This window comes from Chiloscyllium plagiosum, unplaced genomic scaffold (genome assembly GCF_037043375.1).
Source record: "Chiloscyllium plagiosum isolate Xiang-an unplaced genomic scaffold, Cpla_swu_hap1 HiC_scaffold_23, whole genome shotgun sequence".
NCBI lineage: Eukaryota > Metazoa > Chordata > Chondrichthyes > Orectolobiformes > Hemiscylliidae > Chiloscyllium > Chiloscyllium plagiosum.
Genome location: NW_028270161.1, coordinates 61561688 through 61850045, shown reverse-complemented (window position 1 = coordinate 61850045; position 288358 = coordinate 61561688). Strand labels below are relative to the sequence as shown.

The 288358-nt window shown below is 43.5% G+C and overlaps 3 protein-coding genes across 3 annotated transcripts; 2 read left to right on the top strand and 1 right to left on the bottom strand.

The window, feature by feature from the left end:
* Positions 1-69034: 69034 nt before the first annotated feature.
* Positions 69035-96952, top strand: dld (deltaD). The gene is made up of 14 exons (XM_043718004.2): positions 69035-69112; positions 70018-70090; positions 72384-72463; positions 77094-77162; positions 77299-77368; positions 80509-80609; positions 82863-83006; positions 83340-83441; positions 84637-84827; positions 84971-85141; positions 89108-89297; positions 95382-95519; positions 95640-95729; positions 96713-96952. Exons 1-14 carry the CDS (start codon positions 69074-69076, stop codon positions 96776-96778), a joined length of 1524 nt encoding a protein of 507 aa, XP_043573939.1. The 5' UTR covers positions 69035-69073; the 3' UTR covers positions 96779-96952.
* Positions 96953-106062: 9110 nt separating this feature from the next.
* nopchap1 (NOP protein chaperone 1) lies at positions 106063-123912 on the top strand. Its single transcript, XM_087999745.1, has 4 exons — positions 106063-106153; positions 106264-106347; positions 118496-118632; positions 121817-123912. The coding sequence occupies exons 1-4, from the start codon at positions 106087-106089 to the stop codon at positions 122006-122008; spliced, it is 480 nt and encodes a 159-aa protein (XP_087855871.1). The 5' UTR covers positions 106063-106086; the 3' UTR covers positions 122009-123912.
* A 5364-nt stretch (positions 123913-129276) lies between these two features.
* On the bottom strand, positions 129277-266987 carry LOC122561527 (mitochondrial 10-formyltetrahydrofolate dehydrogenase-like). The gene is made up of 23 exons (XM_043713262.2): positions 266829-266987; positions 265897-266041; positions 258833-259067; positions 225474-225639; positions 222109-222210; positions 203370-203459; positions 191954-192088; positions 190808-190933; positions 184432-184523; positions 184077-184224; positions 183615-183734; positions 182661-182788; positions 180133-180283; positions 166731-166801; positions 166498-166603; positions 154640-154727; positions 147674-147767; positions 146428-146527; positions 146192-146290; positions 145930-146095; positions 143804-143909; positions 138641-138840; positions 129277-131698 (listed from the first exon to the last, which is right to left on the bottom strand). Exons 1-23 carry the CDS (start codon positions 266874-266876, stop codon positions 131643-131645), a joined length of 2772 nt encoding a protein of 923 aa, XP_043569197.1. The 5' UTR covers positions 266877-266987; the 3' UTR covers positions 129277-131642.
* Between the last annotated feature and the right edge of the window lie 21371 nt (positions 266988-288358).

The window sequence follows — 288358 nt, the reverse complement described above, 5'->3', positions numbered from 1 at the left end:
TGGGCAGGGGTAAGTGCAGATGGGATTCCATTGCACACCTGAGCATCATCCAACTGGTGCACTATGTTGAGTGCGGGCACCGTCATTTTAAGACAATGGCAGTGACCACGAATCAGTCATCTACCACTGCCCTGCTCGCTACATCCTGCAGCAGCTTCCAGCCCAGATCCCCGCCACCCAGCAAGTCCCTGACCCTGGTCACCCTTGCAGCCATGGCCTTCCCCCTCAGACAGCCACTCGAACCTGTGAGTACAGAGGTGCAGATTCCTGAAGAACGGCTTTCTAACGACAGCTGCTACTCCTGCCGGGGATAGGCGCAAAACAATTCAACCATGTTCCAGTGATCAGGTACTGGTAAAAGACAGGCATATCCTAAGGGCAACCTCCAAAGCATCACGGTCAATGTTGAGGTGTCATAGTTGAGGTTATGCACCTGGCAGAAAAAAAATACATTGCTAGGGCGCACCACATAGGAGGTGGTTCAATGTAAGAGGCATCGCTACAAAGCCTGAAGGCGGAAAGTCACCACTTGGGTGCGAACGCACACTAGCAACTGACCATCCTCCTCAGTAGGGAGACACAGGACCTGCACAGCAACCCAATGAGACTTTGTCCCAGAAGAAGTTCCCTGGTTGTCAAAAACAAAACCAGGAGGGACCAAAGGGACCAGCCAGTACCATAGCGTGGCAGCTACCAGCTGGTTTATAACCAGCACTCTACTCCTGTAAGATTCCTGCAGTCCTGTCCAGCAGCCTAGGTGAGCCAAAACTTTGGCCTCTAGTTCCGGCCACTTTGCGGGCCAGGATTCCTCAGAGGGGCTGAGGTAGACCCCCAGTAGAGGAGATAGGTGGTACTCCAGCTGAACCCCTGTAACTCCACCAGCAGAGTCCACCCACCACCACAGACTGACCAGTAGTCCAGAACATTTGGCCCAGTTGATCCTGGTGGAAGATACTGCCAAGTACATAGCCTGACACTCACTCATCCTCACCAGATCAGTGAAAGCAAGGAGCACATCGTCAGTGTAAGCAGAGAGGACCACTCTTGTGCCTGCACCGCACAGAACCAGCCCTGACAACCTCCTCCGCAAGAAACACAGGAAATGCTCCATGTAGAAGGAATACAGCTGGCCGGACAGGGGGCAGTCTTGATGTACTCCTCTCCCAAGGCGAAGGGGTGCCATCAGAGACCCATCAACTTTAACCAGACACTCAGTGGTGTACAAAAGTCAGATCTGGGCGATGAACTGCGTCCCGAACCCAAATGCCCACAGAGTCCTGAGCAGATACTCTTGATCATTCCTGTCGAACGCCTTCTCCTGGAAGGTGCGTGGCAGACCAGCCCTTTGACAGAAATGAATCAGGTCCTGGACCAGATGGACTTTGTTGTGTTTCATCCAGCCTAGGACCATGTAGGTCTGGTCTGGGTGAATCATGTGGGCTAGCACAGAGTTCTGCCCACAGCAGGTGATGGTCTGTGCACTGTACCTGTTACATGGAGGCTGCTGGAAAGTAGGAGGCGTACGCTGGCAAAAACATATGGGCGGTCAATTCTCGACACTCCGACTCCAGGCCTCACGAAGATCAAGGCAATGGAATAGAGACGGAGAGTCTGCCAGATGTCCACCAAGTCAAGGGACTTGACCAAGTCCCCCAAACTCCTCCCAGGCACCGCTGTGGTCCCTGTCCTCGAGGATGCAGTTTAAATCTCCCGAGGACAACACACTGGCATTTGTCGATAGAGGGTAGATGAGTGGACACTTCTCCATAGAAATGTATTTGTCTCTGTCCAACCACGGGAATGTAGACGTTCAAAAAGTGAAGCACCGCGCCAACCCCCCCACCCCAGCCAAACAGTCAGGTGAAGCAAACAACCTGACACAAGCTCACTGACCCCCCACACTGTCCCCAAGATCTCTGGCTGAAAACGTGGGGCCAACAAGATAGTCACCCTGCCAGATGTGCAGGTGAGGTGGCCCAGTGCACCCCTTCCTGGAATGCCCCTAGGTCGGATCATCGTGCGGTGGAGGCTCAGGTCCCTGCTCCTCTCCCAATACTGGGACACCCAGCTCCTTGGGGAAAAGGTCCTCCCAGAGAGCCAAACCAGCTGGAAAATCAGTCTGGGAGGGAGGAGTGAGGATAACGCCTTCCTCTCCTCTCCTCCCCTTCCCCACTCGATGACCCAGTGGTATTAAATTTTTTGTTGTTACAGCCCACACTGTGCACAGACTCAATCCTGGGGGCTAGTGGGAGCAGGGGATTCTGCTGTGATCCCCGGGCTCCTGCTGTGATCCCCGGGGCTCCAGGTGGGTCAGGCCACAGTGTGGGAAAGGTGGGAGGGATAGCGCCGGCCGTGCGCCATGGTGAAGTCCTCCCCACTGTGGGAGCAGCAACTCTTCCCTCTAGTGGTGGTGGTGGCTCACCCCTGCACACCCAAGTGGTCATGAGGGCAGAGGCTCATCCCCCCAGCTTTTTGCAGAATACGATAGGCTGAGGGGGTGGTGGCAAGGGTCAGGAGAGCCAGCCGTGTCACTTCCTGTCCCTCCCCTAGGTTATCAGCTGATGGTGGGTGGGGCAGGGTCCTAGCTTCCTATCCAGGGCAGAGATCTGCAGCGGCTTCCCCATGGTTGTTACATGGGTCTGGGTGAATGGGACAGGGCCTGGGCCAGGTGTTGCCAGGCAAGGACCAGACTTCGATAATCCCAGGGGTGGGGTTGGGCATGGGGTCAGGAGACATGGATTCTTCAGGGATCGCATGGCAGGGCAGGGATCAGGTCTGGGGAGTCACGGTTCCTGTGCCAGGGCAAGGTTGGTGCAGCCACAGGGGCATTGTTGCACCAGATGGGGCAGATAGAGTGTCCAACTTTGTGGAGACAACCCCGTTGCCTCTCCCAGGTGCAGGCTTGGCACTTTGGGTCTTCTTGAGCCTGTCTAGCCAGACACACTCCACCCTCCCTGCCAGAGGCAGAGGAACTAGAAGCCCTTGGCTTAGCCCCCACTGGCAGGACATGTGGTTGTTGTCTGCGAGGGAGGGGGAAGTGGGTGCAGCCGTGCCACCCTTAAATGGCAGTTTGTGCTGGACAGCCTTCTGGGTAGGACTGTTCTTCCATATGTACCCAACCTCATGGCACAGGTGACACTGCACGCTGTCCAGAAGACATGGTAGGCTGCACCCTCGTAGAGGAGGTGAAAGAGCCCTCAGTGACCTCCTCCCAGGCCAGGCAAATAAACACCTGATGCCAGAAGGAGTATACGTGCCAGAGGGCAGGGTCCTTTAGACAGAGCAGGAGTTGTTGGACACCTGACCGGATTTCCCCCAAGGTATTGAGATAGGGGAGAAGGAGCACACTGGAAATGAAGGGTGGAACATTAGAGATCACAACCCACTGGGTAGTGACCTCCAATGGTCAAAGTGTAATGAGTCCTGCCCACAGTGAGCCCCTCTTCATGGCCAGGTGGACCATCTACTCGGTCCTAAGGAAATATATGGCCTACCCATACATTTGGGCATCAGCAACAACAGTTAGCAGGCTGACCACACCAGGTATGGCCTTACACAAGCCTCGATTGTCACATTCGGGTGGAGATAGGTCTTGACCCCTAGGAGTTAGGCCTGAAGAGGGTCAGGTTTGCAGCTGGGGCTGAAGCAGTGAGCCTAGGGCAATGGCTATCCTGGTATAGGTGCGGCTACAGCCTGCTGGTTTTGGGCTCACCATTGTGTTGCTAGGTGACCACGGGTATTCTTCCTCCACGTGGGCCTGAGGCAGTGGTAGTCACAAGACTGGGGCAGTAGTACTGGCAGTCTAGTGTCCTGATGAAGGGCTTTTGACCAAAACATAGATTTTCCTGCTCCTTGGATGCTGCCTGACCTGCTGTGCTTTTCCAGCAGTACTCTGATCGAAACACTGGCAGTCCAGTGTGTCAGTGAGGCAGCAGTGGTGGTGGTGGTGGCCCAGGCAACCGCAGGAGTAGGACTGTGTCATTGGGGTCTAGACAGCCATGGGAGAGGGCACACCCAGTACCTGCCCGGGGTGACAGAGCCGAGGACAGCCTACCACCTTCAGGCTCTAGGTCTGCCCCTGTGTACCATCTGGCTCTCGCCCACCTCAACGCTCCATCCGGTCTGTGGCCCACCCTGACACACCTTCTGGCCACCTCTAGGACAGCCCGTCCCTTTCCCTGGGATGACCGTGCAGGGCAGCCCATAATCCTCCCAGATCTCAGCCTGCCTCTATGCAGCTTCTGGCTCTCAGCCACTCGGGGAGACAGCGCTCAGAATGGTCTATCCACCTTCCAGCTCACTGGGTGACCAGCATCGGGATGGCCTACTCGTCCTTCGACTCTGAGTCAGCTTTCACAATCACCTCTGAGCCTCCCAGCTCACAGTAGGTTTGCCAGACCCAGGGATACAACACAGTGCAGGTGATAGACCCAACAAGACCGTCAATTATCAACAAACAGAGTGCTTTCTGGTAGACAGTCTATTACCATAAACAATTGTCTTCAAAATGTAGAGTCCATGCCCAGGAACAGAGTCCACTCCAGTATACTAAGTGCTTTGTTAGAAATGGAGTCTACTCCAAACTGTAGAGTCCATTGCTAAAAACAGAGTCCACAACCGAGGGCAGAGTCCACTCCTGAAGGAACAGTGCACATCCCACAGGTATTCATTCTCCAGAGTGTCCTGGCCCATCCATAGAGAACCAATGTACTGGAAAGGTGCAATTAACTAACAGGGGTTTTGATCCCAAACTCCAGGATGCAGCAAGTGCTCACCTCCCAGCACACACACAGGTGTTCAGTCTTTGCAGAGGCTCAGGGCCAGGCCGACCCACAGGAACAGCTCATCTGAAAAGTTTATTTTCTCACAAGGGCTCAGTCCAAACACCAAAAAAAAAGTGAGGACACATACAAAAAACAAAGAAAACTAGAGTCCAAGGGCTAAGCTCTGCCACAAAAATCAATCAACATTGAGAAAAGGACAAAGAGAGAAACAAAAAGTAAAATACAGGCTGTAACCAGCCAGTGAAACAATAATCCCCTGATGAGAACTGAGTTACACCTGAAACACATTGTCTGTATGGATCAGGCAGTTTAGAAATCAGTCCTCACTAAAAATGGAATATCAGTTTAGGAATCAGGTTTCCCATGCTTCCCACCTTCTCCACACCCACCCCCCAAAAAAAGAGCAGCAGAAACCAACAGCAGCCATAACACACTGACTATAGCACAGGCCAGCACTGAGTCAGTTCCCTAAACTGAGGAGACTCAATCTCCTGGTTACTTTTTTAAATTAAACAATACAGTTTACAAAACTGTAACAGCTGTATACAGAGAGACAGCAATTTTACAGGTGAGAGGAGCAGCAAAGCTAGGCCCCAAACCTTACCGTTCAACTAGTTCTCAGGGAAATGAGGACTAACCTCAAATACCAGTTTCAATCATGACAAAATAGTAACAACATAAGAAAGTCCAATTAGATTTTAAAAACTCTGCATAAAATACAGATCCCCAGCAACCCACCCATCCCTTCCTCCTTCCGGCCACTCTAAGGCAGCCCCTTCCAGTCTGCCCTGACACACTTTCTAGAACAGCCCATCCTACTTCTCCAATTCTCCTCAGGATGACAGCAGTCAGGACAGCCTTCCCTAACCACCCTTCACACCTTCTGGCCACCTCTAGGACAGTCCACCCCAGTTCCCACCCAGAGTGACAGCACAGAGGACGGCCTACCTTCCCCTTCCCTGGGTTGTTAAGAAAGGTGTTTTGGCTTTTGTTAACAGGGGGATTGAGTTTAAGAGCTGTGAGGTTTTGCTGCAGCTCTACAAGTCCCTGGTGAGACCACACTTGGAATATTGTGTCCAGTTCTGGTTGTCCTACTATAGGAAAGATAGTAGGCTTTGGAGAGCGTGCAAAGAAGGTTTACCAGGATACTGCCTGGACTGGAGGGCTTGCCTTAGGAAGAAAGATTGAATAAGCTCAGACTTTCTCTCTGGAGAGAAGGAGGAAGAGAGGAGACCTGATTGAGGTGTATGAAATAATGGGAGGAATAGATAGAATCAATAGCCAGAGACTTTTCCCCAGGGCAGGATTGACTGGCATGAGAAGTCATAGTTTGAAGATATTAGGAGGAAGGTATAAAGGAGATGTCACACGTAGGTTCTTTACACAGTTGTGAATGCATGGAATGTGTTGCCAGCTGTGGTGGTGGAAGCGGAGACATCGGGGACATTTAAGTGACTGCTGGACATGCACATGGATAGCAGTGAGTTGAGGGTGCGTAGGTTAAGTTACTATATTTTACATCATGATCAAATCATGGCACAACATTGTGAGCCAAAGGGCCTGTTCTGTGGTGTACTTTTCTATGTACCTTTCCAATGTACTGTGTTCCTGAGAGTGGGCCTGGTTCTCTATGGATGGGTCAGGACACTCTGGAGACTGAACAGCTGTGTGCTGTGGGGTGTGCATTTGCTGCCTTCAGGAGTGGACTCTGCCCTCAGTTGTGGACTCTGTTTTTAGCAGTGGACTCCATTCCAGACAAGGCACTTTGTATGCTGGAGTGGACTCCATTCCTGGGAATGGACTCTACATTTTGAAGAGAACTATTTATGGTTATGGACTCTGTACCAGAAAGGACTCTGTTTGTTGGTAACTGACTGTCTTGTTGCTTGTTGGATTATCACTTGTACTGTGTTGTGTCCCTGGGTCTGGAAGATCTTACTGTGAGCTGGGAGACTCACAGGTCATTCTGAAAGCTGTCTCCCTGAGAGCTAGAGGGTGGGTTGGCCACCCAGAGAGTCGGAGGGTGGGTTAGGCAACTTTGAGGGGTGTACTAGTACACCCAGATTTCTCTGTTCCTCCACACTGCCAAGAATCCTGCCTTTAATCCTATATTCAGCACTCAAGTTCAACCATCCAAAATGCATCACTTCACATTTATCCAGATTGAACTCCATCTGCCACTTCTCAGCGCAGCTCTGCATTTTGTCTATGTCACGCTGCAGCAGCCCTCTATACTATCGACAACACCTCCAACCTTAGTGTCATGGGGGTTTTGGTCCACTCCCAGAAGGTAGGGTCAACTCCCAAACTCCAGGATTCAGCATGTGCTCACCTCCCAGCACACACAGATGTTCAACCTCTGTAGAGGTCTAGTCCTAGGGTCAGGTCTACCCACAGGAACAGGTCATCTGGTAAGATGTATTTTCTCACAAGGGCTCAGTCTAAACACATACAAAAAGGCCTAGAGTCCAAGGACTAAGCCCTGCCACAAAATCAGCATTGTCCTTTTCTCAAAGTGAAGGAGAAAAGAGTAACACACAGTTAACAAACTAGCTAAATAATTCAGCAGGATCAGGTTCTTCCCACCCACCTCCCAAAAAAAGCAGAAACCAGCACAGAGTCACTCCCCTAACTGAGGAGACTCTAAATCTCCTGGTTACATTGGTCAGCCAGGGCTCTCCTGGTTGGTGGAAAAGCGCAGCAGGTCAGGCAGCATCCAAGGAACAGGAGAATCGACGTTTCAGGCATAAGCCCTGTTCCATGGATGCTGCCTGACCTGCTGCACTTTTCCAGCAACACATTTTCAGCTCTGATCTCCAGCATCTGCAGTCCTCCCTTTCTCCTTTCCTGGTTGGCCCAGGTTAACAACCCTAATCAAGTATCTCAAAGTCAACGAAGTCCACTAGCTTCCAATCACTACAGAAGGCAAGTGTGCTAAATGCCTTCTTAACTACACTCGGTATATGTGACACAAACTTCAAAAAATTATGCACTTAGGTCTCTCTGTTTGAGAGAAGTAATTTCTCGTCTCTATTTTAAATTTGTTACTCCTTATCCAAAAAAAACCTTTTGTTCTGCCCCACAAAAGGCAATATCTTTTCTATTTCTATTTTGTCAATGCCTTTAAGCGTCTTGTATACCTCACTTACACCTCCTCTCATTCTTCTAAACTTTAGTTAATGTGGGCTTAGCTCAAACACTCTTCAAAAGACAAGCCTTTCATTTCTGGAATCAATCTCATGAATCTCCTCTGAACTACCTCCAATGCAATTACATCCCTCCTAAAGTAAGGGGACCAAAATGGTATGCAATACTCCAAGTGCAGTCTCCTAATGCCTTATACAATTGCAGCGAAACTTCCCTACTTCTATACATCTTTAACAATAAATGCCAAAATTCCATTTGACTCTGAAGGATTGTATTTTGACTTTCTAAATGCACTGTTATTATTTCCTTAATAATGAATTCTAATCATTTCTGAATGAAACATGTTGACCTAACAGGTTTATAGGATTTCACCTTCTACTTCCCTCCCTTTTTTTAAATAGGGGAATTTCTGCATCCAGGGAATTTTGGAATACCAATGGATCCACTGTATCTGCTGCCACTTCCTTTAAGACCCTAGAATGGAGGCCATCAGCCCCTGGGACTTGTCTGCCTCCAATTCCAAAAGTTTGCCCAATACATTTTCTCTTGCTGTCATGTATCCGCTTCTACCACCTCCCTGGCAGCACACTCCAAGCACCTACCACTCTTTGCATAAACACTTCCCTCGCATATCTCCTTTAAACTTTCCCTCTCACCATATACTTATTCTCTCTCGTATTTGGCATTTCCTCCCTGGAAAAAGACTCCAACTATCTACCCTATCTATGATTTTGACTATTTCTATCAGGTCAGCCTCCAATGCTCAAGCGAAAACAATTCAAATTTGTCCAACCCCTCTCTATAGCAAATATACATCCTGGTAAACCTCGTTTGCACCTTTCCCAAGCTTCCACATCCTCCCTATTTTGCAGCCACCATAACTGCACACAGTATTCTGAATGTGACTTGAAAAAAGTCTCATACAGTTGCAGCTTGACTTGTCATCTTTTTATAGTCAATGTCCAGACTAATTAAAGTGGAAGCGCTGGTGTTGGACTGGAGTGGTGAATTTGCATTTGCAAATTTTTATTTGTAGATGTTTCTATTTTGTGAAACAAAACACACAATCTGTAGCCAGTCAGTCCATGTGACATTTTATAAATTCCTACTTTGGAAATAGAACTAGTCTGATTCAAGGTTGGAATACAGGTAGACTCTTAACCTCACACCTTTAATGCATTGTCTGAGCTGAGATGTCACCTTTGTTTTTATAAAGCCTTAAGTTATCTCGGGAATGTGACTTGAAAGAAGTTCTGGGATTTATATATTAATGAATTGAAATCTCCAACCAATTCTACGTGATTAAAACTTAACAGCAATCTAAGTTTGTTCAATGCATCACATCTGTTGTATGATACTTTGATCTTTTACAATAAATTCTGTGTCCTGTGATCCTGCCCCACTAGCCATTTAATGAAGGAGCAGCACGCCAAAAGCTTGTACTTCAAAATAAACCTGTTGGATTATAATCTGTTGTGTGATTTTTAACTCAGACTAATGAAGGCAAGCCTTCTACCACCTATCCACATGTGCTGCCACTTTCAGGGAGTTATGAACTTGGACCCTAAGATCTCTCTGTACATCAATGCTCCTAAGGGCCCTGCCATTTACCGCATACTTTCCTGTTGCATTTGATCTCCCAAAATGCATTTCCTCACACTGGTCCAGATTACATTTCATCTGGCATTTTACCTCCAACTTTCCAGCTGATCTATCTCCTGCTGCATCCTTTGAAATTCTCCTTCACTATCCACAACTCCACCAATTTTCATGTCATTTGCAAACTTATTAATCAGTCCACTGATATTTTCATCCAAATCATTTACATGTATTACAATCAACAGAGGTCCCAGCACTGATCCTTGCAGAACACTACTGGTGATAGACCTCCAAGTCAGAAAATCAACCCTCCACAACTCCTTCTGTCTTCTATGACCAAACCAATTTCGTAAGCAACTTTTCAACTCACTATGGATTCCATCCAGTTTGATCTTCTGGACTAGTTGCCCAAGTAACCTTGTGAAATGGTTTAGATGCACACTTACAATGCTAAAGTGTACAAGGCTTTGGACTAAGTGCTGGAAAATGGGATTAGAATAGTTAGGTGTTTGTTTTTGACCATGCAGACTCGATTGACCAAAGGGCCTTTTTCTGTGTCTATAAGTCACCTCTGATTCTTCTAAACTGCACAGGATATATAAACATCACCTTTCCTCATTGGCAACCTGTTCCTTTGGGTATTAGTCTAGAAAACCTTCTTTGAACTGCTTCCAATATAGTAACATCCTTCCACATGCACAGTGGCCAGCAATACACACTATACTCCAGATACAGTCTCACCAATGACCGAAGCATAACCTCCCTACTCTCACATTCAACCCCCCCAATAAAACATTTCATTTTATTAACTTTCTGATTACTTGCTATACCTACAAACTAACCTTCTGCAATTAATATGCTAGGACACCCAGATCCCCCTGCATCTTAGAACTCTGCAACCTTTTAGCATTTAGAAAATATATTTATTCTTAATAATGAAGCCCAATGGCTGAATATTAATTCCTACAGAATGGTTAACAGCTAAATGTCTACAGGATGATGAGAAAAAGTGGCCAAAATCACAGGAACAACAGCCCTGGCAGAACAAGGCACTGTTTGTTAAGCAGAAATCTGGTGATAACGGCTTCTAAAGACTGCTTGGTCTTCGTGGTTATCAAGGCTACTAAGTTAAATAGAAAAGAGGACAATGAAACAAATGTATCTTGTGCATTGAATCCAGAGTCCCGGTCAGGAAACAAACTATCTTGAACCTTCAAGAAGAGACATATAAAAGTAACTGTTTTGAAGGATTGGCAATGTAACCTGGGGAACAACCATTTCAGAAACAGGAACCTCAGCTCAGAGTTCGGAGAAGAACAAAAGACCCAGCTGAGTGACTGAAACCTCACCAGTGTGAGTATTATCTATATTTCAGTAGTGAGTCTGAGGCAGATTTGTTTTTGACCTGATACAATTTTCTGCTGTGCTGTTAAGCTTACTGAGTGATAAATAAAGATGCACATTGTATTAACAGCAGAGTTGTAATCATTGTGTTCACTGGTGTTGAAATGGGCAGCACAAACAGACAACCGATAATTCTTTCAGCCAAAATGGACAATGTCATGCTTTTCCACATTGTACTCCATTTCCCAGATCTTTGCCGACTCATTTATCCTATCTTTACCCATTTATAGATTCTTTTATGCCATCTTTACAAATCACTTTCTTACTTCAGCAGGTTGACCCTCCTCTGCAATGTCCTGAGTGGAAATTGCTGAGGGGCCTGTGTGTGAGGTTCTATCTCCAGCTGGGTGCCTTCTGGAAGTGTCCTGTCCCCTTGTAAGGAAGGGTCACAGTTCCCCAATCCGCTGTCACCCTGTCTTCAGTCCTGAGCACCAATGGCTGAGGTGAAGAAAGGAGTGTAGGTGTATGTGTGTGTCCAGCAGTGCCCCAGGCTGCTAGGCCTAACTCTCCTTGACAGTTCCCAACCTAAACTGGAGGGAACCAGACATATCACAGCATTCACTGCCTTGCTGCAACTTCTTTCCAATAAGGGTAATTGGATCCCAGGTCTGTCACTCCCATCCCTCCCTGTGCATATGGATGAAGTCTCTGATTGCCAACACCACAGAATCTTCTACTACCTGGGGTTGTACAAGCCACTGACAGTCTTCCCAGTTCCAGCAGCCCGGGTTTTTTTCCTTCTGCCAACTACAGAGCTGTTACCAGCTTGTGTACCAATACACTTTAAAATAAGGGACTCCCAAGGTGTCAGTATCTGAGCTGCTGGGAGTTGCAAGGGGTAGCCTTGGCAATGTTTCCTCTGATTCTCCTCCAGGAGAGCATGATTTCACCAAAGAGGTCATGGAAATCCAGTGAAACCTGCAAGGCAAAAGAAAGAGAAGGCATCATGACCAGTGGTTAAAGGTGGTGTGAAATGATCGACACTAACAACGGGGTTAATTTGAGAGTTACGGTGAAACAAGCAGTAACGTTTACTTGATTGTCAGCACACGGATGTTTTGGCATCCTTGCAGGAGTAGTCCCAGTATTCTCCTGTGAAGGCTAGGATTTTCTCCTTGTGGAGGGTGAGGGCACAGACATTAGGTGCCACTTTACCCATATGGACTCCCTCTGCCCTGTTACAGACTGTGATCTCCTGTAAAAGAAAAGATAGAGGAATGAGTGAGATGACACTGGTTAGCACATGAGGAGCAAAGGTGGTGGGTTGTACTGAAGCGCTTAGGAGGCATCACAGAGGCCAGACAGGGTTAGTGGTGAGGACATTGGCAGGAGGATGTAAATTGAGAGAGAGTGATAGGTGAGGTAGCAGAGATAAGGATAGATCATTTATCTTGGCAAAGCAGAGAATATCGTTGACCTTGTTTCTGCATTGTTGACCATTCCACCACACTCGATGGAGGCTTTGACCTAGGTGGTGAGCTCAAACTAAGCTAGTAGTGTCTGGTGGCACTATTCCTCCAGGAAGAAGATACTCCTCTTCTAGGCTAACCCTGTCCACCAGGATCACTTGTTACCCATTGGAGAATCATTGTGCCACTTTTGCTTTATTCCAACGTGTTCATACTCTCTCCTTGACCAAGCAGAACAGCTTTGGAATGTCAATATGCGTGCATAGTCCCAATGGAGTGTGAGACTTTTGGTGGATATCTGCTGAGTGGTGAGAGTTCCTGGAACAGCAAGCAATAAGCTGGGGTGGAAATCAGATGTGAGAGATATCACATTGGCATAGCAGGTCATTAATGAGGACCATCTATAAGATTGGGCAAGGAAGGAATCTTGCGAGGCCTTGTGGAGTAAAAGGCTTCCATAAAGATTCAATGTAAGCCAGATTTAGCCAAACAAACATAATATGGATACTAAATTGATGAAATGGATACAAAATCGACTGAGTGATAGGTAACAGACAGTAACGGCCAAAGGTTAATTTTCAGACTGTAATGGAGACCCCCAGGATCAGTAATGGGAGCCTCACTTTTCCTGATATATATTAATGATCTGGATCTTGGTGTGCAGGGGACAATTTCCAAGTTTGCGGATTACAATCAACTTGAAAGAATTGTAAACTCCAGAAGGATATTGACAAGTTGGTGTTGGGGGGGGGTGGGGGGATAGATGGCAAGTGAGGCTCAATGTAAAGAAGTGTGAGGTGATGTACTTAGGTCAGAAGAACATTGAAAGACAATGTCACTGGGTGGTATGGTGGCTCAGTGGTTAGCACTGTTGCCTCACAACACCAGGATTCCAGGTTCAATTCCAGTCCCTCGGGCAACTCCCTGTGCCTGCGTGGGTTTCCTCTGGGTGCTCTGGTTTCCTCCCCACAGTCCAAAGATGTGCAGGTCAGGTGAACTGGCCATGTTAAATTGCCCATAGTGATAGGTGCATTAATCAGAGGGAGATGGGTTACTTTTCGGAAGGTCAGTGTGGACTGGTTGGGTCGAAGAGCCTGTTTCCATGCTGTAGGTAATCGAATCTAAATGAAGGTCCAATTCTAAAGAGAGTGCAGAAGCAGAGGGGTCTGAATGTTTTTTGCACAGATCATTGAAGGTGGCAAGACAAATAGACAGCAGTAAATAAAGCTTTGTACATATAGTACAAGAGCGATGAAGAGCTGTTGAACTTGTACAACTCACTTGTTAAGACAACAGCCGAACTATTGTGTACAGCTGTGGACACCGCATTACAGGAAAGATGTGAATGCTCTGGAGAGAGTTCAGAAACAATTTATAAGAATGGTTCCAGGAATGAGAAACTTCAGTGATGAGGATAGATTGAAGAAATTGAAACAGTTCCTCTTGGAGTGATGAAGGCTGAATGGAGATTTGGTAGAAGTTTTCAAAATCATGAGCAGACTGGACAGAGTAGATAGGGAGAAGCTGTTCACACTCGTACAAGGAAAATGAATGAGAGGATATAGATTTAAAGTGCAAACAAAGCAAGGATGTTTTGAGAAAAAGCTTTCTCACACAGCAAGTAGTTAGGGTCTTCTGGAAGTGTTGTGAAAGCAGGTTCAATTGACACATTGAAAGGAAATGGGATGACTATTTGGGTAGAAGTAGAGTGCCAGGATGTGTGGAAAAGGTAGGAGATGGGCAGCAGGTAACAGAACCAATGCAGGCATAATGGGACAAATGATTTCCTTCTGTGCTTAACAATTCTATGAATCCACAGTAATATGAGATTTTGTAGAAGAACATTCATTCACTAGATTCTTCAGTGTGCATGCCCTCAGAATGTGTTGTTGTTTTTTCAGTTGGGAAGATAATTGGGTGACAAAGTGGCTCAGTGGTTAGCACTGCTGCCTCACAGCTCCAGGAACCCAGGTTCAATATCAGCCTCATGTGACTGTGTAGAGTTTGCATATTGTCTCTGTGGGTTTCCATTGGGTGCTCCGGTTTCCTCCCCCAGTCCAAAGATGTGCAGATTAGGTGGATTGGCCATGCTAAATTGACTATTGTGTGTAGGCTAGATGGGGTTAGCCATGTGGAATGCAGGATAGGGGTGGGTCTGAGGGGATGCTCTTTGGAAGGTCAATGTGGGCTGAATGGCCTGCTTCCATACTGTGGGGATTCTATGAAATACAATAGCAGTGGAAATTGAATCAATCATGTCTCATGTGATGTTTATCATCTCTTCATTGTTCAAATGATGGGACATAAAATACTATTGAGTGAATATAGAATAGTGAGCTCCTTGACTTCACTCTTTACCTATTAAATAGTCAAAGTCTAAGGACTTACACGAAGGTTACTTTCTGTCTATGTAGCTATAATTACATAAACTGGAATGATAATTATTACTTTGCCGGCAGCTTAAAGTTTCATTAGCAAACAAAGAACACTGGTGTGGAAAGATTTATTAGAATGAGATGGTGAGACTGCAGACTAATTGATGTCACAAATTTATCAAGCCTTTCATGCATGACATTCGATAATGATATAAACATTGCATGTCTGAACAGATGGATTAACAATATCTACAAATTCGAATGTGCAAGCAGTTAATGCCTACTCTTCACAACAATTTTAGGATAGCTGTCGTCTTTAATTGGAGTGTTACAGACACCATCCCTTCAGGAGAGCTGGAAAGGATAGAGAGGAGATTTATCACCGTTTTAATAGGGAGGAGGGACTTCAGTTGGATAAGATCATAGAATCCCTACAGTGTGGAACAGGTCATTTGGCCCAATGGGTCGATACTGTACAGCATCCCAGACCCACCCCTGTACCCATATACTTCCCATGGCTAACCCACCTAGCTTGCACATCTCTGAACACAACAGGCAATTTAGCATGTCCAATCTGCCTTACCTGCACATCTTTGGACTGTGGGAGGAAACCTGAGCACCCAGCCAAAACCCACACAGACATGGGGAGAACATGCAAACTCCACACAGAGGTTGGAATCGATCTTGGGTCCCTGGCGCTGTGAAGCAGCAGTACTAACCACTGAGCCACCATGCTGCTGATAAGGTCAAGACCATTCTTGAAACTGAGACAATTAAAAGATGAATTAATACAAGTTTTCAATATAATGAGCAATTTTGATGGAAAAAGAAAATTATTCAATCAGGTGAGTAGGTCAACAACCAGATGCTGTCAATTCCAAAACATTGGCAAAAGGTGAAGGATGATGGGAGAGAAAATGTTTGCCAGGGGCGATCTGAACCAGTTTACCTAGCATTGTGGTGGGTCAGATTCCACTCATCAGCTTTCATGAGGGTTCCAGGATCATGTCAAAGGAATTATAAATGCAGCACTGAACACATCTGCTCTTTCCAAGACAGCCTGAAAGACCTCCATGTGTGCTATGAAGGTGTGAAATCATGCATTCTGGTAGGATGAACAAGCTTCCCACTAGAGTGGAGCTAACTTGCAGAACCAGCAGGAACTTATTCAATGTCTACTACCTTCAAGCCAAACCAAAGTCACCCCAACCAACATCATTGAGCTGCAGTATGCACATGATGCTTCTGTATGTGCAATCTTCAAGGATATACCTGGACCATTGTCAGCACCATTATGGAGATATGTAAGAGTATAGGTCTCACACTGAACATTCGCAAGATGAACGTCCACCACCAATCTGGCCTAGCATTGTGGCGTGAACCCTGATTATCAAGGTCCATGGGGAGGCCTTAGAGAATAATGGGCACTTCCAGCACCTGGGGAGTGTTGAGATCCAGCACTACCTCCAGTGTGCTAGTACAGCCTTCAGTCACCTGAGGAAAAAGGGTCTTCTAGGACAACATTAAATCTGACATCAAGGTCATGGTTTACAGAGCTGTGGTAGTTCCTGGCATCTTATATGGCTTGAGACATGAACTGTCTAGAACACACATCCCAAGGTACTGATGCAGTAGCAACCAACGTTGCCTACGCAAGACCGTGCAAATCCACTGGGAAGGAAGATGCACCCACACCAACATCCTTAGTCAGGCCAACATCCTGACCATTGAGGTGCTGACTACCCTTGATCAGCTATGATTGGCTTGGCACCTCATCGGCATGACCGACATGAGACTCCCCAAGCAGGTGTTCTACGTCCAGTTCCTATATGGCAGGCAAGCCCCTTGTGAACAGAGGAAGCAGTTCAGTTAATACCCTCAAGACTTCACCACTGGCGAGGTGTGGCATTCCCACAGACACTTGAGAATCACTGGCCCAAGACAGTCTAAAATGGAGGAGGAGCATCCAGGAAGCCATCCAGCACCTTGAGACTGGTCATCGGAACAAAGTAAGGCGAAAACACAGAAAAGAGTGTGCTGCCATTCCAATGCCACACCCATCCCTTCCCATGACCATCTTCTGCCCCAAATATAACAGAGCCTTTGATAGTCACATCAATATGTACAGCCACCTACTTGAGAGTGGAAGAGAGTCATCCTTGTCTGCGAGGGACCACCAGTGGTTGATGATTTGCCTGGCCCATATCCCTCCACATATTTCTTATTCATGTACTTATCTTTTAAACATTGTAATTGTACCTGCATCCACCACTTCCTCTGGAAGTTCATTCCATACACGAACCACTCTGTGTAAAAAAATTGACCCTCAAGTCTTTTTTAAATCTTTCTGCTCTCACATTAAAAATATGTCCCTGAGTCTTGAAATACCCAACCTCAGGGAACAGACACCTTATATATACAGTTCATTATTTTATAAATCTTTATAAGGTCACCCCTCAACCTCATATGCTCCAGTGAATAAAGTCCCAGGAGAAAGTCCCAGGAGGACTGCAGATGCTGGAGATCAGAGCTGAAAATGTGTTGCTGGAAAAGCGCAGCAGGTCAGACAGCATCCAAGGAGCAGGAGAATCAACGTTTCAGGCATGAAGAAGCGCTCATGCCCGAAACGTCGATTCTCCTGCTCCTTGGATGCTGCCTGACCTGCTGCGCTTTTCCAGCAACACATTTTCAGCTCTGAAAAAAGTCCCAGCCTATTTAGCCTCTCCTTATAACTCAAACCCTCTATTCCTAGCAATATCCTGGTAAACCTCTTCCAGTTTAATATCATTCCTATAACAGGGTGACTAGAACTGGACACAATACTCCAGAAGAGGCCTTACCAACAAACCAACATCATGTTCCAATTCCTACACTCAAAGGTCTGAGCAATGAAGGCAAGCATGCAAAACCCGACCTACATCTGACCCAAACTTCAAAGAATATGGGAATGTAAAGACATCCCTATCCCAACAACCGTGTAAGTAACACTTCTAACTAGTGTCTGCGAAACCTTCTCTCCCTTATATCTTGCAGGTACTACCAGCATCTTTGCCACCTTTGCGGAAAATGCTGGGATCCCCCAGAAACCACCTCTTGGACCACTGAGGATGAGAGTACTGAGGTCTCAAGAGAAGCATCAGCACCCCCCAGCAAACCAGATACTGACACTTGAGGGAATGCTAGTTTTCAGGTGCACAAGCTGGTGAGCACCTTACTGCAACAGTTCAACAGCTAGCTGTGGGAGATACATCCGGCACTCATAGGACTGCTGGAGACCAGGCACCTGCTCAGCTCCAGGCAGCAGAGAACCCTATGGTGTTGGCAATCAGAGACTTCATCCACATGTTGCAGGGAAGAATAAGAGTGGCAGACAGTTATGTGGAACACAATGGCACTGCCCAGGAGCTACAGCAATACTGTGAATCATGTTTTCATGGACAGTTTGAAGGTTGTCTTGGACACTCAGGTCCAGTAGTCTCAGGGTCTGCTGGAAAGGTTCACACACCAGCACTCCACTGCCCCAACCATTGGTCCTCAGGACTGTAAGCATGGCGATGGGGAATCTGCCAGTATGGATCCAGCCAGAAGAGAAACCATACACTAGCCCCCCAAATGTCTCTAGTCAGGGCACTCCAGATGTTCCCAGGACCTCCAGGACCCCCTGCCTGCCCTCTTCTGACCTCGGAAATTCAAACCAAGGAGAGACAACTTGTACCAGGTAAGAAAGCCACTAGCATGTCCGGCCTGCCCAGACACATATGGCACCGGGGTCATCTGACCAAATCTCTAGGAACAACAAGCTCCAGTATCAACTCCACCCCAGCTGTAGGGACTACATTGAGATGTGGTGAGAGGGAGAGGAAAATCAAACTTTATTGTCGGCACTTTGATGGCATGAATGATAATGGGTTGTAATTAATTGGGGACCTTTGTAGAAATGTCTTTGCTTTATCTGTCCAGCGGGTTATTAGTCTCTCTCTCTCTCTCTATACAGGACCAAATGGCATTGTTACACTATCTGGCATCACTTTATGGACACAAACAAGATTCATCTCTCAATGATGGGGGAGTCCAGAACATCAGTACAAAAGATAAGGCTGGAGCATTTGCAGCGTATTTCATCCAGAAGTATGAAGTGGATAATCCATCTCCGCCTCTTCCATAGTCTCCAGCATCATAAATGCCTGTCTTCAGCCAATTTGGTTCACTACACACAATGTCAAGAAATGGCTGGAGGTACTGAATATTGTACAGGATCTGGGCACTGACAACATCCCAGCAGCAATATCAAAGGTGTATTCTCCAGAACTTGCTATGCCTCCAGTCTAGCTGTTGCAGTATAGTTGCAACACTGGCATCCACCTAACAATGTAGAAATTTACCCAGTGTACGTTGTGTATAGCAGGATAAACCCAACTCGGCTAACGACTACCAATGTAAACCTGACCATCAGAAAAGTGATTGAAGGTGTTATCAACAGTGTTATTGATCAACACTTGTTTAGCAATAACCTGCTCATAGTCAGTCAGTTTTGGGTTACATTAGGGCCACTCAGCTCCTGAGCTCATTACTGCTTTAGTTCAAATGTGGACAGTATCTGAGGAGCAGGACAATCAACATTTCGAGCAAGAGCCATTTCTGATGATGGGCTCTTGTCCAAAACGTCATTTCTCCTGCTCCTCAGATGCTGTGCTTTTCTAGCAGCACACTCACAACTCTGATCTACAGTATCTGCAGTCCTCACTTTCTCCTCAAATGTGGACAATAGAGTTGAATTCCAGAAGCGAGGTAGACTGTATGCCCTCAACATCAACGCTGCCTTTTACTGTGTATGAAATTTGATGCCACTGAGTAACTGGGACGTATTACAGATGCACTTAAAGGGAAGATTGGCATATAAGGGAGGAGGGAATAGAGTTTATCGCCAAAAGTTAGTTGAGGAAAATCGGAAGCTCAAATTGAAAATAAGCTCTGACAACATGGACTGTTTTCTTTGTTGAATGGCCTGTTTCCATGCTGCATTTTTAATGTCACCTTTTCCTCTACATTTAAAGTGTAACCATGACTTGTACACATTTAGGGTAAATTATCTGTAGTTAAAAGATGAACAGTGACGATCTTTAGAGTTTGGCGCATAATACATCAGAACTTATGTTTCACTTGTTTTGAAATACTTTTGCATATAGAAGGAAAACTGAATGATAAATGAATCACAATATGTTGAAGTATATCCTGTTTGTTGATTTACACATGAGATATTTGGGAGGAAATTTTCTACCTTTGCCAAATCTTACTGAGGAGGGGAAAGGAAATAAGGGAAATATTGCCAAAATTCCTGCTCCTTCTTGGCTATCTTCATGACCTCTATTTGAAACTGAGTTGAAAAGCTGTTTTGCTTGGTAATGATTCAAATTGATTTCAAAAACTGTGAGAAATGATTGCTTGGATGTTGTGGAATAATGAGGACAGAGGATTAAAGTGACAGTGATTAAAGTTGTGATAATTTAGTGTTCAATGTGAAAGCACCAAGAAATTCACCAAATTCTTTAGGCATCAGCTTCCAAATCAACAACCACAAATATCTACAAAGACAAGGGCAGCATATATGTGGAAACCCAACCTGCAAGTTCCTATCCTAACTGCTCACCATCTTGACTTGGAATTATTCTGACTGTTCCTTTGTTGTTGCTGAGTCAACATGCCGTAATGCCCCTCTAACAGCATTGTAGGTGTACCTACAGCAAATGGACTGCAGGAATTCAAGAAAGCAACTTGCCACTGCATTACTAAGGGCAATTAGGGATGGGTAATAAATTCTGGCCCAGCCAGCAAAGCTGCTATTCATACATGAATTTTAAAAAGAGATGACTTGCACTTCAGATAGTGTCTTCGATGTGGTAAAATGCTGCCTTCCACAAGAGCATTCACTGACAAAAATGACAAAGTTTCAACAGAGCGTTTGGGGCAGTTGACTACAATTCTGATCAAAGAGCTGATTTTAAACAGACATAAAAGAGGAGAGAGGGAAGTGGAGATGTTTTCGGGAAGAAATTCCAGCGCTTAGGTCCTGGGTACTGAAAAATATTATTAAGATGGAGAGGGTTCCTAAGACAATTGCCAGGATGTTTCTGGATCAAGAGGGTTTAGGTGGTGGGCAAGTTGTTGGAGGGAATCCTGAGGGACAGGATGTTGGAAAGGGACAGACTGATTAGGGATAGTCAACATGGCTTTGTGTGTAGGAATTCATGTCTCACAAACTTGATTGAGTTTTTTGAAGAAGTAACAAAGAGGATTGATGAGGGCAGAGCAGTAGATGTGATTTATATGGACTTCAGTAAGGCGTTTGACAAGGTTCCCCATGGGAGACTGAGTAGCAAGGTTAGATCTCATGGAATACAGGGAGAACTAGCCATTTGGATACAGAGCTGGCTTAAAGGTAGAAGACAGCGGGTGGTGGTGGAGGGTTGTTTTTCAGACTGGAGGCCTGTGACCAGTGGTGTGCCACAAGGATCGGTGCTGGGTCCTCTACTTTTTGTCATTTACAGAAATTATTTGGATGCGAGCATAAGAGGTACAGTTAGTAAGTTTGCAGATGACACCAAAATTGGAGGTGTAATGGACAGCGAAGAAGATTACCTCGGATTACAACAGGATCTTGACCAAATGGGCCAATGGGTTGAGAAGTGGCAGATGGAGTTTAATTCAGATAAATGCGTAGTGCTGCATTTTGGGAAAGCAAATCTTAGCAGGACTTACACACTTAATGGTAAGGTCCTAGGGAGTGTTGCTGAACAAAGAAACCTTGGAGTACAGGGTCATAGATCCTTGAAAGTGGAGTCACAGCTAGATAGGATAGTGAAGAAGGCATTTGGTATGCTTTTCTTTATTGGTCAGAGTATTGAGGACACAAGTTGGGAGATCATGTTGCGGCTGTACAGGACTGGTTAGGCCACTGTTGGAATATTGCATGCAATTCTGGTCTCCTTCCTATCGGAAAGATGTTGTGAAACTTGAAAGAGTTCAGAGAAGATTTACAAAGATGTTGCCAGGGTTGGAGGATTTGAGCTATAGGGAGAGGCTGAACAGGCTGGGGCTGTTTTCCCTGGAGCATCGGAGGCTGAGGGGGTGACCTTATAGAGGTTTACGAATTATGAGGGGCATGGATAGGATAAATAGGCAAAGTCTTTTCCCTGGGGTCGGGGAGTCCAGGACTAGAGGGCATAGGTTTAGGGAGAGAGGAGAAAGATATAAAAGAGACCTACAGGGCAACTGTTTCACACAGAGGGTGGTACGTGTATTGAATGAGCTGCCAGAGGAAGTGCTGGAGGAACTTTTTCACACAGAGAGTGGTACATGTATGGAATGAGCTGCCAGAGGAAATGGTGGAGGCTGGTATATTTGCAACATTTAAGAGGCATTTGGATGGGTTTATGAATAGAAAAGGTTTGGAGTAATATGGGCCGGGTGCTAGCAGGTGGGACTAGATTGGGTTGGGATATCTGGTCGGCATGGATGGGTTGGACCGAAGGGTCTGTTTCGATGCTGTACATCTCTATGACTCTATAAAGACGGGCTGAAGAGGCAGGGACCTTTTTCACTGGAGTGTAGGAGGTAGAGAGGTAGCCTTAGAGGTTTATAAAATAATGAGGGGTATAGATAAGGTGAATGACAGGTGTCTTCTTCCTAGGGAGGGGATTTCAAGATTGGGGTGCATTTTTAAGGTGAGAGGGCGGAGATTTAAAAAAGACAATGAGGGGCATTTTTTTTTTACACAATGCTTTGTGTGTGTAATGAACCTTCAGAGGAAGTGGTGGGTGTGGATACAGTTATGACATTTAAAAGACATTTGGATAAATACATGAATAGGAATGGTTTGGAGTAAGGTGGGCCATGCGCAAGCAGGTGGAACTAGTTTATTTTGGGATTATGGTCAGCATGGACTGGATGAACTTCAGATCATTTCGGAGGTGGAAGGGGTTATTGAAAGGAGTTACAGGGAGGTAGTGACACTTCAGGTGCAAGAAAAAGGTAGATCGCCTACTGTCAGTGGACAGAAAGGGAACCGGCAGGCAGTGTAGGGAACCCCTGTGGCCATTCACCCCAATAACAAGTATACCATTTTGGATGCTGTGGGAGGTGGGGGGATGTCATACCAGGGGTAAATCATGGCATTCAGATCTCTGGCGCAGAATCTGTCCCTGTTCCTCAGAAGAGAAGGGGGGAGATGAGCAGAGCATTAGTCACTGGGGACTCCAAAGTTGGGGACAGATAGGAGGTTCTGTGGGAACGAGAGACACTCGCGGTTGGTATGTAACCTCCCAGGTGCCAGGGTTCATGATGTCATGGATCTTGTTTTCGGGATCCTTGAGAGAGAGTGGAATCAGCCCCAAGTTGTGGTCCACATAGGCACTAATGACATAGGTAGGAAAAGGGATGGAAATTTAAAGCAGAAATTCAGGGACCGAGGCTGGAAGCTTAGAGCTAGAACAAACAGAGTTGTTATCGTCGGTTTGTTGCCTGTGCCACATGCTAGGGAGGAGGGGAATAGGGTGAGAGAGGAGTTGAACACATGGCCACAGGGATGATGCAGGAGGGAGGGTTTTGGATACCGGAATAATTGGGGCTCATTCTGGGATAGGTGGGATCTCCACAAACAGGATGGTCTGCACCTGAACTAGAGGGATACCAATATCGTTGGTGGCGGGGGGAGAGTTGCTAATGCTCTTCAGGAGGGTTTAATTGTGCTGGAGGATGGGAACCTAAATTATAGTTCCAATGTCCAGGAGGTTGAGTGCAGTGAGGTCAGAAATGAGGTTTCAAGGTCACAAGAGTTCACTGGCAAGCAGGAAGGTGGTTTGAAGTAAGTCTACTTCAACGCCAGGAACATTAAGAATAAGGTGAGTGAACTTGCAACATGGTTGGTACCTGGGGACTTTGATATTGTGGCCATTTCGGAGACATGGGCAGAGCAGGGATAGGAATGGTTGTTGCAGGTTCCAGGATTTAGATGTTTCAGTAAGAACAGAGAAGATGGTAAAAGAGGAGGAGGTGTGGCATTGTTAGTCAAGGATAGTATTACGGTGGCAGAAAGAACGTTTGTGGACTCATCTACTGAGGTAGTATAGGCTGAGGTTAGAAACAGGAAAATCTGTTGGGAGTTTTCTACAGGCATCCAAATAGTTCCAGAAATGTAGAGGAAAGTATAGCAAGAATAATTCTGGATAGGAGCGAGAGTGACAGGGTAGTTGTTATAGGGGACTTTAACTTTCCAAATATTAACTGGAAATATGATAGTTCAAGTACTTTAGATGGGTCAGTTTTTGTCCAATGTCTGCAGAATGGTTTCCTGACACAGTACGTAAACAGGCCAACAAGGGGCGAGGCCACATTGCATTTGGTACTGGATAATGAACCTGGCCAAGTGTAAGGTTTGGAGGTAGATTAGATTAGATTTCCTACAGTGTGGAAACAGGCCCTTTGGCCCAACAAGCCCACACTAACTCTCCAAAGAGTAACCCACCCAGACCCATTTCCCTCTGATTAATGCACCTAATATTATGGGCAATTTGGCATGGCCAATTCACCTAACCTGCACATCTTTGGACTGTGGGAGGAAACCGGAGCACCCGGAGGAAACCTACGCAGAGACGGGGAGAATGTGTAAACTCCACACAGTCACCCGAAGCTGGAATCAAACCTGGGCCCCTGGCGCTGTGAGGCAGCAGTGCTGACCACTGTGCCACCATGAGCACTTTGGTGATAGTGACTTTGGTGATAGATTGGCTTTGATCTTTATGTCATCATTGTCTACAGGAATAGTGCCACAGACTGGAAGATAGCAAATGTTGTTCCCTTGTTTGGTTATGTTTTCTTTAGCGATAGAGAGGGATAGGTATATAACACAGGGCAAGAGCTATTGCTGGGGGAAAGACAATTACGACATAATGAGGCAAGATTTAGGATGCACAGGATGGGGAAGGAAGCTACAGGGGATGGGCACATCTCGGGGCAGGAATGGCTGCTGGATGTTCCAGAGTTTAGAGCATTTGAAAAGAATAGGGAGGGGGGAAAAGAGGAGGTGGTGTAGCACTACTAATCAGAGAGAGAATCACAGCTACAGAAGCTTCCATTGTCAAGGAAGATCTGCCTACCGAGTCAGTATGGGTGGAAATTAGGAACAGCAAGGGAGCAGTCACCTCGTTAGGGGTTTACTACAGGCCCCCCAATAGCAGCAGGGAGATTGAAGAAAGCATAGGTCAGCAGATTTTGGAAAAGTGTGGACGTAGTAGGGTTGTTGTAATGGGTGACTTTAACTTTCCCAATATTGATTGGAACCTCCTTCAAGCAGAAGATTTGAATGGAGCTGTTTTTGTAAGGTGTGTTCAGGAGGGTTTCCTAACTCAGTACGTTGACAGGCCGATGAGGGGAGAGGCCATTCCAGACCTGGTGCTCGGAAACGAACCGGGGCAGGTATCAGATCTTGTGGTGGGAGAGCATTTTGGTGATAGTGACCACAACTGCCTCACATTCTACATAGCTATGGAGAAGGAGAGAATTAGGCAAAATGGGAGGATATTTAATTGGGGAAGAGGAAACTATGATGCGATTAAACATGAGTTAGGAAGCATGGACTGGGAGCAATTGTTCCATGGTAAAGGCACTATAGACATGTGGAGACTGTTTAAGGAACAGTTGTTGCGAGTGATGAATAAATATGTCCCTCTGAGACAGGCAAGAAGGGGTAAGACAAAGGAACCTTGGATGACGAGAGCGGTGGAGTGTGTCAAAAGGAAGATGGTAGCTTACATAAGGTGGAGGAAGCTAGGGTCAAGCTCAGCTCTAGAGGATTACAGGCAGGCGAGGAACGAGCTCAAAAATGATCTGGGGAGAGCCAGGAGGGGGCACGAGAAAGGCTTAGCAGAACGGATTAGGGAGAACACAAAGGCATTTTACACTGATGTGAGGAATAAGAGAATGGTCAAAGAAAGAGTAGGGCCGATCAGGGATAGCATAGGGAACTTGTGTGTGGAATCTGAGGAGATAGGGGAAGCCCTAAATGAGTTTTTTGCTTCTGTCTTTACGAAAGAAACAAACTTTATAATGAATGAAACCTTTGAAGAGCAGGTGTGCATGCTGGAATGGATAGAGATAGAGGAAGCTAATGTGGTGAAAATTTTGTCAAACATTAAAATTGACAAGTCGCCAGGCCTGGACCAGATTTGTCCTCGGCTGCTTTGGGAAATGAGAAATGCGATTGCTTCGCCACTTGCAAAGATCTTTGCATCCTCACTCTCCACTGGAGTCGTACCTGAGGTTTAGGGTGAGAGGGGGGGAAGATATAAAAGAGACCTAAGGTGCAACTTTTTCACGCAGAGGGTGGTACATGTATGGAATGAGCTGCCAGGGGATATGGTGGAGGCTGGTACAACTGCAACATTTAAGAGGCATTTGGATGGGTATATGAATAGGAAGGGTTTGGAGGGATATGGGCTGGGTGCTGGCAGGTGGGACTAGATTGGGTTGGGATATCTGGTCGGCATGAATGGGTTGGATCAAAGGGTCTGTTTACATGCTGTACATCTCTATGACTCTATAAGAAAGGAAATAGGGAAATCCCCAGCAATTACAGACCAGTAAGTCTGCTGTCTGCAAGGTGGTGGAAAGGATTCTGAGGGATAGGATTTATGACCATCTGGAAGAGCATGGCTTGATTAAATGCAGTCAACACGGCTTTGTGAGGGGCAGGTCATACCTCACAAACCTTATCAAGTTCTTTGAGGATGTGACTAGAAAAGTTGATGAGGGTCGAGCTGTGGATGTGGTGTATATGGACTTCAGCAAGGCATTGATAAGGTTCCCCATGGTAGGCTCATTCAGAAGGTCAGGAGGAATGGGATACAGGGGAACTTAGCTGTCTGGATACAGAATTGGCTGGCCAACACAAGACAGCGAGTGGCAGTAGAAGGAAAATATTCTGCCTGGAAGTCTGTGGTGAGTGGTGTTCCACAGGGCTTTACCCTCTACTGTTTGTAATTTTTTTTAATGACTTGGATGAGGGGATTGAAGGATGGGTCAGCAAGTTTGCAGATGACACAAAGGTTGGAGGTGTCATTGACAGTATCGAGGGCTGTTATAGGCTGCAGCGGGACATTGACAGGATGCAGAGATGGGCTGAGAGGTGGCAGATGGAGTTCAACCTGGATAAATGTGAGGTGATGCATTTTGGAAGATCGAATTTGAAAGCTGAGTACAGGATTAAGGATAGGATTCTTGGCAGTGTGGAGGAAGAGAGGGACCTTGGCATGCAGGTACACAGATCCCTTAAAATGGCCACCCAAGTGGTCAGGGTTGTTAAGAAAGCATATGGTGTTTTGGCTTTCATTAACAGGGGGATTGAGTTTAAGAGTCGTGAGATCTTGTTGCAGCTCCATAAAACTTTGGTTAGACCGCACTTGGAATACTGTGTCCATTTCTATTATAGGAAAGATGTGGATGGTTTGGAGAGGGTTCAGAGGAGGTTTACCAGGATGCTGCCTGGACTGGAGGGCTTATCTTAAGAAGAGAAGTTGACTAAGCTCAGACTTTTTTTGTTGGAGAAAAGGAGGAGGAGAGGGGACCTAATTGAGGTCTACAAGATAATGAGAGGCTTAGATAGAGTCGATAGCCAGAGACTTTTCCCAGGGCAGAAATGGCTAACACGAGGGGTCATAGTTTTAAGCTGGTTGGAGGAAAGTATAGAGGGGATGTCAGAGGCAGGTTCTTTACACAGAGAGTTGTGAGAGCATGGAATGCGTTGCCAGCAGCAGTTGTGAAAGCAAGGCCATTGGGGACATTTCAGAGACTGCTGGACATGCATATGGTCACAGAAATTTGAGGGTGCATACATGAGGATCAATGGTCGACACAACATCATGGGCTGAAGGGCTTGTTCTGTGCTGTACTGTTCTATATTCTATGAAATGTGGAGCTTATTCAAGGAACAGCTACTGTGTGACCTTGATAAGTATATACCTGTCAGGCAGAGGGGAAGTGGTTGAGTGTGGGAGCAGTGGTTTAATAAAGAAGTTGAATCTCTTGTCAAGAGGAAGAAGAAAGGTCTTGTTAGGATGAGATGTGAAGGCTCAGTTAGGGCACTTGAGAGTTACAAGTTAGCCAGGAAAGACCTAAAGCAAGAGCTAAGAAGAGCCAGGAGGGGACAGAAGAAGTTATTGGCAGATAGGATCAAGGAAAATCCTTAGGCTTTCTATAGGCACATCAGGAATAAAAGAATGATGAGAGAAAGATTAGGGCCAATCAAGGATAGTAGGGGGATGTTGTGCATGGAGTCAGAGAAGATAGGGGAACTGCTAAATGAATATTTTTGGTCAGTATTCACATTTGAAAAAAACAATGTTGTCAAGGAGAATACTGAGATACAGGCTTCTAGACTAGATGGGATTGAGGTTCACAAGGAGGAGGTGTTAGCAATTCTGGAAAGTGTGAAAGTATTCAAGTCCCCTGGGGTAGATGGGATTTATCCTAGGATTCTCTGGGAAGCCAGTGGGTAGATTGCAGAGCTTTTGGCTTTGATCTTTATGTCATCATTGTCTACAGGAATAGTGCCACAGACTGGAGGATAGCAAATGTTGTTCCTTGTTCAAGAAGGGGAGTATAGACAACCCTGGTAATTATAGACCAGTGATCCTTACTTCGGTTGTGGGTAAAGTGTTGGAAAAGGTTATAAGGGATAGGATTTTTAATCATCTAGAGAGGAATAAGTTCATTAGGGATAATCAACACGGTGTTGTGAAGGTTAGATTGTGCCTGACAAAGCTTATTGAGTTCTTTGAGATGGTGACCAAGCAGGTAGATTAGGGTGAAATGATCTACATGAGGGCATAGAAGGATGGATAAATAAATTTGCGGATGACCCTAAGGTCGGTGGAGGTGTGGATAGTGCTGAAGGATGTTGCAGGTTACAGAGGGACATAGATAAGCTGTAGAGCTGGGCTGAGAGGTGTCAATGAAGTTTTATGTGGAAAAGTGTAAAGTGATTCACTTTGAAAGGAGCAACAGGAATAACGAGTACTGGGCTACTGGTAAGATTCTTGGTAATGTAGATGAGCAAAGAGATCTCAGTGTCAATGTACATAGATCCCTCAAAGTTGCCATTCTGATTGATAGGATTGTTAAGAAGGCATACAGTGTGTTAGCTCTTACTGGCAGAGGGATTGAGTTTTGGAGCCACGAGGTCATGCTGCAGCTGTACAAAACTGGTGTGGCCGCACTTGGAGTACTGTGTACAGTTCTACTCACCACATAATAGGAAGGATTTGGAAACTTTGGAAAGGGATTTACTAGGATGTTGACTGGTATAGAGGGAAGTTCTTATGAGGAAAGGCTGAGGGACTTGAGACTGTTTTCATTAGAGAGAAGTTTGTGAGAAGATTTGTAGCTCGGGTGCTCGTTGTTGTGGTTCTGTTCGCCGAGCTGAGAATTTGTGTTGCAGACCTTTCGTCCCCTGTCTAGGTGACATCCTCAGTGCTTGGGACCCTCCTGTGAAGCGCTTCTGTGATGTTTCCTCCGGCATTTATAGTGGTTTGAATCTGCCACTTCCGTTGTCAGTTCCAGCTGTCCGTTGCAGTGGTCGGTACATTGGGTCCAGGTCGATGTGCTTATTGATTGAATCTATGGATGAGTGCCATGCCTCTAGGAATTCCCTGGCTGTTCTCTGTTTGGCTTGTCCTATAATAGTAGTGTTGTCCCAGTCGAACTCATGTTGCTTGTCATCTGCGTGTGTGGCTACTAAGGATAGCTGGTCGTGTCGTTTCGTGGCTAGTTGGTGTTCATGGATGCAGATCGTTAGCTGTCTTCCTATTTGTCCTAGGTCGTGTTTTGTGCAGTCCTTGCATGGGAGGACTGCACAAAACACTGCATCGGACAAACAGGAAGACAGCTAACGATCTGCATCCATGAACACCAACTAGCCACGAAACGACACGACCAGCTATCCTTAGTAGCCACACACGCAGATGACAAGCAACATGAGTTCGACTGGGACAACACTATTATTATAGGACAAGCCAAACAGAGAACAGCCAGGGAATTCCTCGAGGCATGGTACTCATCCACTGATTCAATCAATAAGCACATCGACCTGGACCCAATATACCGACCACTGCAACGGACAGCTGGAACTGACAACCGGAAGCGGCAGATTCAAACGCCAGAGGAAGGATCATAGAAGCACTTCACAGGAGGGTCCCAAGCACTGAGGATGTCACCTAGACGAAACGTCTGCAACACAAATTCGCAGCTCGGCGAACAGAGAGAAGGTTGAGAGCTGACTTAATTGATTCATCAGAGGATTAGATAGGGTGGACAGTGAGAGCCTTTTTCCTCGGATGGGGATGGCTAGCACATGGATGATAGATATAGGACAGATGTCACAGGTAGTTTCTTTACTCAAAGAGTAGTAGGGACGTGGAATGCACTGCCTGTAACAGTAGTAGACTCGTCAACTTTAAGGGCATTTAAATGGTCATTGGATAAACATATGGATGAAAATGGAATAGGGTAGGATCGAATGGCTTCAAGTTGGTTGCACAGGTTGGCACAACATCAGGGGCCGAATGGCCTGTACTGTGCTGTAATGTTTTATGTTCTATGGCTGGTTGGACCAAACAGTCTGTTTTTGTGCGATATGACTCAGAATGCTATAGAAGAGGGACCTAGGGGTGCACGTATATCAATCTTTGAAGTTTGCATCACATACAGACAGGTTGTTTAAAAAGGCATTTGGTAAGCTTGCCTTCGTTGCTCAATCCTTTGAGTGTAGGAGTTGGAAACTCATGTTGAGGTTGTACAGAACATTGTGAGGCCTCTTCTAGAATACTGTGTTCAGTTCTGGTCTCCCAGTTATAGGAAGGACAGTATCAATCTGGATAAAAACAAGAACTGCAGATGCTGGAAACCAGATTCTAGATTAGAGTGGTGCTGGAAAAGCACAGCAGTTCAGGCAGCATCCGAGGAGCAGTAAAATTGACGTTTTGGGCAAAAGCCCTTCATCAGGAATACAGGCAGAGTGCCTGACGGGTGGAGAGATAAATGGGGTGAGGTGGGGGAAGGGGAAATGCGGAAACTCTTGAAGTCCACATTGATGCCCTGGGGTTTTTAGATTAGATTAGATTACATTAGATTAGATTAGATTACATTACAGTGTGGAAACAGGCCCTTCGGCCCAACAAGTCCACACCGACCCGCCGAAGCGCAACCCACCCATACCCCTGCATTTACCCCTTACCTAACACTACGGACAATTTAGCATGGCCAATTCACCTGACTTGCACATCTTTGGACTGTGGGAGGAAACCGGAGCACCCGGAGGAAACCCACGCAGACACGGGGAGAACGTGCAAACTCCACACAGTCAGTCGCCTGAGGCGGGAATTGAACCCGGGTCTCAGGCGCTGTGAGGCAGCAGTGCTAACCACTGTGCCACCGTGCCGCCCACGGTTGAAGTGGTCCGAGGTGGAAGATGAGGCGTTCTTCCTCCAGGCGTTGGGTGGTGAGGGAGTGGCGGTGAAGGAGGCCCAGGACTTCCATGTCCTCGGCAGAGTGGGAGGGGGAGTTGAAATGTGGGGCTACAGGGCAATGTGGTTGATTGGTGCTGGTGTCCCGGAGATGTTCCCTAAAGCGCTCTGCTAGGAGGCGTCCAGTCTTCCCAATGTAGAGGAGACCACATCGGGAGCAACGGATACAATAAATGATATTGGTGGATGTGCAGGTAAAACTTTGATGGATGTGGAAGGCTCCTTTAGGGCCTTGGATGGGGGTAAGGGAGGAGGCGTGGGCGCAGGTTTTGCAATTCCTGCGGTGGCAAGGGAAGGTGCCAGGATGGGAGGGTGGGTTGTAGGGGGGCGTGGACCTGGCTAGGTAGTCACGGAGGGAACGGTCTTTGTGGAAGGCGGAAAGAGGTGGGAAGGGAAATATATCCCTGATGGTGGGGTCAGTTTGGAGGTGGCAGAAATGTTGGCGGATGATTTGGTTTATGCGAAGATTGGTAGAGTGGAAGGTGAGCACCAGGGGCGTTCTGCCCTTGTTACGGTTGGAGGGATGGGGTCTGAGGGCGGAGGTAAGAGATGTGGACGAGATGCATTGGAGGGCATCTTTAACCATGTGGGAAGGGAAATTGCGGTCTCTAAAGAAAGAGACCATCTGGTGTGTTCTGTGGTGGAACTGGTCCTCCTGGGAGCTTCGACGTCATGGCGTGTATTAAATTCATTGATGTGTGGGCAGAGGCGGATGAAGGTGAGTCCTTTGCCGAGGACTGATCGTTCATCCTCAGTGAGGGGGAGGTCTGGAGGGATGGTGAAAACTCGGCAGGGCTGGGAGCTGGAATCTGGTGTGGGTGTGGAGATGGTTCAGAAGAGGTTTACTAGATTTCAGTAATAAAGAAAGGTTGAGTCTTTTTTCATTGGAGCATTCAGGTTGAGAGGAGGTCTAATAGACGTTTATAAAATAATGAGATAGATAGAGATAATGGTAGTTGTCTTTTCCCTAGAATGGGGGCTTTCAAGACTGGGAACATATTTTTAAGGTGAGAAGAGAGAGATTTAAAAAGGATATGAGGGAAATCTTTTACACAGAGGGTGATTCATGTGTGGAATGAACTTCCTGAGAAAGTGGTGGATGTGGCTCAAATTACAACGTTTAAAACACATTTATATAGATACATGAATAGGAAAGTTTTGGAGGGATATGAGCCAGGATCACGCAGATGAGACTAGCTTAGTTTAGGATTATGTTGGTCATGGACTGGTTAGACCGAAGGGTCTGTTTCCATGGAGTATGAAACTGACACTCTATGGCAATGCTCTAGGACGCCCAGGGAATGGGGAACTCCCAAGAACCTTCCAGCTCAGTACCATCCTCATGACCTGTCCTGCCTGCCAATCTTCCTTCCCAACTATCCGCTCCACCCTCATCGCTGACCTATCACCTTTATCCCCACCTCAATCCACCTATTGCACTCTTAGCTACCTTCTCCCCAGCCCTACTCTCCTCCATTTATCTCTCCATCCCGAAGGCTCCCACCCTCATTCCTGATGAAGGGCTGATTTTCCTGCTCCTCGGATGCTGCCTGATCTCCTGTGCTTTTCCAGCACCACTCTAATCTTGACTCTGATCTCCAGCATCTGCAGTCCTCACTTTCACCCTTCCAGATACGTTGTCCTCCCCACTTCGCAATTGCCTCTTTCCCAAATGTCCGCATTCCCAAAGACCTACTTGCCAAGTAGCAGAGCCACAGCAATGACAAACTATGTCCTCCATGCCCTAAATGCCTTTCCCCTTTGTTTCTGTGGACAGACATGATGGACTGAGGGTGGCTCAACTCATTAACTGATCCAACTGAATGCCCAAGGTAAGAAAAGCCACATCTCTGTCTTGGGCCTGCTGCAGTGCTCCAGTGAAGCTCAGTGCAAGCTAAAGAATAGCATTTGTTTTTCCACTTGGGGATCTTACAGCCTTCAGGAATCAATATTGAGTTCAACCAATTTAGAGTCTGAACATCTTCCACAGCCTTTACTCATCCCCATACCCCAGGCCCTGTCATGACATGGGCTGCTTTCAGCAGAGCTAACCTACTGTCAACTACTTGTGGTCCTCATGATCAGCTTTTCCTTCTCCCTGGAGGACCATCAGCCATTTCTTTGCCTCCCTAACTGCATGTATACCACTTCTTCCTCACTACTATCAGTATAAGCATCACTGCACCGACACGTTGAACCTCCTTCCTCTCCACTGATGCTATCAGACCTGCTGAGTTTCTCCAGCAATCTCTGTTTTTGTTTCAGCCTCGGGTGAGAAATGTGCAGACCCCTGACAGATGTACCCTGTGTTAGCCCTACCCCCTGGAGTGACAGGACTGACTGTGACCCAGTCTCTGGGCTGCAAAGGCATCCCTGACTGAGAACACCCTTTGCAGACACATGTGGCCGATCCCCCTGAACTGGCATCAGAGGCTATCTCTGACTTACTACCCACATCCCCTGACTGAGAGCTGCCTCCATGGACTTCAGTGAGCACTACTCCCCCAAGACTTTGAGACTTGGCTGTTTGTTGTGTTGTAAATAAGGCACTTAACAAGCAACAATTCCCCTTAATTGGCAATTCACCACTGTCTAGTGAGAAATTCATCTTGGACTTATTAAAGGCATAAAGGATGGACCGAGTTGGTCTAAACATCGAGATCAGCTTCACCAGACTTCTTGTCCAATGCTGCCACATTTCTTGCCATAGCTCACATCAGTCAGACCCATGTAAGATTCTATCCAAAGTGTCTGCAATTCTGAGTACTACAAGGGATTAGGGGCTTCTTTTGATATCGAGAGACTGAAAAAGCTGGGATATTTCTCATTGGAACAGAGTATGTTAGGAAGAGGTTTAAGAGATATTTTCAAAAGTTTTGATTGGGTAAATAAGCAAAAGTTCAAGATCAGTGGTCAGTAGGACACAAGTTTAAAATAAAGTCAGTAAGTGCTGGAGAAACTCAGCAAGTCTGGCAGAATCTGTGGCAAGAGAAACAATGAACATTTTGAATGTCACTCTTCTTCAGAAATCAGTCAAGACACAGCTTTAAGGTGAGTGCCAGGGAAATACATTCATGCCTGTTAAACAAAATAAATAAATATCATGATTGCAGCTACTCACATGATGCTGTGAATTGTATTTTATAGTGATTATAAAGAAGATAATGAAATGTGTTGGAGAATTATATAGGTCTCTGTGGCAAGTACAAGCGGCATTTTTATGTTTAGCGATTTAAATATCTGTTATACAGATGATTCAGCACTACACAGAGCATACAAAAACAGCAGCAGGAAGTCAAAACTGCTGCTGCCCATCAGGATTCTTTCTGCCTTAACTATTGGGAGGGTCAAGTGCTGAGTGATCCACTACTTTGTTCACTTCAATTGCAATCTCTTTCATAATCTTGTCTTTTCTTTAACTACCATTCTGAATGGCAGCGAGAACACAAGAACAATGGGAAAAGGTTAAATCAAGTTCTAACAGATTCATTCCTCCAGTACATTACGTTTTATATGGGTCAAATGGTTCAATTGGCCCAACAGCTGGTTTGCAATGCAGAGTAATGAAAATGGCAGAGGTTCAGTTCCTGTACTACCTAAGATCACCATCAAGTCCCCCCATCTCAACCATGTCCCTCATGTGAGGTGTGGTGCCCCTCAGGTTAAACTCACCACATTGTCTTTTTCTCTCCCTAGTGAGAGAGTGGGACTACTGTGAGTTTACCTTTACATTAATTCATTCATGAACTGTACTCCCTAAATGCTAGAGTTTCTGTCTTTAGTTGTCTCTTTGAAGGTCATTCTGTACATTGTAAAATCCAGTTTCCTGATATCTGCATTTATCATTTATAACTCTGGTGTTATTTGAGATGTTTTAAAGACAGAGGCTATCTTATCAATCATTTACATTTTGCTGTACTTTGAGACATCTACTTAACTGCCTTCACCTTCAGCAAGATATATACTTCTATAGTCCTACTTTTATTTATTCATAATCTTATTTTTATTTGTTCAAGAGATGTAACCATTGGTCATGATCATAACTGATAGTGATACTGGACAAATCAGAATTTAGAGTGAAACCTGACTTAAAGACCATAAGTTTTGTTTTTCACAATTTAGTAGTGGTCAGTCACTGTGCATATTAACACAAAATTGTCAATGTATTTTACAGAATAACATAAGTTTATTTCACAAAAAAAGGGTAGAAAAACAAAGCTAATTACAATATAATTTGGGAAGATCCACAACTAAAAAAAAATTCAACACTTGCTCCCAGCAATACCAAGTGTCACATCAATCTTCACTCTTTAACTTCTTATTTAACTGACAAAGCTTCCACTTGTTACTGTATCTCTAAGAGACACAAAGTCACAGGTTAACTCACTGATGTTTTCTTAATGAACTTAATGAAAAGCTCTCGGTCTTTCCAGCTCTGTCTACTCAGAATGCTAAGAAAACTTCTGACTTCTCTCCAGGTCTGATTGTTTGGAAACTATAGAACTAAACTGTCCTTCTGCTGATATGGATCTTTCCTTCTGAACTAAGTCTGCTTCTACCCTCTGGCCTCTCTTTATCTAGGCTATAAAAGCTCAACTTAGTAAACACTTCTGCAACTAGCTTACTAGGTAGCTTATTTAACAATGATATGATTTCTTGGATATGCAGCTTTGACCCACCGCTAATAAAAATGTCATCTTGTCTGAACTGAAAACTTCCAATCCATTGACCTCAACCTTATAAACCAAGTTCCCAAATAATCATAACATCTACATGATGAAATTGAGAGTTTTATACATGGAGTTTAATATTGTTTGCTGCAAACTCTTGGAATTCTACATTTAAAATATGGCTCGTCTGTGTATTTGGAGCGAACAATTGCTTTTAAACACCACAAATTGCATAAGTCTAAGTGAAAGCAAGTTATCCAGTTCCTAGGGAACCAAAGGACCTAGAGAGAGAATTTCCCAGGCTCTGACTTTCATTTTTCAGTCTGAGCCAGGAAGCCATTCAACAGAGAAGCATGTATTCAGTTCCAAAGTGCTGAGAAGTCCTTTGTTGGAGTTGGACACTGGGTCATGCTAGATGTAAGCCACTAGCAGTTGTTAGATTTGCAACAATATTTGTAAGCTTTGCTGATGTACGGATTCCAATACAAAGCTTTTGTTTCTGTTCAATCCACAAAGAATGGTTGGGTTAATTCTACTGTAAATTTAAAAATACTTGATTCTGTATTATAAAGGAATAGATTGTTCTTTTTTCGGTTATCTTCATTACTGTTATTCATAAATATTTATTTTATTTTATTGCTAAACTAAACTATTAAAGCTCCAGACAATGGAACCTATTAAAACTGAAAGAATAGATGCTCGTTTCTCATTCAAAGTGATTGCTTCTGTAAAACTAAGAAGTAGAACAAATGGCTGTCCTTAGAAATAATAGCACTAGGTTTCTTTTTAGTTTAAGCTGTTAGGACATGGAGTAAACCCTCTTGCTTAATTTAAACCTGCAACACAGAAAAGATTTACCCGTGCTGTAATCTGTGAAAATTCGAGAGGCTAAGAACTATTTAAAGTAAAAATAAACAACTTTATTTCTAAAAGTATAACAGAGAATAATTAACTAACAACTATTTACAACTCCTTCCTCTAATTTATCTTTTACCTTCCCTTCTATAATACTAGTCCGATAAAACCCTTCAATTAAGATTTACCAAAAATTCAAGCTTTCAAAATCAGCCAGCTGTTGAACCTTCTATTGGGATCTTCCTGTGTTTCATTTCTTCGTAGGGATTATGCTTCACAGGTCACAGATTGATAAAGGTATCTTTAAGAGAGCTATTCTGTGGGCAGTCTATAGATGTTGTTGGCTCAGCAATTCTCCTCCCAACTATTCAATTTTCCCCAAAGCATTGGATTGTGTCATTGGCTCTAAAGATTGTCAACATACTAAATTTAAACTTGACTGGGATTTGGTATTTTTCAGGGGATAATTTAAACGGATTGGCTGAATTTGAATTTGTTTTGTTGTCTCCAGACAACCAGCTAATCTAACTTTCAACCAATTGCTACATTGTTACTTTAGTCAGAACAATTGGTGCTGTGTCAGGTAGTTATGCTAGCTTTTGACTCTCTTAAAGGTACAGTACACCCACATCTTCATAACAAAGCTCTCTGGATATTTAAATCACTGTTCAGATCATCACATTGGTTCGCTAGCATTGTTTTCTACAGCTTTGAATGTATAACTGTACTTTTCTTTATGGGGAAAGCACACCAACGCATCTAAATACTTACACAATGTTTGGCAATCCAAGGTGTCTGTATTAAAGAGTCATAATTAATTCAAATTTTAATTCTGCTCTCCTCTGCACAGATGCTCCCAAACCTGCTGAGATTTTTCAGCACTTTCCCCTCTTATTGGGTAATGTAATGGTCAATTTATGCTTTCAGGACAAAGACCTCGATTGCTGCAATAAAAACATATAATTTGAAAGACAGTATCTAATTATGATATTTGAAGTTGTCAAAATATTTTATACCCACCTGTCAGGATCCTCCCAACTCTTCAGCAGGTTCCCACAAATTTCACAAAATCTCTTTACTGTCAAGTTTCTCAAAGGTTTTCCAAAACTAATCAATAAGAATATCTCCTGGGCTTGGCAATGTCAATCAGTCATTGTTTTATATATTCTGGGTTGCAAAGCAGACCTAATCCAAACTTTTTCCCACCCATGGAAAGTTGTATGGGTCTTTTCTGGAGGAGAAATTCAAATTTATGGTAGCACAGCCTTTATTTTGTTAATTCCTACACCATTTTCCAACTTTGGCAGGACAGGAAGATCCAACCTCAGATTTCAATGCTCCCAGACTAGGATTTCAAAGTGTGATGTACTCATGGACAAGGACCACCATCTGCTGGTAATTACATATAATGCAGATAGTCAACTACCACACGCAATATATAGAGTCTTTAATGTCATCATGCTGTCACGGTGCTTCACAGATGCAATTATTAACCAGAATTTGATGTAGAATACCTGAAGTGGAGATGCCATTCGGCCCATCAACTCTGCACCAGCCCTCCAAAAAGCTTGGACTCTGGGGGGCATAAAACCTATATTTTATCTTAGCATGATAGGCCCTTTCATAACTAGGTTTCTATAGGATTTGATTTCTGATTTTTTTTAAGAAATGCAGGTGGGGAATCCAAGATGGCGGCGACCCAGCAAGACTGAGTTTATAGTGCTCCTCCCAAGACTTGGGTACAGTGGGTCACCCACCCCCTACCACGCTCACCAAATCATTTATAATAGTTGTGTAATTTAATTAGTTGTGTAATATTATATTTAAACAATTTAATCCTAAGTAAAAATGACTAAAGGGAAGGGAGCCCGCAGCTCTCTGCAGGCAGGAACCCATCCCCCACCCTCTCCAGCTGCAGCAGAGGCGTCCACAGCCGCCCCGGGGGACTTACCAACAGTAACAAGCCTTGCAGAAATGATTTCCAAACTTGACTCGAAGATCGATGCCTTTATTGCAGAATCCAGAAATCGTTGGGACTCGCTCTCGGCCGCGCTGCAGAAGCACGAACGAGAAATCCAAGAAATTGAACGCCGAGTCAGAGGGGTGGAGTTAAGGCCGCGACCTCCGAAAATACCGCTCAATCGGCCGTGGATCAGGTCCGGACTCTCGAGCAGCGAGTCCGGACCTTAGAAAATCATATTGACGACCTCGATATGTGGAGCAGTGGCTGCCACAACTTTTAAATCTGCAAACTGGATCAGGCCAGGTAAGGGTAGAATGGGCCTACCGGGTCGCAATACGCGGGCCCGGCTCGAACCAGCGCCCACGCCCGGTCCTGTTCCGGCTGCAGAGCTACAAGGAGAGGCAGATACTCCTAGAAGCCTCTAAAAATCTCGGAAAAGACCCCCAAGCCATGATCTACAAAGGATCCAAGATCATGCTATTTCAGGACTTTTCCCCGGCTCTGGTTCGAAAGAGGAAGGCATTCGACGAGGCGAAGAAGCGTTTAAGGGACTTAAATATTCAGTACTCCTTACGCTACCCAGCGACGTTACGCTTTAACCATGAAGGATCCGTATATAACTTTGGATCACCAGAAAAGGCTAAGGAATTCTTGGACTCTCTTAGATAAACTGTAAGACATAATGGATGTTGGTCTGCCTTTCCCCCCCCCCGCTTGGGTTTATATCCCCTCCTTTTTTTTTCTCTTACCTTACTGTTTAATATTATCATGGGGGTGGGGAGAGGGATTTGATTTTCTCCCCCCCCTTGGGGTTGTTTTCTGTTATTATTTTATGTATATATGAGGGATGTATGTATATGTGTGTGTATATATATATATAAAAGCTGGGGGGTTTGGTTAATGTTGGTGGGGGGAGGTGGTTACCTTATTCAATTTTATCTCTGTCTCTAGGAGCGGGGTTGTTTTCCCCTTGTTATTTTGTATTATTATATTTAATTATTATTCGTTGAGGTGGTACTTTTATAGTTATATGTTTATATATGGTATTAACATTACCAAATATACCCAGGTGTTGGTATGGGTGGGGGTAGGGTGCTCACTGTTAACTCTAGCTTTGCATTATATTTGAATTCTCCTCATTTTATTGAGGAGTGCCTGGGTCAAGGGTGGGGCATTGGTTGGGAGAGGATATGATGGACTTTTGAAGAGGAAGTGACACCCCCTGGGAACAAGGGGGAAAGTCTCCACTTAGATACATTTTATATTTTTTTTATTTAGAAATAGTTTTTTACTGTATTGTTGTGGGTGTATTAAAGAGGTTTTATTTTTGTAAATTTTACATGTTCTACGCTCGGGATGTTCTGGATAGGGCTCCCCCTCCCGAGGGGTCTCGGAATGGCCCAGAGGATTATGGTTGATCAGTCGGTTAAGTGGTGCACCTGGAATGTCAAGGGGAGTAATTCGCCAGTCAAAATGAAGAAAATATTATCAAATCTTAAGAAGGAAAGAGTTGATATAGCTCTCCTACAGGAGACACACCTGTCAGATAAAGAACACTTGAAATTACGACAGGGTGGATTTAATCAGGCCTTTTTTTCTTCTTTTAGCTCAAAAAGCAGGGGAGTTGTTATTCTTGTTCGGAAGAATTTCCTTTCAAAATCCTAAAGCAGATAAAAGACGAATCTGGACGATATATCTTGATTAAAGCCCTCATAAATGGAGAGGAATATGGGATTTTAAATTTGTACTGCCCCCCGGCACACCCCTTTAAATTTATAACGGAAGCCTTTTCAAAATTGATGGCTTTTGATGCCTGTCATATAATTATAGGGGGAGACTTTAATTGTATTATGGATCCAGAAATAGATAGGATTCCCAAGAGTACAGCAGGAGTATCTCCCAGATCTAGACAATTGATGGATCTGAACAAAGAATTAGGATTAGTAGATGTATGGAGATGTCTTCATCCACAGGGCAGAGAGTTTTCTTTCTACTCTAATCCACATAAATGTCATACCAGAATTGATATGTTTTTTGCCCCCTCGATTTTTTTAAATTCCATATCATCCTGTAAAATAGGTAGTATAGCAATTTCTGACCACGCTGCTGTATATATGGAAACTAAGGCGAGGAACAATGGGACATCCCCTCGGCATTGGCGTATGGACCCCTTCCTAATGAAAGATAGTAAATTTGTAAAGTACTTCTCTCAAGAATTTAAAACTTTTTTAGAAATTAATTCAGGTACAGCTAGCAACCCGTCAATGATGTGGGAGACCATCAAAGCTTACACGCGAGGCTTGATCATCTCCTACTCAGCGACCCAGAAGAAATTAAAGGGAGAACAACAGCGTCTGCTTGAAGCCCGCTTAAAAGCGGCTGAAACAGCATACACTGATAGACCTTCTATTATTAAATTGCAAAGAATTACAGCTCTTAGGACAGCTCTATACACTATGCTTACTCAAACGGCTAAGAGGGAAATATTATTTGCAAAGCAAAGGTTATATGAATATGGCGACAAACTGGGTAGATACTTAGCATTTCTTGCAAAGAAAAAAAAGGCCCCTCAGACTATTACATCTAGCAAGGAAAGTACAGGTATTTTGACTCATGATCACAAAAAGATTAATGCGATCTTTAGAGAATTTTATTCTGAGTTATATAAATCACAGGATTGTGAAGATAGGACGAAGAGGATGCAGTCATTTTTTTAAAAATTTGACTTTTCCAGGCCTAACTCCGGAACAAGTATCGGTCCTAAATGCTCCTCTGACACTCCAAGAAATACTTGATGCAATTAGGCAACTTCAAAATGGTAAGATGCCGGGCCCAGATAGTTTTCAAGCTGAATTCTATAAAGAATTTACAGAAATACTGGCTGGTCCACTTATGGACATGTATAACTATGCATATAGTCAGGGCTGTCTCCCGCCTTCGCTGAAAGAGGCAAATATCTCTCTTATCCTTAAAAAAGGAAAGGACCCAGAAGATTGTACATCATACAGACCAATATCCTTGCTAAATGTAGATTTTTAAATCCTCTCTAAAACGTTAGCACTGAGACTAGAAAGGATACTGCCACATATTATAAAGGAGGATCAGACGGGGTTTATTAAGGGCCGTAGATCATCCAATAATGTTAGAAGGGCTCTGAATATGATTCAAGCTTGTCATCAGGGAAAGATACCAGGAGTAGTGGTTTCATTAGACGCGGAAAAGGCATTTGATAGGGTCGAATGGTCATATTTGTTTTACACATTGGAGAGGTTTGGCGTTGGACAGGTGTTTACCAAATGGGTCTCAACATTGTATAGTGATCCTAAAGCAGTTGTGGTTACCAATGGATTAGGTTCGGATAGCTTCAGTGTGGGTAGGGGCTGCCGTCAGGGATGTCCCCTCTCGCCATTGTTATTTACGCTAATAATTGAACCACTAGCAGAAGCTATACGAGCTGATCCTAATATAGTGGCCCCAAGGATTGGTACAGGTAAACATAAAATTACCCTTTATGCAGATGATGTTCTTCTACTCCTCAGTAACCCTTTGATGTCCATACCTCACCTAATCCAAGTTATTAATCCATTTAGTGCATTCTCAGGCTATAAAATTAATTTTTCAAAATCGGAGGCTATGCCAATGGGTGGCCTTGCTATGATACCCGCTTAGCAGACGGATCCCTTTTTCCCTTTCGCTGGTCCCTGAAGGGCTTCTTATATTTAGGCATTTTTATTACTCCAGTATTTGGTCAGTTGTATAAGGCTAATTTTGTGTATTTATTGGAAAGGATAAGGCAGGACCTCCAGCGATGGGGAGACCTACCAATTTCCTGGTTGGGTAGAATAGCACTAATCAAAATGAATGTCCTGCCCCGTCTCCTATATCCTATGAGAATGCTTCCGGTGATGCTGCCGAGAACGGCTTTATGTAAATTATATGGCTGGCTGGGTTCCTTTATCTGGAATCATAGGCGGCCCCTCATTAAGCTGAAGAAGCTACAGCTTCCACAGGCAAGGGGTGGATTGGATTTCCCAGACTTTAGGAAATATCAGTTAAGTTCCCTATTAAGTTACATAGCTGATTGGGTCTTGTCTGATCCACAATCAATCTGGTTGGACATCGAGGCTTCTCAAGTAAAATACCCACTTATTAACCTTTTATTTTCAGACAAGAGGAAAATCATTACAGATCACTGTAAAAACCCTATAATACTAAATACAATCAGGGCTTGGAATATAATGCGGCAAAATGAGGGCAATTCACATAAAACATCCCCCTATGCACCGATAGTGGGAGCATGGGGATTCCAACCGGGGTTAACAGATGCCACTTTTAAACTCTGGAGATCCAGGGGTATCTCATGTCTAGGGGATCTATTTAAAGATGGGGTCCTGATGTCTTTCGAACAGCTGCGTCAGAAATTCGGATTACCCAATGGAGACCCCTTTCGATACTTCCAAATTCGAGATTATATACAGAAGAAGATTACGTTATTAGATAGTCTTTATAAATCCGATAGAGAATGTAGTGTCCTACGACCAGTGGGGGTATCTTCCGTCAGTACTATTTATCATTTTCTACATGATGAAGTATCGGGAGATATGGATAATCTGCTTAAAACATGGGATCAGGATCTGGGACTAGAAATCTCCACAGAAACGTGGAATGATATTTGGGAAAATGCTAGAAGAATTACTATTTGTAACAGAACCCAGGCTATCCAGCTGAAGATACTTCATAGGGCCCATATAGCATTGGTTCGATTGGCAAAATTTAAGGCAGGAGCATCTCCAATGTGTCCTAAATTCAAAATAGAGGTGGGCACTCTTGTACATTGCTTATGGACCTGTCATAAGATCCCGTAGATATTGGACTAAAGTAGCAAGTACCTGACAGAAATTTTAGGAATGGAAATTAAAGTGGACCCTGTATCTCTCCTCTTGGGCTTTTCGAACTTTCCCTCCCTGGACACGTACGGGAAGAGACTATTTTCTATTCTTTCTTTCTGTGCAAGGAAAAATATTTTGGTGAACTGGGCGGCTGAGGGCCCCCCGGATTTTCAAATTGGCACAGACTAATTATGGAATGTATTCCCCTTGACTTCCTTACAAATATGGTGCACCGAAAGACCGAATTATTTTATAAAATATGGCAGCCCTTTTTGAATTACATAAATACAGATATTTCGGCTATCCTAACAAGGGCTTTTATTTAATTGAGATTACAAACCTGGCTGGTCCGGGGCTCCTCGGGGGAGGAATCCCGCACGAATATGGGTTTTATTATATCTGATGCTAACACATCCCGAGCATGTGAGAGACTTAAATATACACTCTGGTTAGTTGTAGGTTAGATTAGTAGATAGTTGAGTTTTGTTTGTTTTTTTTCTTTTTTTCGTTTTTTTTGTTTTTTTTGTTAAATTTTGGCTATTGTATATTTGAGCTGATTGTATATCAATGTTTATATCTGAGAGTTTTGTTTATTTTTGTAAACTTGTAAAAATGTTAAATTTCTAATAAAAATATCTATATAAAAAAAGAAATGTAGGTGGCTTTTGATAAATGATTATGTAATCAAAATTATCTTGCAGACAACAATAGAAAGAAGGATCAGTATAGCTTTATTATAGAGGTGTGAAATTTTGTTCTACTTTTGAGTTTTGGAACAAGCTGGCTGTAGAAGCTCAAATGTCTCTCTCAAACAGAGTTCAATTGAAGTTATGTATGTTGGCTAAAAATGTTTAAACCTCATTACCTGATGACATCATAACAGTGAGTTAAACTTCTGGTATGGCCAAACTGTGAGAGACAGGAGTTTTATATGCAAAACTACAGAATTAACAACTAGTAGAATCAGGAAAATTCTGATCTTAGATAGCTATGCTTAATAAAATATATGCCTGCATTGAATGAGAAGTCTAAGACCACTGGATGGTTGGAGCAGTTTTGAATGACAAACCTTGCTGAAATACTCAAGAAATTGCAACCTTTATCTGAATTTTTTAAAGCAATGTTCAGACCAAGTGGTTAATCACCCATGTTTTGATAAAGATCTAACTTTGAACTTTGGTCTTTAAGTCAAATGCATACAGAAAAAGGATGAGATGAAGGTGGTCAGATTTAATTATACGTAACTTTATTTGCTGTACTTTTAATATCTTTAACATAAATGACTATTTAAGATAGAGTGTAGCTATTTGTATTTGTGTCCTTTGATTTTTTTGTAGTAAAGTTACTTTGATTAAACTCTGGCTTTTGTTCTTTTACTACTGCTTGGTTTTTCAGATTCTGAAGAAATAAATCTACCAAGATCAGAACAATTAGTGATGTAGTGAAATTGCAAAATCACAGATCATGCTGAATGTGATGAAATATTAGCTGAGGTTTATGCTTATATGAGTTCAATGTGAATTTTATGATATGAAGTGAAGTACAAAATGCTGCATCAGTGGCAAAGACTATTTTGGAGAGTGCAGACTCATCCCTGAATGATTTGCAACAATTAAACAAGTTCAGATTTTAAAAATTAGCAGGAGAATTGATTTAGAGGTAAAAGCAGGGTCTAAAAAAACAGAAATGTTTGATGTAATGGAGTTGGAAGAAAAAAGGCTGATCCTGGTCCAATGCAGATTGAGTAAGCCAGAATTCAACTGTAAATATAGCTCCTCAAACTAGAGAGAAAAGTGAAATAGAAATAGAAGTAAAAAAGAGAAATAAAAATGTTTCAACACAAACTAAATTAAGAAAAGTCAGCAAGTTGGGAAAGAGACAGCCATAGATAGTTTCAATTACTGCAAGTTCCAAAGAGGTCTGATAATACAAACTGGGTAAAGAGAAGCTTAATTTATCAGGTGAAAGAGAAACTAATAATTTTGACAATAAACTCGGCCCCACTCCAAAGACTTAACAAAGAAATTTTGCCTAATTTTCACAGCGGTCAGAATTAAACAGGATCTGGACCAGATGGGCCAATGGGTTGAGAAGTGGCAGATGGAGTTTAATTCTGATAAATGCGGGGTGCTGCATTTTTGGAAAGCAAATCTTAGCAGGACTTATACACTTGATGGTAAGGTCCTAGGGAGTGTTGCTGAACAACAAGACCTTAGAATGCAGGTTCATAGATCCTCGAAAGTGGAGTCACAGGTAGATAGGATAGTGAAGAAGGTGTTTGGTATGCTTTCCTTTATCGGTCAGAGTATTGAGTACAGGAGTTGGGAGGTCATGTTGCAGCTGTACAGGACATTGGTTAGGCCACTGTTGGAATATTGTGTGCAATTCTGGTCTTCTTCCTATCAGAAAGATGTTGTGAAACTTGAAAGGGTTCAGAAAGGATTTACAAGGATGTTGCCAGGGTTGGAGGATTTGAGCTATAGGGAGACACTGAACAAGCTGGGACTATTTTCCCTGGAGCGTCGGAGGCTGAGGGGGTGACCTTATAGAGGTTTACAAAATTATGAGGGGTATGGATAGGATAAATAGACAAAGTCTTTTCCCTGGAGTGGGGAAGTCCAGAACTAGAGGGCATGGGTTTAGGGTGAGAGAGGAAAGATATAAAAGAGATCTAACGGGCAACTTTTTCACACAGAGAGTGGTACGTGTATGGAATGAGCTGCCAGAGGAAGTGGTGGAGGCTGCTACAATTGCAACACTTAAAATGCATTTGAACGGGTATATGAATAGGAATGGTTTGGAGGGATATGGGCCGGGTGCTGGCAGATGGGACTGGATTGGGTTGGGTCAGCATGGACAGATCGGACCGAAGGGTCTGTTTCCATGCTGTACATCTCTATGACTGTATGACTCTAATGAGAAAGAGGCTATGACTCTAATGAGAAAGAGGCAAAGGTCACTGCAGGATACATTCATTTTTATTTTGCAAATATTTTATTGGGTAGGACAATGGACATTTATTCAAGGCTATGGAAAGAGCAATATTCAAATTGTGAGGCAGTTGAAATATAGTCCTTGATACATCTGAAATTTTTCTTGAGATATATTAACTAAGAGTTCAGACTGAGAAATAAAATCAAATTAGAAATTCCTGGGCTATGTTAGACATAAAGATATGTCAAGACTCAGTATTATTTCATTTATTTAGCTAAAACCTTTGAAAATATGAGGGAGATCATGATCCTAGAATAAGTTAGGAACTGCATTCCAGTAATTACTGGATCTCACTTGGAGGACTGGGAAGTTTGTAAAATGAAGGAAGCTAAAGATTTACCCAATGGATGTGATAGCTCACACAGACAACCACAAGGAAGCTAGAGGAATCAAAATTTTGGAAAGGATTCTAGCTTTTGGGGAAGGTTGACGATGTTATGTAGACAGTAATATCACATATAGAACAGTACAGGCCCTTCAGCCCTTAACCCAAAGAGAGAAAATGCTGGAAAATCTCAGCAGGTCTGGCAGCATTTGTAAGGAGAGAAAAGAGCTGACGTTTCGAGTCTAACTGACCCTTTGACATAGGGTCAGTTAGACTCAAAATGTCAGCTCTTTTCTCTCCTTACAGATGCTGCCAGACCTGCTGAGATTTTCCAGCATTTTCTCTTTTGGTTTCAGATTCCAGCATCTGCAATAATTTGCTTTTATTCCTTCAGCCATTAATGTTGTGTTGATTTTTTATCCTACGCTAAGATCAAACTAACCTACATAACCTTTATTTTAATATCATCTTGATGCCTATCCAACAGTCACTTAAATATCCCTAATGTCTCTGATTGTATTACTATTGCTGGCAGGGCATTCCATGCACCCACAACTCTCACAACCTACCTCTAACACTTCCCCTAAATCTTCTTCCAATCACCTAAAATTATGCCTCCTCATGATAGTTATTTCTGCCTGAGGAAAAGGTCTCTGGCTATTCATTCTGTCAATGCCTCTCATCGTCTTGTACACCTCCATCAAGTCACATCTCATCCTTTTTCGCTCCAGTGAGAAACCCCCTAGCTCCCTCAACCTTTCTTCATAAGACATGCCTGGCAAATCTCCTCTGCACCCTCCCTAAAACTTCCACATCCTTCCTATACTGAGGCAACCAGAACTGAACACAATATTCCAAGTGTGGTCTCACCAGGGCTTTTTTGAGCTGCAGCATAATCTGTTGCTCTTAAACTCAATCCCTCTGCTAGTGAAAGCCAACACACTATTCGCCTTCTTAACAGCCTTATTAGCTTGGCTGGCAAGTTTGAGGGATATATGGATATGTACCCCAAGATCCTTCTGTTCCTCCAGACTGCCAAGAATCCTGCTTTAACTCTGTATTCTGCATTCAAGTTCGACCTTCCAAAATGAATCACTTCACACTTTTCCAGGCTGAACTCCATCTGCCACTTCTCAGCCCAGTTCTGAATCCTAATAATGTACTGTTGCAACCTACAACAGCCCTACAAACTATCCACAACTCAACCAACCTTTGTGCTATCACAAAACTTACTAACCCATTCCTCCACTTCCTCATCCAAGTCATTTATAAAAATCACAATGACCAGAGGTCCCAGACCAGATCCCTGCAGAACACCACTAGTCACTGAGCTCCAGGCTGAATACCAGCCAATTCTGTACCAGGCAGCCAAATTTCCCTGAATCCCCTGCCTCCTTATTAAGTGAATGAGCCTTCCATGGGGTTTTGCTAAACATCAAAGAATTGAATAAGGTTTGTGAGGCATGACCAGCCCCTCACAAAGCATTGCTGACTATCTCTAACCAAACTATAATTTTCCAAATAATCATACATCCTGTCTCTCAGAATCCTCTCCAATAATTTACCCACTACCTACGTAAGACTAACTGGTCTGTAATTCCCAGTGTTATCCTTATTCCCTTTCTTGAATGAGGGAATAACATTTTTCACCCTCCAATCATCTGGTACTATTCCAGTGGACAGTGAGGATCATCGCCAAAGGCACAGAAATCTCTTCCTTCACTTCCCGTAGTGTATCCTGTATCTCCCATCTGGATCACGGGACTTATCTATCCTCATGCTTTTTCAAATTTTCAGCACATCCTCCTTCTTAACATGAACCTGTTTGAGCATATCAGCCTGTTTCATGCTGTTCTCACAAATGACAAGGTCCCTCTCATTAGTGAATACTGAAACAAAGTATTTATGAAAGATCTTCCCTACCTCCTCCAACTCCAGGCACAAGTTCCCCACTATCCCTGGTTGGCCCTTCCATTACTCTGCCATCCTCTTGTTCCTCACATAAGTGTAGAACGCCTTGGGGTTTTCCTTAGTCCTACCCACCAAAGCTTTTTCATGCCCCCTTCTAGCTCTCCTAAGCCCATTCTTCAGTTCCTTCCTGGCTACCTTGTAACCCTCTAAATCCCTGTCTGAGGAGAAAGTGAGGTCTGCAGATGCTGGAGATCAAAGTTGAAACTTTATTGCTGGAACAGCACAGCAGGTCAGGCAGCATCCAGGGAACAGGAGATTCGACATTTCGGGCACAGGCCCTTCTTCAGGAATGAGCAGAGAGTGTTCAGCAGGAGAAGATAAAAGGTAGGGAGGAGGGACTTGGAGGAGGGGCGTTGGAAATGTGATAGGTGGAAAGAGGTCAAGGTGAGGGTGATAGGTCGGAGTAGGATGGAGGCGGAGAGGTCAAGAAGAAGACTGCAGGTCAGGAAGGCGGTGCAGGGCTGGAGGGATTCGGCTGAGACAAGGTGGGGGGAGGGGGGATGAAGAAACTGGTGAAGTCCAAGTTCATCCCCTGTGGTTGGAACCCTCCAACCACAGGGGATGAACTTGGACTTCACCAGTTTCTTCATCCCCCCTCCCCCCACCTTGTCTCAGCCGAATCCCTCCAGCCCGGCACCGCCTTCCTGACCTGCAGTCTTCTTCTTGACCTCTCCGCCTCCATCCTACTCCGACCTATCACCCTCACCTTGACCTCTTTCCACCTATCACATTTCCAACGCCCCTCCTCCAAGTCCCTCCTCCCTACCTTTTATCTTCTCCTGCTGAACACTCTCTGCTCATTCCTGAAGAAGGGCCTGTGCCCGAAACGTCGAATCTCCTGTTCCCTGGATGCTGCCTGACCTGCTGTGCTGTTCCAGCAATAAAATCCCTGTCTGATCCTTGCCTCATCAACCTTAAGTAAACTTCCTTCTTCCTCTTGACTAGATGTTTATATCTTTTGTCATCCAAGGTTCCTTCACCCTACCATCCCTTCCTTGCTTCAGTGGGACAAATCCAATCCAGCACTTGCAGCAAATGCTCCCTGAACAACCATCACATTTCTGTTGTGCTTTTCCCTGAGAATATCTGTTTCCAATTTATGGTCCACAGTTCCTGCCTAATAATATTGTAATTCCCCCTCCCCCAATTAAATACTTTCCCATACCATCTGCTCCTATCCCTCTCCATGACTATAGTAAAGGTTAGGTAGCTGTCATCACTATCACTGAAATGTTCCCTCACCAAGAGATTTGACACATGACCTGGTTCGTTGCCAAGCTCCAATATGGCCTCCCTTCCAGTCAGTCTATCTATATATTGAGTCAGGAACCCTTCCTGGACACACCTGACAAAATCTCCTCCATCCAAAGTATTTGCACTCAGGAGGTTCCAATCAATATTAGGGAAGTTGAAGTCACCCATGACAACAACCCTGTTACTTCTGCACCTTTCCAAATCTGCTTTCAATCTGCTCCTCTATGTCTCTGTTGCTATTGGGGGGTGTCTGTAGAAAACTCCCAATAACATGACTGCTCTTTTCCTGTTTCTGACTGCCACCCATACTGACTCAGTAGACAAACTCTCCTCGACAAACTCCTTTTTTGCAACTGTGATACTATCCCTGCTCAGTAATGCCTCTTTTGCCTCTCTTCCTATTCCTTTTGAAACAGCTAAACCCTGGAACATCCAAAAATTATCCCTGCTCCTATAACATCCAAGTCTCCGTAATGGCCACACAATGGCCATGGATCCAAGTACTGATCCATGCTTTAAGTCCATCACTCTTATTCCTGACACTTTTTGCATTAAAATAGACACACTTCAACCCATCACACTGACTGCAATTTTGCCCTACCAACCTTCTATCCTTCCTCACAGATTCTCTGCACACTGTATCTACCTGTTCATCAGCTACCCCATCCTTTGATCCATAGCTCCAGTTCTCTTTCCCTTGCCAAACTTGTTTAAATTCTTCTGAAGAGCTCTAGCAAACTTTCCGCCCAGGATATTGGTGCCCATCCAGTTCAGGAGCAACCTGTCCTCCTTAAATCGGTCCCACCTTCTCCACAAGGTATCCCAATGATTTACATACTGAAGCCCTCCTTCCTACACCAGCTCTGCAGTTACATGTTCAGCTGCACTTTCTCTTTGTTCCTAGCTTCACTAACCCAAGGCACCAATAGCAATCCTGAGATTACTACTCTGCTCATCCTGTCTTTTAGCTTTCAACTATAAATACCTCCCTATTTCTCTCTTTTTTAGCTTTGACAAAGGGTGAGTTAGACTCGAAACGTCAGCTTTTTTCTCTCCTTACAGATGCTGCCAGACCTGCTGAGATTTTCCAACATTTTCTCTTTTGGTTTCACTTTTCAGGTCCTCATCCCTTTTCCTAGCTATGTCATTGGTGCCAATGTGTACCACGACGTCTGGCTGCTCACCCTTCCCCTTAAGGATCCTGTCGACTCGCTCTGGGACATTCCTGATCCTGGCACCTAGGAGGCAACATACCAACCGGGAGTCTCATTTTTGACCACAGAATCTCCTGTCTGTTTCTCTAAACATTGAAACGCCTACCAATCTCGCTCTCCTATTCTGACCCCCTTCCTTTCTGAGCTACAGAGCTCAAAGATATAAGTGATATAAAGATATAAATGATGTGGGCGGCACGGTGGCACAGTGGTTAGCACTGCTGCCTCACAGCGCCAGAGACCCGGGTTCAATTCCCGCCTCAGGCGACTGACTGTGTGGAGTTTGCACATTCTCCCCGTGTCTGCGTGGGTTTCCTCTGGGTGCTCCGGTTTCCTCCCACAGTCACAAAGATGTGCGGGTCAGGTGAATTGGCCATGCTAAATTGCCCATAGTGTTAGGTTAAAGGGGTAAATGTAGGGGTAGGGGTATGGGTGGGTTGCGCTTCGGCGGGTCGGTGTGGACTTGTTGGGCCGAAGGGCCTGTTTCCACACTGTAAGTAATCTAATGTAATCTAATCATGTGAAGAAATCTTAGTCTGAATCCTCCTGTATTGTAACAGTGGCATTTAGTGGAGGGTTTCCTTCTATGAGTCCCAGTGATTTATTTCACACAATTCTCTGTTGGTCGCTGCATTATTTATGAATTTGAGCCCCACCACACTACCTTTCAGCAGCATCTTCTGCATTTCACACCATAGGTGTGAGACATAAATCTCAGCAGCACACTATTTATAATGCTGCAAGCCAGTGATTATACTGCAGTATGTGTCACTGCACAATTTCAAAGGAGATGGTCAGTTCACAGTGTCCTAGACATCCTAGTGGATGGAATAGTGGACAGACACACGGCCATGGCTCCAAACACAGCTAGCTTGGTCCAAAGGAGCTGAATTACTGCTGTGTAAATGGTCAAAAGAAACAGTGTAAGTAGGTTAGTGATCTTCTGCAATCAACACTGAGCAAGTGTAAGTCCCGCCATTGTCTCTCAGCTACCTCTCACTCTTGCTCACCACTTCTCCTGCTCCTCTGCTAGCCCTAGTAGCTCACCCAGCCCTTTTCATCTTGCTGAATTCCTGTGTGTCTTGTTGCAGGAGAAAATAGCCCATAATAAAGCTGAAAGGGCCATGACAGGTGGCTGACATTTGTTCCTAGGGAGAAGCTGAACAGGCTGGGGCTGTTTTCCCTGGTGCATCAAAGGCTGAGAGATGACCTTATAGAGGTTTACAAAATTATGAAGGGCATGGATAGGATAAATAGACAAAATCTTTTCCCTGGGATTGGGGAATCCAGAACTAGAGGGCATAGGTTTAGGGTGAGAGAGGAAAGATATAGAAGAGATCTAAGGGGCAACTTTTTCACACAGAGGGTGGTACCTGTATGGAATGAGCTGCCAGAGGATGTGGTGGAGGCTGGTACAATTGCAACATTTAAGAGGCATTTGGATGGGTATATGAATAGGAAGGGTTTGAAGGGATATGGGCCGGGTGCTGGCAGGTGGGACTACATTGGGTTAGGATATCTGGTCGGTGTGGACAGGTTGGACCGAAGGGTCTGTTTCCATACTGTACATCTCTATGACTCTATGCTGTATAAGCTCATGAGAGGGGACTGAGACCGATTTCATACAGAGATATCAAAGTCACTACATCAAGGAAACCAATTAAACTTCATAATGCTGTTCTCCAGTTACCAGCACTGTGAACATATCCTTAACATGGTCAAGCTTCTACCCCTATTCGGCAACAAATTCCCTGATGCAAGCACCAATGGCACCCACACAGCCTCTGCTTAGAAGAACACAGCCCGTCCTCCATTTCTAAGGAAGAAGTCGCAGATCCTTCAGAAGATGGACTGGCATCCATTCTCCATGAGGATATTCTGAGGGGCCTCTGCTTCTTCCTTGAAAAAAGGTCTGACTGATCTTGTTCTCAATTGGCACAACTTCTCCTTTAACTTACCTCACTTTCTCCAAGTCAAAGGTGTGGCCATGGGAACCAACGTGGTTTATCCATGTTCAATAGCTTACTACATTCAACAATTTAAAGGCAAGGACTAAATTTGGAATTTTTTTTTACAGAATTCCCTTAGTGTAGAAACAGGCCATTCAGCCCAATAAGTCCATACTAATCCTCTGAACAGCATCCCATCGAGATCCATCCCGTTACACTATCCTTGTGACCCTGCACTTCCCACGGCTAACACATCTAACCTACACATCCCTGAACACTATGGGTAGGTTAGCATGGCCAATCCACCTAACCTGCACATCTTTGAACTCTGGGAGGAAACTGGAGCACCTGAAGGAAACACACACACAGACACAGGGACAACATGCAAACTCCACATACAGTGTGGAGGCTAGAATCGTATCTGGCTCCCTGGCATTGTGAGGCAGCAGTACTAACCACTGAGCCCTATTCAAATGGATTTTTCTCAATCTTGTATATAAGTTAAATTCCATTGAATGTTTTTCTATTGACTGATCATTGAACTTTGTAAACATATCAAAGTCTGATTGTGCATTTAATGGATCAACTTCCTTACAAATTTTGTCCATAAATGCTAAACGAATTTCCAAACCTTCTTCAGTGTCATGGCTGAGACATGGTGGCAGGAAGGACAGGTTTGGAAACTAAAAATAAATAGGTTACAAGTTTACAGGATAGACAGGGAAGGTGGAGTAGCCCCACTACTTAGAAAGGGAGGGGGAAAGCATATGGGGAGACTGTTTGGGTGTAACTGAGGAACATAAAGAATCTGAAACCATTATAGGTGTTGTGTACAGACCCGCAATAGCAACTTTGAAGTGCTAGGCGACATAAATGCAGAAGAGTTTAGATTAGAGTGGTGCTGGAAAAGCACAGTAGATCTGGCAGCATCTGATGAGCAGGAAAATCGACATTTCGGGCAAAAGCCCTTAATCAGGAATGAAGGCAGGCAGCCTTCGGGGTGGAGAGTTAATTGGGAGGGGGTGGGGCTGGGGAGAAGGTAGCCAAGAGTACAATAGTTGGATGGAGGTGGGGATGAAGGTGATAGGTCAGAGAGGAGGGTGGAGCGGATAGGTGGGAAGGAAGATTGGCAAGTAGGACAGGTCATGAGGATGGTGCTAAGCTGGAAGGTTGGAACTGGGGTAAGCTGAGGGGAGGGGAAATGAGGAAACTGGTGAAGTCCACATTGATGCCCTGAGGATGAAGTGTTCCAAGTCGGAAGATGAGGCGTTCTTCCTCCAGCGTCGGATGGTGAGGGAGTGGCAGTGGAGGAGGCCCAGGACCTGCATGTCCTCGGCAGAGTGGGAGGGGGAGTTGAAATGTTGGGCTACGGGACGGTGGGGTTGATTGGTGCAGCACCACTCTAATCTAGACTCTGATTTCTAACATCTGCAGTCCTCACTTTTGCCTACATAAATGCAGAAGTTAGACAAGTGAGTAGCAAAAACAGAATAATGTTAATAGGGAATTTTAACTTTAACATAGATTGAAACAGGCAGACAAACATCTGTCAGAAAGGTGTTGAATTCTGCAGTATGTTTCCTGCAGCAATATGTCCTGGCTGCAATAAACAATATAAGCAATATTGGATTTAGTAATGAGTAATGAGCGGATATAATTAGTAACCTAATTGTGCATGAGTATTATCAAATAATGAACAAAACATGATCAATTTTCAATGTAGCATTTGAAAGCAAAAAGCATGAATCAGTTATTCGAGGTTTCAATTTAAATAAGGCTGACTTCAATGAGACGTATCAGTAAATCGGGAAGTCTGCTCTTGGATAAAACAACTTAAGAACATTGGGGGATGTTTAAAGAAACATTTAACACAATAAATACAAAGCCAGTTTATACCCAAGAGCGAAAGCTTCACTTCACGGAAAATATGTCTTGGATAACTAAAGAGAGGACAGCATAAAACTAAAAGAAAGGGCTTATGAAAATGCAAAAAAAAAGCACAGACTGCTGAATGGCAAAGTTACAAAGACCAGCAAAGGGCCACAAAGTGGCTTATGAGGACTAATAAAAAAATGATACTGAAATCCAACTTGCCAGGGACATCAGAATCAATAAGAAGAAATTCTACAGTTACATAATTGGAAAGTACGTGGTCAGGAGCAATTGTGAAACATGAAAGACTGAAAATGGGGATATTATCAATCACTACGCAGAAATGACTGCTATGTTACATAATTACCTTGCCTCAGTATTTACAGTAGTAAAGCAGGATAGCCTGCCTAAAGTCCTGAGGAAATTAATAGTGGATTCAGGACAGGGACGGAATAAAATTAGCACACATAAAACACTGGTAATGAGGAAATCAATAGAACTAAAGAATGACAAACCCCCAGAGCCTGATGGTTTCCATCTGAGGGCATTAAAGGAAGCAGGGGACCACACTGTTGACATCCTAACTGTAATCTTTCAGAGTTCCCTAGATACAGAATTCTTGATTGGAAAATTGCACTTGTTGCTCTGCTTTTTAAGAAGGGCAAAGGAGGAAAACTAGAGAAGTACAGACCAGTTAGCTCATACCCATGGTGGGGAAATTATTGGAGTCTATAATAAAGGATAGGGTAACGGAACACTTTGAAAATGTTTAGTTAATCAGGGAGAGCTAGCATGATTCATGACATAGATTCTGGATCAGTGGTGCTGGAAGAGCACAGCAATTCAGGCAGCATCCAAGGACAGGCAAAATCGACGTTTCGGGCAAAAGCCCTTCATCTGATTCATGACATAGGTCATGCCTGACAAATCTCATTGAATTTTTTGTAGAGGGTACAGGTGAATGTCTGTGCACATGGTTTATATGGATTTCCAAAAGGCATCTGATAAAGTCCCACATAAGAGACTGTTAACTCAGGTAGAAGCCCATGGAACTGAGGAGAAATTACTGACATGGCTAGGAAATTGGTTGAATGGCAATAACTGAAAGTAGAAACAATGGCTGAGTACTCAGATTAGCAGGATGCGACCAATGGTGTCCCACGAGGATGTGTTAGGGCCTCAATTGCTCACATTATTTATTAACAACTTGGATAACAACATAGAAATATGTCCAAATTTGCTGATGATGCAAAGTTTGACAGCATTGTAAACAGATAATAGCATAAAATTACAAATGGATATTGATAGACTAAATAAATGGACAAAATTGTGGCAGACAGAGTTCAGTGTAAGCAAGTGTGATGTTATCCATTTTGGACTGAGAAACAATACATCAGGATACTTTCTAAATGGTATGAAGTTCAATTTACTGGATGTCAAAAAAGACTTGGAGTTCAAGTACATAGATCTTTAAAATGTCACAAATAGATGCAGAAACCAAACAAGAAAGCTTATGGAATGCTAGCCTTTATATTGAAAGAACTGAAATAAAAGATTGCAGAAATTATGCTGCAGCTATACAAAATTCTGGTTAGACTCCATTTGGAGTACCATGAGCATATCTGGGCACCACACCTTAGGAAGGATATATTGGCCTTGGAGAGAGTACAACTCGGTTTACAAGAATGAATCCTGGACTTCAGGAGTTATGAGAAGAGATTACAAAAATTAGGCCAATGTACTTGAGAAATTAGAAGGTTAAGGGGTGATCTGATTGAAGTCCAGCCTAGTGTGGCAGATGTTCAGCCCGGCGTGGCAGTCTCTCAGTGGCCCAGGATGGTGGCCTCTCGGCCTGGTGTGGCCTCAATGTGGACCTCCGATCTTGAGGTGGTTCTTCAAAGTGTAGCCCTATCATGGTTAAGCACTTAAGAAAGACTGTTATGTTTGAACTTTCTGCTTCATTTCTTTATTTGCTATTTGAAACTTAGAAGGTCTAACTTCTAACCTTGTTTCATATGTTTTACACTATACTGTAATTACTGCAATGTTTAGCTTTTAATTTTGTTCTTTCTTTCTACCTTGCTCTTAAAATTTAGTACTTAGGTACCTAAGATGGTGCCTTGTGTGGTAACATTATACACTTTTCACTGTACTGCTGTACCTTTATACTTGAGTGCATGTGACAATACATCAAACAAATCAATAAATAAATCAATGAATCAGCCTTCAAGATAGTAAAAGGAAAACGAGGGAAGATAAACAATTTCCACTGGTTGGGAATTCTAAAAATAGGGGACATAGTCTGAGAATTAGGGTCAGACCATTAAGAAGAGGTGTTTCGACACGTAAAGAATGGTAGATGTTTGGAACGCTCTTCCACAAATGGCAGTGGATGCTGGATCAGCTGTTAATCTTAAATCGAAGACAGATAATTCTAGTGTTAAAGAGAAGGTTTTAGAGATTTGGGCCTGAGGCAGGAAATGGAGTTAGGCCACAGATCAGCCATGATATCATTGACTGATGGTACAGGTTGAAGGGGCTGAGTGACCTAATCCTGTTCCTATGTGTTTAAGTTTTGAACCTCTAGTTCTGAAAATACTTTGACTGATTTTGCTTTCAGTAGGAAGCAACAGAGCAAAGGCCGTACCTTGCTGTCTTTCTTGGGAAGGACATAACCACCTGGTCATTTCATTTTTTCAATAATCATAAAAGTTTATTTTCACAGAACATTAAAAAGTTACCTTGTTACTTCACACTTAGGTTCATCTGGAGAAAAATGACAGAAACAATTTACCATAATAATTACTCTCATAAATAAATCAAATTATAATCTTCAGTTTAAAAACATCAACTTCCAATCTCCCCCTTCAGGCAACTATCCTCTTCTCTCACTGATACTGGTTTCCAGGTTGGCTGCAGAGATAGAAACTAAGCCAAAAACATTTCTTTATTCACAAGAGTTTATTGACTTGCTTAGTCTCATAGTTTTCATCCAATATCCCAACTGTCCACATTTTTATATGTGCTCAAAGATAATTAATACAGCTCACACTTCTTTTAATCTTAATAATGACATTAACAACCTTAAGAGAAGTAATTCAACACCCGAAGCAGACCACATCCCTGTATAAGTAAAATTAAACAATTCCAGACAAAAATTATGCAAAAAAGAATAGAGCTCTCTGCCCGTTGGATACACAAGTTTGATATGTGCTGGGAAAGCATGTGTGAGAGTGATTTCCCTGGTAATTTCAGTGTAATTGAATATAGTTGAAAAAATCCTCCCCTCTCTTGAACAGCTAAGAAAAGTCTATGTATCACAACAGCCATGGTGAAAACTGAACAAATAGTAGGTGAGGAGGGAATCCTTGCCATGGTTAAAGAGGAGTTCACAACCTCACACATATGCCTACCACCAGCTGAGATTAGGGCCTTGAGGGAGGAACAGGGCATTTCAATTGATGAGTTCTGATATTCTTCTCCTCAGACAGAATGGGAAAAGTTTAGATTCTCAAACCCAGGGTTACAGTGAAGATTTTAAGCAAATCCTCTTAGCTGCCTGTACCCCATACCTGAACCAGGCTATTACGGCAAAGATCCATCTTAGGGTATTATAGGAGGTCAAAAGAGGGGTATTAAGAGAAGCAAATATTAATTTCCACCAAATATTAGTTAGTATAAAGAGTCACCTGCTGACAGTCTATCTGCTTGCAAAGTGGCTTCTTGGTTGCTACTGAAAGACCTAGTCAGAGGAAGAACAGGTCCTAGACAGAGGTGAATGCTGTGACTTCCCAAGTTTCAAGAGCCTCTTTCTGAAAGCATTCTAACCATCAGTCCATAGTGCATTAAGTGTGTACAATAATAAAACCATTGGACGCTAATGAGTTGTTCCACCGTACTGACTGAAATGACTGCACACAGGTCAGTATCCCATAATCAAGTCATCCTTTACTTAATATGCATAGTACATGGACTCTGGCCATCCAGCTCAGAGGCAGTCCCTACATTTTGGAACACTCGAGGAAGTGCCTTTTCCAAGTCTTTACATCGCTCGTTGATGTTTGTGTACTCTCTAGCATCACCACAGACCAAGGACCAGGTGATACTGGTGGTATATGATGCTGGTTGTTATCATCATTATTCGCGGGGACCTACTGATGTTGGTGATGTTGTAGGATTTTGTGGACCGGCATCCCCCATTTTTTATTTTTATATATTTTTTTGGTGGGGTTTGGCCGGTCCTTGTCTCGGTCAAGGATCTTATCTCACCGTTTATGGTTATTTGCTCACTTGTCACTGATGAGTTGTGAGTGTTCAAGTGTCAGTGACAGAGTGAGTCTTGATGTCTTTTGGGCGAATGTATCATATCTCTCGATGCCAAGGAATTTCATGAGGCGGTTACTCATATCCAGCCACTTGCCTCTTGTGCCCATCACGAAGCCAAAGTATTTGGGGTCCACACCTCCCGTCAATTCAGGTGTTTATATTTCTCTTGTTTTTCCCGCCATGCTGTTTCCAGTGCTTTACTATCATTCTCGTACCGCACTGTGACATCTACAACCGCGATCTTCTGCTCTTTTCTAAATATGAGATCGGGCTTCCATAGGGAGCTGTCTTTGGCAAACAGCCTGGGCTCCACGCACGATGTCCAGCCGTACTGACGTGTTTCTGCAACTGGTCTGAGATCTTGTTATGGCGTTTTATTCGAGCATTTTTCACAAATGGGCAGCATCCTGAGATGTGTGATATGGTCTTGTTTGCCGTCTCACACCTTCGGCATAGTTTGTTTCAGTTTGGCCTTCCTCTACATAATGTGGTTCTTGTTGGGTATAGATTACACCGCAAGAGCACACTGTTTATGAATCTAGAGGATTTTTGTTGTACTCTGGCTTTTGTCCAAGAATTAGAGATCTTGTCACCTCTAAAGTACTGGATGCCTGCCCCTTGACATTCCAGCTTTTGCCACTTTTCGAATTCCCACTCCCTCCAGCCAGCATACCTATAGGGTGGTTTTGGTCACCTTCGTTTGCCTCCTGGAGTGCAGGCATGATGTCTTGGATGGCGGTCATCGGGTCGATTTCCCCTTCGCCGCTATTGCGGCTACTGGGTTGGAAATTTTCAATTTCCTTGAGGACCTTGAGCTTGCGCAGTCCCACAACAGTGTTGCTCTCTCCTTTATGTTGAAAGGAGGCCCGAATGACCACATCACTGTCGAGTGCCTCGCGTTTGCGAACAATCGCGGATGGAATTTGCACTTCCAGTTTTGGGACGCCTAGACCGCCGTTCCTGTTGCTAGCGTATAGCACTCCATCAGCGGTATGAAGTGGTAGGTGTAGGAATTCTTTGATGGCGTTACGGATTATTTGGTCCAGCTTTATGAGAGTAGCCTGTGATGCTTCTGTCAGGATCAGATCAGGGGATGACATGTATCTTTAGGATCTCCAGCCGTTGTTGTGGTTGGAGAGGTGCTGCCTATATTCCTTTAACCCAGGACTTAAGCTTCTCCTCCCATTCCCCTTCTGCCACACCTGCCCATGGATCGATCCGGGCACCCAGGTATTTCTCTGTGTCGCCTGGGGGTATGTAGGCTATGGATTCGTCCCGCAGCTTCCAGTTTGCGAAGTGACTGTACAAGAAGGCTTTCCTTTTAAAGGTGAAGTGAAATCCCTTCGTCTTCGCTGTGTTAATACTGAGGCTTGTATGGTCACAGTATGCCTGGAGCAGCTTCAAATTTCTAGCCATACCGGTGTGTGAGTCGCTTAGAAGGGCAATGTCATCCGCAAAGGCCGAAGTCGAGCAGTTGACTCTTCTGCCGCCCAGGGACATGGATACCCCTGAGTTGTCCCTCTCCAGAGAGCATACCAATGGATCCAAAGTGATGTTAAATAATATTGGTGAGAGTGGGTCGCCCTGCTTTACGCCCCTCTCAATGGTTATTGGGGTGGTTAAGTTTCCGTTCCCTTCCACCACTGTTGTGTTGCCAGTGTATAGGTCTTCGATGAGACTTACAAAGGCTTTGGATAGTTTCACTCTTTGCAAGGATTTGATCAATAGCTTGTGCCCAACCGAGTTGAACACTTTCGCTAGATCGACAAAGACAACTGCGAGGTCCTTACGATTGTGCTTTGCTCCCTTGATGATGTTTTCGAGGACGACAATGTTTTCATTGCATCCGGGAGTGGCTGCTAGGAATTCTTTTTGCCTGGGGTTTATTTCAACTGTTTCACTCAGACGTTTTGCCATTATTTTCGTGAACAGCTGGAGCAGCATTGGACCGATAGTTATTGGTCACCAGTTATCAATGCTTTTCAAGCGGTCCTTATCCTCGCACTTAGGAATCAGGACTGTTCAACTCTTTTTTAGTGAATCGGGGATCGTGCTTGACTTTAGCCATAGGGAGAAGAGACGGGGTAGACGAGTTTCCTCTTGCTCATGGATTTTTTTCTTATGTCCTGCAGTTTCAGGCCGTCTGGTCCAGCGGCACTGTTCTTGTCTATCCCTTGATGACCGCCTCAACCTCCTCTACCTTTGGGTTTCATCAAGGACCCGTCATCAACTTTGCCAGTGTATGGGGCATATTTATTTATGTTTGATTTTTTATTTGGTGCTGACAGTTCCTCACGGAAACATGTCTCCAACTTCTCTTTTGAGAGAGGACAAGCGGATGAGGTCAGCACCCCCATGATCTTGCGAGCTAATTGACGCTGGTTAGTTTTGTAAAGCTGCTGTGTTGCTCTAATCAGCGCTTTACATGCTGCCCACCGTTTTTTGGCTCCGGTATTGCTGCCGGGCCTTTTGTCTTTCTTGGCCCGATCTTTTTGAGGCCTCTTGTGTTTGTCTTGTCTTTTCCTACTATTCATTAGCAGGTCGGTAATACTTTCCACTAGTCCGATTCCGAGGGCAAGCGTGTCCGGGTCATTCCTCGCGCTCAAGAGCTCCTCAGCTTGTGAAAGCTGGTCATCTATGTCCCGATGTTTAGGGATCGAAGCCGGTGTTCTTCGGCTGGCTCTTTGGCGTTGGGCTTGATCGTCGGAATTTTCCTGGACACTCTCTGCCTCAGAATCGTGCGAGTCTATACTTGTCGTTGGCTCGCTGATGGTCTTGACCTCCGTTGGGGTGTTTGCCAGGAGCCTGCGCTTGTCTGAGATTTGCTTTGGTGTTTTGGTTTTAAGGATGCTAGCGATGGATTTGTTTATAAATTTGATCCTGCAAATCTCACCTCCAATTCCCTCAGGAATGCCACCTCCTCCTGTGACCCTACGCGGTCACTTTTCCCAGGTTTGCCCTTGACTTTGGGTGCTGGTTTGAGGCGTTTCTCGTTTCGTAGAACCGGGTGTCTGTGCCTCTCGTGTTGACCAAGGCCCAACTGCGTTGAAAACCGTTGGTCACACGCGCTGCATGCAAAGTCCCCAGTTAGGGGTTGTTTTGATCCTTTGCATTTTGGATAATGGCAGGTGATTGAATGGTATTCTCGAGATTTACTGCAGCGTGAACATTTTGTTCGGATGTTCTTTATTCCATGCATTTTAGTCACATGGGTCGTAAACAGGCTCACCGTGGGGAAGAGAGTGTCACAGTCCTTGCAAAACAGCCCATCAACGGGATAGTGGATGATTACCTCTGAGACAGATGTTCTGTCGCATACTGGCTCGATAACAACTCCTTCCATGAAGGCAGTTGCATCAGCTGTTTCCTCGCCAGTCTCATTTATAGTCTTTTTCGTTTCTGCACCCTGCTTTATGTCTCGATAACTTTTGTTCTAGAAAGTTTGGGCGGGTATGCTTGTCTCAACCGCAGGGTGGGCTGCCCTTACGGTGCCTTCTTCAACGTTATCTATGTCATCCATTACAGGGTGAGCCGGCGCCCTGGGAGGGGTGACCAGTCTCAGCTCCATGTAAGGTAGGAGATAACGTCTCAAGGTTGCTGCCTCGGTCTGGACCAAGATTGACCTTGTTGCGGATTTTAAACATGTGCAACCTAATGACTTATCGCAACTCGCGGTTGTGGACGCGATTGCGGGGAGGTTGTTTTTCCGGGACGCTTCCCAGCCGGACTGCTCCATTGAAAATGGAAGACTCATACTGGTTTTTTGAGAGCAGGTCAGTATAGACCACCGCTGTCTCGTACTCTTTCTGGTCGTTTGGTCACCCAGCAGCCAGGACTGCTGGGCTTACCGGCGGGGCCAGCGGGGAGGCACGACACAAACTATGCGCCAAAAATACGTGAAAACGTCATAGTCGGCAACAACACCTTCCGAAGGGGGTTATGTCAGAGTTACTCCCTCCTTAAGAGAGTCATATTTACTCCCGCCTGAGACTCTCTGATACTCCTATTTATACCTGCCAGCCAGGGCTCCCTAATTGGCCCAGGTCAACCACCCCAATTAGGGATCTAATACTCAATGAGATCCACCTGGCCAACTCCATTCCAATCACTACACTAATACAGCCTGGACCAGGTCTGAAATAACTTTTGCAGGAGTTTGGGAAATGCTAACGTAGCAGATGTTGAGGGCCCCTTGTTCAGCCAGAAGTCTAAACTACCCAAGAACCCCTTGGAAAGAAAGTCTATACTTTCCACTGCAATTATTTGGGGTACTATGACCAAAATTGCTGTCGTAAACAGGATGGGGAAGAGACTGGCAAGGGGATGACTTCCCCCTCCCCACTCTCTGGTACACACAAGTTCTGACTAAGTTGAACAGTGTTTAGAGAGACTAGATTCAGCAATAATGAACATGAGATCAGACAGGGCACTCAGTAGTTCACTGCAGCATTGACCCAAAACCCTATTCTAACAAGCCAGAATCCATAATGATTCCTCCACAGAGCCATGGTGTCATCTCTCTGAGATAATGGTTGAGGGAGACCAATAGTTCAATTGTTGATATTGAAGACTTTCAGCAATTAATGCTAGCTGACACGCCCTCAAACATGATGCACGACCTTTATCCAGAATCCACAAAAGGCTCAGCACAAACTTGACAGGGTCCAATACAGGAGACTCTTATCATCAAGTTAAATATAGATACAATTGCCAGGAACAAAGAAAGGGGTGGTAACGACCTTGTGGTATTATCACTAGAACTATTAATCGAGAGACCCAGGTAATATTCTAGGATTGCAGGTTCAAGTTCCATCACAACAGTTGGAATTTCAATTCAATTTTTTAAAAATCTGCATAAAAGAGCCTAATGACACCATCAAACCTATGTGGTTTTCCCTTTAGGAAAGGAAACTACCATCCTTTCCTGGTCTAGCCTACATGTGACTCCAGAGCGACAGCAATGTCGTTGAATCTTCACTGCCCTTTGGGCAATTAGGGATTCTGCCTGGACAGCCTAACATCCCATGAATGAAAACAATGGATCTACAAAATAATAATTTTAAAAGAAAGAAACATCAAGCACAATCTAGCAAATTACATTTGAGAAAATGTATATCTTTTTTGTAAGAAACAACAAGCGGAATTTAGTAATAAAATAAAGAACTGTATGGAGGGAATAGAAATGAGAAACAGAAACACAGGAGATAGAGGCAGGAGAAGGCCTTTTGATCCCTTGAACATACTCTGCCATTCATTACTATTACGGCCGACAATTGAGCTACATACTTTAATTGCACCCTCCCCCCATATCCCTTCATCCATTTACCCGAAAGGCTATCTAAATCTGCCTCCTTCTTGAAAACACATTGCTTTCGCCTCAACCACTTTCTGTGGTACTGAATTCCACAAGCTCACCACTCTTTGGGTGAAAACAAATTCTCACTGAGTCCTAAAAGGTTTATCCCTTATCTTTAAGCTTTGACCCATTGGGAACATCTGTCCTGCATCAAACCTGTCTAGTTCTGTTCGAATTTTATACGTTTTTTTGAGATCTCCCTCCTCATTCTTATAAACTACAGTAAATACAATCCTTAACTAAGGTAAAAACAATGACTGCAGATGCTGGAAACCAGATTCTGGATTAGTGGTGCTGGAAGAGCACAGCAATTCAGGCAGCATCCGAGGACAGGCAAAATCGACGTTTCGGGCAAAAGCCCTTCATCAGGAATAAAGGCAGAGAGCCTGAAGCATGGAGAGATAAGCTAGAGGAGGGTGGGGGTGGGGAGAGAGTAGCATAGAGTACAATAGGTCAGTGGGGAAGGAGATGAAGGTGATAGGTCAGGGAAGAGAGGGTGGAGTGGATAGGTGGAAAAGGAGCTGGGCAGGTCGGACAAGTCCGGACAAGTCGAGTTGCTGGAGGTTAGAAACTAGGATGAGGTGGGGGAAGGGGAAATGAGGAAACTGTTGAAATCCACATTGATGCCCTGGGGTTGAAGTGTTCCGAGGCGGAAGATGAGGCGTTCTTCCTCCAGGCGTCTGGTGGTGAGGGAGCGGCGGTGGAGGAGGCCCAGCACCTCCATATCCTCGGCAGAGTGGGAGGGGGAGTTGAAATGTTGAGCCACTGGGCGATTTGGTTGATTGATGCGGGTGTCTCTGAGATGTTCCCTAAAGCGCTCTGCTAGGAGGCGCCCAGTCTCCCCAATGTAGAGGAGACCGCATCGGGAGCAACGGATACAATAGATGATATTAGTGGATGTGCAGGTAAAACTTTGATGGATGTGGAAGGCTCCTTTAGGGCCTTGGATGGAGGTGAGGGAGGAGGTGTGGGCACAGGTTTTACAGTTCCTGCGGTGGCAGGGGAAAGTGCCAGGATGGGAGGGTGGGTCGTAGGGGGGCGTGGACCTGACCAGGTAGTCACGGAGGGAACGGTCTTTGCGGAAGGCGGAGAGGGGTGGGGAGGGAAATATATCCCTGGTGGTGGGGTCTGTTTGGAGGTGGCGGAAATGTCGGCGGATGATTTGGTTTATGCGAAGGTTGGTAGGGTGGAAGGTGAGCACCAGGGGCGTTCTGTCCTTGTTGCGGTTGGAGGGGTTGGGTCTGAGGGCGGAGGTGCGGGATGTGGATGAGATGCGTTGGAGGGCATCTTTAACCACGTGGGAAGGGAAATTGCGGTCTCTAAAGAAGGAGGCCATCTGGTGTGTTCTATGGTGGAACCGCTCCTCCTGGGAGCAGATACGGCGGAGGCGGAGGAATTGGGAATACGGGATGGCATTTTTGCAAACAGACCCCACCACCAGGGATATATTTCCCTCCCCACCCCTCTCCGCCTTCCGCAAAGACCGTTCCCTCCGTGACTACCTGGTCAGGTCCACGCCCCCCTACGACCCACCCTCCCATCCTGGCACTTTCCCCTGCCACCGCAGGAACTGTAAAACCTGTGCCCACACCTCCTCCCTCACCTCCATCCAAGGCCCTAAAGGAGCCTTCCACATCCATCAAAGTTTTACCTGCACATCCACTAATATCATCTATTGTATCCGTTGCTCCCGATGCGGTCTCCTCTACATTGGGGAGACTGGGCGCCTCCTAGCAGAGCGCTTTAGGGAACATCTCAGAGACATCCGCATCAATCAACCAAATCGCCCAGTGGCTCAACATTTCAACTCCCCCTCCCACTCTGCCGAAGATATGGAGGTGCTGGGCCTCCTTCACCGCCGCTCCCTCACCACCAGACGCCTGGAGGAAGAACGCCTCATCTTCCGCCTCGGAACACTTCAACCCCAGGGCATCAATGTGGATTTCAACAGTTTCCTCATTTCCCCTTCCCCCACCTCATCCTAGTTTCTAACCTCCAGCAACTCGACTTGTCCGGACTTGTCCGACCTGCCCAGCTCCTTTTCCACCTATCCACTCCACCCTCTCTTCCCTGACCTATCACCTTCATCTCCTTCCCTACTGACCTATTGTACTCTATGCTACTTTCTCCCCACCCCCACCCTCCTCTAGCTTATCTCTCCATGCTTCAGGCTCTCTGCCTTTATTCCTGATGAAGGGCTTTTGCCCGAAACGTCGATTTTGACAATCCTAACTAACTCAATCTCTCTTCATAGTTAGTCCCGCCATCCCAGGAATCAATTTGGTAAACCTTTACTGCACTCTCTCTACCACAAGAACATTCTTCCTCAAATAAGGAGATCAAAACTGCACACAATATTCAAATGTGGCCTCATCAAGGTCAAAAATCACATGACACCAGGTTATAGTCCAACAGGTTTATTTGCAAACACTTGCTCCTTCATCTGGTGTTTGTGAGAGAGGAAGACTGAAGACCTGAGACACAGACTTTATAAGGAAAACATCAAAAGGTTATGCAATTCATGTGAACAAATTGAAGACATATAAGATAGCTCTTAAGTCTTTAATCAGTTAGAATCGCGATGCAGGTTTCGATTGACTAATATGCAAATCCCAGAATTTCTTTCAAGTCACTGCCCCGAGACAACTTAAGGTGTTATCAATATAAAGGAGGTGAACCTCCAGTCAGACATGTTCAATGTTCTATGAGAGTGAAGGAGGGGATGACAGTGATTAGATGAGGGTGAAGGAGGGGATATGTGAAGGAGGGAATGACAGTGAGGGGCACAGAGAATGAAAGGAAAAAGAGAATGGGGACAAAGGAGTCGATGGAGGAGATGAGAGTGATGAGGAAGGGATGAGAGTGAGGAAGAAAGGAGGGAGTGGATGAGGGAGGGGGTGCAGCTGAGGGACAGTTGAAAGTTGAGGATGGGGAGGGAGGGAATGAGGTTGAGAGGAGATGAGGGTGAGGGACAGGATGAGGGCAAGGTAGTGGATGAGAGTGAGGGAGGAATGAGGGAGCGGAAGGGGTGAGGATGAGAGTGATGGAGAGATGAGAGTGGGAGAGGGGATGAGAGTGGGAGAGGGGATGAGAGTGGGAGAGGGGGGATGAGGGTGGGAGAGGGGGGGATGAGGGTGGGAGAGAGGAATGAGTGTGGGAAAGAACAGTGTGAGGAGCATGTAAGATGACAGTGAGGGTGAGGGGATGAGTTGTGGGAGGAGATGAATGTGAGAAGTTGAGGGTGATTGCATGATGGCATAAGAGTGAGCTTGAGAAGATGAGGGTGAGGGACCGGATGAGTATGCAGGATTAGGGTGAGGAGGTGGTTGTGCGATTTGACGTCCAGTGTGATTTCTTCTATATTGTGGAGACAAAATACAGTCTGGGTGACCACTTTGCAAAACACCCATGTTCTGTCTGCAAAAATGATCCTAAGCTTCTAGTTGCCTGCCACTTCAACACACCAAAGTGTTCCCACACCAACATTTTTGTTGCAGGCCTACTGCAGTGTTTCAGTTAGCCTCAGCGCAAGCTCGCAGAATGACACTGCATTTTCCACCTAGGGACCCTGCAGCTTTTGTGACTCAACACTGACTTTGCTAACTTTAGAGCTTGATTTCATCCTTCCTTCCCTGATTTTAACCCAACCCCACACCTAGCACTGTTCTGACATGGATTGTTTTTAGCACAGGCACCCACTTTCGCCTTATTATCACATCCCAGGGTTTGTTTTAAGCATGGACCTCTCATTCTCTGCTACCCTCAGCTCTCATTGCTATTTATTCAGCTTCTCTCCTGTTCTGTTCTGGCCTGCCATCCATGATGCCTTCTTTTCCCCACCTTGTTCATATTTATCTGTCTCTCGGCTCCATTTACAACCATCTGACCACCTCTTCGCCACCCTCGACTTCGGCATAAATATCTTTTTTTTCCCCTAACTGCTATCTACTGTGAAGAAGAGTCACTGGACCTGTTTCTCTCTCCTCAGCTGCTGTCAGATTTGATGAGTTCCTCCTGCACTGGGCCAGCGAGCCAGAGGCTCAGGACTGGCCACGCCCCTTCCGCCGATGCAGCCAATCCGAGCGGCGGACGACGCGGCGAGGTCGCGGGTGGTGACGTGTTTCCGGTTCACTTGCTGCACGGACGATGCGGACCTGGAGCCTGATGTTTCGGCAGCTGCTCAAGGTCAGCCCGGGCTCGGGGACCTGCGAGCCCCTCAGCCTGGGCCTCGCCACTCCGGAGGCCGGGCTCCACCTCAAAAAGCCGCCGTCCTGGTCAGACCCGGAACCTGCACACTTCACCATCCCCCAAACACCGGAGACCCTACGATACCAGAGACCCCTCCCTCCCTCCCCCCCCCAAATCATGGAGACCCTACTCCGCCTTCTCCCCTAAGGCCGGACACCCCTCCTTCCGCCTCCACCCAAAACTCTGGAGACTTATGTCCCCAAATGCAGAGACCTCTCCCTCCGCCTCCCCAAACTCTGGAGCCACCACATCAGAAAGCCTGGAACGACCTCGACTCAAAAATTCTGGAGTCGCTTTCTTTCACACCCCCTCTTTCCCCCCACCACCTCCCCTTTTAAACTCTGGAGCCCCCTTTCCTCTGCCAACCCCCCCTCCCCCCCCCCCCAAAAAAAAACCCTGGGGTCTCCCAGTGTTTTCACCTTCTCCCCCATTCATGATTCTTGTGCATTGATAATGCTAATTTCTGGTATTTCCTTAATGGGTACAGTCATAGAACTGTGTAAAGTTCTTTAGGTATATTTAGGTATTAGCCAAAATATGTGCAATGTAAATAGTACAACTAATTTAGTTGAATATAGTTCAGATTTAGTTGGTGCTGATTGGATTTTCAGAAAACATGCACCATCTGTAGGATGAGATTTTTAATGTTCTAAAGGAATTATGATCCAGTTGGTCTGCTGTGATCTCCTTGTACACATTGTTTGACCGGTTTATCTTCACTATTTGTATGAGAGAAGAGGACCTAGCAAATGTGATGAAATCTGAAGATGAACTATCTTGTTCATCTTGATTTTCAAGGTTGATTCCAATGTTGTTGAAATGTGTTTTTCTTCTGAATGCAGACTGGACATGCTTGTCGTAGACTCCAAGGTCTTTCAGCAGTCGGATTGCGGACCTATGCTGATGTTGCACCAGGTATGGTACGTGTTATTGACCCTGGCCAGCTGTGCTTTTCCAGCACTGCACTCTTTGATCTCCAGCATCTGCAGTCCTCACTTGTAGGGCTGTGGGTGAGAGTTCTCACCTATTAATCATTTTGTTGCTGATTTCCCTATGATTTTTCAACCTTTGTAATGTTAGGCTGATATTTTCATTGTAATATCTTGGTGAACTTTAACCCTAATGGAAAACAATTATGAATTGCAAAAGGGAGCAGGAAAATATTTGTGGGACTGGACTTGTGTACTGGTAGATAAAACCACCGTTAGTGCTGTTAAATGCATGTCTGAGCATGTTGTTCCAAGTAGGCTAAAGTGAGGAAATGTGTTGATTTATTTTTAAACCTTCTATTTAGGTTTGCTAAGCAATTAGATCAATTTTAGAGGGTAATACACCAGAGATTCAGGTCTATCGTTGTTCAGATCAATTTCATTAAAATAAATCCTAGTCTTTGTGCAGTGTCCATTTTTACTCTTCTGAGAGCCAATGTGGCTGTCTTTGAGATGAATCTGATGCTGTTTTATGTGTAACTCCCATGTGAGGATAAACTGTTTACAATTGCCTACCATCTGCAGTTGAAGGTGTGGTTTCATGCCTGAAGTTATGTAAAAATATCTAAACTTGTACGATTCTGTTGGGGGGGTGGTGGCGGAGTGAGGTTTTGGGCACTCAACAGCACTACTGAAAGTCTCTTTTGTCACTCCTGTATAACAGAATTTTTCATTGGCAAGCTCAAATATCCATGTAATTAGTCTAAAATGTGATTTGTACACTGAGATATTGACTTAATTCTGGTCCATGTGTGGACAGACTCAAATAACGTGAAATAATGCTTCACTGGTGACCGTTGAAGCAGTTCAAGCATCAGCAATTGTTGCTTCCTCTCAGCTGCATCATATTTATGACAAGGAATTTTGGGACCAGAAAGTGTTGAAAATAAATTCCTTCTGTTGAAAGAGTCACTTGCAGGCACTACTCAGTTTTTCCAAAATAGTCATTTTCTTGGAGCAAATGTTATGCAATCAACCAGGGAACAGGCTATTCTGGATTTGATATTGTGTAGGATTAATTAATATTAATCTCAGTAAAAGATCTTCTAGGGAAGAATGATCTATAATTTTAAATACATCGGGAGGAGGGGGAAGCTAGAGTCCCACAATAGTGTTATGGAGTTAATCAAAGAATTATATAGGCACAAGGACTGTTTTAGCCCTAATGGACCAAGCAGGAAGACTAAAAGGGCAGTTGATGAATGAATAGTGGCAGATGCTTAAGGAGATACCTAATTGGTGGTAATTAAAATATATTCCAGAAAGAAAGAGCGGTGGTATAAAAGGTGGAAAAACATCCAATGCTAAGCAAGGAAGTTAAATATAAAAACAAAAACTAACACATCAGATTCTGGACACACCAGTAGATGTTTGGAGATTAATGACAGGATATGGCGATAATGTGGGAAAATGGTAGAGGAAGTGATATACTATGTTCTAGAATGGCAGGGCAAATTCACAGACAAGAACGACATAGCCTATTCTGCCACATCATGTCCATGCTGGTCAACAAGGATCCCATTTTCCAGCTTTTACCCCAAGCAATCATGGTATCACGAGTGAATATCTAAATACTGCTTAAATACTGTGTTTCTGACGTGGTGCTCTTTCAGGCAGAGAATTCTCTACTCCCACCACCCTTTGCGTAAAATAGTTCCTTAGGGTAGCATGGTGGCTCAATGGTTACGACCACAACATCAGGCACCTGGGTTCGATTCCACACTTGGGCAACTAGTGGAGTTGTACATTCTCCCCAAGTCTGCATGGGTTTCCTACCACAGTCCAGGGATGTGTAGGTTAGGTGGATTGGCCATGCTAAACTGACCATATTTATGACAAGAGAAATGCAGGTTTGGTGAATTGGCTATGGGAAATGCACAGTTATATGGATGGGGTAAGGGGGTAGGTCTGGGTGTGATTCTGTTTGGAGGGTTGGTGTGGACTCTGGGCCAAATAGCATGTTTCCAGACTGTAGGGATTCTGTGGTTAAACATGATAGGTTGAATGGCACATTCCTGTTCCTAATTGTTCGCTTATACAATGGCCAAACTTTGAGGCACAGATATGATTTCTTCATAGAATCCATCTTAGTAAATTTTTCATTTTATGACAGGTCTTATTGGCGATTCATGGTGTCTGATGATGAATATTGATGTTATATTGTTTTATTGTGTCAGTGATGAAAGCTCAAGCTGAATGTACTCTATTCCTCATTCCAGTTGATGCAGATGTCACAGTGGTGGGCTCAGGACCAGGCGGGTATGTTGCTGCCATTAAGGCCGCACAGTTGGGGTTTAAGGTAAGTCAAAGGCTGGTGAGCTAATTATGAAATGGTTTCACATGTAAGGCAAAGCCTCGTGTCCAAATGTACTAATGATAAAAAGGGTGATATTGCAAACAATGTTAATGGAAGCATAAAATTACAAAGAAAGCAGAAAAAAACCTGGCAAATAAATTGCTGTACAGGCCAATATGAAGTCCACATTGGACGTTAAAAAAGACTGACAGGGACATTATTTAAATAATGGACAGGTACAGAAAGTTATGGTAAAGGCGATTTAAATGTTGACTTTTTCCTAGACAACGTAAACAAGAAGGTAGAAGTCATGCTTCAACACAATACCTGGGTTACATGACAGCCGGAGGAATGGTACCATGTATTAGGCCTTGAAGGGAGTGCAGTATAGAGTTACGAGGCAGAGTTAAATCATGAGAAGAGATTGCACAAACTAGGATTGTGTTCACTGAAACTTAGAAGATTCAGGTTTAACTTGATCAGAGCTTTCAGGCAAGGAAGGGAAACAAATTATTCCTGCTAGTTGGACAATCCAGAGTTGGGAGACCTGGCTCTATTACACATCTTTTGAGGAATAAAGTTAGTAAGCACGACTGTGCATACTGCCTGGATATTTTGAACTCTTCTGCAAAGATTGATGACTGCTGAATTATTCATTGTTAAGCCAGTGATAAATGAATTCTTATCGTATATTGGTTTATAGAGTCAGGTCACAATCATTTCATTGAATAGTAGCACAAGTGATGAATAGTCTCTTTCTGTTCCTGTGAGCTATTAGAAGTAAATATCCATAGTGTCATGAAGCACCACCATGTGTGTTGCACATTCGTGCCTTTTACCCATAGCCACTCAGCTCTCTCTTTTTAAGATTATTACCCAGTTCCTTTCTGAAAGCCAGACTGAACCTTCTTCTATCACTCTCAAGCAAAGCATTCCAGATCCTACCATTAGTAGGAACAGTTTCTCCATATCTACCCCATGTGGACCCCTCCGATTTTGAACACCTCTATCAAATCTCCTATCAACCTTCCCTCAGGAGGGCATGCCCAACTTCAGCAATTAATCTTCCTAACTTAAGTCCTTCATCCCAAAACCATTCTTTTGGATCTTTCCTGCCCCTCTCCAGTGCGTTCATATTCTTCATAAAGTATATGGCCCAGAGCTAGACACTTTGTGGGCTCTCTGTAAAGCATAGGATCCTTTATTAATTTCTTAAATGTGTGACTGCACTTACCATATCAAAACTCCTGCAACGTTGCCTCAGGAAAAGTCGATGGTGCTGCACGGGTTTGAGTATTCAGCTCCTCAGAGTGAAGTCAGCCAATTGTAGAGCCAGTGATTGTAAAGGTGCTATCTTGCTGGGCTGGTCATTGTGCAAATGACTACCCCAGAATGTATTCAACAGTGATGTGAAGCTATTAAGCACTTCTAGAGTTTCAAAGAATCTAAGAATGCTCAAAGAGCTATCTAGAAAAACATGACATTTCAGTTGACTCAGAGGATGAAATATGCGATAGGTAAAAATAGCAATAGCTAATTCAGTTACAAGACAAAATATATCCACCTGGCTGCAGAAGACTCTCAAAAGGCAATCAAGGAAAGGTTGACGGTCAGGTCAATCTGACATCTTTTGTCCTATGTGTGGGGGAAATATTCCTATAGAAACTAAATTTGTACTCTGTCCATCGGTGTGGGAGTTCACATTCAATACAGAACTCACTTTTCTATTCATCCAGACACTACCTTCTGCATGCAGATTAGGTGATCTATCGAGCCTTTTTTTTAATCAATATTCACTGATTTTCTGCACAGTAGAGCTTGTATTTCAAACTCTTCAGCTTCATCAATAGACCCTGCTGAGATCCATTAGTCTCAGTCAGCATCATCTCTCCCAGCTTTGCATTTCTGCTATTATACACCAGCTGTCTATTCTTCTAGCTCTGGATCAGTGGTGCTGGAAGAGCACAGCAATTCAGGCAGCATCCGACGAGCAGCAAAATCAACGTTTCGGGCAAAAGCCCTTTCTTCTAGCTCCTCTATCATTGCTAAGTTCACCTTTCAGCCACCTTTGCTACCTTGACCTATTCTCACCTTCAAAACCTTCCTTTCTAAAACTCTGCCATTGTCAACTCCTGTTCAGCTCTTAACTGGACTGTAAGGCACTTTGAGATTTATTCCTGTTATTGTCCCTGAATCAGGGGAATTCATTCTCACCTCTGATTGTTCAACTATGTAAACCTCAAATTGTTTGGCTATACATACAGCTATATCAGTGATGATTTAAATATGTAAATGATGTAAAGGCATTGTTGATAAATTAAGTTGTTATTATATTTTATAATAGTATTTTAAAGGCAAAGGATAATTCATTCTTGTTAAGCAAAGGGGTGAAAGGTAAAAGATTTCTGTTCAAAAAAGGGAATAGGGATAACCCCGGGAATTACAGGCCGGTTAGTTTTCGGTGGTAGGCAAAGTAATGGAAAGGGTACTGAGGGATAGGATTTATGAGTATCTGGAAAGACACTGTTTGATTAGGGACAGCCAGCACGGATTTGTGAGGGGTAGGTCTTGCCTTACAAGTCTTATTGAATTCTTTGAGGAGGTGACCAAGCATGTGGATGAGGGTAGAGCAATGGATGTAGTGTACATGGATTTTAGTAAGGCATTTGATAAGGTTCCCCATGATAGGCTTATGCGGAAAGTCAGGAGGCATGGGATAGTGGGAAATTTGACCAGTTGGATAGAGAACTGGCTAACCGGTCGAAGTCAGAGTGTGGTGGTAGATGGTAAATATTCAGCCTGGACCCCAGTTACAAGTGGAGTTCCGTAGTGATCAGTTCTGGGTCCTCTGCTGTTTGTAATTTTTATTAATGACTTGGAAGAAGGAGTTGAAAGGTGGGTCAGTAAATTTGCAGATGATACGAAGATTGGTGGAGTTGTGGATAGTGGGGAGGGCTGTTGTTGGCTGCAAAGGGACTTAGATATGATGCAGAGCTGGGCTGAGGAGTGGCAGATGGAGTTCAAGCCTGTCAAGTGTGAGGTTGTCCATTTTGGAAGGACAAATAAGAATGCGGAATACAGGGTTAACAGTAGGGTTCTTAGTAAGGTGGAGGAGCAGAGGGATCTTGGAGTCTATGTTCATAGCTCTTTGAAAGTTGCCACTCGGGTGGATAGAGCTTGTAAGAAGGCCTATAGTGTATTAGCGTTCATTAGCAGAGGGATCGAATTCAAGAGTCGTGAGGTGATGTTGCAGCTGTACAGGACCTAGGTAAGGCCACATTTGGAGTACAGTATGCAGTTCTGGTCGCCTCATTTTAGAAAAGATGTGGAAGCTTTGGAGAGGGTGCAGAGGAGATTTACCAGGATGTTGCCTGGAATGGAGAATAGGTCTTATGAGGATAGGTTGAGAGTGCTAGGCCTTTTCTCATTGGAACGGCAAAGGATGAGGGGTGACTTGATAGAGGTTTATAAGATGATCAGGGGAATAGATAGAGTAGACAGTCAGAGACTTTTTCCCCGGGTACAACAGAGTGTTACAAGGTGAAGGGTGGAAGGTATAGGGGGGATGTCAGGGGTAGGTTCTTTACCTAGAGAGTGATGGGGGCATGGAATGCGCTGCCTGTGGGAGTGGCAGAGTCAGCATCACTGGTGACCTTTAAGCGGCAATTGGATAGGTACGTGGATAGGTGCTTAAGCTAGGACAAATGTTCGGCACAACATCGTGGGCCGAAGGGCCTGTTCTGTGCTGTATTGTTCTATGTTCTATGTTATCAGGGTTAGGCAGGAATGTGGATTTAAGGTTACAATCAGATCAGTTGTGATCTTATTCAATGTTAGACATGATTTGGAGATGCCAGTGTTGGACTGGGGTGAACAAAGTTAGAAATCACACAACACCAGATTATTGTCCCAACAGGTTTATTTGGAAGTACTAGCTTTCAGAGCATTGCTCCTTCATCAGTTGGTCGTGATGAAGGAGTAGCACTCCGAAAGCTAGTGCCTCCAAATAAACCTGTTGGACTATAAACTGGTGTTGTGATTTTTAACGTTATTTAATGGTCCATTCCTGTTCCTAATTCATATGTTCTCAACTTAATCTGACTACTTTTATTGGTCACTTTGAGGAATTAGATGAAACAGTTATTAACCTAAAATAAAATGCTGCAAATGCACAGCAGGTCTCCTGGTACCTGTGGAGAGAGAAAGAGTTGATATTTCTAGTCTGTGACCTTTCACCAGAACCTGATCTGAAACACTTCTTTCTGCACTGATGCTGGCAGATCTGTTAACTATTTCCAACACTGTGATCTTTTCAGATTCTGATTATCCCTAGCATCTTGCCTTTTGTCTTAGTTTTGAGGAATGTTTATTTCCACAGATACTGGTACCTTGCCTATAATTACCACTGAATTCAATAATAATTGTCAGGAATATGGAGAAGGTAGAAGGTCAGTTACAATCTTATTGAATGACAGAGCAGGCTTGAAGGACAACTTGGCTGAAACCCTGTATTACTTGTGTGTGTATGTCCTTATCACATTGTTTGCAGTTACAGGTCAAACAAAGCATTGTTAATCAAGCTCACCTTTCTCAATACTTTCAATATGGTAACTTTCATTTTTAAACATTGCAGACTGTCTGTGTGGAAAAGAATGATACGTTGGGTGGAACATGTTTGAACGTGGGATGTATCCCCTCCAAAGTACGTATTTGTTTAGTGTGTAAGATACTGCATTTTTAATCAATGTTCTATTGGAATGCTATTATATAGCCACTAAATGTTTTACACATCAATTGTAAGATTAACTGCTTAATCAAAGTTGTCACTCTTGTTCTAGGCCTTGTTGAATAACTCCTATCTCTACCACTTGGCCCATGGGAAAGATTTTGCCAGCAGAGGGATTGAAAGTAAGTATATCTTCAGAACAAAAACAAAAAGTGCAGGTAATGCCTGACAGTATTCTGAGAGAGAGAAGCTGTCACCTTCCATCAGAACCGGAAAAAGTTAGAAATATGGATTGGTTGTAGGAAATTTTTTAAAAAAAAATCAGAGTGCATGGTTAGAGACGTTAAATGACAAAAGGCTGCATGTTGCAAAATCAAAGGGAGTGGTAATGGGAGTAACTAAATGAAGATTGTCTAGTGGAGGTGTAAATGGCAGGATCATGAAGAGCTACCATTTACAAGGAAATGGAATGATGTTAAATCGTTTTTTAAATGGAAAAGGAAGTAAGTGAGACAGGTGGTGATTTAAAATTATTAGCGGTATACAAAATCATGAGTTAAATAGATGAAGGAACTGTTCCCATTAATAGAAAGATTGAGACAGAGAGAACACAAATTGAAGGCAAGAGAGGCGATGGAGGAATGAAAATCTATCTTCACTAAGTGATTAGGATTGGAAATGCCTTGCCTGTGTGTTGAGAAAGATTCAATCAAGGTATTTAAGAGGGAATTCAATTATTGTCTGAAAAGGAAGAAAGTGGCCACACAAATTGGGTGATAAAGGAGATGTATGGCATGCTTGCCTTTATTGGTCAAGGCATTGAGTAAAAGAATCAGGATGTCATGTTGCAGCTTTATAAGACTTTGGTTAGGTGATACATTTGAGTTCAGTTTTAGTCGCCATGTTACAGAAGGATGTGGAGGTTATAGAGGGGGTGCAGAAAAGGTTTTCCAGGATGCTGCCTGGAATAGAAGGTATGAGCTATGAGGAGAAGCTAGTAAACCCTGGTTGTTTCTATAGAGTGGTAGAAGCTGAAGGTAGTCTTGATTGTTTATAAAATTGAGATGCATGGATAGGGTTGACGGTCAGGCACTTTTTTTTCCCCCCAGAGTTGAAATATCTAATACTAGAGGGCATGCATTTAAGGTAAGAAGGGGGGGATAGTTCAAAGGAGATGAGGGGTAAGATTTTTTTAGTGTTAGGTGTCTGGAAAGTGCTGCCAGGGATAGTGGTGGAGGCAAACACAAAGGAGGGTGTTTAAGGGACTTTTAGATAAGAACATGAATATGCAAGGAATAATGGAATATGGACCAAGGGGCAGGCAATAGGAATTAGTTTAAGTTGGTGTCATGTTCAACGCGATGCTGTGGGCTATACAGTTCTATGTTCTATGAATGTGCAGAATAATATGACCATGTGCAGTCAGTTGGGATTAGTTTAGAAGGGCATTGTAGTCAGTGTAGACAATGGCGGGCCAAAGGGCCTGATCCTGTTTGTACTGTTCTTTTGTAATGAGGTGAATTCCTTCAGAACAGGTGAATGGACTCCTGTGCTGTAACCAGTCTGTGACTCCAGTAAATTCTGAAAACTCAGAAATTCCTAGTTGAAACTTAAGGGGATGAAGTGTTGTTCCTCAAGCTTATATCAAGCTTAATTGAGGAGCACAAAGTGCGAATGTGGAAGACAATTAAAATGCCAGGTGACCAGAGCTTGGATTAAATGAGCTAGCCGAATGGAAGACTATTGCAAAGCAGCTAGTAAGTCTACATTTGGTCTTCCTAATCTAGAAGAAACTATATTGAGCAGCAAATGCAGTATACTAAATAAAAATACAAGTAAACTGTTGTTTCACTTACAAAGGAGTTTTTAGGGTCTTGGATTGTGAAAAGAATGTAGGTAAAATGTAGGAGCTACATTTTTGGGCTTGCTGTTTGAAGGTGTCATATAAAGGGGAGGATGTGCTAAGTTTTGACAGGCAAGCCTACCCTTTGGAATGGTAAAAGAGACGAGTATGAGACCACATGGCATTAAGAAAAGGGTACAAATTGGAAGCAAAATGAAGAAAAATTTCAAATTCTGTAGGTACAAATTAGGGAGTAGCACTGGAGCAATAAACATACAAGGATTAGGAGGTTTAGAGTTAAGGTTTTAGGCAAGACATGTAAAATGAAGTGAGGAGTTTCTTTTCTCGCAGTTAGTGGTAATAACCTCAAACTCCCTACCTGTTATCAATGAGGTCATTTGAAAATTGGATAGGATCTTGAGAAGTAAGCTTGTTAGAACATAAGGAGAGATGGAAGGGTGGAGAATTGGACTGTTTATAATGCTGTACTGGTTAGAAGGCCTCCTTCTGTGGTGCCATTTATCTGATTTCACAAACAGTCTCCTTTTAGTTTGAGTGAGTGGAATTGAAGGAGAAGTCATTTAAGATGAGGACAGGTTCATCCAGATGGAGGAAGGTAGTGATGAATGGGTTCTGTGCAGGAAGCACCAGGGAGCTTTGATTATCCTGGTATGATCATGTGTAGGGACATCCTTGGTGAAGTCAATCACTTGGGGCCAGGAAACTGGGAACGATTGAAAGTGACAGAGGGCATCAGAAGAATAAACTGGACCACTGGGAGTAAAATAGTCCAGAAGGGAAAGCATCTGTTGTGGGACAGAAGCAAGCTCACACTGTCTACCGAGACAGTTCTTATGGTCAAGTAGGTATATTTGGTTAATTGTCCTATTTCTACCATTGCCCCACCACCTTGTATAAATTTTTGAGTTGTTTGGCTAGAAATAGGGAGTATTTCTTCCCCCATTCCTGAAGAAGGGCTAATGCCCGAAACGTCGATTCTCCTGTTCCCTAGATGCTGCCTGACCTGCTGCGCTTTTCCAGCAACACATTTCCATCTCTAGAAATAGGGAGTAAATGGCATATGGTGCAGTTGGTCATTGCTCGCACTGTCACTTACTGATTTCCTCCCCTGCCATCATCTTAACTGTTGTATTTTATATAAAATATGGGGGCATAAAATTGACTTATTCTGTGTTTCTTCAGTGGGTTTAAAACTTGAGTGAAGTTGGATGTCTTGTGGCTCATTTCAGTATATGACAAGGGCATGCAATCTCTTTTGAATATAAATATCCTTCCCTGCAAATTAACTGTAAATGTAAATAGCATATTTTTGATCCTAATGCTTGTTAGTGCAACAAAATTATTTGATTCTTTGCAGCATGTTTCACAATTACATTTGATTAAAATGTAACTTAGTGCACAATATTGAAAATTCAAAAGGTGTTACTTTGATCTTTACTTCACATTTCTTTATTAAAGTCACAGGAATGAATCTTAACCTGGAGAAGATGATGGAACAAAAGAGCAATGCGGTGAGGTCATTGACTGGTGGAATTGCTCATCTTTTTAAACAGAATAAGGTTAGTTTCTGATTTAAATGCACCATTTGAATTAATGGTGCATTTATGGAGACCTTTTTCGAGGTAATGGGAGCAGAGGTTGTTGCTTGCTTTACCACCTCCAGTCAAAGTCTTCCTTCTGAGGAGCTATGATAGAATATGTGTTAAGTTTGATTGACTACAAATCTTATCCTTAATACCTACTCACTTGGCCTATATCATTTGAGCATAGGCAGAATTAAAATTTAATCTTTGACACTTGGAAATAAATTCGAAAGTTCATCTACATCTTATAGAGGCAATTCTGTTTTAAATTTAGTAATATTTTCAGTTATTGCATTTAGTGTACGTTTTCTGCATGAAATATAGACCACCCCAGGTTTTGTATGTTTTTATAGTCTGTTGCATCAAATCTGCATGTAGACCAATTAGAGTCATAGATTCATAGAGATGTACAGCACGAAACAGTCCCTTTGGTCCGACTCGTCCATGCTGAACAGATAGCCTAAATTAAACTAGTCCTCTTTGCCAGCACTTAGCCCAGATCCCTCTAAACCTTTCCTATTCATATACCCATCCAGATGTCCTTTGAGTATTGTAATTGTACCATTTCCTCTGGCAGATCATTCCATGCATGCACCACCCTCTGAGTGAAAAAGTTGTCCCTTAGCTCCATTTTAAAATTTTTCAGTATTTACTACAACTCCACCAATTTCCGTGACACCAGTTAGCTGGATACTATCCAGAACAACTCACTTGATTAACACCGCATCTACTAATATCTACTCCCTCCACAATTGATGCTTATTGGCAGAAGTATGTATTATCTACCAGATGCACTGCAGAAATTTGCCAGACATCCTTAGACAGTACCTTCCAAACCCCCGAACGCTTCTATCTAGAAGGACAAGGGGAGCAGATACATAGGAATGCTACCACCTGCAAATTCCCTTCCAAGTCACTCACCAACCTGACTTGGAAATATATCACCATTCCTTCACGTGCCACTGGGTAAAAATTCTGGAATTCCTTACCTACAGCACATTGATTGCAGCAGTTCAAAAAGGCAGCCTACCAACACCTTAGTAAGTAGGAGCAGGCATTAAGTACTGGCCAGCCAGCGATGCTCACGTCCTGTGATTAGATTAGATTACTTAGTGTGGATACAGGCCCTTCGGCCCAACAAGTCCGCACCGACCCGCCGCAGCACAACCCACTCAGACTCATTCCCCTACATTTACCCCTTCACCTAACACTACGGGCAATTTATGGCACATTTTTGGATTGTGGAAGGAAACCGGAGGAAACCCACGCAGACACAGGGAGAATGTGCAAACTCCACACAGGCGCCTGAGGCGGGAATTGAACCCGGGTCTCTGGCGCTGTGAGGCAGCAGTGCTAACCACTGTGCCTCTATGCTGCCCAACAATGTGAGTGAATTTTTAAAAAAGTATCCTTTCCATGAAGGCCAGCTAGCATTTGCCGCCTTCACCGCCTGCTTGTTTTGAAGAGCTGGTGCACAATGACACCCTGATCACGTTACAGCTTTCACTTTCCCAACCTTTCAGATTCTTTCCTATTTTTGCTACCAAAATGGATAATATCCACGTTATACTTCATCTGCCGTGTATTTGCCTCAACTTGTCCAAATCACACTGAAGCATCTCTGCATCTTCTCTTTTCACCCTCCCATTCACATTTGTCTGAAAACTTGGAGATGTTACATTTAGTTCCCTTGTGGAAATTGTTACAAAATATTGTGCTGGTATCCAAACACTGATCCCTCCAGTTCCCCACTGATTACCAGCTGCCACTCAGAAAATGACCTGTTATTCCTATTGTTTCTTGTCTGTCAAAGTTAAAAATCTCAACACCAGATTATAATTAAACAGGTTTATTTGGAAGCACTAGCTTTCGGAGCACTGCTCCTTTATCAGGCAGCTACCTGATGGAAGAGGAGCAGCGCTCCGAAAGCTATTGCTTCCAAATAAACCTGTTGAACTATAATCTGGTGTTGAGAGATTTTTAACTTTGTCCACTCCAGTCCAACACCGGCTCCTCCACTACTTGTCTGTCAACAGTTCTCTATCCATGTCAATACACTTCCCCCAGTCTTGTGTGCTTTAATTTTACATGCTAATCTTTTGCATGAGATCTTATCAAAAGCTTTGAAAAATCGAAGAAAACCACATCTACTGCTCTACCCACTTAAAACTCTACGAGGCAAAATAAAACTTATTGATATTTGTCGTTGTCATTCTATTTCGTTACAAGGTGACACATGTTCAAGGACATGGGAAGATTACTGGGAAAAACCAGGTCACAGCTTACTGTAGTGATGGTAGCGTACAAATCATCAACTCCAAGAACATTCTTATTGCCACAGGATCAGAGGTTACACCTTTCCCTGGGATTCAGGTATGAGAGTTAACTTTAAAAAGCAGGATTATTCTCAATTGATGAATTTCCATGTTTTTACACAACTATTTAGCTGATGTACAATCCCGTTTAAAAATGTGGCAAGTGACAATTTTAGTACAGTTGAAGGCCATTCAGGTTGTCATACCTATTCTGGTGCAGATCTGATTTGGTGCAACCCACTTCCAATTCCCTGCCTATTCTCCATGTTTTTGACATTCTCTTTACCTTGACAACAGTCTTGTGTTTTTATAGAACCTGTTACTGCTTTTTGCCTGGAAGTCAGTTTTGTAAGAGTGTTAAATTAACAATATCAATATGCCATACCCACAGATTGATGAAGAGACAATTGTGTCTTCAACTGGAGCTCTATCATTGAAACAAGTTCCTGAGAAGCTGGTGGTTATTGGTGCTGGTGTCATTGGTGTTGAATTGGTAAGCAGAAGAAACTGCAGAAATGAGGTCTTGCTTTTAAGAACAATTAATCAAAATATTACATAGAAACCCTTTGTGCCTGAGCTGGATCTTTGGTAGAACTAACTATTTAATCCATGTCCCTGAATTTTCCTAACTGACCTGCAATTTCTTCCCCTGGTTCAAACCTGCAGATTATTAACCAGTGGCACTCCAGTATTCGTGTATGTCAGCATCTGTCTGAGAACCTAAATAGAAAAAAACTTCTAATCTCTTGAAAATTTGTGTCACAAGTTTCACTCCCCTTAACAGATATCAAAACAAATCTTGGATTCCACTAACCAAGAGTGGGATTGAGAAAGGAAACGAATCCTGTAGTTGATTAAAATCAATGATTTAATGGTATGTTAGGGTAATATTTCCTGACTGTGCAGGGTGTCACAGCTATCCAAGACACAGTTCTCAGAAAGTGAGCTGATATCCCACGGGTCTCACCAGTGGGACCCTTAACTTACACAGCTGTCCAGTTACAGTCTGTTAACTACGGTCTACTACAATTTACATGATACCCGTCTAATATACTGCCTCCGAACTCCAGGCTATTTCAGTACCAACTAGTGTCTCACCCCACTCGGCACCCTAAAAGGTGGGGCATTTGTAGAACTACTGGTGTCTTGGGCATTAATCTCCAAGTGTGGCTCCTAAAGGTGGTCCAACAAGTGACTAGCTGCCTACCTTCCAGGCTGTTGGGTCTTGTACTTTCTGCTCTTGTTAATTTATCTTGATGGTGACATCTATAATTGTTAGAACGACGGCACCATCAAGCTTCTGCACAAGCTTTGTGGATGTGCAAATGTCTGGACTGTCATACAGAGAACAAAAGTCCCATGTACAAATTGCAGCGGCTTTAAATGGGGCTAGCAGAGCTGGGCAGCAATCTTAATGGATGTCTTGGTGCCTCACTCAGCAAAGGAAATTAGAGGGAATGTTGATCCTAAGCCTGAGGTAGCGTCACATGTCAGGAAGAGTCTACAGTAACTCTCTAGCAGTGAAGTTCCACCACTATGCTTGTTGACAGTTACCACCCACCACTGCTGGAGAGGGAGAAATGAAACCAGTGCTCTTGCTGTCCTCAGCCCTGCTGCATTATTGAATCTGTCAGTGTATATGTTGCAGTAGCCAGTCTCTGGAAGTTGTAATTTTCTTCTTTTTCCAGGGCTCTGTATGGCAACGCCTTGGCTCCGAAGTGACAGCTGTTGAATTCTTGGGGCATGTTGGAGGAATCGGCATTGACATGGAGATTGCAAAGAATTTTCAGCGCATTCTTCAGAAACAGGGTCTGAAGTTTAAGCTTAATACAAAAGTGACTTCAGCAACTAAGAGACCCGATGGGAAGATTGATGTTTCGTGAGTATGAAGTGAGAATGTATGAGTAATGGATTAATTATAAGCCATAAGAAGTGAGTTATAAGCAATGTGTAAAGTTAAGCACAGAAAAGTACTTTGTACTCCATAGACACACTTTGAAGCGTTTTATCTACTTGCTCCAGATTTGAGGCTGCAGCTGGCGGAAAGGCCGATACAATCACTTGTGATGTGCTGCTAGTGAGCATTGGCCGTCGCCCCTACACTGAGAATCTGGGACTGCAGGATATGGGAATCGAAGTTGATAAGAAAGGTCGAATACCAGTCAATAATCGCTTCCAGACAAAAATTCCAAAGTAAGTGAATCCTCTTCTCCACACACAATTATTCCAGGAACGTATATGGACACTTGTCTGTGTCTGCGTTAGCAAGCTGTAGACAGCTAGAACAGGAATTGATCACTAAGCCACTTGAGCATTTCCATCAATCAATGACACCCTGGTTGATCTGTGACTGAACTCCATTTGCTCACCAAATTAAGTAGCATGTAGCACAGCTTGAAAAAGTACTTAAAGTTGGGGGATTTAGTAGTGAAACATTTTTGTGCAGTAAGGAAAGAAAGTGTTGTTCTGCACCACAGCACGTGGTATTGAAAGGGGACCTCCAGGAGATAAGGACCAAGCAGTCAGGGCATGAGTGCATCTTGCTCACAACTGGGATAGATTCAGAAGGGAATGACTAAAGATGAAAATAAGGAACAGAAACGGAGTCAGCAAGTATGGAGGGTCGAAGGAACAAAATCCAGAAAATAGCCAGCAAAAGACGTGGTCAACGGTTCATGATGTGTACTTCAATGTGAGGAGTCTGCTCTTACTAATGAGCTGATGGCGCAAGTAGAAATTTGGCAGTATATATTATAGTCATTGTTGAAAATTTACTGCAAGCAAGAGGGAGATTGGCAGCTCTATATGGTTTACAGTTGGTATAAAATGGAGGGTTCACCATCTTGGTAAAGGATCAATTATAGCTGTGGCAGAAAAAGAGAAAGTAACATCTAATGAGGCCACGTGAGTTGAACTGAAGAATAAAAAAGGAGTCTGTCACATTACCTAAAAAGGATTGTGGAGCCACCCCAGGAATAAAGAAACAAATTTGTAGATTAAATTACCGAGAAGAGTAAGAGGTTGCAGCTAACGCAATTTTAACTGGGATGGATCAGTGTAAAAGGTATAAAAAAGCATTGAATGTGCATTTAAGAGGAATCTTTCAGCCAGAACAGAACAAAATTGACATGTTTGTGATGTCATTTTAGGGAATTAATTTGGCAGGTGATAGTGGTGTTAGTGGGTCAGTATTTTGGTGGGAATGATTTAAGCTCGAGGGCCTGGACGGCTTACTTCTGCTCCAGGTAATTGAGTTGTATGAGGTACTTGCTCCCTAAGAATAAGGACTATAAGGGTCAGTGGGAAACGGACAATGGAACCGTGGTGCAGTATGCCATTCAACTGACCATGTAAGGTGGTAATAGAGGAAAACTGGGAGAAGCGACAGAGCATGATTCTGGGAAAAGTTGGCTCACTCACCACAACGGAGAAGGGATTGCAGAGGACCTGGTATCAAATACCATGGGCTAGAGAAGTTGCCAGGTAGGATCCATCTTAAATTGCTAAGGGGGGTAAAGGAGCAAATAACAAAGCCGTTGACAGAAATTTTCTAGATTTCTCTGAACACAGGATTCGTCCCAGGGGACTGGAGGATTGCAAATGTAACACTGTTGTTTCAGAAAGGGGCAAATGATAACCCAGGAAGCTACAGACCTATCAGTTTGACATTAATAATGGGAAGACTGATGGAGGCCATAATACAGGCATAGGTAAACACCTATTTAGAGAAAAATAGGTTAATATGAGACAATCAATATGGTTTGGTCAAGGGCAGATCATGTCTGCCAAATTTGAGTTAGATTAGATTAGATTACTTACAGTGTGGAAACAGGCCCTTTGGCCCAACAAGTCCACACCGACCCGCCGAAGCGTAACCCACCCAGACCCATTCTCCTACATTTACCCCTTCACCTAACACTATGGGCAATTTAGCATGGCCAATTCACCTAACCTGCACATTTTTGGATTGTGGGAGGAAACCAGAGCACCCGGAGGAAACCCACGCAGACACGGGGAGAATGTGCAAACTCCACACACAGAGTCGCCTGAGGTGGGAATTGAACCCGGGTCTCTGGTGCTGTGAAGCAGCAGTGCTAACCACTGCACGGTAGCACAGAGTTCTTTGAAGTGATACAGGCAGGAGGTGAGGTTAGTGCTGTGGATGTTGTATATTGGACTTTCAAAAAGCATTTGGTACAGTGCCATTTGTCAGCTTGTTTAGCAAATTAAAATGCTTGGGTTTGATGGGTCCTCAGCAGCATAGATTAGAAGTTGGCTAAAAGGTAGGAAATTCAGGGTGGGTACAGACGGATGTTCCTCACATTGGATATCAGTTGAAAGTGGTGTTCCCTTGATCAGTGTTTGGGACCCTTGTTTTTATATAAGTCAGGAAGTGCTGTGAAGATGGGTGTTGAGGGCAACATCTTAAAATTTGCAAATGTTGCTAGAGAGAATAGTGAATTGTGAGTATGATGCTGAGTGATTTCAGAAGGACAATACAAGTTGGCCAAATGGGCAGATACCCAGCAGATGAATTTTACTGAAGAGAAATGTGAGCTAATGCAATTTGGTAGAAGAAACATGGAGAGACAATACAGGCTCCATCGTACAAGTTTGAGGGGAATATAGGACCAGGGGGACCTTGAGGTTCACGTGCATAATTCTCTGAAGGTCACCTACAAGTTGAAGCAGTTGTTAAAATGACTTATAGGATCCTTGAGTTTTTAAATAGAATCATAAAGTATTAAAGCAAGGAAGTGATGCTGCACCTCTACAAATCATTGGCCAACCCACATTGTTGGCCAACCAGTGTTGTGTTCAGTTCTGGGCACCTTACTTAAGGAAGGATTTTAAAGTCCTTGAGAGAGTGCAATGGAGATTTCCTGGAATGATACCAGGAATTAGGAATTTTACATAAAAGGAAAAGTTAGAGAAATTGGTCTTATTGGAGTCGTACAGCACAGAGTGAACTAGTCCATGTTGACCAAAATTTCCACCTATACTATCATATCCTTCAAAATGTTTCCTATTCATGTATTTGTCCAAATGCCTTTAAAATGTTGTTAATGTACATATCTCAACAACTTCCCTTGGCAGCTCATTCCATTTGTGTACCACCCTCTGTGCAAAACAGTTTCCCCTTGGGTTCTCTTTTATTCTTTTCCCCTCTAACCTTAAACTGATACCCTCTAGTCCATGATTCCCCGGCGTCTCGAGTGAATGAAGAAAAGGTCCTGCTACAGGATATCAGGAGAAAAGATAGAAAACATGACCTCCAAGAATCTAATACATTATTAGCATTAGAGTCAGTCACACTCTTTCTCCATATCTCTCCAATATGTTTTGTCTGTCCAATTCCCTTCTGAGGATTGTTATTCAATGTGTAAAATACCACTACTTACATTAAGAATTACATTCCAAATCCTGTTGTGTAAAAAGATTTACTACTTCAATCCCCTGTTGGGTCTTTTCCCAATCCTTTCAAACCCATGCCTTCTCATTATCTAACAGTTATTAGAAATATTTTGTCAATATTTATTCTCAGTTTAGAACTGAGAACCTCTGTTTCCTACTGTCCTCAATTGAGAACAAGCATAGTTCTTCAATCTTATTAACATCACCTCAAGCCCTAGAAATATTCTAGTAAACCTCTTCTGTACACATTCCACTTGTCTTATCCTTCCTGAAGTTTGCTGCCCTCAAGTAGATGCCAGCTGGAGTAGTGTGACGAAGTTGCCTTCTGTCATGTTTAGCAAACTTTCTCGTTTTTCTACTCCATGACTTTATATGGCCCAGAATTCTATCTGCTATATTGGCTACTTTTTTAACCTGTTATACCACCATTCATGCAAAACCCTTTTCCGATCTCTGTTCTTGTACCCTTTTTAGTATTGTACTCTCCAGCATGTAAGGTGTTTCTTTATTCTAATGTTTGCTTTGAAATCTGTCTTTAACATTGTTTATCATACTTCCAGATTTCATGTCATGTGTGAATTTTGAAATAGTCCTTTTCTCCCTACCCCTGTTCCAAGTCCAAAAACAAGAGATCCTAGTACTTGAACCTCTAGAAAGTTGACTGTATACCTTTGTAGCACATTTTAATTGAATCTAAATGGGTAGTTTAATATATTGAACTACAAAGTATTTTTCCTTCCATAGTATCTTTGCTATTGGGGATGTGATTGCTGGTCCAATGCTGGCTCACAAGGCTGAAGATGAGGGGATCATCTGTGTAGAGGGAATGGCCGGAGGAGCTGTACACATTGATTATAACTGCATCCCATCTGTTGTATACACTCATCCAGAGGTTGCTTGGGTTGGCAAATCTGAAGAACAACTGAAGGAGGAGGTAACATTCCCACTCATTCCAAATCTTTGCCCTTTTGACTTCAGCACAAAATATTAAACTAGCAATCTGTTACTAAAATGGATATTTTTAGAAACTAATGTTCAGCCACTTAACCCTCCCAAAAACATTAAGATGATTTTTAAAAAATGAATTGAAATGTGTTTGAGGATTAATAATGACTCATGCAGGTGCTTACCTGTCTTAAGGATTATAATTAGCAATACAATTAGCAATACAATTAGCAGTACATGAAATGGTGCGTCAAAAAAGCCTTGTCCTTGCATTAGGATGTCCTTTAGGGTATGTTAAGAATGAGCTTACTGCTATAAAATGCTTCTATGACTTTAAGATATTCTCAAATACATTATAGCAAATAGAATTAAAGAATGGTGGTTTCATAGTGGTAATGTCATTGGGCTAGTAGTCCAGACCCCGTACGAATGATCTGAGGACATAGTTTCAAATGCCACCATGGTAGATCCCACAGAAACTGTAATTAAAAGCTAGCATAGGAAAGATTTGGAGGGATATGGATCAGGAGCAAGCAGGTGGGGTTAGTTTAGTTTGGGATTATGTTGAGAATGGACTGGTTGGACTGTGGTCTGTTTCCATGTTGTATGAGTTTCATGACATGACTCTAATTGCAGCCATATAGTCACTGATTGATTGTCATGAAAGCCCATTTAGCTCACTGATGTCTATTAGAGGAAATCTGCCATCCTTGCCTCATCTGGCTTACACATGACTCCAAATGTACAACAATATAGTTGGCACCTAACTACCCTCTGACATGGCCTAGCAAGCCACTCAGTTTTGGATGTAGGTATGCTCGCTGAGCTGAAAGGTTCATTTCCAGACGTTTCATTACCTTACTCGGTAACATCTTCAGTGGACTTTATGCAAAGCAATGCTGAAACTTCCTGCTTTCTATTTATGTTTGGGTTTCTTTGGGTTGGTGATGTCATTTCCTTTGGTGGTGTTGTTTCCTGTGGTGAAGTCGCTTCCTGTTCCTTTTCTCAGGGGGTGGTAGATGGGGTCTAACTCGATTTGTTTGTTGATAGAGTTCTGGTTGGAATGCCATGCTTCTAGGAATTCTCGTGCTCGTCTTTGTTTGGCTCGTCCTAGGATGGACGTATTGTCCCAGTCGAAGCGGTGTCCTTCCTCATCCGTAAGTGAGGATACTAGTGAGAGCGGGTCATGTCTTTTTGTGGCTAGTTTTCTGCCTGTTTGTCCAATGTATTGTTTGTTATAGTCCTTGCACGGTATTTTGTAAATGACGTTAGTTTTGCTCATTGTCTGTATAGGGACTTTCAAGTTCCATTAGCTGCTGTTTTAGTGTGTTGGTGGGTTTGTGGGCTACCATGATGCCAAGGGGCCTGAGTAGTCTGGCAGTCATTTCCAAGATGTCTTTGATGTAGGAGAGAGTGGCTAGGGTTTCTGGACGTGTTTTGTCTGCTTGGTTGGGTTTGTTGCTGAAAAATTGGCGGACTGTGTTCATTGGGTACCCATTCTTTTTGAATACACGGTATAGGTGATTTTCTTCTGCTCTGCGTGGTTCCTTTGTGCTGCAGTGTGTGTTGGCTTGTTGAAATAATGTTCTGGTGCAGCTTAGTTTGTGGGTGTTGGAGTGATTGCTTCTGTAGTTCAATATTTGGTCCGTATGTGTTGTTTTTCTGTAGACGCTGGTTTGAAGTTCCCTGTTGGCTGTTCGCTCTATTGTGACGTCTAGGAATGGCAGTTTGTTGTTGTTTTTCCTCCTCTTTAGTGAATTTTATGCCAGTAAGGGTATTATTGATGGTCTTGAAGGTTATCTCTAACTGGTTTCATTTCGTGATGACAAAGGTGTCATCCATGTAGCGGACCCAGAGTTTGGGGTGGATGTTTGGCAGAGCTGTTTGCTCAAGTCTCTGGTGGACCTGTGCCTTACCACCCACTTGACCTTCAACGATAAAACTTAGACAAACCAATGGAACACCCATGGGATCTCCGATATCAGGGTTATTAGCAGAGGCAGTAATTCAGAGACTTGAGCAAACAGCTCTGCCAAACATCCACCCCAAACTCTGGGTCCGCTACGTGGATGACACCTTTGTCATCACTAAACAAAACCAGTTAGAGGTAACCTTCAAGACCATCAATAATACCCTTACTGGCATAAAATTCACTAAAGAGGAGGAAAACAACAACAAACTGCCATTCCTAGACGTCACAATAGAGTGAACAGCCAACAGGGAACTTCAAACCAGCGTCTACAGAAAAACAACACATACGGACCAAATATTGAACTACAGAAGCAATCACCCCAACACCCACAAACTAAGCTGCACCAGAACATTATTTCAACAAGCCAACACACACTGCAGCACAAAGGAATCACGCAGAGCAGAAGAAAATCATCTATACCATGTATTCAAAAAGAATGGGTACCCAATGAACACAGTCTGCCAATTTCTCAGCAACAAACCCAACCAAGCAGACAAAACACGTCCAGAAACCCTAGCCACTCTCTCCTATATCAAAGACATCTTGGAAATGACTGTCAGACTACTCAGACCCCTTGGCATCATGGTAGCCCACAAACCCACCAACACACTAAAACAGCAGCTAAGGGAACTTGAAAGTCCTTATGCAGACAATGAGCAAAACTAACGTCATTTACAAAATACCGTGCAAGGACTGTAACAAACAATACATTGGACAAACCGGCAGAAAACTAGCCACCAGGATACATGAACACCAACTAGCCACAAAAAGACATGACCCTCTCTCACTAGTATCCTCATATACGGATGAAGAAGGACTGGGACAATACATCCATCCTAGGACAAGCCAAACAAAGACGAGCACGAGAATTCCTAGAAGCATGGCATTCCAACCAGAACTCTATCAACAAACAAATCGAGTTAGACCCCATCTACCACCCCCTGAGAAAAGGAACAGGAAGTGACTTCACCACAGGAAACATCATCACCAAAGGAAATGACATCACCAATCCAAAGAAACCCAAACATAAATAGAAAGCAGGAAGTTTCAGCATTGCTTTGCATAAAGTCCACTGAAGATGTTACCTAGTAAGGTAATGAAACGTCTGGAAATGAACCTTTCAGCTCAGTGAGCAAACCTACATCCAAAACCTCAACCTGAGCTACAAATCTTCTCAACTCGCTAAGCCACTCAGTTGTTTCAAACTACTATGAAGTCTAAACAAACGAGTAAAACCAGACTGACCACCTGATTCACTCTCCACCTTCTTTGCAGTTGTAACACTGTATTTTGCAATCTGTTCTGCTACCCCAATGCACTTTGTATGGTACAATCTGTCTGTATTGCATGCAAAACAACACCACCTACTGTATCACAGTAGATCTGACAATAACAAATCAAATCAAATGTCAGTCCATGCATGGGAAATGCTAAGGGCAAGGAACAGCCTTGGCAAATGTAAAATATCCTTGTTACCAACATAGGATAGTGTCATGCTCTGGCTGTATGTCACATTCTCTCGCGCTCTGTCTCACTTGTGCCTGGCTCTCACTGTCTTTTTGAGCTGCTTCAGTGCAGCTGCAACACTGGCATCATCCACCAATGTTGAAAATTGCCCAGGTATGTTTTGTGTACACAAAGCAACCCAATCAACCAATCTATTTTCGATTGTTGGCAAAGTAATGGAAGCGGTCAGCAGCAGAGCTATCAAACAGCATTTGTATGGAATGACCTGCCCACTGATGCTTAACTTGGCTTCCGCGAAGGTCCCTCAGCTCCTGATTACATAGTCCGATCATTTGATTGAGTGTGGTTTCAAAATTGAAGTTGAGGGCTATCTGAAGAAAACTTGCTGGTTCGAGTCAAGCCTAGCACAAAAAAAGGTTTGTTATTGGTGAATCATCTCCTACTTTAGGAAAGAGCAAAACCAGAATCATCACTTTGATCATGATTATTGAACTGTCTTAAGCTTTAAGTCCTGCAGCTCTACTTTGCTTGAAATTTCTGCAGGAGTTCCTCAGGGTAGTATCACAGTATCATGTTAGGCCCAGTCACCTTCAGCTGCTTCATCAATGACCTTTGCTCCATCATTAAGTCAGAAGTGGAGATATTTGCTGATAATTACACCACATTCAGCTCTATTTGTGACCCCTCAGGTACCTGATGCAGTCTACGTCCAAGTGCAGTAAAGACCTGAACAACATTCCGGTTTGGGTTGTTTAGTATCATTGCCAAGTATCGTTTTATAATGGAAAATGTGAGGACTGCAGATGCTGAAGATCAGAGCTGAAAATGTGTTGTTGGAAAAGCGCAGCAGGTCAGCTAGCATCCCAGGAGCAGGAGGTTTCCTGAAGAAGGACTCATACCCAAAATGTCGATTCTCCTGCTCCTTGGATCTGCCTGACCTGCTGCGCTTTTCCAGCAACACATTTTCAGATTGTTTTATGATGCAAAACTACCAGGCGATGACCATCTCCACTGAGAGAAAATCATCTTATTGTTGTGGTTCTGTTTGCCGAGCTGGGAATTTGTGTTGCAGACGTTTCATCCCCTGTCTAGGTGACATCCTCAGTGCTTGGGAGCCTCCTGTGAAGAGCTTCTGTGATGCTTCCTCCGGCATTTATAGTGGTTTGAATCTGCCGCTTCCGGTTGTCAGTTCAGCTGTCCGTTGCAGTGGTCGGTATATTGGGTCCAGGTCAATGTGCTTATTGATTGAATCTGTGGATGAGTGCCATGCCTCGAGGAATTCTCTGGCTGTTCTCTGTCTGGCTTGTCCTATAATAGTAGTGTTGTCCCAATCAAATTCATGTTGCTTGTCATCTGTGTGACTACTAAGGATAGTTGGTCGTGTTTCGTGGCTAGTTGGTGTTCATGGATGCGGATCATTAGCTGTCTTCCTGTTTGTCCTATGTAGTGTTTTGTGCAGTCCTTGCATGGGATTTTGTACACTACATTGGTTTTGCTCATGCTGGGTATCGGGTCCTTTGTTCTGATGAGTTGTTGTCTGAGAGTGGCTGTTAGTTTGTGTGCTGTTATGAGTCATAGTGGTCGCAGTAGTCTGGCTGTCAGTTCGGAAGTGCTCTTGATGTATGGTAGTGTGGCTAGTCCGTTGGGTTATGGCATGTCCTTGTTCCATTGTCTTTCCCTTAGACATCTGTTGATGAAATTGCGCGGGTATCCGTTTTTAGCGAATACATTGTATAGGTGTTCTTCTTCCTCTTTTTGCAGTTCTGGTGTACTGCAGTGTGTTGTGGCCCTTTTGAATAGTGTCTTGATGCAACTTCTTTTGTGTGTGTTGGGGTGGTTGCTTTCGTAGTTCACGTGAAAGCAACCACCCCAACACACAAAGAAGTTGCATCAAGACACAACACACTGCAGTACACCAGAACTTCAAAAAGAGGAAGAAGAACACCTATACAATGTATTTGCCAAAAACAGATACCCGTGCAATTTCATCAAGGAATGACCATATAATGTGATTCAGTGATGTCAGGCCAGAAAAGGGTATGGAAATATTTCTGATTTCCTTCTGTAAAGACCATAGGACCTTGTCAATCCTTGTCAGGGGCCAGAGAACCACTTACTTAATAACTCATACCCAGGATAGCACTGTACTGAGAGTAACCATCTGGAATTGTTTCTACTCATGGGATATGGGCATTGCTCTGTAGACCAGCATTTATTGTCTGGAGAGCATTTATGAGCCAAATTCTTTGCTGTGGGTCTGGCGTTTAAATGTAGGCCAGACCAGGTAAGGTAGGTAGATTTGCTAAAGTGATGCCACGTGACTTATGACAATCGACAGTACTTGCACGGTCATCATTAGGCTACTTTTTGAACTGAATTTGGATTTCACTTTCTGTCATGATAGGATTCAAATCCATGTCTCCTAGAACATGAGTCTGGGGTTCTGGACGACATCACCACTACACCACCAGTGACGACATCACCACTACACCACCATAACCCCCTTATGTCTGCAAGTTTGTAGAATGCATGTCACTAAGTGTACAACTTACTTGCTGCGAAAACAGGTCTGTCTTGAACGTAAAGCATATGTGAACCTGTTTTATTCAGTATAGATCATTCATTTTCTTTTAGGGCATTCCGTACAAGATTGGCAAATTCCCATTTGCTGCCAACAGCAGAGCTAAGACTAACAATGATACTGATGGTCTGGTAAAGATTCTTAGCCATAAAGAAACAGACAGAATGCTTGGAGCACATATCCTTGGTTCTGTAAGTAGCAAACCCATTGCGGTGTAGATGGGATATAAGAGTTCCTGAAGTAAATGTGGTTTTCTCTCTGTTAAGGGTGCTGGGGAAATGATCAGTGAATGTGGTTTTCTCTCTCTTAAGGGTGCTGGGGAAATGATCAATGAAGCCACCCTCGCTATGGAGTACGGAGCATCATGTGAAGATGTTGCCCGTGTTTGTCATGCTCATCCAGTAAGTAACACTGGGAACATTGGAGTACTGAACAGGGATAGCACTGCACAGATTATTAAAAACCTGCATCCCTAAAGTCTTCACGGCACACAAATGTTGTACCTCTACTGAAAGAGCAGTTGTGCTTATTCTATATATTTCTTGTCCATGTGTATCTGACTAGAAATCAAAGCAGCAATAGATTATTTGGCCCATCAGGCTTACTTCCCCATTCTACACGATCAAGGCTGATCATGGGCTTCAACTCCACTTTAGTGTCTACTCCCCATATCCCTCTCTTCCTAAGACATCAAAATCTGTCTGTCCAAGCCTTAGATATATTAAGTGATGGAGCATCCACACCCTTCTGGAGCAGTGAATTGTGTGAATAAATGTCTCCCTATTTCGATCCTAAACGATCATCTGCTTATCCTGAGACTGTGCCCCCAGATTCGAGATTTCCCCAGTCAGGAAGAAAATAACGTCTCTGTCTACCTTGGGAGAAAGTGAGGACTGTCGATGCTGGAGATCAGTGTCAATATTGTGGTGCTGGAAAAGCACAGCTGGTCAGGCAGCATCTGAGAGCAGAAGAATCAACATTTTGGGCATAAGCTCTTCATCAGGAATGAGGGTTGTGGTCTGGGTGATAGCCACCTTTTGCTTTTGAGAACTGTTTTCATTCTCACTAATAATCCCTAGGTTGTGCATTTTTACTGTTTTGCCTAATACATTTATTTTTATATGGATTATTTGCACTTTCTAAACAGCTGAAATACCAACTCAAGATTCCAATTGGCTGCTCTCTGCCCCCCAGCCCTTCACTCACTTCCCAAACTTTGTTTTCTGCTTTATTCCATATTGTTTGTAAATTTGTATTTAGCTTGGAACTGGAGCAGACAAAGTTCTTGTTTTGGTTATGAAAGCAATTACTGACCATTGCTAAGACTCTGTGAAACTAGTAATTAAACAGAGTCTCACTGACTACCTTTTCTCTTCTCTTGCAGACTGTTTCAGAAGCTTTCAGAGAGGCAAACATAGCAGCATCATTTGGCAAAGCCATTAACTTCTAAAAGATTTGTGATTTGTATATAAACTGTAACTGGCGTCGGAACCATTAGTAACTTGGCATTGTGATGAAGAATGAAATTATCTGTTGGCCTTGAGCAGGATTGTAATAAACGATTTGTTTGTCAAATGATGCCACATTACTTGTATTTTAACAGTAATAAAACGAGGAAATGATGTATAGATTTCTGTTCGATTATTGTCAGTGTTTTGACCCCAAAATACCGGTGTACCAGCCCTCTTCCAGGTAAGAGGCTGAGGGAGTTCAAGGAGGGCAGGGGGCAAGGGGAAAGAATGGCAAAGGGGAAACCGAAGTTTGAGCATTCAATGAGACTGCAGCATGGGACAGAAAGCAATCATGGAATTGAATATGAGGGCTTTAAATTCTATAGGACTTGGTAATGAGGATGCAGGAAGGGCTGGAATCAGGCACCCATGACAATTCCTATTTAGCAAATTAGTCTGGGAGAGACCTTGGAGCTGAATTTTCAAATTGCAGTTTGTAGAAAACAATTGGATGCCAAACAATGCTGGAGAAACTCAGCAGATCTGGCAGCATCTCTGAAGAGAGAAACAGTTAACATTCCGAGGGCAGATCAATAGTTAGCACTGCTGTCCCACAGCACCAGGGACCTGGGTTCGATTCCACCCTCTGGCGATTGTGTGGAGTTTGCACTTTCTCCTTGTCTCTGTGCATTTCCTCTGGGTGCCTCCAGTTTTCTCTGCCCAAAGTGGTGCAGGTTAGGTGGATTGGCCATGCTAAATTGCCCACAGTGTCCAGGGATGTGCAGGCTAGGTGGATTAGACATGGGAAATGCAGGCTTACAGACATGTATGGGTCAGTGTGGACTCTGGACCAAATGGCTTCCATCCTGTAGGAATTTGATTATTCTGAATCTCATTTGACTTCAGAACATTTTCACAGTCTTCTGTGGTAGAGAATTCCACAAGTTCACCACCCTTTAAATGAAGGAATGTTTCCTAGTCTCAGCCGCAGGATATCGAGTAAGCTATTTAGTACTGTGTACCCTGACTAGACTCTGGACTGCCAAGGAAAACAAACTGCTTGCATCTTGTTTGTCCAGTCCTGTTAGAATTTTAGACATTTCAATGAGACCTTCTGTCAACATTCCAATACAAGCCCAGTCAAACCAATCCCTCCTCATATGTCAGACCTGCCATCTCTGGTGAGGGCTAATGCCCGAAACGTCGATTCTCCTGTTCCCTAGATGCTGCCTGACCTGCTGCGCTTTTCCAGCAACACATTTCCATATCTGCCATCTCTGGTATCAGCCTAATGAACTTTCGCTGCACTCGCTCTATGCCAAGTGTATCATCCTTTGGGACATCAAATGCACACAATAGTCCACTAAGACTCTGTATAACTGGAGTAAGGCATCCTGACTTCTGAATTAGTCTTGTCTCAATGAAGGCCAATGTACCATTTGCTTTCCAAATTGCTTGCTGCACTTCTTCACATGCAAAGAATAATCCTCTGCCATTTTCGCTGGCGCCACCACTAAACACATCTTCCCTTCCTTCCCGCTGTCTGCATTCCACAGAGATTGTTCCCTCCAGGACAACCTAGTCCACTCCTCCATCACACCTAACACCTCTCCCATCACACACGGCACCTTCCCATGCAATCGCAGAAGGGGCAACACCTGCCCATTTACCTCTTCCATGCTCACCATCCAAGGCCCCAAACACTCATTTCGGACTAAGCAGTGTTTCACTTGTATCTCTTTCAATTTGAGGAGAAAGTGAGGACTGGAGATCAGAGCTGAAAATGTGTTGCTGGAAAAGCGCAGCAGGTCAGGCAGCATCCAAGGAACAGGACAATCGACGTTTCGGGCATAAGCCCTTCTTCAGGAAGGGCTTTCAATTTGGTCTATTTCATTCGTTGCTCCCAATGTGGTCTCCTCTATAACGGAGGGACAAAACACCAACTGGGTGATCGCTTTGCTGAGCACCTTCAGTCTGTATGCAATCAGGTCCCGGACCTTCCCGTGGCTTGCCACTTCAACACAATCCTGCTCCCATACCCACATGTCTGTCCTTGGCCTGCTGCAATGTTCCAGTGAAGCTCAACGCAAACTGGAGGAACAGCATCTCATTTTGTCATACCTGTCAAATGTGCCAGAGTTTAGGAAAGCCACCAGAGACACAGGTGTTAGTTACTGCCCCGCAGATTGAGAAATCAAATCCAGATGGCATGGACCTTGATGTGCCTCAATATGTTAAATAATGAGGAAGTTCTTGAAGAATGGGATAGGATAGTGAGCTATCTGCATGGTTTTGTGTGAGGAAAATTGTGTGTCTCAAACTTGATTGAGTGTTTTGAGGAAGTTACCAAAAATATTGATGAGGGCAGAGCAGTAGACATTGTTTACTTGGATTTTAGTAAAGCCTTCAGTAAGGTTCCACATTGTCGATTAATTAGTAAAGTTAGATCACATGGGATTCAGGGTGAGCTTGGCAATTGGATAGATAATTAGCTTCACTGTTTTACAGACTGGAGGTCTGTCATCAGCAGTGTTCCATTCTGGGTCCTCTTTTGTTTGTCATTTATATAAATGATTTGGATAAGAGTATGGTCGGCATGGTTTGTAAGTTTGTGGACAACACCAAAATTGGTGGCATAGTAGACAGTGAAGATGGTTTTCTAAGATTACAAAAAGATCTTAATCATATAGGTCAATGTCAATGGGTTGAAAAATGGCAGATTGGTTTCAATCTGGATAAATGTGAGGTATTGCATTTTGGTACAACAAATAAAGATAGGGCTTATTAAATTAATGGTAGGGCCTTGGGTAGGGGTGCAGGTACACAATTATTTGAAATTTGCATCACATATAGCAGAGTGGTTTAAAAAGTGCTTGGCATGCTTGCCTTCATTGCTCAGTCCTTTGAGTATAGAAGTTGGGAAGTCGTGTTGAGGTTGTATTGGACATTGGTGAGGCCTCTTCTGAAATACTGTATCCAGTTCTGCTCACCCAGTTATAGGAAAGATATTATTAAGCTGGAGATAGTTCAGAAGAGATTTGCCAGGTATGGAAGGTTTGAGTTTTAAAGAAAGCCTAGATAGGCTGGGACTTTTTTCGTTGGAGTGTAGGAGGTTGTGACTCAAACTTATAAGTTTATAAAGTAATGAGGGGTATAGATAGAGTTAAAGGTCTTTTCCCGAGGATGGGAGAATTTCAAGACTAGGGGGTACCTTTTTAAGGTTAGAACAGAAAGATGTAAAAAAGACATGAGGGATAATTTTTTTATACAGAAGGTGGTTCACATATGGGATGACCTTCCTGAGGAAGTGGTGGATATGGATACAAACACTTAAAAGACATTTAAATGTACATGAATAGGAAAGATTGGAGGGATATGTGCCAAGAGCAGGCAGGTGGGACTGGTTTAGTTTGGGATCATGTTTGGCATAGATCAAAGGGTTTGTTTCCGTGTTGTCTGACTCTCCTTGTAAGACAATTCCTTCATACATGGTGCAATCTTAGTGAACCTTCTTTGGACTGCCTCCAATGCTAGTATATCCTTCATAAGATAAGAATAAAACTGTTCAGAGTATTCCAGTTGTGGTCGAACTAATGCCATATTTAGTTTTAAAAGACTACTTTATATTCTATTGTTATGGACCAGGCCAGGCCCCTCAAAACATTCCAAGAAGGTAGCCCAGACCCTAACTTTGCTAGTTGTTTTAAGTAGGTGTTCAGTGGATATTCCAGGAGAGATGCAGCTGGTCAAACCACTTAGTTTTAAACAAAACACAATTTATTTACAAGATTACTGAATGAAACACAAACATCAGAAAATAGAATACCGAATAACTTAACCTCTCCGAAAACCCAATAGATCATCCCAACTTAATGATGCTGTTCCAAATATTTGCAACAATTCTCACAAATACCCCTTGGCACAAAAAGTAAAATCAAACACAGGTTCTTACAGGATAGAGGGCAGAGACAGAGTACCAACCTGGACCTGCTTCTTTGGGTCCAGCAACATCTTTCACACTACTGTTCAAAACCAAACCAAGCAGAGCTGGAAGAACTGGCCACTCCCCTTTCATTGTACCAGTTTTTAAAAAATGTGAAAGCCTTTTGCCTTAGGCAGTATCTGTTAGCTATAAACAAATTGACCCTAAACCCCTTCAACCCCAGACTCTTATGTTTATGACATCTCTGAAAAAGAAAACAGGACAGCATAACCTTGTTAAAGAAGCAGCTTTATCACATCATTTCCTTCAAAATAAAGTCCAATAAGATGCAATGGTCAGTTTGCTCATCTTGCCTGCAGTTCCACTGTAGTCCACACAGTTCGCAAAAACCTCCTAATAATTGTCGGGGCCAAGGCTCTACAGCTTGGTTCCTCATATCTGCCTCACCTGCATAAAGCAAATTTGAATTACCTGGACAGAGAAGCAGGTCATTTTTCCATTCCCTCATGTGGCACAAGTCTGCAGTTCAGACTTCAGGCTCTTCAACTCAGATCTAAAATTCCTTGAGCTATAAATGCTTCTGTCTCTGCAAATCTCTGGTTCCAAACAGTGCCTGTATACAGACTAGCTTCTGTCCTGCCCCTGCAGTGTTGGTATGGCTTCTCTAGTTCAGCATCAGATCAACAGTGACCCTTCAAATATAGTCTTGCTACTGCAGGCCGAGGCGAAGATGGCTAGACAGAAAATAAAGAAGTGCAGATGATGGAAATCTGAAGCAAAAGCAGACATATCTGGGGAAATGGGTCAGGTCTGGCAATATCTGTGGAGAGAAAACGGAGTTAAATGTTTGGGTCTGATGATCCTTCTTTAGAGCTGATGGCTTGGCTTTGTTTAGTGGAGATGATAGTTTGTGGTTTAAACCATCAGATAATCCAGCAGCAGGTCCTGGGAAGTGAGGCAAAGGCTTGTGCGTGAACTTGTGGGAACTGTCCCTGACTTGATAACAGTGAGGATCTCTACTTAGACAGTTTAAGATGACTTGCAATAGAGTCATAGTGTCTTACAGTATGGAGACGGGCCCTTTAGTCCAAACTGATTCATGCCAATCAACATGTCTGTCCACGCTATACCCCACTTCCCTGCACTTGGCCCATATTCTTCTAATCCGTTCCTATCCATGTATTTGTCCAAATGCCTTTTAAATGTTGTTAATGTACCCGCCTCAGCCATTTCTGCTGGTAGCTCATTCCATATGCGTACCAACCTCTGTGTAAAAGAATTGCCTTCAGGTTCCCTTTTATTCTTTCCTCTCTAACCTTAACCTCATGCCATCTAAACCTTTCACTATTACCTACTGCTTCCTACCATCTAGCCAATTGTATATCAAATTTGCCAGCTCTCATTGGATTCCATGCAATCTACCCTTTCAGAGCAGCCTATCATATGGAACCTTATCAAAGGCCTTACTGAAATCCTTATATACTACATCTACTGCCCTTCCCTTGTCAATCTTCCTAGTCACTTAGAGTCATAGAGATGTACAGCATGGAAACAGACCCTTCGGTCCAACCCGTCCTTGTCGACCAGATATCCCAACCCAATCTAGTCCTACCTGCCAGCACCCAGCTCATATCCCTCCAAACCCTTCCTATTCATACACCCATCCAAATGCCTTTTAAATGTTGCAATTGTACCAGCCTCCACCACTCCCTTTGGAAGCTCATTCAATACCCGTACCACCCTCTGTGCGAAAACGTTGCCCCGTAGGTCTCTTTTATATCTTTTCCCTCTCACCATAAACCTATGCCCTCTAGTTCTGGATTCCCCAGCCCCAGGGAAAAGACTTTTGTCTATTTACCCTATCCATGCCCCTCATGATTCGGAGATGCCGGTGTTGGACTGGGGTGTACAAAGTTAAAAATCACACAACACCAGGTTATAGTCCAACAGGTTTAATTGGAAGCTCCGAAAGCTAGTGTGCTTCCAATTAAACCTGTTGGACTATAACCTGGTGTTGTGTGATTTTTAACTTCATGCCCCTCATAATTTTGTAAACTTCTATAAGGTCACCCCTCAGCCTCCGATGCTCCAGGGAATACAGCCCCAGCCTGTTCAACCTCTCCCTAAAGCTCAAATCCTCCAACCCTGGCAACATCCTTGTAAACCTTTTCTGAACCCTTTCAAGTTTCACAACATCTTTCTGATAGGAAGGAGACCAGAATTGCACACAATATTCCAACAGTGGCCTAACCAATATCCTGTACAGCCGCAACATGACCTCCCAACGCCTTTACTCAATACTCTGACCAATAAAATAAAGCATACCAAACGCCTTCTTCATTATTCTATCTACCTGCGACTCCACTTTCAAGAAGCTATCAACCCGCACTCCAAGGTCTCTTTGTTCAGCAACACTCCCGAGGACCTTACCATTAAGTGTATAAGTCCTGCTAAGTCCAGCACCTCGCATTTCTCTGAATATTAAACTCAGCCACATCCAGTCAAGATCCTGTTGTAATCTGAGGTAACCCTTTTCGCTGTCCACTACACCTCCAATTTGGGTGTCATCTGCAAACTTACTAACCACATCTCTTTTGCTTGCATCCAAATCATTTATGTAAATGACAAAAAGTAGAGGACCCAGCACTGATCCTGTGGCACTCCACTGGTCACTCCAGTCTGAAAAACAACCCTCCACCACCACCCTCTGTCACCACCCTCACCCACCTTGAGCCAGTTCTGTATCCAAATGGCTAGTTCTCCCTGTATTCCATGAGATCTAACCTTGCTAATCAGTCTCCCATGGGGACCCTTGTCGAATGCCTTACTGAAGACCATATAGATCACATCTACCGCTCTGCCCTCATCAATCCTCTTTGTTACTTCCTCAAAAAACTCAGTCAAGTTTGTGAGACATGATTTCCCACGCACAAAGCCATGTTGACTATCCCTAATCAGACCTTGCCTTTCCAAATATATGTATATCTTATCACTTAGAATATTCTCAAAGCAAGAATATCAGCCCAGGGCCCCTAGAGAAGAATTTAATCTTTAGCCTTTTGCAGTGTTCTTGCATATAGAATCCTGATCAGCATTATGCTTCACTCTGGGTTTTGTTGGAGTCCATGCTCCGGGTTTTGAGGGAGTGTGAACCCCGCTCCGGGTTTTGCGGGAGTGTGAACACTGCTCCGGGCTTTGTGGGAGTCCCCGCTCTGGGTTTTGTGTGAATGTGAACCACGCTCCGGGTTTTGAGTGAGTCCACTCTCTGGGTTTTGTGTAAGTCCACTCTCCGGGTTTTGTGTGAGTTCACTCTCTGGGTTTTGTGTAAGTCCACTCTCAGGGTTTTGTGTGGGTCCACTCTCCGGGTTTTGTGTGGTCCACTCTCCGGGTTTTGTGTGGATCCACTCTCCGGGTTTTGTGTGGGTCCACTCTCCGGGTTTTGTGTGGGTCCACTCTCCGGGTTTTGTGTGGGACCACTCTCCGGGTTTTGTGTGGATCCACTCTCCGGGTTTTGTGTGGGTCCACTCTCCGGGTTTTGTGTGGATCCACTCTCCGGGTTTTGTGTAAGTCCACTCTCTGGGTTTTGTGTAAGTCCACTCTCTGGGTTTTGTGTAAGTCCACTCTCAGGGTTTTGTGTTGGTCCACTCTCCGGGTTTTGTGTGGGACCACTCTCCGGGTTTTGTGTGGGTCCACTCTCCGGGTTTTGTGTGGATCCACTCTCCGGGTTTTGTGTGGGTCCACTCTCCGGGTTTTGTGTGGATCCACTCTCCGGGTTTTGTGTAAGTCCACTCTCCGGGTTTTGTGTTGGTCCACTCTCCGGGTTTTGTGTGGATCCACTCTCCGGGTTTTGTGTAAGTCCACTCTCCGGGTTTTGTGTGGATCCACTCTCAGGGTTTTGTGTGGATCCACTCTCCGGGTTTTGTGTGGTCCACTCTCCGGGTTTTGTGTGGATCCACTCTCCGGGTTTTGTGTGGTCCACTCTCCGGGTTTTGTGTGAGTCCACTCTCCGGGTTTTATGTGGATCCACTCTCCGGGTTTTATGTGGATCCACTCTCCGGGTTTTGTGTGGGTCCACTCTCCGGGTTTTGTGTGGGTCCACTCTCCGGGTTTTGTGTGGATCCACTCTCAGGGTTTTGTGTGGGTCCACTCTCCGGGTTTTGTGTGGGTCCACTCTCCGGGTTTTGTGTGGATCCACTCTCCGGGTTTTGTGTGGATCCACTCTCCGGGTTTTATGTGGATCCACTCTCAGGGTTTTGTGTGGGTCCACTCTCCGGGTTTTGTGTGGTCCACTCTCCGGGTTTTGTGTGGGTCCACTCTCCGGGTTTTATGTGGATCCACTCTCCGGGTTTTATGTGGATCCACTCTCCGGGTTTTGTGTGGATCCACTCTCCGGGTTTTGTGTGGGTCCACTCTCCGGGTTTTGTGTGGATCCACTCTCCGGGTTTTATGTGGATCCACTCTCCGGGTTTTATGTGGATCCACTCTCCGGGTTTTGTGTGGGTCCACTCTCCGGGTTTTGTGTGGGTCCACTCTCCGGGTTTTGTGTGGATCCACTCTCCGGGTTTTGTGTGGGTCCACTCTCCGGGTTTTGTGTGGATCCACTCTCCGGGTTTTGTGTGGATCCACTCTCCGGGTTTTATGTGGATCCACTCTCCGGGTTTTATGTGGATCCACTCTCCGGGTTTTATGTGGATCCACTCTCCGGGTTTTGTGTGGGTCCACTCTCCGGGTTTTATGTGGATCCACTCTCCGGGTTTTGTGTGGATCCACTCTCCGGGTTTTGTGTGGATCCACTCTCCGGGTTTTATGTGGATCCACTCTCCGGGTTTTGTGTGGATCCACTCTCCGGGTTTTGTGTGGGTCCACTCTCCGGGTTTTATGTGGATCCACTCTCCGGGTTTTATGTGGATCCACTCTCCGGGTTTTATGTGGATCCACTCTCCGGGTTTTATGTGGATCCACTCTCCGGGTTTTGTGTGGATCCACTCTCCGGGTTTTATGTGGATCCACTCTCCGGGTTTTATGTGGATCCACTCTCCGGGTTTTGTGTGGGTCCACTCTCCGGGTTTTATGTGGATCCACTCTCCGGGTTTTGTGTGGGTCCACTCTCCGGGTTTTGTGTGGATCCACTCTCCGGGTTTTGTGTGGGTCCACTCTCCGGGTTTTGTGTGGATCCACTCTCCGGGTTTTGTGTGGGTCCACTCTCCGGGTTTTATGTGGATCCACTCTCCGGGTTTTGTGTGGGTCCACTCTCCGGGTTTTGTGTGAATCCACTCTCCGGGTTTTGTGTGGGTCCACTCTCCGGGTTTTGTGTGGATCCACTCTCCGGGTTTTGCGGGAGTTGACGGTTGGGACGTCGCGGTGATGGCGGCGGGTAATGGCTTGTCCCCGAATCGATCCAAAGAGCTTCTGAGGACGGAGAGCGGCCCTGGTGAGAGGGAGAGGGAGAGGAGGGAAGAGGGAAGAGGGAAGAGGGGAGTGGGGAGTGAGTGGGGTCTGAGAGATTGTCGGTTAATTTTGGTTGTTTATTTTTTCCGGCAGGTTTCAGGCAGAGCCTCGTGGTGGATCCGGCTCGATCGAGGAGTTCAACCCGACCCCAGATCGTGAGAGTGGAGAGGAGCAGCTGTGAGTGCAGCCCTGACCCCCCTTTCCCCCCCCCCCCCCCGCCATAACCCCCCTTTCCCCCCCCCTTTCCCCCCCCAAGCCCCTCTCCCCCCCCAAGCCCCTCTCCCCCCATAACCCCCTCCCCCTCCATAACCCCCTCCCCCTCCATAACCCCCTCCCCCTCCATAACCCCCTCCCCCTCCATAACCCCCTCCTCCTCCATAACCCCCCTCCCCCCGCCATAACCCCCCTCCCCCCCGCCATAACCCCCCTCCCCCCCACTGCCATAACCCTCCTCCCCCCATAACCCCCCTCCCCCATAACCCCCCTCCCGCCATAACCCCCCTCCCCCCCACCGCCATAACCCCCCTCCCCCCCCACCGCCATAACCCCCCTCCCCCCCCACCGCCATAACCCCCCTCCCCCCCCACCGCCATAACCCCCCTCCCCCCCCCACCGCCATAACCCCCCTCCCCCCCCCACCGCCATAACCCCCCTCCCCCCCCACCGCCATAACCCCCCTCCCCCCCCCCCGCCATAACCCCCCTCCCCCCCCACCGCCATAACCCCCCTCCCCCCCACCGCCATAACCCCCCTCCCCCCCACCGACATAACCCCCCTCCCCCCCACCGACATAACCCCCTCTCCCCCCCACCGACATAACCCCCTCTCCCCCCCGCCATAACCCCCTCTCCCCCCCCACCGCCATAACCCCCCTCCCCCCCCACCGCCATTACTCCCCTCCCCCCCCCACCGCCATAACCCCCCTTCCCCCCCCCCTGCCATAACCCCCCTTCCCCCCCCCCCTGCCATAACCCCCCTTTCCCCCCCCCCCGCCATAACACCCCTTCCCCCCCCGCCATAATTTCAGCTCCCCCAAATCTCTCGACCGACTTGTACCTCACCTGCGCACACACGATGTGTGATTTCCAACTGCGGCGGAAAATGTGGGGGGAACTTTTGCATCTTTCTCCTCCAAGGGAGGGAACCTCAGAGATAGGGAGGTACAATTCCTATCATTCCGTGCAGTCTCGTCCTGGTACAAGGCTATCATGCATTTCATGCCCTTCCTGTCTCGATTCCACCCGAGCGGAAAGGGAACCACCTGGGCCACTGGCCTACCGGAGGCACATGCATAGCAATTGCTTTTGTTCAGACTTTTTACAGTATACTTTACCCATTCAACCCAGGCATTTGCATCCCCGTACCCAGTTTCTATTTCGATGGTCTGTTTCAAGTCCTTTACCTCTATAAATTTTACTACTTTAGGATCATCGGGAGGGGTGAAAGGTTGTATCTTATTACCCAGTAATTCTACCCGTTTTCCCTGTCCTACGCTAATTCGAAAACAACAGCCCAAGAAATCCTTCCCATTTGTTTCCATTTCGATCCCAAATGTTTCATTTAATTGTATCTCATAGGTACCCCCCCGCCCCCCCCAGAATTGCTTCGTGCCATGTGGTTTTCCTTATTGTTAGGTATATTGGGTTACACTTTTTATCGGGACAATCGTGAGCTGGTCGGAAGGGGGCCCGGTGTACTGTGACGAGACCATTATACCAAGTACCATCCCCAAGGCCATCCCCATAGGACTTAAGATGTATCTCAGAGCTGCGGTACTGTCTCTGATTAGCTACATCCCCACAATTTACTAAGCTGCATGCATCAGCGTCTATTACTTGTGGATTATCAGACTCAGGAACTGTTAATAATACATATGAAAATGATATTTGACAAAATCCCAATACTAAGAGGGCTAGCATCATAACTCTAAGCATTCCCAGTATTCTAAACATCATGCTGAAGCACAAAAAGACTTAATATACAATCTTACAGAAATAATCCTGCGCTCGCGCCGCCACTGTATAATCAGTTACTCAAAGTCTCTTTAGTCTGAGTTTCAGTGGGTCTTGCGTTGATTCGGCTGTCCAGACTTCTTCCTCAACTGGAGGGTCCACAGGCCCTTTGATCCGAGTGTAATGAGTCCAGCCTTTCTCCGCTGTCCTTATTGCCGTTTCGGTAGTCAAAAGAGCCTGGTACGGCCCTTCCCAGTCTGGCTGCAATTTAGTCTCTGTCCATGATTTTACTAAGATCCAATCACCCGGCTGGATGGGATGAACGGTGAATTCAAAGAGTGGAGTCTGTGCCAATAAACCCTGTTTCCTGAGGAAAGACAAAGAGGAGGACAAGCCCAGTATATACTTCTTTAAAAACAAATCTTTAGTTTCGGGAATTGGCAATTCTACATTCGTTCCCAGATAAGGTAATCCAAATAAGATTTCATAGGGGGATAGTCCCAAGTCTTTCCTCTGCCAAGGGACAAGCCCAAAAGGCATCATTTAAATGTATCACACTAAACCATTTGTGGTCATGGGGGATCTTACTTAATAAGGTGTAGGGGTTTGGCACCACTGGGTGCCTGATCTGTACTATTCGATTTACTGTTCTCAAATCCTGCACTAATCGATAAGTTCCATCAGATTTCCACACTGGTAGAATTGGGGTATTATAAGGAGACAATTACTGGCTGCAGTCCTCGTTTACCTTCTATGGAAATAGGATATTGTCGTTCACAGACAACGTCCCCTTTCCGTTTTAAATTTATTAAAAGGGGAGGGATCTGTAATTTTAGAACATAGAAGAATACAGCGCAGTATAGGCCCTTTGGCCCTCGATGTTGCGCCGATCCAAGCCCACCTAACCTATACTAACCCACTATCCTCCATATACCTATCCAATGCCCGCTTAAATGCCCATAAAGAGGGAGAGTCCACCACTGCTACTGGCAGGGCATTCCATGAACTTACGACTCGCTGAGTGAAGAACCTACCCCTAACTTCAGTCCTATATCTACCCCCTCTTAATTTAAAGCTATGCCCCCTTGTAATACCCGACTCCATACGCGGGAAAAGGTTCACACTGTCAACCCTATCTAACCCCCTAATCATCTTGTACACCTCAATCAAGTCACCCCTAAACCTTCTTTTCTCTAATGAAAACAGCCCCAAGTGTCTCAGTCTTTCCTCATACGATCTTCCTTCCATACCAGGCAACATCCTGGTAAACCTCCTCTGCACCCGTTCCAGTGCCTCCACATCCTTCCTATAGTATGGCGACCAAAACTGCACACAATATTCCAGATGCGGCCGCACCAGAGTCTTATACAACTGCATCATGACCTCAGGACTCCGGAACTCAATTCCTCTACCAATAAAAGCCAGTACGCCATATGCCTTCCTCACCGCACTATTTACCTGGGTGGCAACTTTCAGAGATCTGTGTACATGGACACCAAGATCCCTCTGCTCATCCACACTACCAAGTATCCGACCATTAGCCCAGTACCCCATCTTTTTGTTATTCTTCCCAAAGTGAATCCCCTCACACTTGGCTACATTGAATTCCATTTGCCACCTTTCTGCCCAGCTCTGCAGCTTCTCTATATCCTGCTGTAACCTGCCACATCCTTCCTCACTGTCAACAACTCCTCCGACTTTCGTATCATCCGCAAACTTGCTCACCCAACCTTCTAACCCCTCTTCCAGGTCATTTATAAAAATGACAAACAGCAATGGTCCCAAAACAGATCCTTGCGGAACACCGCTAGTGACGGCACTCCATGAAGAAACTTTGCCATCAACTACTACCCTCTGTCTTCTTCCATCCAGCCAATTCCTAATCCAAACCTCCAACTCACCCTCAATGCCATATCTCCGTATTTTCTGCAGTAGCCTACCATGGGGAACCTTATCAAACGCCTTACTAAAATCCATATATACCACATCTACCGCTTTCCCCTCATCAACCTCCTTCGTCACCTTTTCAAAGAATTCAATAAGGTTTGTGAAGCACAACCTGCCCTTCACAAAACCATGCTGACTATCCTTGATCACATTATTCCTATCCAGATGTGCATAAATCCTATCCCTTACAATTCTCTCTAAGACTTTGCCCACAACAGAAGTGAGACTCACTGGCCTATAGTTACTAGGGTTATCCCTACTCCCCTTTTTGAACAAGGGAACCACATTTGCTATCCTCCAGTCTTCTGGCACTACTCCTGTAGACAAAGAGGACATAAAAATCAAGGCCAATGGCTCTGCAATCTCCTCCCTTGCTTCCCAGAGAATCCTAGGATAAATGCCATCAGGCCCAGGGGACTTATCTATTTTCACCTTTTCCAGGATTTCCAACACCTCTTCTCTACATACCTCAAAGCCATCCATTCTACTTATTTGTGACTCAGTATTCACATCGACGACAATGCCCTGTTCCTGAATAAATACTGAAGAAAAGTATTCATTCAGTGTCGCCCCAATCTCTTCCGCCTCCACACGCAACTTCCCACTACTATCCTTGACTGGACCTATTCCTACCCTAGTCATTCTTTTATTCCTAACATACCTATAGAAAGCCTTAGGGTTTTCCCTAATCCTACCGACTAAGGACCTTTCATGTCCCCTCCTTGCTGCTCTTAGCTCTCTCTTCAGGTCCTTCCTGGCTACCCTATAACTCTCAATCGCCCCAATTGAACCTTCACGTCTCATCTTGAGATAGGCCGCCCTCTTCCATTTAACAAGGGATTCCAATTCCTTATTAAACCACGGCTCCCTCGCACGACCCTTTCCTCCCTGCCTGACAGGTACATAATTATCAAGGACACTCAATAGTTGCTCCTTGAACAAGCTCCACATATCATTTACACTCTTGCTTTGGAGTCTACTTTTCCAAGCCACACATCCTAAGTCATGCCTCACCGCATCATAATTTCCCTGACCCCAGCTATAACTCTTGCCCTGTAGTACACACTTATCCCTCTCCATCACGAGAGTAAAAATCACCGAATTATGGTCACTATCCCCAAAGTGCTCACCTACCTCTAATTCTAACACCTGGCCTGGTTCGTTACCCAGAACCAAATCCAGTATGGCCTCACCTCTTGTTGGCCTGTCTACATATTGTGTCAGGAAACTCTCCTGCACACATTGAACAAACACTGACCCATCTAACAAACTTGAGCTATAGCTTTCCCAATCAATATCAGGAAAGTTAAAGTCCCCCATAACAACCACCCTATTACTGTCACTCATCTCCTGAATCACCTTCCCTATCCTTTCTTCAATGATTCTAGGACTATTAGGAGGCCTGTAAAAGACTCCTAACAGGGTGACCTCACCTTTCCTATTCCTAACCTCAGCCCAAACTACCTCAGATGGCAAGTCCTCATCCATCGTCCTTTCCACCACTGTAATACTAATTTTCCACAATTCCCTTTTCTAGCCCATACAATAGGGTCTATCTCTCTCTCCACATCCTCTGTCAACATTGCTAGGTGTACAACTAATTCTTTTTCCTGAATTCCAATCTCCAGTCCTACAAGGATAATTAAGTCTCTCCCCAATAAGTTACTTCCTATAACAGGAATATACAGCAGTTCCCCTGTGACCCTATCCCTAGGACCTTCTATCATCATAGGTTCAAATACTGGAACAGTAAATCCTTCCCCTTTTACCCCCGAAACAGTAATTGATCGTGTCGACATTTCTACCTTCTTTGGTTTAAAATTCAGCGATGACCGTGCTGTCCCCGTATCTACTAGGAAGACTACCTCTTCCCCACAGGGTCCCACCTTCAAGTTTATCAAGGGTTCCTGGTGGGCCCCCAAGGGCAGGAACCCCTGACACCCCTATTCTTCATCAAAATTCATAAGTGGAATTGCCCTTTCTTCCCTTTGAAGATCAGGATACTCCTGCTTAAAATGCCCTATCTTACCGCAATAATAGCATCCTGCCTGTGGAGACCTCCATCTCTGCCCCTGTCGCCCAAACCCTCTATCAAATGCTCCCCCTTGTCCTCTCCCTCTCCCTCTTCCTCTCTGTCCTACATGCTGCCACCCGCTGCTCCAGTTGCTCACTATTGGTTCCATTCTTTTAACTACCTCATCAACCGTAGTTACCATCATTTTCACCTTCTGTTTTTGTCTCTCATCCTCCCTCTTTACAAACACTTTGTGTGCCTCTCTTAACAATTCATCTAATGGTTTTTCACTCCACCCTTCTATCTTCTGTATCTTTCTCTGTATGTCTGGCCATGCCTTTGTCATAAAATGTACTTTCAAAAGACCCTGTGCCACTGGGTCCTCAGGGTTCATTCCAGAGTATTTCCGCATTGAGTCCCTTAATCTTTGCAAGAAAGCTGAGGGAGTCTCATCTTTCTCCTGTCTAACTTCAAAGGCTTTAGTCAAATTCTGTGACTTCAGAACTGCCTCTCTTATTCCTTTTAGAACCAGGTCTTTCAATTCCCTCATTTCTTCTCTATGTTCCGGGTTTTGGTTTTCCCACTGGGGGTCTCTGAGGGGAAACTTCACCTCTCCCTGTCCAGCATCCCCATCTCCAATTGGGTGTTCCCTGTCCCATATTTTAATGGCTGCTCCTCGTATAAGTCCTCTTTCTTCTCCAGTAAATAGTATATTCAAAATAGACATTAACTCAGCCCACTGGGCCCCAAAAATTGATCAATTTGTTCAGACAACTCTACCGGATCCTCAAGCAGGATCTTCATCTCCTTTTTAAATGTTATGACCTCCCCACTGGTGAGGGGGGCACTCACAAACCCAATCTCTTTGTCCCCTATGGGTACCTCCCGAAGGGGATAAGTCATTACGTTCTTCCCCTTTTTCTTTCGTAAAGAAATATTGCAATATCTAGCTCCCCATAACTTCGAACACCAATTCATGCTTGACTAACTTTAAAGCCTGTTCCAAACTTGTAAATATATTCAGTATTTAATATTTAAAATGTAAAATGCATACAGTTCCCAATTTTGAAATCCACTGTAATCACCCAGTTTTAGTCCCTTAATTTAAATCCAAAATTAGTTTTCTTAAGTAGTCCTGACCAATCATTGCTCAATTACAATACTATAGGTCTTAAATAATCAGAGCTGCCTTAAAAGAATTTGTCTATTCAAGTTTAAAAAAAACTTCTAATGCATGAGCAATGGCTGAATCCAAGGTCACAGATATTAACCATGGAATTTTGTTTTTACTACAATTTAATGTTGAACTGAAACTTCAACTGTCCTCCATAAATCGCTTTTATGTAAAGATAAAAGAGATTAGTTAGAAACTGATAGTAAGGCAGTCATGACCTGTAAAAAGAACAGGAGTTATCATTCTTTTTTTCATAATCTCTATAGAATCCTTAACCTTAAAAGAAATCCTGTTAAGTTTCCATAATAAAAATCAGATTCAAAACAGTCCTGGAACTCAAGCTCCAGGGAATAAAGCACAAACATTCAATCACCAACAAACAAATATTCATTCAAACCAAATCACAAAGGGTTAAACTTTCTATCAGCTGTACAGCTCTTTTCATTCTCTCTCTCTCTCTCTCTCTCTCTCTCTCACACATTGACATATAAATTCAGATATTTACAAACCCAGTCTTCGTCCGACCCGTACTTTGGCCAGAAGACAGCAAGATGAAGAATGGATTCCTTAGTCCATACAAAGAAACAATATTTAATCATCTTTCTCCCTTATACAAATATTATTTCTCCAATTCCACAACATCCTGCCCACAGGACTTTCTGGAGGAATGTTGTAAGGGACCCCGCCTCCATTTCCATTGCCTTGTTCTTCTTTTGTTTTCCCGGAGGCTTTCTCCTTTTCCACGGCACAACCCATATTGAGTTCCTTCGTTAGTCCCTCATTAACTACTAAAACTCAATCTTAAACTTAAGGCAATACTTAAAAGTCAATTTTCTTACCTTGGTCTGCGCACAGAGTTGCCTGGCCCCTTTTTTGCCGTATTTTCTATCGACCTCCCGTCACTGTCTGATTCAGATGTCTCTCTTGTGGGATTCGTACCAGTCGCCCAAGGGAGCAGACCAAACCGGGACACGAGACCGCTCCTCAGTGGGGAACGGGACGCGTCTTCCCAGTGTCCAAGGCCAGCCACTTCCCCCGGTGATGGAAGAAAATCCCGGATGAGCCCCCAATTGTGAGAAACAAAGCTCACTCACTAAACAATTGCAGTCCGAGACAAAAATCTGAATCAGTAGTGTCCTTTATTTGTACACTTGCAAGTGGGTGCAATGTCTAATGCCAGGCAAGGCAAAGACAAATACACATCATATTCCACAAACTTTCAAAATTTATACAATTTGAGCTTACGTCACTCATTTCCTTAAGACTGATCCCACAACTTCTGTTTATCCGGCCTTGTCTGTGACAAATGTCTATCTCTGGCCCCCATAAGGTTGTTTGACGTCATCCCACTGCAGGTCATCGCTAGGCATATCCTTTCTTTATCAGCATTTATTCCTCTCCGGAGGCCACTCTGACCTTTATGACCTCTTTAATTAGGGTTTGTTCCTGTGTCTCCGTACAAGTGGGAAAACAGATGTGATTGCATTCTCTTGCAACTTCTTATCTATTCGCCCATACATCTACCATTGTTTTGTAATCACGTCTCATGTTGACATACCATTTTTAACGGATTATATATTTCCTCTGTATAGTCCCCATTCTTGTTAACTCAGCTCTTGGCCGAAACAATTACACACTGGTGTGAGTTCATTTACTCTGTAACAGAACTTATAATTGCAAAAATAACATTAATTCACCTATATCCCACACCTCCCTGCCAGAACCCCCTCCCCACCCCTGCCAGAACCCCCTCCCCCCCCCCTCCCCCCCCCCCCCCCCCCGCCAGAACCCCCCCCCCCCCGCCATAACCCCCCTCCCCCCCCCGCCATAACCCCCCTCCCCCCCCCCCGCCATAACCCCCCCTCCCCCCTCCGCCATAACCCCCCTCCCCCCCCCGCCATAACCCCCCTCCCCCCCCCGCCATATCCCCCCTCCCCCCCCCGCCATATCCCCCCTCCCCCCCCCGCCATAACCCCCCTCCCCCCCCCGCCATAACCCCCCTCCCCCCCGCCATAACCCCCCTCCCCCCCCGCCATAACCCCCCTCCCCCCCCGCCATAACCCCCCTCCCCCCCCGCCATAACCCCCCTCCCCCCCCGCCATAACCCCCCTCCCCCCCACGCCATAACCCCCCTCCCCCCCGCCATAACCCCCCTCCCCCCCGCCATAACCCCCCTCCCCCACCGCCATAACCCCCCTCCCCCACCGCCATAACCCCCCTCCCCCCCCGCCATAACCCCCTCCCGCCCCCCAAAGACCCCCATAAACCCCCCGTCACAGCCCCCTCAAAACCCCCGCCATAACCTCCCTCACAATAACCCCCTCCAAAACCACCCTCCCACAGTCTCCAGCACCCCACAGTACCCAAACCCACCCCACAGTCTCCCGCCCCACCGCTCCCCCTGCCTCCCCCCCATTTCCCCCCTCCTCTCACCCCCTCCTCTCACCCCCTCCTCTCACCCCCTCCTCTCACCCCCTCCTCTCAACCCCCCCTCCTCTCAACCCCCCCTCCTCTCAACCCCCCCTCCTCTCAACCCCCCCATCCTCTCAACCCCCCATCCTCTCAACCCCCCATCCTCTCAACCCCCCATCCTCTCAACCCCCCATCCTCTCAACCCCCCCTCCTCTCAACCCCCCCTCCTCTCAACCCCCCCTCCTCTCAACCCCCCCTCCTCTCAACCCCCCCTCCTCTCAACCCCCCCTCCTCTCAACCCCCCCTCCTCTCAACCCCCCCTCCTCTCAACCCCCCCTCCTCTCAACCCCCCCTCCTCTCAACCCCCCCTCCTCTCAACCCCCCCTCCTCTCAACCCCCCCTCCTCTCAACCCCCCCTCCTCTCAACCCCCCCTCCTCTCAACCCCCCCTCCTCTCAACCCCCCCTCCTCTCAACCCCCCCTCCTCTCAACCCCCCCTCCTCTCAACCCCCCCTCCTCTCAACCCCCCCTCCTCTCAACCCCCCCTCCTCTTACCCCACACAGTCTCCCACTGCAGTTCCCCCCTGCCGTCTCTCTCCCTCCCTCCCCCGCCGTCTCTCTCCCTCCCTCCCCCGCCGTCTCTCTCCCTCCCTCCCCCGCCGTCTCTCTCCCTCCCTCCCCCGCCGTCTCTCTCCCTCCCTCCCCCGCCGTCTCTCTCCCTCCCTCCCCCGCCGTCTCTCTCCCTCCCTCCCCCGCCGTCTCTCTCCCTCCCTCCCCCGCCGTCTCTCTCCCTCCCTCCCCCGCCGTCTCTCTCCCTCCCTCCCCCGCCGTCTCTCTCCCTCCCTCCCCCGCCGTCTCTCTCCCTCCCTCCCCCGCCGTCTCTCTCCCTCCCTCCCCCGCCGTCTCTCTCCCTCCCTCCCCCGCCGTCTCTCTCCCTCCCTCCCTCCCCCGCCGTCTCTCTCCCTCCCTCCCTCCCCCGCCGTCTCTCTCCCTCCCTCCCTCCCCCGCCGTCTCTCTCCCTCCCTCCCTCCCCCGCCGTCTCTCTCCCTCCCTCCCTCCCCCGCCGTCTCTCTCCCTCCCTCCCTCCCCCGCCGTCTCTCTCCCTCCCTCCCTCCCCCGCCGTCTCTCTCCCTCCCTCCCTCCCCCGCCGTCTCTCTCCCTCCCTCCCTCCCCCGCCGTCTCTCTCCCTCCCTCCCTCCCCCGCCGTCTCTCTCCCTCCCTCCCTCCCCCGCCGTCTCTCTCCCTCCCTCCCTCCCCCGCCGTCTCTCTCCCTCCCTCCCTCCCCCGCCGTCTCTCTCCCTCCCTCCCTCCCCCGCCGTCTCTCTCCCTCCCTCCCTCCCCCGCCGTCTCTCTCCCTCCCTCCCTCCCCCGCCGTCTCTCTCCCTCCCTCCCTCCCCCGCCGTCTCTCTCCCTCCCTCCCTCCCCCGCCGTCTCTCTCCCTCCCTCCCTCCCCCGCCGTCTCTCTCCCTCCCTCCCTCCCCCGCCGTCTCTCTCCCTCCCTCCCTCCCCCGCCGTCTCTCTCCCTCCCTCCCTCCCCCGCCGTCTCTCTCCCTCCCTCCCTCCCCCGCCGTCTCTCTCCCTCCCTCCCTCCCCCGCCGTCTCTCTCCCTCCCTCCCTCCCCCGCCGTCTCTCTCCCTCCCTCCCTCCCCCGCCGTCTCTCTCCCTCCCTCCCTCCCCCGCCGTCTCTCTCCCTCCCTCCCTCCCCCGCCGTCTCTCTCCCTCCCTCCCTCCCCCGCCGTCTCTCTCCCTCCCTCCCTCCCCCGCCGTCTCTCTCCCTCCCTCCCTCCCCCGCCGTCTCTCTCCCTCCCTCCCTCCCCCGCCGTCTCTCTCCCTCCCTCCCTCCCCCGCCGTCTCTCTCCCTCCCTCCCTCCCCCGCCGTCTCTCTCCCTCCCTCCCTCCCCCGCCGTCTCTCTCCCTCCCTCCCTCCCCCGCCGTCTCTCTCCCTCCCTCCCTCCCCCGCCGTCTCTCTCCCTCCCTCCCTCCCCCGCCGTCTCTCTCCCTCCCTCCCTCCCCCGCCGTCTCTCTCCCTCCCTCCCTCCCTCCCCCGCCGTCTCTCTCCCTCCCTCCCTCCCCCGCCGTCTCTCTCCCTCCCTCCCTCCCCCGCCGTCTCTCTCCCTCCCTCCCTCCCCCGCCGTCTCTCTCCCTCCCTCCCTCCCCCGCCGTCTCTCTCCCTCCCTCCCTCCCCCGCCGTCTCTCTCCCTCCCTCCCTCCCCCGCCGTCTCTCTCCCTCCCTCCCTCCCCCGCCGTCTCTCTCCCTCCCTCCCTCCCCCGCCGTCTCTCTCCCTCCCTCCCTCCCCCGCCGTCTCTCTCCCTCCCTCCCTCCCCCGCCGTCTCTCTCCCTCCCTCCCTCCCCCGCCGTCTCTCTCCCTCCCTCCCTCCCCCGCCGTCTCTCTCCCTCCCTCCCTCCCCCGCCGTCTCTCTCCCTCCCTCCCTCCCCCGCCGTCTCTCTCCCTCCCTCCCTCCCCCGCCGTCTCTCTCCCTCCCTCCCTCCCCCGCCGTCTCTCTCCCTCCCTCCCTCCCCCGCCGTCTCTCTCCCTCCCTCCCTCCCCCGCCGTCTCTCTCCCTCCCTCCCTCCCCCGCCGTCTCTCTCCCTCCCTCCCTCCCCCGCCGTCTCTCTCCCTCCCTCCCTCCCCCTTCCCCTCCCCCCGTCGTCTCCCCTCCCCCCCCCCCCCCCCCCCCCGTCGTCTCTCTCCCCCTCCGCCGCTCTCCCTCCCCCTCCCCGCCGTCGTCTCCCCCTCCCCCGCCGTCTCTCTCCTCCCTCCTACCCCCACCCCTCCCACTTTGCATGTTTAAGTTTTTATCTTTACCTGTCTTTCTTTACCGCCAGTGTTGGACAGAGTTCAGAGCTTCCTGCCAAAGTTGGCCAATGCAAATCAGGAACTCTTAAAACAGATGGAGATATCTAAACCTGGACAGTTTGACATCGAGAATATAGAGGATTGTTCCGATAATGTTATTGAAATGGTGAGTGAGAACATAGGATGGAAACGGGGGTGGGGGAGGGTGCGACAGAGGGGCGTGGGTGATGGAGGGGCGTGACAGAGGGGCGTGGGGGTGAGGGGGCGTGGCAGAGGGGCGTGGGGGATGGGGGGCGCAACAAAGTGGTGTGAGGGATGGGGGTTGGGACAGAGGGGCGTGTGGGATGGGGAGACGGGACAGAGTTGTGTGGGGGATGGGGTGGCGGGACAGGGGCGTGGGGGATGGGGGGCGGGACAGAGGGGATGGGGGGGCGAGACAGGGGTGTGGGGGATGGGGGTGCGTGTTGGGGGTGAGGAGAGGAGGGAAGTGGGTGATTGTGGGAGGGATGAAATGGGTATGGGCACGCGGGGGAAGGGCGAGGTGGAGGTGGGGAGAGGAGGGAAGTGGGTGATGTGGGAAGGGCGAAATGGGTGTGGGCAAGCAGGGGAAGGGCGAGGTGGAGGGGAATAGGAGATGGGGAAGGGTCAGATGGGGGTGGTGGTGCCAGATGGGAGAGGGAAGATGAAGGAAGTTGGTGGGGAGGTGGGAAGGTGTGAGATGACCCGAGTGGGTGGGGCAATGCAAGATGAGGGGAGTGGGGGGCATTTGGAGGAGGGGGTAAATGAGAGTGGGAGATGGGGGAATGTCAAGATGAGCTGAGTGGGGTGGGAGATGGGGAAGGAGTAGGTGTGGGGAATGGGGGATGGCAGGGCAGCTAGAGGAAGAAGGTGGAGATGGGAGTGCAGAGGTGAGATGAGGGGAGTAGGTGGGCAGATGGGGAGGTGCTGGATGAGGGGAGTGGGGGGCAGATGGAAGAGGAGTGTGATGTGAGGATTAGGGTGGCAGATGGGTGCTGTAGATGAGGGGAGTGGCAGATGGAATGGTGAGATGGCAGTGGGGGGTGGCAGATGGGCAAGGGGTGAGATGAATGGTGAGCGGAGAGGAATGACGTGGGGGAGAGGAAGGATGAGGGAATGGGGAGGGGAACAAGGGGGTATTGGGGAGGGACGAAGGGGGAGCGAAGGGTAGTGTGGTGTGGGCGAGGTGGAGTACGATGGGGAATGTGGAGGGGGAGTGAGGGATACAGGGAACACGGGAGATGGGGGAAGAGTGTGGGGCATGTGAGATAGTGGAGGAGGATGGAGCGGAAGGACAAGGGAGGAGGGTGGCACGAGGGAGGACGTGGTGGGGGCAGATGGGCACAAACTGGTCAGGTAGGCAGAGCAGTAGCAAATGGAATTCAATCCAAAAAAGTATAAAAGATGTACTTGGGGAGGGGTAACAAGACAAGGGGTTATACTGAGTGATAGGGCACTGTAAAGTATTAAACATCAAAGGCACCTTTTGGTTTGTGTATCCACAAATACCCCGCAGGGCAAATAGATTAAGAATGCAAATGGGAACCTTGCCTTTTTGCACCTGAGGCATAGCACACAAGAACAGGGAGATTTTGCTGGAACTTTATAAAAACACTGTTTAGGCCACAATTGCATCAAATTTTGGGTCACCACATTGTAGGAAGAATTTGATTGCAATAGCGAGGGTGATTTGACAGGATGTTACCTGGGCAGGACAATCTGTGTTATGAGGAAGGATTGGATAGGCTGGTGGGTTGTCCTTGGAGCAGTAAAGGTTGAAAAGGGACTTGATAGAGATGTATAATCCAGAATTGCACGCATTGGCCTAACCAATGTCCTGTACAGCTGCAACATGACCTACCAACTCCTGTACTCAGTACTCTGACCAATAAAGGAAAGCATACCAAACGCTTTCTTTACTATCCTATCCACCTGCGACTCCACTTTCAAGGAGCTATGAACCTGCACTCCAAGGTCTCTTTGTTCAGCAACACTCCCTAGGACCTTACCATTAAGTGTATAAATCCTGCTAAAATTTGCTTTCCCAAAATGCAGCACCTCGCATTTATCTGAATTAAACTCCATCTGCCACTTCTCAGCCCATTGGCCCATCTGGTCCAGATCCTGTTGTAATCTGAGGTAACCCTCTTCGCTGTCCACTACACCTCCAATTTTGGTGTCATCTGCAAACTTACTAACTGTACCTCTTATGCGCACATCCAAACCATTTATGTAAATGACAAAAAGTAGAGGGCCCAGCACCAATCCTTGTGTCACTCCACTGGTCACAGGCCTCCAGTCTGAAAAACAACCTCCACCACCACCTTTTGTCTTCTAAGAGGTTTACAAAATTGAGGGGCATGGATAGGATGAATAGACAAACTCTTTTCCCTGTGGTCGGGGAGTCCAGAACTAGAGGGCATAGGTTTATGGTGAGAGGGGAAAGCTATAAAAGAGACCTAAGGGGCAACTTTTTCATGCAGTGGGTGGTACGTGTATGAAATGAGCTGCCAGAGGGTGTGGTGGAGGCTGGTACAATTGCAACATTTAAGAGGCATTTGGATGGGTATATGAATAGGAAGGGTTTGGAGGGATATGGTCCGGGCGCTGGCAGGTAGGACTAGATTGGGTTGAGATATCTGGTCAGCATGGACGGGACGGATGAAAGGGTCTGTTTCCATGCTGTACATTTCTATGACTCTAAGATTGAGGTGCATTAAAAGGGTGGATAGGATGGCACTGTTTTCATCCATAGAGGAGTTATTAACCAGGAGGCATAAAATTAAGAGATTGAAGGCTGACACGAAAGTTGAGGATAATTTTTTTTGTCTCAGTGTAAGTCAGATATTTAAGTTCAACATTTAAGCAGTATTTAGATATTGCCATAGTTTCCAGGGGTCTAGGTAAAAAGCTGAAAAATGAGTTAAGTATAGTCAAGTCTTCATTGATTGTCACAGACTTCTGTATCATGTTTCCTACTCTGCTTTTCCAGTTCCCAATCTCTTCCCATCATCCCATCCCTGACCTCTCTGCGACCTTTGTCTTTGTGCACCTGTTTCATTACCCCTCAGTTGCCCTCTCTTTTTCTTTCCCCCTCAATTACTCTCTCTGAAATACGTTCCCACCTCACTCCCCATGATCCAAAACTTCTGCAACATCTTTCTGTTTACCCTGTCCTCATCGATTCCCCTCCAGTCTCTGGAACCCTCCCTCACCCCACCCTCCCTCACCCCACCCTCCCACTCAAACCAATCTCCACTGACTTAACAAACTGCAAATTGTTACTGTCCAGTTTCTCCTTGCTGCTTCATTTGCCTATTGTACTGTTTCAGAATGTGTCTCTGTTTGAGATGAATGGCTGTGACGAAAGTGGAGAGGAAGCGTTAACTTCTGAGGATGAGGATTCTCAGTGTGAAAATGATTCTCAGTGTGGGGAAGTTACAGAAGCAAATCTCAAACTACACAGATCCCAGAAGCAAAAGAAGTGTAGAATAGAAGTTCTGTCAAGTGATGGCACCCACTAACAAAGGAGCCTGGAATAGGGGCATTAATTTCTTCATATTTAAGAGGGATGCAAGTGATGCAATGTCCTGCATGATTTCAGAAGATAATTGAATTGTTTAGTCCTCAGTCTCACTGTTAACAGTCACACTGACCTCAGTAACATCTGAGTGGATTAATAGAGCATCCATCTAAGCTGAGGAACTGAAGGTTCCTCATGAATTATCTTGCAAAGGAATCAGCCAAATGTGTGACTTTCCAGCAAAGCAGCACGTTATTTGTAGCAGTTGGGTCATCATGTCAGTTGGTTACTTTCAACAGCCATTCAAAACAGGCTGCCTCTGGAAACAGCAGTGCCTGATGTTCCTGAACATTATGGGTCTACTGTTCTGATGAACTACCCCAATGGAAATAATTTCACCAAATGTCCTGGTACTTGAGAAACTGAAAGAAAAGCTCTGGTTGAGTGTTAAGCTCCACAACAACCAGCAAATAGATGGACTTAGTTTAGCCATTGCTGCCCGTTTGAGAGTTTATGGTGTTAGAGTGTTGTAAAGAGAATGACAAGTGATGTAGTTTTTGAAAAGTGAATCAGTAAAATGAGCAGAATTTTGTAAAAGTGACATTTGAAGTGATAACCATAGGAATCTGTGCAATGCGAGTATTTAACAAATCAACCCATTTCCCTGCAGAGCTAATGAAATTTGATGGTTCACTTTACTGAGAAATCTGGGCATCCCTTTGTAATTAGGAGCTGGTGGATAATTTTGTTCAATCTACAGCATCTTGCTGTAACTCATATTTTTAGAAAATACCAGTTATATTTTGATATCATGAAAAGTGATTTAACAGTGACAGTACTATATCCTGTAATTACTATAAACAATCTTGTGCATTATAATCCTTGTGAACAGACTGATTGGCCAGGTCTGTGCTGCAAATTCAATGGTGCAGGAATGTGCTTTATCTGCAATCACTTCTCATTTTGAAAGCAGATCTACTTCAAATCCATCACAGCAGATTTCAGCTGTGGGTGCTGCATTCAATTGCTTGATAGCATTCAAACATTTATCACTTTTGTCTGTCTTGCAACATCAGTTCTGATAAGTCATCACATCTCTTGATCCTGACCCAGCTTAATGATGCTTTTTTTTCTCTGCCTTTGTGTTTGAATATTCTTTTTTGTACTGTATAAACTGATGCATTTTTCCATCAAATCTAACTGCACCTGGTAAAGTTGGGTTATCTGTTATTTTCAATCTGTAATCTCATCACTTGTGCTTGGCCAATTGAATTTTTTTCTTTACTCATCCTCCTCCAAAGCCCAACCCTCTGAGTTACCTCCTTAGGATTCAATAAGCTACTGAGCATCTCTGGTTTCTTATGGTTTAGTAAGACCAATCTTCTGATTCTGCATATCTTAGGGTTATCTGTCTAGTTATTGTTGCAGTTTCTGCAGATGCACTTGTCCAGCTTCAAATGATGGAATTTTTTATTGTCATAAACAAAACTCTGCCTCTGATAAGTCTGAATGTTCCGTTGAAGGAAGTGCTGTTGCTCACTGGTGCCTGATCTTTTCTGAAGATCAGCGAATGTGGTCTCCACCTCGTGTGCATGGAGCTTTCGTTTACATTCAAAAATTCCTATTGATCAAGAAAGACTCCCTTGAGAAGGATACATGAATAAGGATAGTGTCAAATTGATAAACTAGGATTGAGAAAAAAGAATGATTTTAATTACAGGCACATTCTTTTTATAAAACAGTGGTTTCTTTGTATAGATAAATTTAAACATTTTACGATAACTAATTCTGTATTCAATAGTTTCCATATTATTGCTGAATGTCTCTTTTTCAGCAACACTGATTCTGTATGGTAACCTTGTTATAATTCATATTTCATTTTAAATAAAAACCTATTTGAATTTACTAGCTGAAGAGCCTTGTTTTTACTCTGTGTGTCTAAGTCTCATCTGAATCATAAAAATCTGAAGATTAAGTTGGTAAAGTTAACTTTTATGATAGTATATTTGAATTCTGCTGTTGACTGAGAATCTGTTTGAAGAAGTCAGAGTAAGGTGTAGTGGGACAAACAGAATACAAAAGCTATAGGAACAAACGTTGGCCATCCTGCAATGAGATGCTCATGACTCAACAAATGTAAACAAGCCCTAGAAGAGAGGTGTACCTCTGATTTGAGTACCAATTTACTGGGGGAGATTTATCTTTGGGAGGATTTTGTGATTTTTTTCCTTCCACTCAATGCCCAGAATGTGCTGCAAACACTTTGAGATTCGATAAGCTGGGTTTCTTCAGGAGAGGCCAAGTGAAGATTTAATTCAGGCATTTAAAATTATTGGGGACCTCAGTGAGTGGATAGGACATACCTTGTTAGCTAATGCTAGGTCAGTGGTTTTCAAGGAACTGGCAGAAAAATTAATGAGGCACAGAAAGCAATTTTTTTCATCAGTCTGGAAGGGTAATGGGGTTCTGGTCTGATTGCTTGAATAGGTAATACAGCCAGATTCTTCAATGCACTTTAAGTGCTGGAACTTGGAGCTTTATACCAAAAGTTGAAAAGCAAGATTAAACTTTTTTAGAGCTGGCATTTTTTCAACTTTAATTTTTAAACATCATTATGTTACGTGATCAAGAGACAGTCATTGATGATTGATCATTGAACATAGAACATTACAGCAGAGTCCAGGCCCTGCGGCCCTCAATATTGAAATCAATCTGAAGGCCATCTATCCTACACTATTCCATTTTAATCCATATGTTTATCCAGTGACCATTTAAATGCCCTTAAAAGTTGGTGAGTCTACTACTGTTGCAGGCAGGGCTTTCCATGTCCTTACTACTCTGTGTGAAGAAACTACCTCTGACATCTGTCCTATATGTCACCCCTCAATTTAAAGCTATGTCCCCTCATGTTAGCCATCACTATTCAAGTAAAAAGGCTCGCACTGTTCACCCTATCCAACCCTCTGATCATGTTTATGACTTCTCAACCACCTTATTTTTAATGATTCGGAGATGCCGGTGTTGGACTGGGGTGTACAAAGTTAAAAATCACACAACACCAGGTTATAGTCCAACAGGTTTAATTGGAAGCACACTAGCTTTCGGAGCGACACTCCTTCATTAAATCACCTGATGAAGGAGCGCGCTCTGAAAGCTAGTGTGCTTCCAATTAAACCTGTTGGACTATAACCTGGTGTTGTGTGATTTTTAACTTCTTTTTAATGAAATCCGACTCCAGTCCATACTTTACTAACATCCATATACACCACATCAACTGCTTTACCCTTATCCATTGTTTGGTCACCTTTTCAAAGAACTCAAGAAAGTTTGTGAGGCATGACCTACCCTTCACAAAATTGTGTTGACTATCCCTAATCAAATTATTACTTTCTAGATGATTATAAATCCTATCATAACCCTTTCCAACACTTTATCCACAACCAAGTAAGGCTCACTGGTCTATAATGACCAGGGTTGTCTCTATGTATGCAGTTTTTGAGCAAAGTGCAATGTAACTCTGCAAGTACAAATTCACCCCACAAAATATATGCGTGCATGTGGGTCTTTGTGTGTGTGTCTGTCTGGGGTGGGGGTTGTGAGTGCAGAGTGTCTTCAGTCTGAGGGGGTGCATGTGTACCCCCTCACATGCACCCCCTCACAGACTTAAGACACTCTGCACTCACTACACACACACACTTTCTCACACTCACAACCCCCACCCCAGACAGACAGACACACACAGACAAAGACCCACATGCACACATATATTTTGTGGAGTGAATTTGTACTTGCAGAGTTACATTGCACTTTGCTCAAAAACTGCGTGTATTCATGTAGAACTCTGAGCTCAAAAACTGCATGAATTTATGTAAAACTCTGTTATCTCACTTTTTAGATTAGAATCAATCTAAACATCAGATCATAGACAGAGAACATGGGGCTAACCCTTCAACCTATTGTCTAGCTATCACCATTGTTAACAGCTAACCCGAGTATGCAACTTTTAAAAAAAGGTTTTGTGATTTATACATGAAAGAAGTGAAACTATCACTGTATTCTAACAGATGAAAGGCTTAATGGACAATCAATTTTTCAATGTATAATTTCAGTTACATCACACTGCAAATTTTTGCTATAAATTCTGTGTTACGATCGAGCCCTCCACTATCACCTGATGAAGGAGCGTCGTTCCGAAAGCTAGTGTGCTTCCAATTAAACCTGTTGGACTATAACCTGGTGTTGCGTGATTTTTAACTTTGTACACCCCAGTCCAACACCGGCATCTCCAAATCATCTTTACATAAGTCTCCTTCTTCCTCTTCACTTCCTCTCATACGTGTCAAGGACAGACAGTTCCTTGAACAAGCTCCACATTGCAATTGTGCCCATCCCCTGCAGTTTCCTCCTCATCCTATGCATCCTAAATCTTGCCTCATTGCATCATAATTGCCTTTCCCCCAGCTATAACTCTTGCTCTGCGGTATATACCTATCCCTTTCCATCGCTAAAGTAAACATAACTGAATTGTCACTATCACTAAAGTGCTCCAAATCTAACACCTGGCCTGGTTTATTAACCAGTACCAAATCCAATGTGGCCTTGCCTTTTGTTGGCCTATCTACATACTGTGTCAGAAACCCTCCTGCACACACTAGACAAAACTTAGCCATCTAACATACTCAAACTACAGCGTTTCCAGTCAATATTTGAAAAGTTAAAGTCTTATAAGTTAATATTTAGAAAGTTAAAGGAAGGGCTTATGCCTGAAACATTGTGGGCGGCACGGTGGCACAGTGGTTAGCACTGCTGCCTCACAGCGCCAGAGACCCGGGTTCAATTCCCGCCTCAGGCGACTGACTGTGTGGAGTTTGCACGTTCTCCCCGTGTCTGCGTGGGTTTCCTCCGGGTGCTCCGGTTTCCTCCCACATCACAAAGATGTGCAGGGTCAGGTGAATTGGCCATACTAAATTGCCCGTAGTGTTAGGTAAGGGGTAAATGTAGGGGTATGGGTGGGTTTCGCTTCGGCGGGTCGGTGTGGACTTGTTGGGCCGAAGGGCCTGTTTCTACACTGTAATCTAATCTAATCTAATCTAAAAAATTGAATCTTTGGATGCTGCCTGACCTGCTGTACTGTTCCAACACAACACTCTTGACAAAGTTAAAGTCCACTATAACAACTACCGTTTTACTTTCGCTCTTATACAGAGTCATCTTAGCTATCCTTTCCTCTACATCTCTGGAACTTTTCGGAGGCCTATAGAAAACACCCAAAAGGGTGACCTCTCCTGTTTCTGACCTCAGCCCATATTACCTCAGTAGAGGAGTCTTCATTAAACGCCCTTTCTGCCACCATAATACTATCCTTGACTAACAACGCCACACCTCCCCCTCTTTTACCACCTTCCCTGTTCTTTCTGAAACATCTAAACCCCGAAACCTGCAACAATGATTCCTTGTTCCTGCTCTATCCAGGTCTCTGAAATGGCCACAATATTGAAGTCCCAGGTACCAACCTATGCTGCAAGTTCACCTGCCTTATTCCGGGTTCTTCTGTCGTTGAATTAGACACACTTCAAACTGCTTTACTGCCTGCTGGTACACTCTTGCGACCTTGACCTCACTACTCTCACCCTCCTGTACACTGCAGCTACAATTCAGGTTCCTACACCACCCCCCCCCCCCCCCCCCCCGAATTAGTTTAAACCCTCCCGAAACCACCCCACCATGGAATATTGGTACCTGTCAATTTTAGGTGTGGACTATCCCATTTGTAGAGGTCCCACCTGCCCCAGAATGAGCCCCAATTTTCCAGGTATCTGAATCCCTCCCTCCTGCACCATCCTGCAGCCATGTGTTCAACTGCTCTCTCTCCCTATTCCTCGCCTTGCTAGCATGTGGCATGGGTAACAAACCATAGATAACAACTCTGTTTATCCTAGTTCTAAGTTTCCACCCTAGCTCCTTGAATTTCTACCTTACAACCCCATCCCTTTTCCTAACTATGTCATTGGTGCCTATGTGGGCCACGACTTGTGGCTGGTCTTCCTGCCCCTTAAGGATCCCGAAAACACAATCCGAGACATCACGGACCCTGGCAGCTGGGAGGCAACACACCAACCGCGCGTCTCTCTCGTTCCCACAGAATCTCCTATCTGTCCCAACTGTGGAATCCCCAATGACTATTGCTCTACTCCTCTCTCCCTTCCCTTCTGAGCAACAGGGCAGACTCTGTGCCAGAGACCTGTAACCCATTGCTTACCCCTAGTAAGTCACTCCCCGAACAATGTCCAAAATGCTATTGAGGGGAATGGCCACAGAGGATCCCTGCACTGTCTCAATGTTCCCTTTCTGTAACCCTTTTTCCTTTTTCCTGTACCTGAGGTGTGAATACCTCACTGTAACTACTCTCAGTTACTCCCTCAGCCTCCCAAATCATCCAAAGTTCATCCAGCTCAAGTTCCCTAACGCAGTTTCTGAGGAGCTGGAGTTGAGATTTATTTATTGACAGAAAAGTGACCAGGTGTCTGGCACTCCCTAAATGTAGAGTCCTACACTCTATGACTAATAATCCATTTACCGGTTCACATCTTAGAATCATAGGATCCTTGCAGTGTTGAAGCAGGCAATTCAGCCAATTGACTCCACATTGACCACGAGTTGAACAGCATCCCACCCAGATTCTTTCTTCCTCCCTTACCCTTTCCATGTAACCCTGCATTTCCCATGGCTAACCGACTTGGTCAGCACATTCCTGAACACTCTGGGCAATTTGGCACAGCTAATCTACTTAATCCTTACAGGCCACCCTGTAGGTGATGTGGTACCAACCAAGCTTACTCTTGTTTTCTGCTTCACCAAATTTCACAGAAAACAATCTATTTGTCACAATTAGTGTTGGCATTTAATATTAATATTAATCTCTTTGATCCAGAATTATCCCAATTGTATCAGACAGGAGGGTAGCTGAGCATATCTTTATCTACTACGCAATGTAGTTTTCACCCCAACCACATTTTGAAGTTAGTGCTTCATATTTCATCTTAGACCGAAGAATACAAATTTATGCAAATAATTTAAACAATGGGATGAACCTCAGCATGGTCATGTGTGGGGAACATCCACAAACAAAGGTTTTTAATCAATGGATTTATTCCAAGGTCATCTTTGCTATATATCCGCTAGAACAACTGAAAGCAATGGCTGAAAACCACAATCACCAAATACCCAGCATTAAGAGCAGGGGAAATTTAGAAAGAAACTGGCTCAATATCAGCTGGAATGCACAGCAAAGCTTTATTTTTACTAAATTACGCGATGCATGCTTAAACCACAACTACTAATTTTTACATTCATGATGAATAAATTCATGAAAGTGAGTTGTGAAAACAAACATAAATGGAAATTTAAGCCATCTCAGAGCAGAAACAGACCATAATACTAAGCAGATCTTCTTTTCCCACATGATCTCAGAGACGCAGTGGTGCCTGTTGAGGTGGAGTGAGACCAGTTCCTCACAACCAAGATATAAGCTATGTGTCTTCATCGAAAACACTGGTACCTGTAATTTCTCCTGGACTAGACTTAATCACCTGATGGAATTGGAAAACAGCTTTTTGGAGAATGGCTATTCCCTATTGTCCATTGTTTCTCTTTATTGTCTCCCAGGAGATCAGCTGACTGCAGGGTGGAAATATCTGTTGCAATACTTTAGCCATCATTGCGGGGGGCAGGGCAATCTTGATGGATCAACTGTCTTTTTTTAACCTACTCCATCAGTTTTAAATACCAATGTTGCCCTAATTCCCCATCACACCAACTCCAAGGTTCATTTTGTCAATTACTAATATTCTGCAGCGATCAAGTGAAAGCGTTGTGAGATCACTTTTCAATGGCATCAGACGAACAATAAAATGGTCAGGACTAAGGCAGATATATAGATATATTGCCAGTAAGGAATTAATGCAACTAAAATTTTCTTACACAAATGAAGCAAGTGTTCTTAACAGAACCTATGAACATAATAATATAAACACACTTTCAGACACATGTAACTACTGGATTAACCAGTATTTGTATGACATTATAGGTATATTACAAAACACAATCTTGATACATGTGCCTACAGTCAAGACATATGTCAGTTCCAGAGAACAGACATTCAAGTTTACAGAGATACAAAATATTGAAATTATTCAAAATTAAAGCTTATTATGTAGTTTAGATGCTACGGTGCTGTCTTCTATATTATTATATAGAAAGTTTTCTAGTTTCCCAGATCTATATAAGTTTTCTACATCTATATTAAGGGCACTTCATTGTAATCATGTGCAAATAAATTTGTAGTGATACTTGGCAGCACCATCATTCGGACAAAACTAAAGCGACATATTATTCTGTAACTATTAATGCAATAACATCAGAATTTGATGATACCACCCTCACCTCAGTCCAACACTGGCACTTCCACATCATATCAGGTTTTGTTGAACAAAATAAACAACCTTTTTAAATGGTCAGTCGATTTAAAAATCCCAAACATTTAAGTGCTTCGTTCTGATGCTCAGTTGTACTGATTTTCTCCCCACAGAATTTTCCCAAATTCCAACATAAAAATTTGCAGAATTTCAAGTTCAGATCACATTTCTATGATATTTTGAGATAGTTAATCACTGTGCCTGCCCATTGCCCAGATTGAATTAATCACCATGGTGAGTTTCCACAATTGCACTCATTTTCACACCGTCTAAAAAGGTCTTTAATAAACTCTCTTGTTTTTATATTAAAGGTGTAATATGCCATCAGACACCTTTTAAAACTCAGAATAAAACTGATACTGTACACCACTAACTCACAACTGATGCAGTGTAGTCACTTTCACTTAAAGTGCTAGATCAAACATTTTTTTTTGTGATAAACCCAATTGCAGCTCAATAAAACTGCACCAGTTACCACTTCAGATATTTTAAGGAATATTTTTAATTCAAATGTAAAGAAAATGTCTAAATCAGCCCTATTGTACCAGTTCATGGAAGATAATATGTATATAATATTGAGGGAAAAATTTAAAGAGCAAACACTTCCATGAACTGATGCAATTTTGAACATTACTTTATGTCTAAATATTGATTGCACCCACAAAGCATAATCTGTGGCTAAGATTTCAAACTAGTGATTATTTAAGATATATTGGATGATATTGAGGCACATGGAAATGTCAATGCATCAACAATGTAAATGGGATATTTTTACTTCTCTTGGGGGCTGTCATTAAAAGTAAGTAAGTCACAGTTTTCCCCTAGGATTCAGTCTGTATAAGTCAGGTGACCCTAGGGTTCAATTTATTCATAGAAAATAACAGCAGATCTGGCAGCATCTGTGGACAGAGAAACAGAGTTAACATTTCGTATCCAGTAAGACATTTCTGTGGAACTTTTCTCTCCAGAGATGCTTTTAGATCTGCTGAATTTCTCCAGAAGATACTTTGCATATCAGATCTCCAGTATATCACAATACTTCATTTTTATTTCAGTCTGTACATTTCAGTTGTCACCGAGGGTTCAGTCTGTAAGATTGAGCAGTGGCTTTACTGGTTTAAGTGTAGCCAGTGTGAACGAAGATGTTCTTGCAGCATGGTTCTAATATTCCACAGTTACAGCTTTAGTTCGTAGATATTCATGAAGAGCTTCCTCGCCTAAAAATGGAAAGAAAAGATTTAGATTTAGAAACTTCAGAAGTCTTGAAATCAAACACCTAGATGATCAGGTTGTCTTCTTCTGTAACAGGAAAGGAGCAGTCACTTTATTGGGGGTTTTCTACGCGCCCCTCCAACAGCAACAGAGACACGGAGGAGCAGATTGGGAGGAAGATTTTGGAAAGGTGCAGAAGTAACAGGATTATTGTCATGGGTGACTTTAACTTCCCTAATATTGATTGGAACCTCCTTAGTTAAAATAGTTTGGATGGGGCAGATTTTGCCAGGTGTGTCCAGGAAGAATCCCTGACTCAATATGTAGACAGGCAGACTAGAGGAAAGGCCATATTGGATCTGGTGCTTGGCAATGACCCAGGCCAGGTGTCAGATCTCTTGGTGGGACAGCATTTTGGTGACAATGATCACAACTCCCTGACATTTACTATAGTCTCGGAGAGGGATAGGAGCAGACTGCATAAGAAAGTATTTAATTGGGAGAGGGGGAATTACAATGCTTTTGGCAGGAACTTGGACACCTAAATTGGGAACAGATGTTCTCAGGTAAATGCACAACAGAAATGTGGAGGTTGTTTAGGAAACATTCGCTGATAGTGCTGGACAGGTTTCTCCCACTGACGCAAGAAAGGGATGGTAGGTTGAAAGAACGTTGGGTGACAAGGGATGTGCAACATCTAGTCAAGAGGAAGAAAGAAGCTTACTTAAGGTTGAGGAGGCAAGGATCAGACAGGAATTTCGAGGGTTACAAGGTAGCCAGGAAGGAACTGAAGAATGGACTTAGGAGAGCTAGAAGGGGGCATGAAAAGGCTTTAGCAGGTAGGACTAAGGAAAACCCAAAGGCAATCTACACTTATGTGAGGAAGAAGAGGATGGCCGGAGTGAGGGTAGGGCCAATCAGGGATAGTGGAGGGAATTTGTGCCTGGAGTCGGAGGAGGTAGGGAAGGTCCTTAATAACTACTTTGCTTCAGTATCCACTAATGAGAGTGAACTTGTCATTTGTGAGAACAGCGTGAAACAGGCTGATATACTCAAACAGGTTGATGTTAAGAAGGAGGATGTGCTGAAAATTTTGAAAAATAAGAGGATAGATAAACCCCCTGGGCCAGACGGGATACACCCAAGGTTCTTACAGGAAGTGAGGGAATTCACTGCTGCACCTTTGGCGATGATCTTTGCGTCCTCACTGTCCACTGAAATAGTACCAGATGATTGGAGGGTGGTAAATGTTATTCCTTGTTCAAGAAAGGGATTAAGTTAACCCTGGGAATTACAGACCAGTCACAGTCTTATGTCTGTGGTGGACAAATTATTGGAGAGGATTCTGAGAGACAGGATTTATGATTACTTGGAAAACTATAGTTTGATTAGTCAGCATGGCTTTGAGAGGGATAGGTCATGCCTCGCAAGCCTTATTGAATTATTTGAGCATGTGACAAAACATATTGATTTAGGTAGAGCAGTGGATGTGGTGTGCATGGATTTTAACAAGGCATTTGATAAGGCTCATTCAGAAAAGAGGCATTGGATACAGTGAAATTTGGCTGTCTGGATACAGAATTGGCTGGCCATGGAAGACAGAGGGTGGTAGTTGATGGCAAGTATTCAGCCAGGAGCTCGGTGACCAGTTGTGTTCCACAGGGATCTGTTCTGGGTCCTCTGTTCTTTGTGATTTTTATGAATAACTTAGATGAGGAAGTGGAAGGATGGGTTAGTAAGTCTGCCAATAGCACAAAGGTTGGTGAGGTGGTGGATAGTGTGAAGGGTTGTTGTAGGTTGCAATGGGAATGGGACATGGACAGGATGTAGAGCTGGGCTGAGAAGTGGCAGATGGAGTTCAACCTGGAAAAGTGTGAAGTGATTCATTTTGGAAGGTCAAATTTGAATGCAAAACATAGGGTTAAATTCAGTGTGGAGGAACAGAGGGATCTTTGGTTTCTTGTCCATAGATCCCTGAAATTTGCCACCCAAGTTGATAGGGTTGTTAAGAAGGCATACAGTGTGTTGGCTTTCATTAGCGGGGGTTGAATTTAAGAGCCGTGAGGTTATGCTGCAGTTCTGTAGAGCCCTGGTTAGACCACACTTGGAATATTGTGTTCAGGTCTGGTCGCCTCGTTACAGAAAGAATGTGGAAGCTCCAGAGGAGATTTGTCAGGATGCTGCCTGGACTGGAGGGCATGTCTTATGAAGAAAGGTTGAGGGAGTGAAGTAGGGTGAGAGGTGAATTGATAGAGGTGTACAAGATGATGACAGGCATAGATAGAGCGAATAGTCAGAGACCTTTTCCAGGCCAGAAATGGCTATCACAGGGGGCATAATTTTAAGGTGACTGAAAGAAGGTTTTAGGGATGATGTCAGAGGTCAGTTCTTTACGCAGAGAATGGTGGGCATGTGGAATGCACAGCCAGTGGCGGTAGTAGAGTCAGACACATTAGACATATTTAAAAGACTCTTAAATAGGCACATGGATGATAATAAAATGTAGGATACGTAGGTTACTTTGATCTTAGAGTAGGATAAAAGATCAGCACGATATCAAGGACTGAAGGGCCTGTACTATCCTGAAATGTTCTAATTAATTTCTCACGATTTTCTTTTAGATTCACTCTGCAAATTTATCTTGCCTCTCAAATTAGTGCATAATGGTCCAAATGTTCAGTCACTCTGTCCTGAAAAAGATTCTAGGAACTTTCCCGCAACTGATTCAGAAACCTGTTAAACAGCATAAGTGACATCAGTCAGTTTCCCATCCAAAGGGACAATTTGTGACATTTTGGATGATCAGTTTTCTCACTTCATTCTTTTAACATCCTGGAGAGTTGGCTACCTTTATAATCTTTTTAGTTTTGCTGTAATATTATTTTATTTGTATTTAATCCAGTTAGTTCCTCCTCACGCTCTATTTCCAGGTTTCTCAGGTACTTTGTCCTCAACATTTACTGTGAAGACATATACAAAATAGCTATTAAAAAGAATGAATCTTATTGAAAACAGAAGATCCTGAGGAGAATTTATGGTTGGATGTTGACTGGAAGAGACTAAAACTAAGAACATGGTTTAAAACTTGTGGATCTTCCACTTAAAAGTGATGGAAATTTTCCTCACAGAGCGTCATTTACCTGTGAAATTCTCCTTCCCAGAAAAAGAAGAATATCTGTCATTAAGGCAGATTTAGATAGATCTTTGATTGGCAAGGAGGTAGACATGACAGGAGAGTGGAGTTGAAACCACATGCAAGTCAGCTATGATTGTCACAGAGTCATAAAGAATAGAAACAGGCCCTTCGGCCCATCATGTCTTTGTTGACCAACAAACATCAAGATACCCTAATCCCACTTAGCTGCAATTATTTATAGCCTTCAATGTCTTGGCATTTTAAGTACTCATCCAGATGCTTCTTGAATGTTGCGTGAGCACTTGGCTCCACCACCCTCTCAGGTAGCATGTTCTATATATCTACCACCCTCTGGGTGAAAACAAGTTCCTCAGATCTTGAAAGCACATGCTCCTTTTGAACAGGCTTGAGTGGCTGAATGGCCACACTCGTTCCCTGTATATACGTCCTTATTTAACATGCCTGCCATTTTCTGGTTTACAACTACAATATTACTTGTGTCTTTAAGGAATTTCTGCACCTCTCTCTGATTCTCAAAATATTTGTAAAATCCCTCAGCATTGTCCCTGATTTTTTTATTGTCTCTTTGCTGTTTTTTCCAGAATCTTCCAGTCCATGCAATCTCCACTCATATGCCTTTGCACAAGATTAGATTAGTTTCCCTACAGTGTGGAAACAAACCCTTCGGCCCAACAAGGCCACACCAACCCTCTGAAGAGCAACCCACCCAGATCCATTCCCCTACGTTCACCCCTGACTAATGCACCTAACACTATGGGCAATGTAGCATCTTTGGACTGTGGGAGAAAACCCACACAGACACTGGGAGAATGTGCAAACTCCACACAGACAGTTGCCCGAGGCGGGAATTGAACCCGGGTCCCTGGCGCTGTGAGGCAGCAGTGCTAACCACTGTGCCACCGTGCCACCCCTTTTTCAGTTGCACACTGTGCCTCACCTCTGTTCCCCACATTTCTGCTCGCTGATTTTAAAAACAGTTCCAAATTTGAAAATAGCTCACCTGACATCAACTCCACATCTCAAAAATAGGAGCAGGAGTAGGCCATTAGATCTTTCAAGCCTGTTCTGCCATTCAATATGATCAGGACTGTTCCCACTTTCTCCCCATATCCTTTAATCCCTTTAGCTCTAAGAACTATACCTAAGTTCTTCTTGAAACCTTCCAATCTTTTGTCCTCAGCCACTTTCTGTGACAGAAAATTCCACAGGCTCACCACTCTCTGGGTGAAGAAATTTCTCCTCATCCCAGTCCTAAATGGCCTACCCCATACTCTTAAACTGTGACTCCTAATTCTGGACTCTCTAGTTATTGGGATCATCCTTCCTGCATTTAACCTACCCAGTCCAATTAGGATTTTACACGTATATATGAGATTCTCTCTTTTTCTTCTGAACTCAGGGGAATATAATCCTAACCAATCCAATCTCCTAAGCAGAAAGGATAAAGATATATAGATTTATAAATAGGGAATTATGGTTAGGAATCTACAGAACAGACATCACTTCTGCAAAGTAAATGAGATTGAGATAGGAAGACAGAGACAAACCAACTTTTTTTCCAACATGTCTTCAAATAGCTTCTTTCATCTCTCTTAGTCTGCTGAATATTGAAGTCACATGTTAATTATATTGGCAAACCATACACTATTTACAATCAGAATCTGGATTAGATTGCTGGGAATGGGACACATGTTGACTTAATGACTCAATAGCAGCTGGAAACTTAGTTCCTTCCAAGTATGACAGAGGGAGAACATTTAAACATGCTGCCAAAGTTAAAATTACTTGGCCTACAATCTTAATGAGAAAGCAAAGGAAGAGTGACGTGACTTAGAAGGTGCATTGTCGATATCAAAATAGAATGTAACATTTTTTATAAATCACAAACGAAGCTGCAAACAATTATTGACAGAATGTGCATAAAGTGGCAAACGGAATTAAACAAATTTGAGGTGAAACACATCAACAAAAAACACAACACAACAAAACATAATCTAAGCCCAATATCTTTAGGAAGCACATTCCTTGAGAAGATTCTGAGAGCTAAGATATACATGCACTTGGAAAGATGAAGGGCTTTTGCCTGAAATGTCGATTTTCCTGCTCCTTGAATGCTGCCTGACCTGCTGTGCTTTTCTGGCATCACACTTTCGACTATAATCTCCAGCATCTGCAGTCCTCACTTTGGCCCATTTGGATAAGAGTAGTCGGCATGGCTATGTGCATGGGAGATCATGTCTCACGAATTTGATAAGTGTTAGTTGCTGAAGTGACCAGGAAGTTTGATGAGGACAGGGCAGTTGATGTAATCTATATAGATTTCAGTAAGGCCTTTGATAAGGTTCCACATGATAGGCTGCTCTAGAAGGTTAGATTGCATAGAATACACAAGGAGCTGGCAAATTGGATACAAAATTGGCTTGATGGTCAGAAGAAGAGGGTAATAGTAGAAAGATGCTTGTTGGACTGGAGGCCTGTGACTTGTGGAGTGCCTCAGGGGTCGATGCTAGGCCCATTGCTGTTTGTTATCGATATCAACGATTTGGATCAGAATGTATAAGGCATGATTAGTAAGCTTGCAGCTGACGCTAAAATAGGCAGTATCGTGGATAGTGAGGAAGGTTATCAGAAATTGCAGCAGGATCTTGATCAGCTGGGAAGTGGGCTGAGAATGGAGTTTAATATAGATAAGTGCGAGGTCTTGCATATTGGAAAGTCAAATCAAGGTAGGAGTTTCATGGTAAATGGTAGTGCCTTAAGGAGTGCAGTGGAAGAAAGGGACCTTACAGTTCAGGTGCATGGTTCTCTGAGAGTGGAGTCACAGGTAGACAGGGCAGTGAAGAAGGCTTTTGGCACAGTGGCCTTCATCAGTCAGGGCATTGAGTTTAGAAGTTGGGAAGTTATGTTGCAGTTGTACAGGACATTGATGAGGCCACACTTGGAGTATTGTGTTCAGTTTTGGTCACCTTGCGATAGGAAGGATGTTATTAAACTGGAAAAAGTACAGAATAAATTTATAAGGATGTTGCCAGGACTCAACAGTCTGAATTACAGGTAGACGTTGGACAAGTTAGGACATTCTTCTTTAGAGGGTTGGAGACTGAGGGAGGATTTTACAGAAGTGTATAAGATCATGAGAGGCATGAATAAGGTAAATGCACTCAATCTTTTTCCCAGAATTGGGGAATCGAGGACTAGTTTATGGTTAGAGGAGAAAGAATATAAGGGAACCTGAGGGACAACTCTTTTACACAGTGAGTGGTTTACACATGGAACAAGCTGCCAGTAGAAGTGGTTGAGGCAGGTACATTAACAACATTTAAAAGGCATTTAGACAAATACATGGACAGGAAATGTTTAGAAAGATATGGGCCAAGTGCATGGAAATAGGATAGCGTGGATGGAAATTTTGGTCAGCATGGACCAGTTTGGGCGAAAGAGGCTGTCTCTTTGCTTTAGGACTCTATGGCTCTATGAATGGAAATAGGCTCAGTGTTATGGAAGGGCGGAGGAAATTGGAGCATAGATACATCATTGCCACAGTTTGATAAGGTTGCAAAAATACACAAGAATACTATGTTCTACCACATGCAGCAAAACGTTGCTCCATCATGATTCGGCATTCAAAAAAAATGAGCAAAACCAGAGTCAATTCCCCCAGCAGGAGCTCCCACATACTCAGTTTCACTCAGTCCTGGAACTCAATATAACACAACTGCCTGGTCATAGAGTGAATGCTGCAACAGAATGACCAACGCAAGCTGTGTTTCTGAATAAAGTTTAAACTTACCCAGATCTTTTCCAAATCCAGACTGTTTGAAACCCCCAAAGGGAGCTGCAACATCAGTTTTATTATATGTGTTGATAAATACAGTTCCAGCATCGAGTCCATCGCTCACATACATTGCTTTTCCAATGTCCTGTGTGAAAATCCCTGACGCTAAACCAAACTCTGTATTATTTGCCCGGTGCAACACTCCATCAACATCTCTGAAACCAATATAAAGAGAGTAAAATCAGTGCTTCACATTGGACTGTACATTTCATCTCATAACCACAAATATTTCTTCAAATATAAAGCATAGTAGAAAAATACTTGCATTAGATAACAGGTTTATAAGAGAAAGAGCATTAAGAATGAACTGAAAAAGTGAGAGGTCAAAAGCAGTGAATGTTAATATATTACTAAGAAATATAAGTGTGAATCCAGGAAGCATTTTTTTTCAAGTAAGCAAGTGACCACACAAAAATGATGCGAAAAGCAGGAGTAACTACTGTTATAAAGCAGAGGTTGACCCCCTTCTGAGAACCAAAACTGAAACACCCAAAGAGGAGCGCCTCTTCCTGTTGAAAGGAGTGTGAGAAGGGGTGTAATCCATTTTCATCAAATTTTAGTGGTTAAATAAAAGAAACCTCTGACACTCACTTCACAATCAACAAGCGACAATTTATTTATCTAACTCTTAACAGTGAACAACTTAACTAAACTATTAGAAACTGAACAATTCCCTTCCAGTTACTAACTCTTTCCAAATAATGCAAAATTTGAATGGTATGCTGTTCCAATAAATAGAAGTCTCATTCATATACAAAGAAATGAGTTTAGTCTCGAAATTACAGCCAGATTACATGCCTTCCGGAATTTTCTGTGCCTACATCCGTCGCTTCCTACATCTTCTCCTCCATTGGTACTGTTATCAATTGGATGGTGCTTTGTCTAATACATTGATGACTGTGACTGCCAATTTCTCTCTTGAGAGAGAGATGAGAGCTGAGAGCTTTTACCTCTGGCAGGATGGCAGCTAGCTCTGTAGATTTTTCAACTGCCCCCTTCTTTCATACCTTGATGACCTATCAATATTTTTACAATCGGATTGGCCCGAGGTTGTCAAAATCATCAGGTTTAAATTTGCTAGGTTTTTAGTACCTGAGGGCCTGATTTAAATTGATTGGCTAAATTTAAAACCTGTTGTCTTGACAAAAACTACTGCTTAGCCTGCTAACTCTAGTGCCTTTTGATATAAATGTTTCAGTTCGGGCTGTCTATGTACCGGCAAACTCAAACTGCTGCCAGACGTCCATTTTAACTCTAAGCATAGAAAAAAACACCATCTTTTAAAGGAACCACACAATACATTCCCAATTTTACAATTTTACAAACACCAACTTCACAACACTACAGACCAAAAAGACAATCTTCTGAAGCAGAGAGTATGGCTATGGTGATGAGAAAAGGATACTGCCTCTGTAGCAGTGAAGGAGAAGTGATAATAGAAATTGGACAGAATGGAAATTCATGAAAAGGTGGAGTTTGGAAAGTTGGCAGTATAAAAGGGAGGAAATCATCTGATGCTAATTTCTTAGTTTGATCAAGGCAGAGACTGGGGATGGCCCTCTTGTGGCACAGTGGTAGTGTCTCTATGCCTGGACCGGGAGGCTCAGGTTCAAGTCCCACCTGCTCCAGTCAATGTACAGGGTTATTATAAAATAGGTTAAATTTAAAAAAGACTAAGGGGACTGGATGCCACAGTGGTGCAGTGATTAGCACTGCTGTCTTATGGCACCAGGGACCTGGGTTTCATTCCAGCCTTGAATGACTGTGTGGAGTTTGCATATTCTCCCAATGTCTGCATGAGTTTCCACCAGGTGCTCCAGTTTCCTCCCATAGTCCAAAGATGTGCAGATTAGGTGGATTAGTCATAGTAAATTTAGGGTTATGGTGGGATACAGGTGGGATGCTCTTCAGAGGGTTGGTATAGACTCGATGAGGCGAATAGACTCTTTTGCACCTTAAGAATTCTATAATTCTATGACCGGATATGGCACGCAGGCACGAAAGTAAGGCCATGATTAGACCAGCCATAACCTAGAATTGTAGAGTAGACTCAAAGGGCTAAGAGGCCTACTCCTGCTCCAATTTATTCTGCTTTTGCTGAGTAATGGTAGATTGTTGTTTTGTCAAACTAAAGAAAATACACAGTTCCTCTCGCCCGTGGGTGGAACGGTGGCTCAGTGGTTAGCACTGCTGCCTCACAGCACTAGGGACCTGCGTTCGATTCCAGCCTCGGGCGACTGCGTGTGCGGAGTTTGAACATACTCGCCCATGTTTGTGTGGGTTTCCTCTGGGTGCTCCTGTTTCCTCTCACAGTCCAAAGATGTGCATTGGCCTTGCTAAATTGGCCATTGTGTTCAGGGATTATGTAGGTTAGGTGCATTAGTCAGGGGTAATATGATAAGGGAATCGCTCTGGGTGAGTTACTCTTTGGAGGGTCGGTATGACTTGTTGGGTCAAATGACCTATTTCTACACCGTAGGGATTGTATTGTATTATATTCTATTCTATTTTCGGTGTGGATATTTGGGGAACTGCTATTGATGCAGACTTGGATATGGGGAGCATAATTTCAAAGTTTATAGATGATAAAATGCAAACACAGAAGAGAATAGTGAGGACTTAAGAGGATTTAACAATGACAGACATTCAGAGGGTAAAATTTACCATAACTGTTAAATGATTTATTCTAGTCTAATGAATGAGACACTAAATGATCTAATTTTAGATGGGATGCAGAGAAACAGAGAGGCCTGTGGCAAGTAAGGGTGAGTGCGTATATACTAACTAAGCACATTGAGAAGGCTGTTAAAACCTTTTGTTTCATACAGGCATATAGTAGAAACGAAAGGAAGTTGGCAAAATCTTAGTACTTTGGTTAGACCATACTAAATTTGGGCACTACAGTTTAAAAGGGACAGTAATGCACTTCGTTGGGTTTTGTATGTCAGCCCATGTAATATATACTGGATATATTGGAAGACTGGATTCTTGGCGAGTCACATGTTTAGATTAGATTAGATTAGATTAGATTACTTACAGTGTGGAAACAGCCCTTCAGCCCAACAAGTCCACACCGCCCCGCCGAAGCGCAACCCACCCATACCCCTACATTTACCCCTTACCTAACACTACGGGCAATTTAGTGTGGCCAATTCACCTGACCTGCACATCTTTGGACTGTGGGAGGAAACCGGAGCACCCGGAGGAAACCCACACAGACACGGGGAGAACGTGCAAACTCCACACAATCAGTCGCCTGAGGCGGGTATTGAACCTGGGTCTCTGGCGCTGTGAGGCAGCAGTGCTAACCACTGTGCCATCGTGCCGCCCACAAAGTCTCCAAGTTTATTCACAATACTAACTACTTTTTGCACAGACTTGTATGAATAGTCTGGGTTGGGTTCTTATTGAAGTCACTGTCACTGCAAACACTGAAGTGACTGACCACACACTGAATCCATTCAGAGAATGCCTAAAAACAAGGCAGTACCTTTACATTAGAATGTCATATACAAAGAACAAAGAAAATTTACAGCCCAGGAACAGGCCCTTTGGCCCTCCAAGCCTGAGCCAATCCAAATGTACTGTCTAAATCTGTCGGTCAATTCCTAAGCATTTGTAACCCTCTGCTCCCTACGTACTCATGCATCTGTCCAGACACATCTTAAATGAATCTACCTGCTGGCAACATGTTCCAAACACCCACCACCCTCTGTTTGAAGTACTTGTCCCGTGTATCCCCCTTAAACTTTCCACTTCTCACCTTGAACGCATGACCTCTGGTTATTGAATCCTTCACCCTGGGAAAAAGCTGTCTATACCCTTCATGATTTTGTAAACCTCAATCAGGTCCCCCTTCAATCTCCTTTTTTCTAGTGAAAATAAACCTAACCTACTCAATCTCTCTTCATAGCTAGCACCTTCCATACCAGGCAACATTCTCATAAACCTTCTCTTCACCCTCTCCAAAGTGTCCAGATCCTTTTGGTAATGTGGCGACCAGAACTGTACACAATATTCTAAATACGGCCGAACCAATGTCTTGTACCCGGATGGCTGGTCTGGCATCTCTGGAAATATGATAAAACTTTGGAAAAGTTACAGTGAACATTTGATGTAATAGGGATGTGGGACTAGCTAGGTTGAAGGTCTTCAGGTCTGTGGGGAAACCAGAAGAGTTGAGTTTCTTATTGTTAGGACAGAGAAGGTTAAAAGGAAATTTAAGTGAGGTGTCCAAAACCGTGAAAGGTTTGATAGGTTAAATATGAGAAACTGCCTCCAGTGGTAGAACCAGATCTTTTGATTTGAGGTGATAGCAAAAGAATCACGAGTTCTTATAACCTGACTGTGCTGAACAAAGGGCTGATGCAAGAGATTAAATGATAACATTCAAAAGGGAGTTGGATGAAAATGAAGGAAAACTCTGATGTACAAAGAGTTGGGGTGTGGGACTAACTAGGTTAGCTTTTCTAAAGAGCCAGCCCAGTTGTGATAGCCTGAATGGTCTCTTTCTGTATTGCACCATTTTAGATTAGGAAATCTTGAACAAAATCTCTCAAAATACAGCTAAATCTTCAATTCTCATAGAAACAGTTCTTGCCTTTGATATACTGTGAACAGGAGATGTTTCCAGTTTGCCTGCACACCCTCAGTTGCTTCTCATCACTATCTATCATCCCCATGCAGTCTCTACCATAACCACCACCATGTGAGAGAGAGAGAGAGAGAGAGAGAGAGAGAGAAGACAGTAGAGTTTATTGTCACCATGTGTTGTGCCTGAAACATTATTTGGTTTTGAACTTACTGGCTGGACACTTATCTTGCCTCCTGTCCATACACCTTGCCAGAGTGGGAGTGGCAGTGAACTGGACACACCCAGAAGGGAAAAGATTATGGGAACAGCCATAGAAGACCTGGAGAAGTATGTTTAAGAAGTACCCTCTACAGTTGGAGTGGAAAAGATTGTAATGGATTGAGGTTAGTGTCAGAGTCTTGCTGTCTATTTTCCTGTGCCAAACTCAAGGAATCTCATTTCATTTAGTTTACAGTATAGCACTGCCCGTAACCTCTTTCTATTCACTCAGCAAGATGGTAGTTCCACTTCATCATTCAACTCACCCATCTCGAAACTTAGAAATGACCATCACTGGTCCAAAAGATTCTTCTTTCGCAATGAACATGTCATCCTCCACATCAGTGAACACTGTCGGTTCCATGAAGAAACCTAGAACAAAGATAACCACCAGAAACAGAATAATCGCTGCTGAGACAAGGCTAAAAACTAAAAGTCTTTTGACTACAGGCACAGTATACAGACTACACCATGTCCTTTAACAAGTCATTGGACTCAATGGCTTAACTCCGTCTGTTCCTCAGCACTTACCAACTCACCGCGGAAGGATACAAAGAATAAAGAACAAAACAAATAGTAAGAGCTAGTAAAAAAGAGCATAAAAATAAATATACACTATCAAACCAACAGAGAACATGTTTACAATTACAGGAGAAAAAAACTGGTAATGGTAATATTGTCACTTATATTACAGTCTGAATAATCACTTTAAATCAGTCTTTCCAATAGAGCGACCAGTGATCACGCCAGAAGTTTCCAGAAATTTAGTAAATCAGAGGACAGGGAGTTAGCAGAAGTAACCTAAGCATAGTAAGAGTAATGCAGAGAATCACAGTATTTAATATTGACAAATTTGTAGAACCACGTAATTCTATTTAAGATTTATATAGGAAGTAGGTGAGAACAGCGCTAGTGCCCAAACTATATTATTGCAAGTTTCTCATGATTCAGAAGCAGTTCTATTAGATTGAAAAACTATGCATATATAAGAAAACAGAAAGGGAGAAACCAGGGAATTATTAACTGGTGATCTGAATAGTTACTCTCTGGAAATTGTCAGAGTTTGTAAGTAAGGATATGGTGACTGAACACTTTGAAAATATTCAATTGACGAGAGAGAACCAGCATAGATTTTAAAGGCTAGGTCCTGTCCAACAAATCAAACAAATATTTTTTGAAGAAATGATTGCACTAATGGCTGGAGGTATATTTATTTGGACATTCAGAACATGGTAAACTCCCCATGAGGCTGTTAGCTAAAGTTGGAGTTCATGGCATTAGAAGGCAGATTATTGCCTTGGTTAGGAAATTGGCTGAGTGACAGAGACAGAGACTGGGATGATAGACAATACTTTAACTGTCAGGAAGGGACTTATTATGCCCCTCAACTGCATTCATTAATTACTTAGATTTTGGTGTACAAAAATCCACATTGCCGACAAGGCAGGTAGGTAATAAGTTGCAAAGAAATATTGATACATTAAATGAAAAGGCAAAACTGTGGGAAATGAATGCAGGACAGATCAGAGAACCTCCTAAATGGTTACAGCTAGAAACAAGAAGGGCTCACTAAATCAGATCATTAAAATGTTTTAGCAGGTCCAGAAAATAATCAAAAACCTAACAAAATGCCAATCTATAACTTTATGAGGACTAGAAAACATGCTTAGCTTCAGCAAAATAAAGTTTTGGTTCGAGTTCACCTGCATTCACTGTGAGCAGCCCTAGGGATCACACCTTAGAGAGGAGGTTTTCATCATGGAAGGAGTTACTGTAGATCTACCAGGATGGTACCTCAACTCCAAAGGTTAAAGTAAATGAAGTGATTACACGCAAACTAGTGTTATATTGCCTGGAATTTAAAAGGCAAACATGTGATTTGATTGAAGCTTTAAAGATATTAAGGAAAATGGATATAGTACATAGAGAAAAATTATTTCCACTGGTTGAGTCATCTCTGATCAGGCGACAGTCTAAAAATTAGAACCAGACCTTTCAGAAATAGAATTTTGAAACACTTCCATAAAAAAGATAGGAAACGTTTAAGACTGTATTCCATGAACAGCTACTGAGGTTCAATGAAGTGTCCAAGATTGATGGAACTTTGTTATCTGAAATGGGTATACGAAGTTAGCTATCAGATGAGCCGTTATCTCACTGAACAGTGGATCAGGTTCACAGGTCTGAATGGATAAATCTGTTCATATGGCAGAACTGTACACATGCTTAACATTGTTGTATTCTGTCATCTTTAAAGTCCTCCTGTCTTTCCAGTAACATCCTCTGTTCCTGCCTTCAAGTATGCATAAAAACGAAATACTGCTCAACTGTATCACATAAAAACATGTGGTTTCTTTGTCAACCCATTTCTATAAAGTTAAAGACTTCATACCAGGTTGCAAAACAGACTTTCCCCCATATACCAGTGTCGCTCCTTCCTTCACTCCAATCTCACAGTATTCCAGTAGTTTTTCCAGATGAGCTTTATGGTTTTGTGGCCCATGATCTGTTGACCTGTCTAAAGGATCACCAATTTTCATCTTCTTAATCTCCTCAACCTGGGAAATAAAATACGGACCACCACGCATTAATAATGCACATTTTCTCCTTAAAGCGGAAGAACAATAAACAAGAAGAACTCCATGATAACTTACCACTCGCTGAACAAATTCATCATGGACAGATTCTTCAACAAACAAACGGCCAGCAGCAATACAGTTTTCCCCCTTATTGAAATATACTGCACCCATACCCTGCAGGAGGAAGATTAACAATTACATATAAGAAAAGGAATTGCTGTGTTCACTGAACAAGAATTGGGGTCAGTTTTAATTTATTGACAGACTGACTGCAGAGTTGTAAACACAAGGATGTCTCAGGTAACACTCACCATTCTTACAGCCTTGTCAAGGTCACAGTCATTGAAGATGATGAGTGGAGATTTCCCACCCAACTCCAAAGAGACCTTTTTCAGATTACTCACAGCACAGCTGTTAAACAGATGTTAAAAGGTCAATTATATTATCATTCATTCATATCTTATTTGACAATTGTCATTATAACTATTTTTTTTTCCCCAGGAGTCAATCCCACTCATACTATTGACAAGTCAAGCTATATCAAAGATCTGTGTATATATGCTCTCATGTAATAAATATAAACACCATCACATCTGCAAAATATGACAGAATATTGACTGGATGACCGAACATTGAAGGTTTCTAGAAGTTAAGAATAAAAGAGCATGACTCTGCAGGGGGTATTGTAGTTAAAAGAAAGAGAAATCCCAAAATCTGTTTTAAACCTACACATTCCTTAATAAGCCATTCTTGCTGATTGATCATCAACTCCACCCTCCAATATTTGAACCTGTCTCCTATATTATGATGTCTGAGATTTACTTATTTGTCGTATTTCTAGGGAGTTTCCTGTCTATTTTCTCTTCTTTCCAACCCCAATTTCTATCTTCTGCCGACTGCAACCTACCCTGCCTCCCCCATCTGATTCTTGCTTTAATGCTAAGACTGTTCTGTGCACATGTGCAGTGTGAACTTAATGCATGATACAGGGTCTGGAACCATGCGGATGCACATTTTCAAATGAGTGCAGTTGCCCTGTAGTTGCGGTATTAGCAAAAGCTGACTTTCCAAACATTCCACGTACACCCCTGAGATTTCTCAGCAATATGTGGTTTCTTTATCAACCTATCTCAGATGTCTTCTTGAATTACTCCTTCTGACCATGACTCAGATTTTAAGTTTATTCTTTGTCAGAGGGAAGGTCTTTCTGTCACCACAACCAGAAAGGCATAAGAAAGAGTGAAGGATGAAAAAGGCCATTCTTCACCGTATCAATGTTCTGAGCTGTTCAATTTATTGGGTGCTTTAACTGTTCGACCCACTTCTGCCTTTGCAAAATGTTTTGTTTATTTCTCACATTCTGATTTGAAAATCTCTGTTTTTTCTCTGTATTTTATTTTGTCTACAACTGCTATTTCATTTACAATTATTGCTCTCAAAAAAAGGCAGGTCATAGTAATTGTAGGTCATGCTCAACAACCAAAGATTTATCTACTGTTTATTGGTGAGTTGACAATGTCCCATTGAACATCCTGAAAAAACGATTTTACAACTTACCTTTTCATAATCTGTTTACCGATTGGAGTTGATCCTGTGAACCCCAGTTTGCGAACATCCGGGTGTTCCGACAGCCGCTGCCCAACCAGGCCACCTAGGATTAAATGTGAAGGATTCGACGGCTACTAAATATCTTGATTAATATCAAAGTTCAGTAGTTGCAACCCGATTTGTAGAAGTTTGAATAGCAATATGGTATTTTTGGCTGCACAGTGGCTATGTTATTGGAATTGTAGCCAAGAATACTGTGTCTTCATCACCATTCATGGGAATATTTTATCTCACCAGTGGCACAGTGATATATGGTCAGCAGAGCATGGTCCAACAGACTCTGAAGCCATGAACTCTCAAGACACCGGGTAAAATGGGCAAATATCCTGCTGATTACCACATGCCCCACAGCTGATGGTGGCTGCAGATATAGTGGATATGTATTGATTGCTATCTCCCAAGATTCCCTAGACACCTGGAAAAGTCCTAGCAAACCACAAATGCAACACCTTATTCAAGAAAGGAAAGAATCAGAAAATGGGAAACTATAGGTCATTTCTGCCTAATATCTGTCTTCAATGAAATGATGGAATCCCTTATTAACATACCAGTAGTAGAACATTTAGAAATAAATAATTGCTTGGTTTAATAGAACATAAATATTGCTTAAAGATGGCCAGAAGTCAAAACTGTTCATCTTTTCATCTGGACTATTACATGAGAAACAGTGTAGGTGCTCCTTTTTTCAAGTCTGACAAATGCAAGACAAAAGGTTCTGACTTCTTGTCTTGTTTTAGTAACATTTAGAAAAATGTAATACAATCAGGTAGTGTCGATACAGTTTTGTAAATGGGAAATTGTGTTGATAAACTTATCAGAAATCTCTGAGGAATACAACAAGCAGAGTGGATGAAAGGGAACCAATAGATGTGTGAGATATTGTGTTATACGTATCTTTACGAACTCACTCACCAGCTCGCTATACTCATTCATACTGCATTCCCATTAATTTGTTCAAAACCTTTCATTAACTTGTAATTTACTATAAGATGTTTTCATTCATTCATTCATAAAACTGTGGTTTTGTAATATATTTTACTATTACAATATAGACTAAATTAAAACATCCCTTTCAACCCATTAACATAGAACATAGAAGAATACAGCGCAGTACAGGCCCTTTGGCCCTCGATGTTGCGCCGATCCAAGCCCACCTAACTTACACTAGCTCACTATCCTCCATATGCCTATCCAATGCCCGCTTAAATGCCCATAAAGAGGGAGAGTCCACCACTGCTACTGGCAGGGCATTCCATAAACTCACGACTCGCTGAGTAAAGAATCTACCCCTAACATCTGTCCTATACCTACCCCCCCCCTTAATTTAAAGCCATGCCCCCTCGTAATAGCTGACTCCATACGTGGAAAAAGGTTCTCACGGTCAACCCTATCCAAACCCCTAATCATCTTGTACACCTCTATCAAGTCACCCCTAAACCTTCTTTTCTCCAATGAAAACAACCCCAAGTGCCTCAGCTTTTCCTCATACGATCTTCCTACCATACCAGGCAACATCCTGGTAAACCTCCTCTGCACCCGTTCCAGTGCCTCCACATCTTTCCTATAGTATGGCGACCAAAACTGCACACAATACTCCAGATGCGGCCGCACCAGAGTCTTATAAAACTGCAACATGACCTCAGTACTCCGGAACTCAATTCCTCTACCAATAAAAGCCAGTACGCCATATGCCTTCTTCACCGCACTATTTACCTGGGTGGCAACTTTCAAAGATCTGTGTACATGGACACCAAGATCCCTCTGCTCATCCACACTACCAAGTATCCAACCATTAGCCCAGTACCCCATCTTTTTGTTACTCTTACCAAAGTGAATCACCTCACACTTAGCTACATTGAACTCCATTTGCCACCTTTCTGCCCAGTTCTGCAGCTTATCTATATCCCGCTGTAACCTGACACATCCTTCCTCACTGTCAACAACTCCACCGACTTTTGTATCATCCGCAAACTTGCTCACCCAACCTTCTAGCCCCTCCTTCAGGTCATTTATAAAAAAATGACAAACAGCAATGGTCCCAAAACAGATCCTTGCGGAACACCGCTAGTAACGGCACTCCAAGATGAACCTTTACCATCAACTACTACCCTCTGTCTTCTTCCAGCCAGCCAATTCCTAATCCAAACCTCCAACTCACTCTCATTGCCATACCTCCGTATACTAAAATCCATATACACCACATCTACCGCTTTCCCCTCGTCCACCTCCTTAGTCACCTTCTCAAAGAATTCAATAAGGTTTGTGAGGCACGACCTGCCCTTCACAAAACCATGCTGACTATCCTTGATCACATTATTCCTATCCACATGTTCATAAATCCTATCCCTTACAATTCTCTCTAAGACTTTGCCCACAACAGAAGTGAGACTCACTGGCCTATAGTTACTAGGGTTATCCCTACTCCCCTTCTTGAACAAGGGAACCACACTTGCTAGCCTCCAGTCTTCTGGCACTACTCCTGTAGACAACGAGGACACAAAAATCAAGGCCAATGGCTCTGCAATCTCCTCCCTTGCTTCCCAGAGAATCCTAGGATAAATGCCATCAGACCCAGGGGACTTATCTATTTTCACCCTTTCCAGAATTTCCAACACCTCTTCCCTACAAACCTCAAAGCCATTCATTCTACTTAATTGTGATTCAGTATTCACATCGGCAACAATGTCCTGTTCCTGAGTGAATACTGACGAAAAGTATTCATTCAGTGTCTCCCCAATCTCTTCAGCCTCCACACGCAACTTCCCACTACTATCCTTGACTGGACCTATTCCTACCCTAGTCATTCTTTTATTCCTGACATACCTATAGAATGCCTTAGGGTTTTCCCTAATCCTACCGACTAAGGACCTTTCATGTCCCCTCCTTGTTGCTTCTTCGTTCCTTTAACCCTGATCAGGCCTACTTCTACATCAAAAACTACCTTTGTTTAGATGTCAATGTCATAAAAAATACCATCCCCATCAAGTCTCCACAAAATATTACAATATTAATCAGCCCTTACCAACCGTCTCTCAGACCTGAGTAGATACAAAACATCAAACAGCTTCCTCAACTAGATCCATACATATTAACAGAACTGTTAAGAAACTTCCTATCAAAACAGCACTGGAACTGAATGAATGAGAACTGTCAAAACCGGCAAGTAGCAAACAAAATCTCACAGCCCAATTTAACATTCTCCACATAAGGACATCTATAATTTCTAACTTATTTAGATTATATAGGTTTAGTATTTTTACTAACATAAAGGTTGATTCAATAAAGATCATTTCAAACTTAAAAGATAAAAGAACTAACATCTTTTAATTACACAGCCTGGACAGACACACTAATCTGAATAGCAGCCAGCAGTTAGCAAGTGTTTAAACAATCTCCGGCCTCCCCAGGACTGATGACAAATGAATTTTTGTATATAATAGATCAAACTATGCAACACCATAATGATAGAATTTTATTATAGAGTCACAGAGACGTACAGCATGGAAACAGACCCTTCGGTCCAACCTGTCCATGTTGACCAGATATCCCAATCCAATCTAGTCCCACCTGCCAGCACCCGGCCCATATCCCTCCAAACCTTTCCTATTCATATATCCATCCAAATGCCTCTTAAATGTTGCAGTTGTACCAGCCTCCAGCACTTCCTCTGGCAGCTCATTCCATACACGTACCACCCTCTGTGTGAAAGAGTTGCCCCTGAGGTCTCTTTTATATCTTTCCCCTCTTACCCTAAACCTATGCCCTCTAGATCTGGACTCCCCCACCCCAGGGAAAAGACTGTGCCTATTTATTCTATCCATGCCCCTCACAATTTTGTAAATCTTTATAAGGTCACCCCTCAGCCTCTGTGCTGCAGGGAAAACAGCTCCAGCCTGTTCAGCTTCTCCCTGAAGCTCAAATCCTCCAGCCCTGGCAATATCCTTGTAAATCTTTTCTGAACCCTTTCAAGTTCCATAACATCTTTATGATAAGAAGGATACCTGAATTGCAGGCAATATTCCAAAAGTGTCCTGTATAGCCACAATATGACCTCCTAACTCTAGTACTCAATAAAGGAAAGCATACTAAATGCCTTCTTCACTATCCCATCTACCTGCGACTCCACTTTCAAGGAGCTATGAACCTGCACTCCAAGGTCTCTTTGTTCATGGACACTCCCGAGGACCTTACCATTAAGGGTATAAGTCCTACTAAGATTTGCTTTCCCAAAATGCAGCACCTCGATTTATCTAAATTAAACTCCATCTGCCACTTCTCAGCCCATTGGCCCATCTAATCAAGATCCCGTTGTAATCTGAGGTAACCCTCTTCGCTGTCCACTACACCCCCAATTTTGGTATCATCTGCAACCTTACTAATTATACCTCTTATGCTCGCATCCAAGTCATTTATATAAATGATGAAAAGTAGTGGACCCAGCACCGATCCTTGTGGCACTCCACTGGTCACAGCCTCCAGCCTTAAAAAAAACCCTCCACCACCACCCTCCGTCTTCTACCTTTGAGCCAGTTCTGTATCCAAATGGCTAGTTCTCCCTGTATTCCATGAGATCTAACCTTGCTCACCCATCTCCCATGGGGAACCTTGTCAAATGCCTTACTAAAGTCCATATAGATCATATCTACTGCTCTGCCCATTTCAATCTTTTTTGTTACTTCTTCAAAAAACCCAATCAAGTTTGTGATACATGATTTCCCACGCACAAAGCCATGTTGACTATCCCTAATTAGTCCTTGCCTTTCCAAATACATGTATATCCTGTCCCTCAGGATTCCCTCCAACAACTTGCCCACCAACGTCAGGCTCACTGGTCTATAGTTTGTCCTTGTCCTTACCACTCTTCTTAAACACTGGCACCATGTTAGCCAACCTCCAGTTTTCCGGCACCTCACCTGTGACTATCGATGATACAAATATCTCAGCAAGGGGCCCAGCGATCACTTCTCTAAGTTACCGCAGAGTCTAGGGTACACCTGATCAGGTCCTGGGGATTTATCCACTTTTATACATTTCAAGACATCCAGCACTTCCTCCTCTGTAATATGGACATTTTTCAAGATGTCACCATCTGTTTCCCCACATTCTATGTCTTCCATATCCTTTTAGATTAGATTACATTCCAGTGTGGAAACAGGCCCTTCGGTCCAACAAGTCCACACCGACCTGCCGAAGCGAAACCCACCCATACCCCTACATTTACCTCTTACCTAACACTACGGGCAATTTAGTATGGCCAATTCACCTGACCTGCACATCTTTGGACTGTGGGAGGAAACCGGAGCACCCGGAGGAAACCCACGCAGACACGGGGAGAACGTGCAAACTCCACACAGTCAGTCGCCTGAGGCAGGAATTGAACCCGGGTCTCTGGCACTTTGATGCTTAGGATTAGGCCTAAGCTGGTCGTGTAGCTAACCACTGGCCACCGTGCCGCCCACATAGTAAATACTGATGCAAAATACTCGTTTAGTATCTTCCCCATTTTCTGTGGCTCCACACAAAGGCCGCCCTGCTGATCTTTGAGGGGCCCTATTCTCTCCCGAGTTACCCTTTTGTTCTTAATGTATTTGTTAAAACCCTTTGGATTCTCCTTGACCCTATTTGCCAAAGCTATCTCATGTCCCCTTTTTGCCTTCCTGATTTCCCTCTTAAATATACTCCTACTGCCTTTATACTCTTCTAAGGATTCATTTGATCTATCTTGTCTATACCTGACATATACTTCCTTCTTTTTCTTAACCAAAGCCTCAATTTCTTTAGTCATCCAGCATTCCCCATACCTACCAGCTTTTCCTTTCACCCTAACAGGAATATACTGTCTCTAGTACAAGGAATATGCTGGAATACTCTTCATTTGACCGAATAAATACATTTCCAAAAAAATTGAAGAAGCCCAACACCAAAAAAAGCCCAAATGAATGGCATTCTATCTACCACCTTCAGCATTCATTCCCTCCACGACCAGTGGCAGCAACTGTGCACCATTGACAAGATGCACTACAGTAACTCACGAAGACCCCTTAGCTAGCATGAAACATATCTGACACATCTAACAACTCAAAGAACATGGGTAATAGATCCATAGGAATTAGCTGTAAGTTCCATTCCAAGCAGTGCACCATGCAGATAACGAAATATACTTCCATTCCTTAATTGCCATGACTTCAAAAATCAATTCTCTCTCTAGCAACATTGTACATATGGTTCAAGAGGACAGTTCGCTACCACCTTCTCATGAGCAATTAGGAATGGACAATAAATATTAATAAACGTCAATGATATCCACATCCCAGAACAGAATTAAAAACAGACAAGCCTAGCATAGCAGAGGTTACATTGTAGATGAATTAATTCAGGAACAACAGGCTACACTGACTGAGAAGCTTGATGGTGCCTATTGTAAGAGTGGAAGGTAATGGATTCGGGGAGCAAAGCTTGCTCCCCATTGAGGTCAGATCTCAGCACTGAGTGCAGTGTTAAAAAACAATCTGAGAGAGATTCATTATCACAGTATCACAGCAGTTAGCAGTTCTGACAGAATTCAAAACCAGCTCCCCTTGTAGGATAAGTCCTCTCCACAGCAAGCTTCATTCTAAATCTACTTTCTGTCTAGCACATTCTGCCATTTTCCTGCTCCATCCTAGCACTAGTGCATCCAGTAGCCTCATTTCCAAAACAAACTTTCATCTGGTTGCCCTTTCCCTTTACCTTAAGTCCACTGGCTCTCCTCTCCTGCAGAGTCCTGCACTCAGCACAGTTAAGTACGAGAGAGGTGTGGACACAGGAAGAATGATTCAACAACTCATTGTTTAGACAGCATTGAAATACAGAACTAGTTAGTCACTCCCAAAATATATTGAACAATTCCAACAAAAGAAGTGTTTGTCAGTTCACCTGATCCAGGAAGAATATTGATAACTCCTTTCGGTATTCCAGCTCGTGCTGCCAATTCAGCAAACTTCAATGCAGTCAGCGGAGTCACCTAAGATGGAATAAAATCCAGATACAGTTACCAGAGGAGAATATGGGGTCAAGTGTACCCTAACTCGCTAAATGGAAAGCCCAAATATTGAATCAAATCTTGAATTTTACAATCATTCTCCACTATTCAAAAACTGGGTGAGGAATAAAACTAATTTCATTCAATTCCCAAATCCCTGTGTTTGGGTTCAAATTACACTCAGAGGTGACTTATGCTGTGTTTGTTGGTCATTTCTCCTGAACAGAATAATAAAAACAAGGATTTAAAAATCACTATGATCATTTCAAAATTGCTTGAAACATACTAAATTACATAAAGAGACCATGTGGGCTTTGAAACAACCTACTCATACTGGCTTCAACTTTTTTCATTCTTTCATGGGCTGTGGAAATGCTGGCTAGGTCAGCATTTGTTGCCTATCCCAAATGTTCCTGAGAAGAAATTGTGAGCATTAGTGAATGATCCGCCAACCTTTTACATTATCAAAATAAGATACACAGAAAATTGGAGCAGCAATATGTCATTCAGCCCTTTAAACTTGCTCTGTCATTCAATATGATCATCCAACTCAGTACTGCCACTTCAACACACAACCTTGTTCCCTCACCAATATTTCTGTTTCAGGCCTGCAGCAATGTTCCAGCAAGGTTCAGCATAAGCTGGAAGAACAGCATCTCATTTGCCCCTAAGAAACCCTGCAGCCTTCAGGACTCAATATCAAGTTCAATAATTTTAGAATCTGAATGCCTTCTTCTATGTCTTTTACCCACCCCCTCACACTAGGTTCTATCACATGTTTGCACATGCTCTCCATGTCTGCGTAGGTTTCCTCCAGGTGTTCCAGTATCCTCCCATAATCAAAAGATGTGCTGGTCAGGTGAATTGGCCATGATAAATGGCCCATACTGTTAGGTGCATTAGTCAGGGGTAAATATAGGGTAGGGGAATGGGTCTGGGTGGGTTAATCTTCTGAGGGGCAGTGTGGACTTGTTGGGCCGAAGGGCCTGTTTCCAAACTGTAGGAATCTAATCTAAACCTAATATACTTCTTCAATGTAATGTAACTGAGTTACATATTTCAGTTTGCTGATGACAGCACTGTAAATTATGCAGATCCCAGAAGAAAGTTGCAAAGGGATGAATGTGTAAAACAGTGATAGACGGAGTTCACTGTGAGAAAGGGTAAGGTTACCTACTGTGGATCTGAAAATAGTGTTTAATGTCCTTAACTGGTATGAAACAGGGAACTGTAGGTGAGCAGAGATTGAGGGATCCCAGTTTGGAAATTACTAAAACTGAGTGTATTATAGGCTGTACAGGACACTGTTGGAATATTGTGTGCAATTCTGGTCTCCTTCCTGTTGCAAAGATGTTGTAAAACTTGAAAGGGTTCAGAAAAGATTTACAAGAATGTTGCCACGATTGGAAGATTTGAGGTATAGGGAGAGGCTGAACAGGCTGGGGCTGTTTTCCCTGGAGTGTCGGAGGCTGCGGGGTGACCTTGTAGAGGTTTATAAAATTATGAGGAGCATGGATCGGATAAATAGGCAAAGTCTTTACCCTGGGGTTGGGAAGTCCAGAAATAGAGGGCATAGATGTAGGAAAGATACAAAAGAGACCTAAGGGGCAACTGATTCACGCAGAGGGTGGTATGTTTATGGAATGAGCTGCCAGAAGAAGTGGTGGAGGCTGGTACAATTACAAAAGGCATTTGGAGGGTATATGAATAGGAAGGGTTTGGAGGGATATGGATCGGGTGCTGGCAGGTGGGACTAGATTGGGTTGGGATATCTGGTAGGCATGGATGGGTTTGACCATCCCTTCGAGTGACCATCCTCCAAGGCGGACTTCGGGTCAGGCAGCAGTGAAAAGTGGCCGAGCAGAGGCTGATAGCTAAGTTCCGTACCCATAGGGAGGGCCTCAACCGGGGGTTCATGTCACATTACAGGTGACCGCCATTGCACTACACACACTCACAACCTCCCAACCCAGACAGACAGACAGAGACACAAAGACCCACATGCACACATATACATATGTGGGGTGAATTTGTACTTGCAGAGTTACATTGTACTATGCTCAAAAACTGCATGAATTCATGTAAACTCTGTTATCTCACTTTCTAGATTAGAATCATGGTACATTATGGTACAGGCAGAACACAGGGGGCTAACACCTTCAACATATTGTCTAGCTAACACCAATTGTTACAGTTAACCTGAGAATGCATCTTTTAAAAAAAAGTTTTATGATTTACGCATGAAAGATGTGAAACTATCATGGCATTCTAACAGATGAAAGACTCAACAAACAATCAAGGTATTTTTCAATGTATAATTTCAGTTACATCACACTGTAAACTTTTGCTATAAATTCTGTGTCTTACAATCTTACAACTCCACAACCACCTGATGAAGGAGCAGCACTCTGAAAGCTAGTGCTTCCAATTAAACCTGTTGGACTATAACCTGGTGTTGTGTGATTTTTAACTTTCCAATCCCCGATGCTTGACTTTTGCACGCTAATCCCTATGTGGGTCCCTACTGAAAGCCTTCTGAAAGTTCAAGCAAATTACATGTACTAGAGTCAGAAGTCATTTGACACCAGGTTATAACCAGGTGAAGTGATGAAGGACCAGCACTCCAAAAACATGTGATTTCTAATAAACCTGCTGGACTATAACCTGGTGTCATGTGACTTCTGACTTTGTGCACTCCAGTCCAAAACCGGCACCTCCACATCACATCTACTAGAGTATTTAACTCTTCTAGTTACAATGCTGAACAATTGTAGATTTGGCAAGCATGATTTCTCTTCTGTAATTCCATGCTGACTCTGTCCAATCCTGTCACTGTTTTCCAAGTGCTCTGACATTCCATTTTTTTAAATGGTGGACTGTAGCATTTTTCCCATTACCAAAGTCAGGCTAACCAGTTTATAATTCCTACTCTTTTTTTAGAAAACAATGGCTGCCCTCCAGCTCTACCACTGATTCTGGAGTTAGCATTGCAATTTCCCAGAGGTTGTTGAGGTGGAGTGGAGAAGGTGGGGTGGGGTTAGATGCTTACGAGTATGTCAGACACCTTCTGTCATCAGAGATCTGTGTAATTGCATTAAGTTCCACAAAATGTATTTAAACTGAGGAAGTTAAAATACTTTATATATTAATAAAAGATTATGATGATGAAATAGCAACTGATTAACAATAAACTGCAACATGACAACAAAAGCTGGATCAGAGAAATGGAGTGCAAATATCCTCCATTTACAGCACTTTCTAATAAACCTTACTTTACAGTGATTATAATAGAAAGGAATATCCTCAAATTGCACTACTGGCAACAACCTTAATCATGAGTTTTGGCACGATGCTATGGCTTTCAAGAGATTGTTTTATACTGGTTTATTCTGAACAGAGGTTGTAAGGCAGAGATGACAAGCTGACCAGTGAAGACCACTTCAGTAAATGACTTGTGAGGCCTTGGGGTTATTTTAAAGTTGGGACAATTGAAGCAGCCTGGGGTGTGGCCAGCTCTCACAAACCAGGCTTTCCAGTTTTTTTTTAGTTTTTAGGTTAAGCTTTAAGCAGGAACTATTGGCTTCTCAAAAGAGTTGGAAGCTTCAGTAAATGTGTCTTGGCTGCTACTCTCTCTGAATTTCCTCAGTGTTTTTTCCTCCTGGATTGGAGAACTACATGTGAGAATCTGTGACTGAAGTTTCCTTTCTAGCCAAGGGGAATGTTTATGGGATGTTACTATACTCATAGATTTCACAGAACCCTTACAGTGTGGAAACAGGCCATTTGGCCCAACAAGTCCACACCCACCCTTCGAACAGTATCCCACCCAGACCTATTCCCCTACCCTACTACTCTACATTTACCTCTGACTAATGCACCTAACCTACACATCCTTGGACCATATGCTGAATTTAGCATGGCCAATTCACCTAAACTGCACACCTTTGGATTGTGGGAGGAAACCGGAGCACCAGGAGAAAACCCAAGCAGACACGGCGAGAATGTGCAAACTCCACACAGACAGTTGCCCGAGGCTGGAATCAAACCTGGGTTCCTGGTACTGTGAGGCAGAAGTGTTAAACACTGAGCCACCTTGTCACCACTATATTGAAACAGTTAATTAGTAATAGTTACTATATCTAATATTCTGTTGAGTTTTCCAATAGAGTTAAGTTATCCTAAATTCCTCTTTGTCTGTTTGTATTTTAGCAATACAGTGCTTAAATAAATTGTGTTTTGCTTAATGTCGAATAATTTGACCATCGGGAACAAACACTTCACATTTGCGTTTAAAATAAAGAAATGTTAGGGTCGAGGCTACCTTCCTAAAATATTTTGAGGGGGTTCTGGTCTGGTCCATGTCAGTTTAGTGCAGTAGACAAGCTATCAATGCATATGCATTAAGGAGCATTCTAAAACACCTATTTTCAACACAAATTCAGTTCACAAGGTTCATTTTGCTGCTTTCAGTTTTCTCAATTACCCAAATTTTTGTCAAATTTAGTACTTTGGAGATTATGTTGAGACAAACATGGAATAAACAGAAAAAGTTCATCCGAGAATGAAGCTGCAGTTTTTGTTTGGAAGCTGGGGTTGTTTTTGGATTTCTCCAGCAACAGCCTATTTCAGGTGACATGCCATGGTAACCCTGTTGTTGCTTCACTGAGAGTCTGGAGTCTAAGGGAGACAACTAAGCTGCGGACAAATTGCACTGGGGTGACAGGCAACTCTGAATGTGTGACATATTTTGCTTTCATTTTATCTTTTAGCACTTGGTTTGTGTTAAGTTTTTACTTTGTGGTCAGGATGGGAAATTGCAGAATTTGTTTTGGTGGTTCAGCCAGCTTTCTGTTTGAAAGACTGATTTACAATAATCACCAGTTTTTAATCAGGCATCACTTACTGTGTCCACTGCAGCTGCAATAAACAGAGACAGACAGACTTGCACTTATACAAGATTTTTCACAACCACTGGATATTTCAAATCACTTCATAGCCAATGAAGTACTTTTTGAAATGTAGTCACTATTGTAATGCAGCAGCCAATTCACATACAGTGAACTCCCACAAATACATAATAATAATGAGCTCTGGACTGGAATTTGAACCCAGAACCTTATCATGAGCAGGTTTGTTAGCTACCAACTGAGCCATGGCTAACACCCCAGCATAAAGGCACTGCTCGATTTAGGGTAGCAGCTTAGCCCACCGATATTACACATTTGCTTAAGGAAGAATTACTTTACATTGACATGACTCATCTCAGCTTTACTGGATACAGTGAGGGCTGTAGGGTTGGTGACCTGGCTGACCATGCCACCATGGTACAGGAACATATACAATATAGGAGTAGGAAGGAATGTAGTGGCAATATATAATATAATGAGGGGCACTGATACAGTTCTCTTCAGCAAACACAGGGGTCCAGAGCGCTATGCTGATATCAGGGCTTGGGATATCTGCTTAGTGTTATTTAATGTCCAATGAAACAAAATAAATTTAAAGCCTCATAGTAAAGGCATCCATAGGTTCCAATGATCATATTATAATTGAATTTAATACTCAGTTTTAGGGAGAGAGGAGCGAGTCCAAGACTACTACTTTAAAAATATAAATAAGAGTGACTCTATGAGGGCATGAAAGCAGAGCTGGCTAAAGTGAACATGCAAATTAATTAAAAGGTAGAGTTGCTGTAGCAGGCATTAAAGGGAATATGATGGAATACACAGAATAGATAAATTCCAAAGAGTAAGAAAAATCCAAAGGGGCAGACCCCTATCTATGGTTAACCAAAAATGCTAAAGATAGAATCAAAGTAAACAAGTTGCATATAATTGCACAAAGACAGGTGGCAGGTCAGAAGATTGCACAGAATATAAAAACACAGCAAAAAGTGACTAAAGACTTAATGGGGAAAAGCTTGGAGTACAACTGAAAACTAGCCAGAAATATAAAAACAGATGGTAAGAGTTTAATAGTTTAAAAAAACGAGTTAATAAAATTAGCATTGGTCCTTTGGAAAGACAGTCTTGAGTATTAATAATGAAAATGGGGAAATTGAATGGTATTTTGCAACAATCTTCACAGGACACAAATAACATACCAGAAGCAGTGAAAGATGAGGAAACAGAAGTGAGGAAGGAAATCAAGAAAATCACAATCATCAGGAAAATCACAATCACTGAATTTATACTGAATAAATTCTTGGAGCTACAACCTGACAAGAGCTCAAGTCCTAATGGACTTTATCTTCAGGTCTTAAAAGAAGTGGTTAGTGAGATAGCTGATACACTGATTGTAAGTTCGAGTATGTGGGAAGATGAGAGGAAAGAAGTCAGAACTAAGATTTCAAGATCGCAAGAAGGCACCGGCAGGCAAGAAGTTAGTTTGAAGTGTGTCTACTTCAATGCCAGGTGCATCCAGATTAAGGTGGGTGAACTTACAGCATGGGTTGGTACCTGGGATTTCATTGTTGCAGCCATTTCAGAGGCAGGAATGGTTATTGCAGGTTCTGGGATTTAGATGTTTCAGTAAGAACAGAAAAAATGGTAAAAGAGGGGTTGGTGTGGCACTGTTAGTCAAGGGCAGTATCGCAGTTGCAGAAAGGACATGTGAGGTAATATGCGCTGAGATTAGAAACAGGAAAGGAGAGGTTACCCTGTTGGGAGTTTTCTATAGGCCTCCAAATAGTTCCAGAGATGTAGATATAGCTTAGCAAGGATGATCCTCTATAGGAGCAAGAGTGACAGGGTAGTTGCTACAGGCTTTTAGTTTTCCAAATATTGACTGGGAATACTTGACTGGGGAAAGTTCAAGTACTTTAGATGGGTCAGTTTTTGTCCAATGTATGCAGAAGTGTTTCTTGACACAGTATGTCCTCAGGCTGACAAGGGATGAGGCCACATTGGATTTGGAACCAGGCCAGGTGTTAGATTTGGAGATAGATGAGCACTTTGGTGATAGTGACCAAAATCCGGTTATGTTTAATTTAGTGATGGAAAAGGTTAGGTATATATTGCAGGGCAAATGTTGTAGCTGAGGGAAAGGCAATTACAATGTGATTAGGCATCGGATGGGGAAGGAAACTGGAGGGGATGGGCACAATTGATACGTGGAGTTTATTCGAGAAAGTATATACTTTTCAGACAGAGAGGAAGTGGTCGAGTGAGGGAGCCGTGGTTTACTAAGGAAGTTGAATCTCTCTTCAATAGGAAGAAGAAGGCTTATGTTAGGATGAGATGTGATGGCTCAGTTAGGATGCTTGAGAGTTATAAGTTAGCCTGGAAAGACCTAAGCAGAGAGCTAAGAAGAGCCAGGAGGGGACATGAGAAGTCACTGGCAGATAGGATCAAAGAAAACCCTATGGTTTTCTATAGCAATATCAGGAATAAAATGACTCGAGTAAAATTAGGGCCAATCAAGCATAGTAGTGGGAAGTTGTGTGTGGAGTCAAAGGAGATACGGGAAGCACTAAATGAATACTTTATGTCAGTATTCACACTGGAAAAAGACAATGTGGTCGAGGAGAATACGGAGGTACAGGCTACTAGACTAGATGGAATTGAGGTTCACAAGAAAGTGGTGTTAGCAATTCTGGAAAGTGATAAAAACAGATGAGTCCCCTGGGCTAGATGGGTTTAATCCTAGGATTCCCTGGATGCCGGTGGGGTGGGGGTGGGAGTGGAGGGGGGGATTGCCGAGCCTTTGGCTTTAATCTTTATGTCATCATTGTCTACAGGAATAATGCCAAAAGACTGGAGGCTAGCAGATGCTGTTCCCTTGTTCAAGAAGGGGAGTAGGGACAACCCTGGAAATTATAGACCTTACTTCAGTTGTGGGTAAAGTTTTGGAAAGGATTATAACAGATAGGATTTATAATCATCTAGAGATTAATAAGTTGATTAAGGATAGTTAACATCATTTTGTGATGGGTAGATCGTGCCTCACAAACCCTATTGAGTTCTTTGAGAAGGTGACCAGATAGGTTGATGAAGGTAAAGCAGTTGATGTGGTGTCTATGGATTTCAGTAAGGCGTCTGATAAGGTTCCCCACGGTAGGCTATTGCACAAAATAGGAAAAAGTGAGGACTGCAGATGCTGGAGATCAGAGCTGAAAATGTTTTGCTGGCAAAGTGCAGCAGGTCAGGCAGCGTCCAAGGAGCAGGAGAATCGACGTTTCGGGCATGAGCCCTTCTTCAGGAATGTAATTGGAATGTAATGTGCTGTAATGTTCTATGCTCTAAGTTTTCAAAACTCCCTTGATATAGGTACAGTCACATTACATTGGAAGATAGTGAATGTAACTTCTTTATTCAAAAAGAGAGGTAGACAGAAAGCAGGAAACCACAGGCCAGTTATATTAACATCGGTCATGGGAAAAATGTTATTTTTAAAAGAAGTTAGAGCATGGTATTTGGATACATTCAAAGTAGCCAAGCAGTGTCAGTATGGTTTTGTGAAAGGGAAATCACATTTGACCATCTGTTAGAGTTCTCTAAGGAAGCAAAATGTGATGTGGATGAAGAAAAACCAGTGATGTACTGCAATTGGATTTTCTGTAGCCATGTGAAAAGGTCCCACATCAAATGCTTTTGCGAAAAATTAAAGCTCATGATGTAAGTGTTGGTACATTGAGGTGGATAGAAGATTGGATGGCTTACAGGAAGGGAGTACATGTAAGTGGATCATTTTCAGGTTGGCAAGATGTGGTGAACCATGGGATTAGTGCCGTAATCTTGTCAGTTTATAATTTATATAAATAACTTGGATGAAGGAACGGTAGGCATTGTGTCATCAGGAAATTTGGCAAAAAGATAGGTGGAAAACTAAGTTGTAAAGAGAATGAAAGGAGCTTACAAAAAATGTTAATGAGTGGGAAAAGATCTGACAAACTGAGTATGATGTGGAACATGTGAAAATGCCCATTTTGGTAGGAAGCAAAAGAAAGAGAAGTATATTATCTAGATGGTGAGATTTTACAGAACTCTAACTTGCAGAAGAACTTGGGCATTCCAGAAGATGAATTCCAAAAGATTAATACAGCAAGTAATTAATAAAACTAATGGAAGGCTCACATTTATCATAAGTGGAATTTAGTGCAAAAATAGGGAGGTGATATTTTAGTCAAACAGGGCACTATTGAGACATATTGGAATACTGTGCACAGTATTGGTCCCCTTACTTAAGGAAAGAAATAAACGTGTTGGAGAGAGTTCAGGTAAGATTTACCAGACTAATTTCTAGAAATAGAGCAATGTCTTATGAGGTCAGGATAGGCTTATATTTTCTGTGGATTTTGAAAGAGTAAGATGTCATTTACCTGAGGGGTCTTTACTGGGTTATTATTTCCTCTTCTGGAGGAATCTAGAACTATGGGATTCTTTAATAATTAGAGGTTGCCCATTTACAACACAGATTAGGCTTTTTTTCTTTCAGAGCATCATGAATCTTTGGAACCCTCTGAAAAGATGATGAGTTCTTGAGTATTCTTAAGAGGGTGAAAAGTTATCAGGGGAAGAAGAAATGCTTTTCAGTCAGATCAAACATTAGCAGAGCAAGCTTGAGAATTTGAACGGCCCCTTCCTTGTTCGTATGCATATTTTAAGATGCTTGTACATAACAACTTTAATGTAATAACATTTCCAAAGTGATTCTTAGGTATATTATAAAACAAACTTTATCACAAAGGTGCATACATAGATCTTGGGTCTCCTGTTTAGGAGATTTATTTGACGGGGAGGTCATGATATCTTTCGAGTAGCTGAGTCAGAAATATGAGCTATCTCAGAGGGACCTCTTTCATTACTTTCAGGTTAGGGACGTTATGCAGAAAAAGATGACATTGATGGTTAGTCCCCATAAGTCGGATATGGAGAGTACAGTGCTCCGGTCTACAGGCGCTCTCTCGGTCAGCACCCTCTACGACTTGTTAGGAGGTAATGTTTCAAAAGACATTGAGCAGCTATGTGGAGCCTGGACTTGGGAATTGGGGGTGGGAATCTCGTCAGAGGTGTGGGAGGATATTAGGGAGAATGTAAGGAAGATTTTGATTTGTAACAGGACGCAGACTATGTATTGAAGGTACTCCACAAGGCTCACTTGGCACTTGAGCGGCTTGTGAACTTTAAGGCAGCAGTGTCCCCAAACTGCCCCAAATGTAAAACAGATGTTGGCACTCTTACTCATTGCTTGCTGTCATGCCACAAGCTTCGTAGGTATTGAGGTGCCATAGCGAGTGTTTTGGAAGGGGTCTTGGGAACTGAGGTCAAGATGGATCCAGTGTCCCTCCTCGTGGGTTTGCCAAATCTCCCTTCTTTGGATGTGCATGGGAAGAAACTGTTTAATATTCTTTCATTCTGTTCTAAGAAGAATATTCAAATAAGCTGGTGGCCCCAGAATCCCCTGGGACTCACGGGTCGGCGCAGATTAGCTATGGAGTACACTCCCCTGGACTTCTTTACGAGTATGGTGCACCAGAAAACGGAATTGTTTTATAGAACTTGGTGGTCCTTTCTAAATTATTTTGATGTAGACTTGGTGGCTATATTGGTCAGGGCCTTTGTGTAGTCATGAGGGCTATGTCTGGCGGTCTAGGGACCCCTGGGGGGAAGAATCCTGAACAAATACGGGTTTGCTTACTCATGCTCCCAGTGGTGGGGAGCTTTGGTGGAATTGCGCTGAGTGCAGTAACTTAATGAATATAACTTAATTTACTTTGGTTTAATTTTTTTTTCTTAGTTATTTATTCAATTGTAGTTTTTGTAGATTTTTTTTTCCTCAGTGGTTTGTGGAGTAGAATAGTAGTTTGTTTTCTGATATTGCCATTACATTATAAGATTGATATACTATTTTGTAGTGATATTGTAATTTTGTAAAAAATTTATAATATTTTTTCTCAATAAAAATATTTATTTTTATTATTTTATTGTTACAGTGATACGTAAGACATTTCAGACCTTGGGGTCTAGGCATTTTAAGGCATAGCTATCAAAGCTGAAACAATCACAACTGAGGATGGACAAGAGGCCAGTACTAATATCACAGAGAGCTGTGGAGATGGAGATTACAGAGATAGAAAGGGGCAAAGTCATGGTGGGACTTGAAATAAGAAACAGGCTTTTAAAATCAAAGTTGCTTGACCAGGAACAGAATAATATCACTATGACAGAAGAACAGAACTTGAGATAAGACACAGTTCAAGGTTTGTGTAAAGATTTGTAGTTTGGGTGCCAGTTGCTGTAGTTGCGGGTATGTCCACTGAGTTGGGAAGTTGATTTGCAGGCGTTTCATCCAGTGTCTAGGTAACATTTTCAGCAGTGTTTCACAGGAGGCTCCAAAGCACTGAAGATGTCACCTAGACAGGGGACAAAACATCTGCAAAAAAAATCTGCACAGCAAACGTACCCACAACAATGGCATAAGACACAGTCTTTGACGACCTCAAATTCCCCTCGAAACCAGAAAATATACATGACAAAAAAAAAATTAAAACTCCACTCTGCCAAGGATTTTCAGAATTCTTGCTAGTTCCTAAAATCCCCACATGATGGTAGTGGTAGCTGCCAAGTTATTAGGAGAAGTGAAATTTGATCTGTTTTCCCATTTAGAGATTGGACATTTCCAGCTATTATCATATAACTGTTTGACAGCTGATTAGATATTATTACAAGTGGAGTCTGGAGAGTAAATTGTGACTACTGACAAATCAACTCAAAAAGGAGATTCGTAACAATTCAGGTTTGTGCTGATTTACCTGTGCCGGTTTCAGCACTAAAGTGTTGCCTGCTGCCAGACAAGCAGCACTCTTCCATGCCAGCATCATAAGAGGATAATTCCAGGGAATAATGATCGCACAGACTCTGGAAAACACCAATAATCAGCCATCACATACAAATCAACCACTGTTGTCCCAACATTCTCCCTTTAAAAATTTTAGACTTCCAGGCTATTTACCAAAACAACCAACAAATGAATTCACCATCTTACCCGAGTGGCTCCTTCTTTGTATATGTTAAATTACGATTGGGACGAGCTTGATTAATGGGGATTGTAGAACCCTAAAGAATATCAAAAATGGCACAGGTTAAATTTTCATCTGGACACTTTTTAAAAAAATAACTAAATTGAATTTTAAGTTCTTGAAGTGAACCTGCTGTGTAATAAGAAGTGGTAATCCATGTGTGATCAGGAGAGTTCGACTAGAGTCATACAACATGGAAACAGACCCTTTGGTCCAACTCATCCATGCCGACCAAGTATCCCAAACTAAAGTAGCCCCACACTGATCTACTTTAAATGTTGTAACTGTACCTGCACCTACCACTCCCTCTGGCTGTTGATTCCAAATATGAACCATCCCCTGTGTGAAGAAGGTATCCCTTAGGTCTCTTTTAAATATTTCTCCTCTCTCCTTAAAAATATGCCCTCAAGTTTTGAACTTCCCTACCCTCGGGAAAATACCTTTGCAATTCACTTTATCGCTGTCCCCCATGATTTTATAAATCTATATAAGATCAACCCCCACTCCATTCCCCACAAAAAAAAAGTCTCCTACACTCCAGCAAATAAAGTCCCAGCTTATCCAGCTTCTCCTTATAACTCAATCATGACAGTTATGGCAACACTCTATTCAATCTCTTCTGAACTCTTTCCTATTTAATAATATCCTTCCTGTAGCAGGGTGACCAGAACTGTACACAGTACTTCAAACGTTGCCTCACCAATGTGCTGCACAACGTCCACATGATATCCCAACTCCTATACTCAATGGTCTGAACAATGAAGGCAAGTGTGCTAAACACCTTCATAACCACTCAGTCTACCTGTGACACAACTTTCAAAGAACTATGTACCTGAAACCCTAGGTCTCTCTCTGTTCGACAACATGACCCAGGGCCCTATCTTTAACTGTATAAGTCCTGCTCTTGTTTGTTTTACCAAAATGCAATACCTCACATTTATCTAAATTAAACTCCATCTGCCATTCCTCAGTCCATTGGCCGAATTGACCAAGATCCTTTTATAATTTTATATAAGCTTCTTCACTGTCGACTATACCACCAATTTTGGCGTCATCCGCAAGCTTCCTAAATTTTCATCCGAATGATTTATATGAATGACAAACAAAAGTGGACCCAGCTATCAAAGCTGAAACAATCACAATTGAGGATGGACAAGAGGCCAGTACTAATATCACAGAGAGCTGTGGAGATGGAGATTACAGAGATAGAAAGGGGCAAAGTCATGGTGGGACTTGAAATAAGAAACAGGCTTTTAAAATCAAAGTTGCTTGACCAGGAACCAGAATAATATCACTATGACAGAAGAACAGAACTTGAGATAAGACACAGTTCAAGGTTTGTGTAAAGATTTGTAGTTTGGGTGCCAGTTGCTGTAGTTGCGGGTATGTCCACCGAGTTGGGAAGTTGATTTGCAGGCGTTTCATCCAGTGTCTAGGTAACATTTTCAGCAGTGTTTCACAGGAGGCTCCAAAGCACTGAAGATGTCACCTAGACAGGGGACAAAACATCTGCAAAAAAAATCTGCACAGCAAACGTACCCACAACAATGGCATAAGACATTTGACGACCTCAAATTCTCCCTCGAAACCAGAAATATACATGACAGGGAGTATTTTGTCGGATCAATGAATGTTCAGATAATCAAATGCTGGATAACAGTCTAGCCAAGCATTGGGACCTTGCAGACTTGCCAGATAATCTGAAATTTGGATAATTGAATGCTGGATAATCTAGGTTTGTCTGTATTCTAAAGGTAAGTTTTCAAAATGAAATGCTTCAGAATCAAGCTATACAACTCTGAAATGGAGGCAGTAGGGTGGATAGTGAGGTCTTCAAGATAGATGAGCACAGGAAGCCACTCAAATGGTAAGAAGGGGGGAAAATGTTGAAAGCAATGTAGTGGTAACAAGGGTCAGTATAATCTGAGCGATTGACACGGTTCCTTGCATCAGAGAGTGAGAGATCAGAAAACTGTCTTGTCTGCTCAGTTCCAGTCATCACCACGGAGCTGGAAAGGAACTGGAAGTGGGAGGGGGATAGGAGGGCTAATTTTTGACCTTTGTTGTTGATCCCCAGGACTATGATTATGACTCTATCTTGTTGCTTATCTGAGTTTTGCTAAAGTAACGTTATTAAGAATAAATTGTTAATTTTTGTTTAATTTGTAAACATGGTGTCCAAAATCTGTTAGTGCTAAGAGTCTGGTTAGGAACAATTGGGCAATGTAAGCAAGTGTTAGGTAATCAGTTTGGACCGAATAGATCATCAGATCATAAGACATAGGACCGTAAACTGGGCCATTCAGCCCATCAAGTCTGCTCTGCCATTCAATCATGGCTGATACGTTTCTCAACAGCATTCTCCCACCTTCTCCCTGTAACCTTTGATCCCCTTGACAATCAAGAACCTATCTATCTCTGTCTTAAGTATACACAATCACCTGTCCTCCACAGCCTTCTGTGGCAATGAATTCCATAGATTCACCACTCTCTGGCTGAAGATGTTTTTCCTCATCTCCGTTCCGGAAGGTCTTCCCTTTAATCTAAGCCTGTGCCCGTGAGTCCTCGTCTTTCTGGCCAATGGAAACATCTTCCTAACAGTCACGCTGTCCAGGCCATTCAGTATTCTATATGTTTCAATTAGATCCCACCTCATCCTTCTAAACCCCATTGAGTACAGACCCAGAATCCTCAAACGTTCTGCGTATGTTAAGTGTTTCATTCCTGGGATCATCCTGTGAACCTCCTCTGGACCCGCTGCAGGGCCACTACATCCGTCCTGAGGTACAGAGCCCAAAATTGCTCACAATACTCTAAATGTGGTCTGACCAGAGCCTTATAAAGCCTCAGAAGTACATCCTTGCTTTTATATTATGGTCCTCTCGAAATAAATGTATTTGCTTTCCTAAATACTGACTCAACCAGCAAATTTACCTTAAGAGAATCCTGGATTAGGACTCCCAAGTCCCTTTGCACTTCAGATTTCTGAATTTTCTCCCCATTTAGGAAATAGTCTATGCCTCTTTTCTTTCTGACAAAGTGCATTACCTCACTCTTTCCCACATTATATTCGATGTATGAGTACTTTCTACAGGATATGAAGTTAAATACAATGGATATCCAAAGATATTTGGGGGTTCAAGTGCATGGATCTTTAAAATGGTGCAGAAAATAATCAAGAAAGCTCATGGAATGCTTGCGCCTTACTACCTAGATGATTGGAGTACAAGGATGCAGAAGTTTGGCTGCAGCTATACAAAACCCTGGTTAGTCTCCACTTTGAGGTCTGTGTGTAGATCTAGACATTCGGAAAATAAAGGGGCATGGGATACAGGGATATCTGGCTGTCTGGACACAGAATTGGCTGGCCCATAGAAGACAGAAGGTGGTGATAGATAGAAAGTATTCAACCTGGAGCTCAGTGACCACTGGTGTCCGCAGGGATCAGTTCTGGGACTTCTGCTCTTTGTGATTGACTTGGATGATGAAGGTTGGTTAGTAGGTTTGCTGATAACACGAAGGTTGGTGGAGTTGTGGACAGTGTGGAGGGCTGTTGTGGGTTGCAATGGGACATTGACACGATGCAGAGCTGGACTGATAAGTGGTAGGTGAGGTGCAACCTGGAAAAGTGTGAAGTGATTAGTGGTAGCAGAGTAAGATACATTAGATTAGATTACATTACAGTGTGGAAACAGGCCCTTCGGCCCAACAAGTCCACACCGACCCGCCGAAGCGAAACCCACCCATACCCCTACATTTACCCCTTACCTAACACTACGGGCAATTTAGCATGGCCAATTCACCTGACCCTGCACATCTTTTGGACTGTGGGAGGAAACCGGAGCACCCGGAGGAAACCCACGCAGACACGGGGAGAACGTGCAAACTCCACACAGTCAGTCGCCTGAGGCGGGAATTGAACCCGGGTCTCAGGCGCTGTGAGGCAGCAGTGCTAACCACTGTGCCACCGTGCCACCCACAAAGGTCGAATTCTGAAAGGTCGAATTTGAATGCAGGATTCTTAGCAGTGTGGGGATACAGAGGGATCTTGGGGTCCATGTCCATAGATCCATCAAAGTTGCCACCCAAGTTGATAGGCTTGTTAAGAAGGCATATGGTGTGTTGACTTTCATTAGCGGGGATTGATTTTAAGAGCCGCGAGGTTATATCTATCACAAGGGAGCATAATTTTAAATTAATTGGAGGAAGGTTTAGGGGAGATGGGCAAGGTAGGTTCTTTACTCAGAGAGTGGTAGGTGCATGAAATGCACTGATAGCAGTGGTAGCAGAAATGCACTGATAGCAGGTATACATTAGGGACATTTAAGCTACTCTTGGATAGACACACATGGATGATAGCACAATGAAGAGTATGTAAGGTAGTCTGATCTTAGAGTAGAATAAAAGGCCGGCACAACATCGAGGGCTGAAGGGCCTGTATTGTTCCATGTTATATCTTCCTTTTTTTCCTACTTTTATACTCTATTCCTTTTGCAATTACTGTCAAAATTCCAATTGTCTTCCTTATTATCTTCCTTATTATTTGCACACTAGATTTCAGTGATTAATGCGTGAAAACACCCTTTGCACCAGAAGCACTCTGAAACTTCTCTCCATTGAGCTAACAACTTGCTTTTCTAGTTTTTAAACCAAAATAGATAACCTTATATTTATCCACATCCATTGTTAAATTTTGGCCTATTTACCTAAATTATCCATATCCATTTGCAAATTTCTTATTTATTCTTATTTTTCCACCTATTGTAGTGTAACCTGCAAATTTGCTTACAATACCTTCTAATCCTCCATCCATGTTATTAAAACAAATTGGAAATAGTTGAGGCAAGAGAACCGAACCGTGTGGCACCCCACTAGTTACATCTTGCTAAGCAGAAAAAGATGTAATTATCCCAACTCTCTGCTTTCTGTTAATTAGCCAATCCTCTATCTGAGCTAATAAATTATCCTAACTCCATATGATCTTACTTTGTAGCATAATCTTTTGTGCGGTACCTTATCAAATGCCTACTGAAAATCCAGATATACCATATCTACAGAATCCCCATAATCCTCTTGTTACATTTTTGAACAACACTAGCCAAACATCATTTATCTTTTTTAAAACCATGTTGACTGACGGATTGCATTTTGACTTTCCAAATGTCCTGTTATTGCTTCCTTAATAACAATTTCCCAATGACAGATATTAAACTAATTGGTCTATAGTTTCTTACTTTCTGACTTTTTGAATAAGGGTAATACATTCGCATTTTTTTCCAATCCACCCAAACCTAACAAGCTGATCTCTCTTTGAAACATAACCACATACATGGGAGATTTTTTTTAACAATTAAACGTAAGATTATTAACCAAAAGACAAAATATAATAAAGCAAACTATTTACTTATACAGTAAACATACAGTTTTAAACATACAGTAAAAGCATAATCCCAGGGATCCAAGATGGCGGGGATCTGAGAAGATCGCATTGCAGAGCTCCGCATTGCAGCACAAGCGGGACAAATTTTCAACCTGTTCAACTCAGACCATCGCGATATCCTGGGACGCCAGAAAGATCTTTCTGGAGTCCCAAGAAACTTCTAAAAGTTAACTTACCTGCATTTCCAGCTGTCCAGAGATGCCAAAAAAGGGAGGAGGAGCATCTGAGGCCGGGCCTGTGGCCCTGCCTGTGGCCCTGCCTGCAGGGTCCTTGGAATCGATTACTTTCCAGGCCCTGGTGAACGAGTTCGCGAAATCTCATGAGATGCTGGGGAAACAGATTGAAGAGAAGCTGGCTCCAATCTCGCTCATACTGCAAAAGCATGAGCAGCAGCTGGGAGACCTGGAGAAGAGGACAGATGAGGTGGAGCACAGGATCACAGTGGTGGAAGCTGATGCCAGTTCATCCAAGAATAGGATCCAAGACCTGGAGACGCAGGTCTGTAATTTGCATGACCAAGTGGATGATCTTGAGAACAGGGACAGGAGAAAAAACATTCAGATCATTGGTCTGCTTGAGGGTAAGGAAGGTGAGCAGCACGCGGAATTTGTTGAGGATTGGCTGCCGAAATTCCTTGACTTAGAGGCTAGCATGAGAGGACTGAAGATAGAGAGAGCTCATCAGGTCGCAGGGAGGAGATAGGGTCTGGGTCAACATCCTTGTCCTCTCCAGGTGCGGTTCCATCATTATGGAGAGTCATGGAGGCTTCTAGAGTCCAGGAGAAGGATCCGAAGGCCCTAATTTACGTGGGCGCTAAAATCATGTTCTTTCAGGAATTCTCAGTGTCGATGATCCAGAAATGAAAATCTTATGATGGTGTCAAAAGAAGAAAGAGGGAGCTTTCCGGTGGTGCTTTGGTTAACCTTAGATGGATCCATACATCTCTTTGACACGTCAGAGAAGGTAAGAGACTTTGTGGACAAATTAACCTAATTTGAACGATTTTAGTGTGTATAAACAGTGTTGTTTGGGTATGTCTTTATCGTTTTTGTAAAAGAAACAGAGGGAGTCCAGCTGGAGCTTTATTTTTCTATTTTTTTTCTATTGATAATAATTTGGTTTAAACTATGTTTTGGCGGTGGTTGAGGTGGACATTTTCAATTTCTAAGTTAGGATATACCAAAGGATGGGTGGGGTATTTATTCCCTTTGTTTAAAAATATGTTTAAGTTTATATTGGTATTCTATGGTGTGTTTACTCTTTTCTGTTTGTGTTTGCGGTGCAGCTGTAGCTGGGAGAAGTGAAGGTGGCTGGGATGGTTGGATGCCTGCTTACGGGCAGTTTGGGATGGGTAGTTGCCCCCTCTGGGCAGGGTTGAGTTCCCTCAATCAGTGCTGTTGGCACTTTATATGTTGGTTTGTTTTTATGGTTTACATTGTTTTTAATTTTTAATAGTTTTGTAGGTTTGTTAAATGCAGTGGTTTTAGTTTATGTAGTTTATATTTGGTGGATCATGTGACACTGGGGCTCAGCAACTTGTGGTTCAGGTTCTTCCTCTCTGGAATTTAAATGTTATTGCAGAAGGTTATGGCTAATGACTTGATTAAATGGTGTAGCTGGAATATCAAGGGAAGTCATTCACCAATTAAGATGGTTCTCTTGAGTATTAGAATGGAGAAGGTGGATATTCCTTTTTACAGAAGACATACTTGGATGACAAGGAGCATCTGAAATTATAGCTGAATGGCTTTGACTGAGTTTATTTTTCATCATTTAATACCAGAAGTAGGGGAGTGGCCATATTGGTTAGGAAGAATCTCCCATTTAAGTTGTTAGAGTGTGTTAAAGACACACATGGGAGGCTTGTAATTCTTAATGCCTTGATAAATGGGGAAGAATATGGTGTTTTAAATGTTTATTGCTCTCTAGCTCATCCCCTTAAATTTTTGGTAGATGCTTATTCTAGACTGATAAGTCTCGATTCCTGGCACATCATTATAGGGGACCATTTTAACCGTCTCATCAATCCCACAACAGACAGGTTGCCCAAAGGTCCCTCAATACCCTCTGTACAAACTAAACAATTTGTGGATCTGTGTGGGGAGTTAAGGTTGGTGGGCATCTGGAGGCAGGAATTTTACGTTTTTCCACCCTAAGGCAGGGATTTTATGTTTTTCTCCAATCCGCACAGATGTCACACCCGGATTGATTTTTTTCTGACCCCTGCGGTAACCCTGGACTTGGTGGCATCTTGTACGATTGGTAATATTACCATCTCTGATCATGCTCCAGTGTACCTTATGGTTAAGCTTAAGGACATTACAGTGGGTTTGAGGCACTGGCGAATGGATCCCTTTATCCTCAAGTGATAATAAGTTTGTGGAGTATTTCTCTAGGGAATTTCTGGCATTCCTACACATCAACTTAGGCTCGTTTGGTAGTTCACCCATCCTCTGGGGAACTGCCAAAGCCTATGCCGGGGGTGGAGGGGGGGTGACTGGGAGTTGGGGGTAGTTATTTCCTGTTCCGCCAGTAGGAGGCTGCAGAAGGGTGAGCAGCAACGTATCCTTGAAGCACGGTTGAAGGCAGCCGAGAAGGCTTATTTTGACAGACCTTCATTGGTCAAACTACACAGTCTGCAGAGAAGGAGCTGGCATTTGCAAAGCAAAGGTTATATGAGAATGGTGCAAGGCAGGCAAATACTTAGCATATCTCACCAGGAAAAGGAACGCCCACAAGCCATTACAGCGATTAGGGAAGGGTCTGGGAACCTAACATGTGATTCTAAAAAGATTAATGTGGCGTTCCAGAGATTTTACTCTTAAGTTATACCAATCCGAGGAGGGGTAGGCCAAAATGGAATCTTTTTTTAAGGTTCTGAAGCTCCTGGGCATGACTCCCAAACAAGAGTCCTTTCTTGATGTCCCCTTATCACAGCAAGAAATGCAGGAAGCTGTGAGGCGCCCGGTCCTGATGGACATCCCAGTGAATTCTATAAGGAATTTATAAGTATACTGAAAGGCCCAATGCCTTTAATGATTAATGATTCATACAGTCATGATTGTCTCCCACCATCTCTGACAGAGGCCAATATTTCACTTATTCATAAAAAAAGGAAGGACCCGGAAGACTGTGCTTTGTATAGGCCCCATATCACTCTTAAATGTGGACTTTAAAAGGGTTTTGTGTATTTGGGCATATTTAATACTCCAGTTCTGGATCGGCTGTTCAAAGCCAATTTTATTCAATTATTTGATAAAATTAAACAAGACCTTCAAAGATGGGAGGCACTTCTAGTCTCGTGGTTGGGTCGGATAGTGCTTATTAAGATGAATATTCTCTCCTGTTTGCTATACCCTATATGGATACTCCCACGATTTTCAATAAGCAAACAGGAGAAAGTGAGGTCTGCAGATGCTGGAGATCAGAGCTGAAAATGTGTTGCTGGAAAAGCGCAGCAGGTCAGGCAGCATTCAGGGAACAGGAGAATCGACGTTTCGGGCATAAGCCCTTCTTCAGGAATCATTCCTGAAGAAGGGCTTATGCCCAAAACGTCTATTCTCCTGTTCCCTGGATGCTGCCTGACCTGCTGCGCTTTTCCAGCAACACATTTTCAGCTCAATAAGCAAACACTCAGGAGGCTGAACGGCTGGTTCAGCTCCTTTATTTGGTATCGTAAGCGGCCCCTCATTTAATTAGCTAAACTGCAATGCCTCACAGATTGGGGGAAGTAGACCTTCCAGACATTAAAAATGACCAACTAAGCTCACTTTTGTCCTGTATGAGTGATTGGGTTTGTGGAGATCCTCTTTCAATATGGCTAGATATCAAAGCCTCCCAGGCAAAGTGCCCCCTTACCAGTTTTCTGTTTTTGGACAAAGTGAGGACAGTTAGGGAATATTGTCATCACCCAATAGTCATCAATACAGTTAAAGCATGGAGGACAATTCGGCAGAGGGAAGGCAATATTGGCAAAACATCTTTGTTTACACCTTTAGTGGGTATGCCGGGTTTTCAACCGGGGATGATAGATTCAGGATTTAAATGTTGGGTAGCAAGGGGTGTGTCTTGCATGGACAATTTGTTTCGGGGAGACGTAATAATGTCCTTCGATCAGTTAGTACGGAAATAAGAGTTATCTAATAGAGACCTCTTTCGTTTTTTTCAAGTTAGGGATTTTATTTAAAAAAAGACTACACTTATGAGTGATCCCTACAAATCTGACATAGAGAGAGGGGTGCTAAGTGCTAAGAGTACACTTTCTGTCAATACATTATGTCATCAATTGGGGGGGGGGTGCCCCCTCAGATGAGTTTGATCGACTCTGCAATGCGTGGGAGAGACAGCTGGGTGTTGGAAGTCTCCCCAGAGGCATGGGAGAATATTTGGGAGAATGCAAGGAAGATATTAATTTGCAAAAGGACCCATGCTTTACAGTTGAAGAATCTCCACAGGGTCCACTTGACTCTGGACCGTTTGTCAAAATTTAAACCAGTGGTATCTTCAACATGTCCCAAGTGCAAAGTTTGTATGGGTACTTTTACCCATTGTCTCTGGTCTTGCGATAGGCTTCAAACATATTGGAGTGCTGTGGTGGGTGCAATGGAGAGGAATTTGGGTGTAAGGGTGGAGAAGGACCCTATCTCTCTTTTTCTGGGCCTGCCCACAGTATTCCCTGCAGATGCGCATAAGAAAAAAAACTTTTCAACATTCTCACGTTCTGTGCAAGAAAGAATATCTTGCTAGGTTGGATATCTGAAAATCCCCCAGGCCTGTCAGGTTGGCGGAAGAGCAGATTCCCTTGGATTTTCTCTCAAATATGGTACACCACAAAACTGAGAATTTTTATAAGACATGGCAGCCCTTTTTGGAATACCTGGACACAGATTTGGAATACCTGGACACAGATTTATCTGCCACACTAACAACGGCTTTTATACAGCCGTAACAATTGTGTTTTACAAGTCCAATATCCAGGGAGGAGGAACTGTGAACGTATGAGCGTTTTGTTTGGCTGGGTTGAGTTATTACTATTTATTAGTTTGTTGTTGATTATTATTTACTTGTTTAGTTAAATAGCCAGTTTGGGTTTTTTTTATTCTATACTTTTCTATATATGTTTATACATTTGTACACAAGGGTGGGTTGGTTTTTTTTTTAACTTTTGTATTGTTTTGAATTGTATTGCTTCGTACTTGCTGTAATATTTAAAAATCTATTTTTCTAATAAAAATATATTTTTAAAAAAGCATAACCACGAAACATTCCTTAATGAATTACTATCATAAACATACTTTGTACAGCATACAAAAGCACTCCCTTTCTCATAGTTACACCAGAGCGGAGAAAAAATCTGTTCCTAACATCTCAATAGGTATAAGGCAATTATGGCTTTAACTCCAAGACTGAAATATCTGATAGGTTCTTCCTAGAGCTATAATACACCTGAACTTAAAATAGCCTCTTCAGGGTTTTATCCCAACAGTTTGGTTTGGGAACTAACACTAGCTCCTTGCTCAAAAGCTACTTATTTTTTCTATATTGTCCCTTTCTCAGGACCACTGGTCTCTTCAACCATCTCTGTCCAAGCACTTCAAAGCCAAAACAAGTAAAACTGAAAGAAAATGTCTCAGGTCTGTTAGAAATTGAGAAATTTAACAAGGTTTACCTTGTTAAAATATGCTAAAGTGAACACAAACTCATCAGTGCTACCAAAGATCCTCTCACAAACTATTTTCAAAGAAATCACGTGGCTACACACATATTTACAAGTGAATTATTAACTCCAGGCCCAGAGAAAATCGATATGTCACTAACACAAAATCCAAAACCCAAACTTGAATTAAATGATATTAAAAATAATATATAATCAGACAGTTTTTATCTCAATATAAAGAAAAGGAAAAAAATGGCTGAAAGATCAATAAGGCGTGAAAAAAAGTACTAGAGAAAGCAAGCTAAAAATTTTAAAACAAATGGCAAGAGTCTCTTAAGGTATTTAAATAGGAAAAGAGTAAGTAAAGCGAGCACTGATCCTCGAGAATATGACTCTGGGAATTAATCATGAAAATGTGAGAAACGACTTATCAATTCAATGTATTTTGCATCTGTTTTCACTGTGGAGGATACAAATAACAATCTCAAAATAACTGGGAGTCAGAATGTGAAGGGAGAAAGGGACTTAAACTAATTACAATTAACCGGAAATCACTGCTGAAAAAATTGTTAGAACTAAATTTAATAAGCTTTTGGCCCTGATGGAGTTCATCCAGCCCTGACAGATGCCCAGAACTCTGGACGAAGGCAGGCAATACTGCCTTCCAGATTCTCACTCTCAGATGCAGGGAGCTGCATCAATCCTTTCGACTACATTGCCTGTTTGAATGACTTCCTGTGCTCATCCAACATGAAACTCTTACTATCCACTCTACCATTCCCCATCCCTCAAAAGTGGTTGTGCAGCTTGTACCTAAACCATTCTGTCTTTTAAAAATTGCTTTTCCAACCAAGTTGCTTACAAAGAAAATTTGAAAATGTTAAAAGAAATGGCTGCTGTCCAATCAGATTTGAAAATAGCAAATGTGATTCAATACTCAGGAGAAGATACAAAAAGAAAGGAAACTATAAATCAGTTTGCCTTTCTGACAGGTGCCAGGAAGACAATGCTGAAATCTATTGAGGTGGACATAGAAGAGCATTTAGAAAATCTTAATGCAATCAGGCAGAATTAACGTGATTTTGTAAAGAGAAAACTATGCTTGACAAATTTATTAGAGTTTTTGGAGCAAGTAACATGCAATGTACTGTACTTAAGATTCCCAGAAAGCATTTGACAAGGTACAAGATCAAAGATTATTACCCAAAAAAAGAGCTCATAGTATAGGGGATATGGACAGAGGCAGACTAGCTAATAGGAAGCAGAGGATGGGCAGAAATGGGTCTTTTGTCGGACACGGGGATCAATGCTTGCACAGCAACTATTTATAATTCTATATTAATTACTTGGATGAAAGGACTGAATGGATGGTTGCCAAATTTAATGATGACACAATGATAGGTAACAAAGTAATGTGTAATGTGGACACAAGGATTCTGGAAAGATTTATAGATAGGTTAAGTGTGTGGACAAAACTCTGATAAATGGAGTATAATGTGGAAAAATGTAAAGTTATCCACTTTGGCAGGAAGAGTAGAAAGGCAGCATATCATTTCAATGGAGAGAGATTGTAGAACTCTAAAATACACAGGGATCTGGATGTGTTCACAAATAAATCACAAAAAGCTAGTTTGAGTACGGCAACTGATTAGGGAGTGTTTTTATTTATTGCAAATAGAATTTAAAAGTAGGCATGTTTTTCTACAGAATGTAAAAGTATATACGATTTTGGTCTCATTATTAAAGAAGGACTGTAAATGCATTCAAAATCAGTTGGCTGGACATGCTGGGCTATCCATTGAGATTAGAAAGGTGATCCTATTGAAACATATAAGATCTTAAGGGGACCGAAAAGGACAGACACTGGAAGTATGTTTTCCTTTGTGGGAGAGAGCAGAACTATGGGACACATATTAAACATAAAGCGTCACCCATTTAAGAGGGAGATGAGAGTTTTATTTTTCTCAGAGGATGGTACATCTTTGGAACTCTCTTCCGCTGACCGCAGCAGACACAGGTTAATTGCGTTTTTTAAGGCACAGTAGACTTTTGACTAACAAAGGAATCAAAGATTATCGGGGTAGCTAGGTATACGGAGACGAAGCCACAATCAGATCAGCCATATCTTCCAAATTAAACAGCAAAGTAGGCTTCACAGGTTGAAGGCATACTCTGTTCCTAACTTTTACATATGTTTATGCATTAACAAAGATTTTCCATTTTCATAATAAGCAAATGGAAGATCTAAGGGGTGTGCTCATTCATTCTGTACCTGGATCTTATCACACCATCCTGCAAAGTATCTGAATGTTTGAATGGACATTCCAACATGCGTCTTCAGAGCAAGTGTGTACACAGCCCCTGAGTCAATAGCCTCAATGGTAGCCAGTTCTTCCTGGTGCTCCTCCATTAGATCTGCAAGTCTACAATTGAAAAAAGTAAACTCAGCAACACAGATACTTTAAAACAAGAAATTCCAAATCTTGAAAGATTGCAGATCTGCAATTCCTCATAGTGTTACAGGACGCTCTCTCAGAAAACAATATTATGTGCTGTAATTTACTGTGGTGGTGTGATTAGGAAGTTACACACAAAATTTTATTCGATCATCTACCATTTTGATGATATTAATTTAAATGCAAATTTCCAACTAATCTTATTATTGTTGTCTGGTAGCACAAAACTTGAATATTTCTGAAAAAAAGACACATTTAGCTTGAAACTTTCATCTTGCATTTACTGGGACAATTCATAACAATACTACAGTAATGTATGCGAGACATGAGTGCTAATGGGTTGGCTGAGGAATTGCCATGACAAATACACCAAATAATGGTGAATGTCAGTTAACTACCAGGCTATGTCTAAATTTTATACTAGGCAGATTGACGTGGATTCGCCGGATGCTGCCTGAATTGCTGTGCTCTTCCAGCACCACTGATCCAGAATCTGGTTTCCAGCATCTGCAGTCATTGTTTTTACCTCGTGGATTTGATCAGGGCAATGCCCTGAGGAATAAATCAGCACATGCCTAAGACCTAGTTTGTTTAGTCGAAACAGGCACAATGAGTGTATATATTCTGTGCAGCATACTTGTGTGTACTGGAAGGTACAAATATTAACACACATGGAACTGTTCTTTCCAGACAAAAAGTACATACACTGCACTTGTTTAAACTGAACCAGTTCATGTCTAAGGGCACTGCCTAACCGATCGGAGTCAACCTACTTGGTTTAAATTTGATTAGTGCATTCTCTATGGTAACATCTTTACCAACCAATCAGAGTTCACTGGCCAGCTGATCAGCAATCTCCTCTCATGCAACATAAATGTCAGTTTTCCCCTTGAATCAGAAATAGTGTGAATTGCCCTGAAGAATTCAAGATGAAAAACATCCACAAAATGTATCTTTCCTTAATAATACCCAACTCATTATCACCACTGGGAATACACAAATTATTCAGTGGCCAGGGATGATACGAATTCACATGGTATGTCCCTTCTTAAAGTTATGAAGTTTCAAGCTGTCTATCTATCATTCAACCACTTTAACGATAACAAGCTTAACAACATGTCATTGTGGAAGCATTTCAATTTTTCAGTAATCTGTTCTAAATGTATGAAAATGGTTTCTAAGACAGTGTTCTCAAACCATTGAGTCCTGGAGTTATATGTAGATTTTCAGGGGATCTGTAAATAACACGAAACTGCTGACTAAGCACATCAGTGAACTGCCATCGTCAGAGATTACATGGTGCTCGTTGGGAGACAAGAGCAGAGTGCAGCACAGCAAGACGTTATGGACCAGGCCAGACCCCCTCAAAATATTTTAAGAAGATAGCCTAGACCCTAACTTTTTCTTTTTTTAAAAGCAGATGTGAAATGGATATTCCAGGTGTGATGCAGCTGGTCAAACCACTCAGCTTTAAGCGAACCAGAATTTATTTAAACACTACAGTTGAAACACGAACAAAAGAAAATGGAATTTAGGATAACTTTACTGGAAAACTTAACCGTCTTGGTACAGCAACTTAACTAAGGAACAGTTCCAATCCACCAATATTCCATAAACACACCCCTTTGGCAAAAGGTAAATTCAAGCACAGGCTCCTATAAGCAGAAGGTAACAACTTCCAAAGAGATTTCAGAGAGAAAACTCAATCAGGAATCATCTGCTGAAGCTTGGAACCTCTCTGCACTCCAGAGCTGCTGACAGCTACAAAACTAAACCAAGCTAGGAGAAACCTGAACTGGGGGAACTGGCCATCCCCCCACCATTGTTAAACTAGACTCCTCCCAGACATTTCGGTACCTCTCCCTTTAGGACCATCCTTACAAAAAAGCCCCAAGGGCAAATAACCTTGTTTAAGCGACAGCATTGTCACAACAGACTGAATTGGCTGTGTCACTGAGACTTTCTTTTGGGGGGAGGAGGGGGTGGGGGGGTGGGCGTGGTAATATTTGCTACTTCGAACTTTACTTTAGATGCAGTATTAAAACAATTTTTACAAGCATCTCTTTTAAAAAATCAGTGACATAGTTTTGCTGGGGGTCTGACGAGATAATTAGGCTATTTGAACAGAACTTTTCCTCAACCAAAAAGATACCTGCAAGGATGTTAAAAAAAAGGCATTGCATCATATATGTGGAGAAACACATGGTCCTGCAGCTCAATCTAGTTTTGTGCAACACTTAGCTGGTGAAGTTAGGAGTAACAACTAGTCTGGAAATCAAATAACTTTCATTATAGTGCATATTCTCATATATTGTGAGTATTGGGAATATCAGAAAAGCCTTACTGGTACAACAATCTGCCTCTGTCTCTTGCATTCATCTTTCCCCACTGTCCATTTTCAAAGGCATCTTTGGCTGCAGCCACAGCTCTGTCAACATCAGCAACTGATGAATATGACACCTCACAGATCACCTGCCAAACAGACCAATGAATTTACTAATTCATTATCAATAGCCATTACAAATCATGAACATCCTATTAATGAGAGTTATATTGCTGTCACTATCAGTTGTTCAGAAGACGGAATTGTTATGGACTAGGCCAGACCACTCAAAACACTCTTAAGCAGGCAGCCCAGTCCGTAACTTTGCAATTTGTTTCAGTAAGTGTACAGTGAAAATTACCAGGAGTAAGTTAGCTAGGTTGACTGCCAGGTTTTAAAACAGACAAAGATTTATTCACAAAATTACAGAATGAAACACAATGAATAAAATATAGAATACTTACAGAAGTCAATCTATCCAAACTAGACTTAATTATGCTGTTATGAATATGCACAACAGTCCCAATAAACAAACCCCCTTAAACATAGTGAAAATGAAACAAAGGCTTACAGGTTGAAGTTAGAAGGGCAAAAGGAGAGAGAGTCTAGCAGCCTGTTTCCACACAGCCCACTGCTGAACTGACTGAACCAGGACTTCAGCTTCCAGGACTGACCACTCCCCTTTCATTGTGCAGGTCAATTCTAAAACATAAGCTTTGGCGTAAAGTCTCATCTGTTTACGCATAAACAAAGAGGCCTCCCAACATCCTTTCATCTCTATACAAGCCTAGCCGATTCAAAGCCCAGAATGTTTTGCCATCTGAATAAAATCAAGGGCACAGTATCCTTGAGAAAAGGAACAGCTTTTAGAAAAAAGGACCGGCTTTGTGACAGAATTAATTAGCATTGTCCTTGCTGAAGATACCAGTCTATTTTGTCAGATGACTGAACCTCACTGGAAGATCGGTTACTCACAGAGCCATTGGTGGGATTGATGGTATTGTATGTCTTCCCTTCCTCAGCGTTTGTAAACCTGCCATCGATGAAGCACTGGTGTGGCATTTTCACAGTCATATCATTTACATCCATCAAAACCTAAAAATTTGAACCGAATATCATAAACTGTGTGGATCTTCATTCTTGATCATCTTGAAAGATTGCCAAGAATTTCTGAGGGTATAATCACAAACCTTTAATAAGATAATCAACAATTTGGAAACTATGTTGGAAGCCTTTCATTCAATGCAATCCCTGTGACAACTGCAACTTTAAAATGTCTTCATTCTAAGAGCTGAAGACAGATTAATGACCTCAGTTCATCATGTTGATTGGAATGTGGCTTGTAAATTGTAATTGTAATAAGTTAGTTACTTTCCACATCAGAGGCTGGGAAACTGACTAGATTGTTGATCAATGAACTGATGTTATGGCACTTACATAATCCACTTCCAGTTCTTCCTCTTTGTCCTCTCCTCTCAGTTTCCTCACAATCATTTGGATGAAATCCTCGAACTTCGTTGCCATGTAGACATCTTCATTTTGCAGCTGCAGGCCATTGCATTTTTGTTTAATTTCTTCAACCAGCCTAAACATATACCGATGGCTTTACTCAAGCAGGGTGGATTTTATACAGAATTTCAAGATAAATGTATCTCACAAGACAAATTTGGTGAAATTTTCAAATGGAATTGGATATTCATTTGTCGGCACCTCAGTGAGCGAGTGACGTACTGTGGCTCACACAAAGCTTCACACAAACACACAGAGTTTAAAAAGAAGAGAAGATAGTTACCTGACAACATCCATGGAAGCTGCTCCAGATTTGAAGAAATCGGTGGTATCCTCAATGGCTTCAACATTGCTCAAAATTGATTTCCAGATAGCCTGGAAGATAATAACAGAACAAACCCACCTGTGCATAAAAGTGGACATATTCTATTCTGGAAAAAGCTGCTACAGTGAACCCCCATATGTTAAGTTTTCCAAGATATGTCAAAGATTTCCTCTCATTCAATTCCACTTGGACAACTTACCCACTTCCAAATACAACTAATATACTGCAATGATCTTCTTCAGCTCAAAATAAACAAAGATATAGTCCATATAAGAGTGGGTCTTCCAAGACTTGGAATTGAGGGATGGTACCAGAAGTTTAGAGAATAGCAAACTGAAGCAGTCCATGCCCCATATCCAGGCTGACAAGTGGCAACTAACAGTCATGCCACACATGTGTTACACAATGACCATCTCCAACAAGACAGAACCAAACCATCTTTATTATTCAATGGCATCACTGTCAATAAAACACCATTATCAACATCCTGAAGGCTACCATTGGCCAGAAATTGAACTAGTCATATAAATACTCTTGGCTACAAGAGCAGGAATCCTACAGCAAGCAGGCACCTCCTGACTCCTTAAAGTCTGCCCACCATCTACAAGGCGTAATTCAGGAGTCTGATGGAATACTCCCCACATGCCTAAATGAGTGCAGCTCCAAAAATATTCAAGAAGCTTGACACCCTCCAGAATAAGACAGACTGCTTGTTCGCCACCACATTCACTCCCTTCACCTCCAACACTCAGTAGCAGCATTATGTACCATCTACAAGATGCACTACAGAAGTTCACCAAGGCTCCTTAGATAGCACCTTCCAAACCCACAACTGCTTCCACAGAGAAGCAGAAGCCTACAGATAAATGGGAATATCACCATCTGCAAGTTCCCCTCCATATCACTCACCATCCTGACTTGGAAATATATCAGTTCTTTCAGTATAATTGGGTCAAAAATCCTAGAACTCCCTTCCTAATGGCATTGTGGTTGTACATATATCCAAATGGTACTTTTACCAACTGGCAACAGTTCAAAAACTTAGTTCACCACCAGCCTCTCAATAAATGTTGGCCCAGTAAGTGGTGCCCATACCTCCTGAATGCATGAAATAAATGTTACACCCTTCTTCAATCCCACATATAAGCCCAACAATGTCACACCAGTTTAACCTTGATGGTAGGGAAGCTTTTGGAAATGAGCATGCAGGCCAAAATTCATAGTCACGCAGCCAACTGAGAGAAGGCCAACACAGGTTTGTTAAGAATGCATTGTGCTGAATTAACTTTCTCACACTTTTTGATGAGATAAGGGAGGGTTGATAAAGGTAGTGATGTGGTGTATGTGGATTTTCAAAGGACATTAAAGTGTTACACAATTGACTTCTGAGAAATGTTAGAACTCAGTGTAAAGCAGATGGTAGCAATGTAAATATAGAATTGGCTGAATGACAGGAAAGTGAGTAGTGGTCAACAGTTGCTTCAGACTGAAGAACTGTGTATAGTGGGGATTCCCAAAAGTTCATGTTGGGATCCTTCCTCTTACAAGGGTTTAAAACTTGATGTTTGGGCATCATTTCACAGTTCACAGATGTAAACTGTGAGGAGGATAATATTAAAATGAAAAAAGGATGTAGAATGGGTGGCCGTGTGAAACTGAATGCAGAGAAGTGTGAAGTAATTAATTTGACAGAAAAAGCAGTGCAAGGCAGTACAAAACAAAGGGTGCATGAACAGAGGGACCTGGGGATATGTGTATAAATTGAAGGTGACAGGGAAGGTTAAGAGAATGGTTGATAAAACATACAGAATTGTGGACTTTATCACGAGAGTCATAAAAATACTAAAGCAGGGAAGTTGTGATAAAGAAACAAATCAGCTTCAACTGGAATATTATGTTCAGTTTTTGGCACCATATTTTAGGACCAGTGTTTGAAGGTTTATAAATCATTCAAGGATAATTATGGATGAGCTACAAATGGTGGTCTTGCCAGTGCCAGTCACATCTCATGAAGGAACTTCTTTTTAAAAAAGGAATGGGTCAGAGTATTAAGTACAGGAATTGGGAGGTCATGTTGCCGCTGTACAGGACATTGGTTAGGCCACTGTTGGAATATTGCATGCAATTCTGGTCTCCTTCCTATCGGAATGATGTTGTGAAACTTGAAAGGGTTCAGAAAAGATTTACAAGGATGTTGCTAGGGTTGGAGGATCTGACCTACAGGGAGAGGCTGAACAGACTGGGGCTGTTTTCCCTGGAGCATCGGAGGCTGAGGGGTGACCTTATAGAGGTTTACAAAATTATGAGGGGCATGGATAGGATAAATAGACAAAGTCTTTTCCCTGGGATCGGGGAGTCCAGAACTAGAGGGCATACGTTTAGGGTGAGAGGGGAAAGATATAAAAGAGACCTAAGGGGCAACTTTTTCACGCAGAGGGTGGTACATGTATGGAATGAGCTACCAGAGGATGAGGTGGAGGCTGGTACAACTGCAACATTTAAGAGGCATTCGGATAGGTATATGAATAGGAAGGGTTTGGAGGGATATGGGCCGGGTGCTGGCAGGTGGGACTAGATTGGGTTGGGGTATCTGGTCGGCATGGATAGGTTGGACCGAAGGGTCTGTTTCCATGCTATATGTCTCTATGACTCTGTGACTCTAGTGACGTTGAACTTTGGTTACACTGACAAACCAGAGACTGGGGTTGTTCTCCATGGAGAAGAGTAGGTTGAGAAGTGATTTGATAAAAATGTTCAATGCTTAACAAGTCTGGATAAAGTAGCTGAGGAGCAATTGAAAATCAGCGTGCTCAGGTTTAAGTATGGAAACAGTGAATGGAATTGAGTATGTTGCCTATGAGTCTGGTGAGGCAGGGTCAAAAACCATTGAAGTGGCTCCAAGTCTGTTGTTCTTGCAGAGTCAGCAGAGTTTTGACAGACCAAATGGCCCCCTCCTGCGCTGTAACTGTTTCATGAATTTATCCATCGGTGATACTCAAAAATTAAAGATTTCATTTGAAAAACCATGGAACAAATACAATTCAGAAGGAAGCTAATTACCCACTGCCTGCATGGCTCTTTGAAAGAGCTGTTCACTCAGTCCCAATCCACTGTTCCTTCCCCAGAGTCCTTTTTACAGCATTTATCCAATTCTTCTGAAATTTATTATTGAATCTGCTTTCATTGTCCTTTCAGATAGGGCATTCCAAATCACAAATGTTTTCTGCATAAAAATAACTGTCCTCATCTCCCCTCTGGATCTTAAAAGCTGGTGTCCTGGTGGAAGCATTATCTCCTTCTATATCCTATCAAAACCCCATTCAGAATTTTTAGCACCTCTATTAAAATCTTCCCCTAACATTCTGTGCTCTGAGAACTATGCAAGCTTCTCTTGTATCTCCATGTAACTGAAATTCCTGGTACCATTCAATTAATCTTGTCTACACCTTCTCCAAGGCCTTAACATCTTCCTTAAAATGTTATGTCCAGAACTGGACACAATTCTCCAGCTTGTTTTTAAATATTACCAGTGTTTTATAAAGATTTGGTATAATTTAATTGTTTTTGCCCTCTAAGCCTCTATTTACAAAGCAAAGCAAAACTGTTATGCTTTCTTCAACAGCCTTCTCCATTTATCCAACCAACTTCAAAGCTTTCAATATGTAAATATCCTAATGAGTCTCCTCCTATATTGCTTTCAAAGCTGAACTATTCCACTTATATTGAAGAGGGGCAGATTAATCTCCTGGCCAGCTGGACATTTGTCTCTTTGCTTTTAAAGGATTATACAGAATGGCTGTTTCAATAGCAATTGGGCAATTATAGCTCTTCATTCAATATCTCCTTGTTCATGAAATGTTCTGCAAAATTCAAAAGACAAGCTAAAGTTACACAGAAATGAGCTTGGAAGCTTCAAAAATGGTGAAAATTAAATAATGTACATACAAGTGGTTAGCACTGTTGCTTCACAGGGACCTGGGTTCGATTTGACCCTCAGTCTATATGGAGTTTGCACTTTCTCCCCATGTCTGTGTGGGTTTCCTCTAGGTGCTCCAGCTTCCTCCCACTGTCCAAAGATGTACAGGTTAGGTGGACTGGGCATGCTAAATTTGCCCATAGTGTTCAGAGATGTGCAGGCTAGGTTGATTAGTCAGGGTAAATGTGGGGTTACAGAGATAGGTGTGTGTGGTCTGAATGGGATGCTGTTTGAAGGATTGGTGTGGACTGGATGGGCCAAATGGCCTGCTTCCACACTGTAGGGATTGTCTAACGCAAAAGTGGTCAGGAAAGGGATAAAATCAGTGGTTTGCGAATAGAGTTGGTATTGGCTTCCAGTCTCATCAATATTGAACTGAAGGACATTTTTGCTTATCCATAATGATCAAGCAGATTTAGAACACCAAGGCAGTGCAGCGTTCGAGTAAGGTGGCAATAAGACACAACTAGATACCTTCAGCATACTTGCCACCTGACTCCATTTCTTTTAAGTTTCAATTTCCTTCAATTGAAAGGAATCAAATTCCTTTGATTCAGAAAAGGAATATTACCTTTTGATGACCAGCTTGACAAGTAACAGTTGGCTTTCTGAGTCAGGAAATAGATAGTGTTGACAGTCAAAATCTTTTTCCCCAGATTTGAAATGTCTAATACTAGTGGGTACATATTTAAGGAAAGAGGGGGAAAGTTCAAAGGAGATGAGAGGGGCAAGTTTTTTTTTTACACAGAGTGGTAGTGCATGGAATGCGCTGCTGCCAGGGGTAGCGGTGGAGGTAGATATAATGGGGCATTTAGATAAGCACATGAATAAGCAAGGAATGGAGGGATGTGGACCATTGGCTGACAGAAGGGATTAGTTTAACTTGGTGTCATGTTCAGTACAACATTGTGGGCCAAAGGGCTTGTTCCTGTGCTGTACAGTTCTATGTTCCACCCTTGCATCATTCTTTAAATATAAATATGCAGCTTAAACATCCAACATTAAAGGGAAGTATCACTCACAAAGGAGAAAGTGAGGACTGCAGATGCGGGAGATCAGAGTCGAGAGTTTGGAGCTGGAAAAGCTCAGCCGGTCAGGCAACTTCCGAGGAGCAGGGGAATCAACGATTTGGGCATGAGCCCTTCATCAGGAATGAGGCTTGTGGGCCAAGGAGGCTGACAGATAAATGGGAGGGGGGTGGGGCTGGGCGGGGGAAGGTAGCTGAGAATGTGATAGGGAGGTGAAGGTGGTGATGATGACGATAGGTCGGAGAGGACGGTGGAGCGGATAGATGGGAAGGAAGATCGACTGATAGGACAGGTCAAGAGGGCAGTGCTGAGTTGGAAGCTTGGACCTGGGATAAGGTGAGGGGAGGGGAAATGAGGAAACTGGTGAAATTCACATCTACATGCCATTCACAAAGCCCTGGTAGTCTGATTCACTCAGAAAGCAATGCAAAATCATATTAGTATTTGTTATGGCTTGGATACCCTCAGATTGTCACAGTTACGTACTGTAACTTCCCCGATTCCTAGGAGAAGGCATGCATAGCCTCTGCCGTTGTTATTGCAGAAGTTCTGAGAACCCAAGGAAATGCTTTCACGTGGTCCAGCTTTTAAAAATTAATAATGAAACAATAATGTGAGTTTTCACAAATGTAACTAGGTATTTGGTTCAAAGCAAAGCCTTTCAGCCCAGCAAAGATTATCATTTGACTATGTCAACACAGTCATTAAGTTTGTCTAACACTAATCCAAATAACCTGAAAATCTTTGCTGCAGTCACTTCCATTGAAAAGTAATTCCAGACATTTATCAAAACCTACAATTAAAACCTTGATAAAGAGCAGTGACTGTCCCACAAGTAACTGATGCAGTATTCCCATAATATCATAAATAGCAATGAGACCAATGAGGGAGGGTGGGACATAGAACTGCACAGCACAGGAACAGGCCCTTTGTTCCACGATGTTATGCCGAACATGAAGTTAAACTAATCCCTTCTGCCTGCCAATGGTCCACATCCCTCCAAACCTCCATGCTGGCCAGGATTCTGGGAAAATCTGCTGTTAACTTGACTTTTGTTCTAAATTTATTCTGATTTTTAACACTTAGCTCAACAATGCTTAATCACACCCCAATCCTTGCATCTTTCTATCATATACCTGCCAATCAATGACAATTTGGAGCTTTTTGGATGTTGAACAGAACATCCTTAAAATATAAAAGGATAGTCAATAGCTCCACTGAAAGAATGAGACTGTCAGATAGAGCGAGGCAGAAAACAAATATCAACAAAAAAAGCACATTAAAGACAAAGACCTTTGTGTTATTCTAATTCCATAAAATCTGAATTTACCTTTATATCCTCTGCAACCTTCTTTTCTTCTTCAGTCAGTTCCACAGAGACAGTCTCACCAGAAGAGAAATATTTGGAGGCAGGAATCATTTTTCCATCCTCAAACTGAAGATTTCGAACCAACAGCTGCAAAACACAATACTTACCACTCATCTAAAATACAAAGGGTAGCCATGCCACCAAAAGGACTGAGCAACCTCATGCTTTCTCTATGTAAACTCACTACACAACTCTAAACAAAGAGATCCCAAGACAATGCTGTATTTAATAAAATCAGCCAAGACAATCCAAAGACAATTGATGGTCAGACAGCATCCAAGGAGGAGGAGAATTGATGTTTCGGGCATAAGCCCTTCAGCAGGAATGAGTCTTGTGGGCTAGGGGGCTGAGAGATAAATGGGAGGGCGGTGGGCCGGGGGGGGGTAAGGTAGCTGAGAATGTAAGAGGTAGATGAAGATGGGGGAGAAGATGATAGGTCGGAGACGAGGGTGGAGCGGATAGATGGGAAAGACAATGGAGAATCAAGAGGGCAGTGCCAAGTTAGAGGCTTATGACTGGGATAAAGTGGGGGAAGGGGAAATAAGGAAACTGCTAAAATCCACATTAATCTTGTGTGGTTGCACAGTCCCAAGGCAGAAGATGAGGTGTTCTTCCTCCAGGTGTCGGATGATTGGGTTTGGCGATGGAAGAGGCCGTGGACCTCCATGTCCTTGGTGGAGTGGGAGGGGGAGTTGAAGAGTTCAGTCACGGAGCAGTGGGGTTGGTTGGTACGGGTGTCCTAGAGATGTTCACTGAAACAATCTGCAAGTTGATGTCCTGTCCCCAATGTAGAGGAGATTACATCGGGTGCAACGGATATAGCAGATGACATTTGTGACAGGTAAATTTCTGTCAGATGTGGAAGGATCCTTTGGGGCCTTACACATTTACAAATAACATTTTAAGCAACAAATACTAGGGGTACAACTTGTTCCTATCATTAATTCTAAACTAATTTTAATTCATGAACAAACTTACTTTGCTTTTACTTAAAGAGTTGCTTTAGAGAAACTCATATTTCACCACAAGCATCTGAAGAAAGTTAGAAGTGTTAGATTTAGAAAAATCATTCCATTACTATGATAGATCAGTGCAATAAAGTCTTACCATATTTCCATCATTGCCAAAGAGCACCAGTCCATTGCTGGTTACTAGACCAGACTTACTAGCACTGCTGATCTCCAACGGCTGGCCTGATGGTACTGCACCTTTATACATGGAGGAACCATACAAGGTGACTGCCTGAAATGGGCAAGAAATAATATACAACTGTTAACTGATGCACTGCAGAAAAAAGTAATCTTTCAGACAAAAAAAACACACTTAGTGTTTGCTACATTATAAATAAATTCAGTGGCAATCCTTTTGTAAGCTGTTGTATAATGTATTCACAGTAATTTTTCCAAATCATTTTTCCAGATTGCACCTGGTGAAACTCTCTGAACCTTCCATGTGATCTCTTGGTACAAATGCTTGCAAACAATCATGCAGGGACAAGATTTAGTACTGCATTCTGCAAATGGGTTGCCCAAAAATATGTTGGTATTTCCTGGTCGTATGGATCATCACTGGTGGACAAACAAGTGAATACAACTCATCAATACCAGTTATTATTCATTTCAATATTCCAAAGCAGTGAAATATTTTTCTAAAGTTCCAAAGCAATGCAACAGCTTATAAAACAGTAATTACTGCTCCTAGAATTTGAGGAAATCAGCTCCAACACTGAAAGTACATCAAAAAAGAAGCAGCTCTTACAGCCACGACGTTTTTCTGTACTCCATAAGGTCTTCTTCCTGGTTTGGGGGAGTCCAGAACTAGAGGGCATAGGCTTATAGGGGAAAGATTTGAAAGGATCCTAAGGAGCAACGTTTTCACGCAGAGAGTGGTGCGTGTATGGAATGAGCTGCCAGAGGAAATGGTGGAAGATGGTACAATTATAACTTTTAAAAGGCACCTGAGTGCGTATATGAATAGGAAGGGTTGATAGGGATGTGGGGCAAATGCTGGCAAATGGGAATAGATTTGTTTAGGATATCTGGTAGGCATGGACAAGTTGGATTGAAGGGTCTGTTTCTGTGCTATATAACTCTATGACTCTAAGTTAGTGGAGCTTATACTATTCCAAAGGCGACTGGGTATCATGGAAGTACTTTGGTTACAAATACTTCCCAAGGAAAGGAAGGACCCTTGGCTTCAATTTGCACTTTCAACAATTACTCCACAGGTATCAGACATGGTTAAATATAATTTTCTTCATTAATACTTTAAAATATACAAAAGCATTCATTAAAAGTAGCCCACTTCTGCAGTTTCCTTGCAGAGCTGGGCTGAGGAGTGGCAGATGGAGTTCAACCCTGTCAAGTGTGAGGTTGTCGACTTTGGAAGGACAAATAAGAATGCGGAATACAGGGTTAACGGTAGGATTCTTAGTAAGGTGGAGGAGCAGAGGGATCTTGGGGTCTATGTTCATAGCTCTTTGAAAGTTGCCACTCAGGTGGATAGAGTTTGTAAGAAGGCCTATGGTGTATTGGCGTTCATTAGCAGAGGGATTGAATTCAAGAGTCGTGAAGTGATGTTGCAACTGTACAGGACCTTGGTAAGGCCACATTTGGAGTACTGTGTGCAGTTCTGGTCGCCTCACTTTAGGAAAGATGTGGAAGCTTTGGAGAGGGTGCAGAGGAGATTTTATTGCTGGAACAGCACAGCAGGTCAGGCAGCATCCAGGGAACAGGAGATTCGACGTTTCGGGCACAGGCTCTTCTTCTCCTGTTCCCTGGATGCTGCCTGACCTGCTGTGCTGTTCCAGCAATAAAGTTTCAACTTTGATCTCCAGCATCTGCAGACCTCACTTTCTCCTGCAGAGGAGATTTACCTGGATGTTGCCTGGAATGGAGAATAGGTCGTACGAGGATAAGTTGAGAGTGCTAGGCCTTTTCTCATTGGAACGGCGAAGGATGAGGGGTGACTTGATAGAGGTTTATAAGATGATCAGAAGAATAGATAGAGTAGACAGTCAGAGACTTTTTCCCCAGGTACAACACAGTGTTACAAGGGGACATAAATTTAAGGTGAAGGGTGGAAGGTATAGGGGGGATGTCAGGGGTAGGTTCTTTACCCAGAGAGTGGTGGGGGCATGGAATGCACTGCCTGTGGGAGTGGCAGAGTCAGAATCATTGGCGACCTTTAAGCGGCAATTGGATAGGTAATTGGATGGGTGCTTAAGCTAGGACAAATGTTCGGCACAACATCGAGGGCCGAAGGGCTTGTTCTGTGCTGTATTGTTCTATGTTCCTTCATTACGGCAACTTGCTGTATGTTTTGGTCAAATTACATTTTTATTACTTAAGGCCTCTGGGGATTTGGCCAGTGCTCAGAGATCAAATTCCATATCTTTTTCCATGTAAAGCACTAATTAAAGATAATGACCCCATTCAACAGTGATATATATGCACAGCATATCAAATCTGTACCAAAGTTCTCACCTGTAAGAAAATATTCTTAACATTTACAAGTTCGCTAATGACACCACTATAGTCGGTTGAACCTCAGATGGCAACAAAACAAACCACAGATGGGAGGTGGAAGACCTGGAAAAATGATACACTGAGAACAACCTAGCTCTCAATGCCAGCAAAACCAAGGAACTCATTACTGACTTCTGGCAGGATGTTACTTATGCCCCCCTACACATTAACTACACAGCGGTGAAACGAGTAGAGAGTGTCAAGCTCCTGGGAGTGGTCATTCATAACAAGCTTTCTTGGACTCTTCATGTGGACGCATTGGTTACAAAGGCCCAACAACATCTCTTCTTCCTCAGTCAAATGAGTAAAATTGGCATGACGGCAAATAACTTTGCCAACCTTTATAGGTGTGCCATCGAGAGCATTCTGTCTGGATGTATCACTACCTGGTATAGCAACTGTACCATTTGAGATCGGAGACGGTTTCAGAGAGTGGTGAACTTGGCCCGGACAGTCACAAAGGCCAACTTCCCATCTATAGAATCTATCTACCAGGCCCGCTGTCAAGGAAAAGCTGCCAGCACTCTCAAAGATCCATCCCTCCCTGTCAATGTTTTTCTGCAACCTCTATCAACGGAGAGAAGGTACAGAAGCCTGAACACATGCACCAGCCAGTTTCGAAACAGTTGTTAGAATACTGAATGGACTCACAAACTCTTAGCATTTGCCTGCACCTGTGTTTTTGTTTTTGCCACTGTCTACCAATTATTGACTTATCTATGCTACTAACTCTGTGAGCTGCCTGTATTGCTCCCAAGATAAAGCTTTTCACTGTGCCTCAGTACACATGACAATAAATTCAATTCAATTCAATATTCTGATCAACTGTCTCCCTAATCAGTTTTAGTTCAAATGCTTTGTCACGCTGTCCCTGAAAAAGGGATTTGAATAACCTCCCCAAAACAGACACTAAATAAACCATTAATTTCCTAGTTTAATTCTCCTCCCCATCTTAAATAATGACTGCATTTGGTCCTGGGGCTTTGTCTAACTTCAGTTTCATTAGTTTCTCCATCATCATTGTCTGCAAATATACTCAATCTAATTAGTTTCTCCCCTTGTTTTAGTTTTATCTTTCCTATATCCCTCATTTTATTTTCCTCCTTTACTGCAAAAACCTGATACAAGGTAATTATTTAACAATTCTGCTATTACTTATTTCCAATTCAGGGGCAGAATCTTCTATTTGGACTCTAAATATGGCATCAGGCACATTAGAAGTTACCAATCTTGTTTAGACCCAGGACAAGTTTTCTCATGCAAACGTCTAATTTTTAGTAATTAATTATTCATCAAGTTGTTTCTAGAGTTGGACGGTGAATCTTATGGAGTTAGCAGACAGGAGAGTCTTGTCCCCATCAGGATTTTTGGGTGCCATATTAAACTTGGATGGCACTTGACTCACTGCAAACCTGCAGCATTGTTAGAACCTGCACTGGTCACCTCAGCTCCTCTGCAGATATGTCAGGCCAGACTAAAAGTGACCTTAAGATTCACCTACATTTACTCATTATTCTAATCCAGGCAGTTCATCAAAGAAGGAAAGGACCACCCCGAGAACTATGCACCTGAATCCTTAGGTCTCTTTCTTCAGCAATACTCTCCAGGGCCCTACTGTTAACTGTATAAGTCCTCCCCCAATTTGCCTTACCAATTGCAACACCTCACATTTACCTAAATTAACCAAATCTGTCAACTCTCAGTCCATTGACTCATCTGATCAAGGTCCCATTGTACTCGGAGATAAACTTCGTCACTGTCCACTACACCACCTATTTTGGTGTCATCTGCAAAATAACTAACCATACCTCTTATATAAATGATCTGGATGTAAATATAGATGATGAAACGCAGTGGACCTAGCACTGATCCCTGTGGCACACTGCTAGTCATAGACCTCTAGTCCAAAAAGCAATCCTCTAGCACCACCCTCTGTCTCCCACTGCCAAGCCAATTTTGTATCCAATTGGGTAGTTTCCCCTGGATCCCATGTGATCTAACCTGACGAACCAGTCTACCATATGGAACCTTGTTGCACCCTTTGCTGAAGTCCCTTTAGACAATGTCTACCTTCCTCTGCCTTCATCAATCTCCTTTGTCACCTCTTCAAAAACATCTCAATCAACGTCGTGAGATATGATTTCCCATGCACAATAGCATGTTGACTCTCCCTAATCAGTCCTTGTCTTTCCAAATGCATGCAAATCTTGTCCCTCAGAATCCCCTCCAACATCATAACTACCACTGATGTAAGGCTCACTGGTCAACAGTTCCCTGGCTTTTCTTTAAATAATATTACAGCATTAGCCAACCTCCAGTCCTCCGGCACCTCACTCATGGCCGTCAATGATACAAATATCTCAGCAAGGGGTCCAATAATCTCTTCTCTATCTTCCTACAAAGTTCTGGAAAACATCTAATCAGGTCCTGGGGATTTAATTACCGTTATAAAGTTTGAGACCTCCAGTGGCTCCTCTTCTGTAACATCAACTTTTTCAAGACATCATTATTTATTTTCCCAAATTATCTGGCTTCCATGTCCTTCTCCACAGTAAGTACTGGCATGAAATATTCACTTAGTATCTCACCCATCTCCTATGGTTCCACACTGAGACAGTCACGTTGATCTTTAAGTTGATCTAAAAGTAACTCCCTAGTTACTTTTTTGCCCTTAATGTACTTGTAGAATCTCTTTGGATTCTATTTCACTCTATTTCCCAAAGATATCTCATTTCCTTTTTGCCATCCTGATTTCCCTCTTAAGTATACTCCTACCGCCTGTATACTCCTCTATGGATTCACTCAATCGAGGCTGTCTGTATGCCTCACCGATATATGCTTCCTTCTTTTTCCAGAGCCTCAAGTTCTCTAGTCATCCAGCATTCCCTACACCTCCAGCTTGCCTTTCACACTAACAGGAACATACTGTCTCTAAACTCCTGTTATCTCATTTTTAAAGGCCGCCCAGTTGCCAACAATCACTTCACCTGCAAATAGCACCTCCCAATCAATTTTTGCAAGTTTCTGACTAATGCCATCAAAAGTGGCCTTACTTCAATTTAGAAATGTTTGATCCTTTTCATAAATATTTGAAATCTAATAGAATTATGATCACTTGCCACAAACTGCTCTCCCACTGACACCTCAGTTACTTGCCCTGCCCACTATATGTAAAGGAATAATTAAGAGTCAAATAAGCTTAGTTAAAGCTCAATTGACCCTGCATTGACCCCTGAGGAATTCCACTCGTTAAAGGCCTCCAATCCAACAAGCGCCTTCTTTCTACCATCAAGCCAGTTGAGTATCCAATTTACAACTGAGCTGAAAATGTGTTGCTGGAAAAGCGCAGCAGGTCAGGCAGCATCCAGGGAACAGGAGAATCGACGTTTCTTCAGGAATCATTCTCCTGTTCCCTGGATGCTGCCTGACCTGCTGCGCTTTTCCAGCAACACATTTTCAGCTCTGATCTCCAGCATCTGCAGACCTCACTTTCTCCTATCCAATTTACAAGCTCCCCCCAGATTCCATGCGATCTAACCTTCCAGAGAAGCATACTATCTGGAATCTTATCAAAGGTCTTACTGAAATCCATATAGACTACGTCTACCGCCCTGTCCTCTTCAATCTTCCTGGTCACTTCATCAAAAAACTCTAACAAATTTGTGAGGCATGATCTCCCACACACACAAAGCCATGCTAACTACTCCTAATCAACCCCTGTCTTTCCAAATGCATATATATCTTATCCCTCAGAATCTTCTCAAGTAACTTACCCACCACAGATGTAAGGCTTACTGGTCTATAGTTCCCAGGTCTTCTTCTGCAACTCTTCTTGAATAAGGGCACAACGTTCACTACTCTCCATTCTTCTGGGACCTCACTCATGATTAACGATGATACAAAAATATCAGCCAGGGTCCCTGCAACTTCCTCTCTAGCTTCTTGCAATGTTCTTCGATATATCTGGTCAGGACCAGGAGATTTATCCACTTTCATTCATTTTAATACATCCAATACCTCCTCTACTCTGACATGGAGTGTCCCCAAGTCTTCGTGTCTTTCTCCACAGGAAACACAAAGAAGAAAAACTCATTGAGGACCTCGCCCATCTCCTGCAGTTCTACACATACAAGTCCACTTTGGTCTTTGAGGGTCCTATTTTTTCTCCAGTTATTCTTTTTCCTTTAATATGCTTAAAGAATCTCTTTAGATTCACCCTAATCTTCTCAGACAAGGCTATCTTGAGCTGGCAAATTAGATCCATAATTGGCTTGATGGTAGGAAGCTGAGGGTAATAGCAGAAGGATGCTTGTTGGACTGGAGGCCTGTGTTGAATGGAGTGCCTCAGGGGTCGGTGCTGGGCCCATTACTATTGTTATCTATATCAATGATTGGATGAGAATGTTAAAGGCATGATTAGTAAGTTTGCAGATGACACTAAAATGGGCAGTATCATGGACAGTGAGAAAAGTTATCAGAAATGCACCAGGACCTTGATCAGCTAGATAAGTGGGCCATGAAATTACAAATGGAGTTTCATACAGATAAGTGTGAGGTCTTGCACTTTGTAAAGTCAAATCATTGTGAATGGTACGGTCTTAAGAAGTGTCGTGAAACAGAGGGACCTTGGAGTTCAACTGCATAGTTCTCTGAAAGTGGAGTCAAAGGTAGATAGGGCAACGAAGGCAGCTTTTGGCACTCTGGCCTGCCTCTGTCAGGGCATTGAGTATAGAAGTTAGGATGCTATGCTGCAGTTGTATAGGATGTTGGTGAGGTTGCACAAGGAGTATTGAGTTCAGCTTTGGTCACCTGGAAAGAGTGCAGAAGAAATTTACAGAGATGTTGTCAGGACTCAAGGGACTGAGGTTAGACAAGGTAGGACATTTTTCTTTAGAGCCCAGGAGACCGAGGGGGGTATCTTGTAGAACTGTATAAGATCACGTGAGGCATGGATAAGGTGAATGCACTCAATCTTTTTCCCAGGGTTGGGGAAACGAGGACAAGAGGGCATCAGTTTAAGGTTAGAGGGGAAAGAATAAAAGGGAACCTGTGGGGCAATGTTTTTACACACAGGGTGGTACGCATATGGAATGAGCTGCCAGCGGAAGTGGTTGAGGCGAGTACACTTATAACATTTAAAAAGGCATTTGGACTAATACACGGATGGGAAAGGTTTAGAAGAATACGGGGCAAGTGCAGGGAAATGGGGTTAGCATGGATGGATATTTTGGTCGGCATGGACCAGTTTGGGCCAAAGGCCTGTCTCCATGCTGTAGGACTCTATGACCCCAATATTATCCAGCCCACACAATGACGCGGACAGCTGAGCAGTTTTTTAAAAAAATTTTGAAATGGTGGTAAGGGGGCATTACTATGTTCAAGATGCTCAAACTGTTCCCACCAATGCTCCCTACTTAGCTGGGTCCAGAGTTTTTTGGGGATCTTCATCTTAGGGTTGCCCACAACCAAACTGTTGAGACTACCAGGGCATTTAGAGCTGCCAGCAATCAAACTGGCCAGCAGCTCCAGAGGGTCAGCCTTTCTCCCACTGAGGTGTGGAATTCCACTCCACACCATGTTAGCCCACTCACAGTGCATTATGGCCTGGGCAGGCCTATCAGTCTGTCAGTTGCCCATCGACTTTCCTTTGCAATCTTTTAGATTCAATCAGTTTAACACTGGTGATAGGCAAGGCTATAGAAACAATGATCCCAGAGAATACTGACAGGCACTTAGACAGATATGGGCTAAAAAGAAGAAATGTCAACATAGATTTATGTTAGAAAAATGGTGTTTGATTAACTGTCCTGAGTTTTAAAAGAGGGAACAGAGTGTGGATGAGGACAGTACAGTTAATCTTGTATGCGTGGACCTCCAAAAGACAGATTGGTAAAGTGTCACATATGAGACTTGTTAGAAAATGTATAGCCCATGAGATAAGGGGCAGCAGCACAGATGTAAATTTGGCAAAGGGACATCTATGGAGTAGGAGGTAGTAACTGGTAGGATACCACAGGGATGAGAAAACTAAATGTAATGAGTCCAAGTTTGCATATGACAGAAAACTGAATAGGAGCATGAACTATGATGATGCAGCATAATCATGATTTAATCATGATTTGGACTATCAGGCAAATGAAACTAGTTTAGTTTAGGAACATGATCAACATGGACTAGTTGGACCAAGGGATCTATTTCCTTGCTAAATAACTCTATGACTCTATAAGTTGAGTGAACAGGCAGATGAAATATAATGTGGATAAATGTGAGGTGATCCATTTTGGTAACAAAAACAGCAAGGCAGATTATTATCTAAATGGTGATGGAATGGGAAAGGGAGAGGTACAATGAGACCTAGGCGCCTCTACATTCCAGGGCAGAATGAAACATATCCTGGGCTGTTGAGTGAGGCAAGGGAGAAATAATTGAGGCATTTGCGATAATTTTCAATTCCTCCCTGGCCACAGGAGAAGTGCCAGAAGACTGGAATACAGACAAAGTATTATTCAAGAAGGGAGGGAGAGATGAACCAGGAAACTACAGGCCAGTCAATCTAACCTCACCAGCGGGGAAACTATTGGAAGCAATTCTGAATGACAGAACTAGTCAGCACATGGAGTAGCAGGAAATAATCAAAAACAGTCAAGTGGTTTTCTGAAGTGGAGGTCATATCTGACCAACTCAATTGAATTTTCAAAGAGGTAACCACTTGTGTAGATGACAGCAATGCATTCAACATAGTCTATTTGGACTTCAGCAAGACTTTTTATAGCGTCCTACGTGGAAGACTGTTAGCAAAGGTAAGAGTCCATGGGATCTAAGGAGATTTAATGGATTGAATAGAGAATTGGCTGAGTGGCAGGATGCAGAGGATGATGGTAAAGGAGTGTTCCTGTGACTGGAAGTCTGTTTCCAGTGGAGTTCCACAGTGATCATATTGAACTAAAAGGCAAAAAGGACCAAATTGCATACACCTGTTTCTAATTTTAATGTTTCCAGGTCCATGGCTGATTTTTGTATGATTAATGACTTGGACTCGGAGAGGAATGTGCATACAACATACAATTACAATTTGTGCAGATGACATATGATATACAAAGAACAGTGAGGAAGATAGTAATAAATTTCAAGAAGGTTTAGACAACCTAATGTTTAGCTGAACAGAGGACTTCATTGTGAATGAATGGCTGAACTCCAAGCTTCACAAATGGACCCATCCCCGTAGGGAGCTCTTTGCACAACTTGAAGGGACTAACTGCTTTGTTTGGTTGGTAGTTTTATGAGTTTGTAATAAGTTTATTTTTCTCTGAGGTAGTTTCTCAGTGGTATTTGTTATTAGGACAAGATTCAGAGCCGTTAAATGGATTAAAGATTTCATAAATGGGAGTTGCGCTGGCCATAACAGTTTAATGAGATCATAAGAGGGATGTTGGGTCCTCTACTTTTAGTCATTTACATAAATGATTTGGATGCGAGTAAAAGAGGTACAGTCAGTAAGTTTGCAGATGACACCAAAATTGGAGGTGTAGTGGACAGCGAAGAGGGTTACCTCAGATTGCAACAGGATCTTGACCAGATGGGCCAATGGGCTGACAAGTGGAAGATGGAGTTTAATTCAGAGAAATGCGAGGTGCTGCATTTTGGGAAAGCAAATCTTAGCAGGACTTGTACACTTAATGGTAAGGTCCTCGGGAGTGTTGCTGAACAAAGAGACCTTGGAGTGCAGGTACATAGCTCCTTGAAAGTGGATTCGCAGGTAGATAGGATAGTGAAGAAGGCGTTTGGTATGCTTTCCTTTATTGGTCAGAGTATTGAGTACAGGCGTTGGGATGTCATGTTGCGGCTATACAGGACATTGGTTAGGCCACTGTTGGAATACTGCATGCAATTCTGGTCTCCTTCCTATCGGAAAGGTATTGAGAAACTTGAAAGGGTTCAGAAAAGATTTACAAGGATGTTGCCAGGGTTGGAGGATTTGAGCTACAGGGAGAGGCTGAACAGACTGCAGCTGTTTTCCCTGGAGCATCGGAGGCTGAGGGGTGACCTTATAGAGGTTTACAAAATTATGAGGGGCATGGATAGGGTAAATAGGCAAAGCCTTTTCCCCGAGATGAGGGAGTCCACAACTAGAGGGCATAGGTTTAGGGTGAGAGGGGAAAGATATAAAAGAGACCTACGGGGCAACTTTTTCACACAGAGGGTGCTACGTGTATGGAATGTGCTGCCAGAGGAAGTGGTGGAGGCTGGTACAATTGCAACATTTAAGAGGCATTTGGATGGGTATATGAATAGGAAGGGTTTGGAGGGATATGGGTCAGGTGCTGGCAGGTGGGACTAGATTGGGTTGGGATATCTGGTCGGCATGGACAAGTTGGACCGAAGGGTCTGTTTCCATGCTGTACATCTCTATAACTCTATATTTTCAAAGAGAATCTTCAATGGGAGATTTTATAATTTCATGAGCATTTCAAAAACTTGGTTTATTATTAAATCTATACCTAATGGATACAGGGTGAGTGGGCATACTGGCTGATTGGGCAACATGGAGGATGCAGGGGCCTTTATAGAGGAAACATAAAAGATATGAGAGGTCATGGAGGATGTACAATGGTGGCTGAGGAGGGAGGTGAAATGATGACGGGTGAAGGATGAGGACTAGAGGATCTAACAACCACTGAATTGGGTTGATATCCCTGTAAATAGAAGCTTCTGTCCTGCCAGCCTGGCCATTCGGCTGCCTCAGCACTGGAAATGTCAGCCCTCACTAGTTTACTGAAGACCAAACTTTTGTAGAAAATCAGTGCCCTTTTGAAGTAGAGAATAGGACATCAGGAAATAGACTCACTAAATGCTCCTGAACCAAAGATAGAAATTCAGCATCTAGAATTATATTAATCCAAATTTGTTTTTAAAAGTATTCAATTTTAGCAGTAAAACTTTGTTGCACGTTATAGGGCTTGCATCAAAATACATGAAAAGAAGGATGCTTCAAGTACTTGTCCATCAAGGAGAGTCCATGCTCCAGGTACTTTATCATGGCCACGAATCCAGTTGTGTATGGCTTCTGCTGGCTGATCCCAGGAAATCTGAAGAAAGAACATTAGTACAGAAATTGAATCAGATTCTATAATGTATTAATTTAACACCATTACTAACTGAGACTTTGTGGAAAACAACAGGCTTTTCATTGAAACAACCAGGGGTCAAACTAGTTTGTACGCAAATATTACTGCCAAATAATACTACAATTTCTGCCAATAGGGCTAGCTGAGACTAAATGGAGGCATTAAAGTGATTGTGATCTTATGTTGGTAAAAATATGATGCTGCCTGAGCCCTCAGCTCAAAGATTCTCTGCTTAAATCACTTTTCTGTTTCTGCTCCTTTATGATTCACTTTAAAATCCACTTCCACTAAATATTTGGTTGCTTATGTTCATCATTCTTTATGTGACAGAGTAACTAGTTCAATTTGATATCCTTCTATTGAAGCAAGTTGGAAGGCTCTGTTAAAAGTGCTAACTAATGTAAATTTATTTTTTGGATTAGTAATGCTGGAAGAGCACAGCAGTTCAGACGGCATCCGAGGAGCAGTAAAATCGACGTTTCAGGCAAAAGCCCTTCATCAGGAATAAAGGCAGTGAGCCTGAAGCGTGGAGAGATAAGCTAGAGGAGGGTGAGGGTGGGGAGAAAGTAGCATAGAGTACAATAGGTGAGTGGGGGAGGGGATGAAGGTGATAGGTTGGGGGAAGGGGGGAGGGTGGAGTGGATAGGTGGAAAATAAGATAGGCAGGTAGGACAAGTCATGGGGACAGTGCTGAGTTGAAAGTTTGGAACTAGGGTGAGGTGGGGGAAGGAAAAATGAGGAAACTGTTGAAGTCCACATTGATGCCCTGGGGTTGAAGTATTCCGAGGCGGAAGATGAGGCGTTCTTCCTCCAGACATCTGGTGGTGAGGGAGCGGCGGTGAAGGAGGCTCAGGACCTCCATGTCCTCGGCAGACTGGGAGGGGGAGTTGAAATGTTGGGCCACGGGGCGGTGTGGGTTGATTGGTGCGGGTGTCCCTGAGATGTTCCCTAAAGCGCTCTGCTAGGAGGCGTCGGGAGCAACGGATACAATAAATGGTATTAGGGGACGTGCAGGTAAAACTTTGATGGATGTGGAAGGCTCCTTTAAGGCCTTGGATAGAGGTGAGGGAGGAGGTGTGGCCGCAGGTTTTGCAGTTCCTGCGGTGGCAGGGGAAGGTGCCAGTATGGGAGGGTGGGTTGTAGGGGGCGTGGACCTGACCAGGTAGTCACGGAGGGAACGGTCTTTGCGGAAGGCAGAAAGGGGTGGGGAGGGAAATATATCCCTGGTGGTGGGGTCTTTTTGGAGGTGGCGGAAATGTCGGAGGATGATTTGGTTTATGCGAAGGTTGGTAGGGTGGAAGGTGAGCACCAAGGGCGTTGGAGGAGTGAGGTCTGAGGGTGGAGGTGCGGGATGTGGACGAGATGCGTTGGAGGGCTTCTTTAACCACATGGGAAGGGAAATTTCGGTCTCAAAAGAAGGAGGCCATCTGGTGTGTTCTGTGGTGGAACTGGTCCTCCTGGGAGCAGATACAGCTGAGGTGGAGGAATTGGGAATACGGGACGGCATTTTTGCAAGAGGTAGGGTGGGAAGAGGTGTAATCCAGGTAGCTGTGGGAGTCGATGGGTTTGTAAAAAATGTCAGTGTCAAGTCAGTCGTCACTAATGGAGATAGAGAGGACAAGGAAGGGGAGAGAGGTGTCACAGATGGTCCAGGTCAATTTAAGGTCAGGGTGTTGGTGAAGTTGATGAATTGCTCAACCTCCTCGCGGGAGCACGAGGTGGCGCCAATGCAGTCACCAATGTAGCGGAGGAAGAGGTGGGGAGTGGTGCCGGTGTAATTACGGAAGATCGACTGTTCTACGTAGCCAACAAAGAGACAGGCATTGCTGGGGCCCATACGTGTGCCCATGACTACCCCTTTTGTCTGGAGGAAGTGGGAGGATTCGAAGGAGAAATTGTTAAGGGTGAGGATCAGTTCGGCCAAATGAATTAGAGTGTCGGTGGAAGGACGAACGATCAGTCCTCAGCAAAGGACTCACATTCGTCCCCCTCCGTCCATGCATCAATGAATTTAATACACGCCGTGACGTCGAACACTTCTTCCGCCGCTTCTGCCTCCGAGCTTACGTTCACAATCAGGACTCCCACCCACCTTCCGAGGACCCTTTCGCCCACCTCCAACACACTGCATCCACCTGGACACCCTGCGCTGGCCTATTACCTGCCCTCGACCTCTTCATTTCCAACTGCCACTGGGATATTAACCGCCTCAACCTGTCTACCCCCCTCCCCGACTCCAACCTCCCACCCTCACAACGCGCAGCCCTCCAATCCCTCTGTTCCAATCCTAACCTCACCATCAAGCCAGCAGATAAAGGGGGTGCAGTGGTAGTCTGGCATACTGACCTCGATTCCGCTGAAGCCAAACACCAACTCGAGGACACTTATTTGTACTGTGCCCTTGACCATGACCCCACCCCCCCATCACCAAACCATCATTTCCCAGACCATACAGAACCTCATCACCTCAGGAGATCTCCCACCCACAGCTTCCAACCTCATAGTCCGGGAACCCCGCACTGCCTGGTTCTACCTCCTTCCCAAGATCCACAAGCCTGACCACCCTGGCCAACCCATTGTCTCAGCATGCTCCTGCCCCACTGATCTCATCTCTATCTACCTCGACACTGTCCTATCCCCCCTAGTCCAGGAATTCCCCACATACGTTCGAGACACCACCCAAGCCCTCCACCTCCTCCAAGACTTCCGGTTCCCCGGCCCCCAATGCCTCATCTTCACCCTGGATATCCAATCCAATGGACGTCACGGCGTGTATTAAATTCATTGATGCGTGGACGGAGGGGGATGAAGGTGAGTCCTTTGCTGAGGACTGATCGTTCGTCCTTCCACCGACACTCTAATTCGTTTGGCTGAACTGGTCCTCACCCTTAACAATTTCTCCTTCGAATCCTCCCACTTCCTCCAGACAAAAGGGGTAGCCATGGGCACACGTATGGGGGCCCCAGCTATGCTGTCTCTTTGTTGGCTACGTAGAACAGTCGATCTTCCGTAATTACACCGGCACCACTCCCCACCTCTTCCTCCGCTACATTGATGACTGCATTGGCACCACCTCGTGCTCCCACGAGGAGGTTGAGCAATTAATCAACTTCACCAACACATTCCACCCTGACCTTAAATTTATCTGGACCATCTCTGTCACCTCCCTCCCCTTCCTGCACCTCTCCATCTCCATTAATGACGACCGACTTGACACTGACATTTTTTACAAACCCACCGACTCCCACAGCTACCTGGATTACACCTCTTCCCACCCTACCTCTTGCAAAGATGCCATCCCGTATTCCCAATTCCTCCGCCTCCGCCGTATCTGCTCCCAGGAGGACCAGTTCCACCACAGAACACACCAGATGGCCTCCTTCTTTAGAGACCGCAATTTCCCTTCCCACGTGGTTAAAGATGCCCTCCAACGCATCTCTTCCAAATCCCGCACCTCCACCCTCAGACCCCACCCCTCCAACAGTAACAAGGACAGAACGCACCTTCCACCCTACCAACCTTTGCATAAACCAAATCATCCTCCGACATTTCCGCCACCTCCAAAAAGACCCCACCACCAGGGATATATTTCCCTCCCCACTCCTTTCTGCCTTCTGCAAAGACCGTTCCCTCCGTGACTACCTGGTCAGGTCCACGCCCCCCTACAACCCACCCTTCCATACTGGCACCTTCCCCTGCCACCGCAGGAACTGCAAAACCTGCGGCCACACCTCCTCCCTCACCTCTATCCAAGGCCCTAAAGGAGCCTTCCACATCCATCAAAGTTTTACCTGCACATCCCCTAATACCATTTATTGTATCCGTTGCTCCCGATGCGGTCTCCTCTACATTGTGGAGAGTGGACGCCTCCTAGCAGAGCGCTTTAGGGTACATCTCAGGGACACCCGCACCAATCAACCCACACCCCCTGTGGCCCAACATTTCAACTCCCCCTCTCACTCTGCCGAGGACATGGAGGTCCTGGGCCTCCTTCATCGCCGCTCCCTCACCACCAGACGCCTGGAGGAAGAACGCCTCATCTTCCGCCTCGGAACACTTCAACCCCAGGGCAACAATGTGGACTTCAACAGTTTCCTCATTTCTCCTTCCCCCACCTCACCCTAGTTCCAAACTTCCAGCTCAGCACTGTCCCCATGACTTGTCCTACCTGCCTATCTTATTTTCCACCTATCCACTCCACCCTCCCCTGCCCCTGACCTATCACCTTCATCCCCTCCCCCAATCACCTATTGTACTCTTTGCTACTTTCTCCCCACCCCCACCCTCCTCTAGCTTATCTCTCCACGCTTCAGGCTCTCTGCCTTTATTCCTGATGAAGGGCTTTTGCCTGAAACGTCGATTTTACTGCTCCTCGGATGCCGCCTGAACTGCTGTGCTCTTCCAGCACCACTAATCCATAATCTGGTTTCCTGCATCTGCAGTCATTGTTTTTACCTAATGTAAATTTATTGTCTGGTAACCTTAGATACTACAGGTAAAATGGAGGCATGTCTGGGTTAACACTTTTTTTGGATGGCATGAATGCTCAAAGATGGGAAGAGAAGGTCATATATGGGAGACTGATAGCAAAGGTAAAGAGCCCATGGGATCCAAGGAAATTTGGCAAAGTGGATCCACAATTGGCTGAGTGACAGGAAGCAGACGATGATAATTGAGGGATGTTTTTCCGACTGGAAATCTGTGTCTAATGGGGATCCCACATGGATAATTGCTGGGACCTTTGCTGTTTGAAATTTATATGAATGAGTTAGACTTTAATGTAAGAGAGTTGATCAGTAAATTCACAGACAATACAAAAATTGATAGGGTGGTAAATTATGAGGATAGCCTTAGATCGCAGGAGGACATAGGCAGCCTGGTCAGGTGGGCTGATCAATGGCAAATGAAATTCAATCGAAATAATTGTGAGGTGATTCACTTGCACATGACAAACAAAGTAAGGGAGCATGTGATGAATGGAAGGAGCTTGAGGAAGCACCAAGGCCATGTGCATGTCCACCAGTCCCTTAAGGTAGCAGGACAGGTAGATAAAATGGTTAAGAAGGTATTTGGAATACTTGCCTTTATGAGCTGAAGCACTGAATTTAACAGCAGGGAAGTAATTTTGGAACTGTTTGAAACATTTGTCAGGCCATGGCGAGATTACTGTGTGCAGTTCTGGAATTTACATTATAGGAGGGGTATGAAAGCTCTGAAGAGTGCACAGAGGAGATTTAACAGGATGCTGTCTGGCCTGAAAAGTTTGAGTTATGAAGAGTAGATAAACCAGGATTGTTTTACTTGGAGGTGAGGAGATTTAAGGAGGACATGACTGAGATGTATTAAATTATGATGGACAGAGATACAATAGACTAAAGAAACTTTTCCCTTTCCAGGAGAATCCAGAATAAGGTAGATGAACTTGCAGCTTGAATAGGTAGCTGGGACTTCAATGTTATGGCCATTTCGAAGACAAGGATAGAGCAGGGGCAGGAATGGATGTTGTAGGTTACAGGGTTTAGGTCTTTTATTAAGATCAGGGAAGGTGGTAAAGAAGGAGGAGGTGTGGCTTTATTAGTCAGGGGCAATATAACCGTGGCTGAAAGAACTTTTGACAAGGACTCGTCTACTGAGGTGGTATGGGCTGAGGTTAGAAACAGGAGAGGAGAGGTCACACTGCTGGGAATTTTGAAGAGGCCTTCGCAAAGTTCCAGGGATGTGGAGGAGGGGATTGGCAAAACGATTCTAGGTAGGAGTGAAAGGAATAGGTTGGTCATTATGGAGGACTTTAACCTTGAGCTAATCTCTGAGCCACTGTGCCATTTTAATTTCGTAAACAGTGGCACCACATTAGCCAACTTCCGGTCTTCTGGCACCTATCAATGTTACAAATATCTCAGCAAGGGGTCCAGCAATCACTTTGCGAGCTTCCCACAGAGTTTAGGGTACACCTGATCAGGTCCTAGGGATTTATCCACTTTTATGCATTTCAAGACATCCAGCAACCCCTCCTCTATAATATGGACATTTTTCAAGGTGTCACCATCTATTTCCCTACATTCTATATCTTCCATGTCCTTTTCCACTGTAAATACTGATGCAAAATACTTATTTAGTATCTCCCCCACCTCCTGTGATTCCACACATAGGCTACCTTTGAGGTGCCCTATTCTCTCCCTAGTTACCCTTTTGTCCTTAATGTATTTCCAGAATCCCTTTGGATTCTCCTTAGCCCTATTTGCCAAAGCTATCTCATGGCCCCTTTTTGCTCTTTTTGATTTCATAGAACAGTACAGCATAAAAGGAAGCTCTTTAGTTTACTGTATCTCAAAGACGAATCCAACTAGTCCCCAATTCTTTCGCCATATCCTTAACACCTTTTCTCCTTTAATAATTCATTCCTTTTTAAAAGTGACTACTGAATTGATATCCACTAGCCAATCAAGCAGAGTGCAGTCCAAACCTTCATCACATCACACACAAAAAAAGACTTTTCATACATAGAAAATAGTAACAGGAGTAGGCCAGACCTTTCAAGCCTGGTCCGTTACTTAATATGTTCATGGCTGACCATCCCACCCAGTACCCTGCTTCAACTTTTGCCCCGTACCCTTTAGTCCCTTTAGCCCCAAGAATCATATCTAACTCCTTCTTGAAAACATTCAATGATTTGGCCTCAACCACTTTCTGTGATCAAGAATTCCACAGGCTCACCATTTTCTGGATGGAGAAATTTCTCCTCATCTCAGTCCTAACTGACCTACTCCTTATCCTTAAACAATGATCTCTGGTTCGTCATTAGACATTGATTCTTTTGTTGATGTCTCAGGATATGCCCTCTTGTTATCAATCATTCAGCTGTTGGAAGATTTTGCTTAACTTACTCTATCAAAACCTCTATTAAATCTTTTCGTAACAATCTCCAGTTTAAATAAAACACCAGTCAGTCCACATTATTTTAAATCTCTCATCCATGTAGCCACTCAATTAGATCTCTTTCTTGCCATTCTGAAAGCCTTCCTAAAACCCACAGAATTTTTTTTTTAAGATTTCTTGCAGAATGGAAATAGGCAATTTGGCCTAACAAGTCCACACTAACCCTCCAAAGAGTAACCCACCCAGACCCATTCCCCTACCCTATATTTAACCCTGACTAATGCACCTAACACTATGGGCAATTTAGCATGACCAAGTCACCTGACCTGCACATCTTTGGATTGTGGGAGAAAACCGGAGCACCCGGAGGAAACCCACGCAGACACGGGGAGAATGTGCAAACTCCACATAGTCGCCTAAAGTTGGAATTGAACCCGGGTCCCTGGCGCTGTGAGGCAGCAACAAATGCCCTCCACAAGTTCGCTTTCTGGTTTTTATACACAACTTATTGATCCTAGGATCCCATATGCTAGCCTGCCACCTTCAACCTTTTGCACACTAGTTGCTGTTATAATTCAGATGTCAATTTGCAAGCTGCAAAGCCTCAGAAACATAGTCATCATGGGCTACCCCGTGATTCAAGGTTAATCTCTACTCAGGGTTACAAATTTCTGCCTTGGTTTTCAGATGACGGAATAGGCCAATTTTCACTTCATAGATTTCTGGCTACCTGAGGCAGGACATTCCACAAGGTAGTTGGATCAAGAGTGCAGGGATTGCTTCCTTTCCTTTATACTGCTTTGTTTCTTCATGCGTTGCTGGAACAGTGCAGCAGGTCAGGCAGCATCCAGGGAACAGGAGAATCGACGTTTCGGGCATAAGCCCTTCTTCAGGAATGAGGAAAGTGTGTCCAGCAGGCTAAGATAAAAGGTAGGGAGGAGGGACTTGGGGGAGGGGCGTTGGAAATGCGATAGGTGGAAAGAGGTCAAGGTGAGGGTGATGTCAATGTCACTGCATTTCAACAGCTTTGTAATGTTTTGTTTGCCCTCTCTCATTTGACAGATGGTTCTGATGGGTAAATGTTTATCAATCATTTAGATTGAGTGTTCAGTTTGTCAATGTTGATTATATAAGAGTTATGTTTAAATATTTATCAAACAGGTTTAAGGAAGATACTAGCAATTGTCTAATGGTCTTCCGATTGAATCTGAAGGGTGTTCCATTAGCAATGTCTCTGGAAGTTCTTAAGTGTTGATTATACCCAATCCAAGTCTCACTACTGTCTAGAAGTATGGTGATAACTGTTGTGTCAACTAGGACTTTTGTTGACTTTCAGAGATCTTTGTTGTCAAACACTCGCTGCTGTGACTTGTAAAAGCATAAGCTGACCTGGTTTTGGATCTCCTCATCAATGATGGCCTTTTTGGCTAATTCCAGAGAGTATGAGGTTTGTTCTGGCAACACTCAAGAACAATCCAAGTTTCTTGTGTGCAGAATTGAAGACACTGAGAGTGGATTCCATATTTGATGCAGAGAGAGGATCGATATTGTAGTCATATGTATGCTGTAGATAATGCTTCGTCTATGGTGATCAGTTTAGTTTTGGCAGAGAGGTTATTGAGGTTAAAGAGTTTTCTGTCCGGTTGGTATTTAACACTAACACAAGAGCCAGCTGGTCTTTAATTGGGTAAATAGCCACTGACTCCTTTTTCCTGTCTGGGAGACAGAGCGGAGGTGACACTAGAGACCAGAAGGTTGCCGGGAAGGTAAGGACTTGGTATAAATTTGGGCAGTGGCTAAACCCGATACTACACATGTAGTATCCCTCTCTCGCACCCCCTCCTCTAGCCAGAAGAAAGGGACTCTGTAAGGTAAGTTTTTTTTTTCTCTTCTTTCATATATTAAGTGCAGTGTTTGGTTTTAGTTAGTTGATATAAAGCTAAGGCTTACAATGGCAGGGGACCTCAGACCCATCGATGTGCCTCTTGCTTAATGTGGGAGCTTAGGAACGTGGCTGACATTCCTGACTCTTATACTTACAAGAAGTGTGTCCAGCTGCAGCTCTTGTTTGACCGCACGACGGCTCTGGAGCTGCGGATAGACTCACTGTGGAGCATCCGCGATGCTGAGGTGGTCATGGATAGCATGTTTAGTAAATTAGTCACACCGCAGATTAGAATTGCTGAGGGAGACAGTGAATGGGTGACCACAAGGCAGAGAAGGGGTGGGAAGGCAGTGCAAGTTTCCCCTGCAGTCATCTCCCTCCAAAACAGATATACCATTTTGGTACTGTTGGGGAAGATGGCTCACTAGGGGAGGGCAGTATTTGTCAGGATCATGGCACCATGGCGGGCACTGCTGTTCAGAAAGGCAGGGAAAAGACTCGTAGGGCCATAGTCATAGGGGATTCTACTGTAAGGGGGGTAGATAGGTGGTCCTGTGGCCAAAAACAAAACTCCCGGATGGTATGTTGCCTCCCAGGTGCTCGGATCAGGGGTGTCGCCGATCGGCTGCAGAGCATTATGAAAGGGGAGGGTGAAGAGCCAGTTGTTGTGGTGCATATAGGCACCAATGTTATAAGTAAAAACCAAGATGAGATCCTGAAAGCAGAATTCAGGAAGCTAGGAGAGAAGTTAAAGAGGAGGACCTCAAAGGATTTCTACCAGTGCCATGTGCTAGGCAGGGTAGAAATGAAAGAATAGACAGGATGAACATATTGCTTAAGGGATGGTGTAGGAGGGAGGCGTTCAGATTTGTGGATGATTGGGACCAATTCTGGGGAAGGTGGGACTATTACAAATTGGATAGTCCATACCTGAACCAAACTGGAACTAATGTCCTTGGGTGAGTTTTTAAACTAATGTGGCAGGGGGCTGGGAACCAGAAGAGAAGACTAGTAGACAATGAGATGGAAACTCGAAACTGTAAGGATCATGGAGTTAGCATTACCAAGGGAAGAGTAGGCAGAGAGCAGATGGACACAAAAGAACTCGCAGCCTGAAGTGCATATAGTGGGTAAGGCAGATGACCTTCTGGCTTGAATTGGTACCTGGGAGTATGACGTTATTGTGAACACAGAGACTTGGTTGAAGGAAGGGCATGATTGGCAACTAAATGTTCCAGGATATAGATGCTTCAGACAGGACAGGGAGGGAAGTAAGGGGAGCGGGGAGGAGTTGCATTGTGGTCAGGGATGATATCACGGCTGTGCTAAAGGAGAATACTATACAGGGCTTGAGCAGTGAGGCATTATGGGTAGAGCTGAGAAATAAGAAGGGTGCAGTTACATTGTTGGAGCTGTACTACAGGCCTCCCAACAGTGAGTGTGAGGTAGAAGAACAAACAGGTAAACAGATTATGAAAAGATGTAGAGGCAACAGAATGCTGGGGATGGGAGATATTAATTTTCCCAACATTGACTGGGATACACTTAGTGTCAGAGGTCTAGATGGAGCAGAATTTGTAAGGAGCATCCAGGAAAGTTTTCTAGAGCAGTATGTCAATAGTCCGATGAGGGAAGGGGCCATATTGGACCTGGTGTTGAGGAATGAATCAGGCCAGGTGGTAGAAGTTGCGGTGGATTTCTTTGGGCATAGCGGCCGCAATTCTGTAAGCTTTAGAATACTCGTAGACGAAGATGAGAGTGGTCCTAAGGGAAGAATACTAAACTGGGCCAAGGCCAATTATATCAAATTCGGCAGGAGCTGTGAAATGTGGATTGGGAGCAGCTACTTGAAGGGAAGTTCACATTTGATATGTGGGAGACTTTCAAAGATAGGTTGAAGATAGTGCAAGATAGGCACATCCCTTTGAAAATAAGGGATAGGAAAGGCAAGATTCATGAACCGTGGATGACAGGAGGAAGTGTCCGACTAGCCAAGAGGAAAACAAAAGCGTACGTAAGATGCAGGCAGCAAAGAAGGAAGCTAAGGCGCCATCTGCTCTCTGCCTATTCTTCCCTTGGTAATGCTAACTCCATGATCCTTACAGTTTCTAGTTTCCATCTCATTGTCTACTAGTCTTCTCTTCTGGTTCCCAGCCCCCTGCCACATTAGTTCACAGGCTTTGGAGGAATATCGGGAGAGTAGGACCAATCTTAAACAAGGAATCAAGCGGGATAAAAGGGGTCATGAAATAATACTAATGAGCAGAATTAAGGAAAATCCCAAGGCCTTTTAATTCACGTAAAAGAAGCAAGAGGGTAACTAGAAAAAAGGTTGGTCCACTAAAGGATAAGGAAGGAAGGTTGTGTGTCGAACCTGAGAAAATGGGTGAGATTCTGAATGATTACTTTGCATCAGTGTTCACTGAGGACAGGGACACGATGACTGTTGAGATTAGAGATAGATGTTTGTTTACTCTGGATCACATTGACATAAGGAGGGAAGATGTGTTGGGTAGGCTAAGGTGGACAAATCCCCAGGACCAGATGGGATCTATCCCAGGTCAGAGGGAGGCCAGAGAGGAAATAGCTGGGGCCCTGACAGATATCTTTGTAGCATCCTTAAACATAAGTGAGGTGCCAGAGGACTGCAGGGTTGCTAATGTTGACCACTCATACAAGAAGGGTAGTAGGGGTATTCCGGGTAACTACAGACCAGTGAGCCTGACGTCAGTGGGGAAAGTTGTTGGAGAAGGTACTGAGGGATAAAATCTATATATATGGAGAAGAATGGGCTTATCAATAATAGGCAACATGGATTTATGCAGGGGAGACCATGCTTTACCAACTTAATAGAGTTCTTCGAGGAAGTGACCAAGTTGATAGATGAAGGAAGGGCTGTTGATGTCATATACATGGACTTTAGTAAGGCGTTTGATAAGGTTCCCCATGGTAAACTAATGGAGAAAGTGAAGTCACATGGTGTGCAGGGTGTTCTAGCTAGGTGGATAAAGAATTGGTTGAGCAACAGAAGACAGCGAGTAGTAGTTGAAGAGAGTTTTTCGAAATGGAGAAAGGTGACCAGTGGTATTCTACAGGGATCAGTGCTGGGGCCACTGTTGCTTGTGATATACATAAATGATCTGGAAAAGGGCATTGTTGGTCTGATCAGTAAGTTTGCTGATGACACGAAGATTGGTGGAGTAGCAGAAAGTAAAGGAGACTGTCAAAGAATACAGGAAAATATAGATAGACTGGAGAGTTGGGCAGAGAAGTGGCAGATGAAGTTCAATCCAGGCAAATGTGAGGTGATGCATTTTGGGAAGTCTAATTCGAGAGTGAACTATACTGTAAATGGAGAGCCTTGGGAAAAGTTGATGAGCAGAGAGATCTGAGAGTTCAGGTCCCCGCACGGGTGGATAGAGTGGCCAAGAAGGCATATGTTATGCTTGCCTTCATCGGATGGGGCATAGAGTATAAGAGGTGGCAGGTCATGTTAAAATTATACAAGACTTTGGTTCAGCTGCATTTAGAATACTGTGTGCAGTTCTGGTTGCCACATTACCAAAAGGATGTGGATGCTTTAGAGAGGGTGCAGAGAAGGTTTATGTGGATGTTGCCTGGTATGGAAGGTGCTAGCTATGAAGAGAGGTTGAGTAGGTTAGGATTTTTTTTAGATTAGATTCCTTACAATGTGGAAACAGCCCCTTCGGCCCAACCAGTCCACACCGACCCTCCAAAGAGTAACCCACCCAGACCCATTTCCCTCTGACTACTGCATCTAACACTATGGGCAATTTAGCATGGCCAATTCACCTGACCTACACATCTTTGGACTCTGGGAAGAAACCAGAGCACCCAGAGGAAACCCACACAAACACAGGGAGAATGTGCAAACTCCACACAGACAGTTGACTGAGGCTGGAATGGAACCTGGTGCTGTGAGGCAGCAGTGCTAACCACTGAGCCACTGTGCCGCCTCATTAGAAAAAAAAGGAGGTCCACAAAATCATGAAGGGTATGGATAGCATAGATAGAGATAAGCTTTTTCCCAGGGTGAGGGCTCCAATAACAAGAGGTCACATATTCAAGGTGAGAGTGAAATGTTTAAGGGGGATACATGTAGAAAGTACTTTACACAGAGGGTGGTAGGTCCCTGGACCGCGTTGCCAGCAGAGGTAGTAGAGGCAGGCACAGTAGATTCATTTAAGATGCTTCTGGACAGATGCATGAGTAGGTGGGGAGCACAAGGATACAGATCCTTAGGAATTGGGTGATAGGTTTAGACAGTGGATTTCGATCGGCCCAGGCTTGGAGGGCCGAAGGGCCTGTTCCTGGGCTATTTCTTTTCTTTATTTCTTTGTTTGATATACAAGATAGTGCAGGCACTATCATAAAGACTTGAAGTGATGTTCATACAATTTTTCTTTCAGGTATCTGCTTCAGATCTCCCACACAAGAAAGTTGCAAAAATTCTTCTATGGATCACCACCTGGACATGATGGAGGGCTGTGAATTCTGATGATCTCTTGTGCAATGCCACAAGATGTTCTTGGTGATGGTATTAAGGTCAGCAAGAGATGCCAGACAAACTGCAGTTCAAGAAGTCCTCAACATTAAAATTGGCACAGGAAGACTATGCATCTCACTAGCTGCAAGAGCGGCAGCAGCAAAGTGATCCTGATCATTGTGATTCAACACATCACTTAAATCTGATCATCAACCCACCAAGACCGTGTGGACAATGTCAGTGCTTCAATATCTTCACATTAAACAAATCAAGCACTCGCTTCTATCAGTCAGCATTTCTCAAAACCTGTGGCGATGGCGAATAGGTAATATGCGAGTCCCTAGTGATGAGTTGTCTACATAGGTGCATGAATGTCATTGGGACAAGAGTTATGACAGAGGTGACTTTGGGTATCAGCATCAATGGCTGAGGGATCCTCTTATGCATACTTTCTGCTCAACTGATACGGGGAGGATGTTTAAAAAAAAATGCAACAAACGTTTTGAGTCGAGGTGACCCTTCATCAGAGCTGAAGACTGCTCTGATGAAGAGTCATCTAAACTCGAAATGTTAGCTTGCTCTCTCTCCATGGATGCTGCCTGACCCGCTGTGATCTTCAGCATTTCTTTTCAGCATTGTGTTAGTGACAAGGTAATTTGTTTTTAATGACACCATTTGAAGGATAAATAGTGGACAACATACTCGGGAGAACTCTCTGCTCTTTGAATGTAAACCATTTTACATTTTCTTGAGAGAGCAGCTGGAACCTCGATCAAGTATCCCACCTAAAAGGTGACATCTCCAACACAGTATCACACTGACACTACCACACAGGTAGTGTTGGCCTGGATTATGTAGTCAAGTTTCCACAATATATATCTTTCCTTGCCAAAACATATAACATTCAGCTTGAATGTCTTATCAGAAGCTCTCATCTGCACTAAGAACTGAACCTGTACTGCTTAATACATCGCAATACAACAGATCATTAAGAATTAAAAGACAAAGTGAAAAGGTTCTCAGTCAAGGACACTATTTGGGAAAATTGTGTCCAGGTAACTTATGCACACAGCTGTGTCCATAACAACGTCACCTTTACTTGTTATGTTCAAAATTATTTATATCTAGTTTAGGCAGTGAATGAGTCAGGTGTTCTTTAAGGAATATTAAAGTAATTTATAGCAATTATTACAAATACACAGCTTTCATTTCAACAGAGTGAACAAGTGAGGTCGTAGAATGTCAGTTTCATCAAATGTTTACATTGATCATACATGCTGCAAATTAATTTAACACAACTAATCTAACAGTACATAAATCCCTTAAGATTCATCCAACAACTTGCACTTTTAATGTAATATTACATCCCATGACACATACAGGCACAAACATCTACAGCACAGAAAACGGCCCTTCAGCCTTTTAAGTCTGTGTCAGTCAAAGACACCACCTAACTATCCTAATCCATTAGGAGAAAGTGAGGATTGCAGATGTTGGAGATCAGAGTCAAAAAGTGTGGTGCTGGAAAAGCCCAGCCAGTCAGGCAGCATCCAAAGAGCAGAAGAGTTGATGTTTCAAGCATAAGCTCTTAATTAGGAATAGATCCTAATCCATTTTCCAGCACATGGCCCATTGCGCCTTGCATGTCTTGTCATGGCAAGTACACATCTAACTACTTCTTAAATGTTATCAGGGTTTCGGCTTCCAATATTCTTACAGGTGGTGAGTTCCAGATTCCCACCAACCTCCAGGTGAAAGTGTTTTTTCTCACATCTCCTCTAGAGGGGGTGATGGCCCAGTGGTATTATCACTGGACTGTTAATCCAGAAAGCCAGATAATGTTCTTGGGACCTGGGTTCAAACCCTGGCAGATGGTAGAAAGGGAATTGAATAAAAATGGCATTAACAGTCTAATAATTACCACAAAATAATTGTCAGAAAAACCCATCAAGCTCATCAGTGCTCTTTCAGCATGGAAACCTCCATCCATCCCTGGTCGGGTCTTCATGTGACTCCAAAGCAGCAGCAACATAGTTGACTCCTAACTGCTGTATGAGCAGTAAATGCTGATCTAGCCAGCAATCTTATGAATAAATTAAAAAACTTTCTGCCTCTTTCCTTAAAGCTATGCCCCCAGTCATTGATCCCTCCACCAAGGAGAAAAGTTCCTTTCTATCTATCCTATCCCCCTCATCATTTTATACAATTCAATCATGTGCCCTCGCAATCTCCTCTGCTCTAACAAAATGAAAATAGTCTGTCCAATCTCTCTTCATTACTCTCAGCCCAGGCAACATCCTGGTAAACCTCCTCTGCACCCTCTCCAATGCTATCACATCCCAGATGTGGATTCCAGAAATGCACACAATACTCTTGCTGTAGCCTAATCAACATTTTATACAGTTTCACCATAACCTCCCAGTTCATAAAGGCAAGTATCCCAGTGGAGCTCATAGTTAGGGAATGGATTTCGGAGCACGGACAAAAAAAAAAATCAGTCTTACCATTAGGTTATTTGAGAAAACTTCTACTCATCCAGTACTAGATATCAAATAAGTAATCAGATAATTTATCAACAGTGAAGGAGACTAAATAAAATGTGGTGAGATAGAGCTGGACTTCAACAGAGTATTTGTGAAAACGTACAATGTACTTTTCGCTGGCATCACAGGAGGGAATTTGCTCTGTTCTCACTGGCTACCTGCAACAGCAACTTACTGGTACCAATCCCCTGTCTTTTCCCAGCAGCCCTGCTTCAATTTCAAACAGTGATCCAAGTTCCTTTTTGAAAGTCAGGATTGAAATTGCCTCCACTATGCTCCTTGGCAGCACATTCAGTCATTTATTATAATAAAATATTTCTTCATAATGTCAACGCTTCCTTGTCCTTAAATCAATGCCCTCTGGTTCGTGATCCAACAATAATGGGAACAGTTTCTCCTTATCTACTTTGTCTGGACCCCTCATAATTTTGAATACCAAATCTCCACTCAGCCTTCTCTTCTCCATGAAGACTTTGCCAATCTACCTACATAATTGAAAGTCATCATCTACGGAATCATTTTTGTGAATCTTTCTGACAACCTCTCCACATTTTTCAAAACGTAATGGATGCATCCAGTTGATGCCAAATCAATGTTTATGTTTTACATAGCTTCCTTGCTTTTATGCACATTATACATAATAATAAAGCCCAGGATGTTGAATGCTTATTAATCACACACTCAATCTGTGCTGAGAACTTCAATGATTTGTACTTATATACCCCAGATCCATCTACTCCTGCACCCTTTTAAAAATTGAACCCTTTATAATGTATTATCTCGACATATTATTCCTATCAAAATGAATTGCTTCACACTTTTTTGCATTAAACTTAATCTGCTACTTGTCTATTCATTCCCACCAATTTATGTCCTTTCAAAGTTTACATTATCGTCCTCACATCTGACAATGCTTCCAAGTTTTGTGAAGTCTCCACCTTTTGAAATTGTGTCATGTGCACCAAGATCTAGGTCATTAATACATATCAGGAAGAGCAAAGATCATAACACCAACCCATGGGGAACTCTATCATAAACCTTCCTCCAGTCCGAAAAAACAATCAATCAATCACAACTCTCTACTTTTGTTGTTCAGCCATTTTTGTGCTCATGTTGTCCCTTTTATTATATGAGGTCTAAGTTTATTCACAAGTCTGTTGTGCTGCACTCCATCAAATGCCTTCTGCCTCTGTCAAAGTCCATGTACACCATATTAACAGCCTCATCAACACACAGTGTTACCTCATCAACCAGTTAAGTATACAGAGCAGCATGATGGCCCAGTGGTTAGCACTTCTGCCTCACAGCACCAGGGTCCCAGGTTTGATTCCAGCCTCGGGCAACTGCTCTGTGTGGAGTTTGCACATTCTCCCAGTGTCTGCGTGGGTTTCCTCTGGGTACTCTGCTTTCCTCCCACAGTCCAAAGAGATGCAAGGCAGGTGAATTAGTCATGCTAAATTGCCCATAGTGTTAGGTGCGTCGTTCCGAGGGAAATGGGTCTGGGTGGGTTAGTCTTTGGAGGGACGGTGTGGACTCGTTGGGTCAAAAGGCCTGTTTCCACACTGTAGGGAATCTATTCTAATTTACCCTTAAATTCCCACTGGATCTCTTTAATTAACTGAACATTCATTATGTTCTGAATTATCATTTTTACGTTTCATCACTATGTAAAGTGCATCAACATCTTAAATACAATCAGCATATCTAAAGGGTCCTTCTCAATTTTAAACCAATCAAGTTTCTGAACTTCTAGCTCTTTCACTACCTGAACTGAAAATATCACTTACAATATGGGTCAATAGTGAGTCAGGGAGGAGGATGGATGGTAGGTGATCAGTAGATTAGTGAGAATGGGTTCAAAGGGAAGGACACTAATGGGTAGGTCCCATGGACAAGATAAGCTCGAGGAAGACATGAGGTTGAAATAGGAGAGAAACTAGACAAAGATAGTTTGAACACCCGTGCTCATGGAAGGGAAGGACATGACAGAGCAGCTGATCTAATTACCTCAATCTTCGTGACACCACAAGCGCTTCATGCGGCACAGTGGCTCAGTGGTTAGTACTGCTGCCTCACAGTCTCAGGGACCTGAGTTTGATTCCAGCTTTGGGTGACTGTCTGTGTGGAATTTGCACATTCTCTCCATGTCTGTGTGGGTTTCCTCCAGGTGCTCCGGTTTCGTCCCACAGTCCAAAGACGTGCAGGTCAGGTGAATTGGCCATGCTAAATTATCCAAAGTGTTCAGGGGTGTTTGGTTAGGTGCATTAGTCAGGGGAAATGTAGAGTACTAGGGTAGGGAAATGGGTCTAAGTGGGTTACTCTATGGAGGGTCAGTGTGGACTTGTTGGGTCAAATGGCCTGTTTCCAAACTGTAGGGATTCTGTGATTCTTGGAAGTGAGGGTGGAGGGACAGCAGAGAGGAATTCGACAAGATGATTTGTGGTAGAGGAAGGGAGCCAGAGTGACTATGCTCCAAGTCTGCTTTTTCCCAACCTGCTTCCATACTCTTCAGTTCCCTTCAACCTAATGAATGAATCAATGTTCTCCTTACACGTATTTGTTTCAACCACTCCCTAGCTTTCTTGAGGAGGTGAACCTTCTCCTTAAATCACTGCAGATTGCATGGTGATCCTGCCTTCAGAAGGAATCGTGCTTTGATATAATTGAGATGTAGTTTAGAGTCAATTACTGTGTGGATCTAGAAGCATGGCCAGACTATGATTTAGTTTCAAAATGCACCCGCTATCATGGAGAAAAAAATACTGCAAAATAACAGCAAAAAATAGACTAAAACACTACCATTGCATTTTCTTTCCTCTGAATTCCTTCATAAGATGCTCCTTCTTCAGGTTGATTTATTCGAGGTGCCTTCCCTTCAGCAATTAGCTGCACAGCTTCCACCTGAAACAAACATATGTATTCAGGCTAGATTCAAAGTTCCTAAAAAAGGTTTGCAGCAAGCATGTGAAAAACCGATTCTTCCAGTGCAACATTACCAGCTTCCAGGGTTATATTACACTGCAATTATGGTTAAAGTGATGGACAAAAGATTCTTACACTAAAGCTTCCACTCAGGAGTGAATTCATATTTGAACTCAATGATGCATATCATTAAGTTAGCAGTGACTTTACAGCAAAATCTGTTTCATTTCAGCACCCAAGGAGTTTCAAGTACACTACATGCAATTCTTCACACAGGAAGCTGTTGTGGCTCAGATAAAATACACTCATTTTCTTTGGGGGTGTGTAACTCCTAAATCTAAACCCTCTGGATGTCAAAAAGGATCTGGGGTTGGATAAGGCAATAAAAGGAATCTCACCAGATACTGTGTTTTCAACATTGCAAAGGGTTAAGGAAGTTATAAAAAAAAGAAAATTAGGAAATCAAAGAGAATATTTAGTAGCAACCAAAATCAAGTAAATTCCAAAGTAGTTTATGAATGCATAAAACACATTTTTCAATCCTCTCTTAGTACTCTCTGGTACTCAAGGACAGTAGCATTGTTTAAAAAGGAAGAAAGGGATAACTAACCTTGGTGAAGGGAAAATTTCTGTAAACTTGTCATTAAGTAAAACAGAGATTAACCAAAGAGAGGTTGTTAAGAGAAGGTTTTATCTCATTAATTTAATTTGTTTTGGGCAGGTAACAAGGAGAACTGATGAGAATGCTTAACGTAATCTAAATGGATTTTGGCAAGGTTTATTGACAAGATCCCATATGGCAGGCTGGCCATAAAAGACTTGTAGAATCCACAGAAATGCATCAAGTGGAATGAAATTTGGATCAGTGGCAAGAGCAAGGGATAATGGGTGATGGGTGATTTTGTGACAATAAGATTGTTTCTGGTAGAACTCTGCAGGGTTGAATGTTGAGTCACTTGCTGTTTCTGCTAAATAATAATAATTTAGATTTAATGTAGAGGACATGAGTGAGAAGTGATAGGGCATCTTTATGAAGGATATGAAAATTGGAAATAAGCCATTTACTGCAGGAAGGTGTCAATGGACTGTTTAGATGAGCAGAAACATGAGAAAGTGAAATTCAACTCCAAGGAGTGAAAGGTAACAGGCTGGACAAACAAGGCAAGAGTATACATTATAAATGGTTGGATACTGAGAAGCATCATGATAGAAAAAGATATTAGAGTGCAAGATCACAGATTCCAGTGATCAAAAAGACACATATTTCCCTTTGTAGGTGGATTCTAATGGAACTGTATGTACACTTGTTAGAGTTTTGGTTATTGCATAAGGATGGAGGTGATTGTACGAGAGAAAGTGCAAAAGACATTTACATGGGCATTGCCAGAACAAAAGAATTTTAGCTCTAAAGAAAAACAGAAAATTCTGCAAAGAGTTGAGCACTTATTGACTTCCTAAAGCCTGTTCACCACCAGGATTGATAAAATCCTCCTCACTTGCATTTGTGGGTACAGCTCCAACAACTCTTGGAGCTCGATACTATGCAAGATAAACCAGCTTGGCTGACTGGCACCCCTTCTGCAGTGTTAAGCATTCAAACGCTCCAACAAATTAGACAGGTGAAATATATAGTAGTGTAATGTAACATTACCCACTTTCATAAGAAAATCAGAAATCCAGAGTATTCAATAGTGATTGGCTGGGAAGTGTTGAATTTCAAAGGGACTTGAGCATCATTGTTTGTACAAACATATGAATTAGGAGCAACAACAGGCCACTCGAGACCTTAAGCCCATTTTGTCAATCAATAAAGGTTATGGCATTCAATAACAATGTTAGTTACTGAAAGTTAACACTTGGGTAAGCATTTGAAAAGCCAAATGGTATGCTGGCCTTTATTGCTACAGGAGAAAGTGAGGACTGCAGATGCTGGAGATCAGAGCTGAAAATGTGTTGCTGGAAAAGCGACACATTTTCAGCTCTTTATTGCTACAGGACCATCTTACTGTAACTATATAGAGCCTTTCCCTGAATCAGTGTCTAGAACCGGGGCGGCACGGTGGCACAGTGGTTAGCACTGCTGCCTCAGAGCGCCAGAGACCCGGGTTCAATTCCCGCCTCAGGCGACTGTCTGTGTGGAGTTTGCACATTCTCCCTGCGTCTGCGTGGGTTTCCTCCGGGTGCTCCAGTTTCCTCCCACAGTCCAAAGATGTCAGGTGAATTGGCCATGCTAAATTGTCCCTAGTGTTAGGTAAGGGGTAAATGTAGGGGTATGGGTGGTTTGCGCTTCGGTGGGTCGGTGTGGACTTGTTGGGCCAAAGGGCCTGTTTCCACACTGTAAAGTAATCTAAAACCAGGAGGCACACTCTTAGAATAAGGAGCAGGCTCTTTTAGGACTGAGATGGGAAACTGTTTCTTCATTCAGAAAGTGGTGAATCTTTGAAAGTCTCTACTTCACAGCTATAGGGCCCCGCACATTGAGTACATATAAGACTAAGATCATGAGATTGTGACTAATTAAAATATCAAGATACAGGGATATTGCAGGGAAATGGTGTGAACGAAGCTGAGCAGTCAAGATGATCACTGAACAGCAGAACAGCTTGAAGAGCTGAATCTTGGGTTTTATGTTTACTCAGTGTCAGCTTGGTAGGCAGGCCTATTCAGCATTGTTCCCAAACATCTGACGGCTGCATCAGGTTCTGGTTGCATACTAAAACCTTGGGCTCAAGACAGGAATTTCCTGGAGCAGGCTGGTACATTACTTCATATTCCACTGGACTTATCATAAGGCCAAAGATGTTGCATGTATTGGAGAACAAGTCAATGTGCATTGCATAGCCAGCTCTGTACCAAGAGCTAGTACACAGACACAGGCCCACCTTGCAGCTGTGAGTGCCAAAGTGTACTGCAGCAACACACCAAGCTTCCAAGAAAAGCAACTTCAAAACCCATATTATTGATCACCCAGAGGGTCAAGGGCAGTAAACAGATGATAACTTCACCAACTGCAAGTTTGCTTGTAAGTTACATAACATCCTGATTTGAAACTTTATCATGGTTCGCTTATGTCACGGGGTCAATATCTTTGAGCTCCCTCCCTAACAGCACTGTGTATGTATCTAAAACACGCGACTGCAGAAGTTTAAGGCAGCAGATCAGGGCAGTTAGGATTGCAAAATATATATTGGTCTAGGCAGCGATGCTTAGATCTGGAGAATGAATTTTGAACATGCCCTTACCATTGCAGAAATTCCTTCAGGGTACAGGAAACGGTTGTACAGTGAGTCAACAGTGTCATTCGGGTCAATATCACATTGCCTCTGCAGAAGAATTGGGCCAGTATCCAGGCCTTCATCTGCCCAGAAGATGGAGAAACCTCCGACCTTATCGCCATGAATAAGAGTCCTGCACACAAAGGATCAAGGGTTAAGGGTTTATCTATATAATCTCTGTGGCTTGATTTTAACTACCCCATCTCAGAGAACCGAGGCAGAGTTTCTTCAGAGTTGCACGTTGGCACATGTGGCTAGCACTGCTGCTTCACAGTGCCAGGGACCAGGGATTGATTCCAGCCTTAGGCTATTGTGTGGAGTTTGCATGTTTTCCATGTGTCTGTGTGAGTTTCTGCCAAGTGGTCTAGTTTTCTCCCATTGTCCAAAAACACGCAGGTTAGGTGGGTCAGCTATGCTAAAAGTTGTCCCATAGTGTCCAGGGATGTGCAGGTTAGGTTTGTTAACCATGGTAAAAACCCCATGCGGAGTTATGGGGTTTGGTTGGGTCTGCTCTTCAGAGGGTTGGTGCAGACTTGATGAGCTGAATGGCCGCTTTCTGCGCCGTAGGGATTCTATGACTTGATTCTCTGATTCTTTGGGGATGCACAGTAGAGATACGCACTGGTAGAAAGGAAAGACAGTTCTGTCATGAATGTGCAGATTAGATGTGTTAATGACACCAGAACCCAAGACCTGCCTGAGGTCAAAATAAGGGGTCAGTTTCAGTTTAACAAAATCTACAGCCTGCACCTGGAGAGGTCCAGCAGTTAAGTTCATACATAAGTTTCATGGAAAAATGTTGGGCAAGAAGTGGAAGGTAGCACGTTTCTCGTTGAATCGTAGAATCCGGACAGTGTAGATGGAGACAATTCAGCCCATCAAGTCTGCATACGCCCTCCAAAAAGTATCCCACCCAGATCCATCCCTCACCCTATCCCCATACCTCCATAGGTATCATGGATAATTCACCTAGCTTCATATCCCCTAGACACTGCAGGGCAAATTAATATGGCGAATCCACCTAACCTGCACATCTTTGGACTGTGGACAGAAATCTGAGCACTTGGCAGAAGCCCATGCAGACATGGGGAGAACATGCTAATTCTACAGTGACGGTCACCCAAGCATGAAATTAAACCTGGGTCAGGTGCTGTGTTACTGTGCCTATCATTTATGTGCTTCACAAGTATGGGCCTCCCTTTCACCAGCCAAAACGCTACCCTCCGATGCAGGCTCCCTCCCCTAATCATTGTCTCCTGCTTTGTAACAATCCTAATCTCCTGCCTATCTCCCACATCCCGTTTATAGCCTGCCCACTAACTCCAACACCTCCCTCCCAGCCTCCAGACACTGCTAGCCCATCCCATTCACTTCAACATTAGCCTCCACTCCCAGCAAATTAACGCCCATATGTCCCACCATCCACCCAAATGAAAGCCTGGAGTCGCTGTTCTAGCCAAGTTGTCAGGTGCCAATCCCAAACTGATGCCTCCAGTCGTTATTGGCCAAGTTGTCAGGATATCGGCTAGCAGGCTGGAGGTACCACAACAATTTTGCAATGAAACCCTGGAGTGAAAACCAATAGCATTTTCACATGCCAGAATTTTTTACCATCTACAGGCCATTTCTCATCCTCGCTTTCTCCTCATTTACACCAGAGAATGTATGTTTTCCAAATCATAACCTACAGGTCCTAACCAGAATTTAAAGATCAGAAACTAAAAACTTCATTCTTTTTGTTTAAGCGATGATTGGTATCCTGTGCTGCAATTGCGTGCTCACAGATGAGTTATCACATGGAAAGACAGAGTTATGACTGAAATATCTGCTATATATTTTTGAAATGTATTGGAATAAAAAGCCAGAAAAACAACATCCAGCATGATAGATACAAACAATTCTTTCCATCAATAAAAATCTGGGTGGAGAGAAAGGGAAGAAGATATCTGTTCTAAATTTAGCATGTCTCTAACTCTGTTTCTGTGTTCCATTCAGTAATCATTTAAAGCTAATCATTAGTTGTTGCCTTCCAAATCCCTGCTCATCTTCCCTGCAACACTTGGTGTGAACCTCCATCCCATTATAATATTTTAAGAGTATTTCCAAAGTTACAAATGACATCTCATATGAATCACAAAGCGATGATTCCGTAAGAGAGTCATTATGTTGAGCTGTTGTTTAAATAATCTGTGGGACAGCTGTCCCAGTTTTGGCACTGGCCCCCATACATTAGAAAGGAATACTTCACAGGGTTGACAGGTCTGGGTGCCATCTGTCATTTTGGTATCTGGAACAGGTGGGGGTAGTCTGTCCAATTTTACTTGTTTTGCAGTGATTTGGACCAACTGGGTGGATTTCCAGGCCGTTTCAGAGAACAGTTAAAAGTTAACCACGCTGCTATGGATCTGTAGTCACATGTAAGCCAGGTCAGGAAATTTCTTTCCCTAAAGGAGTCAGATAAGTTTTTTTTATGACAAACTACGATTGTTACTGGGACTAACCTTTAATTCCAGATTTATGGACGGCTTGACTTCTATTAATTAATTAAATTTAAAATTCCACTAGTTGCCCTGGGGTAAAAAAATAAGTCTTCCAAATATTTAGCCTCCGACTCTACTAGTTCAGTGACATTATCACTAAGTCACTGACCCTGTGAAGATATTGACCTTGTCTTCATGCCAGTATACCCTCCACTGTTTGGCATTGCACAACTATACTGCTCAATGAGATTGATTCAAAACAGATCCATCAGCACTTGCTGATTAAAGACATTCAGTTTGGGTTTCACCAGAGCCATTCAGCTCCTGACTTTATTACAGCCTTAGTTTGACCATTGATTACAAACTGTATTGGACGAGCTACAAGAGCAAGTCATATCCTGAGTAATTCATATCCTGATTTTCCAAAGCCTGTCCACCATCTCCAAAGTACAATTCAGGACTGTGTTGGCTGGATTATTGTAACTCCAACAAGGGTGGCACAGTGGCTAGCACTGCTGCCTCACAACGCCAGAGACCTGGGTTCGATTCCACCCTCAGGCGACTGTCGGTGTGGAGTTTGCACATTCTCCCTGTGTCTGTGTGGATTTCCTCTCACAATCCAAAGATGTACAGGTTAAGTGAATTGGCCATGCTAAAATGCCCAGAGTGTTCAGGAATGTGTAGGTTAGGTGCATTAGTCAGGGGTAAATATAGGGGAATGGGTCTGGGTGGGTTACTCTTCTGAGGGTCAGTGTGGGCTTGTTGGGCCAAAGGGCCTGTCCCCACACTGTCAGGATTCTATTTTTTAAATGAAGTCAAGAAGCTCAAGACCACTCAAGCAAAGCAGTCCACTTGAATGACACCTACCTAACCAACCAACCCAAGGGTAACTAGGATGAGCGGCAGTTGATCATGCACAATACCAGTGTACAGTCAAAGAATAAAAATAAAAGGATACATCAGAAATTTAAGTGTGGAGTTGGAGGATGCAAACCTAAAGAACCAAACACTTTTGACAGGAGCACAAAAGCGTAGTCAGCGGCATCAGTCCAAATCAAATGAACAATTTATCAAAAAAGTTGCATTTTGGATTCTCCAAGAATTCAGCAAGAATCTCAGATTTAACAATCCAGTCAAAAGAAGAAATATTTACCAGCAGAGGACCCAACTGGCTTTATCCTTCAAAATTGCAGCAAATGAAGCATATGAGTTGCAGGGTATTCCTATGGAAGTGAACACCCTTGCCAGTTTGACTGAGTTTGGGTAATACCATTTGTACGCAGGCATTTGCAGAGTCTACAGTGGCCCTGGTTTCTCGCTACGGATGCTGCCAGACCCAGTCAGAAGTCAACTTACATCTGGTTTGGAACAGTTAAATTGCTTAGCTACATCAAAAACATAACCAATCAAAATAAACATCTGATTAAATGGTCATCTGTTTCTAATAGAGGTTGCTACCAGCATGGCCGTATCACTGATCACAGAACCAGTTTTTAACAAAATTCATTCTGGACTCCCGCCCTTAAAGTTTGTGCAAGGCTAGACCGAGAACCTATACCAGGGAACCTTTTCAGATGAAGGGTACAACTTCAATTCCAGTCTCTTATGAAAAGCAGCTGGTCAGTTACCAATGACTGTAGTAAAAGGCTCTGGCCCAAGCTGGATGGGATGAAATTGGTTGTGAGAGATCTACCAGGATTGGTTCAACATTTTTCAATTAGAAAATGGCTTCCCGTGTGAAGTCTTCCAAGAAGCTCGAAGGACTATTACAGGAGCTAAGATCATCTCACATATTGACTATGAAGCAATTCTATGATTCTTCAAGGCAAACACAGTGCCATTTGCCTTAAGGACAGAAATAGAGGCAGAAATCAATGGGCTTGAAAATGAAAAAAACAGCCTACAGCCTTGCTAGGTACCAAGCTGTCACTGTTCTTATTTGGTTAAAGGACTACTCCACATGCAACTATAGGGATAGCAGCAGCAGCAGCAGAGTTGCTAATGGATAAAAGACTCCCACCAGATTAACTGTAATCTTCCTGGCAGGAAGAGTGGGTGGCTTGAAATGGCATCAGGGAACGCTGATCCTGGATTCAGACTCTGCCAAGTGAGAGAAACTGTTTGATAGAGGGGATGAAGTTTGGTGTAAGAATCATGGAAATAGCCTCAAATGGGTACGAAGTATGTGCCTCACGGAACATGATTTCCTTGAATGGAGCTGTTAACCTGGTCCAATCAGGGAGCCCTGGCTGACACAAACAGAAGTGTCGTCCTACGCTCCTGATCTTTGGGCACCTGGTACGGAGGAGGGAGGGCAGGTCTGAAGACCTCCTCGTGGGTCTGCTCCTTGGCCTGGCCAAACTGGCCATAAACAGGTCCAGGCAGCGGTACCGTGGAGGGGGTCGTTAGGGCCGACTGCCTGCCCCTCTTCCGCGGTTACGTTAGAGCCCCGGTGTCCTTGGAGAAGGAACATGCAGTGTCCACCAACACCCTGGAGTTGTTCAGGGAGAGGTGGGCGCCGCAGGGAGTGGAGTGCATTATTTCCCCCTCCAACTTTATTTTGATTTAATCCCTGCCCTCCCCTTTGATGTGAAGGGCACTGCTTGTCACTGGCCACTCGGGTGTTTCCTTTCTTCCTGGTGGTGGAAATTGAATAAAGATTCATACACCTTGTGTCTCTCACTGTGTCTCACACCTGCACACACACAACATGGGTGCTGTGGAAAAAAATAAGCACTACCGCAGTTAGGCGGTAGTGTGGGGGTAAGGAAAAAAAAAGAGAAGTGTCATCCTACGCTCCTGATCTTCGGGCACCCAGTACAGAGGAGGGATGGCAGATCTGAAGACCTCCTCGTGGGTCTGCTCCTGGGCCTGGCCAAACTTGCCATAAACAGGTCCAGGCAGCGGGCCGTGGAGGGGGTTGTTAGGTCCGACTGCCTGCCCCTCTTCTGAGGTTACGTTAGAGCCCAGGTGTCCTTGGAGAAGGAGCACGCGGTGTCCACTAACACCCTGGAGTTGTTCAGGGAGAGGTGGGCGCCGCAGGGAGTGGAGTGGAGTGCATTATTTCCCCGTCCAACTCTATTTTGATTTAATCCCTGCCCACCCCTTCACTGTTTGATCACACAGCATTGCCCTTTGATGTGAAGGGCACTGCTTGTCACTAGCCACTCGGATGTTTCCTTTCTTCCTGGTGATGGAAACTGAATAAAGATTCATGCACCTTGTGTCTCACACTTGCACACACACGACATGGGTGCTGGGGAAAAAATAAGTACTACCGCGGTAATGTGGGGAAAAAAAACAGGAGTGCCAGACATCCTGAAACCCTGAGTGCTGGTTCTGAGGGAGCTAGATCAATGTCAAGGACTTTACACATGTAAGTAAAGGGTGACTTGGTGATGGGATATTGGCCCCTGTGGAGTTAATTCATATATGGTTAATCTGCAAGGGGATACAGTTGTCGGAGTGTGTGGGATGGAAAAGACTTGGCAGATGAAGCTTAATATAGGAAAGTGTGAGGTCATGTACTTTAGAAGGAAGAATAACAAAGCAAACTATTGTTTTAATGGAGACAGTCTCCTCAAAGAAAAAGCAGCAGAGAGGGATCTGCGTGTCCTTGTGTATGAAACACAAAATGTTAGCATGCAGGTGCATCAAATAATTAAGACGACAAATGGAATTTAGGCCTTTTATTTGCTAATCAGTTGAAGTTTAAAAACATGGAAGTCTTGTCACAACTGTACAGAACATTGGTGAGGCCGCACTTGGAGTACCATATACAATTTGGGCCCCCGTATTTAAGAAATTATACTGTAGCCTTGAGGCAGTTCAATAGAGATTAAAGAGGATGATTCCTGGCACAAAGCGGTTGACTCATCAAGAATGGCTGACCAAGTTAGTCCTTTATTCATTTGAATTTAGAAGAATGAGAGGTGATCTGAGGAGGCTTGACAGTGTAAATTTTGAGATGTTTCCACTAGAGTAAAATCTTGAACTGATAAAAGGGGACATTCATTGAAAACTGCAAAGGAATTTCTTCTGTCCGATGGTAATGGATGTCTGGAATTCTTCACCTCAGACAATTATGGAAATTAGATCACTGGAAATAGTTAGAGGAGGAAGATAGATTTTTGAAAAAAAAGAGAAGTGTCGTCCCATGCTCCTGATCTTTGGGCACCCGGTACGGAGGAGGGAGGGCAGGTCTGAAGACCTCCTCGTGGGTCTGCTCCTGGGCCTGGCCAAACTGGCCATAAACAGGTCCAGGCAGCGGGCCGTGGAGGGGGTCGTTAGGGCCAACTGCCTGTCCCTCTTCCGCGGCTACGTTAGAGCCCAGGTGTCTCTGGAAAAGGAGCACGCAGTATCCACCAACACTCTTGAGCTGTTCAGGGAGAGGTGGGCGCCGCAGGGAGTGTAAGTGCATTATTTCCCCCTCCAACTCTATTTTGATTCAATCCCTGCCCTCCCCTTCACTGCTTAATCACACAGCATTGCCCTTTGATGTGAAGGGCACTGCTTGTCACTGGCCACTCGGGTGTTTCCTTTCTTCCTGGTGGTGGAAATTGAATAAAGATTCATACACCTTGTGTCTCTCACTGTGTCTCACACCTGCACACACACAACATGGGTGCTGTGGAAAAAAATAAGCACGACCGCAGTTAGGCAGTAGTGTGGGGGTTTAAAAAAAATAAACAGGAGATTTTGATGTGAAGGGCACTGCTTGTCACTGGCCACTCGGGTGTTTCTTTTCTTAAAAGAAAGAAAAAAAAGGAAAGTGTCGTCCCACGCTCCTGATCTTCGGCACCCGGGATGGAGGGGGGAGGGCAGGTCTGAGGACCTCCACGTGGGTCTGCTCCTGGGCCTGGCCAAACTAGTCATAAACAGGTGAAGGGGGTCGTTAGGGCCGACTGCCTGCCCCTCTTCCAAGGTTACGTTAGAGCCCGGGTGTCCTTGGAGAAGGAGCACACGGTGTCCACCAACACCCTTGAGCTGTTCAAGGAAAGGTGGGCACCGCAGGGAGTGGAGTGCATTATTTCCCCGTCCAATTCTATTTTGATTTAATCCCTGCCCTCCCCTTCACTGTTTGATCTCGCAGCATTGTCCTTTGATGTGAAGGGCACTGCTTGTCACAGGCGACTTAGGTGTTTCCTTTCTTCCTGGTGGTGGAAACTGAATAAAGATTTATGCACCTTGTGTCTTTCACTGTGTCTCACACTTGCACACACACAACATGGGTGCTGGGGAGAAAATAAGCACTACTGCAGTTAGGCGGTAGTGTGGGGGGGGTTAAAGAAAAAAAACAGGAAAAATAAGAAAAATAGTGGAAAGTCAGAAATGCTGGCAAAAAAAAGAAAAAAGATAAGTATCAGACATTATGTTCATGCTGACAGCTGACTCTGAAGAGGCAGTTCTAAAGTCAAGGACTGTTCATGTGTTAATAAAGGTTGACTTGGTAATAGAATGTGGACCTCTGTGGAGTTATTTAGATGTTATGGGGAGAATGTATTGGTAATCAAGGCACATGGCAATATGTTTTACACAGTAAAATTAATGTTTTGAATGATTCAGCAAAATAGTTAGTTGTTTGCCTTTAGTCCTGCTCTCCAGAATAAAATACAGTTTCATTGGGCTTCTTTAATAAACTCTCAATCTTTTTCTTATAAACAAAGCTCACTTGTAAAAATGAGTGACAAAACTGGCTTACACCTAATCTATAATGTGGATTTGGAACTATATCCCTTTTGATCCCTATGCACATGCCCACAACACAAAATACAACAAGGTCTCTGCAAGAATAATATTTTTAAAAGACCAGAAGAGAAATAATTATATTGGTTACTGATCTGAATATCAAAGGATAGAATTTGATTTCTATTAGCCCATGCAAGATCTTCCAGACAAGGCTTCAGTTTGGATGGCAATTAGGCTGGATCCAAATCCTTGGATAGTTGTCACAGTTCAGCTTTTCAGTGTTTACAAAGTAATCAAAATACTGAGGTGCAATAACTTAGTATCAGGTTTCCCAGTATTTAAACCAAGAGAGCCAGAGAGAGAATCTAGCAGCTGTATCGAATTTTTGTCTCCTCTTCCTAGGCCCCTAAGATTCGTTAAAACAAAGTCATGTGCAGCGGATTTTGCTAAACAACCGTCTACACAAAGTGCCCTGTAGCCTCTTTCAAATCCAGATTTGCCAGTAATTGGTGGCAGTAAAGCCTATCACCTTCTGTAATGGGTACATCTACGTATTGATGAAGAAACTTTTCTTGAACACATTTAACAGATTCCTCCCCATCCATGTCCTTAATACTATGGCAATCCCAATCTATATTTGGAAAGTTAAATCCTTTAATATTACAGACCTATTATTCTTACTGATATCTGAGATCTCCCTACATATTTGATCCTCAGTTTCCTGTTAACTACTCGGGAGGCCTAGAATACAATCACATCAAGGTGATTGTCCCTTTTTTATTTCTCAGTTCCACACATATAGCTTCACAGGACTGTTCCCCATGCACATCCTCTCTAAGTATAGCAGTGATATTTTCCTGCGTCAAAAACACAACCCCCTCCACTCTTGACTCCCTTTCTATCCTTCCTTTCATATGTATACATCTGTCTGAACACTGCCAGTCCTGCCCTTCCCACAGCCATGTTTCTGTAATAGCCATGATCTCCCAATCCCATGTTCTCATCCATGCCCTGAGTTCATCTATATTACCTGTCAGGTTTCTTGCATTGAAATAAATGCAGTTTAATTCATCAGCTTTCCCTCGTTCTCTGCCATGCTCTTGCCAGCCTGATCTAATTAACTTGCTCCCTTCAACCTCCTAAACATCATCAACCTTCTCTCTTTTCTTATTACTGCTTAGGATCCCCCCTCCTTCCATACTGCTTTAAAGCCTACCGAGTTGCATGAGCAAAGCTTCCTGCCAGCATATTGATCCTCCAGTTAAGGTAAACCTGACCCATCTGCACAGGTCACTTTTGCCCCAGAAGAGGTTCCAATGATCCAAAAATCTAAATCCCTGCCCCCTCCACTGCCATTCACTAATCTACCTGAAATAAAAACCTAAAGAACTGTGGATGCCGTAAATCTGAAAGAAAAACAAAAGTTGCTGGAAAACCTCAGCAGGTCTGGCAGCATCTGTGAAGAGAAATCAGAGATAACATTTCGGGGCCGGTGACCCTTCTTCAGACCTGAGGAATTAATCTGCCCTATCCTCCTGTTCCTACTCTCACTAGCATGTGGCACCAGAAGTAATCCAGAGATTACTGACTTTGACGTTCTGCTTTTTAACCTCTTGTCTAACTTCCTACATTTACTCTGTAGAACCTCATCCCTTTGTCTACCTATGTCATTGGTATCAATGTACACAATGACCTCTGGCTGCTTACGTTTCGCTTTGAGAATTTGCTGCAACCGCTCTGAGGCATCCCTGATCCTGGCACCAGGGAGGCAACACCCATCCTGATGTCTTGCTCATGGCCTCAGAATCACCTATCTATGCCCCCGACTGGACAGTTCCCTATAACAATTGCTTGTTTGAACCTTGACAAACCCCACACAACAACCATGGTGCCCAACACCTGGTACTGGAGGATTGGAAAGAGGCAAATGCTGCTCCTCTTTTCAAAAAGGGCAATAGGGAAATCCCTGGCAATTACAGACCAGTCAGTCTTACGTCTGTGGTCAGCAAAGTTTTGAAAATAATTCTGAGGGATAGGATTTAATACTATTTGGCAAAGCATAGTGTGATTAAAGGCAGTCAGCATGGCTTTGTGAGGGGCAGGTCATGCCTCACAAATCTTATTCAGTTCTTTGAGGAAGTGACAAGACAGGTCGACGAAGGTCGAGCAGTGGATATGGTGTATATGGACTTCAGCAAGGCATTTGATAAGGTTCCCCATGGTAGGCTCATTTATAAAGTCAAGAAGTATGGGACACAGGGGGATTTGGCTATCTGGATTCAAAATTGGCTGGCTGACAGAAGGCAGAGTGTGGTTGTGGATGGAAAGTATTCTGCCTGGAGGTCAGTGTTGAGTGGGGTCCCGCAGGGCTCTGTTCTTGGGCCTCTGCTCTTGGTAGTTTTTATAAATGACTTGGATGAGGAGGTTGAAGGGGGCGGTTAGTAAATTTGCAGCTGACACAAAGGCTGGAGGTGCCACCGATAGTATTGAGGGCTATTGCAGGCTGCAGCGCAACATGGACAGGATGCAAAGCTGGGCTGAGAAATGACAGATGGAGTTCAACCTGAATAAATGCAAAATGATGCATTTTGGTAGGTCGAAATCGAATGCTGAATATAGGATTAAAGACAGGATTCTTGGAGGAACAGACGGATCTTGGTGTGCAAGTACACAGATCCCTCAAAGTTGCCACCCAAGTGGATAGGGTTGTTAAGAAAGCATACGGTGTTTTGGCTTTCATTAACAGGGGGATCGAGTTTAAGAGCCGTCAGGTTTTGCTACAGCTCTACAAGTTCCTGGTGAGACCACACTTGGAATATTGTGCCCAGTCCTGATTGCCCTACTACAGGAAAGATACAGAGGCTTTGGAGAGGATGCAAAGAAGGTTTACCAGGATGCTGCCTGGACTGGAGGGCTTGCCTTATGAAGAGAGGTTGAGTAAGCTCGGGCTTTTCTCTCTGGAGAGAAGGAGGAAAAGAGGTGACCTGATTGAGGTATACAAGATAATAAGTGGAATAGATAGAGTCAATAGCCAGAGACTTTTCCCCAGGGCAGGATTGACTGGTACAAGGGGTCATAGTTTTAAGATAGTAGGAGAAAGGTATAGTGGGGACGTCCGAGGAAGGTTCTTTACGCAGAGAGTTGCGAATGCATGGAATGCGTTACCAGCAGTGGTGGGGGAAGCAGAGACATTGATGACATTTAAGCGACTGCTGGACATGCACATAGATAGCAGTGAGTTGAGGGATGCATAGGTTAAATTACTTTATTTTCCATTAGGATTAACCCTCAGCACAACATCGTGGACCTAAGGGCCTGTTCTGTGCTGTACTTTTCTATGTTCCATGTTCTATGCACTGCTATTTTCTTCAGAGAGGTCATCTCCCTTCAACAGTGTCCAAAAGTCTATATTTGATTGAGAAAGGGATAGCCACTGGAGACTCCTGCAATATCTTCCTACCTCTTCTGACAGTCACCCATCTTCCTGACTGTACCTGTGGTGTGACCAAGTCCCCGTAGCATCACACGCTGCACCTCCTGTAGGCTCCTCAATGACACCAACTGCCTCTCCAGCTGAATCAAACAGAATGACATGAGCTGCAACCAAACACACTTCTTGCAGTCAGAGTCTCCAGGGACACTTAACTGTTTTCTGATCTCCCACATCTGAAAGGAGGAGCATACCACTTCAGTCACTGTTATCTTTGCCCCTTTAACAATTAGCGAATGTAGACTTGCCTTAAACACCCAATGTCGCTCAAATCCCAGAGTTTGCACACTGTTGCTGCTTACACTCTGCTGGCAGAACCTAATGCTCACCTTTATACTATAAGGTTTGAAAGAAGCAACCCTTAGTACAACCTCTTAAAAAAAACTACTTTCCTTTACCACAGTTTTAAATTTTAAGTATGCAAAAATTACAGTTTATGTTAGAGTCAAAGAGATGTACAGCATGGAAACAGACCCTTCGGTCCAACCTGTCCACGCCGACCAGATATCCCAACCCAATCTAGTCCCACCTGCCAGCACCCGGCCCATATCCCTCCAAATCCTTCCTATTCATACACCCATCCAAATGCCTCTTAAATGTTACAATTGTACCAGCCTCCACCACTTCCTCTGGCAGCTCATTCCATACACGTACCACCCTCCACGTGAAAATGTTGCCCCTTAGGTCTCTTTTATATCTTTCCCCTCTCACCCTAAACCTATGCCTTCTAGTTCTGGACTCCCCCACCCCAGGGAAAAGCCTTTGTCTATTTATCCTATCCATGCCCCCCAATTTTATTAACCTTTATAAGGTCACCCCTCAGCCTCCGACGCGCTAGGGAAAACAGCCCCACCCTGTTCAGCCTCTCTCTATAGCTCAAATCCTCCAACCCTGGCAACATCCTTATAAATCTTTTCTGAACCCTTTCAAGCTTCACAACATCTTTGCAACAGAAAGGAGACCAGAATTGCATGCAATATTCCAACAGTGGCCTAACCAATGTCCCGTAAAGCTGCAACCAGACAGCCCAACACTTATACTCTGACTGATAAAGGTAAGCATACCAAACACCTTCTTTACTATCCTATCTACCTGCGACTCCACTTTCAAGGAGCTATGAACCTGCACTCCAAGGTCTCTTTGTTCAGCAACACTCCCTACGATCTTACCATTTAATGTATAAGTCCTGCTAAGATTTGCTTTCCCAAAATGCAGCACCTACCTCACATTTATCTGAATTAAACTCCATCTACCACTTCTCTGCCCATTGGCCCATCCGATCAAGATTCTGTTGTAATCTGAGGTAACCTTCTTCGCTGTCCACTACACCTACAATTAGATTAGATTAGATAAAGGAGCCATGATTTGTAAGTTTGCGATGATACCATGGGATCTTGATCAGCAGGGCCAAAGGGGCGAGGACTGACAGTTGGAGTTTAATTTAGATAAATGTGATGTTGCATTTTGGTAAGACAAAATGTGATGTTGCATTTTGGTAAGACACAGTTAATGGTAGGGCCCTGGGGAGTATTGTCAGAGACCTAGTGGTACAGGTATGTAGTTTCTTGAAAGTGGCATCACAGGTAGGGTAGTGAAGGCGGCATTTGGTATGCTTGCCATCATTGCTCAGACCATTGACTATCGGAGTTGGGACATGAGGCTGCTGCTGTACAGGATATTCTTGAGGTCACTTTTGGAGTAATGTGTACAGTTATGGTCACCCTAATATCAGAAGGATATCATTAAATTGGAGACTGTGCAGAAAAGATTTACAAGGATGTAAATGAGACTAGAAGGAGACTGGATAGGCTGGGACTTATTTCCCTTGAGTGTAGGAAGTTGAAGGGTAACCTTGTAGAAATCTTGAGGGGTTTTGATAAGATAAATAGCAAAGGTCTTTTCCCTTGGATAGGAGAGTTCAAAACTAGAGGGCATAGTTTAAGATCAGAGAGGAAAGATTTAAAAGGGACCTGAGGGGCAGCTTTTTCACACAGAGGATTGCGCATGTATGGAATGAACTGCCAGAGTGTTGATGCAGATATATTACAACATTTAAAAGCCATTTGGACAGGCGTATGAACCGGAAAGGTTTAGAGGGATATGGGCGAAATGCAGGCAAATGGAACTAGTTTAGTTTGGGGAACCTGATTGGCGTGGATGAGTTGGACTGAAGGGTCTGTGCTGTATGACACTATGATTCTACATAGCTCAATCATTTAGCTCAACGTACAAACAAGAATCAAGTTTCAAAAGCAAAGGAAGCAAGACATCAACTTTGTAGAGCTTTCCTTACCCAGACCTACTTACAATTAACAAAGACATAGAACATAGAACAGTACTGCACAGAACAGGCCCTTCAGCCCATGGTGCTGTGCCGACCACTGATCCTCATGTATGCACCCTCAAATTTCTGTGACCATATGCATGTCCAGTAGTCTCTTAAATGTCCCTAATGACCTTGCTTCCACAACTGCTGCTGGCAACGCATTCCACAACTCTCACAACTCTCTGTGTAAAGAACCCGCCTCTGACATCCCCTCTACACTTTCCTCCAACCAGCTTAAAACTATGACCCCTCGTGTTAGCCATTTCTGCCCTGGGAAATAGTCTCTGGCTATCGACTCTATCTATGCCTCTCATTATCTTGAATATCTCAATTAGGTCCCCTCTCCTCCTCTTTTTCTCCAATGAAAAAAGTCCAAACTCAGTCAACCTCTCTTCATAAGATAAGCCCTCCAGTCCAGGCAGCATCCTGGTAAACCTCCTCTGAACCCTCTCCAAATCATCCACATCTTTCCTATAATAGGGCGACTAGAACTGGACGCAGTATTCCAAGTGCGGTCTAACCAAATCTCTCAATAGTTTGACAGATTTGAGAAACACTCAGGTTAGACATGACATTGATTTGTCAAATGTAGAGGATATTCATTGCATATCCCATGAATCCCAGTTCATCAGCAAAGCTTCCTTGAAACAATCTTGAAATGTTATACTCCCAACTACCTAATTCCCCATATCCCTTCCAACAAAGGTAGGAAGAGAGATGGGGATTCAAGGCAGAAATTCAGGGAGCTCGGGTGGAAGCTTAGAGCTAGTTATCTCTGGTTTGTTATCTGTGCCATGTGCTAGGGAGGTAAGGAATAGGGAGAGGAGAGTTGTTGAACACGTGGCTACCGAGATGGTGCAATAGGAAGGCTTTTGGATTCCTGGATACTCCCTACTGCTGTCTGTAATAAGTGAAAGAAAAATAAGGTGGTAGTAACATTCCCTCCCAAACACGCAACCATGACAATCTAACAGGTATTCAATAGCAATGAACCCATTTGCACACTTCCTGGAACAGGATCAGAGTAACAGTGATAGCAATCAATTTTAATAGGTGTTCAATAAATCTACCTGTTCAAATAGAGATGTTTCCTTTAAAGAGGCATGAGCACACTAATCAGAGCAAATACATCTCCTCATCAAGAAGCAGAGTGACATTAAGGCAAACACAGTAAATGTGCAATGATATTATCAATATACAATTACCTTATTGGGATAATAAGTTAATGATACAAATATCAGATATTGCTCCACTTGACTGAAAACAAATTGCAGAAAAACCTAAACGTTGACAAACAAACTTCACTGATGCTGTCACTTCAAAAAGGTCATTTTGTCATTTTCTTTTTGAAGACAGGTTGTAAAGGTACAGATGCCGAAGTGGCCACGGCACATAGCCTAATTCAACAATCAGCGGAGGCCTTTAGGCTTTTGTTAAACCTGTTGTAACAATGGAAGGGGAATGGCCAGTTCTCACAGATCAAGCTTTCTAGTTTTTTTAGCTGTAGCAGTCAAAAGCTGTTTGGGTCCCAGAAGAGTTGGGGCTTCATTAATATGATTACCAGCTGCTACATCCTCGGAATTGTCTCTTGATGTTGTTTTGTCCTGTATTAGAGAATTGCCTGTAAGAACCTGTGTCTAAATTTACCTTTTTGCCAAGGGGTGTTTATGGGATGTTACTATAAAGGAACAATTAATTAGTAGGGGTACTGTATCGATTATTCAGTTAAGTTTTCTAATAGTTAAGATATTCTAAATTACTCTTTCTTTTGACTGTAGTATTTAAATAAATTGTATTTTGCTTAACATCGAGTAGTTTGACTAGTTGCATTACATTTGGAACAAACATTTCACGTCTGCCTTTAAAATAAGAGAAAGTTAGGGTCTAGGCTACCTTCATAAAATACTTTCAGGTGGTCTGATCCATAACAATGAAAGTAGCAAAAGTATGTGAAACAAAATTGCAGAAATAATAAGCTTCAACCAAGGTGAAGCAGACAATGTGGCATAACTTTATCAAGCAGAAATGGAATAAATGTGACAATGGGAAAATGGCAATAGTAGCAAAAGCTATCACATTCTTAAAGCCCTTTTTGTCTTCTATTTTGCAACAAAATACAAAGTACTTTGGAAATAATTTGCAATGATCAAATTCTCCCTTTAAACCATGTGCTTCTTTTCGGTGGTCGGATTTCCATGCATGGGGATTGGAATAATTGCCATCACATTGAGAGCGTACTGGATGCTGCTCTCTTGGACATTATTGAAAAGTTTACATCAAGTTGCAAAACATTGGCCAGCTTTACGAGACATGGTTATTGAGTCTGGCCCACTGCAGTCAGCACAGGCGAGTCAAGCAGTTTTGTCCACTGGCCAAGTTAAATTGTTATGCAACGGCTGTGTCACTGCACCCTGTCCGAAATCAACACATGCAGTGTCACGGATTGTATTCTCGTCCAGTTGGTAAACTGGGATAAACTGTGATGCAGCTGATACAGCCTCAAAACATCTTTGCTGTGGCTATAGGTACAAAGTTTTGGCAACAGTCTACAACACAACTACCTAAGTCCCCATATCCCTTCCAACAAAGGTAGGAAGAGAGATGGGGATTCAAGGCAGAAATTCAGGGAGCTAGGGTGGAAGCTTAGAGCTAGAACAAACAGAGTTGTTATCTCTGGTTTGTTACCCGTGCCACGTGCTAGGGAGGTAAGGAATAAGGAGAGTTATTGAACACGTGGCTACCGAGATGGTGCAATAGGAAGGCTTTTGGATTCCTGGATAATTTGGGCTCTTTCTGGGGCAGGTGGGACCTCTACAAACAGGATGGTCTTCACCTGAACCAGAGGGGTACCAATATCCTGGAGGAGAAATTTGCTAATGCTCGTTGGGAGGGTTTAAACTAATTTAGCAGGGGAATGGGGACCTGAACTGTACTTCCATATACAGGAGGTTGAGAGTAGTGAGGTCAGAAACAAGGTTTCAAGGTCACAAGAGAGCATTGGAAAGCAAACGTTTGGCTTGAAGTGTGTCTACTTCAATGCCAGGAGCATCCGGAATAAGGTGGGTGAACATGCAGCATGGGTTAGTACCTGGGATTTCGATGTTGCGGCCATTTCGGAGACATGGATAGAGCAGGGACAGGAATGGTTGTTGCAGCTTCCAGGATTTAGATGTTTCAATAAGAACAGAGAAGATGGTGAAAGAGGTGGGAGATTTGACATTGTTAATCAAAGACAGTATGCAAGGATTGTGAAGGTTTGTAGCTCAGGTTGAGGTTTAGGGTGTAGGTATGCTCGCTGAGCTGTAGGTTTGATATCCAAACATTTCATTACCTGGCTAGGTAACATCATCAGTGGCAACCTCCAAGTGAAGCAAAGCTGTTGTCTCCTGCTTTCTATTTATATGCTTGTCCTGGATGGGGTTCCTGGGGCTTGTGGTGATGTCATTTCTTGTTCGTTTTCTGAGGGGTTGATAGAGGGTATCTAGATCTATGTGTTTGTTTATTACATTGTGGTTGGAGTGCAGGCCTCTAGGAATTCTCTGGCATGTCTTTGCTTAGCCTGTCCCAGGATAGGTGTGTTGTCCCAGTCGAAATGGTGTTTTTTTTCATCTGTGTGTAGGGCTACGAGGGAGAGAGGGATGTGTCTTTTTGTGGCTAGCTGGTGTTCGTGTACCTTGGTGCTAATTTTCTTCCTGTTTGTCCAACGTAGTGTTTGTGGCAGTCCTTGCATGGGATTTTGTAGACGACGTTGGTTTTGTCCACGGGTTGTACTGGGTCTTTTAAGTTTGTTAGTTTTTGTTTGAGAGTGTTGGTGGGTTTGTGTGCTACTACGATTCCGAGGGGTCTTAGTATCAAGGACAGTATTAAGGTGGCAGAAAGGACATTTGAGGACTCGTCTACGGAGGTAGAATGGGCTGAGGTTAGAAACAGGAAAGGAGAGGTCACGATGTTGGGAGTTTGTAGAGGCCTTCGAATAGTTCCAGAGATGTAGAGGAAAGGATTGCAAAGATGATTCTTGATAAGAGCGAAATTGACAGGGTAGCTGTTATGGGGGACTTTAACTTTCCAAATATTGACTGGGAATATTATAGTTCAAGTACTTTAGATGGTTCAGTTTTTGTCCAATGTGTGCAGGAGGGTTTCAGGCCAACAAGGGGCGAGGCCACACTGGATTTGCTACTGGGTAATGAACCCAGCCAAGTATGAGATTTGGAGGTAGGCAAGCACTTCGGTGATAGTGACCACAATTCAGTTATGTTTACTTTAGCGATGGAAAGGAACAAGGTAAGATTTATAGCTGGGCGAAAGGCAATTACGATGCAATTAGGCAAGATTTAGGATGCATAAGGTGGGGAAGGAAACTGCAGGGGATGGGTACAATTGAAATGTGGAGTTAATTCAAGGGACAGCTACTACGTGTCCTTGATAAGCACCTGTCAGGCAGAGATGAAATTGTCGAGCATGGGAGGCATGGTTTACTAAAGAAGTCGAAGCTCTTGAAGTCAATAGGAAGAGGAAGGTGTACGTTAGGATGAGATGTGAAGGCTCAGTTAGGGTGCTTGAGAGTTACAAGCTAGCCAGGAAAGACCTAAAGAGAGAGCTAAGAAGAGCCAAAAGGGGACATGAGAAGTCATTGGCAGGTAGGATCAAGGAAAACCATTAATCTTTCTACAGGTATGTCAGCAATAAAAGAATGACTAGAGTAGGATTATGGCCAGTCAAGGATTGTAGTGGGAAGTTGTATGAGGAGTCAGAGGAGATAGGGGAAATGCTAAATGAATATTTTTCGCCAGTATTCACACTGGAAAAAGACAATGTTGTTGAGGAGAATACGGAGATACAGGCTACTAGGCTAGATAGGATTGAGGTTCACAAGGAGGGGGTGTTAGCAATTCTGGAAAGTGAGAAAATAGGTAAGTCCCCTGGGCCAGATGGAATTTATCCTAGGATTCACTGGGAAGCCAGGGAGGAGATTGGCTTTGGTCTTTATGTCGTCATTGTCTACAGCAATAGGGCCAGAAGACTGGAGGATTGCAAAGAAGGGGAATACAGACTGGAGGATTGTTCAAGAAGGGGAATATAGACAAACCTGTTAATTATACACAAGTGACCTTTACTTCGGTTGTGGGCAAAGTGCTGGAAAAGTTGATAAGAGATAGGATTTATAATTGTCTAGAAAGGAATAAGTTGATTAGATAGCTAACATGGTTTTATGAAGGGTAAGTCATGCCTCACAAACCGTATTGAATTTGTTGAGAAGGTGACCAAACAGGTGGATGAAGGTAAAGACGTTTTGATGGTGTATATGGATTTCAGTAAGGCTTTTGATAAGGTTCCTCACGGTAGGCTATTACACAAAATATGGAGGCATGGGATTGAGGGTGATTTAGTAGTTTGGATCAGAAATTAGCTAGCTGAAAGAAGACAAAGGGTTATTAAGAAGACAAAGGTTGATGGGAAATGTTCATTCTGGAGTTCAGTTACTAGTGGTTAGATTACATTACATTACAGTGTGGAAACAGGCCCTTTGGCCCAACAAGTCCACACCGACCCGACGAAGCGAAACCCACCCATACCCCTACATTTACCCCTTTACCTAACACTACGGGCAATTTAGCATGGCCAATTCACCTGACCTGCACATCTTTGGACTGTGGGAGGAAACCGGAGCACCCGGAGGAAACCCACGCAGACACGGGGAGAACGTGCAAACTCCACACAGTCAGTCGCCTGAGGCGGGAATTGAACCCGGGTCTCCGGCGCTGTGAGGCAGCAGTGCTAACCACTGTGCCACCGATGAACCACAAGGATTTGTTTTGGGGCCACTGTTGTTTGTCATTTTTAAAAATGACCTGGATGAGGGCTGAGAAGGATGAATGAGTAAATTTGCGGATGACAGAGGTCTAGTAGAGTTGTGGAGAGTGCCAAAGGATGTTTTACGTTACAGAGGGACATAGATAAGCTGCAGAGCTGGGCTGAGGGGTGGCAAATGGAGTTTAATGCAGAAAAATGTGAGGCAATTAATTTTGGAAGGAGCAACAGGAATGCAGAGTATTGGGCTAATGGTAAGATTCTTGGTGGTGCAGATGAACAGAGAGATCTCGGTATCCATGTACATAGATCCCTGAAAGTTGCCACCCAGGAAAAGGGTTATTAAGAAGGCATATGGTGTATTAGCTTTTATTAGAAGAGGCATAAGGTCATGTTGCAGCTGTACAAAACTCTGGTGCGGCTGCACTTGGAGTATTACATACAAATCTGGTCACTGCATAATGGGAAGGATGTGGAAGCGTTGGAAAAGGTTCAGAGGAGATTTACTAGGATGTTGCCTGGTATGGAAGGAAGGTCTTATGAGGAAAGGCTGAGGAACTTGAGGCTGTTTTCATTAGAGAGAAGGTTGAGAGGTGATTTAATTGAGACATATAAGATAATTAGAGGGTTAGATAGGTTGGACAGTGAGAGCTTTTTTCCTCTAAATGGGAATGGCTACCATGAGGGGACATAGCTTTAAATCTAATAAAAGCTAATAAATCAAGGGGTGATAAATATAGGACAGGTATCAGAGGTAGATTCTTTACTCAGAGAGTAGTAGGAGTGTGGAACAGCCTGCCTGCAATAGTAGTAGACTCACGGTTAATGGCATTTAAATGGTCATTGGTAAGGCATAGGATAAAAATGGAATAGTGAAGGTTTAATGGGCTTCAGATTGGTTTGACAGGTCAGCACAACATCGAGGGCTGAAGGGCATGTACTATGCTGTAACGTTCTATATTTAGATTAGATCCCCTTCAGTACGGGAACAGGCCATTTGGCCCAACAAGTCCACAGTGACCCTCTGAAGAGCGACCCACGTAGACCAATTCTCCCACTATACTTACCCCTAACTAATGCAAAATGGGCAATTTAGCATGGCCAATTCACCTGAGCTGCACATCTTTGGGTCATGGGAGGAAATCACAGCACCTGAAGGAAACGCATGCAGACATGGGGAGACTGTCTGTGTGGAGTTTGCACAGTCTCCGGGGCAGGAATTGAACCTTGGTGTGTCAGGCAGGAGTGCTAACCACTGAGCCACCCTGCCATCCAAATGACAAGAACCATAAACTTTGAGGGATACAATGCAAAAGCCTGATCATCACATTCAATCCCACACGTCATGGTCTTCTGGACTGATATTAACAAAATTCAAGAGATAAAATCATCAATGGAGACAAGAATATTGCACAATTATTTAAACAAGGTTGGCAACCTTCCATCTAGACAAGACGTTTGATGAAGATATCAGGTATAATCCTAGCAAGTCAACAAATTCATATTGGAAAATGTTTAGCAGAAGGTTGTATAAATATTGCTAGCTTTGTTTTTCAATGTTCACTCCACAAATAGCATGAACACTTGAAGCTTGAGATGCTTGGGCAATAAAATCATTTTTGATGGAGAAGCTGTCCTGTCTCCCCATGCAAATCAACCTCCCCATATGTCTTGTCTCTTAGAAGAATAAGAGGAGACCTTACTGAAACATCCAAAATTCTTAGGGGACTTGATTGGGTAGATCAGAAGAGTCTAGGACCAGAAGGCACAATCTTATAATAAGTGATCGCAAATTTAAGATAGAGATGAAGAGGAATTTATTCGCTCAGAGGGCAATGAACTGTGGAATTCCTTACCGCAGAGTGCTATTGAGGCTGGGTCATTAAGTATATTCAAGGTTGAGATAGATTTTTAATCATTAAGAGAATCAAGGGAGTAGAGTTGACGATTATCAGATCAGCCATGCTTTCGCTGAATGGCAGAGGCAGACTTGATGGGCTGAATGGCTTTCTTTTGCTCCTATTATTCTTTCCTTGATACAATGACTAGGTGAGCTGGAATTGAACGAAGCAGCATTCCAAAATAACACTCAGATGGTGATGCCTTACATGCAATCCTCTAAAGTGGCTGATGATGGACTATTTACATCTGCAAGACATCACCACTGAGATAAATCATATCTTTTTGAATGTTTTCATGAGTTGTGGACATATTGGAAAAACTAGCATTTGTTGTCCATTCCTATTGCTCAGAGGGCAAGTGATAATCAACCTCCATGGTATGGGTCTGGAATCACATTTGGGACAGACCAGGCAAAGACAGCAGAATTCCTTCCCTATTGGTCATTAGTGAGCCAGTCAGCCTGACAACTGACATTGTCATCATTAGGTCAGCTTTCTATCCCAGGATTTTATTGAATTCAAATTTTACCATGAGCGTGGTGTTTTGGATTCCCAGTCCAGTGCTCACAATGCTACCGCCTCCAAGAATCTGAGTTTGTCTTCATCGAAGAGAATATTTCATTTCAACAAGTTACTTTACAGTGTAGATTCAAATAACAATGGGATTTAAGTTAAATTATTCAGTTGTCATTTTGTGCCAATTCCTGGTGTGATTTCATTTCAGGTGATATACTCAAAAACGTTTAAGTGGACAACTTTTTAAAGCTTTAAAAAAAAAACTGGGATCCTAATTTCTAAAAATGCAAAGACAAAAAAGTAATGGTTAACCCAATCACTGATTTTTATGCAGTCCAGATATTATTGCATGACTTTTGTACATCTCAGAGCACTTTATAGCCAGTTAATGCTTATCAAGTTTGTAATGGTAAAAATATGTCAGCCAATTTGCCTACTGTAAGCTCCCACAATGCAATAATGACTAGATAATGAATTTCTGTGATTTTGGATGAAGGATAAATATCAGCCAGGACACGAGGCATAAGCCCCTTGTTCCTCTTCGAATAGCCATGATGTGAAGGTGCTGGTGTTGGACTGGGATGGACAAAGTCAGAAGTTACTAAATCTCTAATTTTCTATCCACTTAATTTATTAGAGGTCTGGGAAGAGGACAAGAGAATGGAACTGAATTGATTGATTTCTCAGAATGAGTACAGATGTAATAAGCCAGATGGTCTATTGTAGTACTGCAAAATTCTACACTTCCGAATATGTGCAGGACACCTAAACTAAGAATGAGATCTACTCCACGATCCAGTCAATGTAACAGGCCAGTTTAGAGACGACACTCTCAGCAGCTTTATAAACAGAGTCTCATCATAGGACTGAAACTTATCTAGTGTCATTTGATAGTCAAAAAGTATCAAGACCTGTTTGGGGTAAACAAACTAATGGATTTCATACTGGCAGTGAAGAAATACTCGGAGACATACATGATACCGTCAAAGTTTAAAGTTTTTGAGTTGAAATTCCCTGAACATAATGACTAGCTGGTATTTTTTTGGATTTTTAGAAAGCTCTAGATAAACCTTCAAGTAATGCACTGATGTACTAGGTTGATGAAATAATTTGCAAATTAGCAAACTGAATTAAAATGAGTTTGCAAATATGAAGATAGCTGATGTTCTCATGGCTGCCTGGATAGTCTACTCCAAACTTACCATTGCTGGCAGTACACAGATATTTTCTGCAAAAACAAACTATACATTCTAACTATGCTGGAGAATGGAACAGACATGACAAATTTTCAGAAGAGGTTTCAATAATTAAGCAGTAACGCTAAGAAATATTTGATTCACTTTAATGTGGTCAGGCACTAGTAAATGGCATGTAATGAATATAATAAACTCAATTACAGACTGCAAAACGTATTTAACCACGTATCATGCATAACATCTAAAACGTAGGTGAAAAGCTTCAAAAAAGCAGTGTAGAGAACAGTTCATAGGAGTACAACAAACAAGATTTTGAACTGAAGATTCCAGATGATGGAGAATCTCACAGCAAAATTAATTTTCACTGAGAGGCAAACCAATCAGGATATTTAAATTGAAGAAGATAAAGGATATTATTTTTTGCTAGCAGGTTTGAGAGCAAGCATAGCACTTCAGGATTACAACAATAATTTTATCAGATATGCATAAAAGTAATCAGTTTACATCAATTTAAAATAGAAATAATTTTTAACAGCTTGAATTGTCATTTTCGGAGGATATCAAACACAATACAGGAAAATACATTGTGCCTTCTTTTTATTTAATAACTAATGCCCTTCACAACTCAATACAGCACAATCATTAATGTATATTCTCATTTATATTCCTGATAACCTAGGCCTTTTCCACAACTTTTACCTCAGTAGTGAAGTTCTTTTTTCAACCCTTTCATTTTCAATTTTTTTCAACTACTATCTTCAGCGTCTATTACTACAACTGTTTAAAGCACCCACCCTTTCAGAATGAGGGTGTCGCTGACCCACCCATGAACGTCTTGAGAAGATAGTGATTTAATACAATTGAAAAGTTTGCCAGATCACTTCAAAGTACAGTTAAGAGCCAACACATTGGTGTTGGGCTGGAGTCATATGATAAACCAAACGAGGTAAGAATGCAGCTTTCCTTTCTAAATAACATTCATAAATCAACTAGAGTTTTATGACGTACAGCCTCAAGATCACTTTTATCGCTCCTTGCTTCAATTTTTAATTTCTTGATTTAAAATATAAGCAGAATTCAAATTTGTCACTTGTCACTATGATATTAGAACACACATTCACTAAATAACAGGTCCACAACACAAGAACCTGTATACATTTAAATCTTCCGCCATTTTTTTCTTCAAAAGGAGACAGGCATAATTTTGATTCAGAGTAAAACTGCCCTGTTATAGCAACCTTCCTTCTTTCCTGGCCTCACCTCAGTGTTCCAAACATGTTAACACTTACTGCTCCCAATAACTCTAGCTATAGAACTGACCTTCCTAATCTCACTCTTCTTCCAGACGATAGCACACAAATTAATGAGAAGATTATTACTAACAGTTGTTTGTCAGGCTAGTTTATGACTTCCCTGTGTCCCTTCATGTCATGAACTATGACATAGAGTCATAGAGATGTACAGCACAGAAACAGACCCTTCGGTCCAACTTGTCCATGCCGACCAGATAATCTAGTCCCATTTGCCAGCACTCGGCCCATATTCCTCTAAACCCTTCCTATTCATATACCCATCCAAATGTCTTTCAAATGCTGTAATTGTACCAGCCTCCACTACTTCCTCTGGCCCTTTTATAACTTTCCCCTCTCACCCTAAACCTATGCCCACCAGTTCTGGACTCCCCCCACCCCAAGGAAAAAAACCTTGTCTATTTATCCTATCTATTATCCCTTGTGATTTTATAAATCTCTGCAAGGTCACCCCTCAGCCTCCAATGCTCCAGGAAAATAGCCCCAGCCTATTCAGCCTCTCCCTGTAGCTCAAATCCTTCAACCCTGGCAATATTCTTGTAAATCTTTTCTGAACCCTTTCAAGTTTCACAACATCCTTCCACTAGGAAGGAGACTAGAACTGCATGCAATATTCCAAAAGTGGCCTAAGCAATGTCGTGTACAGCTGCAACATGACATCCCAACTCTGATAATCAACGCTCTGACCAATAAAGGAAAGCATAACAAATGCCTTCTTCACTATCCTACCTACCTGTCATTCCACTTTCAAGGAGCTATGAACCTACACTCCAAGGTCTCTTTCTTCAGCAACACTCCCCAGGACCTTATCATTAAGCATGCAAGTCCTGCTTGGATTTGCCTTTCCAAAATGCAGCACCTCACATTTATCTAAATTAAACTCCATCTGCCACTTATCAGCCTATTGACCCATCTGATCAAGATCCCGTTGTAATTGGAGGTAACCTTCTTTGCTGTCCACTAAACCTCCAATTTTGGTGTCATCTGCAAACTTACTAATTATACCCCCTATGTTCATATCAAAATTATTTATATAAATGATGAAAAGCCGTAGACCCTGCACCAATCCTTATGGCACACCACTGGTCAAAGGTCTCCAGTCTGAAAAGCAACCCTCCACTACCACCCTCTCTCATCTACGTTTGAGCCAGTTCTGTATCCAAATGGCTAGTTCTCCCTTTATTCCATGAGATCTAACCTTGCTAACGAGTCTCCCATGGGGAACTTTGTTGAACGCCTTACTGAAGTCCATATAGATCATGTCCACCGCTCTGCCCTCATCTTGTTACTTCTTCAAAAAACTCAATCAAGTTTGTGAGACATGATTTCCCATGCACAAAACCTGCTGACTATCCCTAATCAGTCCTTGCCTTTTCAAATACATGTAAATCCTGTCCCTCAGGATTCCCTCCCATCAACTTGCCCACCACCAATGTCAGGCTCACCGGTCTTTCATTCCCTGGCTTTTCCTTACCACCTTTCTTAAATACTGGCAGCATGTTAGCCAACCTCCAGTCTTCCGGCACCTCACCTGTGACGACTGATAATATATCTCAGCAAGGTGCCCAACAATCACTTCCCTAGCTTTGCACAGAGTTCTATGGTACACCTAATCAGGTTCAGGGGATTTATCTACTTTATGTGTTTCCAGACATCCAGCACCTCCTCAACTGTAATATGGGCATTTTTCAGGATGTCACCATCTATTTCCCTACATTCTATACCTTCCATATCCTTCTTCACAGTAAACATTGATGCAAAATACTCGTTTAGTATCTTCCCTATCTCCTGTGGCTCCGCACATAAGCTGCCTTGCTGATCTTTGAGGGACTCTATTCTCTCCCTAGTTAGCCATTTGTCCTTAATGTATTTTAAAACCCTTTGAATTCTCATTAACCCTATCTGCTACGCCAAAGGTGGCATGGTGGCTCAGGGGTTAGCACTGTTGCCTCACAGCACCAAGGACATCTGTTCGATTCCAGCCTTAATTGACTGGCTGTGTGGAATTTGCACACTCTCCCCATGTCTACGTGGGTTTCCTCCAGGTGTTCCAGTTTCTTCCCAAAGTCCAAAGATGTGCAGTTTAGGTGAATTGGCCATACTAAATTGCCCATAGTGTTCAGGGATGTGTAGGCTAGGTGCATTAGTCAGGGGAAATGTAGGGGAATGGGTCTGGGTAGGGTAGTCTTCAGACAGTTGGTGTGGACTTGTTGGGCCAAATGACCTGTTTCCACACTATAGAATTTCTATCACACCTTTTTTTGCCCTCCTGATTTCCCTCTTAAGTATACTCCTACTGCCTTGATACGCTTCTGTGGATTCACTCCATCTCTCCTGTCTATACCTGGCCTGTGGATCCTTCCTTTTCTTAACCGAAACCTCAATTTCTTTAGTCACCCAGCATTTCCTACACCTACCAGCCTTTCTTTTCACCCTAACAAGAATAGACTGTCCCTGGACTCTCGTTATCTCATTTCTGAAGGACTCCCATTTTCCAGCCGTCCCTTTACCTGCAAACACCTGCCCCCAATCAGCTTTTGAAAGTTCTTGTCTAATACCGTCAAAATTAGCCTTCCTCCAACTTAGAACTTCAACTTTTAGATCCGGTCTATTCTTTTCCATCACTATTTTCAAACTATTAGAATTATGGTCACTAGCCCCAAAGTGCTGACACCTCAGTCACCTGCCCTGCCAAGAGTAGGTCAAGTTTTGTACCTTCTCTAGTGGGTACATCCTCATACTGAATCAGAATTTTTTTTGTACACACTTAACACTTAACAAATTCCTCTCCATCAAAACTCATAACACTATGGCAGTACCAATCTATGTTTGCAAAGTTAAACACCTTATTATTTGGAGATAACTGAAATCTCCTTACAAATTTGTTTTTTGATTTCCTGCTGACTCTTATGGGGTCTATATTACAATCCCAAAAAGGTGAGCGTCCCTTTCTTATTTCTCAGTTCCACCCAAATAAATTCCCTGATGTATTCCCAGGAATATCCTCCATAGGTACAAAGGTAATGCTATCCCTTATCAAAAGTGCCACTAACCTTCCTCTCTTGCCCCCTTTCTAACCTTCCTATAACATTTGTATCCTAGAACATTGAACTGCCAGTCCTGTCCATCCCTGAGCCATGTCTCTGTAATTGCTATGATATCCCAGTCCCATGTTCCTAACCATGCCCTGAGTTCATCTGCTTTCCCCATAAGGCCTCTTGCAGTGAAGTAAATGCAGTTTAATTTAACAGTCCTACCTTTGTTCCTGCCTGCCCTGACCATTTGACTTGCTCCCCTTCCTAACTGTACCAGTCTCAGCCTGATCTCTTTCCTCACTATTTTCCTGGTTCCCACATTTCCCCACCCCCCCCCCCAACTCCACCCCCTCCACACGCCCCACCTTACTAGTTTAAATCCTGCCTAGCAGCTCTAGCAAATCTCCCTGCCAGCATGTTACTCCCCTTCCAATTCAGTTGCAATCCATCCTTCTTGTACAGGTCACTTCTACCCCAGAAGAGGTTCCAATGATCCAAAAAAGTGAACCCTTCTCCCCTACACCACCTCTGCAGCCATGCATTCATCTGCTCTACCCTCCTATTTTGACCAGAAACTTGGCTGTTCTTGCTACATTCCCCTGAGAGTCCATCACCCCCTCCATTTTCCAAAGTAGCATACTTGTTTGAAATGGGGATAGCCACAGGAGACTCCTGAACTACCTGCCTAACCCTCGCACCTTTCCTGGAGTTACGCCATCCAACTGACTGTATCTGCGGCTTTTCTCCCTTTCTATAACTACCATCCATCACATCTCCTTGCTTTTGTAAATTCCTCACTGCCTCTAACTGCCACTCTAAGCGATTCATGCGATCTTGGAATGCTTCCTTCTTTTTCAGAGATTTTACCTTCATCAGACATACGATAGGCAAGAAACATTTGAACCTTAAGGCCACAACCTCAAAGACACCACTGCCTCCAGTTATAGATCTCCATAATTACAACTATATAGTTTATCTGCTCCTCACCCACCAGGAAACATGCTGTTCAGGACCATCCTACTCTCAGTTTCGGCCCACCTCATACTTGAGCAATACACAAGACCTCTACCACCTAGATGGACAAAGGTAGCAGATACCTAGAGAAACCATGACATTCAAATTCTTCTCCAAGACATAGCCCATCCTGACTTGGAACCATATCACTGTTCCTTCACTGTTTTTGGGTCAAAATCCCAGGATTCTCTCTTTCTCTCTCACAACCCTGCGGTGACCCTTAACCTCAAGGACTACAGTGGTTAAAGAAGTCAGCTCATCACCACCTTCACCTATGACAAGCAATCAATGCTGGCCCACCCAGTGACACCGACATCCCATGAACAAACAAAAAAATGATTAGATTAGATTCCCTCCAGTATGGAAACAGGCCCTTTGGCCCGACAAGTCCACACCAAACCTCCGAAGAGTAACCCACTGAGACCCATTCCACTACCCTATATTTATCCCTGATTAATGCACCTAACACTATGGGCAATTTAGCATGGCCATTTTACCTAACCTGCACATCTTTGGATTGTGGGAGGAAACCGGAGCAAACCTGCACAGATAATGTGAAAACTCCACACAGACAGTCGCCCATCCCTGGCATTGTGAGGCAGCAGTGCTAACCACTTAGCCACTTTGCCACCCATGATGTCTACAGGACAAGTGTGACCCAAGACACTCAGCAATTTCTGTTCACAATATCCATGCACTTCAAAGTGTCTAGCACTGCATAATTTCGAAGAGTTTGAGTCAGAGACATCTTATTCCATGATTTTGCACATTACTCACACATCAACAATGGCTTAGAGTCCTCCCTCTGTGTAACTTAAAAATATAGTTTGTGTTAACCTGAATCCATAATAACTCCAGTCTCTCCAGCATCAAATTCCATTTGCTTCACAAAACAGAAAAATCTCTCATTGCAAGAGGACGACACTGACAACTTCCATATTGCCAGTTCCTTAATTGTACAGAAGTTGAATCCTGCTAAAATCAGGGATATATTGCCCAAGCTTTTCATCTCTCATTCATCAGGACAAATGTAAGACTGCCAAATTTCAAACAATTAAAACCATTTGTATGACAAGGTAAGAGGTATCTGATTTGTTGGCAAATCAACTGTAACTGGCTGAAGCATTGCCATGGAGAAAGCAACAGAAATTAAAGACACCCCCAGCACTTTGGGTTTTTTTAAAAAACACCACAACACTTCAACATATTCCTTATGCGAGTAGATAATAGGTCCTTTGGTATGAAATTAGCACAAATTAGCCACATTGTGAGCTCAACTTGATCATAAATTTATTGTTAACATAAGTATTAGTGCAATCAGGATAGTTTATAAAATTTCATCCAATTGTGGAATCACATTTATCAGTGGATGTTTTGCTTTGGGTTTTTCAAGCACCCTTTTCTCCTGTAGTACAAAATATTACAATTCTTTGAAATTTGACATTAAGACCACAAGAATTAGCAGAAGTAAACTACTCAATCCATCAAATCTGCTCCTCCATTCAATTAGATCATTCATGGTTGATTTGAAAATTCTCAACTCACTTTCTTGTCTTCTCGCCATAATCTTTAATTCCCGGAATTATTAGAAATCTGTCTATCACAGCACTGAATGCATTTAATGGCCAAACCTTGACAGCCCCCTGCAGTATAGAATTCTATAGACTAACCGGTCTAGAGCCCTCTGGCTATAGACTCTCCCAGAAGGGGAATCAATCTCTCTGCATCCACCCTGTTAAGTCCTCGAAGAATCTTGCGTGCTTCAAGAAGATTACTTCTCCTTTTAAATCCTACTCAACCTCCCTTGTAAGAAAATCTCTCTACATCTGAGACCAGCCTTGTTATCCTTCTTTGTACTACTTTCAATGCCAGAGCTGAAAATGTGTTGCTGGAAAAGCGATTCCTGAAGAAGGGCTCATGCCCGAAATGTAGATTCTACTGCTCCTTGGATGCTGCCTGACCTGCTGCGCTTTTCCAGCAACACATTTTCAGCTCTGATCTCCAGCATCTGCAGTCCTCACTTTCTCCTACTTTCAATGCCAGTAAATCTTTCGTTAGTCAACAAGACCAAAACTGTTTATTGTAATCCAGCTGTGATCTGGTCAGTGCCTTGTATAGTTTTAGAAACACCTCCTTATTTTTCTATCCTTTGGAGCAAATCTGTCTTCTCTATTATCTGCTGAACTTATAATCTATCTTTTTGTGATTCACACCAAAATCCCTCTATACTTTCCACAGAATCCCTTTATACAGCTTTCTACAGTCTGTTGAAACTTTATTGCTGGAACAGCACAGCAGGTCAGGCAGCATCCAGGGAACAGGAGATTCGACGTTTCGGGCACAGGCCCTTCTTCAGGAATGAGCAGAGAGTGTTCAGCAGGAGAAGATAAAAGGTAGGGAGGAGGGACTTGGAGGAGGGGCGTTGGAAATGTGATAGGTGGAAAGAGGTCAAGGTGAGGGTGATAGGTCGGAGTAGGATGGAGGCGGAGAGGTCAAGAAGAAGACTGCAGGTCAGGAAGGCGGTGCCGGGCTGGAGGGATCCGGCTGAGACAAGGTGGGGGGAGGGGGGATGAAGAAACTGGTGAAGTCCAAGTTCATCCCCTGCGGTTGGAGGGTTCCCAGTCGGAAGATAAGACGCTCCTCCTCCGACCGTCGGGTTGTTGTGGTTTGGCGGTGGATGAGTCCAATGACCTGCATATCCTCGGTGGAGTGGGAGGGGGAGTTGAAATGCTGTGCTACAGGTTGGTTGGGTTGGTTCGTCCGGGTGGCCCAGAGGTGCTCTCTGAATCGCTCCGCAAGTAGGCGGCCTGTCTCCCCAATATAGAGGAGGCCACACCGGCTGCAGCGGATGCAGTAGATGATGTGGGTGGAGGTGCAGGTGAATCTGTGGCGGATATGGAAGTTTCCTTTGGGGCCTTGGAGAGAAGTGAGGGGGGAGGTGTGGGCGCAAGTGTTGCACCTCCTGCGGTTGCAAGGGAAGGTGCCGGGAGTGGAGGTTGGGTCGGTGGGGGGTATGGATCTGACAAGGGAGTCGCGGAGGGAGTGGTCTCTACGGAAAGCTGATAGGGGAGGGGAGGGAAATATATCCTTGGTGCTGGGGTCTGTTTGGAGGTGGCGGAAGTGACGGCGGATGATGCGCTGTACATGGAGATTGGTGGGGTGGTAGGTGAGGACCAGTGGGGTTCTGTCCTGGTGGCGGTTGGAGGGGCGGGGCTCAAGGGCGGAGGAGCGGGAAGTGGAGGAGATGCGGTGGAGGGCACGTCGACCACGTCGGGGGGGAAATTGCGGTCCTTGAAGAAGGAGGCCATCTGTGTTGTACGTATTTTGAATTGGTCCTCCTGGGAGCAGATGCGGCGGAGACGAAGGAATTGGGAGAATGGGATGGCGTTTTTACAGGGGGCAGGATGGGAGGAGGTGTAGTCCAGGTAGCTGTGGGAGTCGGTTGGTTTGTAGTAGATGTCCGTGTTGATTCGGTCGCCTGAGATAGAAACAGAAAGGTCTAGGAAGGGGAGGGAGGAGTCCGAGACTGTCCAGGTGAATTTGAGGTTGGGGTGGAAGGTGTTAGTGTAGTGGATGAACTGTTCAACCTCCTCGTGGGAGCACGAGGTAGCGCCGATACAGTCATCAATGTAGCGAAGGAAAAGATGGGGGGGTGGGGCCAGTGTAGTTGCGGAAGATGGATTGTTCCACATACCCTACGAAGAGGCAGGCATAGCTGGGGCCCATGCGGGTGCCCATGGCTACTCCTTTTGTTTGGAGAAAGTGGGAGGATTGGCAAGAAAAGTTGTTCAGGGTGAGGACCAGTTCGGTCAGTCGAAGGAGGGTGTGGGTGGAAGGGTACTGGGTGGTACGGCGGGAAAGGAAGAAGCGGAGTGCTTTGAGTCCTTCGTGATGGGGGATGGAGGTGTACAGGGACTGGATGTCCATGGTGAAGATGAGGCGTTGGGGACCGGGGAAGCAGAAATCCTGGAGGAGGTGGAGGGCGTGGGTGGTGTCACGAACGTAGGTGAGTCTCTATTTAAATAATATTCAGCTTTTCTATTCTTCCTGCCATAGTTCATTTTCCCATGCTATATTCTACCTGCCAAGTTTTTGCCCACTCATTTAACTTGTCTATAGACTCCATGTGTCATCTTCACTACTTGCCTCCCTGCCTATTTCTTGCATTTGCCCTGTGTGTGCAACACAAAAACCTTCAGCAACATGCCTCTCTTTTCAGCAATAAAACTACCTTTTTAAAATCTCTCACCTTCATGTTTGCACCAAACAAATAATGCAGTTGACCCCTTCTTTAACAGCTGGACAGAAGAGAGAATTCATTAATAGACTGTCAGGAGTTTCGTGAAGAATCACTGGATGCTGGCAATTTCAATTTTAAATTCAAATTTTTTTTTAAAAATCACAACAGGTTAAATAAAATTTGCAGCAAATCAAAAAAAATTAAAATTCACAGTTTCTTCATTATTACAAATTCCTTACACATACATCAGATCCTTGCTATGCAATTTAAAGTGCACCACAACAGTCAATATCAGTGTCATTTGGAGGACTATTCTCACCAGTTTATAGCAGCAGCGCCTCTGTGGCGTGGAAGCAGTGATGGATGGTAGATTATTGATCCATGCTTTGGGTGATTAATAACATCCATAGGAATGAACTGGCTGCAGAATGGGAGCACATTTAGTTCTGCTCCAACTGATTTATAGGCCTCAACAACATCTGCAATAGGTTTTCCCTTCAGCCTCCACTTGGGAAACTTAAATACTGGTGTCCCATCCTTCTCTGCTGCAACAGCTGAGAGAAAAAAATTAAAATGACAATAAACATTAGTTTATAACATATTTACCTCTGTGATCTTTTTAACTCTCAAAGTGTACTCCCCTCCATCCTCCCAAAACAAAACAAACTCAATTTATCTTTCAAGAGATGGGTTACCATTTATTAATTGCATTAATTGAAAGATTCTAAAATGTCATTTCGTGCGAATGGAAGAGGATAAACTAATACCCAACACTTGTAACAACATTGCTGGCAAATGTTTCCTGATAATGGTGAAAAGTACAAAGGCCAGATCCACAGACATAGTTCACAATGAATTCACTGGTGGATCAACAATGAAATTCTTATTTATCCAATTATGAAAACATGTAAACTGCTGTTGGTTTATTCAGAATTGTAATTAAGGATAAAACTGTGAATTCAACATGCAGACACTATTCTCTTGCTCTTCCAGTAATGTCTCATTTTATTGCACCAATATAACATCAAATAAAAGAATGGTAACTGCAGATGCTGGAACATAGAAGAGTACAGCACAGGAACAGAACTCTGAAATAAAAACAGAAAACTCTGGGAAACTCAGCAGGTTGACAGATTAAGTGGAGAGAGAAATGTTCTGAGTCTGATATAACTCTTCTTCAGCTGTGTTCTCCAGCACTATTTTTTATGTACAGAAAAATCTCAGTTATCGAGCAATCAATTATCCAAAATTCAGATTATCCGAACAAGATCTCAAGATCCTGTAAATGCTTCCTTTGTTTATGATCAGATCAATTATCTGAACAAAATACTCCCTGTCTGTCTCGTTTGGATAATTGAGGTTGTTCTGTAATGGCTAATTTGGAATATCAAATCATTTTTCTGTTCAAAATATTTCATTCGCCTTGTGTCTGATGACTTTTGCTTTGAAAATCCTGTCAGCAAATTCATACTATTTGTTTTCTCGATGTTAAACCTCACAGCTACAAACAGTTCAAATTTTTATACTCCAGCCTTGAGACAAAGACTGCTGCCCTGAAGGCTTCATCACTATCCAAAATCATTCAATTTACAGTCAGCCACAAATCTGTTTCAGGCCGAACAAAAGAAGTGCCAAATTTCTAAAGAAGAGGCTATTCCTGAACTCACTGTCAAAGCCCCTCCTGCCTTCATTGCGGGTGTTGGCAAGGCCCTTCCTGCTTTGACTTGATGGGGCTCTCCTACTCTGACTTAGGGCATTAATCAAGGCCCCTCCCAAAGTCAATGGAGGCATCAGAGTCATAGAGATATACAGCATGGAAATAGACCCTTCGGTCCAACTTGTCCATGCCGACCAGATATCCCAACCCAATCTAGTCCCACCTGCCAGCACCTGCCCCACCGCCTTCCAAGCCCTTCCTATTCATATACCCATCCAGAAGCCTTTTAAATGTTGCAATTGTACCAGCCTCCACCACTTCCTCTGACAGCTCATTCCATACACGTACCACCCTCTGCATGAAAAGGTTGTCCCTTAGGTCTCTTTTATATCTTTCCCCTCTCACCCTAAACCTATGCCCACCCCAGGGAAAAAAACTTTGTCCATTTATCCTATCCATTCCTTTCCTATCAGCCTTTCCTTTCACCCTACTAGGAATATACTTTTTCTGGACTCTCGTTATCTAACTTCTGAAGACTTCCCATTTTCCAGCTGTCCCTTTACCTGCAAACATCTGTGCCCAATCAGCTTTTGAAAGTTCTTGCCTAATACCATCAAAATTGGCCTTTCTCCAATTTAGAACTTCAACTTTTAGATCTGGTCTATCCTTTTCCATCACTATTTAAACCTTATAGAATTATGGTCGCTGGCCACAAAGTGCTCCTTCACTGACACCTCAGTCACTTGCCCTGCCTTATTCCAGAAAAGTAGGTCAAGTTTTGCACTTTTCCTAGTAGGTACATCCCCATCGGCATGGCCTCTCCCACTTTCATCCCACTCTCAGCAGAAGCCACAAAAGCTGGAACCCTGAACGATCAATCACTTTTCTGTGCAGAGTTTTTTTGCGCCAATCTTTGAACTTGCCCCAGGATTCGGTTGTGACCAGCTAACTCTGCCTAGATGAGGGTGTGAAACTGTAACCTTCTAGTTTTGTACCACAACCTAAGATGACTATGTCTCAGTCACTGTGGAAAGGGTGACAGGAGAACATAAATCCAGCGACAAAATTCTAGTTACAAACTACAATTAAAATATTGCCTTAGATTGAAATCTTACATATATCCCATGCTATTTTTGCAGCAGCTTAAAGGTGAGAGTACCATCGATGCTTACCTTGCAATATCTAAGTGCTTTATTTTCATCTCCACACAACTTACTGGAAGTTTGATGAAAAATTCATTAAAAAATATATATTCAGACCAAGAAAGAGATAGGTAATGATCGCCATAGAATCACAACAGTGTGGAAACAGGCTATTCGGCCCAACAAGTCCTCACTGACCCTCCGAAGAGTAACCCACCCAGATGGATTTCCCCTACTGTACATTTGCCCCGACTAACATACCTAGCCTACACATCCCTGAACACTTTGGGCAATTTAGCATGGCCAATTCACCTAAACTACATATCTTTGGACAGTGGAAGGAAATCAGAGCACCAAGAGGAAACCTACGCAGACAGAGGGAGAATGTGCAAACTCCACACAGACAGTCACCCAAGGTTGGAATTGAACCTGGGTCCCTAAGGCTGTGAGGCCGCAGTGCTAGCTACTAAACCTCCGTGCCACCCTTTTTATTTTAACATTAGATGATAAACAAATCTTTACAAGAATTGTCAACTGTGAGAAAAGTTAGAAAAATCAAGCAAATCAGAAATAACACATTGTTGTATCAAGTTCCAAGCGAATGCCACACTCCATGTAGAATTCTATTTCTGATTATCGTCCATTGCAATTCTATTATTAGGTGTAACTATTTTAGAACAGAAACTATCAAAATACCTGCCCATAAGCATTTTGCAAAATCAGCACACTTTGAGGTTGTAGCTTTGCTCAACTAAACCATTTCCAATCTGGCCAGAGTGGGGCTGATATGAGTGCTTCACTTCACAAATCCAATGTAGCTGACAACTAACTTGTAACATTCAACATGAAAATCACCAGCACTGGCATCCTTCACTCTGGCGGGTATAATAAACCGCTGGTTTCAGGCTAGGAACAGAATAAATAAAGATAGCCATCTAAGAAATGTTTAACTTTGGTATCGAGAGTTCAGACTCTGCTCAGTCAGTACAATCACTTCTCTCTTTCTTTATTTACAGAACTTTCTCTTGTAGAGTTTTTTATACCTACAACAAATGCACAATGATGTTTACAAAATATTCTTACTCTAGAGTAACAAGAAAATTCCCCATAAAACTGCTCATCATGAACATCTCATCTACTGAATATTTAATCCGCATTAAAAACCAACATTACATGCCACGTTCCACTGATAACGAGCTGATTAGCTGTTGAAGTAAACTCGCTGGCAATAACAACATACTTTACGTGGACTCCCCTATATGAATAGAAAGCCTTGACAAACAATTAAATCAAAACATTAGATAAGCTTGACAGAATTTCCTTTTAACATGGGTGGCACGGTGGCTCAGTGGTTAGCACTGCCACCTCACAGTGCCAGAGACCCAGGTTTGATTCCAGCCTTGGGGGACTGTCTGCCTGGAGTTTGCACATTCACCCAGTGGCTGCGTGGGTTTCCTCCTGGTGCTCCGGTTTTCTCCCACAGTCCAAATATGTGCAGGTCAGGTGAATTGGCCATTCTAAATTGCCAATACTGTTCAGGAATAAGAACAAAGAACAAAGAAAATTTACAGCCCCGGAACAGGCCCTTTGGCTCTCCAAGCCTGAGCTGATCCAAATGTACTGTCTGAACCTGTCACCCAATTCCTAAGCATCTGTATCCCTCTGCTCCCCACCTACTCATGCATCTGTCCAGACTCATCTTAAATGAATCTACCATCCCTGCCTCTACCACCTCTGCTGGCAACGCACTCCAAACGCCCACCACCCTCTGTGTGAAATACTTGCCGGGTGTATCCCCCTTAAACTTTCCACCTCTCACCTTGAAAGCATGACATCTTGTTATAATCCTTCACCTGGGAAAAAGCTTGTCTCTATCCACCCTGTCTATACCCTTCATGATTTTATAAACCTCAATCAGGTCCCCCCTCAATCTCCTTTTTTCTAATGAAAATAAATCTAACCTACTCAACCTTTCTTCATAGCCAGCACCTCCATACCAGGCAACATCTTCGTAAACCTTCTCTGCACCCTGTCCAAAGCGTCCACATCCTTTTGGTAATGTGGCGACCAAAACTGTACACAGTATTCTAAATGCGGCCGAACCAATGTCTTGTACAATGTTAACATGACTTGCCAGCTCTTATACTCAATACCCCGTCCAATTAAGGCATGCATACTATATGCCTTCTTGACCACTCTATCCACCTATGCAGCAACCTTCAGGGTACAATGAACCTGCACTCCCAGATCTCTCTGCTCACCAACTTTTCCCAAGGCTCTTCCGTTCATTGTATAATTCACTCTGGAATTAGTCTTGCCTAAATGCATCACCTCACATTTGTCTGGATTGAACTCCATCTGCCACTTTTCCGCCCAACTCTCCAGTCTATTTATAACCTCCTGTATTCTCTGACAGTTTTTTATGCTTTCTACCACTCCAGAAATCTTCTTGTCATCTGCAAACTTGCTGATCATACCAACAGTGCCCTCTTCCAGATCATTTATGTATATTACAAACAACAATGGCCCCAACACTGACCCCTGTGGAACACCACTGGTCACCTTTCTCCATTTCGAGAAACTCCCTTCAACTACTACTACTCTGTCTCCTGTTGCTCAACCAGTTCTTTATCCAACTAGCTAGAACACCCTGCACACCATGTGACTTCACTTTCTCCATTAGTCTACAATGGGGAACCTTATCAAATGCCTTACTAAAGTCCATGTATATGACATCAACAGCCCTTCCTTCATCTAACAACTTGGTCACTTCCTTGAAGAACTCTATTAAGTTGGTAAGGCACAATCTCTCCCTCACAAAACCATGTTGCCTATCACTGATAAGCTCATTCTTTTCTAAATATAAATAGATCCTATCCCCTCAGTACCTTCTCCAGCAACTTTCCCACCACCGACGTTAGGTTGACTGGTCTGTAGTTACCTGGAATATCCCTACTATCCTTCTTGTACAGATGTGTAGGTTAGGTGCATTAGTTAGGGGTAAATGCAGAGTAATAGGATAGGGGAATGGGTCTGAGTGTGTTACTCTTCAGAGCATTAGTATGGATTGGTTGGGCCAAATGGCCTGTTTCCACACTGTTGGGATTCTATAATGATTCTATGATTTAATTTGTAGTCCAAAAAGTGATAGTCCCTTTAAGGAATTAAGGCAGAGTTACTAAATCTGTGGCAGATGGTGAGTAAATTAAAAGACTCCCTATGCATTATTGACTTGACCTTTAAGTTCAATATCTTAGCATATATAAAGTGTAATGTAGACAGCCTAGAAATATGCTTCAAACTGGAAGTGAAATTCAGTATAAATAATGGTAGTCGTTTGGTTTAAAATGAAGCTGCTGTCTTTTAGGAGCTGACCTGACCATGGAAGTTATTACTTCAAATAATTCTGCTTATAACAATTAATATGATTGTTTAATGCAACAAGGCGTCACAAACATAATGGACAAGGTTAATTAAAGACTGTAAAGCTGAATGTGATAAGCTGAGGAAGGAATAAGATAAGTGAATTAGCCAGACACGTGGCAAATGAAACAAAGTAGGTTCTACACAGAGTCACTGTCACAGAATCGTACAGCACATAAAGAGACTCGTCAGTCCAATTCATCCGTGCCAGCGAGATATCCCAATCTGACCTAGCCCCATTTGGTCCCTATCCCTGCAAACCCTTTCTATTCATATAGCCATTCAAATGACTTTTACATGTTATAATTGTACCTGCGTCCACCACTTCCTAAGCATAAGACCAGAAACTCAGGAATGGAACCATGACAAAATGAAAATTAAATAATGTACAAGGTAAATGAGGGGAACCTGGAGGTCCTAAGTGACAACAAATTGGAACTATTGGCCGTGATGACAAAAAATTAGGTGTCTGAATGTACTGAAAGATTAATCTTTAGTCAAAATACTGATGTAGTCCTGTTATTTTCTAAAATACAAGTCTGACCACGTTCAGAATAATGTGTACAGCTCTGGGCATCAGTGTACTGATACAACCCAGAACCACCAAACTGACAAAATAAGAAATTAGGTTATGAAGAGTGGATATGTAACGTATGTAGATGGTAAGTGAAAAAGGGGAGGTTGAGAAGTAATATAGTCACGGAGCAGGGTCTCTCCATTGCTTTATTAACTTCAGCAGCACAACTCACCATCTGTGCCCCCTCCAAGAATCCCCAGATTTTACTGTCCTCAACTGTCAGCATGCCTGTGGCCCAGGTTCTAGTATTCCTTCATAATCCTCTCTGCCTTTCAACCTGTCTTTGTTTTTTAAAAACATTCCTTCAAACTAACTTCATTGCCCAAACATTTGGCCATTTACCCCAATTTGGCTCAGTGTCTAACTTTGCTTAATAAAACTCAAGTCAAACACCTTGGCATAGTCATCACATGAGAGATGCTATTTAGTTCTAGCTTGTGTCTTTTTGAATTTGGTAAAGGGTAGATAACATCACCTATGACAACCTGTTTACTCCTGTCCAAAACACTAAAATTACAATAGAAGATGATTACTATGAAGAAAATAAGCATCAGTTGTCACAGCACATTAATGGCTGCACTCACCCAGGGGATCAGCCTTCCCATCCCGGTCAGGGACCGTGAACACTCCCACAACCTTGTGCCCTTGTTTCTGCAGGTTAGTGTAAACCTCTTGCCCAAATAGGCTCTGACCTATTAAAGCCACATTTAGCTTGTTCTGGTAACAGATCTATTTAAAAAGAAAGCAACCAGATTAAAGTACAATAAAACTAGAGTATGAGAGAGGAGGCATGACAGGGTATGGGGAGAGTCAGGAGTGCAGAGGGCAAAGGTGGGGGAATAGAGGTGGTGGGAGGATCAAGGAGGTCAGGGGATTTGAAGATGCTGAGGAACATCAAGAAGGTCAGGGTACATTAAGGAGGTCAGGGTGTAGCAAGGTAGTCGGGAATACTGAGGAGATGGAGTGGGAGTCGGGGGGAGGCGGTGTTCGTTGAGAATGTCAAGATAGTTTCGAGGAGACATGAGATGGCATCAAACAGGTCCAAGAAGTGACTGGGGAGGTTGAAGAGAGGAGGTTGAGATAGAGGTAAAGGAAACGAGCAATTGGAGAGACCTCGAGAAGTCGGAGAAGGTTGAGGAGGTGAAAAGGACGAGGAGCTTATTGGGGAGATCGAAGGGACATTCTGGAGGGGTTTGCGGGGAGGTGAGGAGCAGACGGGTTCAGATCGGGTGCCGAAACAACCTCACAACCTCCCGCAGCTGCTGCAACGTGTCCACCCAGGAGCAGCTGGAAGAGCCCGGCCGGGGGTGGGGAGGGGGTGGGAAAGTGGAGGAGACCAGACCCCGGGGGATAGGTGCGATCCGAGAGAGAGAGCCCACGGGAGCAGAGGGCAATGTGGCCAGGGGCGCGATCTCGGGGGAAGGGGACCGGGCTGAAGCCGGTGGTGGGTTTATGGTGGTGGGGTGGGGGGTGGCCTCTGTCTCTCCCAGCCACTCGGGGCATCCTCCATCCTCACCGCCGCGGTAGACAATCTCCTCACGAACCCGCCGGCTGCCCACAACATGACGCCAGGTACTTGGGTCCCAGTGGATCTGGACTGGAATCCAAAGCCAAGTGACTACCTGCCGCACGTTCCCGACACTGACAGAGCAGGCGCGGTCCCGAGCCGCTTACGTTGCGCGCGATCCCGAGCCCGACGTGTTACGAACGCGATCCCTCCCAACCAGACAGCCCATCATCAGCTGGTCACCACGGTGACCGGCCCCGCCTTCATCTTGGTTGGGTCACGGGGTCTGGGCTTGCTAATGGACATGCGCAGTGGCAGCCGAGGGTAGGACAGAGAGCAAGGCTGGCAGAATTATGGACTCTAACAGATTACTCAAGGAATGAGAGTTCTGGATCGATATATTTCCTATAAATGTTAATGACTTAGCCCTTGCAGTGTTAGGGTAAAATTTCCAAATTTGCTGATGAAGTACAACTTAGAAGCTTTATAAACTATTGAGAGGCAAGTACAATGCCTTCAAAACGAGAGAAACAAAAACAAAAATTGCTGGAAAAAACTCAACGACTCTGGCAGCATCTGTGCAGAGAAGGCAGTGCTTAGGTTTTGGATCCAGTGATCCTTTATCAGAACTGGGGAGCAAAGGAGTTATGCTAACCTGTATAGAACGCTCCCACAGTCTCAGCTAAAGTTTTCATCCAGTTCTGGGTGCCACACTTCAGGAAAAATGTGAGATTGAGGTTGTGACATAAATTCATGAGAATGATTTCAGGGATGAAAAACCTTAGTCTTGTATATAAATTGAAGAAATTAGGACCTCATGGAGGTTCAGTGGCGATTTCATGGAGGTTTTCAAGATGTGAGATATCTAGACAGAGTAGATAGGCAATAAACTTTGCAATGGTGAAGTGATTGAGAGGTAGTTCACGTGAAAGCAACCACCCCAACACACACAAAAGAAGTTGCATCAAGACACTATTCAAAAGGGCCACAACACACTGCAGTACACCAGAACTGCAAAATGAGTCTGTAGAAACTTCCCAATAAAGTGACTGCTCCTTTCCTGTTTCTGACTTCCTCCTGACTCTGTAGACAAACCCACCCTGAAGACTTCCCTTTCTGCAGCTGTGATATTGTCACTGATTAGCAATGCCACTCCTCCACCTCTTTTACCATTCCTAGTATTCCTTTTGAAAATCCAACAACCCTGTAATATCCAAGTTTCCGTAATGGCCACAACATCGCAGTTCCAAGTACTGATCCATGCTCGAAGTTCATCAGCCTTATTTCTGATACTTCATGCATTAAAATAGACACACTTCAAGCCATCACACTGACTGCACCTTTGCCCTATCAATTGTCTATCCCTCCTCACAGGCTCTCTGCATGCTGTATCTGGCTGTTCACTACCTACTGCATCATCTGATCCATAGCTCCGGTTCCCATCCCCCTGCCAATCTAGTTTAAACCTTCCCGAAGAGCTCAACTATTGACCAGAAACACAATTGGGCTCACCATATAAATACAGTGGCTACAAAGGCAGATCAGAGGCGAGGAGTATTGCAGTGAACTCCCCTCCTGCCTTCCAAAAGTCTGCCAACCATCTACAAGGCACAGGTCAGAAATGTAATGGAATACTCCCCACTTGCCTGGATGGATGCAGTCCCATCAACACTTAAGAAGCTTGACTGAATCCAGGACAAAGCAGCCTGCTTGATTGGCACACACCTATAAGCATCCACTCACTCCACTACCAACACTCAGTAGCAGCAATATGTAGTACCTAAAAGATGCTCTGTAGAAATTCACCAAAGATTCTTGGACAGCAACTTCCAAACTGAAGGAAAAGAACAGCAGATGCATTGGAACACCTCCACCTGCAAGTTCCCCTCCAAGCCACCCACCATCATGACATGGAAATATATTAGCATTCCTTCAGTATTGCTGTGCCAAAATCCTGGAATCTCTCCCTAAGGGCACTGAGGGGGTCAACCTAAAGTATGTGGTTTCTAGTGGTTGAAGAAGACAACTCACCTGCACCTTCTCAAGTACAACTAAGTACAGACAATAAATGCTGGCTAACCAATGATTTCCGTGCCCCACAAGCAATTTAAAAAAAATTCCATCCAATACACTCTTAACCTTCCAAGTCCAAAGAATAAACATAACAGCTTCCCCAATCTTACAGCATAGATGATGTTCCTGATTCATGGTGCCATTCAAATAAATATCTTCCGCACCATTTCCAGCATTTCATCAATCTTTTTAAAATATGACACTTAGAAATTAATACAAGACTCCAAACAGGCCTTAACTGCTGTTATGAAAAAGCTGAATATTACTTCCTTATTTTGTACACTATGCCTCTATTAATAAAATAAAAGATCCCAGATGCGTTTAACAGCTTTCTCTGCTACCTTCAAAGGTTTGACTCCATGAATGTCAAGACTCCTTGTTTTTGCACCTTGTTTATAGTTGCACCATTTACAATCATAGAGATATACAGCACGGAAACAGACCCTTTGTTCCAACACGCCTATACCAAACAGATGTCCTAAACTAACCTAGTCCCATTTGTCAACATTTGGCCCATATCCATCTAAACCCTTCCTAGTCATATACCCATCCAGATGCCTTTTAAATGTTGTAAATGTACCAGCCTCCACCACTTCCTCTGGCAGCTCATTCCACACACGTACCACCCTCTGCGTGAAAACGTTGCCACTTAGGTCCCTTTTAATTTTTTCCCCTTTCACCCTAAACCTATGATTTCTAGATTAGATTACTTACAGTGTGGAAACAGGCCCTTCGGCCCAACAAGTCCACACCAACCCTCCAAAGAGCAACCCATCCAGATCCAGACTGTGGGAGGAAACCGGAGCGCCCGGAGGAAACCCACGCAGATTCGGGAAGAATGTGCAAACTCCGCACAGCTAGTTGCCTGAGGCGGGAATTGAACCCGGGTCTCTGGCGCTGTGAGGCAGTAGTGCTTGCCACTGTGCCATCATCTCCGTGTTCTCATGGGTGACTTTAACTTCCCTAATATTGATTGGAACCTCCTTAATTCAAATAGTTTGGATGGAACAGTTTTTGACAATTGTGTCCAGGAACGGTTCCTGACTCAATATGTAGATAGGGTGACTCAAAGGGAGGCTATATTGGACTTGGTGCTTCGCAACGAACCATGGCAGGTGTTAGATCTCTCAATGAGAGAGCATTTCGGTGATGGTGATCACAACTCCCTGATTTCTATTACACTCACAGAGAGGGATAGAAGCTGATGGTATGGGAAAATATTTAATTGGGAGAGGGGGAATTACAATGCTATTAGGCAGGAACTGGGGTGCCTAAACTGGGAACAGATGTTCTCAGGTAAATGCACAACAGAAATGTGGAGATTGTTTAGGAAACAATCGCTGATAGTGCTGGACAAGTTTGTCCCACTGAGGCAAGAAAGGGATGGTAGGTTGAAAGAACGTTGGGTGACAAGAGGAAGAAGGACGTGTACTTAAGGTTGAGGAGACAAGGGTCAGACAGGGATTTAGAGGGTTACAAGGTAGCCAGGAAGGAGCTGAAGAATGGACTTAGGAGAGCTAGAAGAGGCATGAAAAAGCTTTAGTGAGTAGGATTAAGGAAAATCCTAAGGCATTCTACACTTGCGTGAGGAACAAGAGAATGGCCAGAGTGAGGGTAAGGCCACTCAAGGATAGTGGAGGGAACTTGCGCCTTGGGTCAGAGGAGGTAGGGGAGGTCCTTAATAAATACCGTGCTTCAGTATTCACTACTGAGAGTGTCCTTGACATTTCTGAGGACAGTGTGAAACAGACTGATATGCTAGAATGGGTTGATGTTAAAAGGGAGGATGTGCTGAAAATTTTGAAAATATGAGGATAGATAAATCCCCTAGGCCAGACAGGAAATACACTAAATTATACAGGAAGTGAGGGACGAGATTGCTGCGACATTGGCAATGATCTGGCATCCTCACTATCCACTGAAGTAGTGCCAAATGATTAGAGGATGGCAAATGGTATTCCTTTGTTCAAGAAAGGGAATAGGGATAATCCTGGGAATTACAGACCAGTCAGTCCTACATCTATGGTGGGCAAGCTATTGGAGAGGATTCTGAGAGACAGGATTTATGATTATCTGGAAACTATGGTTTGTTTAGAGGTAATTAGCATGGCTATGTGAGGGGCAGGTCATGCTTCACAAACCTTATTGAATTCTTTGAGGATGTGACAAAACACATTGATGAAGGTAGAGCAGTGGATATGGATTTTAGCAAGGTGTTTGATAAGGTTCCCCATTTTAGGCTAATTTAGAAAGTAAGAAGGCATGGGATACATGGGAAATCTGGCTGTCTGGATAAAGAATTGTCTGGTCAAAGAAGACAGAGGGTGCTGATAGTTGGAATTTATTCAGCCTGGAGCTCAGTGACCAGTTGTGTTCCGCAAAGATCAGTTCAGGGACCTCTGCTGTTTGTGATTTTTATAAATTACTTGGATGAGAAAGTGGAAGGGTGGGTTAGTAAGTTTGCCGATGACATGAATTTTGGTGGGGTTGTGGATAGTGCGGAGGGCTGTTGTAGGTTGCAACGGGACATTGACAGGATGCAGAACTGGACTGATAAGTTGCAGATGGAGTTCAACCTGGAAAAGTTAAAAGCAAGATACTTGGTAGTGTGGAGGAACAGAACGATCTTGGGGGTCCAAGTCCATAGATCCCTCAAAGTTGCCATCCAAGTTGATAGCATTGTTAAGCAGACATATGGTGTGTTGGCTTTCATTAACAGGGGAATTAACTGGTCATACTGCAGCTGTATAGAGCCCTGATTAGACCACACTTGGAATTTTGTGTTCAGTTGTGGTCGCCTCGTTATAGGAAAGATGTGGAAGCTTTAGAGAGGGTACAGAGGAGATTTACCAAGATGCTGCCTGGACTGGAGGGCATGTCTTATGAAGAAAGTTTGAGGGAGCTAGGGCTTTTCTCATTGGAGCAAAGGAGGATGAGAGGTGACTTGATGGAGGTGTACAAGATGATGAGGCACAGATGGAGTGGATAGCCAGAGACCTTTTTCCCCAATAGAAATGTCTATCACAAGTGGGAATAATTTTAAGATGATTGGAGGAAGGTTTAGGGGAAATACCATACATTGGTTCTTTACACAGAGGGTAGTGGGTGCATGGAAGACACTGCCAGCGGTAGTAGTAGAGTCAGATACATTAGGGACATTTAAGTGACTCATGAATAGGTACATGGTAGACAATACAATGAAGATTTGTAGATTAATTAGATCTTAGAATTGGATAAAAGGGCCAAAGGACTGCATTGTGCTGTACTGTTCAATGTTTTGTGTGACCCCAAAGATGTTGATAGTGTAAAATTCAGTGATGCTTTTTAGATTGTCTCTCATGCGATGATTATGGCCTGGCATTTAAGTGTGCAAATGTTACTTGACCCTTATCAGCCCAAGCCTGAATACTGTCCAGATCTAGTTGTATTTGAACACAGACTGCTTCAGAAATTGAGGGGTCACAGACAGTGCTGAATATTGTGCAATCATCAATGAATGTCTCCACTTCTGACCTTATGATGGAGGGAATGTCTTTGATGAAGCGGCTGAAGGAGATTGGCGTGTAGGACACTATCCTGAGGAATTCCTGTAGAGATCTGAGATGATTAGCAACTATGACTCCCAACTAGTAGAGAGTTTGTCCCCGCTACCCATTGATTACAGTTTTGCTCAGGCTCCAAATTGCCACAATCAGGCAAATGTGGCCAAACGTCAAGAGTTGTCACTCTCACCTCATGTGACCGGGTGCTGATTTATAGTACGGGTGATGACACCTTTCATACTTTACTGATGATCAAGAGTAGACTGATAGGGCAGTAAGTGACTGAGTTGGATTTGTCCTGCTTTTTATCTAAAGGAAATATCAGGGCAATTGTCCACATTGTCGAGTAGATGTCACTGTTATAACTGTATTGGAACAGCTTGGCGAGAGGAGTGGAAAGTTCTGGAACACAAGTCTTCATTACTATTGCCGGAATGTTTTCAGGGCCTTTGTCTCCAACTGTTTCTTGATACCCTGTGGGATGAATGGAATTGGCTGAAGACTGGCATCTGTGATGCTGGGAAGCATTGGAAGAAGCCAAGATGGATCATTCACTGTGCACTTCTGGCTGAAGATTGCTGCAAAAGTTTCAGTCTTATCTTTTGCACTAATGAGTTTATTTCTTTCATCATTGAGAATTGGGATACTTGAGAAGCAAATATTGGGATATTTGTTTAATTGTCTATACGTGGCTGTGGCAGGACTGTAGAGCTTAGATCTGATCCGTCAATTGCAGGATTGCTTAGTTGTGTCTATCCCTTGTTGCTTATGCAGTTTGGCATGCAGTTGTCTTGTTTGGTAGCTTCACCTCATTTTCAGCTATGCTTGCTGCTCCTGGCATGCCCTTGTGCACATTCCACTGAACCAGGTTTGATCTCTCTGGTTTGATGATAATGGCTGAGTCGATGATATGTCGGGCTATGAGGTTGCAGATGATGCCCACAGTTCCTCATGGTTGCCTCGTCTTGTATTGGTAGATCTGTTTGAAGTCGATCCCATTTAACACAGTGATATTGCCACACAACACAATTGAGGATATTCTCAGTGTGAAGGCTAGACTTTGTTTCTATAAGGACTGTGTGGTGGTCATTCTTATAAATACTGTCATGGACAGGCGGATCTGCAGCTGGCAGATTAGTAAGGAAAGCCAAGTATGTTCTTCCATCTTATTGGTTCCCTCAACACCTGCTCCAGATCTAGTCTAGCAACTATGTCATAGAGATGTACAGCATGGAAACACCCTTTGGTCCAATCCGACCATGCTGACCAGTTATCCCAACTCAATCTAGTCCCACCTGCCAGCACTCGGGCCATATCCCTTCCTATTCATATACCCATCCAAAAGCCTTTTAAATGTTGCAATTGTACCAGCCTCCACCACTTCCTCTGGCAGCTCATTCCATCCACGTCCCCCTTTGTGTGAAAAAGTTGCCCTTTTTTATATCATTACCCTCTCACCCTAAACCTATGCCCTCTAGTTCTGGACTCCCCGACCCCAGGGAAAATAGCCCCAGCCTGTTCAGCCACTCTTTATAGCTCCAACATCCTTGTAAATCTTTTCTAAACCCTTTTGAGTTTTACAAAATCTTTCCAATAGGAAGGAGACCAGAATTGCATGCAACATTCCAACAGTGGCCTAATCAATTACCTGTAAAGCCGCAACATGACCTCCCAACTCCTGTACTCAATACTCTGACCTATAAAGGAAAGTATACCAAAAGCCTTTTTCACTATCCTACCTACCTGCGACTCCACTTGCAAGGAACTCTGAACGTGCATTCCAAGGTCTCTTTGTTCAGAAACACTCCCTAGGAACTTACCATTAAGTGTATAAGTCCCATTAAGATTTGCTTTCCAAAATGCAGCACCTCACATTTATCTAAATTAAACTCCATCTGCCACTTCTCAGCCCATTGGCCCATCTGATCAAGATCCTGTTGTAGTCTGATGTAACCTTCTTTGCTGTCCACCACACCTCCAATTTTGGTGTCATCTGCAAACTTACTAACCATATCTCTTATGCTCACATCCAAATCATTTATATAAGTGTCAAAAAGTAGAGGACCCAGCACCAATCCTTGTGGCACTCCACTGGTCACAGGCCTCCAGACTGAAAAACAACCCTCCACCACCATCCTCTCTCTTCCACCTTTGAGCCAGTTCTGTACCCAAATGGCTAGTTCTCCCTGTATTCCGTGAGATCTAACCTTGCTAACCAGTCTCCCATGGGGAACCTTGTCCTTCATGCCCACCAGCTCAATCAGTAATGCTTATGACAAGCCACTCTTGGTGTTGGACATTGAACACGTCACTTGGAATACCTTTTGTGCCCTTCCCATCTTCAGTGCTTCTTCAAAGTGTCGTTCACCATGTACTGATTCATCAGCTGAGGAAAGATGACACATTGTTATGAGTGGGAGGCTTCCTTGTCCGTGTTTAATCTGAAGCTACAAGACTTCATGGGTTCCAAAGTCAGTGTTGAAGACTCTAAAGGGCATTGGGACAGGACATATCCAGGAATGGTGATGGTGGTGTCTGGAACATTGCTTGTTAGGTATGATTCCATAAGAATGACTATGTCAGGATGTTGCTTGACTAGTCTGTGAGTCAGTTCTCCCAATTTCAGTGTTAGCACCCAATTTCAGTGTTCGTAAGGAGAACTTCGCAAGATCAACAGGGTTGTTTCTGGCATCGTTTGTGATGCCTGATGAACTATCTGACTTCATTTGTTTTGAGACTTGATTACAATCGATACAAATTAATGTCCACTTCAGAGGGCAATTGAGAAGCAACCACATTACTGTGGGTCTGGAGTCACATGTAGGCCAGATCAGCTAAGAATGGCATATTTAGAACATAGAACATAGAACATAGAACAATACAGCACAGAACAGGCCCTTCGGCCCACGATGTTGTGCCGAACTTCTAACCTAGATTAAGTACCCATCCATGTACCTATCCAAATGCCGCTTAAAGGTCGCCAATGATTCCGACTCTACCACTCCCACGGGCAGCGCATTCCATGCCCCCACCACTCTCTGGGTAAAGAACCCACCCCTGACATCTCCCCTATACCTTCCACCCTTCACCTTAAATTTATGTCCCCTTGTAACACTCTGTTGTACCCGGGGAAAAAGTTTCTGACTGTCTACTCTATCTATTCCTCCCTCTATTTCCTTCCCTGAAGGAAATTAGTGTGTCACATGTGTTTTCCCAAGGATCAACAATGGTTTTGTGGTGATAGATTCTTAATTCTGGACAGATTTTATTTAATTCTAATACACTATCTGCTGTGGCAGGGTTCAAACCCAGGACTCCAGAACATTTGCTGGATTAATAGTCTAGCAGGTTGATAACCCTGGACATGAATTTCAGAACACAAGGAAAAGAAGATGAGAAATTTACTTCATACTAAGTTATTATAAGCTAGAATACGTTATCTGTCAGGTGGCAGAAACAGATTGAATAGTAACATGAATAAATGAGAATGTGGAAAAATTACAGGACTATGGAGAAAGAATAGGGGAGTGGAACAAATTGGATTTACCATTGCATCAGCAGAAACACAATGGGCTGAATGGTCTGTTTGATTTTATGAAAATCTCCTGGTGTTTGATGGTGATTGATTTCTAGTTTAGTGTATTATATTTACTCCATTGAGTGTTACTTTCAAACTTCTTGACTGTGTCTAAAAACTAAATTCTTACTTTTAATAGGGCTGATGTTAAGGGACCCTACAGGCTCACAGCGCCAGAGACCCGGGTTCAATTCCTGCCTCAGGCGACTCTCTGTGTGGAGTTTGCACATTCTCCCCGTGTCTGCGTGGGTTTCCTCCAGGTGCTCCGTTTCCTCCCACAGTCACAAAGATGTGCAGGTCAGGTGAATTGGCCATGCTAAATTGCCCATAGTGTTAGGTGCAGGGGTAAATGTAGGGGTATGGGTGGGTTGCGCTTCGTCGGGTCGGTGTGGACTTGTTGGGCTGAAGGGCCTGTTTCCACACTGTAATGTAATCTAATCTACAACCGAAATGAACATATCATCCCTTTCCACAGCAGACCTAATCTGTGTGTTATTAGTCACTGCAATAGGTACAATATGTTCTGAGCTCAACAATCTATTGGTGAAAAACAAATAAATGGATCTGGGTCCACACTAACCTTCCAGGAACTATCCTGCAGAATGACGTACCTAACTTTCAAAATATTTTCGAGGGAACCCAATAAAATGGAGGGTTTAGAGATTGACAGCCTGAACTTAGATCCTTGTCAACAATGAGTTTGATAACAATATTACCTTAAACAAATGTAGTCCTGTTTCAAACTTATTCTTCCTACTTTCAGGAAAATAGTCACAAAATAGGTTCAGATTTAAAGCTGGTGAGTATAACATACAATGCTTTGTTTGGAAACAGTGAATTAGAGAAGGCTGGACTGCAATCAGACACACTCATTTCAGAGGGAGTTGTAGGGTGCCATTTCTGTCCTTTCCAATCTGAGAATAAGAGATTGAGAATTGAAACCTTTTGTTGAAAATGGTAAGAAACATTGATTGCAGGCCAGCTGGAAGCGGTTAATCCCAGTTCTAGAGACCGGAGTCATTTCAAATTACCTACCCCAGTTAGCTAATTGCTGTGGATACAAAGAACCAAAATGAGCACATTAGGGATTGGTTGTCATCGGCATTTGTATGAAGTTGCCGCCGTGGAAAGTTTTCTGCAGTCTGGGACTACCACGCACAATCCTTCCAAAACCTGGATTACCTCCCACAGTCCTCCTCTTGTCTGCCTGGGTTTATCTCCTGCAGCATGAGTTAATGTTAGAAACATAGAAAATAGAAGCAACAGGAGGCCATTCAACCTTTGGAACCTGTTCTGCACTACAATATGATTATGGTTGATAATTTGACTTCATACAGTGATCCCACTTTCTTTTCATTCCCTGTATCCTTGAGAAGTATATCTGACTCCTTCCTTGAAGCATTCAGTGGTTTGGCCTTGACTGCTTCTTTGTGGCAGAAATTCCACAGTCTCACCACTCTTTGGGGAAGAAATTTCTCTTGAGTTCTAAATGACTGTATCCTTAAACTGTGACTACAGTCTTTTGGACTCCCCCACCACCAGCAACATCCTTCCAATGTTTACACTATCTAGTCCTGTTAGAATTTTATGGATTTCTAATTTTTCTAAACCTCATTGAATATCATCTTTAACTGATCCAGTCTCTCTTCATATGTCTATCCTGCCATCTCAAGAGCAAATGTGTTCCATGTATGGTGATTGATGTGCCAACACAGATTGCAGAATTGACTTCCAATTCCAGAAGTTGCTGTCAAGCATGGACCTCGAAGTCCAAACTGAAGAAATAAAAATTCAAGGAAATTCTGATCTAGGACCCTGCTAGGGTTCCTGATGTTCCACATATTACAGGCCACTCATTCCACTCAACCAATTTGTGTTGTCAAATCTTAAACTTACTTCATCTGTTAGTTTTCAACTTGCTTCCCTTATGCTAACTTTACTGTACTTCCCTGACCCTACTTTGCTTACTTATATGACTTTACTATATTGGCCCTAGCTTTCACTTATTCCTGTTAGTTTTCATTTAATTCCTTCATCTAAAATGTACACTTTTTTTAGATCACAAGCCTATCAATTCACCACCTCCCTGTGATGTCACTGTTTGATTTTTGTTTACCCCAATCAGTCACCCCTCTCATTGCTGTGTTGAAGCTGGAGTGGTAGGCCCTAATGTGCTCATTTTTAGTTCTTTGCATTCACAGCGATTAGCTAACCAGTAGAAATAATAAGAAATGTCTCCATTGACTCCAGCCTCTGGAACTGGGATCAACGGCCTCCTGATGAAGGGCTTTTGCCCGAAACGTCGATTTCGCTGCTCCTTGGATGCTGCCTGAACTGCTGTGCTCTTCTAGCACCACTAATCCAGAATCCAGTGGTACTTACCAACTGGCCAGCAATCAATAATTCCCAACATTTTCCTCAGGAGGTTTCAATTCTCAGTCTCTTGCGGCTTGGTCTCTCATTGCTTTGTTGAAGGTGAGATAAGTGCCCAAAACTGGACAATGAGACTTTGTTTCAATTGGTCAGGTGGGTAGGCCCTAAGAAGGCATCGCATCCCTCCCAAAATCCCATCAAAATGGCAAAAAGAGGTAACAATATCCACACTCATATTAAAATATTCATATTGTAGAGCAAGGAAGTACCATATTTGCTACGAGTGATATAGAGTCAGAGAGATGTACAGCACGGAAACAGACCCTTCAGTCCAACTCGTCCATGCCGACCAGATATCCCAACCCAATCTAGTCGCACCTGCCAGCACCCGGCCCATATCCCTCCAAACCCTTCCTATTCATATACCCATCCAAATGCCTTTTAAATTTGCAATTGTACCAGCCTCCACCACTTCCTCTGGCAGCTCATTCAATACACGTACCACCCTCTGCGTGAAAAGGTTGCCCCTTAGGTCTCTTTTATATCTTTTCCCTCTCACCTGAAACCTATGTCCTCTTGTTCTGGACTCGCCCACCCCAGGGAAGAGACTTTATCTATTTATTCTGTCCATGTCCCTCATGATTTTATAAGCCTCTATAAGGTCACCCCTCTGCCCCCGACGGTCCAGGGAAAACAGCCCCAGCCCATTCAACCTCTCCCTATAGCTCAAATTCTCCAACTCTAGCAACATCCTTGTAAATCTTTTCTGAACTCTTTCAAGTTTTACAACATCTTTCTGATAGGAAGGAGACCAGAATTGCAGGCAATATTCCAAAAGTGGCCTAACCGATGTCCTGTACAGCCGCAACATGACCTCCCAACTCCTGTACTCAGTACTCAGTACTCTGATCATGCCAATTGCCTTCTTCACTATCCTATCTGCGACTCCACTTTCAAGGAGCAATGAACCTGCACTCCAAGGTCTCTTTGTTCAGCAACACTCCCTCAGACCTGACCATTAGCTGTATAAGTCCTGCTCAGATTTGCTTTCCCAAAACGCAGCACCTCGCATTTGGCCCATCTGATCAAAATCCTTTTTTAATCTGAGGTAACCTTCTTTGCTGTCCACTGCACCTCCAATTTTGGTGTCATCTGCAAACTTACTAACTATACCTCTTATGCTCACATCCAAATCATTTATATAAATGACGAAAAGTTGTGGACCCAGCACCGATCCTTGTGGTACTCCACTGGTCACTGGCTTCCAGTCTGAAAAACAACCCTCCACCTCTGCCTTCTACCTTTGAGCCAGTTCTGTATCCAAATGGCTAGTTCACCCTGTATTCCATGAGATCTAACCTTGCTCACCAGTCTCCCATGGGGAACCTTGTTGAACACCTTACTGAAGTCCAAAGATCACATCCATCACTTTGCCCTCATCAATCCTCGTTACTTCTTCAAAAAACTCAATCAAGTTTGTGAGACATGATTTCCCACGCGCAAAGCCATGTTGACTCTCCCTAATCAGTCCTTGCCTTTCCAAATACAGGTATGCTGTCCCTCAGGATTCCCTCCAATGACTTGCCCACTGGTCTTTAGTTCTTTGGCTTATCCTTACCACCCTTCTTAAACAGTGGCACCACATTAGTCAACCTCCAGTCTTCTGGCACTTCACCTGTGACTATCGCTGATACAAATATCTCAGCAAGGGGCCCAGCAATGACTTCCCTAGCTTCCACAAAGTTCTAGGATACACCTGATCAGGTCCTGTCGATTTGTCCACTTTTATGCATTTCATGACATCCGGCACTTCCTCCTCTGTAATATGGACATTTTTCAGGATGTCTCTTTCTATTTCCCTACATTCTATGTCTTCTGTCTCCTTTTCCACAGTAAACACTGATGCAAAATACTTAATTAGTATCTCCCCCTTTCGCTGCAGCTCCACACAAAGGCTGCCTTGCTAATATTTGAGGGGCCCTATTCTCTCCCTCATTACCCTTTTGTCCTTAGTGTATTTGTAAAAACCCTTTGGATTCTCCTTAACTCTATTTGCTAAAGCTATCTCTTTAACAAGGTTATGTTGTCCCTGTTTATTTTTTCAGGAGGTCATAAAAACATGGGTTCTGAAAAGTTTGGGCTTGGATCGGTTTTAGGGCCAATTTGATTATAACTCCCAGATACTACCTCAGGGAAAAGGCTTTCAAGTTTAAAAAAAATTGTACAATGATAGGGATATGGCCAGTTCTCTCAGCTCAGTTTTTCTCTGTTTTGGTCTGGCTATTCACTGAAAACAATCAGGCAGTTGTAAAAGCTGCAGGACCCAAACAAGCAGGTCCATGCTGATCCTCTCTCTGTGTCTGACATCTCTCCTGTAAGACCCTGTGTTTGATATTACCTTTTATGCCAAGGTGTGTTTCTAGGGATTGTTGCAAGTATTGAGAACAGCATCATTAAATTGGTCTAATCTGTTGGGTTTTTGGATAGGTTAAGATATTCTGTTCTCTTTTGTTTGTGCTTCATTCTATAATCTTGTAAATAAAATTGGTTATGATTAAAACTATGTGGGCTTGAACAGCTGCATCCCTCCTGGAATATCCAATTTACACCTGCTTAAAACATCTAGCAAAGTTAGTGCCTGGGCTACTTTCTTGAGATGTTTTGAGGGGGTCTGGCCTGGTCCATAACAGATGAATATGGAAGGATCAGACACTTTAAGCACTGCAGCTGATTTGGAAATACTGCATCACCACATAAGCAAAACAAAAGCCCAATGAGTAGGGAGTTCACAAAAAAGTATGCATAAGTGGATAAGAGAAAATGCAAACAATTAAAGTTGAATACCAATAAAGCAAACTAACATTTTTAGGTGAAGCAGAGGCTTTGGACTGTCACATTGCAAATTAAAGACTACAATGTAGATTTTAAATTAGATATGGGTGCAGCTGTTTCAATTTTGCCTGGCAGCTTGCCATGGCTCAAATCAAAAGATGCATAACCTGCTGTAATTGAAATGCAAGGTCCAGGGACACATCTTCAATCTGAACAAGGTCAGTTCACTTCCATACTTAGCCACAAGGGACAAGACTTTACTGAGACTGCTTATGTCTTGGAGAACCAAGGCATATCACTCTTAAAACAGGATTGCATGCACGCAAGTAGGTCTTCTACAAAGAATGGATACAATATTTATAAGAAGAAAATAGTATAGAATTTTATCAAGAATTCTCACAACTTTTTAAGCTTGCATTACGTAATGGAAGAATGCCAAGCCCAATATATTTATGTACCCCTATTGCTAGGAAAAGTGAAGGCACAGCTTGACAGCATACTACACAGAGGAGTAATATCAGCTGTCAAGAAGATGGTGTTCAGGGCTGATAACAGTTCGCAAACCCAATGGAGACCTCAGATTATGTATATACCTCACACAACTGTACTAGGCAGCTCAGAAGACTCCACACAATGTTATCAGCAGACGACAGTCGGGGAAAACTGGCCAGAAGTGGATTCTTCACAAAATTAAGCAAATACCTCAAGACTGAGCCAAGGTTGTAAACCATTTTTACCATTTTTGTTTCAATTGTCTATCAGTTGGAATTTCATTAGCACCAGAAATCTTTCGACATGCAAGGTCTCAAATCCTCAGGGGCAAGCGTGGTATAACTTGCTGAATAGATGACAGACAGAACAGGAAAATGCTGCAATTATAAAGGAGCATGATCATTGGGTTTGGGAAATTTTGAAAGCCTCGTAGGGTGCAGACAGACCAACAATCAATCTCAAGTGTCCTTTTCAAAGATGAAAACCATATTCTTGGGTGACATTATATAAGAGAAAGGAATGATGATTGATCCCAGGAAGACAAAAACCATAAGTGGGTTCCCACAGCGAAAGAGTGTCAACATTTTTTAAGAATGGTCAGCCAGGTGGGGAGGTTTGTTCCAAATCTGGATACTATCATTCAACCTGGATGTGAATATAGGAGGTGTAGTTCGTGAGTTTGCAGATGACACTAAAATTGATGGTTTAGTGGTCAGCAAAGAAGATCACCTCACAGTACAATGGGACCTTGAACGGATGGGCCAATGGGCTGAGGAGATGGAGTTTAATTTAGATAAGTGTGAAGTACTGCATTTTGGAAAGGCAAACCAGTGCAGGACTTATACATTTAATAGTAAGGTTCTGGGGAGTGTTGCTGAGTAAAAAGACCTTGGAGTGCATTTTTTTAGTTCTATTTAAAGTGGATTCACAGGGAAAGAGTGAAGAGGCATTTTGGTATACTTGTCTTTATTGTTCAATGCACTGAGTATATGAGGTGGGAGGTTACATTGCAGCTGTAAAAGACATTGATTAGGCCACTTTAGGAGTATTGCATTCAATTCTGGTCTCCCTGCTTTCGGAAAGACGTTGTGAAATTGGAAAGGGTTCAGAAAAGTTCTACCAGGATGTTGCCAGGAATGGAGGGTTTGAATTGTCGGGAGAGGCTGAATAGCTGTTTTCCCTGGAGCATCAGAACCTGAGGAGTGACCTTATGGAGGTTTATAAAATCATGAGGGACTTGGATAGGGTGAATAATCAAGGTCTTTTCCCCAATAGGGGAGTCCAAAACTAGAGGGCATAGGTCTAAGTTGAGAGGGGAGAGATTTTAAAGGGACCTAAGAGCTAACCTTTTCATGCAGAGGGTGTTGCGTGTATGGAATGAACTGCCAGAGGAAGCGGTGGAGGCTGGTACAATTACAACATTTAAAAGGCATCTGGATGGGTATATGAATAGGAAGGGTTTAGCAGGATATGGGTCAAATTTAGGAAATTTGGTTGGCATGGACGAGAATTCCTGTCTTCAGCTAATTACAACCTCCAATTACATTGTGCCATCCAATGTCTCCACATAACTGGTATGCTTCAATTCAGCAACATCCTGGCAAACGTCTTTTGCATCCTTTTCAAAGCCTCCACATTTCTGGTGTGGCAACCAGAAATGCATACAATACTCCAAATGTGTTCAAGCTAAGGTTTTATACAGTTGAAACATAACTCACCAACAATTATACTTAGTGCCCTAACTAATCAAGGCTTTCATGTTATATGTCTTCTTCACCACCTTATTCACTTGTGTTGCCACTTTCAAAGTGCTATGGACTTGCAACCCAAGATCCTCTCTGTATACCAATGGTCCTACCATTCACTGTATACTTTCCTCCTGTATTTGAACTCTCAAAATGCATAATCTTACACTTTTTTTATTAGATTCCCCTACAGTGTGCAAACAGGCCCTTCAGCCCAACAAGTCCACACCGACCCTCTGAAGACCCACCCAGACCCATTTCCCTCTGACTAATGCGCCTAACACTATGGGCAATTTAGCATGGCCAATTCACCTGACCTGCACATTTTTGGACTATGGAAGGGAACCAGAGCACCTGGAGGAAACCCATGCAGATTCAGGGAGAACATGCTAACTCTACACAAATAGTCGCCCGAGGCTGGAATTGAACCTGGGTCCCTGGCACTGTGAGGCAGCAGTGCTAACCACTGAGCCACCATGCCACCCTTGTTTAGATTAAACTCTATCTGCCATTTCTGAATCATAGAATCCCTACCGTATGGAGACAGGCAATTTGGCCCATCGAGTCCACATCAACTCTCTGAAGAGCATCCCACCCAGACCTGCCCCATCCTATCTCTGTAACCCTGTATTTCTGTGGCTATTCCACCTAGCCTGCACATCCCTCGACACTACAGGGAAATTTGGCATTGCCAATCTACCTAACCTGCTCATCTTTGGACTGTGGGAGGAATCAGAGGCAACACACACAGGCACAGGGAGAATGTGCAAACTCCACAGAGACAGTCACCCAAAGTTGGGATTGGACCCAGGGCCCTGGTTCTGTGGTGCAGCAATACTAACCACTGTGCCGCCCCAACTTTTCTCTGCCCAACTTTCCAACTGATGTATATCCTGCTGTATCCTTTTGACAACCTTCTTCACGATACAGAACTCCATCAATTTTCATGTTATCTGCAAACTTGTAATCAGACCACTGACAGTTTCATTCAAGTCATTCATATATATTACAAACAACAGAAGTCCTGGCACTGATCCTTATGGAACACCACTGGTAACAGACCTCCAGTCAGAAAAACACCCCTCCACAACAACCACTGTCATCTATGACCAAGCCAATTTTTAATCCAATTTTACCAACTTACCTGGATCCCATATGACTTAATCTTCTGCACTAGCCGACCTTGTCAAACACTTTCATAAAGACTCTGTAAATTGATTTCCCGTGCAAAAGGCCATGCTGACTATCCCTAATCAGTCCTTGCCTTTCCAAATACTAGTAAATTCTGTCCCTCAGGATTCCCTCCAACAACTTGGCCCTTCGCCAATGTCAGGCTCACTCATCTATAGTTCCCCGGTTTTTCTTTACTAGGTTTCTTAAACAGTGGCACTGCGTTAACGAACCTCCAGTCTTCTGGCACCTCACCTGTGACTATCGATGATACAAATATCTCAGCAAGGGGCCTAGCAATCACTTCCCTTGCTTCCCAAAGAGTTCGAGGGTACACCTGATCAGGTCCTGGGGATTTATCCACTTTTACGCGTTTCAAAACATCCAGCATCTCCTCCTCTTATGTATAGACATTTTTGAGGCTGTCACCATCTATTTCCCCATATTCTGTACCTTCCATGTCCTTTTCCACAGTGAACACTGATGCAAACTACCCGTTTAGTCTATCCCTCATCTCCTGTGCTTCCACACATAGGCTGCCTTGTTGATCTTTGAGGGGCCCTATTGTCTTTCTAGTTACCCTTTGTCCTTCATGTATTTATAAAAATCCTTTGGATTCTCTTTAACCCTATCTCATGTTCCCTTTTTGTCTTCCTTATTTGCCTCTTAAGTATACTCCGACTGCCTTTATACTCTTCTAAAGAATCACTCGCTCTCCCCTGTTTATACCTGTCATATGTTTCCATCTTTTTCTTAACCAAAACCTCAATTTCTCTAGTCATCCAGCATTCCCTACACGTACTAGCCTTGCCTTTCATCCTAACAAGAATGTACTATCCCTGGACTCTTGTTATCTCATGTTGTCCCTTTGCCTGTGAACATTTGTCCCAATCAGCTTTTGAACGTTCTTGCCTAATACCGTCAAAATTGGCCTTTCTCCAATTTAGAACTTCAACTTTTAGATCTGGTCTATCTTTCTCCATCACTATTTTAAATCTAATAGAATTATGGTCTCTGGCCCCAAAGTGCTCCCCCACTGACACCTCAGTCACCTGCCCTGCCTTATTTCCCAAGAGTAGGTCAAGTTTTGCACCTTCTCTAACAGGTACATCCACATACTGAATCAGAAAAAATTCTTGCTCACACTTAACAAATTTCTGTCCATCTAAACCCTTAACACCATGGCAGTCCCAGTCTATGTTTGGAAAGTTAAAATCCCCTACCAGAAATACCCTATTTTTCCTACAGATAACTGAAATCTCCTTTCCAAATTTGTTTCTCAATTTCACGCTGACTATTAGGGGTGTATAATACAATACCAATAAGGTGATCATCCCTTCCTTATTTCTCAGTTCCACCCAAACAACTTTCCTGGATGTATTCCCAGGAATATCCTCCCTAGGTATAGCAGTAATACTATCCCTTACCAAAAGCGCCACTCCCCCTCCTCTCTTGCCCCCCTTTCTATCCTTCCTATAGCATTTGTATCCTGGAACATTACGCTGCCAGTCCTGTCCATCCCTGAGCCATGTCTCTGTAATTCCTATGATATTCCAGTCCCATGTTCCTCACCATGCCCTGAGTTCATCTGCCTTCCCTGTTAGGCCTGTTGCATTGAAATAAATGCAGTTTAATTTATCAGTCCTATCTTGTTCTCTGCTTTGTTCCTTCCTGCCCTGACTGTTTGACTCGCTCCCTTTCCCAACTGCACCAGTCTCAGATTGATCTCTTTCCTATTTCCCCCCGCCCAACTTACTAGTTTAAATCCTCCCGAGCAGCTCTAGCAAATCTCCCTGCCAGTATATTAGTCCCATTCCAATTCAGGTGCAATCCATCCTTCTTGTGCAGGTCACTTCTATGACAGAAGAGATTCCAGTGATCCAAAAATGCAAACCCTTCTCCTGTGCACCAGCTTCTCAGCCACGTATTTATTTGCTCTATCCTCCTATTCCTACCCTCACTAGCTTGTATCACCGGGAGTAATCCAGAGGACCTCCTTTTTAAATTCCTGCCTAACTTTCTATATTTTCCCTTCAGAATCTCATCATTTTCCCTTCCACTTGCTGCTTATGTAGTTTGGCATACAAGTGTCCTGTCTGGTAGCTTCACCAGTTTGGCACCTCATCTTCAGGTATGCCTGATGCTGCTCCTGACATGCAGTCCTGTACTCTGCATTGAACCAGGGTTACAGCCATAGAATCATACATCACAGAAACAGATCCTTCAGCCCAAATTATCTGTACTGGGCAGGTTTCTTAAACTGAACTCATCCCATGTGCTTGCATTTGGCCCATATGCCTCTAAACCTGTCCAACTGTCTTTTAAATGTTGTAATTGTACTTGCCTGTACCACTTCCTCTGGCAGCTTGTTCCACAGACACACCACTCTCTGTGTGAAAACCTTGCCTCTCAGATCTCTTTTAAATCGTTCTCCTCTCACCTTAACCCCCTAACCTGGGGAAAAGATGTTTGCTATTCACCTATCTATGCACCTCATTATTTTATAAACCTCTATAAGGTCACATCTCAGCCTCCGAAGCTCCAGTGAAAAAGTGCCAGGTTATCTAACCTTTCCTTCTAAGTCAAACTTGCAGTCTCAGTAACATGCTTGTGAATCTCTTTGCACCCTCTCCAGTTTAATAACATCCTTCCTATAGCAGGGTGACCAGAATTGTATGCAGTACTCCAAATGTGAATTATCAATGTCTTTTTATAGCTGTAACATGACTTCCCAACTTCTATACTTAATGTTCTGACTGATGAAGGCAAGTGTGCCAAATGCATTCTTCGCTCCCTGTCTACTTGAGACTTCATTTTCAAGGAATTATGTACCTGCATCTGAGGTCTCTCTGTTTGACAACACTCCCCAGGACCCTACCATTAACTGTGTCTTTCCTGCCTAGTTTGTCTTACCAAAATGCACTACCTTGCTTTTTTCTAAATTAAGCTCCATCTACTATTCTTTAGCCTACTGGCCCAGTTAAGCAAGATCCCGTTGTTTTGTTTGATCACCTTCTTCACTGTCTACTATACCACCAATTTTGGTGTCATCTGTAAATTTATTAACCATGCCTCCCATATTCTCATCCAGATCTTTTATATAAATGATGAACAACAGCTGACCCAGTGGCAATCCTTGCGGCACACTGCTACTCGCAGACCTCCAGTCTGAACAACAATCCTGTGCTACCGCCCTCTGTCTCTTTTTTGTCAAAGTTAAAAAAACCACACAACACCAGGTTATAGCCAACAGGTTGATTTGGAAGTACTAGTTTTCAGAGCGCTTCTCCTTCGTCATGTAGCTAGGGTATGACAATGTCAGGCTATTGCTTGATTAGTCTGTGAGACAACATTCCCAACTTTGGCATTCGACTCAAATGCCAGTGAGGAAAATTTGTAGGGTGCACAGGGCTGTTTCTGTTGTTGTCTATTCCAATGCCTCAGTCGATGCCAGGAGGTCCACCTGGTTTTAGACAATAGACAATAGGTGCAGGAGTAGGCCATTCAGCCCTTCGAGCCTGCACCGCCATTCAATATAATCATGGCTGATCATTCCTAATCAGTATCCTGTTCCAGCCTTATCTCCATAACCCTTGATTCCACTATCTTTGAGAGCTCTATCCAACTCCTTCTTAAATGAATCCAGAGAGTGGGCCTCCACTGCCCTCTGGGGCAGAGCATTCCACACAGCCACCACTCTCTGGGTGAAGAAGTTTCTCCTGAGCTCTGTCCTAA

Bases quoted from the DNA above. Each gene is read 5' to 3' on its own strand.
- LOC122561527 (XM_043713262.2), bottom strand. From the start codon at position 266,876: ATGTTGTGGGCAGCCGGCGGGTTCGTGAGGAGATTGTCTACCGCGGCG. The intron at 203,460-222,108 runs GTAGTGTTTTAG...TTCTTTCTTCAG, and splicing joins AGAGGAAAGAAAATGCAATG to ATTTCCTGGGATCAGCCAGC. The intron at 166,604-166,730 runs GTAAGATGGTGA...GGTGTTTTCCAG, and splicing joins ACAAAGAAGGAGCCACTCGG to AGTCTGTGCGATCATTATTC.
- dld (XM_043718004.2), top strand. From the start codon at position 69,074: ATGCGGACCTGGAGCCTGATGTTTCGGCAGCTGCTCAAG. The intron at 70,091-72,383 runs GTATGGTACGTG...TCCTCATTCCAG, and splicing joins CTATGCTGATGTTGCACCAG to TTGATGCAGATGTCACAGTG. The intron at 95,520-95,639 runs GTAAGTAGCAAA...CTCTCTCTTAAG, and splicing joins GAGCACATATCCTTGGTTCT to GGTGCTGGGGAAATGATCAA.
- nopchap1 (XM_087999745.1), top strand. From the start codon at position 106,087: ATGGCGGCGGGTAATGGCTTGTCCCCGAATCGATCCAAAGAGCTTCTG. The intron at 106,154-106,263 runs GTGAGAGGGAGA...TTTTTCCGGCAG, and splicing joins GAGGACGGAGAGCGGCCCTG to GTTTCAGGCAGAGCCTCGTG. The intron at 118,633-121,816 runs GTGAGTGAGAAC...GTACTGTTTCAG, and splicing joins CCGATAATGTTATTGAAATG to AATGTGTCTCTGTTTGAGAT.